This window comes from Zootoca vivipara, chromosome 2 (genome assembly GCF_963506605.1).
Source record: "Zootoca vivipara chromosome 2, rZooViv1.1, whole genome shotgun sequence".
NCBI classification, from domain to species: domain Eukaryota; kingdom Metazoa; phylum Chordata; class Lepidosauria; order Squamata; family Lacertidae; genus Zootoca; species Zootoca vivipara.
Genome location: NC_083277.1, coordinates 82040208 through 82324662, shown reverse-complemented (window position 1 = coordinate 82324662; position 284455 = coordinate 82040208). Strand labels below are relative to the sequence as shown.

At 44.5% G+C, this 284455-nt stretch overlaps 12 protein-coding genes, 1 long non-coding RNA gene and 1 other non-coding gene across 21 annotated transcripts; 7 read left to right on the top strand and 7 right to left on the bottom strand.

The window, feature by feature from the left end:
• Positions 1-2270: 2270 nt before the first annotated feature.
• On the bottom strand, positions 2271-35025 carry TNPO2 (transportin 2). Of its 2 annotated transcripts, none has more exons than XM_035104910.2 (25): positions 34900-35025; positions 32263-32378; positions 31809-31884; positions 30110-30259; positions 29295-29401; positions 26121-26254; positions 24483-24564; positions 23105-23227; positions 22611-22729; positions 20931-20991; positions 19875-20043; positions 18766-18918; positions 18394-18619; positions 17572-17743; positions 15701-15787; positions 15211-15318; positions 14390-14548; positions 12177-12264; positions 9767-9865; positions 9227-9322; positions 8625-8700; positions 7285-7384; positions 6672-6746; positions 5404-5533; positions 2271-4845 (listed from the first exon to the last, which is right to left on the bottom strand). In XM_035104910.2, the coding sequence occupies exons 2-24, from the start codon at positions 32359-32361 to the stop codon at positions 5426-5428; spliced, it is 2667 nt and encodes an 888-aa protein (XP_034960801.1). In that variant the 5' UTR covers positions 32362-32378; positions 34900-35025; the 3' UTR covers positions 2271-4845; positions 5404-5425. The 2 variants fall into 2 exon arrangements, with proteins under 2 accessions (XP_034960801.1, XP_060127729.1); XM_060271746.1 differs by having other exon boundaries at positions 32263-32374.
• On the bottom strand, positions 17931-18001 carry LOC118081650 (small nucleolar RNA SNORD41). The gene has a single exon (XR_004692117.1). It is a non-coding gene; the product is annotated as a small nucleolar RNA SNORD41 (small nucleolar RNA).
• A 1956-nt stretch (positions 35026-36981) lies between the features above and the next one.
• LOC118080004 (RING finger protein 11) lies at positions 36982-44389 on the top strand. The gene is made up of 3 exons (XM_035104912.2): positions 36982-37283; positions 39852-40021; positions 42953-44389. Exons 1-3 carry the CDS (start codon positions 37152-37154, stop codon positions 43122-43124), a joined length of 474 nt encoding a protein of 157 aa, XP_034960803.1. The 5' UTR covers positions 36982-37151; the 3' UTR covers positions 43125-44389.
• Positions 44390-47019: 2630 nt separating this feature from the next.
• TRIR (telomerase RNA component interacting RNase) lies at positions 47020-53360 on the bottom strand. The gene is made up of 3 exons (XM_035104911.2): positions 53060-53360; positions 50603-50680; positions 47020-49258 (listed from the first exon to the last, which is right to left on the bottom strand). Exons 1-3 carry the CDS (start codon positions 53312-53314, stop codon positions 49151-49153), a joined length of 441 nt encoding a protein of 146 aa, XP_034960802.1. The 5' UTR covers positions 53315-53360; the 3' UTR covers positions 47020-49150.
• Positions 53361-53675: 315 nt separating this feature from the next.
• GET3 (guided entry of tail-anchored proteins factor 3, ATPase) lies at positions 53676-65558 on the top strand. The gene is made up of 7 exons (XM_035104914.2): positions 53676-54101; positions 55320-55467; positions 57148-57296; positions 58568-58718; positions 59068-59175; positions 63432-63629; positions 64976-65558. Exons 1-7 carry the CDS (start codon positions 53935-53937, stop codon positions 65105-65107), a joined length of 1053 nt encoding a protein of 350 aa, XP_034960805.1. The 5' UTR covers positions 53676-53934; the 3' UTR covers positions 65108-65558.
• Positions 65559-77912: 12354 nt separating this feature from the next.
• Positions 77913-95065, top strand: BEST2 (bestrophin 2). Of its 2 annotated transcripts, XM_035104916.2 has the most exons (10): positions 77913-78858; positions 84439-84620; positions 86632-86726; positions 88383-88616; positions 89509-89663; positions 91241-91318; positions 92433-92585; positions 92833-92913; positions 93282-93436; positions 93809-95065. In XM_035104916.2, the coding sequence occupies exons 2-10, from the start codon at positions 84469-84471 to the stop codon at positions 94419-94421; spliced, it is 1716 nt and encodes a 571-aa protein (XP_034960807.1). In that variant the 5' UTR covers positions 77913-78858; positions 84439-84468; the 3' UTR covers positions 94422-95065. The 2 variants fall into 2 exon arrangements, with proteins under 2 accessions (XP_034960807.1, XP_034960806.1); XM_035104915.2 differs by lacking the exon at positions 77913-78858 and having other exon boundaries at positions 81409-84620.
• A 1805-nt stretch (positions 95066-96870) lies between these two features.
• On the bottom strand, positions 96871-119517 carry HOOK2 (hook microtubule tethering protein 2). Its single transcript, XM_035104920.1, has 22 exons — positions 119409-119517; positions 115243-115328; positions 114741-114813; positions 114272-114322; positions 113196-113328; positions 112560-112627; positions 112174-112236; positions 111842-111922; positions 109626-109783; positions 109368-109508; positions 107897-108098; positions 107452-107562; positions 106761-106848; positions 105248-105317; positions 104493-104630; positions 103904-103991; positions 100316-100350; positions 99985-100067; positions 99708-99811; positions 99405-99512; positions 98562-98633; positions 96871-98160 (listed from the first exon to the last, which is right to left on the bottom strand). The coding sequence occupies exons 1-22, from the start codon at positions 119454-119456 to the stop codon at positions 97990-97992; spliced, it is 2172 nt and encodes a 723-aa protein (XP_034960811.1). The 5' UTR covers positions 119457-119517; the 3' UTR covers positions 96871-97989.
• A 214-nt stretch (positions 119518-119731) lies between these two features.
• Positions 119732-175129, top strand: LOC132591738 (uncharacterized). The gene is made up of 3 exons (XR_009557168.1): positions 119732-121078; positions 171195-171289; positions 172607-175129. It is a non-coding gene; the product is annotated as an uncharacterized LOC132591738 (long non-coding RNA).
• Positions 160036-162126, top strand: JUNB (JunB proto-oncogene, AP-1 transcription factor subunit). 2 transcript variants are annotated; one of them, XM_060271744.1, is made up of 2 exons: positions 160036-160143; positions 160545-162126. In XM_060271744.1, the coding sequence occupies exon 2, from the start codon at positions 160569-160571 to the stop codon at positions 161445-161447; it is 879 nt and encodes a 292-aa protein (XP_060127727.1). In that variant the 5' UTR covers positions 160036-160143; positions 160545-160568; the 3' UTR covers positions 161448-162126. The 2 variants fall into 2 exon arrangements, with proteins under 2 accessions (XP_060127727.1, XP_060127726.1); XM_060271743.1 differs by having other exon boundaries at positions 160050-162126.
• A 61-nt stretch (positions 175130-175190) lies between the features above and the next one.
• On the bottom strand, positions 175191-185495 carry PRDX2 (peroxiredoxin 2). The gene is made up of 6 exons (XM_035104923.2): positions 185380-185495; positions 180811-180919; positions 179538-179691; positions 178645-178767; positions 176721-176851; positions 175191-175485 (listed from the first exon to the last, which is right to left on the bottom strand). The coding sequence occupies exons 2-6, from the start codon at positions 180911-180913 to the stop codon at positions 175400-175402; spliced, it is 597 nt and encodes a 198-aa protein (XP_034960814.1). The 5' UTR covers positions 180914-180919; positions 185380-185495; the 3' UTR covers positions 175191-175399.
• A 1524-nt stretch (positions 185496-187019) lies between these two features.
• RNASEH2A (ribonuclease H2 subunit A) lies at positions 187020-192426 on the top strand. Its single transcript, XM_035104921.2, has 8 exons — positions 187020-187205; positions 188023-188094; positions 188281-188407; positions 189313-189400; positions 189488-189625; positions 189927-190014; positions 191152-191275; positions 192118-192426. Exons 1-8 carry the CDS (start codon positions 187079-187081, stop codon positions 192254-192256), a joined length of 903 nt encoding a protein of 300 aa, XP_034960812.1. The 5' UTR covers positions 187020-187078; the 3' UTR covers positions 192257-192426.
• Positions 192427-194101: 1675 nt separating this feature from the next.
• Positions 194102-209966, bottom strand: RTBDN (retbindin). The gene is made up of 6 exons (XM_035107984.2): positions 209680-209966; positions 202779-202953; positions 200736-200820; positions 199494-199622; positions 198558-198666; positions 194102-195913 (listed from the first exon to the last, which is right to left on the bottom strand). The coding sequence occupies exons 2-6, from the start codon at positions 202942-202944 to the stop codon at positions 195611-195613; spliced, it is 792 nt and encodes a 263-aa protein (XP_034963875.1). The 5' UTR covers positions 202945-202953; positions 209680-209966; the 3' UTR covers positions 194102-195610.
• Positions 209967-217510: 7544 nt separating this feature from the next.
• On the top strand, positions 217511-229781 carry TTC1 (tetratricopeptide repeat domain 1). 3 transcript variants are annotated; one of them, XM_035104924.2, is made up of 8 exons: positions 217511-217631; positions 218759-219103; positions 222295-222355; positions 223680-223792; positions 225029-225065; positions 226530-226678; positions 227613-227667; positions 229204-229781. In XM_035104924.2, exons 2-8 carry the CDS (start codon positions 218786-218788, stop codon positions 229338-229340), a joined length of 870 nt encoding a protein of 289 aa, XP_034960815.1. In that variant the 5' UTR covers positions 217511-217631; positions 218759-218785; the 3' UTR covers positions 229341-229781. The 3 variants fall into 3 exon arrangements, with proteins under 3 accessions (XP_034960815.1, XP_034960818.1, XP_034960817.1); XM_035104927.2 differs by having other exon boundaries at positions 217533-217631; positions 218763-219103; XM_035104926.2 differs by lacking the exon at positions 217511-217631 and adding an exon at positions 217732-217799.
• Positions 229782-231148: 1367 nt separating this feature from the next.
• PWWP2A (PWWP domain containing 2A) lies at positions 231149-261061 on the bottom strand. Of its 3 annotated transcripts, none has more exons than XM_035104929.2 (3): positions 260329-261061; positions 243067-244761; positions 231149-234423 (listed from the first exon to the last, which is right to left on the bottom strand). In XM_035104929.2, exons 1-2 carry the CDS (start codon positions 260994-260996, stop codon positions 243081-243083), a joined length of 2349 nt encoding a protein of 782 aa, XP_034960820.1. In that variant the 5' UTR covers positions 260997-261061; the 3' UTR covers positions 231149-234423; positions 243067-243080. The 3 variants fall into 3 exon arrangements, with proteins under 3 accessions (XP_034960820.1, XP_034960821.2, XP_034960819.1); XM_035104930.2 differs by having other exon boundaries at positions 243797-244761; XM_035104928.2 differs by lacking the exon at positions 231149-234423 and having other exon boundaries at positions 243028-244761.
• Between the last annotated feature and the right edge of the window lie 23394 nt (positions 261062-284455).

Here is a 284455-nt window from a genome sequence, read left to right as displayed (position 1 = left end):
AGTAGTTCTAGTACTATCTTGCAAGCTTAGTTTATTCCTTTGCCGTAACTGGCTGCGATTTGCTAATAGGTAATAAGCATAGCTGCCAAGTTATCCCTTTTTTTAAGGGATTTTCCATTATGCTGAATAGGCTTCCTCGCGAGAAAAGGGAAAACTTGGCAGCTATGGTAATAAGACAAACATGGACAGCTGTAGAACTGTAGAGTTGGAAGGGACCACGAGGGTAAGAGTCCAACCCTCTGCAATGCAGGAATCTCTTGCCCAACGTGGGACTTGAACCCACAACCCTTAGATTAAGAGTCTTGTGCTATACTGAGTCATTGTTCAATGTATTTTTAAACTACAAACTGACAACGTTCTAATCAGCAAATTTTAGTATGAGCCAATAGGGACGTTCACAATCAATGAGTGTACAGTCCATGTGTACACTAGTTGAGCTGGACAAAGGAAAAAATGTGCACTCTTCCACACATAACACTTCTGTATGTATACACAGCTTGCACCAGTGTTCAGTGCAATGTGTGAACATGGCCAATATGCTGGTGTCGATCTTTTGAACTAAGAAAATGGGAATTGGATAATGTACACACATAACCTTCACACTGGTAAATAAAAATGTAACTGAGCTTATGCCAACAGAACTTCCCAAAAGCCCTTAAGCATCAAGGTCTAATTTTCTGAACGTGTTATTCACCAGTGAGGAAGAACTTGTTCAGAAAGGTGAATTACTACCATTAGCCATACTAATAACTCAATAGTTGTATATTAATTAACACAAACTTTTTAATGATAGGTAAAGGTAAAGGGACCCCTGACAGTTAAGTCCAGTCGCGAACGACTCTGGGGTTATGGCGCTCATCTCGCTTTACAGGCTGAGGGAACCAGCATTTGTCTGCTCCACAGAGTATTTTTCTGGGTCATGTGGCCAGCATGACTAAGCCGCTTCTGGCATACCCACATCCCTTTTTTAATGATAGTTACTGTATATTTAGAATGGGAACAGATCTTTTCTCTCCTACTGAAGCCCACTAGGCTTGCCAGGAATAGTTAATACCTTATGCTGCTTCAAAAGAACTGCAAGTTAGTCTCACCCCTAGAATTCAATGTAGATTTAAAGCCAAAGGGATTTAAGCAGCTTCAGCCTTTATTGGCAAAGACATACAACTAAGGATGAGAGGAAGCAAACCAAGGTAAATGAAAAATTAATGATGTCACTTTGGGATTTTTATATGTGGTGGAAATACAATTACATCATTCCACGCAACACTGGGGTACTTCTGAGCTAATGGGTATATAATCATTCTACTAATATAATTATATTATATTCTACCAATATAATATATATGGTTTTCCCAGTAGTGATGTATGGAAGTGAGAGCTGGACCATAAAGAAGGCTGATCGCTGAAGAATTGATGCTTTTGAATTATGGTGCTGGAGGAGACTCTTGAGAGTCCCATGGACTGCTAGAAGATCAAACCTATCCATTCTGAAGGAAATCAGCCCTGAGTGCTCACTGGAAGGACGGATCGTGAAGCTGAGGCTCCAATACTTTGGCCACCTCATGAGAAGAGAAGAATCCTTGGAAAAGACCCTGATGTTGGGAAAGATCGAGGGCACTAGGAGAAGGGGACGACAGAGGACGAGATGGTTGGACAGTGTTCTCGAAGCTGCGAACATGAGTTTGACCAAACTGCGGGAGGCAGTGCAAGACAGGAGTGCCTGGCGTGCTATGGTCCATGGGGTCACGAAGAGTCGGACACGACTAAACAACAACCAATATAAAAGTTGGCATTGTGACAATTTGAAAATTCTATTCAATCCAACTATAAGGGGGTTTGCAGCTTCCCACATAATGTCAAAAGTACTACCCTCATAATAGAGCAGGCCAATACAAGAGTTAGTAAAGACTTAATAAAATTAACTTTCAACTTGTATGGGTTATATCATGGACCTAGTGCATAAAGCCAAATTTGTGTACTGTATAGTCAAAACACAGTTTCCCAAGGTGAGTGCAGTGGCAGGTGAGATTGCCAGTTTCCCCTGCCCCTCAGACACCCACCCCCCTTTAATTTTTTTCTGGGTAAGCACGTAAAGCTGAAATTCAAAAAAGTTAAATGTGCTTAAATTGTGAGTTGATTGTTTTCTTTTTTTGAATTCTACAGTAAGAGAGGCTCTTCAACCTGATTGCATTTTCTGGTCACTCAGACCTTTTCCAGTAATGTACAAAACATTCAGTTATGGGGGAAAAACTGGGCAGAAACATGGAAACTGGAGTCACAAGAATTTTTTAGTTGACAAAAAAATTATACATAAAATGAGAAAAATCTCATTTGAGCAAGGTGCAAGCAGCTGCTTCAACACTAGGTACACTGCAGTTCCACCATTGGAAACATTACGGCACATTTACAAATATACAAATCCAGGATCAACGAACAGGAGGCAATACTAGAAGCACTTGTACAAAAGACAAATTTCATTTCAAGAGGCAGTCAGGTCAAGTAGCTTAAACTTCACTGGATGAATGAAGAGTTCACAAGCCTTCAGTTGAGAAGCACAAGCCAGGACTCTGCCTGCCATCTGTGCACATTTCTTGCCCATTTTAAAAACCAATTGCTTCCCAAATAGAACCCTCTGGCTTTCCCCCTTGTAGGATAAGGAAAGTTGAAACTGAGGCACAAGAGGGAACCCTTGTAATAAAATAATTAAAATGCAAAGAACTATCTGATTACTTCCAGAGACCTGCTCGAGTTCCACACTATTAAAAAGACGAATTGAGGAATGCATTTGCAAGTTTATTATAATTTTTTTGACCCAGCTATCCTAGTAGAGTGCAGGGGTGACCCTAGTAACTGGATCCAAGGATTAGGAGAGCAGCTTTCACTTAGGTATGTGCTGTCTCCAAGTTAAAAAAAAAAGCCTGCACAATAATGCCCCAGCAAGTTCTATGACAAATCTCAAAGAACTGCAAGCACTGCAACATGTGAAACAGAGGCCAGGGATAAAAAGAAAAAGGAGATGGGTGGGAATATCAGTGAAGTTTAAGTTACTGAGCAATCTCACAAATACACTTGCAGAAATTCACCCCACTATACTCAGTGTCACTGTCAATTGTTGTCAAAGAAAGCATCTCCTTATCCCAGAACACGGGTGTCCATCCTCTGTCACATATATATCTTCTTCAGTCATCCCGCCACTGTATCTACCATCACCAAAGCAATACAGGATATGAGGCACAGTTCAACCCAGTTGTCTGGCTACCAATCCTGATGCTGCTCAAGTTCCTTTGGGATCTGCTCTGAAGAAAGCTGGGGCTGGGGCTCAGTTCACTTGTCTCTTCTTCCTCAGCACGCTGCCTGCTGGCAATCATTTCCTTGGGCAAACTCTACTCATGTTGACTCTGCAGAATATTCCTGGTGACTATTTTTCATCCCCAGCGCTTCCCACTTCTCCAGAAGTTGCTCTCATCAGGTGAAGCAGTATCCCCTTTTCCCCATAACCTAGCTGCCTTTGGGAAAACAGGCTTGCTTCCACTTCACATCCTCTTCACTTACAATTAAAAAGCTATGGCTTCACTAACTCAAATCCATTCAGCAAACCCCAGATTCTATTTCCAGGGACCGAACAGATTTGGGTCTAATGAGAATTATTTAAGACAGCGACTCCACTAAGCATGCAGCAAAAGCTACGAGCTTCCACTGGACATGCATGGAGGGCTCTATTTTATTAATTCCTCTATGCTTTGCTATGTTTACTGCTCCTTTTGTAAACCAAAGTGGTGGATGCGGCATAGAACTCCCTTAAGACAGAAAGTTTAAATCACCATTATGTATGTACAAATGCCATTCTGACCCCCAATAGCGCAGGATGCAACATATCGTGTGCCATATAAAAATGACCGAGTGCACACTGGTCTCCGCCAGCCTTTGGCCTATGGACAGATGGAATTCAGTTTCCTTCCTTGCTCTTTCCTGCCTCCTGCAGCTGAAGTAATGCAATAGCAGTGTGTCACAAAGTAACAGCTGAACAACAGGGTAACAGATTCATTGCACTGCGGCATCTTCTTAAAAAATAAAGACATGCTTCTCCAACAGTATTTCTTATGATAGGGACTGCTCCCTAGATGGCTGGCAGGTCCCCACAAAGTCAGAGGCTGCCTTTGCTCCAAGCATCACATCCAGCACACAGTGCCATGGCAACTATGGCAAAAAGGGTTTGTGGGTTTCCTTAAGATTCCTAGATGAAAATGCTTACACTTAGTCATTATGGGCTACTCACAGGTTCACTAGTCTACTTCTTGGTCACCATGCAGTCTTGAAAAGGTGAATAGCTGATCTCTTGAACACTGGTGACTGGAAATATACAGCAGTATAACCCCCTTGGATTGAGTTTTAACTCTTCCCTCTTCATCAGCTGGTTTTAAACCATTTTATCTTTTAATCCCATTTTAACATCTTAAACCCGATCCTTTATTTATTATTATTATTGTTTATTATTAGCTAGTCCTTTATGATGGCCCCTAGTTAGATCCCCTTCTCAAGAGTGTTGCAGTTTAAGATTGCTCCCCTTTCTCAGCCCAGGTCCGAGTCCCACCCCACCCCATTCCACCAACGATGGCCTCTGAGTAGAGACCTTTTCCTTCCGCTAGTGAGATACCCTGGTTTTTGTTTAAATTGGTCACGGAGGCCCACCCTCCCCCCCAACTTTGTAAATTTCAGGAGATGGGGAGTGAAGTCATTTTATGTCCCACAATGCTCTTCCCGTCCTCCCTAACCCCCCATTAACAGGGATTTGTAACACTGGGTTGTGGACGAGTTCCCAGTATTCCTCCCAGCGCACACAGGAACCTGAGAAAAAAAGACAGTATTAAATAAAAGTAACCAGCAGAGCACATTAGAGCCTGACTTCCCCTTTCACAGCATGTTGCTCATGATATCTACTAGTATGTCTGCAGGATAGAGCCACAACTAACTTGGGCAGACCGATCACTGTACTGGCAAATTAGGGTCAAAGCCGGAGTAGGGTGGACTTTGAACTCTTCTGCTATGTTAATTCATCAGCAAATATTAATACAGAAGGCCGGAACCTCAAATATCAGGATAAGAGGAATTACAGCTGGGGAATGTGGGCTTTCCTGCACTGCCATCTCCTGACACATCCCACAAGGGGAGTAGATTGCTTCCTATATGGGATATTTGATCTCCGCATTCACATTCTCAAGAGCCTCTGCTCAGTGTCACTGAAGCACAGATTCTGCATCACTGAGAGGACAACTGAGTACAAGCTGCCCTACATCTTTCCATCTCAATTAGCTCCGACATTTAATTCATTCTTCCTACTTTGGTCACTCCATTCCCTTCTTAGGGCTTTTCTCCCTCTCCCATCTCACCAAATATGGGACTTACCGAGTACGGTTTCACTGTTTGCCTAGACCCCATAGAACGCAGCTAACCTCTCCTTCAACAGTGGAGGAAACTGCTCTGAAAACTGCTGCCAGTTCTCCTCCCCAACTTGATCTTTGAAGCCATGAAGAATCTGAGAAAGAAGAAGAGATAATCACAAGTGGAAAATAGCTATCACACTCTGTCCCCCAACTCTAGCCTCCCATGGGCTCAGAGAGAACTAGGTATTTACACTCAGTGTCAAAAGTGGGAAACGTGTTAACCTTGCTTAAAACCTTAACTGAAACATATACAAGTGGCCCCAAGTTTGTTTTGCAGAGCTCAACTGGATTTAGCAGTTGCATATCAAGTGTATACACACAGGAAACTCCAATCTGTAGTTATGAGACATGAGAGCAAGGCTAGAAGCCAGAAGTAGAAATATCAGGAAAATAATTTTTGGCTAAATGGGAAGAGAAGGAAATTCCTGTGGGAAGAGTGTTTGGCAGTGGAAACAAACTGCCTTAGGAAAGTGCAGGGAAGAGGGTTCTCCTTTGTTCAAAGTATTTAAGCACTCTGGATGACCATCTCTCAAGAATGCTGTAGTTACATCCTCCACAGGACTGGAATAGAGGATCTTCTTCTCAGTCTGTGATTATAATCCAGCTCTATGATTGATTCACTTGATAATGGAATCTGTACTCTGTATCTGCTGCTAAGCTATGGTTTGGCATTATGTCCGAACTCGGGCTTATTTGTCTCTGACCCCAAGTCTGGATATAACATTAAATTAAACCATGGCTAGTCCTAGGTAACGTCGTAGCAGCAGTACTGGGGGGGGATACTGCAGCCCCAATATTTGCTCCAGAAACCCACATGTTTCCAGTAAGCCATGGCGTGGCTTGGTGTTACAAAGTAGCTTATTTGCAACTGACCACACACTTCTGGGTCCAGGGAGGGCTTGCTAAGTATCAGTATACTGCCACCACATTTCCAAGCTTTTATCTAGTTACTGGTGCTGGGAATGCTAAAAATGAAAGCCAAGAATCAGGCTTAGTATGAGTCTGCTATCAAGGCAGAAACTGTTGGGTCAGCCACACTGCCTACTCCAAAATGTGGCTAGCAGTTTCAATAAATATTCACACACAGCAATCTGTGTCAATGGGAGGTCTAAATCTATTCCCCCCACCCACCCAATGCCAGCATGACAGACAAACACAAATCCCTTATGAGCAAAAGCTCATTCTTTTAGTATATGGCCCAAGAAGCCTCTCTTCACTGCAGTGACATACCTTATAAAACATGTCCCTCAGATCATCCTTGGGGCTCACCCAGGAAGCAACAGCGTCACAGAAGAAAATAAAATCCTACAGAAGAATGAGAAAACTCAATACAGATCCCAGGTCACTAGAGATTTCCTACCATTCTAAACCAGCACAGGTTTTGGAAAATGTACTGCACCTCAGGGACACACACACAAAAAGACACTAAGCAGCACATAGCACTCCAGCTGCAGATGCATCAAAATAAATTGCATAATTCTGTAAGATATATGTGACTTTGGATATATATATTTATAAAGATTCTTTACCCGCCTTTCCCATAAGGTCCCAAGGCAGGTTAGAGCAACATAAAGTAAAATCAGTAAAACAGTTATAATTATAAAAGCAGGTAAACTTTTTGCAACCAGAACAGATAATATAAACTCAGCAAAAGAGGTGGGTCCCACAAAACAAAATACCGGTACCTAGAACTGTCGAAGGCTAGGGTACTTTGCGCTTAAGAAGCCATATACAGCAATTGTGCTGCTTGGGGTTCAACCATTTGATATATATTTGTCATGGGGGCCTTTCTAGTGATCAAAGGTATCCCACAAACATCTGAAAAATCTCTCAACATAATTACCTGCACAACTCCACCAGGGTTTACCCCAATCATCATACAGATGCCACGGAAGGCCGAGTCCTTCTCCTCATTATCACGTATGTTCCTGAGGGATGTACACCTAGGAGCAAAAGCAAACACTTTGCACACTGGAGAGGCAGAGAAGAGCTCCTTCCCCCAAATCCATGCAATAATGCTAAGGTAGAACAGCTGGCTTGGCATTTTTTAATCGGGAAAAAAGTTACAAACATATGGATCAAGACTTACTGAAGATCAAGTACTGTATTAGATTAATTCTCCTGTCCAGGGTGCGTTCTTCTATTGACCATGCTTTTTAATACCAGTATTCAATTAAAATACTCCTTTCTGGGTATTTGGGGATTCCATGTAAAGTCAGATCAATAGTTGGGATAAGGCTGCAAATCCCTCTCCCAACTGAAGGTGGCAGAAAGTTGAACAAATTTAAATGTGACTAATTACATTTTAGTAATTTCCCACAGAAGAAAAAAGTGTTCTGCACGTGTGTTCTGCATTCTCAAAAATACTGATGGATGAGCTCACTGTGCAACTAGAGCAGCCACCCCCAAACTGCGGCCCTCCAGATGTTTTGGCCTACAACTCCCATGATCCCTAGCTAACAGGACCAGTGGTCAGGGATGATGGGAATTGTAGCCTAAAGCATCTGGAGGGCTGAAGTTTGGGGATGCCTGAACTAGAGTGTGAAGATGGAGTCATCCAAATAGTTGCTACGTAGTGGCAGGAGGGGAGAAGAGACAAGAGAGGTGAGCAGGATGTACGAGGAGAGTTCTGCAGCTTGTCACTAGACAGCATCGCAGGGAATATCTAGCAGGTGCCCAATATCCTTGGCACTATCTGTATCACTCTTTTTGTACCGTATATTTTGTCTAAATAGTTTGTACTGCACAGTGTGATTTCTACTTGAACAGGACTTAACCTTCCTGCCATCCACCCTGCAGCCCCCTGTACACAAAATCTGCTTTCAAGGGCTGGGGGACCCTCCAGAGATTTGGGAGGTGCACAACTGGCTACAGGGTGTAAAAAATAAAGTTAAAGTCTCACTTCACCACCAGAAGTCCACTCATGCAACACTGGATCCCAACCAGTACTCAGAAAAAATGGTGATATCCCTCTAAAAGAAACACAACCTTGACGGATGATGTACTGACTGAGACAAATATGAATCAAGGCGGGACAAAAACTGATTGAACAAAATGCTTCTGAATGCACATCAACTTGCTCTAGAATGAAGCTGACAGATTGAGAGGGTGGCCCCTGTGTATCTCACCCCTTGCAAAGTGTGGCCAAAAAGCCACATCTCCTGTCTGAGTATAAACACTAACCAAGGTCTGATAAACTGCTGCAGCATCGGTGCCACCTCCTGAGGGCAGACGTAACCCAAGCGTCCAATCGTGATGGCTAGAAAGGGGAGAGAAACAAGCCTGTCACAACTGCACAAAGCAGCAGCCTTGTCTGTTCTGTAGCATCATGAGTTTGGAAGGCAGGATTTATAAGGGGGCACATGGCATCACAGGACCTAGACCATATTAAGTGCATAGTGCAGTTGTAAAAAGTATTATGGGAAAAATATGGTGTTCAAGAGCTATTTGCAAATGCTGTGTGCAGAAAAGGCGAGGAGAGACTTCCAGAAAAGGAAATTAGCTCTTTGATATAGGATCATGTCCCCCATGGGACTCCCAGCAGGCAACAGAAACAAGACTTCTTATAATTAGCACAGTGTTATTGGAGGAATAGTCACAGAACTCCAAGATTTAATTGGATTTTTCCACGACTGGTCATGTGCTCCAGCATAAAAAAGTCAGATCCCATTTCCAAAGCAGATGAGTGAAAAGGTACATACAAACCCTTTATCAACAGTTTGATAATAAGAACAAGGGTAACAAAAGGAAACACAATTAAGACAGAATTAGGAGTCCACCCTCACCTGTGTTCTCTAAAAGTGTTTTTGGGGTGTTTGGCCTGTTGATTATCTCCACAAGGTTATTCAGGACCATTTGAACATATGGCTGCATTTCAGCCCCTGGTAAGGAAGAAATGATCAGCTCAGTCATACATAGCTCCAAGAATCAGGTTATCAACCTTGAATTGCTACACAATACCCTCCTCCATTTGACATACAGGAGGAAATCACATGCTTCCAGATAGCCCCAAATTAGAGGTAGACACAGTATTGTAGCTGTAACTTGAGACTCTCATGAGCTATCCATAATGTAGGGCCAAGGACCTTATTAGGTCAATAGTAGAAACGAATTTAGTTACACTTTGCTGAAACTCAGGAACATCTGCTGTTACGCTGCTATCATGTAGGAAGAGAAGTCAACTTGACAGCCAAACACCTACCCATCCTATCAGTCGGAAGTTGCATTTTTCTCCTATAAGGAGCTAGAAGAGGGTACCACTGCTGAACAGCATGGCAGTACAAAGCTAGCTGCTTAAAGTTACTGTGTGTTCCTGGTACACTTACCCATTTGCATGCAGATCTCTCCAATAGCCCAGGTGGCATTATTGCAAACAGAAATGAATTCTGGATTCAGGTTGGTCCCTAGGATGGGCATGAATTCAGCTGAAGAGAAGAGAAATGTATTGGTTTAGCTGAAGTATTTATAGCATTCCCTACACTATGGTGGTACCTCGTGTTACATACTTAATCTGTTCCGGAGGTCCATTTGTACGGTAACAGGAAACCGCTCATAACATGAGGCGCGCTTTCTTGGTGCCTCCCGCTGCTGCTGCGCCACCAGAGCGTGACTTCTGCATGCATCCGGGGGCAAAGGTTGTCACAAGGGGCATCTACTTCCGGGTTAGCGGAGCGTGTAACCCGCAGCATTCGTAAGGGGGACAGTACATAACACGAGGTACCACTGTATTTTGATCTAAGGGCAAGATACACAGAAATCCAACCAAAAGCAAACAACTACATTAACAGAATAGGGCAGGTAAAACACTAGATATTTAGTCAGCACTGACTAGCACCAAGGCAAAGATGAGGTTCTTAGTCCTCCAAACCAGTTTCCAAACAAGATCAATGCTCTAACTCAGGTTTGTATGACAGCTTGACACAGCTAAGGTGACACATTGTTTTATTTATTTAAAGAATGCATAAACCATCCATTCAAAAATATCATGGGGGAGGCACAAAATAAATGGAATACAATACACAAATACAAAGTTAAAACAACTGCCACAGCACTATGCTGAATTCTTCCCTATCTCTGCCCAACTTCCAGGGTGCATTGCACTTTTTTAAAAAAATCGATTTTATTGGTTTTCTATTAATCCAAAATCTACAAAGACAGTTACATAACATTTTGTTGCATGTAAACAGAAAATAAAATTTAAATGCACTGCAGTCTGATTGGACAAGAGGGAATATATTTTCACCCAGATACATCTGAGAAAATAATGTACCCATAGCCCTTAGCTGCAAGGTGCTGTATCAGAATACTGAGTCTTGAATCTATGCTGCATTCAAAACCAAAATGAGAAAGGGTACATATCTGGTCCATCAATTTCCTCCACTCATATACTGGCAATACCTGAATCTCAGTCATCAGAACTACATTAGATGTAGAAGCCAGATGGCTCCTTGCACACATCCTGTCATATACACTAGCCTTTGACTAAGTAGCCTTGTAAGTTGCACTCATTCCCTATCCAGAGCTAACAGTGACAGTACTGAAACAATTTTAAAAGTAGGGAAACATTCAGTGTTAAGTATCATTGTCAACATGTCTCAATAGCAGCAATAAATCTAGGAGAGTGAAGAAAAAGAACCTGTTCTCTCTGAACGGAGCTGAAAATGGAAAGTACCCTTGAAAAGAGTTGTAAAACTTTAAGCACTGATCTTTTTCTAAATAAAACACATGACTACTACAGTACCTCTGGATATTTTCCTTCTTAGTCCTGATACCGATAGCAAATTTCTGGCTATAATCATACCATTGGATCATCTAGCCCTGAATTGTCTCTGTGGCTGACAGCTGTTGTTTAGGACCACTTACTGATTTTTTTCTCTCAATTTGTATTTCATCTAGTGCTTCTATATAGCTTTTGAGATGGCAAAAGGAGAGGAGGTTCAGTTCTTGTGACCTATGGAAGGTGGAGCTCACCTTAGGAATGTAGGACAGATCTATTCTGAGGATTACTTTGTCTTTCTGAAAAATGTAGAGATTGCCCTGAACTGACAAGGTATTTAAATCCGTCACATTTCTGACTAATGTGATGAAACTACTTTGAACATTAGCAATCATATGGGAACAGAGGCCAGGGGTTTGAGTAGTCAAGATGGAGAGAGCCTTACGAAGATTCCCTAAGAAAACACGGAAAGGGGGTTGACAAAAAAGATGGAAGCAATCAGCAAGCACAAAGGACAGAGAAGGAGAAAGAATGTCTGTCTGGACTGGCAGTTAAAACAAGATACCAAGACAGGAAGGAAGAGGAAGAGGATTCAAAGTAATCAATGAGGTTTCCTGCCTGGGCTGCTAAACAGACTTAAACCCAGCAGCGTCTGTGAGGCTAATCTGCCAGGAAAATACCTGCTGGTTAGTCTTTGTTTTGTGCACCAGTGATTAAAACTAGGACTTTCTGCATGTAAAGCATGAGCTCTACAACTTAGCTATGCCCCCTCTAAACTACTACACAAGGCCATAACAGCATTATTTTATTTTTCATAAAATAAAGCCAAGGCAGATAAGCTTCTTCCTCCAGATACAAGATATACAAAAATCTGTTACCACTTGAGAGCTATTATAACTGCTAGCAGCTATCTTGGTCCCTTCTCAGACCCTGGGATTAAAAACAGTATTAACACAAATATCTCTACTATCATGCCAAGAAACATAAGGTCACACAACAAGAACTCAACAGGTACCTACCAATGCATGGCTTGACATGCATGAAACAGGCTTTGGTAAGGTCTCCTAGGAGTGCAAATGAGCTCTGCCGAACCTCTGGCATGGTGTCCTACAGGGAGAGCAAGGTAGTTTAGAAGGGACAGTGTTGTGTGCACCATTTAGATTGCAGTGTAGGGCTGGGTGATGTTGGGTTTTCAACATCACAGTGTATCACCAGCCAAACATCGCGGTTTGGTGATATACCGCGATGTTGAAAAAAGGTGCATTGGCCCCAATCGGCGAGATGCTGGGTGAAACTGCCACAGCTCTCATCGTAGGAGCTGAGGCACTTTCACCCCAGCACCTCATGGGTTGTGGCCAATACAGCTGGCCCCAGCCTGCTGCTCAACCAGGGGGCGGAAAGGCTCCTGCCCCCAGCAGAGCCAGTCCCGAGTCCCCTGCTACTTGTGCTGGAGCAGCAAGGACCTTGGGGCTCCTTGGCTAAGCTCCTTCTGCCTTTGCTGGCAAGGTGGGAACCTATCAGGCTCTGTGTTTGACTGCCTTCGCCTGTGCAGGTGCGCTGTCTCTTTCCTCTGGTGGGGGGTCGTTCACCTCAGGAGGAATGATGCAGCTCACCCTCCTGGGCGAAGTCTGCAAGGTGCAGGGTACAAAGCCACCCTATTCGTGCCTTGCAGAGAGGGGCTGCTAGTGAGCGCTGGGCCCACCAGCGGCATCAAAGAGTCCCTACACCGCCTGGCTGCCTTCCAACGGGAGGGTGGGCTCTGTCTTTCCGGAAGGAAAGGCGCAGCACACCCTCCCGGAGAAGGCAGTCAGGTGGGGTTGGGGATCTCTCGGCTGGGAAGGGCAGACTTCGTGCTTCCCAGCCCTGCTCCCACTCCTCCTTGCGTGCAAGCAGGAGCGGGTTGGGGCTCTCTCAACTGGGGAGGGGAAGCACTTTAATGGAGCCCTCATCCCACTGCTGGCTCATGTGAGCCCGTGGCCGGTTGGGAGCTCTGTAAAACTGCTTGGCTGAGGCGAGGGCAGCAGTGTGCTTCTCAGCCAAGCAGTTTAAAGCAGTGGAGGAAGGAGCAAGCTGTATCGGCACCTCACCGATTCAGCTTGATTCTGCCCAGGCAGAGTGCAATGGCGCTTTCGCCAGTGGTATATTGCTGGTGAAACCATTGCCGCTTGTGTCCCTCTGCCTCCAGCTCCCTCAGCGTGCTGGGGACTCAAGAGCGGTGACATTTTCACCAGCAATATATCACTGAGTGAAGCTGTCATCATGGTCTGCTCCCACATACCGGTCCTGGGCAATATATCAATATATATCGCCCAGGCCTACTGCTGTGTCTCTCAGTCTGACATAATGGTGGGTCCTCACTTGTAAGTGATAGAGGGAAAACAAAGTAGATGTGCAAGATCCAGGATATGAGATTAAATTTGGATGCAAACTTATTTATTCACTAATCATTACTTTTTCTGGATCTGCACTCAACAGGTCTCTCATAAAAGACTCTCCTTCCCTGTTAAAATAATTACGAAGGAGCCTTGTGCAGATGGAAGGAATTTGGCTGTTAATAGGCACAGACCCTCTCAGAAATACCACAGAACAGGACTATCCATTGCTGGTTCTGTCTAGCTCTGCTTCCCAGGATAGCAGGAGGCTCTTAAGTCAGGGAAACCTTGCAACTGATGTTTCCCCCCCACCTCTTCTTACAACACATAATGCATTAACATCCTAGTCCAACATCCTTTTGAAAGGCACACTCTTGCTCTCTGCTCCAGGGTTGTTGTTTTTTACTCTTTGGATTCACCCAATTATTCTTGCAGCTTCTGCTACAATTATTTCTAACTTATTTTCCCCACTTAGTTTCTCACTATCTATCCAGTGCCCTATCATATTCAATAATTTACTCAGCCTATAATTCTCAAGTGTAGAACAACACATGATGTAGAATACATCATCCACACCACCCTCAAAACCTGATTTCTTCCCATTGACATAGAGGCATTGATGATACAGTGCTTTTGTCTGCTAATTCTCATCTTATTGTTTTCTAGCTCTTACTTCTCTAGCTTACTTGTAAAGTAAGCTTTATTAACATTAGTCTAAATTTTGGAAAACAAATGGTGAGCCTAATCTCAAGTCCTCTGAATTCAAGTTCTTGGCTGGGACTGAGAATCCCAGGGTCCCAGAACCTATGAACTGGCCTAAAGCAGTCATTACACATTGAACGCAGGACTCTCTCACCCACCTGCATGCACTGGAACAGGAGAGTCATGATATTGCTCCGGGCCACAAGCTGCTCCACGTGACATCCCAGACCTTCAGCCAATCCACTCAGCAAGTCAAGAGCAACGATCATGAAATCTTTATCAGGAGCCTCATATTGGTCTGGGTGCTGACTATACATCTACGAATTTGAGAACAGAGAACCATTTACCTCAAAGAAAACACGAAGCCCCAACAAGCTTCACTGAGCAACAGTTTGAACAGGAACACTTGTGCTGTTAAAGCAAAGGGTAAGTTTCAGTTGCCTAGCCAATGGGAGGCTCATATGATGCTTAATGCTAGCTTTTGTTACTGTCAGTGATGGTTAATTCGCCCACATGTGATCCCCTTCTCTGTTCAACAGGCACCCAGTTTTCCAACACTTAAGTGTTATATAAAAAAAGGTAAAGGGACCCCTGACCATTAGGTCCAGTCGTGGACAACTCTGGGGTTGCGGCGCTCATCTCACTTTACTGGCCGAGGGAGCCAGCGTACAGCTTCCGGTTCATGTGGCCAGCATGACTAAACCGCTTTCTGGTGAACCAGAGCAGCGCACGGAAACGCTGTTTACCTTCCCGCCGGAGCAGTACCTATTTATCTACTTGTACTTTGACCTGCTTTCGAACTGCTAGGTGGGCAGGAGCTGGGACCAAGCAACGGGAGCTCACCCCGTTGCGGGGATTCGCACTGCTGACCGGCAAGCCCTGGGCTCTGTGCTTTAACCCACAGTGCCACCCGCGTCCTATAAGTGTTATATACAGCATAGTTAAAAAAGCAAAACCAAAAGACAACAGCCTATCCTACCATGGCTTGGGCAAGGGTCTTCTGCACAAGTGTCACACAACGCTGGTAGACAGGTTCACAGTATGGGAGGAAGCCGCTTTGGAGTGCAGTTGCTACAGATGACAAACACTGTAGAAATAACAGATAGCAACTCAAAAGACATGCATGGAGGACCACCTGGCATGCACATTGTCTTGCCCTTATTATCACTGAAACCATTTAACACAAAACCACTTAGCTGAGTCATGAAAGGCACAAGGAACAATTTGCCCCTTTCATGTGTTTATTTCAAGCAGCTAGAATTGTACATTAAGGACAAGGAGCCTGCCCAGGAACCAAAATGTCTATATTTCTCAACATGCAACAGTACATTTTTTGCTTAAATATACTTCCTGTCAGAAAGGGGGGGCATTGCCTTAGACTCAGAGCAGCATTGTAATTATGCCCAATAGAGCTTAGTTCTTTCAACTGAAGCATTAGAGCCCACCAAAGTTAATGGCTGGCCACTTACTTCTAAGAGAGGGAAAAGATCTTTGTCTTCATCCTTTAGCTCATTCCACTTCTGTATCAGCGGTGGCATCAGTTTTTGGATATATTCCTGGGTAAGAGAAGACCCGTTATGACCAGTTATGATCATGCTGTAGTCCCAGCCACTGCCAATATCACAAAGCGAGCCCAGAATACTTCAGAACTGAAAAACACTCAACATGTAGTTTCAGGATTCGAATGTCTTGTATTTTCATTGGTCATCACTGTTTCTGGGCTCACTGTGCAGATCCTGTCAGACCAGGACTACTACTATAATTCCAAAGAACCAGACTTCTGAGTGTTTCCCAACCACTCTGACCGGGGTATTATTTCAGAGAAAAATAATTTTGTCTGGAGAAGCAAAAAGGACTAGGGCTTGATAAATAGCAGCATTTATACCAAATACGAAAAAGCACAAACAGCATCAGTAGGAAAAACAATATTATGCTTGACAAATAAGACTACTAAGTATGTGTGCTTGACATTTCTTTGCCTTTTACCAATAATTATTTGTGTAGAAGCAGCACAAGATTAGTATTTTACCTCACTAGCGTTTACAGACTTACAGTTGCATAATAGCAAAGGAACCTGTAACAACTTCTACCTGCATGACACTAAAGTAACTTTTTGCAGTGTCACAGCATCATAGAAATCACTGATGTACCTTATTTCAAGTTAAGGCTCACATCACAACACTACTTTATTCTGTAGTCAATAATACAAAGTAGAAAAAAATGGAAAATTGTCTCATAACAGTTCCACCAAGTAGTTTTCCCTAATCATATATGGAACTACAATGCTGCCTTGTATCAAGTCAGACCACTGGGTTCACCTAACCAAATACTGTCTGCTCTTCCCAAGACCCTGGAGAGCTACCGACTTTGTTTTAATTGGCCGCGCCACCAGAGATCCTTTAATTTGAGATTTCCAAGATTGAGTGTGGGATTGTCTCCATAGAAAGAATGCTCTTCTGCCGAGTTGTATTTATTTGCTATGTTTATAACTTGACTTTCCTCCAAGGGGCAAAAGGCAGCCTATATGGTTCCTCCCTCTCCATTTTATTTTCACAAAAACTCTGAGATTGGCAAGAGTGGCCAGGTTCATCCAGGTTCATCGTATCTGAAGAAGTCTGCATGCACACGAAAGCTCATACCTATGACAAACTTAGTTGGTCTCTAAGGTGCTACTGGAAGGAATTTTTTAATTTTTTGTTTGGACTACGTCAGACCAACACGGCCACCTACCTATAACAGGTTCATCCAGTGAGCTTTGTGGCTGAGTGAGGATATGAACCCTAGTTCCTCACTTTATCCACTATGGCACACTGCCCTTTTATTATATGCTCTTCCTATCAGTAGTAATTTTAATTTATAAAATTATCCAATTTATATACTGATCGATTGTAAAAAAAACAACAACTTTAAATATAAAGTAGTACACACACAGCCTCAACAACAGTGAAATAAACATTTCTGGGCTTCCCTTCTCTAGACCTTCCACCTGCACTATCTTAGCACCAAGGAAACAATTTTGACAGTCAATTAGATTCTTATACTATCTCTTGGAATAGGGTACCTTTTTTGCTTCAGGTCTCCGAATGTACCACCAATCAAGGTTTATCGAGGAGAGGGATTACATGTGGTGTACATGTAGTTAAACTACAGTGGGTTTTGTTCATCACACTAATGAAGGAAAAACATTCACGTATTTGGACTGCCCTGCATTCAATAATTAGTTTAAGATTATGCTGACAGTATTTCACCCTAATGAGAAGAGGTAAAAGGACACAACCAGCCATGGTGATTAAATGCTAGCAGTTTCCACTGTTAATGCCAAAAAGAAGAATGCACATACCGGCTGGTTGAGGTGGTGCCCAACAGAATCAGCCAAGGTGCCAATTGCATCATACAGGATCAGCAGGTTCTTGTGCTGGTATTTCCCAAATGCAAAAACCAAAGTATCCAGAATGAAGCTGAGGTATGGGACAAGCTCTGTGCAGGCCTCTTCTTCAAGGGTGGCAAATGCACTAAAATTAAGGTTATAAGAAAAGAAAAAAGTGGTGGGCATGACCAAAGTGAAAGCAGCACCAGAAGCTGGAAAGATTGAAATCCACAGATGCCTGGATAATTTCTATCCTGGGCACTTAAGAGATCAGCACAAGAGTCAACTATAACCCTATGCCACTCTTTGATCTGAAGCATAAGGGAATTTCTCTGGGTCAGACAGTACGAATATATGAACTATCATTGCAGAGCTCAAATTTCAAGTTCTTCATCACATCCAGAGAAAACCTGAAGGGTGCAGGAGAGACGAGGAGTCTAAGAAGGGAAGATCTGTGGCTCAGAGATACTCTAGAATCTAGTCTGGTTCTAAGCTAGGAACAAGGTCTCAAGATGTGCATCAATTTTAAGGTACTCTTAAATTTTCACACATTATACCTGATCTAGATAGTCATAGCTTCTGTGTTTCGTTTTACCCAACTCAAATGCTTAACCATAACAGACCAAGATTCTGCAAAAGCACCCTGGGAAACACTCTACATTCAAGCAGAAATGGCCATAGATTGCAAGGAACCATCAGAAGAGAAGTATATTCAGGCCCTCTGCGCTCACACAATTTTGATAAACACACTTGTTCAAATGTGCATCAAGTGAAATGATGCCATGAGGAGGTTACCTGCAAGCAGCCTCCTGTACTCTCTTGTTGCTGTCAAGAATCCGTTTGAGCAGCTCTGTCATCAGAGGCTTGAGATACATGTCTGGGGGTTGGCTCACAACCCAGTGGGCATAACGGCTCAGGGTCCAGCAGGCAATGGAGCGCACTAGGGCCTTCTTGTCAGAGAGACATTGGATCAAGTGGGGAATCAATTCAGGGAGGTAGGGAACCATGCCCTGCATGCAGCCTAGAAATGCAAGAAAATACGTTCAGCATACTTTCTAGGCATATCAGAGGGCTGCCAATTCTTGTTCACATGAAGTTGCTGCCAATGCCTTCCCCTTTTTGCAAAATTCAAACCGCTGGTTTAAGTGATACAATTATAGAACTCACCTTCAGCAATGGCCCCTAGAACGAGGATTCCTGACTCCTTGATGACCCACTCGGGGTGGAAGAGTAGCCCCTTGAGCAGCGGGAGCAGGTGTGGGAGGAGCTCATCTCTGAAGACATTGGCCAAGACATCGAGGGCAGCAGCAGAGCATTTTCCTGTAGGAGACATGGGGCTATGTGGTAGAATCTGCACAGAACACCAGTAGGAAAGCTCTGGTCCATGAGCCAAATTAGGCCCATAAGGTCTCCCAATTTGGCCTGCAAAGTTGTTCTGGGTCAGTCTTGCCCAACTGTCATTCAACTGATAACAGACAGGTACAAGACAAATAAAACCACAGCTGCAAAAGAACACAGGAGGAACTTTGGAGTGCCTTATTGTTGTTTCTTTGCATTCCAGAACTTGCACTGTTTATGTTTGGGGCTGAATATGAGCCTCACTGCTCTGGGGTACAATTGGTTCCACTCCAGACCTCCCAGCTGGATTTCATTCCTCCTTATGCCACAGATGGTCATAAGGCAGAGGTGACTGACAAATCTGGTGAGTGGAGTCTTGGCCGCTATTTGATCCTGCTTTCCAGCATAAAGTGACTCCCTATGCATTGCACAGAGTAAACTCTTTGGGAACAGAGAGTCTTTTAGGGAAGAGACAAGCAGGAAAAAAGCACCCACTTTAGGATAAACATGCAAGGAAGAAAATATCTCTTAGGGGGTAAGAAAACCCCAAGCTGTGCAAGTCCAGCAACAAGAAGGACTATCTTTTTAACAAAAAACAAATTGGACCAATGAATAAGCTCCTTTGGTGTGTATCTTCTTCCCACATAAGAGTCTGAAGAATCAGGCCAATGGCCCATCTTGTCCAACATCCTGTTCTCACAGTGGCCAATCAGATGCTTGAGGACAGTCTACAAGCAGGATATAAGCACAACAACACTTTGCCCAACTGTGATTCCCAGCAATTGGTATTCAGAGGCATTTGCCCCATACCATCACAAATGAAAAGGAATGGTATCATGTCAGTTAAGTGCCCAATGCTCCACTCTACTAGCTCCAGGCACCCTTATAGTTGGCACTTTCCCATCTCAAAAGCACTGCCCAACTCTTCCCCTACTCACTCAGATTCCAGTCAGATAGCGTGTCATCGTCATCATCCTCATCCTCTCCATCTTCATCATCCTGTAACCGTTCCTCCTCATGCTGCAGGGTAACCGTGCGTGATTTGTGGAAACGAGGCTTGATATCCTGCTCACTGTCAGGGATGGCTTCGTCCTCTTCCACATCACCCTGATATTGAGTAGAGGGAGCACATGGAAGGCCATTTAATACTGTGTCTCTTCTGCCAGGGAAATGAGCTCTTGCAAAACAGTACAATATATTTCTTGTTCTGGGCGGGATAGAATGTTACTTAATGCCAAAATAAACCCTGGTAAAGAACAATACCTTCCAGTCCTCTTGGGACTCTTCACATCATGCATCCATGGATCAGACAGGACGAATACAAAAACCCATCACAGTTGTCAGGCTGAAGGTTATGCATCATTTCCAAGAATGCATGTGCTTGCCCACTGACTTGGGAAAAGTGAGACTGGCCCTGACTTATACTAAATGGGGCAAAACATAGTTAAAGTCACTAGGGGTATTTTGGAGCCAAGAAACTCAGAAAAAGTGTTTTAACTCAGCTGATCAAACCCATAACCCTAGTCTGTAATCTTAGGAAGAACTTTCCTTATAAAGACATATTCAGTCAGCATATAGGTGCGGCTCATGATGGAACTTGCAGAAGTTCCAGTGAAAGCCCTCAGCACCACAGACCCAGCTTCAGTAGAACAACTAGTACATTTAAAATGCCAGCTATATATGAAGGGGATGGGTAGACTCTCAGTATGCTCAATTTTAGGAATAGGACAAGGAATGGAATGAGGCTCCTCAACTATCAGAACTGAAAGGGCAAAGTTTCCTTGTTGTGGAAGATTTGCCAACCATACTGCCATGCACTGTGCCTGTAAGGATGGTCAGCAGCAAGAGTGGTGTAAAGATGAATGAAATTCTAGATAATACAACACAGAATCCTTTTCACTTGTTATGCTCAGTAAACAGGTTGCGGCTGAGGAATGTAAAACCCAGAAGGTGGAAATATATATTATATTAAATGCTAAGTTGGAAACAAATACCTTTAACAATATGATGTCAATTTCAGAATACTTCATTCCGTTCACCAAAATTGGAATCAATCTGTTAAGGAGGAGAAAAAGTGATTCACCAACTGGGTTCTGGGGCAAGAATGACGTAGACCACAGTAAGTGCTGAAGTTAATCATTGCCAAATAGGAGCAGTAATGTCTTTGTGCATGTGGAGGTGGCATTTCAGGAGCTTCTGACTTTTCAGATAATGCCCCCTACAATGCAGATTTCCTTGCAGCAAGCAAGCATTTACACACTGCTTAGAGTAAGTGCCACTACTGCCAGAAAGAAAAAGCCCAACAGTAATTTATAATCTATGCAATCCCACGCCCACAAAGTTGTGGCTAGCACAAAATGCTATTCTCTGCTGCCAAGTTGGAAAGAGAAACAGGTACTCTGGGCACGCAACAAGTATGCACAGCAACTCCATAGCAGCCACCTTTCCCTTGAACTCCTCTTCCATTTTAAAAATCCCTTTCTGTCCCAGCTCTGAATGCTCAGTCATACTGCACGTATCTGGCAATTCTCCCCAACTTTGCAGTAATGATGAACTGCAGAAAAAACAGAACTGAAGGAATGTTGAAGGGCTCTACATCTCTAACTTGGAAGAGCCCTGTACTGTACTAGATTCACTAGATAGACTATAAGCATATATGCTTAAAATATGAAAGTAAAGATAAAGCTCAGCTGAGCAAAACTAGCTTAGCAACATGCCAGCTTTTGTCTTAATTTGTTTTTGCACAAAGCTACAGCCGAAGAAACATGCAATAATACCATGCGCATGGAGAATGGACATGCAGATGCCCAAGCCCCTTCAAATCTATTAAGTCTAAGATATCCAGGAGTCTCACTGCCCTATTGTACATAAAAAATGTACAATACACATGTACAAATGCACAATATACATAAAAATGTAAGGCTGCTTGTCATGCTGCATTTTGCATGGCAGCCAGCATGGTGAAAGAACATCAAGCAGGCAAGCAGCATGGGTGGCAGGTGGCCCAGATGAGCTATTTAACGAAGTGGGGAAGGTGCTTCAGAATAGTTTGCTAAAGCATCTCCCCTTCCCTTAAAAGGGGGTGGGGCTAAGGTCTAAAGGGATGGAGATTGGTCAGGTGTAAAGGAAGGAGGAATTGGATTGGTGGAGGATCAAGAAAAGGGTTGGTGAATGGAGCAAGCAGGGGTGGCAGCCCCTAGCCATGACTTAAGTCAGGGGTCCCCAGACTACGGCCCGGGGGCCGGATGCGGCCCAATTGGCCTGCCAATCCGGCCCGCGACGACCCCCGCTGCCCTTATGGCGCGCAGCGCGGCAGCGCTCTTCCGGGTCAGGGAAAAAGCGCCCCAAATCCTTTGTGCGCATGCGTATGGGCCTCTCCCGACCCAGAAGAGGTCATTTCTGGTGCACCTCCGGGTCGGGGGAGGCCCATACGCATGCGCACAACAGATTTTCGGCGCTTTTTCCACCCTGGAAGCGCACTCCCCCGCCCGCCGGCCCGCACAGGCGCGCGCTCCCCCGTCCTCCGGCCCACCGCGCGATCGGCGCGGTGGGAACCGGCCCAAACGCCGGTAAGTCTGGGGACCCCTGACTTAAGTCAACCAGGAAGCAAAGTAAACCTGGGCTTCAAAGCATGCAACTTAGAATGCTAGTACTGCAGAGGCAAAGCTACTCACTGCACCAGGTGTGAAGAGAGCACTTCCTTGCAGATGGGTTGTTCAGCCAGGGTCAACCAGAATTCACACGCTTCCAGCGCCACATTCTCATCACTATCCTGGGTCCTCTGTAACATGTACTGGAAGGAAACAAGAGGACCAACATGTAACTTTGGCTCAGAGACAGCTACTGCCTTTGCTGCACCTGTCTCACAGAGTGATGACGTTTACCATCAAAATGCAGCAGCATTTTGCTTTGACCTGCCAGGTCAGTGGCATCAATTCATGAAGTAAACCCTCCACCGAACAAGTGGCATAATTATGCCTACTCAGTCACAGTATTGACCCACTAACATGGAATGCTACCAAGAGATGAAATGCCAAATCAGCTCCCATCACCTTCAGGCAGACTTGGTGGCACTTCTAGATATATCATTTAGAGTCCTAGTGGCTGAAACAAACAAAGACAAGGCAGCATTTTAAGAGGACCTGCTCCGTAGAAATAAGACTCTTACCTGGATGATACTATGCATGTGAGGGATCAGTCGATCAATCCGCACCTCTAGCAGCATCACCAGTGCTCGGCAAACATTCTTTCGAACCTCAGGATCTTCATCTACTGCCAGAGCAAACAGGTGCTGCCAAGAGCAGGCAGAGTTAACATTCACACACAAAAGAATTTGGCTAAGAATCAAACACCATCCCCTTCAACGGGCACAAACCAGTGCCTTCCAACACAGAGATGGTTCTGCTAGACTTGCTGCAGCTTGGCCAGACAGCAGAGAAGCATTATGCTCAGGGCTCTTGTGCCAATAAATACACAAATGTGCTTATTTTGCATGTGAACTCTTAGGTTCTCTGCAAGCTTAGTATTTTTGGCAAGTGGAGGTGTGGTAACAAAATGACACACAGTTAGTAGACAATTGGTGTATAGAAGACTGAACACAACCAAAAAGCATACGAAGTAGAGAGGACCAACTATATGTTCTAGCCTATGAACATTTTGAGGTTTTTACAGACACTGCCTGCACATATGCAAGTGCAGAGGTAGCACAATACAACAGAAACATTGGTCTCAGGAAGCATAAGCTAGGGCCATACTATGTTTGACTAGGCCTGAAGCGAAGGAGTATGTTGGTGTTAAGAACCAGATACCTTTCTCTCTGTACTGGAGCCTGTATTTCCTAAGGCTGCCTCTGGCCATGGATATGTTACTGCAGTAGAAAGAAGTCACTGAGACAGAGAAAGCTTAGGATGCAAGTGTTAAAAATCCTTATCTTCCCTTTTTTAAAAAAATCTTATTAAGACTGGACAAAAACTTTAAGATCTGGCACTCCCTACATTTACAAAAGGTGGCAAAATGCAGATATTACTAGGGCTGCAGAGGAAAAACTGGCCTAAAAAAATAAAATACATTAAAATGAGCAAACAGTTGAGAAGATTCAAAGTCATTGTGCTAGGCAAACTGTGATCTGGGGAATTCAGGAATTTCTAGGATCATATTAGGTGTTTCCTCAAGGAGGTTGATCAACAAATTATGGATACATTTCTCTGAAAAACTGCTCAACTGCTCCAGTCAACTTTCCCTGCCACTATGCAGCTACAGGGGAGCACTTTCAGTAAAGCACTTTGTTCTTAGGGCAACAATGAGGCCAAAGGGGTCTGGCGAGGGCAATGAGTGAACTAGTGTATACCCTAGAACATTATGCAGGATCTATAAATGCACAGAGGTCAGTGGCAAACATTCAAGAATGTCTTGGTAGACCAGCTAACATCAAGAGCATCCCTTACAGGTATTAAGTCCCATAACTCTGTGCCTAATAAACAAACAGTCATGGACTGTGATGCTCCAGCTTTCAAGAACCACCACTGGACAAGAGAAATCCATCTCACCTCAATGAAGGTGTCTATGTTATCCATCAAGGCCTGGGCCCTTTCCATGATGAACTGGTTAACACATGCAATAGCATGGGACCTAAAGAGACAGTAAAGACAGCTGAAACCACTTGACCAAGCAATTGCTACTTACCTCCAATAAGTGAACATCAATGCATTCTGTTAGCTTAATTGCAGTTTTTTCTAGGTACCAAGGAACAGTTTTGCAGTGTAAACAAGCCAAAATTCAACATTTGTGTCAATTTTAATTTCTGACTTGAAACCACCTATACAACACCTCATTAAAAATCAAATGCAGAAGCCAGCAACCAAGATTGCAGCAGACATTCATGTGCCAAAGGCCTGAGCAATATATATGACTTCTGCATTTAAATGCCAACAATGCATGGGACAGATGCACTTGTCCAGGGAGGTAGTTACACAATTGGGGCACTGCTATGAAAAAGGTCCTTTCACAAGTCACCATTGCATTGGCCAGATTCACTGGTGGGACCAACAACAGGGCTTCCCCCATAGACCTCAATTAATGGGTTGGCAGGATAGGGAACATTTTATTGCCTTTTACATTTCCATCTCTAATTGGAACTGAATTACTGGAGACGTAGGACTGGTTAAGACAGATTTATCTATCTATCTATCTGGCCAAGAACAAGCCTTTTGCCCATGTGCTTCCTCCCCATTACTCTGGAATCCAATACTCCCAGGGTTTATTAAGCCAGTTTCCAATTACATCTCAACATGAAAAGTGCAGTTTAATCAATTACAATTCAGGACATGAAACCAGCATCAGATTAGGCTTTCATATTTTGGTTTACAGGCAGAGATTCAGTTATAACTGGAAACTGTGGGTTAATTAACCCTGCAAATATTCTGATGCAAGAAAGGAAGAAGGTGGGGTAGAGCAGTGTTTCTCAACCAGTGTGCCTCCAGATGTTTTGGGACTACAACTCCCATCATTCCTGACCTCTGGTCTTGCTAGCTAGGGATGATGGGAGTTGTAGTCCCAAAACATCTGGAGGCACACTGGTTGAGAAACACTGGGGTAGAGGAAGGGGGATGTGGGCACAAGAACTAGGCCCCAAAGTCTAATCAATCATGCCCTATTTGACTCATGTCTGAACTAAGCCATTATGCTTCTTAGTCAATTATTTGTTTGTGGGGTTTTTGGCCAGTTATGTTTTATTATTACTACAATAAGGACCAGGGCTGTCTCGAGCAGGTCAGGCGCCCTGGCGCTGAGGCGTGGAGATCGCTCTGGCGCCCCCGCCCTCGCAGCACGGCTTCGTCGTGCAGCGCCCCCCCTTGCCGGCCCGGTGCCCTGGCGCCCCGCACCACCGGGAGTGCACCTAGAGCCGGGCCTGATAAGGACTGCATACAAATAGAAAATCTATTTACAATAAAAAATTAAATTATATACAGTATACAGCTATCAACCACACTTCCAAAAGTAAAGGATGCCACCTTACAATAAACCTTTCTTTACATGACAATTTTGCAATTTGGCCAAGTCTGTCAAACCATTCTTTAGCCTGCATAAGGAGGGCAACTCCACCACATGTACAATATTCAACAAGAGCACATCCTTCTCAATTTTTGGAGCACAGGACAAGAATCAGTAGCATAGCCGCTACATACCTAATCTTGGGGCTGCAATGCTTGAAAAACTGGAGGAACTTTGGAATCATAACATTTAGAGGCCGGTTGAGAGCATCACTGTCCAGGAGCTCAGCAGAATCTTCACAGATCTTCTGTAAGGCACCAAAAGCTCCCTAGAGAAATAGAAATAGTCGCCACCAAATATGTGAGGTTAGGAAACCGGCAAAGTGCATCTGAGCATTTATATCTGACAATGGTAGCTAGACTTTCAATGCTCAAATTGCTCTTCTGGCATGAGCTGCATTCATTTGGAGGTCTATGCCAAAGGAAAGCCATCTAAGTGACAGACTGCCAATTTGAAAGAACGTGTTGTCCTCCTACCCTCAGCCAGACTTCCTACGCAACAGTCTGATATATGCCAACTAATTGCCTAAATAGCTAGGGATGCTACAAGAGATGTAGCAATAGGATTGTTTTTAAAGAGAAAAAGCCTATCTAAAGAAAAAATGATGGCGGCAGGTTTGGCTGGGGGCTAGAATATTCCTGGAACAGGGTGGGGAACTTCAAGTTTCAATTTCAAGTTGAAAAGGAAATTGGCTATAGATTAATAATCTCTGACCTCACCCTTAGAACACAGCTCAAAATTGCTCCCTTTTCATACACCCTACCTTATCCACCCAGATTAATTCAGGGTTCTTACTGGGTTAATGACAAATTGGTGCATGACAATAACAGTGGAGCAGCAGTGCTATTTGGATGCCATTGTGCACAGCAAGAACACTTATGTCATATGAAAATTACAACTCTCAGGCTAGGTGAATAGCCACCTAGTAATAAACAGTTTTATTTAATAAAAACGTCTTAAAATTCACATTTAACCACTTAAGGATATGCTCCTACACACACACACACACACACAATTTCATTGTATTACTATATTAACATACCTCCTTCAAGAGTAAACTAACTCTCTCTCAAAACACTCCTTCTATTGGAAAGAGGCTTCCAATAGAAACACTATACTAATATATAATTATATATTAAAACAAACCAGTAACCAACAAAATCAACAGCCAACACAGTGGCAAAATTCAATAAAACTCTTTCAAATAAAAGCCACTGAAAAAGGGCAGGTTTTCAGATCTTTCCAAAAGGTCTGCACAGTGTTAATAGTCTGGTGGAACCCAACTGGCAAAGAATTCCAAAGCTGTGGGGCCACGATGGAAAATGTGCTCTCTGTTGCTCTCTCATACTAACCAATTTAATTACTCTTGGTGTGGGGCAAGCAAGAAGGGCCTCCAATGCTGAACTCAAACAGTGAGTAGGTTGGTACAGGTGTAGGCAGACTTTCAAATATATGGGATCCAAACCATTTAAGGTTTTAAAGATCACAACCAGTGTTACAAACTCAGATATTTAAGCTAGGTGCCAAATGGCTCCTTGAACCAGGGTTAGTTGCCATTTGGGGGTCAGACAGCTTCAAAGTTGTATTTTTCAATATGACTTTTTGCTTAAATTCATTCTGATTGTGCACATGGAATAAAACAAATAGAATTCTACAGAACATGTTGCTATTGTGTGAAAACAGTCAAGATCCAAGGATCCCCAGACATGCACCTCCATCCTGGTGTCTGGGCATCTTCACTTGGATGCAAGTGGCCAATAGCCAGGTGCAAAATGTTCCTGGCACCTGGTGAATTTCAAACACTGATCACAACCCCTGATCTAAACTTTCTAACTACCAAATACAGAAGAACAGTTTTGTTGGCACTGTTTACCCTCTTATGATCCTAGGCATGAGATTTGCCAATGGTCCCTTGAAGGATAGGTTCAGTCCTTTGAAAACAGTCTATCATGGGTTCTTCTACTATAGATGTTATCAAGGGGTTATCGAAAGCATAATTTAGCTCCTTAAGAGAATCTTCTTTAAATGGTCTAATAAATCAATTACTGAACAGTTGGCAATATATCTGTAATATTTCTTAGATTTGTAAAGATGGTTAGTTCTTAGCTTCTCAGTTTTAATAACGCATAATTGGTTCTACTATACTAATTTTGTACTACTTTATATTTTGTACTTCTGTTTAATGGTTGTAATCAACATAAAGGATATAACCAGCACTTTAACTGGGCTCAGAAATGCTTCAGTAACCAATACTGCTGGTACAGTAATGGTGTTACATGAGCCAAATGCCTAGCTCTTAGCAGAACTCAGTCAGTCACATTCTGGACCAGCTGAAGTTTCTGAATAGGCTTTAATGACATCTTCACAAAGAACATATTGCAGCAGTCCAAGCCAGATATGACTAGAGCATGAATAACTCAGCCACGGCCCAGTTTGTCCAGCTAGGACTGCAAGCTGGCATACCAGTCTAGCTTGTAAAGCATATTCCTGGATACCACTGCCACCTGAGCTTTCCCAGCCAGGGCTAAGGCCACGACAGTGCTCAACCTGCACACTTAGCAATGCAACTCCATCTAGAAGCAGTTGTAAACCAGCTTCTGGAGAACCACCCTACCTATAGTACCCATGTCTTATGTGGATTTAGCTTGAGCTTTGTTCACCCTCAGCCACCCCAGAATCACCTCCAAACACCAGTTCAGAATTTCAACAGCCTCCCTAGGATCAGAAGATGGAAATAAGAGGTAGAACTGGACATAATTTGCATACCGATGACACTGTAGCCCAACCCCCCACATGACCTCTCCCAACAATTTCATGTAGGTGTCAAACAGAAGTGGGACAAAATGGACCCTTAAACCAACAGCCATGGGGTACAGCAGAAGTTCTCCGGGACCACCTTCTGGAGCTATACCCCCAGAAAGGATGAGAACCCATATAAAGCTGTCTCTTAAGCCTAACCCTGAGAAATGGTCCAGAAGGATACCATGGTCAACAGTACCGAAAGCTGCTGAGAGATTCAGGAGAACCAACAGAGTAGCAGTCTCTTACCTGTGACTCTATGAGACTTACATCAGAGTAGACATGCATAGGATTGGGATGCAAATTACATTACAGTAGTAAGTTGTGGTACAAGATTGCTGTGCTATAGCCAGTCATGCTAACAAAAATTGGAACACACTCTTATATAGAGCACATACTCTATAGCTTCTTTTCCCACATGAGACTCCCAAGACTATAAATTCTAGCACAATTACTTACACAATCTTGTTGCCTATTATCAATTATTAACCTATTGCAATTAAACTCACTTCACATGTATTGTAGTCCTCAGAGTTGAGCAGGTTGCAAAGTTGGGGCAGAAGTTCTGGCCACATCTGCAGCTCCCCTTTGGAAGCAATGGTGGTAATAAGAATACCTACCAAGAGAAAGAACAGGCTGCATTTCAACATCACATCACATCACAAGCCCAGTTTAACTTCTTGTACCCAACGACTCTCCCTTGAACTTTCAAAAGCAACAGAATTTAATACTTCGGACCCAAACTAGGCTCTACGAGATGCTTCTACCAATCGTACTGAACTCACTGACACCTATCAGTCTTAGAAAGCAAGCAACAGTTGGTATCTCTAAGTAATTCAAAAGTTAATTGTGTATGTCCTTCCCACAAGCATGTATATTTTGCTTATTTGGTTTGAGGAAGTCAAGAAACAGGAAAAAAGAGAATACTTTGCAGCTTACACACGCATATTTGCTACGAGACAGACACCCTTCACCGCCCATCATAGTCCTATGTCAACCTTCCCACCTCTACACTCAGCTTGCTTCACCATGTTCATGAGCATCATCTACTATTTATATATGCACCTACTCAAAAAGTTAGTACAATTCCCACTCACTTACTTGAATTAACTGCAAGTAAGAGCAGCATCTGCTATTAAGAGACTTATCTCTCATTGAGAATATAAACAGCACTTAAAACACTAATGTAACTCTCTTCCCACCCTGCAAATGCTTTGCCCAGTGTAGGAATACAAACACTACTCAGGAAAACACTTTCAACTTCCTTGAAAAAACACAAACACATGCTTCCCCCAATCCCTGCCACCCTTTCTCCAGTACTCACCAATGGTAGCTCTAATAAGAGAGGAAGCATCCCCAATGTTGTTAAGACATTCTTGCTTAATGAACTCAGCAACAGGTTGGGGGAAGCTCTGGTAATGAGCCTTCACATTATTTTTCAGGATCAAACCACTCAGAGAACGAGTTGGCTCATCTGTTTAGAAAGATTTTGGGGGAAAGAAATTAATTCTCTAAGACCCAGTATACTGTACACAGGAAGGTACAAAAAAAACACAAAAAACCCAGCCCCACAGTAATAATGGTTACCTGAGCAGAGATGCAGGGGGGAAATGAGGATCACTAGATATTCCTTGATTATCATGAACTAAAGCAGTAATGCAATCATTCAATAGGATGTTACTCATGAACTTCTTCCACACCTATCTTGTACAAGCATTTTAGATATTTACATCATTTCTATTGTGCTTTATATAAAACCCCTTGCAGCAGGTTTTTGGCATGTGCAGGAGAGATGTTAGTTCCATAGTGTGAGCCAAAGTTCATTCCACTCACACACAGGCACTGGTTGACCCATAAAGCTCTTAAGGAAGTTTGATACAGATTTTGTTACATTGATGTGGATTATTTCCATTCACTAGATCTGAACAAGCGTTATGCATTCCCCCCCCCCCCAATACTACATACTGTGGTTCCTTAGCATTTTTAGAACTGTATGGGAATAAAAATAATGCTCCACTTTGTTGCAATTAAATTTTTATGATCCTCATTTGTTGACACCTGGATATGCTGCAGGTATGCTATTTCTATTCAGACACACTCACAGTAGCACTCTTCTACCCCCCTGGCCAAAGTGAGTTGCAATGGGATGCTTCTGTAGGACCTGTCCCCCCTAAAATCCAGCAGTGGAGAGACTTCAGCCCATAGGCCTATTTAGGCCTACCAGGCCTCACCATTTTTCCCAAGAGGTCATCTTCGCCAAGCCACATCTTCACCAAGCCACAGCTGGGCCAAAAGGTGACTTGCAGGCACCGCCCACCAGCTCATCCAAAGTACCTACAAAGCCTTGTTGCACAATCCTGTCTATCAGCTGATTTACAGGAGCTTACAGAGCACAGGATATGTAGTGATCCAAATAATTTCATTTCTTTGGGCATGGCTAAAAAGCAGTTAAAAACTGGACACATCTGGTCATCATAGAAACAGAGCACCTTTATCTTTATCTACAAGGTCCCTCACTGGTCATCTGTGTGTTTACAATCGGCTTGCATTCCTACCCCCCCCCCCCCGCGCAGACCCTTTCATTATATATATACATACACACACAAACATCCAAAACCAAACTTACATTAATCCTTACATTCTTTCTGCACTCCTCCCACCAAAAGAAAGCAATATAATCCCCATTGTAAAAAAAGATGAAGATTATCAATGTCTGATAAGCAGTAGCTGGCAAAAGACAGACGTTCTGACAGTTGAATTCCTTGCTAGAATTTGACTCACTTTTCATAGCAAGGCAGAACAGAGAATAAAAACAATTACTAGTTCAGTACCAAAGGGACAGGGAACCCTTTTCAACCTCTACACCAGATAGTACTTTCTGAAGCAAAACGGGTATCAATCAAGCAAATGCATTATTCTGCCATAATTCTAAATTAGCAGTTAAATCCTTGATATTATACAATAAAGACAGATACCACTGCGTTTTTCTCAAACTTTCATCGTGACAGATTTAATGGACATACCCTCAGATTTCAGCCGTGTCAACACAAATATCAAGTAGTTATTGAAATCAGGAAACTGGTTCAGCTGCTTCAATTTCTGTAACATTTGTTAAAGAATCAATTCTTAAAATTTTCTACTAATAAAGGGTTTTCAAGACTCTACACATAATAATTTTACTGATTTTTTCAATTGTTCTTGTGCTAAAAATGTTGAACTCTTCTCTTCAAGGAACCCAAATTCTCATACAATACTGAGCCAATATAGTTTCCAAACTAAGGCACCTATTCCTGCTCACATTCCCAAGCATATAATTTAATTTAAGGGTAGACTATTCTATAACATTTATCTCACAATTTACTTCTGATTGTTTTACTAGATATAACATGGCTTATTGTTTCCTGCTCCCTTTGTAGTTCATGAGAAATGTTTTCTCTTATGCCACTTTCTATGGTAACTTTGATTATTCAAGGATACATCTTGAACAATACGCTGTGTTGCTGTGTTTGGAGATTGAGAGTCTTTGAGTAACTGAAGTACTTGCTGGAGGCCCTGTTCATCTGGCTGCCAGTCCATGATGGAAAGCTGCCTATCTGTAAAATGAAAAAGAATAATATATTAGTATGACAGCAGAGCTACGCTTCAACTCATTGTCTTATGACTGCAAACATCACCAAACTAAGAAGCAAAACTGCATGTTGTACACATCTGAGAGCATCCTCACTTGTAATCAAAATTCAGGTAATCTAGGTAATCAGCCAATGCTTGCTTATATTTGTATAAGCCAGATGGCAAATTGGTATTTGAGGCCCACAAAAGACAGGATTCATTTAGATCCATAACTCTTGAGGTGTGCAAGATGGTGAGACAGTGATTTGCACAAACATCATAGATGGAATGATTTCCCATGTACCATAAAAAGTTGTCCACTATTCAATACTTCACATGCATAAGTTGCTATATTTCTCCACAAGCACAAATGTGACTGCCTAAGCAGTGTTAGGAACTGATATATTATAGCTAGGAACTAAATAGGACCTTAAACCGAGGCTATGGGTGCAACAACGGAATGTCTGGGCACACTTTTTATAACAATACAAAGCTGAAAATAAATGAACTGCAGCTAAAATATTTCACATAGTCTGGTCCTCCAGTCTTCAGAGTAGCTGGAAGTGGGGAGGCAGAAAAAGGCCTTCCTTTCCTTCCACTCTGCAGTTTTAATCTGAAACCTTAGGCAAAGTACTGCACCCAGAGCTTAGAAACTACTTGCACTAATGAAATTCCCTGTCACAAAATGTGCCAAGAACAATGGGAGTTTTGAACACTCTGCTAAAGACAATATACAGTAAATGAAAACATCTAAAAATAAAGTTTTACCAAAAAAGATATGCAATAGAGCAAGGTCCTTAGAAAGTGCTAGAAAACCCTTTTTTGGCAGCATAATCAAGATCTATGTATGATTCACCAGATAGCACCCATAGAACATGGGAGGGCCTTGCTCAAGGCTCTCCCCTAGGGCAATATATAGTGGACAGGTTTCACTGAAATAAATGAAAGATATTACAGTACAAGTATCTGTAACCCGAGGTACCGCTGTATACCTAAAGACAGCAAAGGACGTTGATGTGAGGGATGACTTTGTTTGATATTAGTAATCACACGTGTATTATACTACAGTATCTAATGCCTAGTTGTTACCCATTTGTTGCATGCAATTCTGACAATTTCCGGCAATGTTCTGCTTCTAAGACATATTTTCTAAGGTCTAAATATGCTATTTTGTATCAAGCAAAATGTTTTTTTCTCATATGGATCACCTATTACTGTTTTGATTTCCACATGAAATGTAACTGCACAACTTCCACAAGCATCCACTTAAGGCATTTGGCACAATCCAATACCTATAACTGTGCCTTTAGGACTCTTCAAAATGTATTAGAGGTTGTGTGCTCCACAACTATTACACTCAAGTGTGAGAGTACTCACCTCCCTTTTTAAACATCCAGGCCATATCCAGAAACTACCCTCCCCCGTTCCCACATCCATACCAATTATTTTGTAAGCTTTTCACTCCCCTCTCTCCAGCACATCTATTCCAATTTTGATTTCTGAAGGAGTGAACAGTTGTGATCAACAAGCAGGGCTATTTCGCTTCCATTACACTGGGACTGGACATCCTCTTAATACTTCAGAACGAGGGCATGAAAGAGGGCCGTGCAACGACTCCACACAGTTGGGGAGACACGTGCTTACAGCAAGGAAATGGAGTACAAGGTATCAGGCGAGAGCCAACAAGAGCCAAGCCAAAATACAGGACTTTAAATCCCAGAAGACCACCGGGGCAGATTGTAACCTTATCTTCTGTCATCTCAGGGATGTAAATATTAGAGGTGACAGATCAACCAAGTTTCTAATCACCAAACGGGAGGCCTCCCCACCCCCCGCCACTGCTTAAGAGGCTGTGTGCTTTGAAGTACCAGCTGCCTTCTGGGTGGGGACGAAACGTATAATGGGAGATGGTTGGTTGATGCCCTATTTGAGCTTTCTAGTCGCTTTTAGAAACAATGCGCTGGACTGGAGGGACCTTTGGTCTGGTCCGCCTGGGCTCTTTCTGTTTAAGCGCGTGCCGGGCGAACAGTTCTTCGGAGAGGCTCTCCCGGCTCCCGCCTTGGGCTCTGCAGCACCACCTCCCACACAGAGGAAGCGTGAGAAGCGCAGCTGCCGAGGGCCCCGCTGACCCCCGCGGAAGCCCTCACGCCCCTCCCTCAAAGCCATGTTGGGCCGGAGCAGAAAAGCAGCTTAGCCGGCACGTCTCGCCCCGCTCCCAATCAGATCAGGCCCGGCCAACTTGGTTCCCCCCGCTCGCCTCGCCGCCCACGACCGGGCCATTTCAGATTCCGCCCCACTCCCGCCCTGCCTCCTCAGCCGCTGTGCGACCTAACCCCCGCCAGCCAGCCACCCGCCCAAGCCCGGCGCCTTGAAGGCTTCGCCTTAGCAAAATCCCTGCCTAGGCCGAGGCTGGGGGAGCCTCGCGCCATCGCCTCACACGCCCGCTCACGGCGCGCCCCAACCACCAAGCTTCCCACGCGCGTCCAGGGAACCCCGACACAGTACCTGTACGGTTCCCGCGTGCCCAGGTTCAGGCCGCGGCTTCGGCGCCGAAGGAGGGAAGAAGAAGGTGGGGGCGGCAAGACGAACGCGACACGCGGGCGATGAGCCGGGCCGGCCGCCGTCTCTGCCGCTCACGTGACTAAGGCCAACAAAAAAAAAAAGGGCGGAGCAGAGGACCCGCTCGCGCACGTCTATAGACGATGGCAAAGCAAGCACGTCACGTGGCTTAGGAGAAAGGGCGGTAACCACGCCCTCTCATCCCTCCGTCCGCTAGTCCGGATGGAAGCGCGGCGCCTTGAGGCAGGCGGCTGACGTCATGTCGCGCAACCTAACATGGCCGCTGCCGCTGATGAAACGCTACAAAGCCAGACGGCGGGAGGCTTGACTATGTCGCCCAGCTGCACGTTTTCACCTCGAGCCGAACAGATTTCGTTTCGCTTGTTTTTAAAGTTTTTCTCCCGGCGCAAACTTCCGTTGGCTGAGGGGCCCACTGGGAGAAAACTCATAGCTTCGCATCTACCTAAAAACGCAAGCAAACAGTTCTTTTTCAAAGAGCCACATGACGCCTTTCCGTGCTCAGTGTAGCAGGTGGTGTCACCGAAAGGAAAAAGGAGTTCAAGAAGCCGTTGGGCGTGGGAGGCTGTCCCCGCCCACGTGGCCGGGCTGGCTTGTCTAGCCTGACCCGGACTCCGAGCTGGGCGGGGAGGTGCCGCGTTTTGTCGGTACAAGAAATAAGAGAGGGGAGCGCTTCTGGAGTCTTGTGGATGCATATTTCTGGAGGAGGGGCGGAGGCGTGCCCATTACGTTCTATGGAGCATATGCAGTGCTATCTTCAAATAATGTTGGCAGAGAAACGTAAAAAGATTATAGAGAGCTTGGAGCGATCAAACAAACGACACGGGGAGCAACCCCGTGTAAGCAACAGATCATGGCTGCCTGTTCAAAGATGGACAAACCCTGTGGTAGGGGGCTTCAAGGCACAGGCGTAGCCAGGATTTTTGTTAAGGGGGGGGGGAGAACCTCAGTTACCTATGTATTTTTATTGATTTGGTAGCTTCATTATAAACTAATCTTGTTGTATAAGAGATGACAATGCTTAGGGCTAGGCTGTTTGATTGTCACATGCATGGTGCTCTCTTATTGCATATATGTTTCTTGTACAGTACATGACAAGGTAACTTACATCTATGGAAAGATGGTATTGGGATTATTATTATTATATTTGTTAGTCTCCCTATCTTTCCCAGGGCAACCCAGTGACTACAACCAAATGAACACAAATAACAACAACCATTATAGATACAAACTAGAGCAAAAATAATTAAAAACTTCCCATCTACTTTTAAAAGGCCACAGATAGTTAAAGGCCAAAGGTCAGATTTTGAGAGCACATGGCAGGGTGGGAGAAGAGTTGGAGAGGATGGGAAGCCTATATGAATGAACAGCAGTGTTGGATACAACTTATGAACAGAAAACTAAAGGGCTCATAGTAAAAATTCATTGTCATATAAGTAGCATATTCACATCCCACTTTTCCTCCCAAGCACTCAAGGCGATAGATACGGTTCTCTACCTCCCGCATTTAATCCTCACAGCAATCCTGTATGGTAGAGTAGGCAGCAAGGCAGTGTGTTGCCCAAGATCACCCAGTGGGCTTCGCGGGGAGGGGGCGTTGAACTTTGGTCTCCTAATCCGGAACAAATCAATGCACCACACTGGATTTAGACAGTTTAAACTTTACACATAATGAAGTAAGATTCTACTGGTTCAGATGTGATCCTCAACCCGAGCACTCAAGAACAACTCGGTTGGTTGGTCTACCTTTTTATGCTATTTACTTCCATTCCGACATAATTTAGATCGCAACCGAAACATAAAAATAGGTAGTTAGCTGAATAGTTAGGGACTTAAACACTGCTGCGCATAGAAACGTTCAGATTTAATTAAAGCTACGTTGTAATACCGTTTGAAGGTGCTTTTGTTTATCGCGCGGCTCGAAGGAGCTCGGAAACAACCGTGCCTATCGGAATTCTAGATTACCTTTCAGTCTATTTTCCAATGCCCGCCCTATCCCTCCGCGGTCGGGTTGCTTCACACTGCGCAAGCGCGGAGATCCAGAGTTTAGGACTACATTTCCCGACAAGACCTGCGACACACCGCTCCTCCACGGCGCCCCCTCCCATTCCGGAGCTGGGGGAGGGAGGTTGCCCGGGCCGGACCCGGCAGCGGCCCCGAGCGGGCGGGCTCGGGCGAGCATGGGGGGCTGCCTTTCCTCGCAGGCGGCCGATGACCTGTCGCTGCTCAACGACTCTACCGGCGATGGGGCGAGCCTTGGGCCTGGGGATTCATCTCCACCGCCCATCCCTGTCCCGCCGCCCCCCTACCAGGTACCGAGGTTGCGGGGCGGAGGGCGAAAGGGGGGCTGCGGGACGGAGGGCGAAAGGGGGGCTGCGGGGCGGGTTCCCCCAGGCCTCTCCGACTGCGGTGCTGGGCGTTGGGGCCAGCCCTGGGTAGCCTACGGGGTTCTGCTACGCAAGGGAGTAGGAAGCCGACATATGGGGCGAGGAAATGCGGGTGGCATTTTGGGGGGTGGGCAGGGGTCGGGTATTGGCTTTGGGTTCTTGGGGTAAGTAGGGCGGGGTGAGCTGGAACAGTAGCTATAGATAGAAACTGGGATGACAGATTAGGATAGAGACCCCCGACCTCATCCAGGTATGCTAAGGAGACACAAGAATGGGGCTTGATGCCCTCTCGCCGTGTAGTCACCTGGAGAGTGGATGTTACTGGGGTGAGTTAAGCTCAGTATTGACTTGGGAATAGATGTACAACGTTGAGCAGGAGACAGAACAGTGTCTGTCAAGCACAGGAAGATAATCGATATTTTTGCATTGGCATTAGTATTGCCCTTTAACCTTTGGGCTGTACTGTGTGTTTGAGGTCATGGGTCAAGGTTCTCTCAAAAAGCTATGGAAACAGTTGTGTGACTAGGGCTGGGGTCTTGGTGGGCATTCAGGGCGAAGAACTCAAGTCATGAGTCAGTTACAGAAGATAAGAACTGGGGAACAGAAATAGTGCGGTGTGTGATTTATAAGAATGAGCGGTGGATCTGAAGTGAGGAGACCCAAATTCATGTTGAGCTGTGAACTGCTCCACATGATGAAGTATACAACTTATAATGTAGAATGTAAATGTGCCAGGACCTGCTTTGAAGTACAGACATCATACAGGTATGTTTGTCGGTGGGCCAAGATTGACTGCAGCCCCACAAATTGTATGCTTGGTGGCAAACCTGGGTTAATGTGGGAAATGGCTCTTAGTGAGCAGGGCAGTACTGAGCATAACGAATCAATTACTAAATAGGCTTGGTTGAAAATGAATGTTTAGACTCCAGGCTATCTTATGCTAGGTGTGCTTTCACCCAACCTGACAAATCTTTAGAAGATGTTGAGTTCCAGGCTGTGGTAAGCAGGAATGCAGAGCCAGATTTCATAACAATTTCATCTCTTTCTGCAGAAAAATGACATAGAACACATGATTGTTATGTCTTGTCCATTTCAACAGTTGTCCTGTGTGCCTTTGATATTTGCTTTCCCATGTCTGAGGTTTATTGTGGAGCAGCTGCATGTTTCTCTTGCATTTTTGCAAGCTGCCATACCTGCAGAGTAGCATTCTCCAATGTGGGGGCAGACGGTCTATGGAAGAAGAATTAGGAAAGACTGAGGGAAATTCTGGTGGTTTCATCCTGTTTGAAACCTGTGGAAGGTAAAGGCAGCACAAACTTAGTTTAAGAGGGTGGCTAGAACAAAATAACAGGACTCCATATCTCAAAGTACCAGAGTGGATCTTGGGAAGATGGCTGTTAGAATGTGTGGGGAATTTATTCACATTAATTTCAGAAACTCTTTGGGTTACCTCCTGAAACATATAGGCAGCAGATTAGACAAATGAAAAACCTGCTTCACACACACAAAAATCCCTACACTAATGTATGCAATTCATTACCACAGGATGTTGTGAAGGCCAATAGCATAGCTTGCTTTCTAAAGGAAATAAGCACCCTGATGAACTTCCATATTTAAGAAGAGTGTACCACAGATGATTGGATAATGTTTACTAACAACACAGAATGGCTGTTACCATCATGTTCTGCTTCTGAACTTCTTTAGCTTTTGGACTGGCCACTTTTAGACAAAATGCTGAATTAGGTAGACTATTGATTTCAGCCAGCATTGCAATTCTTGTGTCCCAAATCTTGATTGGGGCAGTGTTCCTAAGAATTATCATCTGATTTAGAGACCAGTAATTTAATGCATCTCTATGGGGGCAACTTGCAATTTGCTAAAATGTTTTCATTTTAAACACAGTGGCTTGGGAGCAAGGGCACGAAAGCAATTGGGGGCATGGGCGTTCCAAGCTAACAGTATATTATTGGACCACTGTCTCACAATAAATGTTTGTCTAGATACATCCCAAAATAGAGGAGCAAGAGAGGGATCTGATTGTTTTATGGTGAGTTAATTAGTTCTGCAAGGATCCCAACACCAGAGTCCATAGCAGACAGAAGGGCTTCTTATGCATCTGCAAATGATGCACTGTTTAGTTAGCAATTGCTGGCTCACTCCCCTGTAAAAACTTAAAATGCCAATCAGAAACATGACAGCACCATGATTTAGCCCATCTGGTGTACTACAGAGTAGATATTATCAGACAGTTTCAGCTTACATATACCAAAAAGTTAAGTATGTAAATGTAGGAGCCTGCAGGGTTATTTAGTTTTGCCACATTTGTGGAAATATGTTGAATAACTAGCTCTCCTGAACTAATATAGGTGCCTGTGAAGAAAGAATAGTTGACGGCTGAATTGCTGTATGTTGAGTGTGGGTTTATCTGCATTTGATAACTGGCTGGTTACAAGAGTAGCAATCACTCAGCCACTCTGTCTTCTGAATTTCTAGGAACATGCACCAATTCCAGTATATCACCCTACGCCCAGCCAGGCACGTCTTGCCACGCAACTAACAGAAGAGGAGCAGATCCGTATAGCTCAGAGGATTGGGCTGATTCAACATCTTCCCAAAGGAATATTTGATCCAGGCACAGAGCCATCGGAAAAGAAAATCAAAGAGTATGTTTTCCATGTGCAATGCTTTGTGTTTATCCAGTTCACTGAGGCTGAGACTATTTGCTAGTAGATGCATATATAGCCTTTATATCCCACTGACAGTGTGTAGCAATTCCCTTTCCAAAATAGAATATGGGTCCAGTATACCTGAAGGAGCGTCTCCACCCCCATCGTTCTGCCCTGACACTGAGGTCCAGTGCCGAGGGCCTTCTGCCTGGTTCCCTCGCTGCGAGAAGCCAAGTTACAGGGAACCAGGCAAAGGGCCTTCTTGGTAGTGGCAGCTGCCCTGTGGAACACCCTCCCACCAGATGTCAAAGAGAAAAACAACTACCAGACTTTTAGGAGACATCTGAAGGCAGCCCTGTTTAGGGAAGCTTTTAATGTTTAGATTATTGTATTTTTGTATTTTAATGTTTTGTTGACAGCCGCCCAGAGTGGCTGGGGAAGCCCAGCCAGATAGGCGGGGTATGAATAATAAAAATAAAAATAATTATTATTATACTGTCTGATTATTGGTTTTAAAAAATGTCCTAAAACAATATTATACCTGGCCATTGTGCTATTCTGTAAAGCATATGGGAAAGTGTCCTTATTTCCATAGCATGTTGCTGTACACTCTTGTATCAACTGACCCCACTTTTTTATTATTATAAAAAAAGTCTTTTGAATCTATTTACCAAATGGCGCAACTATCTTATTGAATAACTCATTAGGCAAAATTGCAGGATCTTAACTACTGTACTGGAAAGGGGACTTGAAAAAAAGGCAGGAAGCTGTCTCAAAAGCCGGGGAGTCGGGAAAATGGCTAAAAAGTAGAATGGGCTTTAGAGGAGGTTTGGAAGGGCTTCCACTCCTGAAGGAAAGGCTTATGTGCATGCAGAAATCCTAGATAAACTCATAAGTGCTGTGTTTAGCATTCCTGAACCTTAAGAACTCCAATTAGATGTTGCCATTCTAGCTCATCAGTATAGCAGAGATTTAGGGGGATGGAATAACTGAACACAGACTGATTTATGTCAGCAACCAGAAAAAGAACCTAGGAAGAGGTAGTCAGGCCAGGGACTCATCTAGTCCAGCATTCTCTTATCACAGTGGCCAGACAGATGTCCGTGGGAACCCTGCAAGCAGGAACCAAGTGCAAGAGCACTCTCTCCTCCATACAGCTTCCAACTGTGGCAGCAGAGCATAGACATCATAGCTAGTCGCCATTGATAGCGTCTACCTCCATGAATTTGTCAAATTCTCTTTTAAAGCCTTCCAAGTTGATGGCCACCACTGCCTGCTTTGAGAGCAAATCCTATAGTTTACCATGCACTGCATGAAGTACTGTTGTCTCTCCTGAATCATCTCAACATTCATTGGATGCCCATAAGTTCTAGTGTTATGAGGAAGAAAAACTTTTATCTATCTACTTTCCCCATGCCATGCGCAATTTTATACAATTCTATCATGTCAAATCTTCCTCACATATTCTCTATACTGAAAAGACGCAAATGCTACAGCCTTTCCTCAGTCGTGAGTTGTTCTGTCCCCTTGATCATTTTGCTTGCTCTTTTCTGAACCTTTCCCATCTCCACTATATTGTGTTTGCAGTGTGACCAGAATTTATACCCAATATTCCAAATGTAATCACAGCTTCTGCACTCTGCATTCACATCTTCATCAAGCTACCCAATTCAACTCCAAGGTCTAATTCAGGGTTGTCAGCCTGGTCCCTACCGCCCACTAGTGGGCGTTTCAGGATTCTAGGTGGGCGGTAGGGGGTTCTACGGCACAAGCTGAATCCTCCTTCCATTGAGCACTGGTGGGCGGTAAGGAAATTTTACCGTCAAGAAAGTTGCATTTGTGGGCGGTAGGTATAAAAAGGTTGACTACCCCTGGTCTAATTCCTGGTCACTCACTACCAGTTCAGACCGCATTACTATATATTTGAAATTAAGATATATTTGCCCTAACATGCATTACTTTACATTTATTTGCTCGTCCTCTCAGTTTTAGAGAAGTTCTTTTAGAGCTTTTCACCATCCCTTTATGATTTAACCACCCTGAACAACTTAGTGTCATGAGCAAACTTGGTCACCTATCTGCTCTAGCTTGTTTTTTTTTTTTTTAAGTACAGGTCCCAATACTAATTCTTGTGGGACTCCTTTCTGTCTGCTTTAGTTAGGTTTGTTCTATATGCTTGGTTATTTTATCCTTAACAATACTTTGTACCAGTTTTTTCAGGACAGGTGTTAAACTAATCAGCCTGTTAATTTCTAGGATTCTCCCTGGATCCCATTTTAAAAATCAGTGTCACATTGGCTACTTTCCAGTCTTCAGGTGTGGAGGTTGATCTTTGGAACAATTTACATATTTGCTGGTCTTTGACCGTATTAAAGTTTACTACTGCTACTACTACAATCATATTTTTATTAAGTCAGAAACTTCATATTTTAGTTCTTTGAGATCTCGTGAGTAGATTCAGACCCCAATTTGCCTCAATTCCTTAGACGTCATACAAAAGTTAATTCAGGCAAAAAGTTAGTCCCCCACCATCATTTTTCCAACAGAGCAATATCCCCCCCCCAACTATTAAAAAGATCCAATAAAATGAGAATATACAGCAGCAACTTTCAGCTGGGGTAATGCCCATGTTTTGGAATAGATGTAGGTGGAGGGTCATCCTTGAACCTTGCAAGTCAGAAGCAAACTATTTAAGATAGAGGGCTCTGTGTGTAACTGGCTTTCATGCTTTCCAGTCCTGCAACCAGTATTGGACACTGTTAAGAATGGAATAGTGAGACTAGATGACTTGCCAGTTAGTTCTTTACTGTACTGGGATACCTGAACTTATCATGTGGTGGCAAATTGGACAGGGAATGGGAGAGAGAAGTTTTAGAAGCCATCTTAGTGTCTTTAATAACATTTCCTTTTCTCTCTGCCTGATTTCAGGTGTGTGATCTGCATGCTGGATTTTGTATACGGAGACCCCATCCGGTTCTTGCCCTGCCTGCACATCTACCACGTTCACTGCATTGACGACTGGCTGATGCGATCATTCACCTGCCCTTCTTGCATGGAGCCAGTTGACGCTGCTCTTCTGTCCTCCTATGAGACTAACTGAGGTGGCTCGGTGCCCTGCTCTTGTTAATGCTTCCAGGCCCTGGCTGTGTGGGGGGCTGGGATGTGGCACACCCTTTTATTTGCACACTTCTGGGATACACCAAAGATCCTATGGCAGAGAATCTGATCCCAGGCCTTGAGGACAACACAGAACCATTCTAGCTTGGCTGGCTGTGCTAAAGGCTGACTTGTGCCATATTTGAGAATTGTAACCAGAGTAGGTGGAGATTGGGGGCGAAATGGCAAAGCAAGAATTGTCCTTTCACTCCACCCACAAATGCTGTTTTTTCTTTTTCTTTTTAAGAAGATCAAGATTATTCCTTAGGACTATTCTTACCCGCATACCTGTTTAAATCCCCACTGAGTTACCAAGTACAGGTCTGGGGTGTTACATGGGAGGGGACTGCAACTCTTTGACCAAAGAGAGAGTTGTTTAATGCTGACACTGGTTGCAAAGATCTTGTAATTTCAAATCCAGAAAGGAGTTTTAGCATTGTCACATCAACTCTGGTTGGTTTGTGGCATAATCTGGAGTTTTGAGAAGTGTTTTTTTATTTTTTTAAAAAGCATTTCTCCGTTATCCCACAAATGCTTCTTTTAACTAGGTGGGAAACTGGCGTCTTTAAAGCTTGGCCACTATTGAAATCTTACCCAGTAGCACTTGTGCTACAATGCACAAAGCAAGTCTAAGGGGTTTGTCTCAGTTCTCTGTGGAGGCAATTTGGAGCAGTGACCTTGGCGGGGAGACTTAAGCTTGATTTCTGTAGCTGTTGGAGTCAGAGTGCTTCTGTTTAAAGGTTCATGTTTCAACTAAGAGTGAAAGATACATACTTTTCACTTGCTCTCTTCTGCTTTTTAAGATTTTAAGATACTTTTAAGGTGAAGGAGACAGAAGAGTTATTTGTTAAATAACAGCTTTTTAGTAAGTTAGTGATGAAGTACAAAAGCCTCCTCTACGGATGGTGGGTTAAGGCATTCAAGTGCACTATTGTAAAGGGTAAAGAAAGATTGTTTGCCCAATGTTTACTCTGTTTGCCTTACACAAAATGAACTCTTGTCCCATAAGAACCTGCTAGCAATTAATGCCATGCAGCAAGCTCACTATTTGGAAAGGCTTCCCTTAGTCATGCTCTGTTTATTGCCTTGCAAGTGGAGAGGCGTGAAAGTGCTTTTCTGATTATGCATTGTCCTTAACAAGGATCTAGCACTTGAAAGTAAAACTGATGTGTGTTGCATTCAAATGGAAATAAAATAGATTGCATATAATCCCTTGTAGAAAGAAGTATTTGGGCAAAGCGGACTGCTCAAATCCCTTTTCTTCCATTACTCTTTCCAGCTAAAATGAATGTCAGCAGCACTTGACAAGGAGAATTCTTCTACTGGTCAATCATCAGTGTTTCTTTTCTGTACTACCTTTTGTCTTTTGCAAAAGATGGACTTGGTGGTTAGTCCATTTCCGATTAGGCATAATTTTAGAGTTGCAAGGTCCATGCTGAGACTTGGGCCCTTCCTCTTTCCTTATTGTCCCAGGAAAGGAATAACAGCAGCTGCTTTCTAAGCTACATCACAAACCACTTTTCAATGGCAGGATCCCAAAGGTGGTGAGCAGAGAAGCAGCTGCAGCCCAGTTCCCTAGAGAGCTTTCTTGCCTTGAAGGAACAGCAACAACTAATAAGGAGCAGTGTTGTTGTCATCTTAAAGGGATGACAGGAGATGGGAAATGAAGTAGTTAAGATTCAAACTATGTTCCTGAAGGCTGCTTCTCCTGCAGTCACATCAGGGCCTGATTTGTAGCTGGTTTGCTACAAGTTTCATGTTTACCTTTGCAACTGTCATCTAAAGACTTTCAACACATGCAACAAATAGCAGGGGAAAGAGGAATGTAGGAGTAGAAAAGAATAATAATGGCAGGGATGACATTTAAAAAAACTCATATTGTCTCCCCAAAGGTGGGGAGGCATCTCTAATTCAGTGGTACAGTTAGGTAATTTTAGATTCTGAACTTAATGGTCTTATGGGGGCTCCACTCTTTAGATGGTAAAGCACATTACTTACCTATTCAAAAATGTGGCAAGCCAGCTGTATTACATTTGGGGGCTCTCCTGCTGAATAGGCCCCAAGATTCCTGCCCCGAAATCCTCTTGGGGCAGCACCACTACACTAATGAAAAGTATCAAGTATTGGTGGAGACCTCTGCCCAAAGCTCTGAGGAACCACCATCAGCCAGAAAGTACTGAACAAGACATGCTACTAGCCTGACCTTATAAGGCAGCTTCATATGTAAAGATGGTTCACTGTGGAGTGAGTAACAGCACCCTGAGTTCCATTTGGCCTGATACACCCACTAGCATCAATCAAAGGAATGTCTAATGCACATTTGAAGACTGGCTGGAGTGGAAACGAAGTTGTTCTGCTGGCAACTGGGTGTAGGGCCTCAAGCAACTGAAAAGAGGTAAGTGATCGAAGTTCTGGCTGGGGCAATATAACCAGGTCAGCACAACATCTAGCAGAAATGATACTTTCAAATAAATTTCACAGTGCAAAAAATATATAGGTTACCTATCATTGTGTTTTGAAAAGAACAAGCAGCAACACCTAGAAATAAAGATGAATATATCAAGCAACTGTTGTAACTGCAATGAATGTGAAGCTATGTTTTCATACCCCTGCTATTATTAGCTCATTCTTTAACTATATATTTTCCAGAATAGTGAATGAACAGTATATTAATCTTGCCCTCTGGAAATGTTCCCTAGCACAGTGCAATTACACCTTCACCAGATGCATAAAGAGTTATCCTAAGCTAAAAAATGTGTTTATATCCTGCACTTACTGTGAAGAGTTCAAGGAGTGTACATAGTTTGCCGTTTCCCTGTTTTATCCTTGTAGCCTGTTAAGCTGAAAGAAAGTGATTGGCCCATGGTCATCCAATGAGCTTCATGGTCAAATGGGGATTTGAATGTTCATCTTCCAAGCCCAAGGTCCAGCACTCTCAACCACTACATCACATTGGATTCCCATGCATGTGATAGGAGAGGGAGAACTATTAGCGGTGTAGTTAGTCTAGTTTGTGCCTTTTAGAATTTCCTCCTATGTTAAAACTTAAATACATAAAATCATTAGTGAATATTCACAAAGCAGTGATGAGTCACTAATGATTTTACATATATTTAAGTTTTAACATAACTTTTAACGACTATTGCATTTTATATCCTCCTAACCCCACTACCAATGTCTGTGTATAAAATTAAAAAGATGAGATAACACTTCTTGCATATGATCAAGTATAGTACTTTAGTCCACAAATGCACATACCACTAATATATTTGATAGTCTTCAAGGTGTCACATAATTACTGCTTTTGCTGCAGCAGAGTAACATGATTACCTCTGAAAGGTACTACCCAGCCATAGGCTATACCAGGGGTCATCAAACTTTTTCAGCAGGGGGCCGGTCCACTGTCCCTCAGATGTTGTGGGGGCCGGACTATATTTTGGAAAAAAAATATGAACAAATTCCTATGCCCCACAAATAAACCAGAGATGCATTTTAAATAAATGGACACATTCTACTCATGTAAAAACATGCTGATTCCCGGACCATCCGTGGGCTGCATTGAGAAGGCAATTGGGCCGCATCTGGCCCCTGGGCCTTAGTTTGGGGACCCCTGGGCTATACAGGCAACTCCGCATTTGCACAGGGGTTGCATTCTTGGCACTCGTCAGAGAAGTGTGCATAAGCCCACCCTGTCCCCACTCCACCCTCCACTGGGTCCAAAACAACCCATCTGCCGGCGGTCACTTTTCAATTGACCACACGCAAAATGGTCACTACCTGTATAATTAAAAATACCTTTATCATAAAAAAGAAATAGAAAGGAAACAAGACAAAGCTAGTGAATCAATATCCACAACAGAATTTTATTTTAAAAAGCTAGTAGTAAGAATGATTATCAGTGCTCTAAGCCAGGTTGTGGAGGTCAAAAGCAATAAAGGAGTCTGATCTAGTGTAGAACAAGGAAGCAAACTGCCACCACTTTATAACAGGCATGTAACCAGATACCAGTGAAATATTTAAGCCTTCCAAGATGCTTCAGGCTTTAAACAGTAAATAGTCTCATATATGACCACCCCAAGCCCCTTTCAGACACTACCTCAAACTGAATGCAGCAAGTGGTGACATCTTCCAACCCTTTCCCCAATCTCCACCTATTCAGGTCTGAAATAGTGTTTGACATGCATATGGTCATATGTATGAAAGTTTCTGCCACATGATTAGGTTTCCTAATCACAATGAAGAGCCTACACACATACAGATGTACACACCCCTTCTAGATCATCTGCTGAATAAAGGTCTGAACAGGACTCAAGTCGGCTGAGATTCCAGCAAGTGTACTTAACTAATTAAACAAGAATGTTGGGTTGTACCCAACAGAATCATTGTATTAGCAGAATGACTTTTGCTCATGGAACTTCTACCCCCTTTCCTGCCTCTACCTCCCTCCCAAAATCTGCTTTGGGATTTCCCCAAAACATCCAAAGCAGATTTGGGGGTTGCAGACAGGATTCAATCCAGTATTTCCTCCACTTCCCATGCCCTACACAACCGTCAGTGTTCTGATTGGTAGAAAGCAGAGACCTTTTCCTAAGAGAGGGCATTTACATATAAAACATTTTGCCTAAAGGGTGTTCAATAACATAACAAACACCTTTTAGGCCTCTCCCAGATGAGAATATAAAACCTTGGCTGGTTTTCCTTCAGCTTAAAAATCTTCTGCAAGTATGTTTAGCATTGAGCAGAAGTTGGGTATTCCATATCTGTTCTCTGACACAAAGTGCCTGTTCCATGAAAAGGAAATGGCACAAACAGAGTAAGATTCAAACATAAGCCCAAATGCACCCTCAACACAAAAATTGGGGGCTATAAATTATCCTAGAAAAGGTCTTGTTTGTATTCTCATTTCTTGACATTGCAACTGCTAGGAAAGTACCCGAGGCCCTTCTATGAAGTTGTCATCCCCAGTTACTCTCAGTGAAAGAACTCACATCACTGCAGAAACTATCTGAGTTTCAGCTTTAGAACATTACTTCGTGGAAAGTATAAGGAGTCTAAATGGAGAATAAAAAAGAGAAACATTGGCTTCCATGCACACAGCAAACAACTGCTAGACAAACAGCCTTTCTCAAAGAACTCTGGCCACAAAACCCAGGACTGGAACAGAGGGGCTAGTCAAAGGCTAGAATCATGATATCTGGAAATTCCAGAGCACGTTTGTTGTAATTTTAGCCAATTTTTCTCCTAATATTGGGTGTAAGTGCAGACCAAGTTTCTACCTTCTTAGCTAGCAGATAGGCACAACATAATCCGCAGTGCTAAATTGGAGCATGCATAGCAGAAGGCAAGGAATGAGCAATTGGAATTCAGAATAAAACCACATAACACACTGTATTGTACAGTGAAATGGAGAGGAAAAAACAGAAGCAGAAATGCACTCACAGAATTGTCAAATACTAAGCATACCAAGGAACTCAGCACTGGTCACCTTTCATCAAAGATAACAAAGTGTTCTGGAATTACTGTTGACTGCAATGCGGATTTTGAAATTGTGACCACATTTAAGTTCATCTTAAACAGAAACAGATAACGCATTTGGCAAAATGGATCCACTTAGCTTATCCCATTGTGGAAACTTGAGGAGTATTGGAAGTGTTAAGCAAAGGTTTAATGCTAAAGATTTTGTGGGCATGGTATGTTGCCTGGTGATTCAGGGAAAGACATGTCAGACCAATTCCACTATTTTGGGGATTACAAATTAAGAAATCCTGCAACTAAGTCAAAGTACGTAGTTCTCAGAAGAAAGAAGATAACAATAAATGAACCAATGAAGGAGGCTCTAAATTCCCAGATATAAAAGCATGGCAAGTCATCTGCTGCCACGGCAGCATTCAGTCTGTGGGGCAGAGCTACTCTCCTTTGACGTTTTAAATAATTATGTACATCAGAGAAAGTCCAAGCTGGAGATGAAAGTTATTTCACCAAAGGTCGGGTTTTATCATCATCACTGCACTGGTGGGCTTTGTATTTTTTCACTTCAGCCATATATTTGGCCCACGCATCACCTTTACTTGTCAAAACCTACAAACAAAACAGGAGAGGCAAAAATGAAATGTTACATATCTCAAATTATTTTATTCAGAAACATTCCATATACAGAAAACATTAACTCTCAAGAAACAATGGCATAAATGGCCTCGGTCCAGTATACCTGAAGGAGCGTCTCCACCCCCATCGTTCTGCCCGGACACTGAGGTCCAGTACCGAGGGCCTTCTGGTGGTCCCCTCGTTGCGAGAAGCCAAGTTGCAGGGAACCAGGCAGAGGGCCTTCTCAGTGGTGGCGCCCGCCCTGTGGAACGCCCTCCCATCAGATGTCAAAGAGAAAAACAGCTACCAGATTTTTGGAAGACATCTGAAGGCAGCCCTGTTTAGGGAGGCTTTTAATATTTAATAGATTATTTTATTTCATTTTTCTGTCGGAAGCCGCCCAGAGTGGCTGGGGAAACCCAGCTAGATGGGCGGGGTATAAATAATTTATTATTATTAACCCAACCATCTAACTAGGAGTCAGTGGGTTGTACTGTACTAGGGAGCCCCAGGTTCAAATTGTTGCTCAGCTATAAACCTCACAGTATGACACTGGGGTAGTCAACATATCTTTAGTCTAACCTACCACATAATACTGTGAAGACAAAAGGAGGACAACCCCAGGTACTTGATCTGCCATTATCTCATTGGAATTAAAAGCACTGGGTCATAGTCAGTGCTGGTGTAACAGACATTCCCATCTTTTCCTTTCCAGCCCTCACAAGGACCCTCTGCAGCAGCTTTTGAAGGTGCATGGGAGAAGGATGGGAGTCCTATTATGCAAGAGGAACTCTGTACATGCAGCTTTTGAAACAGCCCTATTTTACAGAAATGAAATGGACAGGGAAGCTTCTTAACACATAACTAGGAAATATCAGTTCTTCAGTTCACTTGACAAGCACCTTTCCTACTAAGGAAGAACACAAGCTTCCATCTTCATTGCTGTTATCACACCTGAAGCAGGAACAAGAAATAAAGTACTCTTCTGTTGCTCCTGGAGACCCATATAGCAGTTTTTCATTGAAGGGCTACCACTGCCATTATTGCAGAGTTCATATTCTTTCTGTGTGCTGTCTCTTTCTTTCTCGCTCCCCTCACATACACAAATTAAAGCAACCTGCCCCTGAGATTCTAGCAGAGGTCAAAAATCATTGTTCAGCTCTCCTACAAATTTTCTCACACTCCAAAGATGGCCATTTCCCTAAAGATGGAAGGTCAACATCAATGCCAAACTTAGATGGCATGAGGGAGAAGAATATTACCTTCAACTTCCATTCCTGCTGAAATAGAAGCAAAAGCATTGTCAAGCTGATATATATGAGGTTCATGCTAACTTACCTCATCCTCTGTCTTTTGTTTCTTGGCTACCACTCCTGTCTTCAGGGCTAGCTTGCTGCCCCCTCTCCGCTTGCCCACCTGGGTGAAGGGACAGAAGACTGCAACCGTTATACGAGCCTGGGAGCTGCAAGGGGAATGTTGCCCACTATATAACGGTATAGGGAGTCCTTCAATTAGATCATCTTAGCTCGCCATCACACCTGTCAGTCAGTACAGAGCTGCCGAGCGTTACCTACACCGTTGTGCTAGGAGGGTAAAAGGGCACCTTAGCAGTGTTCACCAATACATCTGTACAGATTAGCCCAAACATTAAAAGACACATTATATAAGAAAATGAAGTTTTCTGAATGCTTTCCAGGCTCAATGTCCATTAGAAAATAGGATCAACACTGAACTTCCACTCACATTCCCCTAAAACATCACAACACATATGAAACTGTTTAATTTCCTAATAACTACAAGGACAATCAAGTTGGCAGAGTCAGTCTTATTCCTGTCTAGGGAGGGGCTGTGTGTGCTACTGTCCTATAAATCTGTATAATCTCCATAAAACAAAAAATGGATTTTGAAGAGCAGCTCGAGGGTTAAGATATAAAATTTCAGCTTTCATTTTGAAAAAACAAGCTTGAAAACAGATGGGGTCCTTCTGCTAAAAACTAAGAAACAAGAGCAGGGTTTCAATGTCCACTATCAGCACCCTGCTCAAATCATGAAATTCCTGCAGTACATGCCCCCCTATGCTCTTCCTATTCATAGCACCAGTAATGTCTTATGCCCAAACATATGCTCCATCTCCAAGAATCCTCTATCTAGAGACTCCAGGTTTCATAAGACTGAAAGGGGGGGGGAGAATGCTCATTTTGCTACTCTTAGGCTGCAGTTCCATACACAATAACCTGGTATTAATTCCCACTGAACTCAACAGCTTATTTTTTAGTAAACACAGAGCATTATTATTTTTTAAAAAATACTTTTACTAAAAAGCAGCTTATTTTTTTGTAAACACAGAGCATGTTATTCCATTCTGAGTAGCCTCCCCTTTTCTATAACAGGCTATGTTATTAATGCTAAACCAATAGAGAATACAGTCACATTTGCATTCTTCTCTATCCAGCTGCGAACCAAACAATAGCAGCTTATTTCAGAAATATCACACCAATACGGATGTTGAACGGATTTCATTCTGTTGTAAGAATGATACTATCTGTGCAGAAAAACTTCCATATGCTAGACAAAAAACCCATTTACTTGCAACAGCTGTTTAAAGCAGGGAAAACTCCTGGTTTGCTTTAAGAAAAAAAGGCCTAGTTTATCTTAATACACCTCAGTTCCTTTGTTTTCATAGCCTGTATCTATCAGGCGGTTCTCCAAAACACAGTTAAATCAAAGCATTATGTTGTGGTATTTTACTTGCAGTTTACAGGGTGGCCGGCCTTCTATATCTACTACTTCCAATTTGAATCTATATTCCACACATCAGGATTGACACTTTTAGTTTCTCAGAAGGGGGCAGAAAAGAGAATGTTTCTCCAATTATTTATTTCGCACCCTGCACTTTTACCTGTCCCAAGTTAGGATTCAGTCGGTTTTTTTTTTAAATCACCATAATTTTGTTGGGAGTATTTTGTCTGTGGCTACTGAATGGCTTTGATTTTTAGAAATGCACAGCAGCAGGTAGTTCTGTCATGGGGAGGATTATTAAGAACCCCAAAAGGCAAGCTTGGAACTTGAAGTTTACCCACTTGGAAATAAGGCATACTGAAATTAATGAGTCTTTGAGCAAATATGTTTATGGTCAGAGAATAAAAGGGATTTTGATGTTTACTTTATAGACTGAGACCAGGACTAGTTAAGTAAAAATAGTCTCACAACATTTATTGGGGACAGCACTTACAGAAGTATTCCAGAACTGCTTACTTTCAAGTCCACAATCAATATGAACAAACCCACTAAAACATTAACTTGCACAGCAATGACAGATGTCGTCTATGCAACCACTGTCAACAGACATTGTAAAAAATTGCTTGCTGCATACAACTATGCTATATATTAACGGGGCAAGGGGGATCAGCACTAAATATTCATAACCACCGGGCTTAAATTTATAACGTGAATTAAAGTGAGCTTTGAAAACAGCTTTCCTCTGTCGAGAGCTCGGAGGAGGAGAATTTAACAGTGCTCCTGGTAACATTATTCCGCTACCGTAACAGAAATACTGGGGGGAGGGGAAGAGAGGACATTTTACAGAGGTGAGGAGGTGCTTCACCCGTTGAACCTCTGCCTGCCAAGCACCTATTAAGGGCACACGCGACCATGTCAGAAAAGGAGATGAAAACTGGCAGGCAGAAGGCGCCAGCGCCTCGGTCCTTTGGGGCCTGGGGAGGGCGGAGGCAGAAAGCGAAGAGGAGTAAGCCAAGGGAAAAGGAAAGAGGGGGTGTCAGGGCCCGGATCCCTTACGAAGCTGAGGGCGCTCCCGCTCCGCTTCTTTTCCGGCGGCTCCTGTTCCCCGGGCGGCTCCGGCCGAGACTCGGTCTCTCTCTGTTTTTCGGTCCCTGCTTTCCCCGCTCCCGGTCCGCTCCTCCCTCCCGCGGCGGCGGCCTCTTCCATGCGCCGCTTGAAGAGCTCTAGGAAGGAGCCGTCGTTGGCGAACACATTCACTCCGCCCGGCCCGGCCGCCTGGGAGCCTGGGCCCCTGCCTTGCGCCGCCGCCATCTTGCGCCGCCCTCCCTTGCCTTGAGCGTACGCGCCCTAGAGCACGGTGGGGAGCGATGACGACGCCGGCGCCGCAAAGCCCGACGGGAGAAGCGACGTTGCTAGGGTGCCCACGCACGTCAAAAAAAAAAAAGAAGAAGAAGTATCGCTGACCGACCGGGCGCGTGCGCCCTGCGGGGTACTGACAGGCCTTCTGAGCCAATCAAAAAAGGCAACGGGCCGCAGCAGGGGGAAAATCTATGATGGAGTGAGCATTTTACCAATCAGAAACAGCGAGAGGCGGGCGTTTGGGGTAGGTGGGAGCTACTTCAGAAGGCTGTTCAGGAGCCAATCAAGAAAGGAAGCTGCCGGCCAATAGGCTGAGATAAGAAAAGTGTGGGCAAGACCATATCAGCCGACTACGAAGGGGTGCGATTACTGTGTTACTCAACCTTTTTGTGACGCACCGATTTGAGCACCTTGTGTGATTGAAGGCTCTGAAGAGCAGGCCGAGGTCGGGAAGAGTACTTGCGCGCCTTGCTTCCCGTTAATGAGCGAAGGCGCTGAGCTGGGACAGCCAATCTGAATCTCCCTATAAGATGGTGTAGCTCTGCATCTTGTCACGTGATTTTGGTTTCAAGATGGCGGCGGCGGCGGTGGCATCTGGGTTGGCGACTGAGGCGGATGAGTTCGAGGACGCCCCTGACGTGGAGCCGCTGGAGCCGACACTGAGCAACATCATCGAGCAGCGGAGCCTGAAATGGATTTTCGTCGGAGGGAAGGGTGGCGTTGGCAAGACCACCTGCAGGTGAGTTGGTGGGGGAGATGTCGTTGGGAAGGATGGCAGACATCGCTGCCTCCGCCTTTCTCTCTGCTGTGCCTTTTCAGGTGCTGTGTGACAGGCAGAAATCCAGCAAGCGCAGCTTTCATACCGCTGAACCTCTGCAGGCAAAAGCTCTACCTGTTGAACGTCCGCATCTCATTAAGCTATGGAGAATAGTGTCTTGCCGTATTAGGCAAGCGAATTGTATGCACGTTCATGCCACTGTATGTAAATATCATGGGATTTGGGGCACCCTGTTTCAGATGCGAGACTGGATGAAACTGAGTAGAAGCATAGGGGTTGGATACCTTCCTTTTTCAGATTCATATTTTGACAGTGGTCAAGGCTAAGTATTTGAAGTGGTCAAGTATTTGAAGTGGTCAAGGCTAAGTATTTGAAGCTGCTTTTATGTGTGGTTGTCCTTCATTACTGAAAGCTTCATTTAGAGCAGAATGCATTTTCAGACAAGTTCTGAAGAATGTAATTGTTCTGGTACTTGGACTGAACCCTCACTGCCTTCCAGGCACCCCTTTATCTTGTAAACACCCAAATGGCTTGGATTAACTTAATTTGTAGTTTGCTTACTTCCTTGTGCAGCTCTGCCAACAATATCTTCTTGATTATACCGTAGTAGCCTTGCTGTTGTCGAATAACCTTGTAGTGGTAGGTTTCCCATTGTGTGATGCCTTTTCTCCTGGAGATTTTTTAAATTGTAGATCAGAACTTAGAACACAAGTATTAGAGGCTATTAAATTTTGGCTGGTGTGTGTGTTGGCTTTTGATGTCTAGGGTTAAACCTTTTAAAGTCTGGACTTTCATTATATATTCTAGATTTACTTTGTGGTAGATTATAGACTCATTAATATATTATTTGGCCTGGGGTTTTTTTTTGGGGGGGGGTAACCTGTCTTGAAAGAGAGGGGTATCACAAGTTAAATAGCTGAAGCTGTCATTCTGTGCACACTTACTCAGGAGTGAGCTGTTTTCTAAACTAATGTGCATATGATTCGGCTGCTTCTGAGTACGGTAGCTGCTTGTCTGTGACAAGTAAGCACCTCCATAGAGGAGCAAAGTTGGAATAATCTCTTAGGGTGGACGAATCCAAACAGACCCATCAAGACTGTGATAGCTGAAGAGCTTATGTTCTATGTATTTCCTTTTGTGATGTTAATAACTGCACATTGCTTTACTTCCTGAATCTAGCTGCAGCCTAGCTGTACAGCTGTCCAAAGTGCGGGAGAGTGTCCTCATCATCTCCACCGATCCTGCTCATAACATATCAGATGCTTTCGACCAGAAATTTTCAAAAGTCCCCACCAAAGTAAAGGGCTATGATAACCTTTTTGCCATGGTGAGTGTTCCTCTGAAGGGATTGGGTAGTATTGAGCAAAAAAATATGGCTCTTACTACATATAAGAAAAGATCAGGTAGGGGGTGAAAACATTCTTTTTTCTGATCTTGCTCTTTCACACTGAATAGATTATGATATGTAGCAATAGGGGAAGTAAACCAACAGAAGTTTTCCTCCAAAATGTCTGTCTTGGACTGTGAGGAGATGATGGTGTATTTTGTTTAACTGCTTTCTTTTTGTTGTGTTTTAAGAGATGTGACTAATGTAGCGGTTTGTAACCTTGAAAATTTATCTGTAACTTAGACTTGCATTCTATAAAATTATGAATGAAATAAATTCCATCAGCAGCAATATACATAAACAGCTAGTGTTTCATGGGCAAGTACTGTATCAAACTTACAGCAGCCTTTAGTAGAAACAGTTGAAACAATATTTTCTATCAAATAACCTGTGATCAGCATAACACGTTGACCATACAAATAAATGCTTCCAAAGCAAGACCCTTTGCATATGACACTTTGTATCTGTAAATCGCAGGTTAGCACTAAGTCTCTGTAGGTAGTTGTAACGTCCACAGGAATTCACACTGGGCTATGAGAACACCCTAATTATTTGTTTCTTTTCAAACCAACATTTATCATAATCTTCAGGGAAGACAGATGTCAGGGAAATCTCCCCCACTTTTTTTAAAGGATTTTAGATGCAATTACTATATTGCATCACTTGGCCAACAATTTTTCTTTTCAATTTCCCTGTCTCAAACTCAACAACATGGTTGTCAACTAACACCAGTATTTCATTGACTGTTCCTTTAAAAAAAGTTTTTATTTAAATCAAATCAAGTATATAATTCCATAATATACAGAAATAAAGACATAATGAAAAAACAGTAGTTAAATTAAACTTCAGTGTAAATACACAGATAGCAACAACAACAATTTGAGTCATTTCATTCACAATTGGTGGAGAAAACAATTGAGTAGGATTCACCTAAGAAACCCCATCAACAGAAGCTTTGCAGAAAGGCTTCTGTTTGTGCAACAGGGCTTTCCTTCTTCCCGTTGCAACTGGCTGGGGGAAGGGGTCAAACAAACTCCCCTAAGCAGTACACCGGGGAAGAGGAGGGGGATTGTTCATTCTGGCATGCTGATGTGCTTGCACAGAGAGAAAATTTGTAATAATGTATTGAATGCCACCCATTATTATTGGTGTTGGAGGGCCGTAACAGTTTTAATAAAGATTTGCTTTCTTTAGCATCTGTTTCTGCTACTGTGCTTTTTTTTCAGAGTAATCACACTTCCCATATGGGCATCATCTCCTCTGTTTTGATAAAGGCAAACCCACATTGTCCAATGTTGACAACACATAGTGCTGATTGTGTGCCTTTTACTGGATTTACATTTTCAAACATCTTGTTGAGGTTATTTTCTTTTTCCCCAACGACAAGCATAAAAATAGCCCCAAATTACAAAGAAATCAGTTATTCGTGGTGTTACCTTTAACTGTGAGTCGACATGATGAACGTTAGTTTGAAAGCCTCTTTGACTGGACATTGAAAGAATTGTTCTACAAATCTGGGGCTTTAGCTCTGTTTTAAACATCATGTTTCTTTTTGAATGGCTGAATGACTTTGCTTTTGCTTCATGAAAAGTGATGTTGAGCCTTCTATTTATTTCTCAGGAGATTGATCCCAGCCTAGGTGTGGCTGAACTTCCAGATGAGTTCTTTGAGGAGGATAACATGCTGAGTATGGGCAAGAAGATGATGCAAGAGGCTATGAGTGCCTTTCCTGGCATTGATGAGGCCATGAGCTACGCGGAAGTTATGCGGTAAGAACTGTGGCCTGGATCATCAAGCCTTCCAACCTTTTCTAGCCTGTGGGAGGCTTATTTATTTATTATTTCATAAAATTTATAATTTATATAAAGTTTGTTTTTTAACCCAAATTTATAAAATTAAAATTTGGGTTAAAAAACAAACAAACTTCAAAGCGGTTTTTGGGTTGAGAAGCAGAAGACCAGACTTCAAAGTTATTTTACTGTGTTCACCATTATGAAGTTTGGGTTAGCCGGAGGTTTCCCAATCCTAAGGGTTTAGCTATTAGGATAGTCCAGCATAGTAACTGAGTATACTTTTACAAGGCCAGAGTTATTATATTATTTGTGGTTTATATCCAACTAAGTAGGCTTCCTGTAATAATAATAATAGTATGTATGTATGTAATTATTTATTTGCTGCCCATCTGACTTGGGTTACCCCAGCCACTTTGGGCAGCTTCCAACAAATATAAAAGCACAATAAAACATTAAATACTTTCCTGTACAGGGCCAGTGTTAGAAACCGAGTTACGAAAGTTAGGAGCTTAATAGCACCTTAAACCTAGGTTATGGGCTCAACAACAGAATGTGTGATACCTTCGGGTATAGGGTGGTATAGAAATAAAATAAAATAAGTAATAACAATAATGCACTTTTTAAATAACAGAAATACAAAGCTGAAAATGAATGAAATTATGTTCATTTTTCACATGATCTAGTCCTTCCCCTGCCCATCCCTCTAATATTCTTAAGAGGGTTTCTTCTCCAGTCTTCAAAGAGTAGCTGGAAGTGGGGAGGCAGAAAAAGGTCCTCCTTTCCTTCTACTCTGTAATTTTAATCTGAAATCTTAGGCGCAGTATTGTGCCCAGAGCTCAGAAACTGCTCACCCTAATGAAATTCCCTGTCGCAAAAATGTGCCTAGAACAATGGGAGTTTTGAACACTGTATGGGGCTGACTTCAGTTGTTGTTTAAGTAGGCTCACCTAAGTTAGCCATGACCATTAATTTCAATGACTAATCTTGAGTATGGCTAATTTTGGATTCAATCTTTTGTGATTTATGGATCATTTATTGCACTGGACAAATTTGTGTACCACAGTTCCATAACATCCATTGTAGCACAACATGGATTCCACTTACACAGTTTTCGTCCACAGAGCAAAGAAAGCACTAGCATTAAGTGAACCTTAGAGTGTATATGTATGCTGGGGAAGGTCAGTATAAAGAAAGAGGTGACTATTTATAACTGCTCCAGCTGATGGTTCTTTCTCTGGCCTGCACAGGTTGGTGAAAGGGATGAATTTCTCCGTGGTAGTGTTTGACACAGCACCCACTGGGCACACACTACGGTTGCTCAATTTCCCCACCATCGTGGAGCGGGGGCTAGGCCGTTTGATGCAGATAAAGAACCAGATCAGTCCCTTCATATCACAGGTAAAATGGGAAAGGAGCCAGAAAAACGAGGCGTTCCTGGAAAAAAGACCATGCCAGACACCTTTTTTGAAATTTCCACCATGTGGCGCTTTGCAAGCTTTTGCATGGACCCCAGTATTATTCTTGCAACACTCAGGAGCAATTTGAAATAATCGGTTTGATTTGTTGGGTTGCTTGCAGGGCACAGTAGCACTTATTGCTCTTGGAGTATTGGGCTTTGTCACTCTGAGTTGAGCTGATAAGCAGGTTTCGCTTATCCCCTCCTCTGTTGCTTACAGGACATGTAGGGGTGACTTGTTGTCTGTTAATAGAAATCTCTCATTGCAACTCCCTCACTGTTGTTCACTAGATGTGCAACATGCTTGGCCTGGGAGACATGAATGCTGACCAGCTGGCCTCCAAGCTGGAGGAGACCCTCCCTGTCATCCGCTCAGTCAGTGAGCAGTTCAAGGATCCGGCAAGTATTCTGCAAAGATGAGGGTGTGTGTGTGTGAGAGAGGGTGATTCTTCACCCTTGGCAAAGGTGAATTTGGAATGTAGAACAAGATGAAACATGCTTATATTTTTGACCGCTTCATTAGATTTAACATTAATTAATTCATTTAGCTATATTTATATACTTGTTTTCTTATAATTTTGCACAACTTTTAAAATTGCCTTCTCAAATGTAATATTCATTTTCAGTCCATTCAGTGGTTGCAGTCTTCCAGATGCTATTAGTTCATTAGAATGATCAGGCTAAATATGACTTCTCTCATAGCATAATATTCTATCAAGTAATGAAAAAGAACACTGAAATGTAGCTGGTTAATGTTTGGAAGTAGCCAGAGATCAATTTCTGCTTAGTTCATTCCATGAAACAGCAACAAGGTCAGGTCAAAATGAATGTTGTTTAAATCTAGACAGGGGCCATGTTTGCATGTAATGATAAGCCAGACTTTCTTCCCTTCTGTGCACATGATAAACAGATTGAAGACTTGGCTTCCTTCTTACATCTGAACCAGGAATTATGGTTTGTTGCTCTCTAATAAGCCATGATCAGCAGGTCAGCAACAAACCATGTTCCATGATAGGGTGGCTTTAGTTTTTCTCACACAGACTGGGCATGTTTATGTTCCAGTCATGACAAGAAGGTAAGTAACAAACAAACAAACAAAAACAGAGTTCACCCATTACTACAGAATCGCATCCTTTGTATTTATAGAATCATAGAATTGTAGAGCTGGAAGGGATCCTGAGAGTCTTCCAGTCTAACCTCCTGCAATGCAGGAATTTCTGCTAAAGCATCCATGACAGATGGCTGTCCAACCTCTTGTTTTAAAATCTCCAATGAAGGAGAGTCTACCACCTTCCAATGGAAAGTTCTTCCTGATGTTTAGTCAGAATCTCCTTTCTTGTAACTTGAATCCATTGCTCCTTCTTACATGGGACAGGCCTTTACATATTTGAAGATGTAAATGATATTATGATATATGATAGTATGTCTCCACTGCTAAATTAATCTAGGGGCCTCTGTGTTGCCACCCACAACTATTCTGTGGGAGAGTGTACTCCTTTGGCGATGTCTGGCTTTTTGGACTCTCGGCCCTCTTTAATGTACAGAGCATGACCACTTCCAGTATACCCTTTCCTGTGCTTCTTATAGAATTTGAATTCTAAGACAACCACATCTCACTGGTTGTCTCCATTCAACCAGGTTTCTATTATGCCAACAACACATATGCTCTCTTCCTTCAAGGAGCTTATAATACAATTTTGACAGTAGGGGGAGTCAAGCAAATGTAGTAAACTTAAGTTTTATTTGTAGAGCAGGGTTATCGCCTGGTAATCCTTATTTATTGTCACTGTCTATTTGGTGTGTAGTTTGTTTGCCTCCAAAGTTCAGATGTCACAATAACCTAGGTTCTGGCTTATTTTGCAGCAGGAGCAGGGAAGATGTGGAGCAATAAATATGCATGCTGCATATTTTGATTAAATCATAGTTTGTTCTAATATAATGTTCAAACCAGGCCAGGGCATCCAGATACTATTCCTGGTCTTTCCAACAGTAGCAGCAATCGATTTGAAAATAGATTTTTCCAGTTAGAATAAAGTTGGTATGTGCCGAGAAGAATGAGACCCGAAATGAGGATTTTCTGACCCAACTTGGATTGGGGCTGGATCAGGAAGACCTTCTGAGGGGGGAGGAGCATGTCACATACACAATCCTCCATAGCACTGACAACTCTACATTTTGCAAGTGTTTTCCATTCATGGCAGCTCCTCTGCTAATGTACATTTACACTGACAGGAAACAGCTGGTACTGGGTGGAGTGATTTTTGGAATTGGTGGGGGTGAGGAGTTCAACTTTGGTACCGTCGTACCTCGGAAGTTGAACGCCTTGTGAGATGAAAGTTTTGGCTCCTGAACTCCGCAAACCCAGAAGTAATTGTTCCAGTTTGTGAACGTTCTTTGGAACCCAAACATCCATCATGGCTTCCGATTGGCTGCAGGAGCTTCCTGCAGCCAATCGGAAGCCGCACCTTGATTCCCGAACATTTTGGAAGTCAAATGGACTTCCGGAACGGATTCCGTTCGACTTCCAAGGTACGACTGTATTAGCATATTAGTTTATTCTTTATTAAGCCCGCAGTCTGCTTCATTCCGATCCCATGAGACCAACTAATATGTCTCAGCCAGTCAGTCACCCAGGTGGTTTTTTGGGGGGGGGCAGGGTATGTGCTTTGTTTTCTGGCTTTGGGTTGCTGAGTATTGGCTGTAGTTTCAGAGGGAAACCTAAAGAGATAGAAACATAAATCTTAAACAGTTGTTCAACTTGTGAATCTCAGCTAGTGGAAGCTATTGCATACTATTACTACACTGGTTCTTGTGCATTCTTATGTGACCAATGTGCTCCACGGCTGCTATCACAGCTGATATGATAAAGGAGCAGGAATGAAGGGATTGCATGCCTCCTGGCTTTCTTTTTGCCCCAAAGGCATAGAAGAACATTGGGTTTCTCTTGCAAAATGTTGCAAATCTGTAAAAGTGTTGTAAACCGCTCTAGTTATACCCCTGTGAACATTACACTTTCTTATAGACTCTTGCTCAGAGTAATTTTTTAAAAAATTAAACTTTATAACATTTAATAAAGGAAGGGAAGTAAAAAAATGGGACAAAATGAGAAGCGGGGATGGCGGGGTCCATCAGCTCACATTTTTTCTAGCTTAGAGGAATAATAATAATAAAGGTTTGTCTCCCAATTGTTAGCTGAACAAGCTTTCACCATCGGCCATATAGGCAGGTAGGGAGTTGTCGACAACAGATGAGTTGTTTGATGCAGGAATGTTGCATAGGATCTTCATGTTTTGACTTAATGGTAGAATAGGCCAGCAGGCATCTCTAGTAATAGAAGTGTTCCTTAACTTTTAAAAACATTATTTGCAAATCCAGGTGTGGCTATAATTGTCAGGACTTTTGCCTGCCACCCACCCTGTTCCTAATTGCCTGGAATGTATCTTGTAAAGATGGGCAAGGGTTTTGAAGGAAACGGGATGTGACATGACTTTAGGGAGCTATATTTGTAGGGCACTGAGGTGGGCATGTCAGCCCTGTCCTTTGTATTGTTTGTATGTTTGAGTAGTTAAAGGATGGGTGTTCTGCATTTAATTGTCCATTTTGCTATTAATTATGCAAGTGTGGGTGTTTCTTAGGCAAAGTATTGTGAGCAAGTATAGCAGCAGTCAGTGGGCAGAGACAAATAATTTAACTGTGCAACTAGCCACTTTGCTAGTCACCTAAAGTGAGCAATTGCCTTAAATGGCCAGGTGAATTTCCAGTCCTCTACTAGAGACTGGGGGCAGGATTCAGCTAATAAGTCCCACAAGCGGAAGCCCTAACAAATACTTTCCCTAACTCAACAGCCCCCCCCCCGGTGCAGCCCCAGAATTGCACATGGGGTGGAGAGAGAGGGGATTGTTCTGTCTGGCAGGCTAAAATGCTTGAGCTGGCAAAAAAAAGGCTGCGTTTTATTCCTCCCTGTGTGCTATGGCTTGCTCCTGCCTTTAAGCTCAAACTCTTAAAGCTGGAAGAAGAGGCAGCCTCATAAACATTTTCTGGTCACTCTTCATTCCTTTCTGTCCTTCTAGCAGGTGGAGGAACTGAAAGAATACGGGGGCTAGCAGCCTCTTTGGGTGCTTTCCCCCTTTCTCTCAGCTAAGAAACAAGGCAGGGTGCATAAGTGCTGTGCCTCCTTTTTCTGTGCCTATTCTAGATAAGCAAGGAAGTAACCAGCTGCCCAAGTGCCTTACAGTAGATTCTGCAGCTGTTCTTCTCGACCATGCTGGTGAAAGGATAGTTGCAAATTCTGTAGACGTGATCTGTGTGCCTTCTGAACTTAACTGGAAAAGATGGGATTGCAATGGCTGATCCCCTGTACCCAGAGATAGACGTGACACTTGGTGTGGACTATGTGAACTGGTGTTCAGGTGGCAGCTAACCTGAGGGCAGGTGGCCATATTGCTTCCTGAGGGGCAACAGCTTTTGTTTTGCCCTCTGGCCTTATTCCTCTAAAATAATCATGGTGGTGGAGGGAATGTAGAAGCTGAGAATTTAAGGTGGAAACAGGGACCGTGGGGGAGATAGCAGCACACAGATGACTCCCAGGGATGGGAGTCCACCTCCTACAATTTTATTAGCATTTTTGAACTAATGGCACTTTATCCCCTCCCCAGGAACAAACAACATTCATCTGTGTTTGTATTGCCGAGTTCCTGTCCCTGTATGAAACGGAGCGGCTCATCCAGGAGTTGGCCAAGTGCAAGATCGACACCCACAATATCATAGTCAATCAGTTGGTCTTCCCTGACCCAGAGAAGCCCTGCAAGATGTGTGAGGCCCGGCACAAAATCCAGTCCAAATACCTTGACCAGGTATGGCTAGAGACTGTTCAGATTTTTCAGTGTCCACTTTGGGGAAGTGGCAGCAGTCAGGCACCAATCTAAGTCTATGGAACTGCTTTATATTGATTTAGCCCACTGGTCCACCTTGTCTGGTCCTAATATTGTCTACTTGGACTGTTATGGTCTCTGGGAGGGGTCTTTTCTCATGACCTGCTACCTAATCCTTGTAATTGGAGGTGCTGGAGATTGAACCTGAGATATACGGCATATATGAAGCATATGCTCTGCCACTGAGCTATGGTCCTGCCCCATGTACTCTGTTGCATACCTAACTTTATAACCCCCAGCCCTTTGGTCAATATTATTTTAAACTTCTGAATGGTTGAAGTTTGCTATTCTACTTTTACCTTCAGCTTCAGAATTCTTGTCTCCCAGCATTCCCTCACCATTGTCACAGCAAGTGTTTAGCTTTTCTAGAGGGGTGCAAATATTCAGGTGAACAGTAGCCACTGGCAGTTTAAGAAATGGGTCCGGCAACTGGCTTGCTGAAGAAGGCAGGAAGCGGGTCTCCTCCATATGTGCTGCTCTTTGTGGGATCTGGCCTTCAGGTGGAAATGTGGAATTTTTCTGTTCTATAACTTTTATCTCTGTGCAGTCCAACCTCACTATTATTATTCTTTGAAAATGAAAGGGAATGTTTTAATAGTAGTTTTGAGTAGTTTTTGTCCAGGTAAAATATGCAGACCTTCCCAAATGCTTCCATAGACAGGCTTCACTTTTCTCTGCCATTTTGTTGCTTCTGCTTCTTCTGTGTTCCATTTTGCTTTTTCTACATTCTCTTTTTCTTTCCCCTTGAATGATCTTTGCAGCCTTTGTATCCATCCACCCCTTTCTAATCATGGTACCCTTTTTCTGTGACTTCCACCCTTGCCTTCTTATCCTTTTCCCTTCTTTCATTACTCAGCCTGAAAAGTTGTGGAGATGTTTTACACATTTTTCTCAGACCAAAACCTCCATTTCCCCCTCCAGTTGTCCTATTGCCTCTTCAGTACTCTGTACTGTTTTTCTTTCTGCCAACTGTGCCTTTTCCATGTATCCTTCCTTTCTTCACTCAATAAACCCAGGGATGGTTAATCTGTACTAGGTGTTCTAAGGACCCAGCTGTAAGGCTGTTCAAAATTAGTTTAAGATTGCCAGTAGACTGCAAGAGGATTACTTTTCATAGTGCTGTTGAGAAGAGGGTCCTCCAAAGTCAACAGAGTACACTTTCCAACCAAGCAGGGAACTGCTGCTGAGATTCTTCCATCATGGTTCCCAATAAGAAGTTTGTAATTGCTAGGTGCTCCTTTTGATTTGTCTTTCTTTTCCTCCTCCAGATGGAAGACCTCTATGAAGACTTTCACATTGTAAAGCTGCCACTCTTGCCCCATGAAGTGCGAGGGGCTGATAAAGTCAACACCTTTTCAAGTCTGCTACTGGAGCCCTACAAGCCACCCAGTGCAAAATGAAACCCCTATGGACTGACTCCCACTGATTTCCCCTCTGTACCATTCCATGCTTTCCCACCCCTTATCTGCTGGAACTCCTCCCCTTCCAGCAGCCTCTCTTCTATAGAAATTGTGTGGTTGAGAGGCTTGTGGTGGGGTTGGAAGAGGCAGAATTTGGTGTTCCCACTTGTTTCTGCCCTAATCCTGTTACTTAACATCTTGGAACATCCCAAAAGTGATCTACACCTTACATCCCTTCTCCTCACTTAATCAGCTAGCTAATTTAAACTTGGGTCACTTTTTGTTTCTCTTCCACTCTTGACTTCTCCCTGAATCATGTCTCCTGGGGCTGATGCCATTCTGGCTGAAGTCCTAAGTCAGGTGCTGTGATGACACAGAGACTGTCGTTTTTGCAACAACCAAGGCCATCCATGCTAATGGGAAGTATGTAAATAAACTGTAAGGGAAATTAGTTTGCTGTTTTTTGTCTTTCAGGCTACCACTTTAATTTATGCTGGGGAATTTTCAGCAGGGGACAGTTTCAAGTTCTGCAAGGGAAACTCAGAAGCATCTTGAAAATCTGCTGCTTAAAGTTGTGAAATGGGTCCAGAATGAAGATACTGTCTCACAAACAGGGAATGGAATAGAGATGTGGCGGCTGAAAAATTTGCCCCTCTATGCTTTCTGAGCATATACATTCTAGTCCCCTGGAGTGTCAGTACCATCATGGCATATATGGTCCAAAGTGTGTGTATGTGTGTGTGTATAGAGCAGTCTATGGCAGAGACAAAATTCTCTCAAAGGAAGGACTGTGACTCAGTAGTAGAGCATCACTTTTGCATGGGGAAAGTACTGGATTCATTCCCCAGTATCCCCAGGTTAGGTTGGAAGATCTCTCTGAAATCCTAGAGAGCACTTTCAGTCAGTGTAGACATTCCTGAGCTAGATGGGCCAATAGTCTGACTCCGTATAAGGCAGCTTCCTGTGTTCCCAACTGCTACTCATTGAACTGTTGTTGGGTTTTCTTTTTTCAAAAGTACAGTCGTACCTTGGAAGTTGAACAGAATCCGTTCCGGAAGTCTGTTCGACTTCCAAAATGTTCGACTTCCAAAACGTTCGGAAACCAAAGCTCGGCTTTTGATTGGCTGCAGGAGCTTCTTGCAGCCAGTTGGAAGCCCCATTGGATGTTCGGCTTCCAAAAATAGTTTGCAAACCGGAACGCTCACTTCCAGGTTTGCGGCGACCAGGAGCCAAAATGTTCAAGAACTAAACTGTTTGAAAACCAAGGTACGACTGTATCCCATTGTATGGTCAAATGGGTAGGAGCAAGCTTGACAGCCTGTTCTCATTATTGAGGAAACTGGAAAAGAAACTTGACTTTAAAATGCAATGGACCATTTAATGGGAGTATTATATGAGCTAGCAAAGCATGGGCATGATCCACCATAACTACTTTGGTGCTTGGGGTGGCAGGCTCCCATTGCACCCTGGAAGCTTAGGCCTTCCTTAGCATGGCTGGAGTAAATTGATTACCAGATAAGTAAAAGCTTTTCAACTCTGCATCTCAACATTCTTGGAATCTTAAAAAATCACAACACATAGAGTGTTCCTTGAGGTAGCTGAATTCTTTGGTACTCTGAGCCTTTCGTGGGAAATAGCGTATGTGGGTACATTGACTGTGCTGCACTGACTTTGTATTTTGTGTGGTTTTCAAGATGCCAGGGAATTAGGAACCTGGTGCAGGTGTTTAAGGATACCTTGTTTTAATTTATGTAAAAGCATTTCTAAACCAATTAAATATTTAAAAAAATCTCTAAGCAGTATACAAAAATCCAACATTAAAAGTGTGTAAACCAGTATTATAAAAAAGGATACCTATTTTAATCTAGGCCTATGATTCCTTTTCTGGCTCCCTTTTTTTTTTTTAATCGGGGTATGACAGTGAAATTGGAGGGTCTAGAGAGAGTCCCAGTTTTCCCACAGAACCTCAGTATCAGCATTGCGTTCTCTCTGCCTTTATTTCTTTGCCTGTGGGAGGGATAAGCACAGAAGCACTTTTCATTGACAGTGTCTCAGCTTTGTAATTGTAGGAGTTGTGGAACAAATGCTTGTTGCATAGCTAATACTGTACAGTACATGAAGAAATAGCTTGTAGAATGAGAGTTACGGTTATTGAATAAACCCATAGTCTATCTCGATGGCAGGATCTGCCTAACCAGCCCAGTCAGAGCAACCTTGCACTTCAGATTGTGCCACAGGGCTTCCTTTGCTCCCCCCACATGACCCCCGCAGTTGGCTGTTGGGAGGAGAGTTGGCATAACCCACAGAACGTTTTGGTCTGTGACCGTTTAATAAAATTTGAAAACCCACAGAACAGCACATGGGGGCAGGGGAATAGAGGGGACTGTTCCATCTTGCAAACTGCAATGCTTGTGCAGACAGAACAGCTGGAAGAGCATGTCAAAAACACTGCCGAAATCCTTGCAGGTCAGTCCTACTGTAAACCAATTGTAGGAATGAATTCGCAGTTCTGCACAGTACTTGAGGGCTGCATCACATGCTATCTGGAGAGATGAACAGTTTGTACGAAGGGGGTGGTGGTCCTAGAAGCATGTAATTTACTGAGTACAGCACTTTGGTGAGTGGAAACAACTTTAATCTTCTAGGAAGTAAAAGTTTGAAAAGTAGGGTTGTACCATAGCTCAGAGGTAGATTGCATGATTAGCTGGCTTGCATAAGGTTCCTAGTTCAATTCCTGGCATGCCCATTTAGAAGGATCAGGCAGCTGGTGATGGGAAAGACCTCTTGCCTAAAGAGTAGACCCTGGAGCGTCACTGCCAGTCAGAGTGGGCAATATTTGGCTAAGTGAGCAAAGAGTCTGATCTGGTTCAAGGCAGCTTCCTTGGTGGAATATGTTGGCTATAATGTAAATTGCATATTAGCACAGGTGTGTCTAGTTTACTGTTCTACCAAGACACAGTTTACATGTTTTCTTCAATGTATATACTGTACTAAGAACTAATGTGAAGTTGTGTCTCCAAGAAGGTATATGGACCCTTCCACAACTGCACATTCTTAAAACAGTAGGATGTTAAAGTGAGCAGGCAGATGACATACATAAACTCTCAGGTTTCCATGCCTTGAAAGGTAGCTGGCCAGAGTTTGGCAGAAGAGCTGGACTGTTAAGAGTCCTGCTTATGTTTGATATTTCATGGCTATATTTTTCCTGAATTTAAGACAGAATAGGTGGGTGGGGAACCTACAATGTCACCCAATGCTGTCATGATTTGTTGCTTGTTGTTTAGTCGTTTAGTCGTGTCCGACTCTTCATGACCCCATGGACCAGAACACGCCAGGCACTCCTGTCTTCCACTGCCTCCCGGCAGTTTGGTCAAACTCATGTTAGTAGCTTCAAGAACACTGTCCAACAACGAGGCAAAAAACTACAAAAGGAGGAATAGCTTGATATTGGATATTAAAAGCATACCATTTTGGCTGGCAAGCTAGTATGTCTCTGGGGCAGGATACTCGAGCCAGTCTTCCATAAATCATACATCTTATCCAAAGTAGAAACGTTTCTCAAATGTTTTAGTAATGTAAACATTTCAAGCATGAGGTCATTCAGTTGACTTGTGTTTTCATAACATCCTGGCTAACTGACTTTCGTTTACTAATGTCCCAATAACCATTAACCACTTGATGCGGGATACAGACCTGCCCTTTTTTGCTCCTGCCCCGTTCTAGCCAGAGGACTGAAATGGGATCGTCATTTATAGCAGGGACACCAGTAATATATTTTAAAATGACAGCCACCCAGCTTTTGCTTCTGCCAACAGGATCTCACTGGGAGTCCCAGCCAAGGACAGGAGCTGAGCAAGAGTGGGATGCAAGTCCTTGTTCTGGGGTGTGGTATTAAGTTAGAAAGTTGGTGTCACTGTGATCAATCAATCAATATACTTTCTTCGACCGATAGTCAGAAACAAAAAAAAAACATTTCTCAATACAAGGATAAACATATAAAACTGAAGGCATCAGAGGGATACATAAAAATATAAAAATATAAAACTGAAGGCATCAGAGGGATACATAAATGGGGTATGACCGCGCTACTAAACCTCCTACAGATAACCCACATCAAGACATTCAATTATACGTTTCCGACACTTGAGCGCCAGGAAGAGGAATTTAGCCACTGAGAAGGTTATTTTCCCAGTGGGCTTGTTTAGCAAATATGCTGCCTGCCATTCTCTTGGTCGGGAACTAAACTGAGATAAATACGGGTCTATAAGATATTGCCTTAAATCATTATAAAAGGGACAACTCAGTAGAATGTGTTCTGTGGATTCTACCTCACCCAAGGCACAATGGCACATTCTCTGACCATATGGGACTCCTCCAAATCTTCCCCTCAAAACCGCCGAATCAAGGACATTCAGTCTAGCCGCAGTAATTAGTCTGCGGTATTCCACGTAGTGGATATCCGCCAGGTAACGGGCTGGTGCAGACCGATACACCTGCTCCCCTAAAAACATCCCAGATTTCACGCAGGCTATGTCCTCCTGTCTGGCGATATCCCCCAATCTCTGAGCGATCATCGCTTTAGTGCGGCTGCATGTCATGGACTCAATATAAAGGGAGGACAGACCACACTTTTGCACTTCCTCTACCACTTCCCTTTCCCATGGAGATTTAAAATTATCGTGTCACTGTGATATACCTTTTGTTTGTTTTCCTGCTCTGGATCTAACTGGGAAGTCCAGATGTTTAGAAAGCCCTGTGTTTTTTTCCATAAACTACTAAGTATTCCACTTCCCTACACTGTTGAAATAAGTGCTGGAGAAAGACTTGGAGGCGTCAGTGAATCCAGGGATCTGCCTTATACCTTTGGTCAATCTCTAGCTTAGTATTGTCCACACTGAATGGCAGCAGCTCTCCTGGATTTTTAGGTTGTGAATCTTTTCCAGTCCTACCTGGAGGTGCCGAGGATTGAATCTGGGACCTTCTGTGAGCAAAGCAGATGCTCCTCCACTCTGCTACAGCCCTTCCCCATAAAACTTTCAGGAGGCTGGAGTATTCAAATTTTAGTCTGGGTGAAAATGTAGATAAAATAGCATCAGCCACCGTAGCATTTGTGGGATAAGATTTATTGGCCTGTCCTGTAGAATGCTTACAGACGGAACTGTCCTGCTTGAAGTCTTGAGGCTGATATTCCTTTTCTGTAGCCACCTAGTTTCTGCATCTGGATAGAGAGCTGGCTCTTAAAACCTCCTGGTTCTCAAGCTCACTTTAAAGCAGTCAAGGCATACTGAGACACAGAAATATCACCCTCCCCCTGAAAAGGGTAGAGCCTAGGGATGAAACATTCTACCCCAACACTGGGAAAAGTGCTGCGCTTCTGGCAACAACAGAAGGGCTCAAAATCTAGATACATAGCACCCACTCCCCTGCCCTTGCCTCTATATTTCATCTTCTCAAAATGTGTTAAAATCATACCTTACATATTCTCCAGAATCACCTGTCTGGTTGGGTTTGTTTTTGTTTTTTTAAAAAAAAACAAAAACCTTTTTATGAAGCTAAAAAAATTGCTAGTTATACTGCAGGATCTCAAACTTTATAAAAATGGACTTAGAAGTAGTCCTTTATGACACGTTGAAAAAGGTACATATTTGTGTGGGTCCCAAAGTGTAGAAAAAAGTATTTCTGGAATGGGAGACTAAGGAAGTGGATTCCTTTGGAACTCCTTTCATCTTCTTGCTCTCTTGCATAAGTAAAAGCAGCTGTTCCTATTTTTAATCTGGCAAATGCTAGATAATGATAATATGCATCGGCAGGTGAACAAGGACAATTTTTTAAAAGGGTTGTTTTTAAACCTCAAAGCCCAGGGGGTAAGCCTCCCTCCCTCCCTTCTTGGGTAACCACAATGTTTGGCAGTGGCTGCAGATTCATTTCTTTCCCCCCTTCAGTACTGTGTGCCAACTTAGCCCTGTTCCTTCCCCACCCTCTCCCGGAACTGGCTGCCATTAGTGTGTGAACTACATTATGAAACATAGTGTCTTGTAGGTGTGTGCAACGGCTTTATATGTGTGTTGTTCAGCTCAGACGGATGCCCGGGGTGGTGGTGGCAGCAGCAGCAGCAGCATTATGTAAGCTGCTCCTTTGGTCCTGTCTAGAACTCGGCGTCTGCCCCAGCAAAAGGTTGGGGAGCTCATTAGCACTAGCTGCTTAGCCAAGCGACCCAAAACATCCCAGCATGGCCACAGCTGTACTCTGAGAGGGGAAAGGCTGCCTTCCATCAAGCAAAAACACTAGATTTGTCAGTGACAACCCTGCAGGGTGGCTGTCTGTCTGTCTGTCTGTGCGTGTGGCTTAGGTGAACAAACATGTTGACTCCTAAACCTGAGGCTCAACATTCTTGAGCATCTTCATAATTAGAGCCAACTGTGGTTTTAATTGTTAAATAAGATGGTTATATATGTTATGTAACTATACTGATAGCATCATTCAAACCCCCCCCCTGTGGGAAAATGAGTGACTTTCCCATTATGTATAGTTAATTTCCTTCATCCTTCCCCCACCCCAAAATATGCAGAGCAATATAACACTTCAAACCCCACACAAAAAAACAGAGCTGTTTCTTTTCCATAAAAAGCCAGTGTTGAATTGTGAAGACCTTCGTTTTGGATTCCTGCTTGGGCATGTGGCGTTGGGCAAATCACTGTATCTCTGCCAAACCTCCCTCAAAGTGTTTGTTCTGATGATGAAATGGGAATAATTCCATTTCCTAAGATTTTTGGAAGAAGTCTAGGAGTACATGTGTGATGATAAATGTATAATATAATCAGTAGTTCCTGTCCCTCATGTTGTCTTTATTCAAACAAAATTTGATTTTGGATACACCAAGTGATGTGTCCCACATCTTGGAAAAACAGCAGGTGAGGATCCTTAACTTCCAACTGCAGAAATTTTAAACAGGCAGGTCTTGAAGCCTTGACTCAAAATAATATGCAAAGATGTAAGACTTTATCAGAATAATTGGCCTGAGTTCATTATTTGGGGACTCCTTTATTACGTTTCTCTGAAACATTTTATCGGGTTGTTTGGCATGGTAGCCTTTAAAACAGGGTGAGAAGCCTGTTGCCCTGTTACTGAAACCTCAAATCCTGTTGGCCCCCAGCCAGGCCAGGTCAAGGATGATGGGAGTTGTAGTCCAGCAATAGCTGGAGGTCCTCAGGCTTCTTCCCACAGTTGCTTTAAAATTTAATCAGTGACAAATATATGGTAAGTACAGACCACAAGTCTTGAAGGAATTCAGCTTAGGACACTTAAAAGTGGTGTCCTGACTGGAATCAGGACAATCAACAGTCATGACTGGAATTTTGAACATGAAATGTACATGGCAGCTTTATTAGAATTTATAGTTGGGGTGTTTTGTTAAACACAGAAAGAAAAGCAAATTTTATGCATAGGCACCAGTCAGTCATCCTATTCTGGTTGAAATTAGTGCCAAGCCAGAGAGTGATACATTGAAGGCAATTATTGAGCTGGTGCAGGTTCATTGGACTGTAAGTGGTCATTCAAGTAACCTTGTCTCAAACTGTTCATAACTTTAAACTTTAGAGATACAGTGGTACCTTGGTTTACAAACTTAATCCATACCGGAAATCTGTTCTTAAACTGAGGCACGCTTTCCCTAATGAGGCCTCCCACCGCCGGTGCCCTTCCACCATTCGGATTCCATTCTTAGACTGAGGTAAAGTTCGCAAACCGGGACACTACTTCCAGTTTTGCGGAGTTCGTAAACCGAATCATTCGTAAACAGGACTGTTCTTAAACTTAGGTACCACTGTGCAAATGGGTGGCCATTGTAGCTGATGCAGAATTGCTGCTAGTGTTCCAGCAACTGGTATTTTGCACATGCTGAAGTATGTATATGTACATATATATACATGCTAAAAGGCACTCCTAGTGACTGTTGTCACCTGCAATTTCATTGATAATACTGAGTCAGGGAGTACTCCAATATGTATCTGATTCTTCAGCCCTCCCTAAAAGCTGTTGCAAACCTCCACCCAAAGAAGCAATCTTCCCAAGCAACTTTACTTTGGTCATACCAGGATTAAGTTTCCACTTGTTTCCTCTCATTCATCCTGTGACTGTTCTCAGGTATATGCTCATCGTTTCCACTGCATCCCTGGAATTAATTGACGTAAACAAGCAGTAGAGCTTTGTATTCTGCATTCAGTGACACTTTTGTCCAAAGCTCCAAATAATTTTACCCAACAGTTTACTTTAAATCAGAAGTGGCAAACCTGTGGCTCTCCAAATGTTGTTGGACTCCAACGTGCATTGGCTGCAGCCATTGGTCAACAGCCAGCAACAGGTGGATGGCCTCAGGTTAGCCTCTGATGTAAAAGGTTTGAAAGTACGGGACACAGACTGGTAGTTGGGGGCAGTTTGGGGTAAAGCAATAGTTCTAATATAAAATGCAAAGCAAGAAGCAATTACAGATAGTCACAAAGTGTATAAAAAACACCACAATATATCAAAGGCAGGCTAAAATTGATCACTAGTTCATTAATCTAGTGAAAAATATTTGAACAAGAGAGGAGAATAAGTTATTTGATTTGTGTTCTGTAGAAAAAAATGGTTTGTAATATCCCATACAGTGGTACCTCGGTTTATGAACACAATTGCTTCCGGAAGTCTGTTCATAAACTGAAGCGTTCATAAACTGAAGCGAACTTTCCCATAGAAAGTAATGGAAAGTGGATTAATCCGTTCCAGACGGGTCCGCGGAGTACTCAACTTGAAGTGTACTTCACCCGAAGCATGGGTGTAATTGGTTCTGGAAGTCTGTTCATAAACTGAAGCATTCATAAACTGAAGCGAACTTTCCCATTGAAAGTAATGGAAAGTGAATTAATCCGTTCCAGATGGGTCCGCGGCGTTCGTAAACTGAAAATTTGTAAACCGAGGTGTTCATAAACCGAGGTTCCACTGTATCTGTGTTAAAGTTTCATATTCTAAACCTATTTGTCTTGGACCCTGAAACCATGCTATAATTGAATATGCAATGCATTCTTTATCCAGATGTACACTCTGCTAATATGGACATGTCATTGAGAGTATCTGAACTGGGCTTCAACAACGGTCCTTCCAGCGCAGAAATCTGTATTGGGCTGCCATCTGGATAATGCAAATTCAGTAACTGAACAGACAGCACCACAACACATAAGCACACACGCCCATTGGCATTTCCACACACATAATTGTACATATGTTCACACAAACACACACTGTTGATAGGTTGTGATGTTGCCTAGTTTCAGGCCCATCACGGACAAGCCACGTGAGGATTCAAACAAATCTGGTGATGACAGAAGAGAGCATCTTATTGTGAAATGGAAAACCTTGGCACTTAACCTGAGACTGACTCCAAGCAATGTTTTGCTGCAGGAGGAGAGTGGGCTAACAAGATAGAACAGGCAGCCCCAACCAAAACTGCTGACTTATGGTAGATGGCAAACTTTGGTTGAGAAAAATTCAGTGGTAGAGCACCTGCTTTGAATGCAGAAGATCCCTGGGACTTCCACATAGCACTGGGAGAGAACCGCGTTAGAAACCCTGGACAGCTACCACCAGTGTAGATGATACTGAGCTGGATGGACCAATGGTCTGACTCAGGATAAAGCAGTTTCCTATGTTGCCATCATTTATCTAGTACACTGGCTGAACTCTAACCCCAAAGTTAGAAATCAAGGTATAGGAGCTTAGTAATGGATGATGTCAAGCAAAATCTTATCTTGTCCTAGTGGTTGTAACTGCAGGTGCTGTGTAAAAACCCACCCACTACATTCTACTTCCACTCACTCACTCACTCACTCACTCACTCACTCACTCACTCACTCACTCTTGTTCTTGATATGACTTCTGACCTGCCAGGAAAAGCCTGTATAGTTGAGTGCCTAGCAGAACTAAGCCAGGGCTGGGCAGAAGGCAGATTTCGGCAAGAGTCTCTCTGACTCTCAATTGTCTAACAATAGCAACCAATAAAAGCTGTTATGTTTCAAATTACAGTAGGTTTCCTGTAAGAATGGGGGAACATCAGGAGTGATTTTCTGTTTGAAAGCACTTTGAGCTTGATTCCAGTACTGATAACAAATTATTAAGTTTGCACTTGCCTCCAAGTGTCCCTCCATATTACCTGTTTATTGAATATTCATCCCGATTTGCTTGTGCAAGCTGACACAGGTAAAACTGCATCCTAGCTTTACCGAGCATTCGTTCCGATTTGTTTGTCAGGAAGCACAGTTATACGATAATGAGCATTTGTCTTGCATACATTCTGATTTGCTTATGGAGTGTTTATACATCTTCCTGTTAGTCATTTGTTCACCCCACACTTTCCAATGCATTTCCTTGCCATTTTACAAACTTTAATAAGTTATATTCCTTTTTAAAGTTGATATATTGCACTAAGGCAACTGTCTTTTAACCCACTAATCACATAAATCTAAAGTTCCAATATGGACATGAATCATTCCCATGAAAAAATGATAGTCTGGAAGCACCCAGATGGGTGGGCTTCAGAATTCCTGGAGAAACCAGTAGATTCTGCAAGCTTGATGTCTGCCCACCTCGTGTGTAACCCACCAAGACTTGGGCTGTGTACACACTCATGTTTACTCTGTATCCAGTGTGCTCCTACCATTGGTTTGCGAAGCATTGTACACACAACATTAGTCACAATCCGTATCTATCCTTTATCTATCATGATGTTACTTAGGAAACAGTGCGTTTTGATGTATCTCCCGGCAAACCAGCTTTTATCTCAATTCAGAAAAGAGGGAGACTTAGCTGCATTTTAAGCCAGTAACATGAACATGTCCTAAACCACGTAAGTGGATTTTACTCTTGTTCTTCTCTCCTAATTTTCTTTGTAATTCTTGCCAGGTACTTCTCCTTTTATTGGTTCTCTCCTAGCACAGTTCTTTCTTACTGTGGGTTAGAAATACACGCAATAGACTCGTTATAAGCATCTTTAGAATCTTGCGTGCATTTTTTAAAGGTCAAATCCCAGTGCCCAGCCTCAAAAATGAAAGGTTGTCATGCTGGCTTGATCACTTAAAAGAGTACTTATCTGGAGTTTGCATCCACTTAGCAGCTAGGGTTGGGCTCTAGCAGGTATCTGCCCAATTTATAGTACACCCTGTTTGAGCAGCATAGGTTCTCACAGCAGACGGAAAGCAGGAGTCGCTGCATGCAGATGCATCTCTAGGAGTTTCTGCAAGGTTTGGAATGAACTCTGGGGTGTGCATCGGGTTCAAGGGGGGTGCAGGGTAGTAGTAGGAAGGGTCTGGGCTGCTGCTTACTGTTGCCTAGATAGATATGGATGCTGAATTGTGGCACTTAAGTTGTAGGTCTTGATCAAATAGAAGGTGCAGCTGGGAGTGTCACAATCATGTCTAGAAAGTAATGGACTAAAGTTGGTGAGACGCAAGGAAAAGAAGAATTCATTTTAGATTGCTGTAAATGCAAGCTCTAACTCACTTGTGGTGGAATTTTGCATCCTCCTGACCAAGCCAACCACTCCCTCTAAGCCTCAGTGCCTCGTTTTCAAAACGAGAATAACAGTGATTTATCACTAACGGTAGAGGAGAATAAATAAGGATTTCAGGTTCTATGAATTACACTTCCCTATGGGCCAGTAGCAGCTAATGTGGTGTTCTACAGGTGTTGTAGACTCCAAATCCCAGTGGTCAGGGGTGATGAAAGTGAACTTCTGGAGGGCACCATGTTAACTACCCTTAGTAAGTCCCTAGAATCCCAGGGAAAGGCTTGCTGTGACCTCCTCCTCAGCCTAGTGTGCAGTGGCCTTCTGCCCTCTTGCCAACAGAGAACTCAGGCAACAGGGAGCCACTTCCAAAGTGTGGCACAGGGCTTTATATGGTCAGCCATGCTTTTTTTCTTGCTTTGCCCCTCTTTCCAGGCTCTCGCCCATGGCATCTTGCTTCTCAAAGGGGCTATTTGTGGGCAGCATGGGTGGGTGCCAGCTCCTTATACAAGTATGTGGCGTGTTTGTCAGTACGAGCTGGGTAGAAATACGATTTAATGTGGTGGATTGATTACCACCAAGGAGCGTGGTTGGTTGCAGCTCCATATCCAGGAGCTGGTCAGGGAGAAGGCGAAAATTGTGGTTTCCTCCATCCTTTTCTAATCACAAGTTACACACACCCTCCATTTTAGAGTTGAGGAAAGAACTCAGCCTGTCAGTTCCTCAGTTTGAGAAGGGTGGGGGAAAGAAAAGTTATCCTTCCCTTTCTCTCTCTCTCTCTCTCTCTCTCTCTCTCTCTCTCTCTCTCTCTCTCTCTCTCTCTCTCTCTCCCTCTCAACTAGTTTCTTCTGCATCAAGGCTGTTTGCTTGGTTCATCCCTGTTCCAGAACGCAAACCCTGAGGGTGTTGACTTGTCAAACACTGGAAGAGAGCTAGGCCCAGTGAGGAGAGTGGTTCCATCAGGTTTCCAGAGAAGAAGGGCTGTTTGTTTGTTTTTTAGTGTGTGTTTTTAAGGATTCAGATTCAGCACAGGATTTCTTGAAGAGGTGCAAGGGCTAGCAGAGTAAGAAGCTGCACAGAAGGGAGCAGCTCCTGAATATCACAAATCCATGCGTCTACGGTAACTCATAATTAGGCTGCAGTTCCCAAGCCAAGCCGTGAAGGCACACATTAGTTTTGGACATTTGGTATGGTGTGCATTTTAAAACTGTAACCTGCATTGAGCCCTTGGGGTGGGTAGGCTAGAAAACCAAATGATGACTAATCAGACCCCTGACTCCTGTCCTGACATGGAGCCTCCACTTTCTGTACATGAGCTCTTATCTTTCGGTTCCTTTGGCCAAACTTGGCCCTCCAGATGTTTTGGGACTACAACTCCCATCATCCCTAGCTAACAGGACCAGTGGTCAGGGATGATGGGAATTGTAGTCCCAAAACATCTGGAGGGCCAAGTTACAGCATTGTGTTTGGTTTGTTTCTGTGCTCAGTGGTAAGTGCTGGTCATTGGACCTGGGAATTTAAAGCACCACCCGCTTGAATTTGTTCAACCACTGAGATCCTCAGCAGAGACGCTACATAAATTCTTCTCATAAGCTTGAGTGGCGCTCCAATGCTCTTGCTGCAATGCCTATATACATGCTTATATGGGAATGCGGTAAATTTCATTTAACTCACTTGGACTCATTTCTGAGCAGGCACACCTAGGGTTATACTACAAGGGCTTCCAAACCTTCCCTTTTTGTTCCCCAGCCTTTCACATTTTACCTTTCATCTGCACTTCTTCTGCTTCTACATTATTTCGATCACTTTCCAGGACTGTTCTATCTCAGGTCCTTTGAGTTGCCATGCTGCATGTTAAATTTACTTCCTTCCCCCTGACAATTAGGAGGGAATGCAACTGCAACCACCCTTCAGCCAGCCCAGCCTCTCACCCCTCCCATCTCAACCCTCCCTCCAGCTTCTGATGCCAAGCAGTCAAAGAAGAGCCTACCTTTAGGAGAGATGTAAAAGGTCAGCACAGAGGCACTTAGGTATTTAGAAACCTGTGGGGGCTGTCAGAGCAGCCTTCTCTTCTCTTCTCTTCTCCTTGCCTAAGAGCTGCTTCCCAGGTGGAATTTGGGGATAATTGCTAAGAAATTCTGTGCTCTTTGGATTGCTTCTCCCCTGCAATTGCCCTCACTGAGGGCGAAGCCAAATCAACTGATAACCTTTTGCACAGGTTAGTGTTAAAACCGGTTAAATTGTGCCCTGCTCCTGCATCCACTTTCCGTTCTGCTTGTGAAATTTTTGTTCCATGGGTGTTGCAAAACTGTGTCTTCTTTAACTATTATTTCCTATGAAAATAGACAATCAGAAATGTTTTGCTTACAGTGAGATCTGCTTTGTGGTGTAGTTTGCCTGCATGAAGGTCTGGAAAAGAAAAGTGGAATTTGCTTTCTCCTTCTTAAAGACTAGTATGTGATCAAGGTGACAGAAAACCAGAGGTACGGTATTTTGCCCCAATGAATTGTTTGGAGTTGTAGGGTCTCCAAGTCATTGCAGTCCACCAAACAGAAATCTGGTCCGAAATCCTACCTCATCAATGGACTTGCTAGGTAACCATGAGTTGGCTATTCATACAATGAAATATTTATAGCCACCTCTGGGATGTTGTGATGAATGAACTAATAGAAGCCATTCTATAAATGGGCAGGCATAATTTAATCAAGACTACTGTAATCTTTTTTAAAAAATTAAAAAATATGGAAGTAGATAGAATAACCACCCTGGACTGGTAGGGGTGTAAATGATGATTTGCAACCCAATTCTATACATGAACAGTGCAATCATATATTTACAGTGCAATGCTAAACATGCCTATACAGAAAATCCTTGTTAAATGTATATAGGATAACTGCCTTATAACTTGTTATTTAATAAGTAATTATTTAATCAGTTCTGCGGCATCTTGGAGTCTCTCACATAGCTCCCTGTTGTTTGTGCTATAACAGACTTAGCACAGCTACCCCACAGGGGTAAATTGTTCAGTAAATTGTCTCTCTTTCGTAACAATATGGGAACATGTATAAACTTTGTCCCAGGTGGACAGACCTTTGTAATAGAAGCTAGGCATTAACAGCTGTAATCCTTTAACAGTTGCTTTTAATGTTATGTAACAGCAAACTGGTTAATAAACCAAACTTTTTATTTAAAACTCGAATGTGTTGAAACTGGGTGTGGGAATCTGAACTTTTTAAAAGATGGTGTATTGAGGTTGAGGCTCTGCTCCTGACTTTGCGAGGAGACTTTTGGGGAAGCAAAGAGAGACTAACAGTTCCTTAGCAGGAGTATGTCTATATAAAAAAAATGACTTCCCACAATTGTGGGTCTTTTTTAAAAAGCTATGTATGTGTGATTAGACTAAATGTGATCCACCTGGAGACTAGATTAGACTAAATGTGATCCACCTGGAGAAAGAACTGGCAAACATAGCTGCCAAGTTATCCTCGCGAGAAAAGGGAAAACTTGGCAGCTATGCTGGCAAACAACTCCAGTATTTTGCCAAGAAAACTCCATGGACATAAAAAAAGGAGAAGCTTTGAGAAGAAAGTGAGAGTTTCCAAGGCATGCTCTGGTTCATGGGGCCACAACTAAGCAACAATGTGTGATCACTTTTTAAAAAACATGTGAATTGCATATCTCCCATTCTCTGATGCTCAATCTATACAAAACTCTTACCTGCAGCTAGGATGCTGTTTTCACTCTGATTCGTGTCCTAGAATCATCTGGAGTCTCTTCTCCTGAGAAGGTTTTGGGACTCCAACATGATTGCTTGACAAGAAAGCCTGTTGGCTGAAGTGCTGCCTCAGTTCCAGCTCTAAGTACTTAAGGGCCATCTCATCTTCTAAAAGTAGTGTTTTGGCTCGAAGACACTTTTCTCCCACACATAGTTATACTGTACTGCATTCTCCTTCACACACCCCTCCTTATTTTTCTTCTTCTTCCCCCTGGTAGTTGCTCTGCTTGCACAGAAAGTCAAACAAAATATTTGGCCATTTGTTGTCAGCCGAACCTCCGTCAGAGGTCACAGCCAGCCTTAGATCTTGGAAGGGGGGGGGGAAGGGGCTCCCAGCATTACTCATTAATGAAAGAGCTCATTTAGATAGCCTGGGAAGTGGGTCTCTTTCAAAGGCCTTGCCTAGCATTGTTAAGCCAAGAGGGTTTGATTGCAGTTTGCACAGCGGGGGATTTGATTTCTCAATTCACCTTGGAAAAATAAGCAGCAGCAAAGAATCTCTCAATGGAATGCACCAGATTAAAAATTGTTACTAGGCCATGCCTGGTGAAGATATGCCACTAACTGGATTATGGTGTGTGTGTGTGTGTGTTTGGGAATGATTGGCCTCCATCAAAGCACATTTTGGCAAGCCCTTAATGGTCGAATGGACTGTTGTGCAATCTCCAAGGAGTGACTAGTTTCCCCAGGAAATAAAGCAAAGAGGCAATACCTCTAATCTAATGTTGCCCGCCACCCCTTTCTCCAAGCAGTGCAACATTCTAGGGGTTCAGTTTCCTTGGAATGAGGGATAGCAGAGACTGTGGTGTTTTTATGATATATGGTTTATTTACTCATATATACAACCCGAGCCTATGCTGAAGGAACTCATAGCATTAATACCCCAATAGGGTCATGCTTTTCCCATAGCCACAGCCTCAGATCCCAGCAGAAATCAGGCATGGCTCTGTCTCTCAGCTGCCCAGCCTTCTTCCTCCTTCTAGCTTCTAGCTCTCACACACAACTCTGACTTTTGTCTTTCTAACTAACAGACAGTTAAGGGAGGGGGCCTCACCCATCTTCTCTCTGGCACAGAGCCATTTCCTTTGCTGCCTTTAGGACCCATTACCAAGGCCTATTACCGAGAAACTTATCTGGGTATTCCAGCATTTAGATCCTTGTTGGATTCAAGAATTAGAACGGATTCGGGCATACAGACTAACCCCCCCCCCAATAAATAAAAACCACACACGTCACGACAATAACATTCTTCTGAAGCCTCAATTACCATTCAAAATGGGTTGGTACTTAGGAACATATGAAGTTTCCTTATACTGAGTCAAACCCATTGGCCCATCTAGCTTAATAGTGTCTACACTATTGACTTCTATCTGCCTGTTGTCTTTGTCATGGAGTTTTCTTGGCAGGGATACTGGAGTGTCTTGCAAGTTCCTGCTCCAGGTGGATCACGTTTAGTCAAAACTCTCCACTATGACCTGTCCATCTTGGGTGGCCCTGCACGGCATAGCTCATAGCCTCTCCGGGTTATTCAAGCCCTTTCGCCATGACAAGGCAGTGATCCTTCTCATGGCCACCTCATGAGAAGAGAAGACTCCCTGGAAAAGACCCTGATGTTGGGAAAGATGGAGGGCACAAGGAGAAGGGAACGACAGAGGACGAGATGGTTGGACAGTGTTCTCGAAGCTACGAAGATGAGTTTTACCAAACTGCGGGAGGCAGTGCAAGACAGGAGTGCCTGGGGTGCTCTGGTCCATGGGGGTCATGAAGAGTCGGACATGACTAAACGACTAAACAACAACAACAACACTATTGACTGGGGACTGACTCCCCAATGTTTCCAACCAGCAGTCTTTCCCAGCCTTACATGAAGATACCCGGGATTGAATTTGGGACCTTCCACACATGCTCTGTCAATGAACAACAGCCCTTCCCTTATATCTGTGGAAACTCCAGCAAACACCTTTGAGCGATACTACGACTCAAAGCCTTTGCATAATATTTGCTTGACTGCACCTTATTTTATGAGATGTAAGGCTGTTACTGGCAAAAACCTCATACTACAAGAAGCCAGGCAAGATACTTAAACCAATTTAGAGGATTTCTTAGAAGCGTGCTGACCCACTACCAGCTAGCTGCACACTTGATCCCTCTGATCTGAAGCAGAAGCTGAGAAATTGGCAGGGTCCCCACAGTCAAAACAAGGGTCTGTTATGGAAGACTCCACAGTTATACACTTTTTGTGTGTATAGCTGTACTGCTTTCTGTTCACTCAGCTGAGTCCTAATCATACAACCAGGAGTGTGGGAAACTTTTCATCAAACACTCTTAAAGTTTCAGTATTCTCAAAGTCCCACAAAAAGTGATGGTAGCTTTGTTGACCAATAAGAAAGAAATTAGAAATATATGTTAGGGCAATAGTTTTCTTAGGCGAACCAAAATGTCACAGAACAGTGTGCAAACTTTACCATTTAGCCAGAGAACTCAAAGGCTGGCCACTATGGCGTGACATATCAGTTGGCTTAATGAAGATATAGTCCTAATACGGATCTTGGGACATTCAATATAGTAACATTTAATATGATAACTACTTACTTTGTAACTTGGCAATCTGCTCTTTGAAGGGAATGATTAGTGTTCTAACAATGCATTGCAGCAATTACAGTTATATTTTGACTGTGAAAGTTCCCAAACTCTAAAATGGAGGTCATTCCAGTGCTTACACTGTTGTGCAGGAAGGCTGGAATAATACAAAATGTTTGAGAGTCAGTTTATAGGCTAGGTATGCTACATGCAGTATTTTTTGTTTGTGTGTGTGCAAATTTTGAGGCAGCACCTGGCCCCTGCCACGGTCACCCAACCATAGAAAAGAAGCTTTCTATACACACACACACACACACACACACACACACACAGAGAGAGAGAGAGAGAGAGAGAGAGAGAATCCACAGGAGACAAGAGTTCCCTTTTACCAGTAGTGCTGTCAGGGCAACACTTTAAGGTGGATGTCTAGAGCAGGGGTCAGCAAACTTTTTCAGCAGTGGGCCAGTCCCCTGTCCCTCAGTCCTTGTGGGGGGCCATACTATATTTTGAAAATAAATAAATAAATGCCTATGCCCCACAAATAACCCACAAATGCATTCTACTAATGTACACATTCTACTAATGTAAAAACACCAGGCAGGTCCCACAAATAACCCAGAGATGCATTTTAAATAAGAGGACACATTCTACTCATGTAAAAACATGCTGATTCCCGGACCGTCTGCGGGCTGGATTTAGAAGGCGATTGGGACAGATCTGGCCCCCGGACCTTAGTTTGCCTACCCATGGTCTAGAGCAGACATCCCCAAATTGCGGCCCTCCAGATGTTTTGGCCTACAACTCCCATGATCCCTAGCTAACAGGACCAGTGGTCAGGGAAGATGGGAATTGTAGTCCAAAACATCTGGAGGGCCGAAGCTTGGGGATGCCTGGTCTAGAGCTTCACGCAGCAGAATGAAGGGGACTCTCCCTGCCCTAGTGCAGCACGTTCTGTTTACCACATTTTGAAGTAAATCAAGTAGTACACATTATCATCTAAAAAGGCCCATGCACACACACAAGAACATTGTCCAAAGTCTAAGATTACCCCTAACTGCACCACTACCTTTTGTGAGGAACATACAAGATTGATGAGCTCCTTATCTGTGGTAAGGAGTGCTGGATGAAGAGGGAGTTCATTCATGACCTCACTCTTGGGGTTGTTGAAGCACCCATAAGCTTTCTACAAGGCAAGCTGTGAGGCTACATATATGCACAATGCATTTAAAGCACATGGCATCCCCCAAAGAATCCTGGGAACTGTAGCTTATCACCCACAGAGCTACAATTCTTGGCACCCTTATCAAACTACGGTTCCCAGGATTCTTGGGGGGGGGGAGGTATTGCTTTAAATATATGGTGTGTTTGCAGCCAGAGATGGTGCTGCTGGTATAGATATTTGAAATGAATGAAACTCTAATTCTGCTCCTCCCCACACTGCAGACCGACTGTGTCTCTCTGCCTTGCTGCACCATGACTGTCACATACACAGCCCGCGTGGCCAACGCTCGCTTTGGTGGCTTCTACAAACTACTGACCCTCTGGCGTGGAAGCATCTACAAGTTGCTCTACAAGGAGTTCTTGGTCTTCTCTCTTTCGTACCTGGGACTTAGTGTTACATATCGGTAAGTGGGAACATGGAAGAACAGTCTCATATCTACCCTAAATGACCTATGGTATGTCAAACTCATGCCACCAAAATTCAGGGCTCTTCAAATAGTTATCACTTGGATCCGCTCTCTAGGAATACACTAATATCCCAAGAGAAGGCATAGTTTTCCCTTAGTGATGTATTTAAATTAGAAACCTCATATAAGAATTGTTTGTTCAGGAACATGCTTTTATTTGGCGGGATGGGGGACAGTGTTTGGCATTTTGATTGGCAACTTGTTTTGATGGTTTTTTAAAAAATATTTTGCACAGCCCTTGGTCTAACCAGCCAAAGTTGAAACTTAACACACTGGAGTGGGATGGGCAGGACATGTAAAAATATGGCATTGCCCAACCTCACCTCCTTTCACAACTGTAATTATGCTATAGAACCCACTCTTTCTGGGTTCTACTGGCTGCACACTTCCTCCTCTCCGAGTTCAAATTGCACTTCTCCACTTCTCAACCCCAGATCAGGGTGACTGATTTGCTACTTTTGAAACCCTTGCTTAGTTTTGGGCACTTTGTTATCCTGCTGACGACTAGAGAGGACCTGTGAGCAGCAGATCTGGAGTGGCATCAATTTAGTTCGCAGTTTGGGCAGTCACTTTATCACACACACCACTCACTTATAATAATAATAATAATAATAATAATAATAATAATAATAATAATAATTTTTATTTATACCCCGCCCATCTGGCTGGGTTTCCCCAGCCACTCTGGGCGGCTTCCAACAGAAAAATAAAACACAGTAATCTATTAAACATTAAAAGCCTCCCTGAACAGGGCTGCCTTCAGATGTCTTCTAAAAGTCTGGTAGTTGTTTTTCTCTTTGACATCTGTTGGGAGGGCAGGCGCCACCACTGAGAAGGCCCTCTGCCTAGTTCCCTGCAACTTGGCTTCTCGCAACGAGGGAACCGCCAGAAGGCCCTCGGTGCTGGACCTTAGTGTCCGGGCAGAATGATGGAGGTGGAGGCGCTCCTTCAGGTATACTGGACCGAGGCCATTTAGGGCTTTAAAGGTCAGCACCAACACTTTGAATTGTGCTCGGAAACGTACTGGGAGCCAATGTAGATCTTTCAAGACCGGTGTTATATGGTCTCGGCGGCTGCTCCCAGTCACCAGTCTAGCTGCCGCATTCTGGATTAGTTGTAGTTTCCGAGTCACCTTCAAAGGTAGCCCCACGTAGAGCGCATTGCAGTAGTCCAAGCGGGAGATAACTAGAGCATGCACCACTCTGGCTAGACAGTCTGCAGGCAGGTAAGGTCTCAGTCTGCGTACCAGATGGAGCTGATAGACAGCTGCCCTGGACACAGAATTGACCTGCGCCTCCATGGACAGCTGTGAGTCCAAAATGACTCCCAGACTGCGCACCTGGTCCTTCAGGGGCACAGTTACCCCATTCAGAACCAGGGAGTCCTCTACACCTGCCCGCCTCCTGTCCCCCACGAACAGTACTTCTGTCTTGTCAGGATTCAACCTCAATCTGTTAGCCGCCATCCATCCTCCAACCGCCTCCAGGCACTCACACAGGGGTGTGTGTGTGTGTGTGTGTGTGTGTGTGTGTATGATATACAACCACCCCTTTATGTGAGTCAGCCTAACTCTTTGCATATATTATGTATGATACAGAAGTTCTCGGCTCCCAGCAGTTGTGTGGTTCTAGCACTCTGGTGCAGTCTTCACCAACCTGGTTGTCCCCATATGTTTGAGACCAGCTGGAGCTGATGGAAGTTGCAGTCTCCAAATGTTTTGGAGACAACCAGGTTGGTGAAGGCTGCTCTGATGTATAAAGTTGCCCCAGGATTTATGTCCTGTCCAATCATGATGTTTTTAAAACAGCCCTCATTTGCCCTTCAGAATGCATTTAGATTCTCCCCTTACAAGAGTGCAAGCAGGTGGCTCTCAGCAAATGTGCTGCCAACCCACTTGGGAAATATGCATCCTTCTTAATCCTTCTCTCATTCTTATTCCCACCTCTAGCTTCGTCTTAAGTGAGACTCAGAAAAGAGACTTCGAAAAGGTGGTGATTTACTGTGACAACTATGCCAATCTCATCCCTGTCTCCTTTGTCCTGGGTGAGATGCTTGAACGCCAGCTCCTTTCCTAAAGGAGCACATGCTCTTTCCTTATCCATGTGCCCATCCCAACGCTGGCTTCCAGGGCAGAACCTTCATCCATGCCTAATCCAATTTACTGCATTTACTGCTTGCCCTTTGCGTACTGCAAGGGTGCCAGACTATAATACAGGCTCAACTTTTAAGCATTAGAAATGCTTCTGTTTTAGACTTGGGTGTGACTCCCCCCCCCCATCTATCAAAGTAACAGTACGGTGATAATAGGGTATTGCGGACACACACGCTAAACCTTGTCTGAGACCAGAGACCAGAGTATGCCTGCTACATGCCAGGAGGATCCGGGAAGGAAGGAAGTCCAAGAGAGGCCTGACCAAAAGGCTCAGCCTCTTTTCTTTGGCCTTGACCCCACCCCCGGCCGGTTGTCCATTGTCCTACCTGGCCGAGGGCGGGTCAAAGGCCAACCAAAGCAGGTGGGTGGCACCGGCCCAGGTAAGCCTCCGCTTGGTGCTGCACACTCCGCCTACCTGTGTGGAAGGGAGGGCGGAAATTATGGGCTTTAATTACTTCATCTGGAAACTGGGTAGAGTATGGGTGACTTGTGCATGTTATAATGGTAAAGGGACCCCTGACCGTTAGGTCCAGTCGCAGACGACTCTGGGGTTGCGGCGCTCATCTCGCGTTATTGGCCGAGTGAGCCGGCGTACAGCTTCCAGGTCATGTGGCCAGCATGACAAAGCCGCTTCTGGCAAACCGGAGCAGCACATGGAAACGCCGTTTACTTTCCCGCTGTAGCGGTACCTATTTATCTACTTGCACTTGGACGTGCTTTCGAACTGCTAGGTTGGCAGGAGCAGGGACCAAGCAACAGGAGCTCACCCCATCGCGGGGATTCGAACCGCCAACCTTCTGATTGGCAAGCCCTACAGTTTAACCCACAGTGCCACCCGCATCTGTGCAGGTTATACTCAGCAGCTAACATCCACAATTAGGCCTGGTGGAGCTCAGAGCTCTCTGAAAGCCAGGAAGAGCATCCAAGGATACTTCATGTCCTTGATCCTGAATATATTGGCAATGAGAAAAAGGAACTCTGCATGTGCTCAGGGTAATGTCATGTGTACTGGCAGCAAGCAAACTCCCTTCTCAGAGCAATAGTCCTTATATGTAGCCAAAATGGCACCACCCATACACAGAAAAGAGGAGGTATCAAGCAGGCATGCTGAAGTATAGAAAGGAAACCTCAGAGGAGGGGACATCCCAAAATGGCACAGTGAAGACTGAGCATGCCCAGTGGGTATCGAATGCTGAGGGGGATCCAAAAACAACACAGTGGGCATGGAATGTTGTCTGTCTTTTGTGGGGCCTTTTGGGGGGGGGGGAGAGATAGGCAGACCAGTGGGGAGAATAGAATGGAGGGACTGGAAAACCGAACAGAGGCATTCCATACTGCAACGTTTTGTGGCCAGTTTCTATTGCGTTTACTGTTTAATGTTGCCGGAACTGAGCTCTGCCTTTCATAATGTGTGGTCAGGGGGCGTCCTCAGTCCTGGTTCAAGTGAAGCATTCCTGTTTTATCTCAGAGTGAGGCTGCCTGACTTAGCAGCATGCTGTGGGGCAGAATTCTCATGCAATCCCTCCCCGTCTCCTGGGTTCATTTAGGGTTCTATGTGACACTGGTGGTGAACCGCTGGTGGAGTCAGTACACCTGCATGCCTATGCCAGACCGCCTGATGTGTGCCATCTCTGGGAACGTGCATGGCACCGACGAGAGGGGGCGCCTTTACCGGAGGACTCTCATGCGGTACTGCAGCCTTTCTGCCGTCTTGATTCTTCGCTCAGTCAGCATCGCTGTGTTCAAGCGTTTCCCCACCATAGACCATGTGGTGGAGGCAGGTGAGACCTTCCTTCCCACTAAGCCAGTGGTTTTCAACCAGTGTGCCGTGGCACCCTGGGGTGCCTTGAATGATGGTCAAGGGTGCCGTGGGCAACACTGGCCTCCCTCCCTCTTTCCTTCCCTCCCTCTTTCCTTCCCTCCCTCTTCTCATGCCCTCTTGCGTTTCTGCCTCCCAAAGGCTTGCACAGCTATTTATTGCAGCAGCCCCGGCTACAAGCTCCTCAGGCGAATGGTGCCTCTGGGGCTGGCCAGGGGGTGCTTTCCAGGCCCCTGTGGGGCATTGGAAGGAAGCACCTCTATTTGGGGCAGAGGGGACAGCTCAGAGACCAGGGACGGCAGCAGCAGCTGCCCATAAGACTCCCAAGGAGAGAGGGAAGAGGAGGCTGAGGGAACACTCCACAAGGGAGGGTGTTCGGAAAAAGGGTGAGGGACTGCCAGCTCTGCAGTCAAGGGGAGACATAACTGGGCTCCTGAGCCCCACAGGGGAGCTACAGAAAGAATGTAGTTGCTCAAGGGAGCCATGGACTCAAAAAGGTCAAAAGCCTCTGCACTAAGCTTATAAAGCTTATAAGGATGAGAGCACTGTGGGAAAGCCTGCAAGAGGTAGGTGTCTCCCCCCCCCCCATTTGTTAGATTGAACTTGGAAATTTCAAAGTTCAAAGCAATGATAGGGATAACTTTTAATCTAGAATATGTTATTTCGGAATGCCACAATTATGCAGCACATAAAGTGGACCGTCTGTAAGCAGAGCATATTGCATTTAGTGTGAGTTTTACTACATATCTTGTTCTTCAAAAGCCTTTCAGAGTGCAGTTCTTCAGTATAAGATTGCACTCTGGACCTTCTAAACAGAGTATTATTGGCAGCATAACCTCTGTTGCATCTAACAGGGTTCATGACTCGTGAGGAGCGCAAGAAATACGAGAACCTGAACACTTCCTACAACAGATACTGGGTCCCCTGTGTCTGGTTCACCAACTTAGCTGCACAGGCACGCAAAGAAGGCCGCATACGTGATAACTGTGCTCTCAAGTTACTCATGGAGGTGAGGTGGAAAATCCTTGTCCCCCAGGCTGTAATAGTTATTCTGCATTTACACCTTTGGCACCTGAGATGTGTGTTTTCAGGGCCCACCCTATTCCTGTGATCGTAATATGCTTTAAGTTTAACTGTTTTTAATTTGAAGCTGTTCACCTGCGAGTCAAGGGTGGGTTATAAATTTGATGGTGATGGTGATGATGATAGGAGCACCTCCAGAACAAGATCCTTAAGTGCAAGGTTTCTTTTGTGACCCATGCTCCCTGTTAGCTTACATAAAAATCTTACCCTTCCTGTCCAACCTGGCTCCTCTCATTGTTTTATTAAAATTTACAAATGGATTTCTATACTGGTGAGCTCAGTCGCCTAAAAAAGAAAAAAATTCCAAGAAGTGTTCAAAAGCAAACATTACCAGTTTTAGCTATCATGTTTCACAACAGGCAAAATGGAGGCTTGCATTGTGTATGTGGCAATTTTGAATTATTTTGTTCTAATGTTTAATCCTAGGCTCTTGTGCAAGAGTAATTAATATTTGCTTGAATTTATAAAACGTGTGTGTGTATTTAAAAGAAGCTTGGTACATGTACTGTGACTGGTCTCCAAGGTAATCCCTCATATGTACTGGGTGGAGATCTTGAGAACAGCTACCATTGCCGAATTTGGAATATGCCTTCATCATGAGGCAACTGGAAATAAGCACACACACGTCATTTCTGCTGCCAGGAAAAAAATAATGGCTAGGTTGTGTTCAGTTGAGGAGCAGGATAATATATGGTTGTTGTGATAGAGGCCACCTATTGAAACAACATCACTGATGTGACAAACTACGCTCCACTTCCCCCACCCCTCCAAAATAATGAGTTTTCTTACCAGGGGTGACTGTGGATATATAATTGGCTATAATTGCCTAAAGGATTTTCTGCATGAAGGGAAAATCCAGATTAAATTTCGAAAAGGATGGGCTTGCATTTTGATGATGGTGGACATCTTGTGGATCCAGTGAAAAACCTATGTTCATGAGCAGTACCAATTGCATAATAAACTCTCTTGTGACTGCAGCCTAAATTTCAGTTTACTGGCCTTCACTCAGCCCATTACCAATTCAAGACACCAGTTCAGCACTTTCACTGCTTCATGTGACTCAGGTGAAAATTAGACTAGAGTTGGGTGTCATCTGCATATTGATGACACCTCACTCATAATCTCACACGACCTCTCCCAATAGCTTCATACAGATGGTGAAAAGCATGGTATACAAGGTGGAATTCATAGGGGAACCTTACAACATAAATGCCTTCCAAGTAGGCCTTCCAAGTAGGAGTGGAACCACTGGGACATCATACTTCCAGTCCCCAACCCTGATAGCCTATTCAGAAGGATACTATAGTCAATGGTATCAAAGGTCCAGGAGAATTAGCAGGGTCACATTCCTTCTGTGCTTCTCCCAGCATAGATCATCCATCAGGACAACCAAAGCTGTTTGTGAGCTGAAACCAGGTCTGGAGATGGACCGAAAAGTTCTACCGGTAGTCAGGCAGAAGTTTCAGTGCTTATCCCTTAGAGATGGCTGTTTTCTTCCTTCAGGAACTGAATTTTTTTCGCGGAAACTGCAGCATGCTCTACCACTATGATTGGATCAGTGTACCACTAGTCTACACTCAGGTGAGTTAAGGACCCCGAGCAGCCAGCAAGCCCAACTACATCCATTTGGGCTCATATGGTGAACTGCCTGCTTCCAAACAAAATAAAAAAATTCCTTCCAGCAGCACCTTAGAGACCAACTAAGTTTGTCATAGGTATGAGCTTTCGTGTGCATGCACACTTCTTCAGATACATGCATGCACACAAAAGCTCATACCTATGACAAACTTAGTTGGTCTCTAAGGTGCTGCTGTAAGGAATTTTTTAATTTTGTTTTGACTACGTCAGACCAACATGGCTACCTACCTGCCTGCTTCCAAACGCAGGTAGTTCTTTCACCCAAAGGCATGCATACAGTCAAAAGCACTGAAGCCACTGAACAAGCACATCATATATCAGGGAATTTGCATCCTGACTAAGTTTAACACAGCCCAACACTGCACGTCTAGCACAGTGGTTAGCCCAGCCCCCCCCAGAAAATTCATCACACCTTGGAGCAAGCCTTATATGTAGAGCAGCAATGCACAGATCCTAATGTTATATGAGGACAGTTGAGGTTTAGCTATTCTAAAGCACATATTGAGGTGGATCTTACCCTAGATTAATCCAGAGCAGCCTCTAGTTGTGTGTTTACAATCCTTATTTCAAGGAATGTACTCATGATCATTAAAACAAAAACAAAAACCCAGTTATCTGGCTTCGACACACACACTAAATGCCTTTCTATAGTCACATTTAGGGTGATTAAAGAGGAATAAATTGTTTCCTCTCCTTCAGCATATTTATATGGGAAGTAGTGGTACTAATTCACACTAGCAACTGAGGACGGTATGTAGGATCTTAACTCATTCCTATCTATTCAAGAATGAAAAGCTGCTGAAAATGAGAAAAACCACACTATTTAATACAAACATACATTAGGATAAATTTGAACCTCTTATATTACTGCTGCTTAGCATTCCTGATTCCATGTACAGAGGATAAATTATTAGGGCTTAAATCACAGGTGAATTGTTTGGTCCTCAGTAAACAGCCTATAAGATTGAACTAGGGCTAAAAATCAGGGCTCCTAAATTCTGCAACTCATCTCCCCCTCCAGCCTCTCTATTTGCTTTTTCTTGTTCTGCTCTGACAGGTGGTTACCATTGCTGTGTACAGCTTCTTCGTTTCTTGTCTGATTGGGCGGCAGTTCCTTGACCCAGGCCAGGGATACAAAGGACATGACCTGGATCTGTGGGTCCCTGTTTTTACCCTGCTGCAATTCTTCTTCTATGTTGGGTGGCTAAAGGTATGGCAGACAGGAGGTAGCTTAAGATGTTGGGACACCTTCCTTCGGATTAGGAAATGAATCAGGGGCAGAGGGATGGTCTGTGAATCAGCTGCTGGGTGATTTAACAGGTGTCTGGAAGGAAGGAAGAGGGAATGTTTAATACTGCACACCTTTGCAATGTCTGTTACCATATTGATGACAACAGATAAGGAAGCTGGGCACACATGTGCCCCCTCTTTTTACTGTGCCTCTAAATACCTTACAGGTGGCTGAGCAGCTCATCAACCCTTTCGGGGAGGACGATGATGACTTTGAAACCAACCTACTGATTGACAGGAATTTCCAGGTAACTCTGCCCTCCCCTTTTTTGCTGAATAAGCAACACTTGTAAAACAGATCAAGGATGCTTCCAGACTTGGGCGACTTAGCAGCACCCGATTATTGCTTTTGTAGTTAACAGTGGGAATTGAATAGCAAATCAGTATCTAGACACCTAGTACGTGGGCATTCTGCCTTCCCCATGTTTTCAAATGTTGGAACAATATTTTTTTATTATTGGTTAAACATTGCCCTCACTGAACTCCCATTCATGTGAAGGATTACCTTCCAGTTGGCCCTAAATGCCAGATTTCCATACCCCCTAAGCATGCATACACCTAGGCTAGTATTCACTTCCTTTGGTGGCGACTCCTGGACTCCTCCCTTCCTTTGCAGGTCTCCATGATGGCAGTGGACGAGATGTATGGGGACCTGCCTCTCCTGGAGAAGGACCGGTACTGGGATGCCTCCAACCCCCGCGCCCCATATACCGCAGCCACTGTTTTCCTCCTGCAACAGCCATCGTTCCAGGGTTCAACTTTTGACATGACGTAAGCCAAACTTCTCGTTCTGTGGCAAGGAAAGGGAATGGCGGTGGTCCTGGCTGGGTAGAGAAGGAGCGATTCAGTCAGTGGGAGCAGTTTTCAGTCTGTGAAACTGGAGCTAGCTTTCTCTTTTTGGCCATTCCTCCCTGCTCATTTGGGGTAGGGCGAGGGCTCCTCTTCCGGCGCACATGGAGCCCCTGCTGGTTGCACAAATTCAGATCCCCATTTAAACTACGCCATAGATATCCCCTCTCATTCCAGAGCACTAGTGAGGTGTCTGAGGGCAATAGGGAAGATCCGTGCGCCACAAAGCAAGCTCTTCTGCAACTTGCGGCGGTGAAGCTACTCCCTTTAACTACTCCCCTCCTCGATTTCCAGCCTAGCCAAGGAAGACATGCAGTTCCAGCCCCTAGAGGACATCGCAGAGGGCTATGAACACAGCCGCCATGTCCCTGCGCACCTCCTGAACCGCCTGCTATCCACAGGCCCCGCGCCTGGGGGCTTTGGACGTCGGCTGTCTCTGCTGAGGCGCAAGAACAGCTGTGTTTCCGAAGCATCCACTACCTACAGCTGCCTTTGTCAAGATACGCAGACCACGGACTGTACCTGTGGGCCTCCTGGGCAGTCTGTGCCCATCAATAGCATTCACTTCAGCTCTGAGGGGGAGGGAGACCTTGGGCCTGATGCCACTGGCCTGGGCACCGAGACACACAAGGATCTCTCTGAGGATCCCGCCGGCGAGCCCAGTGGCCCAGCTCAGAGCTCGCTAGGCCATGACAGTGCTGTGGCCAACACCCAGGATTCAGTGCCCTTTGCGGACATGTCTGTCCCTGCAGCAACAGATACCGACTTGTCTCAGCCTCTCCTAGACCACGGCTCTTCAGATACCCCCTTCTTTCACAGCTTAAAGGAGGCCTCCAGCAAGGGTCTTCCGCCAGCCAATTACCCCCACTGGCTGCAGAGCCCTATCGAGGAGGAGAATGTGGCATAAGCTATTACTTCAGCCTCCATAGGGTTGAGTGCAGCCGTTACGAAGGGTGGCCCACGGCACGGTTCAATCTTAGGCCTCAGGACAGGAAATCAGCAAAGACTGATAGTCCTTGCAGCTGCTAAAGGGAAATTTGAATTGGTGACCCCTGCTAGACACCTGGTTTTTAATAACACATTGCAATGTGGGGCCACTTCATAAGGAGTCGGGAGGATTCTGTTAATCAGGCCTCTATTTCGGTCCCCTGCCCTGCCCGCCTCCTACTCTCCCCCCCACATGTTCTTGACTTGCATCTGCAGCTCCTAACTGAACATGCAAGGGCAATCATGGACACTGAGCTACTCCTGAAGGTACTATTCTGTCCTATATTTACCCAAAGCTGCAGCTGGTTATTGCATCTCATTCCTTCCTGTAATTATCAGATGGTGAACATGGAAGGAGGTAATCACTTCTGCACTTACTACCCAAATGCCTGTGTGTGGATCTACTATGTTTTAAAACTCATGCTTTTATAGAAATTTATTAAATGGTATTTTGTCTAGAGTAATGTTTTGTGGCCTGCCCTTTAAACCTCCAATGTATATGTCCAGATTGTAGATTGGGGAACCCCTGGCCAACTATGACCATGCTGGTTAGGGCTCCAGTCATGGCCCTCACACCCTCCCTGAATCCCATAAAAGGCAAGGGAACCTGACCAAGCAGCTACCTCTTTGCCACTCCTTGCAGGGAGAAAAAAGGATAACGGGGAAAGGAAATTAAAACCTCCCTGAAATTTCCCCACCCACCACACAACTCAGCTGCTCAGAAGAGAGTTGCAGTGACCAGGCCTGGCTCTAGGTGTAGTCCCGGTGGCGCGGGGCTGGTAGGGGGGGCACTGCGCAACAAAGCCGCGCGCAAGCCATGGTGCGCGCTGCGAGGGCGGGGGCGCCGGAGTGATCTTTGCGCCTCAGCGCCAGGGCGCCCGACCTGCTTGAGACGGCCCTGGCCCTGGCAGTGACAAACAGTGGTTCTCTCTGTGCACTAAAAAGGTACCTGCTCCCTTCAAATGAAAAGAGATGGAAACAGGTCTGTGGGTAGAGGGGGAAGCCGGGTATACTTGCCCCAGGCCTTGGAGGGCGTCAGGGGCCTGCCAGACTTGCACTGTCATGCCAAGAATGCCCTGGGTCTCCCAGTCAACTGGGGAGAGCCTCAGACAAGCTGTGCATGGGCCTGGAGGGCAATGTTGGGAGCTGCCAATTCAGTCAAGAGATCAGTCTGTCCATAGCATCAGATCCGTTGGATTCCTCTTAGTGCACAGAGAAAAAGGGCTCTTATGCTGTGTATTGTTATCCTACCTGATTCTGTGTTGTGTTAACTGGTACCTCAGTATACTAGGGAAGAAAATTACTTGTAGTTCAAGCCTTCAGTATGTACTGCAGAGGACAGTGCTTTAGACTAAATTTAATGGTAGATCACATTCTAAGAACCTTTAAACCATCTTTTATGGTAGTATTTAGCTAGGAGCAACAAGAGAAATTCCTCTTAAGGTTGGATGCTTGCTGTGAAGCCAAAGGGGACCTCTAACGCTAAACACAGCAACAGGGACAACCACACAACGATGTACGGAGGAGGATGTGCTTCTTTAACAGATGCTCTATTGCTGCTCCTATGATTGCTTCCCAATTGAAAATTCTCCATTTTGATAAATAAATCAACTGCCACTGTGCCAGCCTTTGTAGCAATACGAAATGCAAAGTACAGTGGTACCTCGGTTTAAGAGCAGTCCTGTTTACGAATGATTCGGTGTATGAACTCCGCAAAACCCGGTTTGTGAACTTTACCTTAGTCTAAGAATGGAATCCGAACGGTAAAAGTGCACTGGCTGCAGGAGGCCTCATTAGGGAAAGCGCACCTCAGTTTAAGAATGGTTTCGGTTTAAGAACAGGCTTCCGGAACGGATTAAGTTCGTAAACCGAGGTACCACTTTACTCTTAACCAGGCATAGGCAATCTTGGCTCTCCAGATGTTTTGGAACTACAACTCCCATGATCCCTGACCCTTGGCCCTGTTAAGCTAGGGATCATGGGAGTTGTAGTTCCAAAACATCTGGAGAGCCAAGATTGCCTATGCCTGGTTAAGAGTAAGGTTGCTTATGCCTGCTCTTGACCATCAATAATTTTCTTTGAGTTTTAACTGGTATTAGCCCAGATTCTGAAGTAGGTCAAATCAACTAAGGACAATGACACCAAAATGTATCTTCTTCCAAGGCCCGTTGGGAACTGCAATTGATTGGTCTACTAAACTTCCAAGAGAGGAAAATCCCATCTCAGAATTAATGGGAAGCCTGAACTACACCTGGCCCATCACAAAAGTACTGCAAAGAACTACTAACAGCTACGGCTGGTCCTCCCAGATGAAGGCTACTGCCCAACAGCAATAGTTGTTGCTACTAGAGGAATGAGGATACAGAAAAGATTTTATAACATTTTATTTGTAGTGTAAAGATTCTATAGACATATCCCATACTCCCACATTGCATGTCAGGCTTCTGTCCAATAGAAAAATAAAGAGGCAGAGATACAAGATAGCTTTACAAAATGTATAATTTACAGCATTAAAACTATGAACTTCACTTTAAAAAAAAAAGAATCAAAATTTGGAGAACATATTTTTAAAAGGATACTGCATCTTGCAATGTCTCTGAATATGATACTAACAGGGAAGGGAGAAAAAGAGTAACACTTTTTCAAAAAAAACACAACAAACACCACCACACCAGGCACTCAATAGTGCCGTGAAGACAACACAGTTACAGATGTGCACACAAACTACTGTTGGGCAGGACTGCAGGCTCTCTTCACTCCTAGGGTCTAAAGTCAATTTAGTGTTCATATGTTTTCAAATGGAGCTTTTTTGTACCAAGGCCCTGCCCCTTCTTAGAAGGGATTCTTAAGTCACTAAGAAAAGCTGTGCCATAATGTGCCTCAGGCAATGCAATCTGACTCCTGAGGAACTGATGCTATCTTTTTAAAGGAGTCAAACTCCAAATGCAGGGCCACTATCAAATCAGCCATCTCATCCTTATGCATTCATCACCCCCAAAAATACCCAAGACTGGGGCCTATCCCATAAGGGGAGATGTGAATTGCAGCAAAAATATTCCCTCCGTACCCTCTGCAGATGACATCATTAGGTAAAGAACATTTTTAATGGTGGGGAACAGGGCTATACAGAAACTATGTACAAAAGAGGAGAGGTGGGTAAGGAACACAGTTGAAGGATACCTCTCCATCACCCAGGGTACTGCCATGCAACAGCTCCCAACTGCGGTGGAAGAGGGAACATGTAGGTCTTCAATGACAAGGGAAAATCCAGCTCTTTGCTGCTCAAGAGTCTTCATTTTTTTAATAAAAAAAAACAAGCACTACAGTTGGGCATAGGAATAATCTTTAGTATCAGAGAATGAATTTCAACAATAGCGATAAAACGGGGGTTTCCAGAGGAAGTACCACTGCATAACAGGTATTCCGATTTCACTCCCCCCCTAGGAAGTGAGCATTCTTTAGAAGATCCACAGGACAGCTTTTCCAGATCAGGATAACTGAGGTTTGTCTGTACCAACGTATCGAAGCAGCAAGGGTTGAGCTCGGCTCAGGTGACCCCGTCGAGAATTGGTGGCCAATCTTTGCTGGGCCAAGAAAGACTGGACTGGTGTAGAGGTTGATGATCGCTCCTCTGTAGCCCGCTGATGCAGTGCCAGGCCCTGCAGTGGGAAAGAAATGAAATATTTGGCTTGTGCCAGCAGACTCTTGGATGGAGATGTTCTTCACTGTTCTTCCTCCATAGGGCTCTGACCAGGACAGTATGCGTCAGAAGACACGAAAGTCTGAATTCAAAAAGGCCATGTTCTGTGATCCAGACATATATAGGATCATCAAAATGATCTACTGTAAAGAGCCCAACTTCAGACATTTTACTCAGTGTTTAGCAGCTGCAAAACACGTCTAGTACCAAAATAGTCAGAAAAGTAAGAGATTCTCAGGATGTTAAGCTCCACAGCAGTTATGCATATTGCCTGCCTGTATGCATTCAGAGCCCATGTTCTCCTGCAAAGCAGTATGCCAACCTTCTCTCACACCCCTGCCCAGTCCAATTCAAACTCACCATGTTATACCAAGCAGTGATGATGAGTTTCTCTTCTTGTTCCTGTTGAGATTTTGTCTTCTCAAAATCCGACTAATGAGATGAAGCACAGAAAGGAAAAAGAAGGTAGGTGGTCATGCTGCTAAACCCCAAGGCAGTGTGTGTATGTGTGTTTTTTGGGGGGGATTATGAAAGTCCCCAAGCTTATGCTGCCAATGCCAACCAAAACAGAGGGGAGATGAGAAGTGTACCTCTTCCTTTTTGATATATAGAGGTGTAGGACCTCAGTCTACCAATTTGATCCCAAGTGAAAGCAAAGTAAGGACAACAGAAAGAAACTACCGTACCTAGGCTACTAACAGGGTGGTCGAAACAGGCAATGCATGGCAAACCACTCATCTGGAATAATTTATATTGACTTTGGGAAGATAAGGAATTAATGCATTATACCCAAGACACCTGTAGCTTATGGGTAAGAGGGCCGCAGTGCGCACATCCTTGTTAATTTTGGAAACTTGTTATAATAAGAATAGCCCTGCTGGATCAGGCCAATGGCCCACCAGATGCCCTTGGGAAGCCTGCGAGCAGGACCAGAGCACAACAGCTGTGTCCCTTCCTGCAGTTTCCAGCAACTGGTATTCAGAAGCACACTCCTTCCAACAATGGAAGAAATACATAGCAACCATAGTTAGCAGCCGCTGATAGTCTAGTCCTTATTTAAAGCCATCCAAGTTTGGTGGCCATTACTGCCTCTCATGGGAGCAAATTACATTGTTTAACTAGAGGGGCCTTTGGCCTAATCAGGCAGGCTCTTACATAAGAGAAGCTGCAACCCTCATCCTTGAAAGAGGAAGAGGAGCTCACCTCCAGGTGGTTGATTTTCTTATCCTTTTCGTGCAGCTGGTTTTTCAAAGCCTGGATCTCCAGTGGAACTCCATGAGGCTGCTGTTTGGGATCCAGCTTCTTTATGACCTGTGAAAGGATAAAGAGAGATCTTCCATAATCACTTAGCTTTGGGAGGCTAAGACCATTTAGCTACTGAAGCAACACTGCTGACTGAATCACAGTAACCACAGGAAAGTGTGTACAATCTACAAAGCCATTCAGTGAGGCTTCACCAATGTATGCCTGTGCAGTGGCAAAAAGCACTGGAAAGAGTTGACTTACTGTGCAGGCTTTGTCCATATAACGCTTGTATCGTTCCTCCATGGCTCTCATATCTTCATCTTTCTTCTTCAAAGACTGCTGCAGTTCATCAATCTTCTTGGCAGCTGTTGAGAAAGGTGGGAACGTCAATGCTGTCACCTGACCCCAAAATGTGGACAGGGGACAGAAGGAGTAGCAAGAATCTTCACTTTATGCTCTGCAAGGTCTTCTGATTTCTGGGTAGCCCATCCCATCCCATTCTGGTATAAAGCAATGGATCTGCCATCCACCCACTTACTGTTGCTGTCCACTTTGGGCTCCAATTCATCAAGGCACTCCTTCTTCTTCTGAAGCTCTGCGTGGGCCTCATGCAATTTCTCTCTGACCAGGAAACAGAAAGAGAAACAGAAGCTAGGCATGCAGGTTGTCTTGAAGAATAAGGACCAGAAACCTGAAGGGCGTGGAACCAAAGCCCTGCTGTGTATTGCGTGACAGCATCAATATGTTGCTAAGCAGCACAGCTGGACCCATAACAACCCCAGATATGCATTCATCAAATGCAACAAAGAAAACCAAGTGAGCTTTAGCCCTTTCCAACCCTGCCCCTCAAACTGAATTGAATCACTTACAGGTGCTCCTCCAGCTTCTTTTGTAGGAGAGAAGACTAAAAAGAGAGAGAAATGACTGCTTAGAATTTTTATTTTGTTTGCAGATCAATCGGTAGTTAAGCTGTTGTTGTTGTTGTTGTTGTTGTTGTTGTCGTCATCTGACCACTAGAGTGAGCTAGTGCTATGTTCAGTATATCTGACAGAATACTAAAACCTGTGTAGCTATAGTGTACCCTGTACTCCTGAAGACCTCCTGCACTCAGGTTATGCATAAATTTGCTGACTTTGAAGGATTAATTATGGGGGCACTAGGAGTTCAAGGTTTTAGTTCAGATTTGTCTTCATGAACTAGGAAAGTTAAACTGGGGTGCTGCTGACTCAAAAACACTCTTAAAATGGTACGAAGAATTCCATACAGTTCTGCAAACATGGTTGTCTATGCAGGCATGACGGGGGGGGTGGGGGATAAAAATATCCGGTATACAGTAAGTGAACTAAACACAGCCAGTGGCTCACCTCTACGGTCAATCCTACTGTCAATTAACAAGGCTGCAGTAAAAAAACAAAAGGTCTTTCTATACCAGTTACTAATCCATTCATGGATTCAAACCTTACTCCCATCAGTAAAAGCCCAGGTCCCCTCCCTCCACCTGAGACCATTCAGGGTCTGTCACTCAAGTAGCATCAACAGATATGGGCAATGCAAAAGCTTTTACTTTTCAAGATTTACTACAGCTTTTACTAGGTGTGCAAATGTTGGTTTACATTGCTCAATGTCACATCAACAGCATTTCTCTTTCATCTCCAGCCTAAAAGCTCTCAACCATTGGGAAGTTTTTCCTCTACTGTACTTCCTTTTCAATTATCCCAGTAGGAAGAAACCTTCCTTTGGAAAATGCTGAACCATAATTGTTTACAGACTTATTAATATACAAGACTCACAGGGCAGTAACATGAACAGTTACTGATTGTGTAGGAGAGAGCATATCTCCTAAGAGATGTTGGTACAGTTAACTACTTTGCACCAATTCAGAAACAAATCTAGACTGCTCCTACCTTTTCAGATTATCAGAATGCCGTTTGGAACAGAAATTATCAATTCAAAACAGCACCTACCGTGTTTCCCCTTTTTTAAGTCGTAGTCATAATATAAGCCATGGCAGGATTTTTAAGATTTTTAAAATTTAAGACATACCCCGAAAATAAGACATAGGTCTACCTGCAGGCGCCCAGCAGCGAAGGTGGGAACGGGGCCCGAGGACGCCTCTGGCCAAAAATTAAGGGGGGGTGTCAGGGAGTTCAATTTGGGGGGCGGAGTTGGAGGGAGGGAGACGCCGCTGACCGGGCTCGTTGCCTTTTTCTTTTCACGTCATTTTTTCCTGTAAAATGCCTGCAAGCCGGCTAAGCAGGAAAGAAAGGGGAGACGACTCGCGCGTTTTCTCTCCCCGCCGACACCTTTTCCCTCTTTCTCCCCCCCCCCCCAACCACCACCCTGAGAAGCTTCCTCGATCCGGTGCTGGGCGCCGACCCGGCAGGCCGCTTCCTTGATCCGGCGACCTGCCGGGTCGGTGCTGATCAGTGCTGCGTGGAGCACCAGATCGAGGAGCCGGTCTGCAGAGTCAGCGCCCAGCAGCGCCGCACGGAGCATCGCCTCCTCAATCCAGCACGGTGTTGCTGGGCGCTGACTCTGCAGACCGGCTCCGTGATCCGGTGCTCCGCGCAGAGGGGCGTTTGGCGGCGGCGGCAGCCGCGCCGCCGGAACGTTGTGGGCTGCATGGCCCAAGGTGCCAGAGCGGCAATGGGGTGATTGGCGGCGGCGGGAGCCGCGCCGCCGGAACGTTGTGGGCTGCATGGCCCGAGGCAGAGCAGCGGCCGGAGGTGACGGCCCGCTGCAGCGTAGGTGACGGCCCGCTGTTTCTCTGGGTTAGGGTTAGGGTCGGATCGGGCAAAACGTGGCGCGCAGTGCAGGCGCGGGATAAGGGGCGCGATCCAGCCTCAGCAGCCCTAGCGACGGCGAGGGGGGCATTGCGAGCTTGCCGCTGGATGAAGCAGCCCCACCCCACCCCCTTCAGAGTCTCCGGAGCCAGATCCCTCAGCACGATCACTTCCCGCCCCCGCTGCTTAAGAGCAGCTGCCGGTGGAGCGCAGGGAGCCTGGAGGGGTGGCGAGGAGGGCAACCTGTCCATCTGCCCGCACCCCTCTCTTAACTGTTGTATGGTAACTTGGCAAAGAGGTTTCCCACCTCATCGTCCCTGCAGGCAGGCTGCCACTTTAGAGGGGAGGAGGGCAAGGGAGGGGGGAGTTCATTAATGTTTGGAGAGTCAGCTCGGGAAGGGGACAAAGGGAAGGCTTTAAAAGCGTTGCGAACGGGGAGATATTCCATTTTTTCCAGCAAGGTGTCCCAATGCAACGGCTTGAGTATCTCCTCTTTTACGTTGCAATCTGCGCCAGCTTTCGCAACCGATAGGGCTCCAGCGCCGGCGCCCAGAGCGGATCTATCCCTAGACAGTTCTTCCTTCACAAAACCCAAGTCTTGTAGCGCCGTAAAAAAAAAAGACACCCCCTGAAAATAAGACACCGTGTGTTTTTTTGAGGGAAAAAAGTTATAAGACGGTGTCTTAAAAAAGGGGAAACACGGTAGGATTCCCAGCTTTCCTTCTGCACTAAGAAAACTGAACTTGTGCTCCTCTAAACCTTCGGAATACGCATGCCCCTTAGCAGCTCTTGGCAGGTGGACCCAGAGCAGCACCAAGAATCAAGCAAAGACAGAAGGGAAGCAACAGTGAGCTTGCAGCAGAGTAGGTTAGATGGTGGAAGCAACACAGAATGTGAAAGTACTTACAATGGCCTGGACAGGACAGCCAGCAAGTCAGAAGGGAGAAAGAGAGGGCTGTTAGCATAGTGAGATTAGGGAAGTGAGGAGGAAAAGAGGTTTGGGCAGAAGGTCATGGTGAACATTAGAACAGGTCACAGGAGAGGGGACACGTGGCTCTCAAACTGGGGCAAAACTACACTTACAGCCTGCGAGTACTTGCTCTCCCTCCCCCAATAGGCAACAAGCCCCCAAACCTGAGAAAAAAGGTTCTTAGCCAAATAGCACTCCTTTGTCCAGCATAGCTACCATAAACTGCAATTTAGCAGCTCCTAAGACCCACAAGTGTAGCCTTATCATGGAATTTGTATGTTCAAGGAATCTCTACCACCCACATTACAGCAATCCTATCAAGCAGCAGTCGGTATCTGAGGATTAGCCCCACTCCTTTTTCATTGCGTCGAACCCCAAGGTAATTTGGGAAGGCTAAAAACTGCCAATATACAGGCAGAGTTCCCCCACTTGGTACACAGAGAGCACACAATCCTAGACTAGATGTTGCAACAAAGATCTCATTACAGCCCAGCACCTTTGTTTTGTCTTGGTTTAAAGTCTCCATTGAGAAACTGACAGGTGGGTTTATTCCACCAGTTTCCAATACTGCCACCCTGTAAGAAGGTCCGGATTCAGGCTGAGAGTAGACACCACCAGCCCCTGTGAAAATCTCCTTCAAAACCTCCCTGTGAGCCTGACTCTGACAAGGCCTCACAGAACCCTCTTTTCTCAAGCAAACTCACATCTTCTGCTTTGCTTCCTTGCTCCTGGAGGGCCCGTTGCAGCTCCTCTACTTGCACCTTGAGCTCAGTGATCTGTTGCTGGCTCAGTCTGGATGGAGAGAAGGGCAAATCAAATTAAAAAAGGCAAGAGAAAAGCCAGCTGCAAGCAGCAACAAAGCCCACAGGACTGTCTGTACAGATGGCGCCTAGCAAAAAGCTACTGTGATAAGTAGTACACCTTCAAATGGCTATTTATTTCTGAGCCAGGGCAATGAGAGGAGAAGGGAGCTTGCCCCTCACTAGTTAACAAAGGTAAGCTAGGACAAAATTATATTTTTTTAAAAAAAGAACTTTCCTAGTAGATCATGCAAACAGTGCTTGAGCTCAAGGACACTCCCCAGTTGACCATGCAAACATGGTTTCACTTGATGGGCCAACAGTAAGAGTTTCCCCACTGGTTTTTAGAACAGGAAGTAGAATATTGCCTACCAGATAAGAGGAAGAACAGTGAATAAAAATAATTCCAAAGGTTAAGAGGGACTGGAGAAGGCAGGTTGGATCTCCTAAGACCAGTGGGGACAAACTGCAAACTTTCCAGCTTATTGGATACCTTTGCTGTGCCTCTAGCTGGTTCTTAGTACGGTTAGATTCCTCCAGCAGCCCCTGCAATTCAGTTTGCTGCAGCCGATAGGACAGCTCTTGTGCACATAACATCTTGTTCTCATGCTGCAGCCGCACAATGGTCTCCCTGGCCGCAAGAAACACAAAATGTTACAATTATTAGCTGGGGCATTATCCAATGTTGTGGACCACCACAGCTTCCCAGCCCAACCCCCTTCCCCACTGCTTCATGTGGGCCCATTCTTGACCCCTTCCCCCACTCCCAGCCCTAAAAGCTGTACTAAAAGGCAGAACAGCTCATAGAGAAGATGCAGTCTGTAGAACTGGGGGCCAAAGCAGAGCAATGCATATTGGGATAGACAGTATTCATAGAGATTACCGTGCTGTATTATCTAGCCTATACATTAGGAGCATTCACTTAGAGCCTGACCTTTTTAAGATCTCATGACTGTATGAAGTAGAAAACTGGGGTACAGGCTTAAGCAAACAAGCTGAAGGTGATCTTGGGATGGCACTTGTTTCATCTACAGTATCAGAAAAATAAATCCAGGATAGCACCCCCTCACCACCACCACTTTCTCTTTTGGTGATAAAGGATGCCAGGGTAACACTGACTCCAACCTCTGGCTGATGGAAGTAATCAAGTATGATTATGAATAGCAGCAAGTCCCCAAATTCAAATAGGCCCCATAGGCTTTTGCCCTTCTGCCTTCAAGACAGGATCCCCAAGGGGGCAAACTTTACTTGAGTTCTGCTGGCATGATCTCAGCTGCTAAGTTATCCACCGGAGAAGCAATTTCTTCTAGGATGGTATCTGCAAGAGGGGGCGGGGGGAAGAAACAGAAGATACATTTATTTTTACTCTGGCTTTCTACCCAAAGGTACAGGTGTTGTTGGAGGGAAGGAGCCAATTGTTCCCAAATACTACCTTGCTATAAAGCACAACCCTCTAAGATGGGATCACTCAAGCTTTCCATGTCACTTGACCTAGCCAGGGCCGGACAACTCATCTACCCTGAGTTGGAGCAATAAAAGTGCAGTTATGGGTCCCAGCAGTATTTAGCAAAACATGGTCCACACTGGCATCAAGAGAAATACATTTAAACAAGAGAAGAATGAAGGCTGGGGAAAGCCACCCAGAGATGGGAGGTGAAACCAGTAACCTCACTTCAGGCAGCAGCCAACCATAATACAAGGTCTTCCCCTACAAGTTGGTTCAGGCAACCGCAATGCAGACCAAGCTCACACACAGGCTGTAGGCAAAGCTCTTGGAGATAGGTGTGTGAGATCCTATCAGGCTTAGCCTAAAATTTAATTTATATAATTTCTTTACCACCCTTCATTAAAAGAGATCCTAGGGTGATTTACATATCAGAACAATTAAGATCACAAATTACGTAATAAACATTAATTAAAATAAACCAGTAAAAAAGTTGTTCCATATAGCTGCTCGTAGAACTGTAGAGTTGGAAGGGACCACAAGGGTCATCCAGTTCAACCCCCTGCAATGCAGGAATCTTTTGCCCAACTAGGGCTCAAACTCATGACTTTTAGTCTCATGCTCTACCAACGGAGCTATCCGTCCAGCTTATAAAAACAGTCCAATGCATTAAAATCCTACCCTCTCAGCCTTCCTATGGCTTCTAAGAAAGCTAACAGATAAGGGAATCCCCTTGTCCGTGCCTGTAGAAAGTTCTTAAAAATGAAAACGACAGTATTTAATTCATTTATTTTTACTGCACCCTTCCATCTCAAAGGGAATCTTCAGGTGTAAACAACCATAGTAAAAAAATATAAAATACATTCACAAAAACAGGCATAACAACCAAAAAGGAATCACAAAAACGGAAGCACAACGCTCAATCAGCAACTAAATCAAAGGACATTTCAATAAAATAAATGTCTAAACAATATGCTCTTAAATCAACACCTAAATGCACAAAGAAGGGTCTAGTTGAATTTCCTGCAGCGAAAAATTCTGGGCACCAGCACTGAGGTGGCTCTACCCCCCCCCCCCCGGTGCATTTCAGATGGAACAAATCTCCCCTAATGATTGCAGCAAGTAGGCAGCTTCCCCATCTCTCACTGTGGCTGTTCGGGTATTAACAAACGTTAAATGTAGTTGACTGCCAGTTCACTGTAACTCCAGTGCACTTGGCCCTGAAACACATGTCCCTTTTCTCCTTAACATCCAATCTTTGTTCTGAGCCAGACTTTATTGGATTTCAATAGGGTGGGGAAAACTTCTGATACTCACCTGCTTGGTTTAGGAATTTCTGCTGTACCTGAGCACATCGCAGTTCTTCATTGGCTTCCCGTAAGGCATCCCGCTCTTCAATCAGCCTCTAAAGGGAAAGAGTCAGGAATCACTCCAAGAAAAGGACCACTTAAGCTATGGTGGGCTGATGCCATTTTGTACTACATTGTCCAAGTAACAGAAACTAGATGCTACTCCTGCCAGATTTCCCTATTCTTGCCACAAGACTAGGAGTAGAGACTCTCAGGCCAAATGCAGCCTTCAAGGCTCTCTGACATTTGGGACTCGCCCCACATGCTCTCCAGGCCTGCTCTGTGCCCTCCTTTACCAGGCTGGAATGAGTCATTGAACTGTGATAACGGATGGGTAAGTAGGTGAGCATGGTGCATTTGGGTGCATATATAAAAATATCTGTATGGACATACCTATATCTATACACACCTACCCACCACCAAGCTCGAGCTCCTGCGCGGCCAGAATGTAGCCCTTTCAATGAAGAGAGAAGTCACATCCATTGCTTCACCCACTTTCCCCTCTGGCCCCACCCACACTTGCATGCAACTTCCATAAATCTACCCATGAGAGGATGTGGGCCCCAAGCTGAGAAAGCTCCCTCACTCCTGGACTAGGCCTTCACCTGCAAGCCAAAGGAAACACTCATCATCATCTTGTGGTACAAGTTCTGCATTACCTCCTTTTCTTTTACCAGAGCCTCAAACTTCTCCTTGAGATTCTTGAACTCAAACTGCCATTTCTCCGCCTTCAAAGCCTCATCTGCATGTTTGTTGTGGAGCTCTTGCACCTGGAAGAGGGAAGAGGTTTTTTTTTGCTGTGCTTATGATCTTTGCCCTCTTCTCCTGCTGCAAAGCAATCAGCAACGCTGCTTTTCATTACAGATTGTCTTGAATCTATGTTTGGTATTGAAGTCCTCCCAAGATTGTTCGAGACAACAATTTTGCCTGCAAAGCCACAGCCACAGCTACAGCTACCAGGTCAATCTTGGTCAAATGGGTTTTGCCTTTCTGGCTCCAATGGTGCTCCAATCTATCTTTAGGATCCCTTCAGGACAGAGTATTGCAAGTGCATTTTGAAGGCTGCAGTCTGCTCAAATGCATTCTCCATTAACACCAATTCACCTGTCTCTTATGTGCCTCCAGCTGTACACGGACAGCATTTGCACGCCGAAGCTCCTCCTCCAGCTCACAAGTCCGCTGCATGTAGACGGTGTTTCTTTCCTCAAGCAGCCGAACCTGCCGCCGCAGGTCACCCAGGTCTTCCAGCTTCTTCTTGTAGGAGTCCACCATAGCCTCCAGCCGTCCCACCTTGTCTGAGGAGTGACTGCAGAACAGCAGGATATAGATATAAGTATAGGTATCTTTTACAGTTTTTAATGTCAGGTTACTCTGAATTTATTGGATAAAAAGTTGAGGGACAGAAGGTAACTCTACTAGCTATAGAAAACTGCTGTGTAAACAGGAATTGCTGCAGCAAGGTCAAAGGGTGCCAAAACTGAAACAATAATGGATAAGCAACAAGTATCCCATGCATCTTAAGGCAAACATTCTAAGTTGGATTGTTGCAAACAAGTTACAGTCAAATGGTAACTGTCCTTTGTTGGTTTGGACACAACAAACAAATAGTAAAGCATTTGATTCCCCGCTTCTCCTTCCAGCCACTGGGATGTGGTAGAAGAGGATGTATGAAAGCCCAAGGCTTGCTGACGCTCTTTTACATCACATGAAGTTATGGGTCAGTGCATCTATTCTAGAACTGAAGCACTATGTCTACATTTTTGTGTGAAACAGTCTAAAAATTGACAGGTTACAACAAAACTTGAGTTTGCTTTAATGTATAGCAAAAAAAAGAAATCTGTGTGAAGCTATCTAACAGCATGCTTTGTACAAAACTCACGAACACAGGAAAAGGAAGACTGGTAATAGTGAGAAGCTACAATGACTGCTGTTCCAGCACAGATGCCCATCCCCCTTGAACTACTAACATTCTCAATTAAACTAAATTCTTTACACACAAGCTGCCCCACTTCCACCAAATTCCAGATAGCAGAGATTTTGATTATTCAGCAGTACTAATTGGATTCCAAGTAAGAAGCCACATTCCACATATTCACTCAAAACTCCTGGACTAATTTGCTTCTGCTTTTCCAAAACGTCAAGCATTGGAAGAGAGACAGCATTCATCAGGGCCCCAGTGTATGGGCATGAGCCACCCACAAACCCTCTGGTGGGACTGTCAACTCTTCTCCATAGCTGCATTCAACCCTCAGTAGCTGTTGGGAATCTGTTTCTCTGCCATTTCAGTGGCAAAGATCACCACGTTAAACTTAAGGATGTGTGCAAAAACGGCCTGTCTACCTAAGAGTGTCCAAATATAGAGAGAAGCAGACCTCTGTTAGTCAGCAACTGCACTGGGAGGTTTGCCTATACGGCAACACAGCACACCTGAGGCCCAAGATTCACAAATGTGGAGTTTTGACACACAGCAGGCCCAGGCTGGACCAAGGGCTGCTTCACAAGCCGTAACACATAACCACGAAAATAAAAGGGTATTTTCACAGTTCTTGCAGCCAAGGCATTGAGGCACACTCACCGCAGCACATCCATCTCGTCTTTCAGTGCTTGGGCTTCCTCAGCTAGGCTGGTCAGCTCCTCATTGCGGTGTTGAAGCTCCAGCACTTCCTTTTCGAGATCTTCACAACGCACTCGGAAGTCATCTCTGCTGCTTTCCAGCCTGGCCAAACACATCTAGTTAGCTTGACTTTTCTTCTAATTATTCTCTGGACTCCACTGCCTTTGGGCACATTATCCGGAGGGCAATATAACCTCCCCACCCCAGTATCTGCCTTACCGGAAGTTCTCCTCTTGCAGCTGCTCTATCTGGGTTTGAAGCAGAAGCAACTTCTTGCCAGTGAGCCCAGCAGCATCTGACTCAAGGGAGCTTTTCTGCTCCCGGAGACTCTTGTTCTCTAGCGCCAAAGTATTCTTTTCTTCCACCAGGTTGGAGATCTGAGAGAAGGGAGGAGGAAGACTAGTTTCTAGGAGGTGGTCAAGAAATAGAGCTCTAAGTTATTAGTCCAGCTAATAACTTTGCGGATTCTCCCAGGTCCTCCGTAAGCCCAACCAGCCTGTGACATTCAACCTCATTCTAGTAGTGCCCTAGAAAAAGCGGGGAGCGGAAGCATAGCTCCTTAAGTCTTGGCTGTTCACTTTGTTCCCTTGGCTTTAAGCAGGCTGAAGAGAATCCTGCTCTTCCACTCTCTATCAAATTGCTACATGTAGCCACAAGCAATCGATTCCTTTTGCTGCTCTAGCAGACATGTCCCTAGATTTTGCAAAACTATGGAACCATACAGTGGGTAACAGAGTAGGCTTAACATACATTTGCATGCATGTGCAAAATAATGCCTACAGCTGGCCTCCTGCCCCAACACGCACAGCAGCTATTAAAATTAGCCTCATCAGGATTCCTCTTGCACCAGCTCATTTGGCGGGAAAGAATTTTTATCATCCACACAGGTACTACTAAAGCATGTGTGAGCTACTGGAAGGAACTGCTAGCAAGCAAGTTCACTTCCTCTCTCTGCACCTCTGGCAGACTTTTTGCCAAGGACCTATGCTTCCTGAATGGAAGCGAAAACTTTATTACAGCCACCTACCAACCTGCTGCAGGGATCCAGAATTGCTACGAAGATTAAATGCTGCCAAATGAAGAGGCCACAAAAAAACCCTCAGCCTGTATATTCATCCCCTAAACCTAAGTGATTCCAGAATCTTCATATGCAGTTTAGAACCTAGAATGCAGAAATGTGGATTTGTAGCTGTTTTAGTACAGAGTCTGAAAGCACTTTTAACTCAGGCCAGGCCCCACCCTGTTTCTGTACTGGGTGCAAGCAACTCCTCCAACACTCTCAAGCAGTTGTTAACTTGTCAACATGGCACATGCTCATGCAAGGAGGTTAGGCTGGCCCCACCAGGCATGGGGCTCCACTGCTGGGTGAGCAGGTCTGTTATCATAGGCAAGAGCATGGGAAGAGGGAAGACACTCACCTTCTTGAAGGGGGCTGCATCTCCAGGGGCACTTTAGCACCTTGGAGGAGTAAAGGGTTTGTTTTTGTAAAGGGAGCGAGATCAGCCTATCCTTTCTCAGGTCCCCCACAACCCACCCTTCCTGCAACAACCAAAATCTCCACAGTTGCACTGTCTGCTCTTTAAATTTAGCCCCTCTGCCGGACACCAGTCTTGTTCATATGGCTTTAACAGGTAAAAAGAGGCATAAAGCCCAGGAACACTGAATCCAAGGTCAGCCCCAGAACTACCAAGCTGGTCTTGTTCTTCGTCCACAGCAATCTCAAAAACAATGAGGGAAAGAACAGATGTGCATTAGGAGGAGGGACACGGACTCGCACACCACACTGCAGCCAAGCTCAGCTGTCTCCATGCAGCCCAGCAAGCTCACACCAACCACAAAGAACTGCACTTCCCACCCCACCCCGGAAGCTGGACTGCATGAGGGAGGAAAGGAAGGCTGGCCCTCACCTTGCCTTCATACAGTATAAGGAAAGACAGAATATCCAAATGCCCAGATTAGGCCCGGTCCCCAGACACCACCAACTCAGTGCACATGAAGCTGTGCAATATGGAGAGGCAGGCAGGGAGGGAAGGGGAGAGAAAGGATGGTAATCAAGATAGCAGTTCAGAAAATGGCATGTCAGGACTCCTGCAAAATTCCAGCACAGAATAGATACCAGGGGTGGGGAACCTGTGGCCCTCCAGATGTTATTGGGAATCCTATCTCTCATCAGCCGCTCAGAGGTGACAGACAATGCAGTCAACGAAACGTTGCGAGACAACAGGTTCCCCATCCCTGATATATACTTCCCCATTACTTCCAAGGAAGGGCAGAACCCATTGGAGACCTGATGGTGCTCGGTAATTTTTCATTGTTCCTATGAACAGTCTCCTGGCTTCCTCCACCTGATGCACATTGAGGAACCTTCTTTTAAGTCCACAGCAAACAGAGCTGGTTTCCACCTCCAATATTCTTGGCTCCCAAGAGGCACCCACCTGCTGCTCTAGGTCATGGCAGCGCTGGCGCATGTCATCCGTCTCCTCTAGGTCATCACTGAGGAAGTAATACTTCCTGGACTACAAAGGAAAACCGGAAAGGTACAAGGAGTCAGTTAGTCAGTCAATAAAAGTCTATATACTACCACAGACACTGAGCAATGCAAGCCACTCATAGTAGCCCAAGCCTAGCCTTCTTCCTTCGCATTACCTCATCTGGCCCCACCAAAAAAAAAGGACCTCTTTCTCCATTCCTGCTCAGCCTACATCTATTGAATTTGCACCATTAGGGCTCATGCCGCCCACCCACTCTTAATATATATCACAAGTACCTGGCTGTCAAAGTTCCCATAAGTCTCTGAGCTCAGCGTGTCCGATGAATCTTTGTTTAAGAGCTGCAAAAGACAAAGAGGCTTGGTAACTGGACACATAGAGGTGACTCACAGAACTTTCTAAGCCCTGTATTCCAGGAAACAGCCATAGGTTAACTAGAACATCTTTCATCTAATGAGCACCAGGCCTGGCAGCAGGGAGTGGGCAGGACTTGGGGGGGGGGGACTAGCACAAAAGTAGCAATCATTACCTGGGAAGAGGCAAGATCATAGGCTGAGAATGAGGGGCACTTCCTGACCAGGGAGATCATTAGCAACACAAAGCAAACATCCAATTCCAGAGCCTAATGGCTTGCATCTAGGCTGCAGGACATAGTCACACTCACCTCCTGTATTGCTGTCATAACAACATGCTGCACAGATTCCTCCAGGGTCATGATCTGCTGGATGTGATCTGCAAACAGATGAGGCTGGGCACTCAAGTTACTCTCCAACTAGTTCCTTCCTCCTCTGGCCAGATTCCCTCCCCTGCCCCAAATCATGCAGCCATGAGGGTTGGTACAGCCCCCGCGAGTGGGGCCCAAAGTTCAATGAAGTATTTTTGTGGGTGTGGCAGAATGTCAGATCTCTCTCTCTCTGTGTGTGTCTGTCTGTCTCTCACTGAACCCTCCTTCTGTCTCAAACTTATTTAAGAGGCTGATATCCCAACTAGTATCAGGGGCGAAGAAATCCGAGAGGAGAAAACCCAGGGAGAAAGATTGGAAGCTCCAGCTTAAGGAGATCCTGAAATTATATCAATAAGGCAAGAGACACCTGAATGGAGAGGACTAATGATGGGAAACTGTAAGTCCCTGTAAGCAGGACAGCAATGCTACAACAAGTTGGGCATATGCTTCCTAAACCCCACCCACCCACAGCAGGTATTTAAAGCAGCCATTGCAGAGTCATCCTCATGGCACAGATGCCCATAAAGCTCCACTGTGACATCCCCCCCATCGTAATTGTCATTTGCATACATATACCTTGCTTCCTCTCACAGCTGATGGCACAGCCCAGTACCAGCTGCAGTAGCTTGCCCAGCTCAGCTGTGTCAGACAATTCTCCAACCAGAGCTACATCAGGCAACAGCTGCTCCGGGACTTGGTGGCCCAGGACCTGAGAAGACAGCAGTGGATATAGCTCCTGACAGCCAGCAGACCTTTCACTGTTGCTGCCACCTATTCCACCTATCTCACTGCGTCTGTGACAGCAATTTGCCTGGGAGAGGACACGTTACTTTTCAGTATCTTTATCTTAGGTTTGAAATCTGCCACTTGTCCAGCACTAGTCTGTGGTAAGCCTCCAAGCGACCAAACAATGAAGCTTTTGAAACTGCAACAGGCTCTGTCAGTGGGCAATAAATGACTTGCACAGGCATGTGAGGAAAGGTGAAATTTTTTTAAAAAGAAGTTATGGGCTAGTATCTTGGGTGGACTTGTTAGCAAGACTGCCTGTGCTAAGGAGTATTTACTACTACTACTACTACACTTCAATCCCATTCTTCCTCCAAACAGCTCAGGGTAGCATATATAGTCACCACCCAGGAAGCTTTGGAGTTAATCGGGGATTTGAAACAAAATCTCCCCAATCTAAGTCTCCACTGGCTGTCAACTGTGTCTTGGGAGTTCTGTACACAGAGAAAGGCACACCCATAGAAAACCAATAACCTTTACCCAGCTTTTCTAGAGCAGAGCTATTTCTATTATTATTATTTATTATCATTATTATCATTATTTATTACCCACCCTTCACCAGCAGGTCCCTGGGCAGACTACAACAATCTAAAATTCAGTATTAAAGCCAGCTAAAACTAATTACCATCAAAGGGATAGGTGGGTCCTGGGGACAAAAAAGAATGTTAGACTGGAACCATGAGCTCCATCTTTCAGTGATGGCTTCAATACAGCCAGGCTGAGTGATTGTCAGAGTTTTGTTCCTTAGCATTCACCTGCTGCTCTACTTCCTAAGCAGAGACCCTTAACTTTCATTGGAGGCTTGGGCCATGCCCTGAAATACATCACCACCACGCCAGCAAAGCCAAACCAGAAAAGGTACTCACATCCTGGGAGTATTCAACCACACTCTGCAGGACCTTCTTCAAGTTGCTCACCTGGAGGCAAGATAGAGGATGAATAAAAATTTCTACTATATTTCCCCTTTCCAAAGGCCATACAGCCAACAAGCATATTTCCCATGCTGGTATGGAAAGAAAGAAAGAAAAAAGCTGGTCATGCTCAGTCATCTTCAGAACTACTCTGATGGGAGAGAAGAGTCCAGGGTTGATGCAGGACAGGCATCCAATTGGGGTGAAGAGCCCTTCCTACCAAATCCCACCCTCATCTTCAAATCACAAAGATGGCTGATCAACCTAAGGCAGCTAAGAAACCCTTAAAATTGAACAACTCTGCTTTCAAGGTATTGCTAAGTCAGAGCCTCATGACTTCTGGAGTTCATTTCTTGGCAATTATTTGGGATTGCTAAGCATCTATGTCTTAGAGACCGCCACTCACCCCATTCTCACTTCATACCTTCAACCTCCAGTTGTCACCGGCATCATCTTTAATCCTCAAGAGCCAGGTTTCATTGAACCAAGATGGGTCTCTGGAAATGAAAACCATAAAGCTGTTGCCTTTGGTTCGGGGGCAGAAAGCAAACTGAGCAACTTTGTAATCTTGCACATAAGCTTTGTGAAACAGATTCCATAGTGGCTTTTCACCAGTCTAGAGTCGAGCTCTGCTGTCTTCTGTCTCACAAACAGCTTCATTTACATTGTCCCAATGTGACAAAGAAGGCAACCACAGGAGCTTTCTTGCTGCTAAGCTGTTGTCTGTCCTTCTCTAGTATCAAACCGTCAAATTAACTCATTAGGGAGGGAATTCTGATTTCTGGCAGCACAAACTTAAACAATCAACCCGCTAACCAGGGGCAGAGATCAAAGAGAGATTTGTGGGGGAGTGAGGGGAGAATTTTGCCATGCTGGCCATGGTAACACTTGTGAACACTCGTTAAGATAACCACCACGACACTCACATTTTGTGCAGCACCTGGGCAATCGTGACCCCACTAGCCAAATCCTGTTCCTTGGCACATGGAGATGGAACATGAAATGTCTGCAGCTGGAGGAAACAAATCAAATCAGCAAGTGAACACTTTAGGTGCGAAAATAGTGAATTATTGGATCTCGGAACAGAGGAAGCCTATTCTGAACCAGCCTACAGGGGCACACAACTTGAAATCTGTCAGGGCTGCTGGTGACAAGTGTCAATATCAAAGAAAAAAAAATGCACTTTTTCTGGATAACTAATCTAATGGGAATACATCCATAAGAATGAAAATTGTGGAGTTACAAAGAATCTTGGCTGAAGGTGGCAACCCTATGTAGGTTTAGGTGCACTTGGGCTCCATGATTGGACACCGAGATCTTTAAAACCAAACTTGAAAATCTATGCCAATAGATAAGTCTGCCACAAGACAACAGTGCCTGCCACACACATGCACCCCCCCCACAATGAGCTCAGCACGAGTACTCCCACATGCCTGCAAGGCGCTGATATACACAATGAATCACTAAGCAGAGGCAGCCCAGCTGTCACGCTCACAGTCAGGGCATCCTTGAGTATAATGAAATAGAAGTCTTCCAAGCTACCTCCTGCCTAGAGAACAACTACAGGATTTACACCTAGGAGATTTAAGAGTGGCCTTGGTCCTCTCCTCCAACACGCACACAGTCATCCCTGCTTGTTTCCCCCTGATTTTAACCTTGCTCCCTCAATTGCAACTAACAGGTTAAAACAACACATTAAAGTTTTCATAATAACCAAAAAGATTACCAAAACAAGTAAGTTTTCCATCTTTGAATTATCCAGTCCAATTTGGGGTTTTCTACAGGGCCAGATATTTCTCTTACCTACCTCACTATTGATTGTTAATGTGCCCTGTTTGGAAGATGGTGGCTACACTACATCCAGTGAATGCCACAAACACCCTACCTTCCTCTTTATTTTGCGTACCTGCTCCTTAAAATTTCATTTGGTTGATGTCCTAATTCTTATGGTTCTCAACTGAAACAGCTAAGTGGCAATACCTTAAATTGGATTAGGCCCTATTTGTGTCATATTATCAGCCTTTCAAGTTACACTGAACTCTCAGTTGTGCAGAAATCAGATCCCATAGCTCTTCACTGGAATCAACATGTTTAGACCAAACTTACATTTTCGGAAACCATGTGTGCCTACCTCCTCCAAATTGTTTACCCCTCTTAATACAAGTCTCATCAACTACCTGCATGAGGTAAAATACTGATGTTTTTCCTGAGATACTGCATCACATATAAACACAAGTATTCAGGCCTCCTTTAGTGTCAGCGACTGACATTTGACTTCAACATGCCAAAGAGTAGAAGGGCCTCTCCTGTTGGGGGCAGTCTTTACAGGTCTTGCCATGTGAAAGCATCCTAAAGTGGTCCATCTTAGAGCTCTGGCTAATAGCATCTTGCATTAGTAAATTATTTCCTAAATATCCAGGTCCCATAAACAAAAGACCATTCCTTGTTAGCTGAGAGCCCCCAACAGCATCTGTGGACCCAGGCACAGGGGTATTGAGGAAAAACAGTGTTAGGGCTGCTCAATTCAGCGTAAAAGACTCCTGTGCTTTTAATACTTGGGCAGGAGAGACAAGCTTGACAGGTTCAGCTCCTTCTCTCTTACTGCTGCAGTGCTACGAAAGGCTGATCATACCAAAATCCTTCCTTGTATGACAGCTGTTGCATATAGAATCTAGAAACAACAACTCTAGTATTTTCTGCCCTGGGCAGAGATAGAAGCATCCGGGATCTTTGGCCTGATGGGTTAGGGAGAAGGTGATTAGCAATGGAAGAACAAGGTTTTCTCATTACAGCTATTAGTGATAAACAGGACATAGGGCAATCTAACCAGGAAGCTCTTGGAGGGCAGAGCAGCAGCCACTCTTAAAAAGCCAAGCGGCCATTCTTTAAGTCAGGCACAGTGCTGCTCTAGTTGTTCGAACACTAGTTTTTCCAGCAAAAACTAAAAATCATTTAAATCTAAAATGTGACAATAATGAAGTATACAAATATAAATATCACACAAATATAATACTTCAAAGATTCCTCCGGTTGGTTCTAATTGCTAAAGAAAACGTTTTCCAGACAGAAATATTTTCCTTGAGCAAGTTGGTGAAGCTTCTGAGTCAAAATCCACTTATTCTTCACCATCTTAATGCAAAAAACAAAAAGTCTTGTGGTACTTTAAAGTAGGAGGATGGTATTCAATTAAATAATTGTGAGAGGGAAAATGGCTTCCACTTGTGCAAAAAGATTTCCTTCCTCTGCCCCCCCCCCCCGCTATCCCCAAATCTGCTCTGGAGAGTTGAGGGAACCCACAGAACAGATTTAGGGAGTACATGGGGGGGGGAAGTATCATTGCACAAACAGAAGTTGTTCTTTTCACACATAGGGGAATTTAAGGGTACTCTGAATACAACCCTAACAAATTTACTATGGCATAAGCTTTTGTGGACTACTACACCAGATGCACGAATTGTTAACCCGAGTTAGCAGATACACACGGTGTGGGGGGAGTGAGTGAAAGTCAGCAGTGAGGTAAGCAGCAGGGGTAGAAAGAAATGCAATGCAAAGGGTACAGACTGTGGCAATTACAGTAATGCTTAAAGTTGTCACAGTAACAATTCACAAAGCATGGTTGATTATCATAAAAGCATCCTGACATTTGTAAGCTACTTCAACACACGCAATAGGAGAAAACCCTGTTACCTTGATTTGGCTCACAGGTGACACAACTGAATTTAACAATTCAGTAGTTTTCGCATTGTAGACTTTATTACACATATGGCCCAAAAGCATGAATGTTAGTCAGATCCCTGAATCTTCTACAGTACTCAAAACACTGAATCAAATTAATGGACAAATAGCAGCTTCCACAAAGGTTCTCTCAAGAATAAGCAAATCAACACAAATAAATGTTTTTCCTTATTTCAGGATTGGTATGAAATGGTCCAGTTTGGAACTGGGTCCCAGTTGAGTAGCATATAAATATATTTCCAATAATCCAGTCTCTGGCTCTCTCACATATTTAACCTCACCAATTAGACTGGTCTGAACTATAGATTGAGCAAGTGTTGCCTTCTTTCTTTTTTTAACATTCCAAGTTGTTTTAAGTTTGTTCCTCTGATGAACTACAAACCTCTATGTCTTGTTATACACATTTTTAAGCAGGCTGAACTAGATTCTCAACCTCACTCTCATTATGTTACGCCTTGGGGAATTTGGCAAGATGGGAATTAATCAGATACCCTTCATTGTTCAGCATTTGGTGCTGGGCACAGCAGGTGGTGGGGAAAGATTCTTCCGGTGGAAGGACAGAGAAACAGAATCTCAAGGAACAGCAACCAACAGTTAGAAGCCCTAATCATTCCAGTTTTGGACACGAAAGAAAAAGCTAGTTTAAAGGAGCGGGTGGAGGGAACGGAGATAATCCGCAGCGCCAGGGGGCAAAGAGCGCAAATGCAGAGTCACTATGTGTCGAGCGGAGCCTACAAAAATAACCCGAGGCTTTAAGGCAGACTTGCGGCACCGGGAGGTTTTTAAGAGGATTTGGGAGTTGAGAAGCGGAGTTGGGAGGTAGCCGGGAGGCCTCAAGACTTTCCTGGAAGGAACTCCAGGGGCTGAGAAACCGGTGCTGCTAAGTTCAGGCCTTCGCCGCAGACTTTAACCGACGTTTCTCCCACCCGTGTTCACCAAACCAGGTGGTTATTACAGGTGTCCAGGGTGATTACATGCACACGATACATTCATACACACACACACCCAACACGCATCCTCTGTCGGTGCATAATACTTATGGGTGGAACAGCGGGTGTAAAGCACGTCCGTGAGGATGCAGAAACGTGAGCGGGAATCCCGGGTTAAACTAACCCGGAATAATAAAAAGAGGGGCGCGTGTGGCCTTGCAGGCCATTCTTCCCCTTCCCCAAGGAAGGGTTATCCCAGGCGGCTAGGGGAGGAAGCCGGGCGAGAAGGCACCTGTTGAAGACAGTGGGGGGGGGCAGTGGAAGCGGGGGTAACTCGGGGCTGGTGGCGCCCTACGAAGGTGGTGGCGGGAATCAGCCGAGCGGTGGCGGCGGCGGGGGACGCCCCGCACTCCAGCTCCCGAGCTTACCCAAGTGAGAAGCGCCCCGCAGCGCCCGGCCGGGCCCGTCTCGCTCATGTCTCCGGCGCTGGAAGCCGCGGTACTCCGAGCGCCACGCCCCCTGCTGGCCTAGAGCGGCCCCTTGCGCAGCCCGCGCGTGACGTCAGCCGCCCGCGCCCCGCCGTTGGCAGCTGGGGCGGAACCGGAGAGGCTCAGCCCCGCCCGCGAGGCACCGAGACGCTCTAGGACGAGCGAGGGGGCGTCAGACGAGCGCTTATGACTGTATATGGCGAAGGTGATCGCTCGTGGGTGGGGTCGGTGCTTCACTCCTGGGGCGGCGGGGGGGGGCAGAAACCGAGGAGGTTCAGTGCCACCTGGGAGGCATGCCAGCTGCCTTACTTTTTAAGCGTGGGGGCCGCTCGGTGAAAATGAACTCTGCACATGCTCATGGTCACGTTTCCCTATGATTTGTCCTACACGTGTTGAAAAGGAATTCCAGGAATTCTCAGTTTTCCGGGCCGTTCCAGCTCCGCACCGAGACGCAGCATACATGCCGAAGACTCTCTAGTACTGTGTGTGACAACAAACAGCCGACTTTCTTAACAGGGGAAGAAGTGTTTTGAAACTGGATTGATGCGAAATGAAAGGGGGCGCTATGAGGGAACGGATGTTTCAGCACCCGGCGCTGCAGGACCACGAGCCCCCGCCGGGGGACAGCAGTGTGCCTTCATTTGAGGCTGCTACCGTAAAGGAAACGACATGGGCGATGCCAGCTATGCAAAGCTTGTGTATGTTTGTTTGTGTGTGTGTGTCTGTGATTCGAAGGAATAACTTTCATGCCTACTGCTGCCAAGGAGTTTCATTTTATATGGGCAAGAAGAAGGCGGAAGGACATTGCCTGTTTCATATCCCAGCTGCTGAGGCTGAATCGAGAGTGTTGCAGTCTAAGGAAAAGGACTCAAATCCTGTCTTACTCTTTATTCACTCTCCTTGCCTCGTCTATTTCTTAACCCCTGATGGGCCACACAATGCTGCTAGGTAGCATTTATTTACCCGTGGTTCCAAAAGCCACACTCTTCCTGCTGTATAGTTTTGTTTTTAAATATTACCCCTTTGACATCCAAACTTATTTGCTGATATACCCAGTCACAACCCACAACTGTGGTGTACAGAGAGCACAGGACTACTGTCTTACTGGAGAGTAAGTCCCATTGAACTGGGTTGGACTAATTCCTGCATAGGATTAGCCAGCACAGTCTTTCAAACACTACAAAGTACTGCAGAACAAAAACTATCCAAATGGGTCTAGGTTGGGGGAGGGGGGACTTTAATCAGCCTGAGGGCCACATTCTCTCACGGACAAATTTCTGGGGGCCACTTGCATTGCTGAGAGGGGCCAGAGGCAAGTAGGTAGGGTTGTGGGTGTGATTCTTTGCCTTGTTCAGTAAGCCACATTCTAGGCATGCCAAAGGCAGAGATTTATATACACACATCTCTCCATCTAGGCAAGCAAGGGCCATCTTTACAGTTCAAGAGCACTTTCCAGTCAGGCAAAAACTTGTGAAGATAGTGTGGAAGAGGGGCATGGCTTGGGGACAGTTCAGAAGACGGATAAAGGGCCACATTTGACCTCCAGGCCTAAGGTTCTCCCACCTGACCCAGACAGACTTACCAGCTATCAGGAAATCCTCACATTTTAGGTAAGTCCTGGGTTTGGAGCTTGTTGGTGTTTTAAGTTCTTATTTAAGGGAAACCATATTGGGTGTGTGAGATACATTGATTTCTTACATGTGCATATCACCTTTCCAAGGCACCTATATAGCACTGTGTTTTTATCCCAAAGCAGACCTGTGAGGTAGGATAGGCTGAAAGATTGCCATTCTCTTATGGCCACCCAGTTTGCTTCATCATTAAGTAGCGATGAGACTTTTTGCTTCTCACACCCCAGCCCAACACTCCTGCCTATTGTGCCACACTAGCTGCCGAGGAGCATTTGGCAAATGTATGCCTCCTCAACAGGAGCCTTGTGTTTTATTCTCTCACATCCCCCGCCTCATGCAACCGCGGAGATGAAAAACAAACTCCATGTGGGAAAGTTCCCAGCCGGGTTATTTTGGCTGCCTTGGGTGGAAACGTGTTATCGGCCTATGTGACTCAGGAGCAACTCAGACACCGTCTGCTCCCAGCTTCCCTTCCTGGGACGGCCTTGTATTAACCCATCCAGGGCTAGCAGGAGGTCAGTTCTGCTTCACCAAACTTGCCCTGTGGCTGTAAGGAAGGAACATGGACTGTTTTTGTCCATGTTGTGCTTCTGCTGGTTTGGGGTGGCCTTCAGTCTTGAGCACCGCCACTGTTCTCTGAGAGTTGATGTAGCAGACTGGCAAGGAGGAGTGTGAACCATGACCCAGAGCCTGTGTGGTGGTTAGTGTGTTGGACTAAGACCTGGTAGACCGAGGTTCTTCAAATTCCCACTCAGCCATGAAGCTCATTGGGTGAGCTTGGATCAGTCATGGATCCTCAGCTTAACAGGGTTGTTGTGAGGATAAAATGGAGTGGGAGAACCATGTACTTGCCGTACTCCACGTTGAGCTCCTTAGAGGAAATAAATGTGGGACTGAAAAGTAATGAATGAATTAATCCCCAGTTCAAATCCCACCTCAGCCACAAACCAGGGCCTCAGCAGCTTCTTGAACCCATTCCTCAACCCCGTTCTTTGTGTTTCTTTACAGCGTTCAACCCCAACAGGATTGCCACCAGCTTTTTTTAAAATTCTCAGTCTAATTTGTTTTTATATGATATTTAGTTGTTGTTTTTTAATTCTAAGTTTTATTTGTTTTTATATGGCATTTTTAATATGGCATTTATCTTTGGGCCTCCCCCTCCCTCCAAGAACTGGCAATTCTCTGTCTTCCAACCTCCCTTGCCTAACCACACTGTAATACTCCTTACTGTTCAGGCAAGTCTTGGCATCCTTCAGGGCTTTATGTTGACAGGGAAATCTGCCCAAATCCACAAATGGGGTGTCTAGAGTGGGACTTTCTGGCAAGGATTTCCTTGTACGCAAGGGAGATGAAACTTGCACAGCATGCCTTACTCAGCCTTGCAAATTCTAGTCAACTAAAATTATTAATCCGTAACATTTCTTATTATTTTTTACTTGCTACCCTGACCAGAGAGTTACTGGATTAGTGATTTGTGGTGTAAAAGAAACAAGTGCTGTAAACATCCCTCACTAGTTGCCTGGAAGCATTTTTTACCGCAAGCAACCAGGTGAATGAGTATTTACAAGCGAGCACGGAATCGTATTATTACTGCCCCTCCTCAGACATTCTCACACACCTGTGCATGTTCACTTGCACACACACTTTTGCTCTCATCTTTCTTCAGATAGCTTGTAAACAAACATGCTTTCTGACAGCTCTGAGGACGCTCATGTTTTATAGCATGTTATAGACAGTACATACACAGATGCACTTTTCCACACACTACCCAAAGACAAGACCTTCCACATTCTGCATCAGTTGCTTGCAATGCACCACCACTCTCTGCACATTTGCAGAACATAAAAGCAACACTGTTTTCAGCCAAACGTGCACTATGCGCTAAACATACGCTGTGCCATGCTTTACACCGAGTGTTCCTCACCCCCCCAAACACACCTACAGGCTGTAGTTAGTATACCCCTACATACTCCCACCTACCCTCTGCAGGCTTTGACAATTCACCCTATCACAAACCCCACACCACGTATATCGCCCTCTCTGTGCACATATACACACACCCTGTCTCTGGCGTGCAGTTCCTTGGCAGCTGTTTTGCTCTAGGCACGTCCTAGTTGGAGAAGCCGCCCACACTTAAAAACAGATGATTTCACAGAAAAGCAAACAGGGGAGGCACAACAGGGGAGGAAGAATATTTAGGAATGGGAGTCAGAGGTCAGGAAAAGGGTCCTTAGCTGTCATTGTTTTAGATACTTTGGCTGCTTTGAAGCAATCTCTCTGGTTGCAGGGAATGGGAAAACAAGAGAAGAGGTTGGATGTCTTAGAATATATTTATATAGCAATTCATTGCTTAGCACTGGTCTACAATTGCCTCTGAAGTGTGGTGCATTACCCATTCGGACAGTACGGAACAACACCCAGCTCTGGAACAGGAAGTGATTAATTCCACGAAGAGCAGCCAGGGAATTTTAGGGAGCAGGAAAAGCAGAAATGGCTGGCTGGGCAATGAGCCAGAATTCTGGGGCTTGTACCCCAGCTCCCAGCCAATGTGTTTGGGCTTGGAGGTTACATGACTTGAGAAGCAGGATACTCCACTCCCTTTGTGCCACAGTAGGATGCTAGGGTGAGGGCTGGTTCTAAGTGGAGATAGGCACCCGCAGCCCAAGATCCCCCCAAATCCACTCTCTTTTCTATGCCCACTCCTTGGGCCTCAGAAGTCTGCAGCCAGCCCAGGCTCCTTACAGCCTTACAGAACTGCCTCTCAAGCATCCCTCCCTCCCTCCCAACCAACTCAAGGCGTCATCTGTTCCGTCTGGTCTCTGCTTAGCGGTGGTATTCCAGCAGCTGGCAAAGCTGTAAACAGGCAGGTAGACAAGCCAACACCCCAGTGCTGAAGCCAAGTTGCTCCTACCTGGTCATTAACTCCCAGTTTGCTAATGACCTTTAATAGCTGCTAATTACAGCCTGGGCAAGGGAGGGACACAGCCAGGTGCCAGTGTCCAGATCAGAGAGATCCAGAGCATGTTTAGGGGCAAGGGATGCTGTAGGGCCAGAGAGGGTGGGAAGGGAAAAAGCAGACCCAAAGGAGAAAGAGAGGGGTGGGGAATGTGTGAGTTGGGGAAGGGCTGTACCTCAGTGGTAGAAGGTCCAAGGTTCAATCCCCAGCATCTCCAGGTAGGGCAGGGAGAAGTCCCTCTCTGAAGGCCTGGAAAGCTGCTGCCTGTCGGCATAGTATTGAGCTAGATGGAGCAATGGTCTAACCTGGTATGGGGCAGCTTCCTATCTTGTTACGTCCCTTGGTGGACCTTCTTTGGAGGCAGCTGTCCCAGAAGGACACAGCTGAATGAACCTAGCACAGCGAGGCCTCTGCTTTAGTCTCCAGTTGGGATTTCCCAGCTGGCAGTGAGGGGCGGACAGAGTCAATTTGGGGCTGTCCCCAAGGTCAAAACAGGGAACTACAAAAATAATCCAACAATAAAGTCACCCCCCCATTTCTGGACCATTCAATGCCCCTGTTTAGGTTGGGATCTGCATAGGGCAGGATCTTGTAGTCTGAGATTAGCAGGTGTTGGGGGAAGGAGAGGAGGACTAAGGCAATGAGGCATGGACTACTTTCCCTTATTTTGAACAGGGTTGTTATTCTGTCAATCTGTCATACCTACTTTTGGAGCACATCTAGGATGCACTTTTATCTGTTTATTGCATTCATATCCCACTGTTTTTCCTCCCCCCGAGGAGCTGAAGGTGATGTACATGGTTCTCCCTTGACTCATTTACACCTCACAACAATCCTGTGAGGTAGGTTAGGCTAAGAGGCAGGGACTGACCCAAGGTCCCCCAGTGAGCTTCATGGTTGAGTGGGGATTTGTACCCTCGTCTTCCTAGTCCGACACTGGCTCTAACCACTATACTACACATGAGTGAGGATGAGATGGAGATGTCTTCCCGAATTGCTCCTTCCTTAGAGCCAAGAAATCCATAACTGTTTGGCCGCTGTGGGAGAGCATTTGCAGTGAAAACAGTTGTAGCCAAGAGACAGTAAAATATGTCTTTGGGCTGTCCAAAAAACAAGAGTGCTTGGACTAGGATCAAAACTCTTCCACGCATATCTCTCCGCCTCCTCCTCCTCTTCCTCCTCCTCGCCCAACAGATGTTCTCACCAGAGACCCCTCTCCCGCCCTTGCCAATGCCCACTTCAGAGCAGCCACGGCTCTGACCCCGGCTAGCATACAGAGCCTTTCCCGGCAGGCAAGTGGCTGAGCCCAGGGCCCTGCTGGGAAGGGAAGTCTGCTCTCTGTGACTCATGCACTGGGCGAGGCAATCCCCCCTCCCTTCGTGACCGCAGCCACCACCAGGCTGTAGTCCAGATAGCAGCGAGGAGGAGGGAGGTGAAACACAGCACACAGGCATGCACGCACACACAAGAGAGCTCAACCCAATCCTTCCCTCCTTCTCTCTGTATACTTGGATCCCCTAGAACCCCCATTCTGTTATATGCAGTGTGTTTGCCATAAAAGCTGTACACTACTTTCTAATGTGCACATACAAATGTTTGTTTAGTGCTCTGTGTGTGTGCGCGCATCTGGCCTTGAATGCATATGTGGTGTGCATGTGTTACAGAAGAGGAGTGGCATACAAATCTGTTTTATGTTTTAATGCATCCATTTTCTGTAACATAGCAAGTAGCGTGTGTGTTATGTCTCACTGAATTGCATATAGTGTGTCTCTGTGTGTACGCACACATACCTTGGGCTTGTGACTGGCACTCTGTTATTGCAGCCCTATGTTTTGTGCTTGTGGACTTGGATCCCCAAGTTCTCAGGCTATGTACACGTGTATACATTTCTGAAAACTGTGCAACCGCTCAGATTTATGAGTTTTGCTGTATGTAGTAGGGACGCAGGTGGCGCTGTGGGTTAAACCACAGAGCCTAGGGCTTGCTGATCAGAAGGTCGGCGGTTCGAATCCCTGCGACGGAGTGAGCTCCCGTTGCTCGGTCCCAGCTCCTGCCAACCTAGCAGTTCGAAAGCACGTCAAAGTTCAAGTAGATAAATAGCGGCTTTGTCATGCTGGCCACATGACCTGGAAGCTGTACACCGGCTCCCTCGGCCAATAATGCGAAATGAGCGCTACAACCCCAGAGTCGGTCACTACTGGACCTAATGGTCAGGGGTCCCTTTACCTTTACCTTGAGTACCACATACTTCTGTCCATTTTGCCCTGTACATCTTTTAGGATAACTATTTCCACGGTTTTGATAATTGCCCATGCATTACCTCCCGTGCAGTGTGTCACATACGTTCTGTGACCGTGTGTCTTTCTGGGAAGTGTTGTTTTGTGTGGTTGTGCCTCTGTGGCTGTCGGGCTAAGTGCATCTGAGGCTTCGCTACAGGTAAAGGCAGGTGGTGTACCCAGTGACCTTGTTTCCTTCACCCCTTGCTGTGGCATGCTGAAGGGAAGCAGTCGGGACTTGCAGTGGGAGGAGACCAGAGAGAGGAGCCCGGCTAGCACAGTTCCCCGTTCCCATGACAGCAAGGAGACCGTGAATTGGGACATATCCCCACACCCATTATGGCGCAAGTTTTGCTTATGTCACACATCATTGCCATGGTAGCAGCTGCTTCCTTTATTGTCTGGCAGATCCCGGGACCTCAACAATGAACTTCCTGTCATGGGAGGGAAGGAGCTTCCCAGCTGGGGATGAAAAGGGAAGGGGCAAAGGTGACTGCTAGGACCTGAGGCCTTTATACCTAGAGGGTTTGGGGTTCAGCCAGCTGCATAAACCACATACCAAACAAGATCCACTGCCAGCACAAGATCCACTCCCCAAATTATAGCCGTTTCCCACCCGCAGTCACTTTTCTTCTGCCAATAACACAACATGTACATGGTTTATCCTCAGTGTGGTATTCCTTGTTGTTTTGGATAGCCCCAAAGTCCAGGCCCTTATGTCTTTATAGGTTGTCTCCCTGCAGGGGGCAGGCCTGGTGCCAGTGTGGAGCTTGATATTCGAGAACATACCCCCCACTCCCAGCTTCCCTCTCTTAACTGGGCTTGGTCTAGCTGCACAGCTGCTGGGAAAGGGAGCGGAGCTGAGCTGACACAGGGATAGTGTGTGGGGAGCAGCTCCCAGGCCTTGGAGTGCAGCCCAGTTTGAGTTAACCCTTCCCTAAGCACCAATGCAGAATGTGCCAATCTGTGGGGGAGGCAGCACTTGCTTCCAGCTCTGTGGGCAAATGGCAGTGATTCACCACGGGATCCACCCACCCACTGTCCAGGATCCCCAGCTGTGTGCCATTGCAATGGGGAGCAAGGAGTACACCACCAAGGGGGCAAAAGAAATGGGGCAAAGGCAAGTAAATAGAAACTGAATGAGAAGCATAATATGTTACTGGCACTTCCTAAAGAGAGAAGACTTCCACATCTCTTTGCTTACTTACTAGGCATGTATTTGACATGGATGTAAGATTATTTAGAGAGGAAAGAGGTGTTCTATCCAGTTTTCAAGCCCTCATGTCCCACCTTCTCCCACATCAGCCAGCTCTCCTAGCTGTGGTCTAGAATTGAATCAATATGCACACAGGGCACTTCCAAGTTGTTGCTGTTTTCAGGTGGGATTTGATCACATTCTGGTAATTATTCAGGTTGAGTAATTATAGTTGATTGAGCAGGGGGTTGTCTTGCGCAACTCACCCGCTTTCCCAATTTATTTTATTTTTTTTTTGCGATAAAGAAAGTAATGGGGAAGAAATGCACTTGGAAGTGTAGGATGACACTTGCTTTGATGCAACATCATCTAACCTCCCCATGAGGTCAGAACAAATGCTCCTTAAATCAGGTCTGGGAGCCTTTGGCCTCCAGATGTTGCTGAACTACAACTCCCATCAGCATTAGCAAGCATAGCCAATGACCCTAATTGATGGTGCTTGTAGTTCAGCAACTAAGGGCCAGTTTATGCACAGCTATTGTTCATGTGTTGAACAAGATCCAGGCATAAATGGCATTTCAACAAAAGGAAATGCTTCAGAGCAGGTAGTTTCCTAACAGTTCACACATGCAAGACAAACACATCCACACAGAGATTTTCCTCGCTCCCCGAGTATTTTTTTATTTTTATTTTTATTTAGTGCTGCCATGAGCTATATCTATCAGAGTGGTACCTCGGGTTAAGAACTTAATTCATTCTGGAGGGCCGTTCTTAACCTGAAACTCTTCTTAACCTGAGGTACCACTTTAGATAATGTGGCCTCCTGCCACCACCGCGCCACTACTGTGTGATTTCTGTTCTCATCCTGAAGCAAAGTTCTTAACCCGAGGTACTATTTCTGGGTTAGTGGAATCTGTAACCTGAAGCGTCTGTAACCTGAAGCGTCTATAACCCGAGGTACCACTGTATCTCTCAAAGTAACATTTCTGTTGCAAGAACATGATTTTCCCAGCAGTCAACCTGCAATATTTTGCCACTTGGGAAATATTATTCCAGCCCACCCATTGTGATTGTAAGTGGTGTGTGGGATATCATTAAGTGTGGCAGGCACCAAATGGATCGTGCCAGAATCTTCACAAAATTGTCGTGTTTTTTTCTTCGCTGTACCACTCAAGAATAGAGCAGGCATGTGAACCGAGGTTTTAAAAGAAAATACTAGCAAGGATTCCCTGTCATAGCCCTGCCATTTCAGGAATGTTTTTATTTAGTGCTTGGAAGTCTGTGGACTTTATTTTCAGCACCAGAGCGTGAATCTCCCCTGTTTTTCTTTAACATCACAAACAGGATTGTCTTCCCTGCTACAGGTATCCCCTACTTTCTCTTAGGTAGGAGCGGAATATTGTGATACTGATGCCTAATGCATGCTAGTGCAAATATAGCACTAGTGCTAAAACCCTGTGCCCAATTACCTGGGAGTAAGTCTGCTCAGTGGGAGGAAACTGATTTCTTGGATCCATATCTGCCCCAGGTTTGGTACAGAAACTATTTTGGTTGACATGTATCGGGAGAGAGACAGGGAGCATGGCTCCGTCGGTTTTCCTTGATGTCTCAGCAGCTTTCAGTTTCATTGGCCATATAGTGGCTTTCTGGAGTAACTGTCTGAATTGGGAGTTGATGGGTACTGTGGTGCTTGGGGGGATATAGCTCAGTTCTGTGGATGGCCCTGTATAGAGTTCCTCAGGTGTTGTCTCCCATGTATTTAACATGAAGCCACTGGGTGTGGTCATTCTGAGCTCTGTAGCACATTATCATCAGTACACTGAGAACATGCAGCTCTGAATTCTCCTTTTCATCTTCTGCTGGTGAGGTGGTGGATCTGCTGCACTGGTGTTTGGTCATAGCAATAGACTGGATGAAGGTCAATAAACTGAAGTTCAGTCCAGACATGACCAAAATGCTATCAGTGGGTGGTTCCTCTGAGCAAGGAACAGCTAGCCGGTTCTAGATGGGGTCATACTCCAGGGTTCTCCTGGGTCTGTTACTGTCACTTGAGGCACATTGAGGTGGCCTCAGTTGTGCAGAATACTTCCTCCCCAGCTTCAGCTGGTAGCCTAGCTATACCCTTTTCTGGCCAGGAATAATTTGACTTCAGGAACCTACAGATTAGAGAACTACAATGGCCTGTACATGAAGGTGCCTCTGAAGATGGTTCAGAAACTGCAGCATATGCAGAATGCCCAGGTCTGAGAGTCGGCAGTTTGGCATAGCACCTGTCTTAGTACAACTGCAATGGCTGCCTATATACAATTTTGAGCCCATTTAAAAAGTGCTAGTTTTAAACCTATAAAGCTTTATACAGTTTGAGACCCCAATACCAAATAACGCTTCTCCTGGCATGAAACTACCCGGACCCTTAGATAAACATCCATGGCTTTTCTCCTTATGCCTCCCTCCATGAGAGGTTTGGCGGGGGGCAACAAGGTAATAATAATAATAATAATAATAATAATAATACAATTTTATTTACACCCCACCCTCCCCAGTCAAAACCGGGCTCAGGGCGGCTCACACCAACAAAATTACAATAAAACATAAAAAGCAATTGATTAAAATACAGATTAAAATACAGTATTAAAATTTAAAATGCAGCCTGATTTTAAGTAAATCCAAATAAATCCAAGCCATGAGGGAGGAAAACACAGGGGTCAGACTAAGTCCAACCCAAAGGCCAGGCCAGGCGGAACAGCTCTGTCTTGCAGGCCCTGCGGAAAGATGACAAATCCCGCAGGGCCCTGGTCTCCTGTGAAAGAGCCCATTTAAAAAGTGCTAGTTTTAAACCTATAAAGCTTTATACAGTTTGAGACCCCAATACCAAATAACGCTTCTCCTGGCATGAAACTACCCGGACCCTTAGATAAACATCCATGGCGTTCCACCAAGTTGGGGCCAATACTGAAAAGGCCCTGGCCCTAGTAGAGGCAGGTAGGTAGTAGTGCCCACGATCCCAGTCTACGGAATGCTCTTCCCAGAAAGGCCCACCTAGCACCAACACTTATGATTATTCTTTTTCCAACCAGATTTCTTCTTCTCCTGAGCATGTGATAGAATACAATGAGACAGTTGCCTTGGCTTATTTGTTGGGCATGTCCTGAGTTGTTGATAATCTTTTTGCTTTTGGAGGTCAGTGTGCTTTTTAACGTTGCTTCATATTTCTGATAAGTCACCAAGAATTAGACAACTAACAAATTAATTAAATTAATGATGAAGTAATCTCCTAGGCTCATTAGTCTGAGAATGATCAGATGGTACCACCTACAAACACACCCACATACACCCCTCAATGATGCTCAAATCAGCTAAGGGCTTTTTCACGTCACCAAAGTCATGTTGTTGTTGTTTAGTCGTTTAGTCGTGTCCGACTCTTCGTGACCCCATGGACCATAGCACGCCAGGCACTCCTGTCTTGCACTGCCTCCCGTAGTTTGGTCAAACTCATGTTCGTAGCTTCGAGAACACTGTCCAACCATCTTGTCCTCTGTTGTCCCCTTCACCAAAGTCATACTAAGGCTTATTCCTATATAGACATTTCTACCATGCCGTTCTAAAGCAACTGTTAATCAAGGGAGCATGCAACAATTAAAACCCAACAAATCATCATAAAATATTGATATTTTAAAAATGCAAGGTGGACAAGCATGACAGATTGTTGGGTGGTCGTCCAATCAGGGGAAAAGAGATAAAGAAATAAAAAACCTCCTGAGAGAATTTTTTGCTTTCAGATCCCTTGCCTAAGAACTAAGGGCCAAGACTAGCTTATTTTCCTCTTGGCTCTTAAAGAAAAGAAGAATACCATCTACCATCTGGGGTATCAGATCCTGTCATAACAGGCCTTGGGAAAGCCTTAAAGACCTGTTTGTTCTCTTTGACGTTCTTTTGAGCTGTTGATGTATTGGAGGCTGGTGGCTGGATTGTTGGTTTATTACAACCACTGGCTTTTATTAATGAACTGAGCAGGTTTCTGTACCTTCTCTTCTGTAAACAACATTGGGATGGTTTCACTCACACTCCTAAAAATATTTTAAATAATTGAAAATAAATTTAAACAGATTTTTGTCCTGAAGTTGCAAAAACACACTAGGCTCTGCCTCAGCACCCACCCAAAGCCGATGCGCCCTGCCCTGCCCTGCCCTGCCCTGCCTCATGTACTCAGTCTTGGAATCATTATGGAGTCCTGGATGCCATTTTTTTTTAAAAAAATATTATTTCAAGAGGTGGCAAACCAGATTCCTACACATAAGAGAAGAAAGGTGAACTCTGCATGTAGACAGTCACCTGAGAGGATCCTAAAGCATGTACTCTGCTGCACACCTTCTGTGTAGGAATTTGGCAACCTGTGATGTTGCCTTACACGGAAAATAGCAACAGTTGTGTGTTTTTGCAAATGCAGAGGCTGTTGTGGGGGGCAGGCCTAGTGTGTGTGATCCTACTCTTTCCTTGTGTATTCCAAACAAGAGGCTAGAAAGAGGAAGCTACAAGACCCCCCCAGAATCCTCTTCAGTTTCCTGGCTGAATGTTATTATTATTATTTATTAATTCATGAATCATGTTTTTAATGCCTGTCAAAGTGATTTACAAACACACACTCACACATATGCTAGAAATAGTTTTAAAAACAGTATACACAGTACACCTACACCCCGGATATAGGTGTAAAAACAATGCAAAATGAACATCTAAGGCTGAGACTTTTTCACCCAGCTGGAAAAGCAAATAGCAGCATATTTGTTTGTCATGGGGTGCATACGTAGTGGAAAGCCACAGGCAATCCTAAAGCATGTGCCTGTGTAATACATGCATTTGTCATAGAATCGTAGAGCGGGAAGAGACTGCAAGGGTCATCTAGTCCAACCCCCTGCAATGCAGGAATCTTTTGCCCAACATGGGACTTGAACTCACGGCCCTGAAATTAAAGAGTCTCGTGCTCTACCAGCTGAGCTATTTGTCACATGCATCCAAACTCTGTGTCTTTACATGTACATGGAAGAAACATAATGTGCAAAGTGGCCCAAAATGGAAGAGGCAATTGAGAATGGATGTAGATTTTGTGGCAGGGCAGCGGCAGAGAATGAGAGGCTTAACTTTTTGGATAGCATGGGGTGGGGGTGGGGATGGGGAAGCTTCTCACTGAGTCGATCCAACTTCTTGTGCCCTATCCAGCTCCATCTGGCTATGTCTGCACCTCCCTGCAGGGCCCCCTCCCCGCCCTTTGCAGCTGTGTCGCCTCCGGCTTGGAGCCATTTGGATTTTGCAAACTAAGCAAGGTCAGGCCAGGAGAAAATGTGGAAGCGACAGCCCTGGGGAGAAACTAGGGTGCTGCAAGGGCACTCCCTTCAGCGTCAAAGCCTCCACGGGCCGTGCTATTCCAGTGCCAGGAAGCACTGTAATTATTGGGGTCACGAGGCTATGCCTTTTGTAATAGCTGGCTCAATCAAAGCTTTCCCTTTTGCAAGCAGTGCGCCCCCAGTTGACTTAAGGCGGCAGCAGGGTGTAGCGCTCTGGCGAGAGATGCCTGCTCCAGACAGCACTGAAACGCAGGCATTCACAGCCATTCAGTTTGAGTAATTCCAGCCACCTCCTTCACTTCCTCTCCTAAATTGCCCAGCAGGGTTGTTGTGTGGCAATTAAAGAACAAGCTGCTCTCCACCCCAGAGGCAGCTGCATCACAGAGATCCCTTTATAAACAGCTGCTCATGCCCTAGAGAGAACTGTAAACTCAGCTCTGGGCAAGGAAGGCATCAGTGTTTAACTCAGTAAAGCTCTATCTCCTTGACATCTGATGGGAGGGAGTTCAGTATCCTCAAGGATTTCATTGCACACAGATCTGGAAACATGGGTTTTACCATCCGTCTCCCACAGAATAATGTAGGAATCAATGGGAACCAGGATTTCTGTCTTGGACAGAAGGGGTGCAGACCTGAATCATAGCGCTGGTAGGCCTCCTTTAGACACACTAATTCTCACCTCCACCCATTCCTCATTCTCTTATTAGGGTCCTTGGGAACTTTCCTTCCCATGTACATTGATAACATTTTTGTGTTATGCCATGCCAAGAAAGGGCGTTCTCACATTCTGTAATTCAATTGTAATATATTCAGGCCAGCTGGAGCCAGGGATAAGGAACCATTTCAGCCCAGGGGCTATATTCCCCTATGGGCAAACTTCCAGAGACCATATGCCAGTGGCAGGCTGTGGCAGAAGCAAAAGAGGGCAGCGGGGGACATATGACCTGGGCGGAGGGGTGTGTGGCCTGGGGAATGTCCTGAAGGCTAGAAAGAGAGGCTTGGAGAGCCACAGTTGGACCCCGTGAGCCTCACCCCTGAGCTGGAACATTCATTTAGTTCTAAAACATCTCACTTCCACTTTCTCTCTCGTACCAACAGCATCCACACATGCGCACAAAAAACATGGCTCAAATGTGCTTTGTCATGTCAAAGCACAGAGTATCTTTAGATTGAATCAGAAAAATATTTGGCCTCTTGTGCTTATTCAGGAATAGGACCTGGAGTGTGAAATCCCTTGAACTGCATTTCTGCGATTGAGATCTGATTCCTAGAGCAGGAGGAAGCGGGGAGAACCAGAACGTCTGGGTTCTGTATGTCCTGTTCGGGAAAGGAAGAGGTTCTGGGTTTCCTAACTCTGTCAGTCAGTGACTCAGGCCACAATCCAGTTATTCTAGCCCATCCAGTTGCTTTTAATAGGGCCACTCCAGAATAAACGGTTTGTGGAATGAAACTTCACCGTGTTCTCCCTCTCTTTGCTCTGTGTGCCCTGAGCCAGAATCAGTATCCTGTAGGAAAGTATAGATGAACAATGACTCCATGGTTCAAGAATGTTGGCAGTGTGAGACCAGCCATGGTCCTTGATCCTTGTCCATTTTGGCTGATTAAAGCAGCCAGGGGAATGGGTGAGGAGAATGGTAAATCCTCCTTAGAGGAAGACATAGTTCCATCTAGCCTTAGGATTGCTGTGAAGAGACTACAACTGAAAAAACAAACACATTCTTTATATCCCTCTGTATTGGATAACTACCCACCAGTCTCAGATTTGCCATTATTGGGGAAGTTTCCAAGTGGCACCTCAGTTTTGGTAAGGGGTTGTTTGTTTTTTATGAAATTGATTATTAGACCCTTTTCTATCCAGTTTCAGGCCTGGTTTGGGGACTGAGACAGCTTTGGTTGCATTAGGCAATATTTGTCAGGAATCTGACAGGCAGAGTATTTCCCCATTGGTTCTGCTGGACCTCGCAATGATGTTCAGCTCCATGGACCATGATATCCTTCTGGACTGACTGGTAAAGTATTGAGTTTAGGAGGAGCCATTTTGTAACCGTTCCAGTCCTTCCTTGAAAGTCAATTCCAAAAGGTAGAGTTGGAGGACTCCAGTTTGGTGCCTTGGCCACTGGATTATGGTGACATGTAGGGTTAGATCTTGTCCTTCAGATTATATAAATCTACATAAAGCCACTGATAGAGATCATACATGAATTCAGGGTGCACTGCTACCAATATTTAGATTACTCGCAACCTCACTTCTCCTTTTCATCTAACAAAATGAAAGCTGTTGATGTTCTAAATCAATAAATAAGTGGGCTTACAGTAACTGAGGCTTAACCCAGACAAGACAGTGGTGCCCCTAGTTAGAAAGGAGACGAACTCTGGAATAGGAATTCAAAGTGTTTTGAAGTGGCTTGGGTCAGCTGAGGCTGCTGTGCCAGTTGCATCCTGAGGTCAGACCTGGATACAGCAACACATGCCTTAGTTACATCCAGGTAGGATTATTGCTGCACACACTGTGTGAGGCAGAGTGCCTAGCTGTTGGACACAGGACTCCAGTACTGGGCTATATAAATCATTTGTGGATGTGAGATAAGGGAATTAAATTATGTGTTGTCTCTGTGTGCAAGTTTGAATATGACCTATACTCACTAGGTGGTCTTACATAAGCCGTTATTTCTTAGCTTGTCTCTCCCTTCCCATTTGCAGAATGGAGGATAATGACACTGAATTTTTTTTTAATGGATTACAGCTATTTTCATACAGCAGTTTATTGTGGACTCAGTGCTGCCCATCCATGCAAAGGTCTCTCTCTTTTTGGTACAGTCCACACAACATCCTCATCAAAATGTCATCCAATACCCCCCCCCAAACCACATTTACAATTTCCGTGGGATTTTATTTACTTACTGGATTTGCTACATAAACTGTAAATCCAGTTAAAATGGGGAAATAATGCAGGGTGGCATTTATATGAGGATCTTTGATAATTTGTATTTATTAAGTTTATATCCATCCATTCCTCCCAAAGGAGACTAGGGTGGCAAACATCAAAGTAATGGAACAGCTGATTTTTTAAAATTCCACACATGAACAGCCCCAGACCACAGTAAACCAATCTGTGGAAGCACCCTAACTGCATATGAAGCACTTTGAAGACTTGAAATCCCAATGCAAGTGTCAAGTATTTGTGTTGTAGCAAGCTCACAACTTATGCACATTCAACTTGTGCGCATTCAATTTTACACATGGGGAAGGATATGAAAAAATAAAAAAGTGGGTGGATGTGGAGTTCTGGGGGGAAATGACTTTGGCAATCCCACCTGCCATTGAACTCAATGTTTTTTTGACTATACACGATTTTGGCTTTAGAAGCGATCCCCAAGACGTAACCCCCAGATAAGTTGTGGGCTTACTGTAACTGTACTGTTCCAAATGCAGTGGAAACCAACCAATGAGAACACCCTTCTGTATGCCTGGCTGTATATAGTGCACATTCATAGGCAGATCCTGCGTCAGAAGGCACAGACTGGTCAGACTATTGCCTTATCCTCTGGCTCTGTCCATCATGGTGTGGGAAAGCCCTGTGAGGTTTTGGGGCTACACACTTCTCTTGTTTTCGTTTTGCATTGACATTTCTGTAAATTGGAAGAGAGAACATAAAAGTTCGTTTTGATTCTTAGCAAAGGAAACCCTAACCTCACTCCTTGATGTATGTTATAGACTGCAAGCCCACCTTCCTCCCCGTTTCCCGATACGAGACAAAATGCGGTCTCCAAGTCATCTCATCTTTCCCTTATGTTCATGTACAGTGCTACCTCGGTACACACAAAACACTGAAGGTGAGGAGGAGGGAGTCGGGGATGCACACGCGCCCGCAGATTTCCCTCCTTAGGGGGTTGTTGTTTCCCACCCCCACCCCCGCGGAAGTCTTTAGCCCAGGAGCGCGCGGCGTTACTCTCGGGTACGAAAGGCACTCTGCACGTGCACATCGGAATTGCTCGCGGGCTCTGAAAAGCTTGTTCTGAAAGCTCCGCCAGTCGCAAGGCGAGGGTATATTTGTGTGCGTTGACTCTTAGCAGCCAGGCAACGTGATTAGGGTGTCTTCGGCGCTGGGGGGGGGCGACATTGGGGGTGAGGCTCGCGTTGGATCCGCGACTCAGTCTTAAAACTAGGACCGGGGAGGAGAAGGAAACGGCCCCCTTTGCTGCCCCTCCTTCCGGCCGTATTGTTAACCCCGGAGTGCCCGACCCCAAGCGACCTGGAACCTGAGCGGAGGAGGGGACAAGGGCAGCTCCAGTCGCGTCGCCAGCCGGGTCGCCTTGTCGCCCTGCCCCTGACTCGGCACTTTCTGTGCTGCTGACTTGGGGCTTTCGGGGACCCCTCCCGCCGCTCCCCGGCGAATGCGTCGGAACTGGCTCTGCCCCCGCAAAAGGGCAGCGGGTTCACCCGGGCTGCGTGCGCCTCGCCCTGCCCTCTCCCCTCCAGGATGTGAGCAGGGTTCCAGGAATGAGGTTGAACCCGTTGGGCCGGTCCCCGCCTGGAGGCCCCGGAACCTCATTCCCTGGCGCTGAGCAGGCCGGACCCGGGAGCCACAATCTCTTTCCAGTGGGCTGGCCCGGTGCCAGACCCTGCGGCTCCTTGTCCTGGGCTTAGGTGGGAAAGATGGGCAGCTGTGGGCAGGGAACTTTGAAGGGGCTGGTGTATGCCATTTCACACACACACACACACACCCTTTCTAATTGACCAAACAGCTCCTTTATGCTTCATGATAACTTGGCTTGTTAAAGCTTCTGGGGTCTCACCCATTTCTTAAGGAACTCCGTGCTTTACCTTATTTTGCCATCACCACGCTCCCATTTTACAGGAGGAGAAACTGAGGCTGAGAAATCATGACTCACGCAAGGCTCCGTCACGCATTGTGCCGCGCAGCAAATACCTTGTTTGACGTGGGGCCTAGTTCTCAAGAACAGATGAGATGTAAACCTGTTTCCAGATAGTACTCTTCAGATTTCAAGAAGGGGCTCACATGATGGAATACTCAAACGCTACTAAGTGTTGAAAGCTAGTGTGTTGGCAAGATGCCTTCCTTTCTCTGTACAGGGAACTTGGTGTGTGTAGGTGTAATTCAGTCATGTGACATGGCACCATCCTGACACCAGTTTACTATCTCATCTGCTGTGAGAAGTAGGGAGCCGCAGTCAGCTTCACTTCCCTGGCAATAGTACCCCTATAATATATGCTTTTGCATACATAGCTTGTTGCAATCATGCCTTGTATTTTTTTTAAAAAAACAAACAAACACGTAAAGTATTTTATTTGTACTCCACTCTTAATCCATGACTGGGTTTCCTGCTCCTGCAGGTTCAGCATTCTATGTACTAGTGTTGGTGTCCAGTTTATGATGAACACCATGAACTAAGGGGTCTAAGGGGGAACTCATGAGATCAGGAGGAGCAGGGCTTTGGTGGTCCATTGCTAGAGATGAAAAAATATATAAGGGATACTTGCGTGGTTTGGTCTCTGTAGCCTCTGAAACTGGGTATTTCAGAATGAAAGATCTTTAAAATAAGGGGTATTCCCTCAAATCATAAGACATCTAGCACCTCTAACCTCTTCTCTCTGCCCCATTCTCTGGGGGCAAGAGCACTGGGAGAGTCAGTGGAGGAGGGGAGTTGAAGGATCTTCTGGAGAAACAGCCTCTGTCTCTGACATCAGACACTTCCTCTCACTCTCAACCACTTCCTGAGCAGCAGCGCATTATTTTCTGCTGGTCGACTGCAAAGTAGAGACCGGGCATGGGGGGAGGGAATACATGCTTGCAAGCACATGGCAAGGGAATGGCGGGTTGGTTTTGCTGTACAACCTCTCCTGATTTTCTACCCTGAAATGTAGAACTCGGAAATAAGAGTTCACTTGCACTCCAGTGCTCGCAGTCCCAGCCTCCCTCCCCCTCAGAAGCAGGAAGTCTGGAAGCCGGAGTTCTCTCTCGGCTCTGCTACCGACTCCCTTAAGTTCCTTGGGAAAGTCCCTGACACTCCCTAGCTCTTTTCCCCAATAGCGCAATAAGAATAACAATAAAAAAGAAAAGCTTGGAACCACCCACTTGATCTCTGACACGTTTAGGGCAGGGAGGTTTTAATGATTTTATCATTAGGATCCTTAATGAACATGGCAGGATTCTAGGTTTTGAAGCGGAGGTACGGCAATGGTGATGTACTAGGGACAACTGCCAGACCCTTTATCCCTATAGCTCTTGGGTACCCAGGTGTTCAGTGCTTGCCTCCTAGAACTGTCTGGAAGAGGCGTAGGAAAACATTGGCAGAGGCTCTTGATTCTCAAGGTGGGGCGGGGGGATTGCTGAGGGGAACCCATTCTTTGTGGTTCAAGGCTGGCTCTGACTCATACCTGGGCTAGAAGCTACTCTGCAAAGCTGACCTGACTAGAATACCCCTTCTGGTTTGTCTGAACTGTCAACCTGTCCTCACATAACCTGTCTGGGCCTGTGGTTTGTCAAGTTCTAACAAGGCCATGCCATCCCTTTCAAGTGTCCTACCCTGAGTGAAGCACATCCCCTTTTCTGACTGAGATTCTCACCATGTGTTTATGTTCTTCTCCATTTCTCTACCAGCATGTTTATCAGGCTGCTGGAGACTGTTGTGGTAGCAACCACAGAAACTACCAGCGAAACTCCTTCAGACATTGCAGGCTCCCTATACTTCTAGGCAGGATTGTGTGATTGTTTGAAAAATCTAACGCGTTCTCTCAAATAGCTGTGTTCCCCTAGTTTTTCCAAAAGCAATTCCAATTTTACACAGTGACTCACTTGTAAATGTCGTCCCTGCTCTCTACGGCCTTCTGATACAGGTTATCTGAATCACGGCTTTGTGCCTGGGGAAGGCATCTAGAACTGAGGGTCAATAGAACTGAGTGAAACTGACTTTGTCTAGAATATATTTCCCACTTGGGTTTGGATGAACCCCTCCCTTTGGGGTAACACAGTGTGGGAAGGGATGGATGAGAGCAGAAATGGGGAGCCTTTGCCCCTTCATATGTTGTTGTGCTATAACTCCCAGCATCCCTGTTGTCTTGGGCTAATGGGAGTTAAGAGTCCAACAACATCTGGAGGGTCACAGCATCCCTGAATTAGAGCCAGCTTCAGTTTACTGGGCCATGTGAATCTTCTGAACCCGGGGATCAACACACTAGGAGACAATTGGTGTGATTCTTTGGAGAGAGTTGTGATGTTTAGCAGTATTCTGCAAACATTTAGGGTTCAGTTCATGGGGTCCCAGGAAGGAAAAAAACATTTGTCATGTGTTCTGACTCATGAGTCTGTTGCTAAGTCTCAAGGAAACTTCATTTCCAAATCCAAATGTAATCCAGGGAGCCTCACTTCCCTCCCTTGCTTTAACCCACTTGACCCCAATGCATACCATGGATCTACATCTTAATTCTTTCCTTCCAGCCTCCTGAATCCAAGCCAATAAGTTGCAAACTCCAACCGGAGTTACAGGTAGAAACCAGGAATCCAGATTTCCAGTTGAGCCTTCCTATCAGATCAAAAGCTTCTGCTACTTATTCCCCCCCCCCCCGGCTGTTGACTGAATAGTATTTGTGAGAAAGGAACTCCTGAGGGCCACACATCCTGCCTGGGTAGGGGTAGGGGTTAAGTCCCTGTTTCACCACCTTTCATTAGAGGGTAAGAGGAGATTGCCAACAAAAAAGAAAGCCCAATTGCTCTTTCCATCCCAGCCTGTGCCATCCCACGCAGCTGTCTCCCAGCTGTGTAAAGGAGTATATTTATAGGAAGGAGAAGTTGAGCGGGCCTTAAAGTCCCTAAAATTCATGGGTGTTGGTCAAGCAGACAAAGAGAAAAAACAGGAGGAAGAAAAGAACATTCAGAGTCAGGGATCCTCTCAACAGAATAAAATGACTTGCAGTGGCCCTTGCCTCCTAATTAATTAATTAACCCTAATTTAAAAAAATTCTGGAGTAACTATTGTTTTCTGGAACTTCATAAATCAAAAATATGAATTGTACTTCTCTCCCCCCCCCCACACACAGAGAAATGCACTAAAAGTTGTATTATGACTATTCTATATCTATCTGCCCATCTCTCTCTTAAAAACACTTTTTTCAGCCAGCTCTTCAGCCAAAAGGGTTCCCAGAGCAGCTGACAAAGTTCGCTAATAATTAATAATTAATTTACTGCAAATACGAGACACCCAAGGGGAAATAATACAGTATGTGTTAAATTTGATCTTGAACATGAGAGTTGTCGATCCACCCTTGGTTTCTTGCCATAACCTAGCAGAAAACCAGTGCTACAGTTTTCATATATCTACCGTAGTTTTAAATTTCTAAAAGGAGGTGCTGGGATTCATGCCTATCTGGAAGTCATCCTACCCCCACCCCTGTATTCTTTATCACAGATACCCAACATCTGGTTGTGGTTACATATGCTACAATGAGATATTCTATAGCTATGTGCTCCAAACAAAGCCATTGGAAACAGGCTCCCAAGCTAAGCCCTAATAAATCCTGTTATCCTTTCACTCCTCCTTTTGGTTAAAGCTTTGGTGTTACAGCACTTGGAAAAGTTCTCCATTTAACACATTCAAGGAGTAAACCCCATTCAACACAATGGGACACTTCCAAGTAAACATGGTCAGGATTGTGCTTGAAAAGGGAGGCTTGTAGAAGCAACAAAGCAACAAGAAGGGAAGTCCTCAGTTCCTGGGGGTTGGGAGGAATTGGCACCCTGCTTTAAAAATGCAGAGCAGAAAATCTTTAATAAAAACAATTTTTAAAAATGAAGAGCAGAACAGATGGACATGGCAAACCCAGGACACTGGGCTCTCAAGTATGGAAGTCAAAACTTGGGATAAAAAAGAGGTTTGGGGTGGAGAGGCATACAAAGATTAAAAGAGCTGGGTTGTGGTTGGTGCTTCAAAGCAATAGTAAGAAGTAGAGACTAGGTTGGAAATACAAGATTTTAAAATTTTATTGTCAATTTTTGGGCAATGCCAATTAATGAGCCTCACATTCAAACACACCATTCACATACAATGGTACCTCGAGTTACAAACACTTTGGGTTGCAGACTCCACTAACCCGGAAGTAGTACCTCGGGTTAAGACCTTTGCCCCAAGATGAGAACAGAAATCGTGCAGCGGCGGCGCAGCGGCAGCGGGAGGCCCCATTAGCTAAAGTGGTACCTTAGGTTAAGAATGGTTTCAGGTTAAGAACGGACCGCTGGAACGAATTAAGTTCGTAACCAGAGGTACCACTGTACTCAGACTTAAATGTGATCAGAATGATGAGAACATATCTGCACCCAGAAGCTCACACAAGCTGTTTCTGGCCCTTTCTGCTGACAGTTCAACTCCTTAGCAGTTAGAGTGTTCTTGACTATTTTGTGACCCCTCCATCAACTCAGCCAATAGCAAAGGGGGCTAATTGCTTGGACATCCTTGCTTTTGTGACATCACTGCAATTCAGACATGGCTATGCAGTTCTAAACGACAGCAACCTAGGTATATACTGTAAATGTGCATCTTTTTTGGGGGGCGGAATCCTTGTGTCTTTGGGAAGGAGTTGGCAAGTGTGGGGTGCATAACAAAAATGAGGATAAAGAATCTTATGGCTAAGCAGATTATAGGAAACTGCAATGTAAAACAATGGGGAACCACTGGAGTAGGGGATGGTGGCAGGACTGCATGGAACTCAGTTCAGGCTTGAGGGTTTACCTTTTATAGTGTTTGTTTCCCCTATAATTAGCCAACTGTTCTTGTGCCTTGAGAAAGCTCCAGGTGTGGCCAGTTAAAGGGCTTTAAGTGCTGACTCAAGCTTTGCCACCCCCTCCCCCTTTCTGTCCCCGAGATGCACTGGTCCGGCCAGTCTGGGTGCCAGGCCTCCTATTGTAGCAAAGCTCAGAGACGACGCCAACCTGGCGCCGTGCTCTGCCCAGCCCTGGCTAGCAGGGAGGCGTCTCTGGCCCAGATGCTCCTGCAGGGGCAGGTTTCTCCAGGGTGGAACGTGCCTGTGTGGAGTGAGGCTGGGCTGGAGACCTGGCGAGATGGGTCCTCCTCTAGGGAAGTATTTTGCATACCCACCGGCTTCTCTCAGCACCTTGGTAGAGTGAGTTGCCTCCCATTGAACAAGCTGTGAAGGCCCATTCCCTTTGGACCTGACCAGGATCCCTTAACCAGCTTTCTCTGTGAGCTTATGCTCATGTCTGTCAGCAAATCTTGATTCTGCTCTGCAGTCTGCCTGCTACCCTCCTGTGCTGAGAAGGGAAGCTTCCCCGCTGTTGGATCACATTGCTAGGTGAAGCCGCACCTACAGAAGCTGTTAAAGGCACAGGGTCCTGTTAAAAAGAATGACAGTAAACAAACATTTGTGATTGTGACATAACAAATATCTTTGATTACTGAATCACAATATAACTTATGGTGAATTACATCTAACTATTTATTTTTTTATTTTTAACGTATTTTTTATTAAAGATTTCTTGGTTTACAAAAGTATGTGCAATGTCTCTTTTTTCAAGTTACATTTTCTACAGATCAGTTTCATTTGTTGAGACATTAGTGCTACATTAAGAAGAAGAGGGGGAAAGAGGTGGAGGGGGCCATGGTGAGTGGGGGTGGAGTCGGGTGGTTCGCCGAGTCGCCGAGTGATTTGGGGCCAGTTTTCACTCTCGGCCTGGCCTACCTCATAAGGTTGTAGTGAGAATAGATTGGGGAGTAGCAGTACTGTGGACACCACCTTGAGCTCCTTGGAGGAAAGGTGAGATACAAATGTAATAATAAATGAATAAATAGCCCACCTTGCCTCCAAAGAGCATATGTGATCCTACCCCTTGCCCATTTTTTGTTGTCACAACAGCCCTAAGAGGAAGGTTTAACCAAGACATAGTGACTGTCCCGGGGTTGCCTGGTGAGTTCAATGGCTGGGGGGGGGGAGGGGAGGATTTGAATCCTAGCATTATAGATTCCAATCCTGCACTCTTATCACTGCAACATACTGGCTGTCATATTGTACCTTTTCTGCATTGCGTGTGTGCAATGGTCCCCGTCCTCCCCGCTTTAGGGATGACTGCTTCTTCCCTGTTTTACTGCATTGGACTTACCTGCAACCTCAGGATATAGCCAAAGCTACCATGTACAAATGTAGGTGTTAAACAGGCAGTATGAACAATACAGGGATTAAAGAATGTTTACAAAAAAGAAAAGGAAAGAATGACAGTACAGTAGTCTTGTATGTTCAAACAACTGCCTTACTACATCGTTTGCTCATGCATGTGTGGGTTTGCCAATCCACCCCCCAGCTCCTGTGCCTTTAATAGCTGCATGGCAGACAGAAATTCTTGTCTTCCACTGAAGACTTGGAACCTGATGAGAATGTGGTAGGATCCTAGAGATCCTCCATTCCAGTTTCTACATTGTGGTTTCCTAAACTTGGGTCTCCAGCTGTTACTGGATTACAACTCCCATCATTCCTAGCTAGCAGAACCAGTCGTCAAGGACGGTGGGTATTGCAGTCCAAAAACAGCTAGAGACCCAAGTTTGAGAAACTCTGTTTTACATCCCCTTCAGCACTGCCCCCTCCACCTGAAATGTGCTTTTTAAAATTCTGGATAAATCACGGGGGGGGGGTTCTGCTCTGCCTACTGCCCAGTTTGAAGGGCTGGTGGGAATGGCTCTTGCAACATGAACCCATGCCTCATTGCTGTGTGAGCCACGCACAGGCAGGGCCTGACCTATTGTAAGCCATAGTAAGGTGGCTGTGTCAAGCGGCAGAGGAGGTTGGGGGAAGCACCACCAAATGTCTTTCCCACTATGTTTGCATGGCATGATCTAAGCAATATGAGGTTTCCAGATCCTGGGTGAAATACTAAATCCTTCTATGCCAGTTACTCTCAGCTATTTCTTTAATAATAGTGGGAAGACATTTTTTATCTCCGAGAAGTATTGCATTATTGATACGAGCCTATAGTCCTTAGCAGCATAAGTCTGTGTGAGTGGCTGTTCTTCTTTCTCTCCTGCAAAGACACTATTGCTTGGCCCATCCTGCTTCTCAGAACGTTCTTGGGATAATTCCAAATATCCCATTTATTGACTGGCTTGGAAATCATCTTGATGATAGATGATATATATATTTTGTATTTGGTATGTCCCCCCCCCCTTCTTTTTGTAAATATATGTTCAGTCGCTTCAGCTTTTGTTGCCACTGACAGCTGTTGAAGGGGATCAGATAGAATTTGGCAGGGCATGTTGGAGGTGGCAGAGCTGGATTGCATTGTTCACGTTCAGCAGGCAATTTTCATATCAACACATTTGTGGGTTCGAAGGCAGCCGTAGAAAGAATGAGCCAATCTTGGAGGACAAGATCTTGATCCTGGAGTCTCACACTCAAGTTTGGAGGGAGTCAGCCATTTGCAGATTCCCCATTGAAATCTTTGTGCCAGGGAAAGGAGGAGTGTTGGAAGCTATAGAGCTGCAGCTGCAACTGTTATCTTCTAAGAGTGCAATATGCAATACACAGTTTAATCATGGAATAGTATTTTCCTGACAACACTAAGTTCTAGAAAGTTAGATGCTTTAAAAATAAAATAGAAATAAAACCCCCAGGTGTCCTATCTATTTAATCAGAAGAGAAGTGCCATGCACGAAAGAGACGGGTGAGGAAAGCTTACGTTCTGGCAATGGGACTATTAACACTTGGGATCTATCACATATACAGCATCCCACTGAAACCACTTAAAAACTAATCAGTAGGAACAAAAACAAGCATGCATTCTCATATAGACTTTGGGTGGAGGGCTTCCCACAAACAGGTTTTCATTTTTCTCTGCCTCGAAAGTATCCCACTTGCTTTTTTAGGGGGAAGGGCAGAGGCATGCATTGCTGCACAGGCTGAGTAGGAGGCAGAAGGGCACAGCCCTGGGATGGGCAGAGACATGAAATGCCAGGATTGGAAACTCCCTGCCCTTGGCACTAATCCCTAACTGTTCAGAGAAGCCATAGCTTGGCCAAGCCCCTTCACCCACCCACCCACCACCCTCCTCCTACCCTGACTCTCTGAACACAGTAAAAAGGGGTGGGGTTTTTTGTATGTTATGTGGAGAGGGGCATATGCAGATCTGTAAATAAATGGCTTGAGGTGGTTGGAGTCAAACAGAGCCAAAAAGAACCAGGCTGAGATTGGGTTGGAAAAGTTGTATTTGGCTGATGGAGAGAGGCATAGAAAGCAGGTGCAGAACCAGCACTGGATGAGCAGTGGCGTCTGCTGATTAGAGAGAGCTAGAGAACGAAGGAACATTTCTTACATTTGGCTTCAGATTTCTGAGCCTGGGTGAAAATTGAGAACTAGGATACTGTGGAGTGAGTTGGGTCTGGTTTTGAGCAAATTGGAACCAGCTTAATAACTTTCAGATTTTCAGCTGGCTGGCAATGTAAAAGAAGCGTGCTGCTGGTAGTACCCTGTGCTGCGAGTACGTTGTTCTGGGACTCTGTGCCCTGTGGCCAGGCCTGGCTCTGTTACAGCCTCTCGCCTGATAAGAGCCCTACCTCTGTCTCTGTTTTTATGACTGTCTGGCGTTTAGTCCAGACCAAGTTTGTTTATTTCTATCAGAGACCGTTCAAGTGGGAGTCTCCATCTGCATGTCCCATTTGGAGAGGGCAGCTAAGGGCTGCTGGCTGTGCTGGAGCCTGTGCATGAGAACACTTGATCCTTTTGTAGTGCATTCATCCATGTACAGGTGCCAGCCATAACCTTCCCCATTTCAGACACTCCCCAAATGCAGAAGAGGCTGCTACATTCCTCTCTCCCACTGACAGCACATGAGCATCTGTGTAGAGGCTGCTCTGTTAGAGTAATCGTGGAATAAAAACTCCTCTCTCTCTAGTTCTGAACTTTCAGTCTTCCAAGCTGGGGTTGCAGGCATGTGTTAGTTGCATTGTGGGTAAAAACACACACCCTGCTGTTTTGCAGCTGTTTGCCAGCAACATAAGTCTTCAGTTGATCTGTGTTTTTCTTTTCTTTTCTTTCTAAATTGCCTGCTTTCTAAATTCCCTGCTTCACTCATAAGGCCATACTGGAAGAACCACCATTTTACTACACAGTTTCTGATTAACTGTGCAGTCCTATGCATTGTATTCAATGGGATTTACTCCCAGATTAAGTGTATATAGCAGTGAAGGGTTACCTGCAGGCTGCCTTGGCTTAATTTTACATGAGTAACAAGGAGGGGAAGGGGAAGGGGAGGGAGAGAGAAGGAGAACTCGGTCTGCTTTTGGCTCAGGTCCCAACAAGATTAGTGTTTGTCCAGCAGCAACAATGATTGAAGTGGAGTACCTGGCCTTTTTGAACAGAGAGCTTAGTTGGAGATGAGTGCTTGCCTTGTGTTTGGGAGACACCACTCCCTGATGTCCGAGGAACAGTGTGTTAGGGCAATTCAGTTCAGACAGGACACAGCATTCACATGTAACAAAGGCTGGGAGGGGGGCATGAGTGACAACCAAGGGTGAGTCACAGCATTTCAACTGTATAGCATTGCTGCCCCTTTCTCTAGTTTACATGTGTGGGGTGTATTAGCCTGCCCCCCCTATTGTTGGAGTGGAGCATGGGTTGCTGTTGGGTGTGTCTGGTGTTCCAAAGTGACCTGCCTGTCGAGTCCTAGGCTGGAAAGTGCTATCAAAGTGCTCAGGTTCCTCTCTGTGTTCTGGTGCCGGCATTATATTCCAGTTATCATCAGGGAATGTTCTATCCTCACTTGGGGATTCATCCTAGCTGAGGTAAAATGTCATTTGGGACAAGATATATAAAAAATATATGGCGAGGGAAGTATATTCACAATATATGCTCTCCTACAGTAAAGTTAAAGGAAAGCTATTTCAGGATCAAAAGGCTACATGGATATTTCCAGTAGCCACTTAAAGTTTCTTCCGGATTTTTTGTGTAGAAGAATTCAGAGGGTTCTGATATGGCAGTTCATTGGCACCTGCTGTGCCTCTCTGGATGGCAGAGCTGTCCCAGTCCTGATTATTTTCCCTCCCCCTTTTGGATAATTCAGCGGGGGTGGAGGTGGGTGTTATATTTAGTGCTTCCTATCCAATGATCCCAAAGGGCTTTCCACAGATGGGGAAGCTGAGGCCACAGTGGGGAAGTGAGTCACTCAGCTTCAGATGCTGAATCAGTAATAGGCCCAGGAATAGAACCCAAGAGTCCTGACACCAAACTCCTCCCAAAATCTGAATGGTCTCATTCCTTTATCAGAGATTGCAAATGCTTTAATCTGTTCCTATGCGTGGTTTTCCGTTTTCAGAAGGAAGTCTCAAATGGGGCTTGCTCACAAGTAAGCCTGCATGAGATTGCTTAAGGCCGTGTTTCTCTGTCTGCTTACCTTGTAGTAGCTCCAACTATACATAGTAGGATTGAACTGCATGCAGGCATACATTAAAGTCTAGCTGAATTTCGTTTTTATGATGCATGCTTTGAATCCTACAGATTTAAATGGGGGTTGGGGTCTTTTAGGCTGTATTGTAGGCATCTGTCTGTCCTGAGATACAATGGAGTGCACCACTGGAAGAGAAGTCAAACCACTGCATTAGCAGCACTGAAGTGACCACCCCAGGGTGTAAGCCTGGGCAGTGTGTATGGAGGTGCGCAGATAACAGGACCCCAGTCTTGGCCTTACTTATGTGATCCAAAGGAAAGCAGGGCAATACATTTTGCACCAGCTTGGCTGCAGGAGTTGCTGGAAGGAAGTATACAATGTGCCATCCAACTGTCTTAGGGACTCCTCTCCGGATTTATGTAGGGTTTACTCATCCTCTTCTCACGTGGATACCTTGCATACCATACATTTAAAGCACACAACTTTCCCCAATGAATCCTGGGAATTGTAGCTCTCTTGGTATAAACTACAGTTCTCAGGATTCAGGGGTGGGGGGAGCTCTTTAAATGTATGGACACAACCATAGAGTTATTATACCAACTGCATTAAGGATTGGGAGACAACCATACACATACTTTTACGGAAGTTAGTCTAATTGAACTTAATAGAACCTACTTCTGAGCAAACACATTTAGGGCCAAACTAAAGGAGTGGTCCTATTTTTAGGGTTGTATCCAGCTGAGTTCTGCTTAGAGGAGATCCATTGCAGCTTTTGAAGTTAGTCACACCCATTAATTTCAATGGGTAGGACCAGACTGGAATAGAGCCCTTACATGTTTAAAGGTAAAGGTCCAGTCGTGACCGACTCTGGGGTTGCGGTGCTCATCTCGCTCTATTGGCCGAGGGAGCTGGCGTACAGCTTCCAAGTCATGTGGCCAGCATGACAAAGCCATTTCTGGCGAACCAGAGCAGCACACGGAAATGCTGTTTACCTTCCCACCAGAGCGGTACCTATTTATCTATTTGCACTTTGACATGCTTTCAAACTGCTAGGTTGGCAGGAGCAGGGACCGAGCAACGGGAGCTCACCCCGTCACGGGGATTCGAACCGCCGACCTTCTGATTGGCAAGCCCTAGGCTCAGTGGTTTAACCCACAGCGCCACCCGCATCCCTCCTTACATGTTTACCTGATAGTAAAGCCAATGGAACTCAATGGGTCTGTCTTCTGAGTAGATATGCATGGTTCCTATAGGGATAGAGAGTTCTTGAGTTAACTCAGACCCAGCCACTTTACAGCTTTCAAGTTCATAGTCATCCCTTTCAATTGTGCCTTGGATAATTGTGGACTATTATACCAAGAACCACTACTTTTCAATAGAAAAATGGTTTGAGTGAGTAATGGTAAGCCATCCCAATGGCTCAGTCAGGGATACCAATAGCATTTTCTAGGCCAAGCACACTAGATGTGGATTGAGACCAGGGCTGGATTTATGATAGGTTTGATGAGGCCCTAAGCTACTGAAGGTAATGGGGCCCTTTATATGTCCAGCTGTCCTTTATCAACAACAAATTGTCGCTGTGTTTTGTGTTGAATATATGCTATATGGTAATTTATGGACCTAATAGGTACCTAAAGCCATTCGCACATAACAAAATATGTATTTTATCGAAGTAATTGTTGAACTGAAATACAATTAAGAAGAAGTATATTAATAGCAAACCAGTGATATTTTAGGGAGCAGGCTGGCAGGCAGGACCCATTATTTACATCATAGGAGCCTACATAACACAAAACAAAACAAAACAAAACACTGTTGCTGTATGTAGGTTTTATTTTATGTTTTTTATATTATATTTTGGAAATGTACATCCAGCTTTTTCCTTTATAGAGAGTAAGGCCCTAAGCTATAGCATGTTTAGCTTATATGTAAACCCAGCACTGATGGAGACCTCTGGCCCAGTTGTGAAAGAGGATACAAATTTGCATAACAATTTCATATGCTTCCTGTGTATGGCAGCTTGCATCCTCCTTTCCAAGTGGGGTGGAGAGCTCAAAAATAAAAAAAGGGGGCACATGGAACTGAAAAGATGTCTGACAGACAGAATGTCATCAGGTGAAACTTCCCCCATCATTTTATTTTGATACTAGAAAAAAACAACCTGTTGAATTCCTGCCTGCCGCACAGCTCTAAAATGCAGAAAAGCCTTGCCCTCCCCCAGTACAAACCCTAAAGCGTGCAAACTATTCACGTTTGATGAGTTGTACACAAGCTATGTTATTGTATCTTTTTTCCATCAATTGTTACTGGGCTGGCAATACTACATTCAGTCCAAAACCAGGTACTGTATACAGTACTTCTGATGGCAGTTAGGAGGGGGCAAGGGGAGGTTAAAAGAGATTTAACATTTACAGTAATCAAAAGTTCAGGTGCCCATGCTTCTATAAATTCCAAATTGTCAAAAAGCATGTTGTGTATTCTAAGAGCATTTGTTGTAATTATTTTTTTTTATACCTCATAATCACTACACTAGGGTTTACACAGGTCAAACAGCCACTCTTTTCTCTCTCCCTTTTTCCTTTAAGTAAAAAGGATTTAAGTTTTTAACATGAATATATCTATTTTAGTGTTATACCAGCAGCAGTAATGCATCCCCAGGAATCCCCCCATGGCTGGAAAGTAACAAACTACCCCTACCCAACATGTCGTTCCTACAATCACCTTATCCCCCCCCCTACAAAACTCCTGCATTTCCTAGAATAAAAAACAAACCCAATACACCAAGAGACAGGTGTATTGATTACACTGCAGGGTTGCCATATACTGCTCTCTTTCTCATCACCCCCGCCCCAGCAATATTAATACAGCAACACTGGGTTACTCTGCAGGGCTGATATAACCCATGTTTTCTCAGCCATAATAGCCACAATCCTAACATACAGATATATTAATGATGGGTTTTATTTTTATTTGCACTAGCAGTGTAATTTAAAAATGTTTACTCAGTAAGCACACACACACACACACACACACACACACACACACACACACAGAGAGAGAGAGAGAGAGAGAGAGAGAGAGAGAGAGAGAGAGAGAGAGAGAGAGAGAGAAGGCATGGTCTCCTCTCTTTGCTGCTTTTTTGTTTTTGAATGGACATGCACAGCTATATTTAACTCTTGGATTTCTCAATTTTTTTTTCTGGGCAACAGTCCCTTCTCTACCAGGGAAGATGGAAAAATACAGCTTCAGAATGAACCAGGAAGTGTCTTCTCCATTGTCTGGATAATGGGTGTCCTGGGTCATTTTTGAAGTCATTTTTGGACCTTCTTCAGGCTTGTATCACTCTAAATTTCTCTCTGTCGTTAGTCAATCACATCTCTGACTTCACCCATTGGCTAAAAACACTGAGAGATGAGAGCAGGCTTTTTCCTCATAGTGCAGTTGTTTTGAATGGTGCCTGTAAATTTTGCTTCACAGTCTTTGTTCCAAAATGCTGAGAGGCTAACTTTTAAAAAGAAAAGAAAACTCAGCTTCAGGCCCCACCCTCTGGCTCTGCTCCTGGTACAAATGTACCACCTGCACCCTTATCTTGGTGGCCATAGGTTAAATGGAGCCATGTAGCAGAGTACATGGCAAAATAAGGAACCAAATTCCAATTCTTTGAAAAGCTAAAACCCTGTGAAATGACTTACTGGTGAAACATAATCAATCACAAAATATATAATGCATGGTTAGTTTTTAGGCTGGCATCTTAAGTGCACTGTAGAGCCATTCCTATCGATTGTAATTTTTAAAGCCTTGAAGCTCTAATGAAGAGCAATTTAGCAATGTAATTAATGTACTGAATGCCAGATTAGCACACAAATGAAGTTGACAAGTTAACCTATACTCGGTCACTAACGCAGAAAAAGTTCAACTGTGGTTTTGTCTAGCGTGCATTGGATTGAGTCCAGCTCCTCTGAAAGCAGCGGGGGTTTGGCCATTGCATGACTGCAATGGGAGAGGAATTGTGCCTTTCCTTTGGATAGCTCAGACAGAAGACGGAATTTGTAACTTGGGTGTGATGGTACAAAAGTGTTGGGTTGACATTTGATTCAAGCATTCATTGCAATATTTGAAATAGGTTGCTTCTGAGAATCTCATTATTAAAAACCTGAGAGGAAAACAGAAGAGAAACCTGGAAAGCTGCCACTAACCAAACCTCCTCAGATCCGCACTGCTACTCAGCCACCTACATTTCATCATTTTAATTGTGCTCCCTCCTGCCCTTATTGATTGTGCATTCAGACAGACAGCTCTAGCACATTCATGTGGTAAGTTCAGAGAGACATTTTTTCCAAACCTGATGTGCCCAAATATAAAATGCAGTTAAATGATGATGCCACTTCATTCATCCACCTTCCTCCCCACCCCCAAATATCTCCATGCCAACAATACCAAGCAACCAGTTGTGCGGCTGCATAATCTGCCCAGGTCCAGCTTGTCCCTTGTGTGGAAAAGAGGTTTCAAGGGATTCAAGGGTGCACGAAAGGTCCCAAGAGCTAAGGCTGGGATCTAGCATGAGGAGCTGTCCAAGGTTAGATTTGCTCAAGATGTTGGAAGACCCTTTCAGGAAAAAGGAATTCTAAACATCACTACCTCTGATAGGCAGTTCATAGGACTCTTCAGGAGCGAAATAGCTATGCATACTATAAAAAAAGCAGGAGCCTTTTGTGTTCTTCTCGGTCAACAGTGCAGTATTTCAATGACTCCGGTTTTTTTAGTAGGTGTTGCAGCTCCTCCTGGATCCTTACCTTGAGCTGTTCCAGCCTCTATTCCTGTTCCTGATTTCCTTTGCCTCACCTTCTTTGTTCCAGTTCTTCATGTACTTTGGACTGTATTATTGCTTATGAGCTGTGTTTTGGCCTTAAACTCAGACTCCACTCTGGGTTTCTTGGAGTGTTTTCCTCAGCCTGGCCTGTTGAGGTAGCCTTGATTTATAGAAATGTACCTCCAAACCAGTTCTGCCTCAAACAACCCCTTTCCCCCCCCCAAAAAAAGAACCCTCCGCAAAGCACTATTTGATACTTTTTTACAATTGTATCACACTGTGGATCAGTAATCTTTTAGTCCTGTGCTTTACAAGATAAAGAACAGCTCAAAACAAAACCCAAAGACTACAATCTTAGTCATACAGAAAATGCATAGTCCTGCTAGTGCTTACCTTTTATTTGTACTCAGTTTCTATGTGGTTCTAAGGAAATGTTCACATCTGTCCCTATTGACCCTTTGAATAGGGCCTTTTGAATGCTTTTGTTTTATTAGAAATGCAGAAAAGGTTAATTATACTTCTGCATGGATCAGGGCCGTCTTAAGGGTATCCAGCACTGTGGTGCAAAATACCTCCGGCACACCCTCCCCCCGCTTGCTAGGCGCCGTTGGAATGGCGGCTAGGAAGTCTGCTGTTGCGAGGGGGCTTGGCGGGAACAGCGCACCAAAAGGAGCCCTTTCAGGCGCTGATCCCGCCACGTCCCCTCACCTGGGCGGGCTTGCTAGGTGCCGTTGGAATGGCGGCTAGCAAGCCTGCTGTTGCGAGGGGGCTTGGTGGGAACAGCGCACTGAAAGGAGCCCTTTCGGGCGCTGCTCCTGCCGCCCCCCCTTGCAAGCCTGCTGTTGCGAGGGGGCGTGGCGGGAACAGCGCACGGCAGAGGATACAGTCGACCACCCCCTGCAAGTGCGACGGAAGAGGGGCAGTGGCAGAGCTAGGCTGCTTCAGCAGCAGCACCTCGCTCGCTGCCTTGAACATGAGCAGCGCGCGGGGCTGCTGGGCACCCCAGCCCAGCGCCCCTGATGCGGAGGCGCCCTGGTGTGCCGCGCCACTAAGCCTTGGATCAGGGCCGAAAGGACGGCCCTGGCATGGATGACCCTTGGGGTCCCTTCCAACTACAATTCTATGATTCTATGTCATGAACAACTATCCTGGGGTGTCTGCTGAATGGAGTTATAATCAATTAAAAATGGTTCCAAATTATGAGAAAAATAGCAATGTATTTTAGAACTGCAAAGGACTGCAGTGGACACTGGACCTGATGTGTCATCACTAGTCGGATATTTCTGACTTTTATTGGTAAGCGGCAGAAGAGTTCCTTTGCATGCTGTGTGCTGCCTGTCTCTTTCTCCCTGCCCTCATTATGCAAGCAAGCTCCCCAAGGCCGGGAACCTTTTAAATGCTTGCTATGCAAGGGTGTGTTGCCTGCCACACCCTAACCTTCACCCTCCTGCATGATGCCCGAGTTAAGCAGGCAAACAAAGACAGCGATTAATGGGCAATGCCAGGGGCTGGCACTTCCTCCTGTGGTGCCTGGAAGGAGGAGAGCAAGATCCTTCATTCCAGCCAGATGGAATCTGCTACATTTTCCCACTGTGGCAGAGGACACCTGGATCGCCTCCTTTCATCACATATGATTTCAGTATTAATAACTCACCTGTGGCACTGTAGCTTCTGGCTGTTCCCCAGACATATGCTTCCCCCTTTGTGCAATTTTATCATTATTTAGTTTCATGCAGCTTCCCACCCCTCATTTCATTAGTCCCTGCACATACAGTAGAGTTTGGATTTACATTAAGATTGCAGATAGAAAGTTCTGGGACTTTCAGGAAAACCCAGAGATGTATTTGTCTAGGGAGAATGTGCTGCCACACTCTAGTATAAAGCTATCAAAACATGAGACAAGCTAAACCGAGGACCCATAGGTCAAGTGGACAAGCTGCAAAGCAAAGCCCTCCTAGACAATGTTCTGTTGTATACATTGAGCCAGGAAGGGAAACCTGCTATGCATAGCTTACCTCCGAGTGGTAGATTTTGCCCATTTGTTAACAGTGTTCATGGATAAAGTGAAAATGGTACTCCCTATTTTCATTATATTTTTGCTTCTCCATGGTTCTTCTTTAGGCATCTTAAAGTTTGACTTCATTTGAGCAAAATTCACCAGGTGTTTAGCTCACAAGCCTTTACCTAATACCAGGGCCAGCCAGCTTTGGGACATGTGAAATATTAGTAAAGACGTGAGCACATGGAAAGAGTTTTCCTTTACTACTAAGTAATAATTACCAGCCGTTACACATCATGGGCTAGGAGGAAGGACTTCCAGGAGAGCCTGAGCCCCATCACCTCTAATTTTAAGAAATAGGTGCTGCTTAATACATGCCACAGTCCTCTAGCCTTTTTCTTTGTGCCGCTTGATCATGGACCAGGCAGAACAGTGGACGTTTCTAGGCAGTGGTGCAATTAGGTAATTTTAGACTCTGGACTTAACAAGTTGTATGCGGATGAGCTTGATAGATGATAATGTATATTACTTCACCTATTTCAAAATGTGGCAAGCTGGCCATAATTGCATTTGGAGGTCCTGCTGTTCTTTTACTGAGCAGGGCCTTGCTCTTCTGCTACAAATTCTTGCCCTGACAGCAGTGTTTGAAACTCCCATTGTTCTGGGTGAATTTTGCAACAGGGAATTCCATTAGCCCAAGCAGTTTCTGAGCTCTGGGCGCAGTACTGCGCCTAAGATTTCAGATTAAAACTGCAGTGTGGAAGGAAAGGAGGACCTTTTTCTGCCTCCCTACTTCCAGCAACTCTCTGAAGACTGGAGAAGAGGCCCTCTTAAGAATATTAGGGGGGGGGCAGGGGAAGGACTAGACCCTGTGAAAAATGAACATAATGTTCATAGCTGCCAAGTTTTCCCTTTTCTCGCGAGGAAGCCTATTCAGCATAAGGGAAAATCCCTTAAAAAAAGGGATAACTTGGTTCCGGTTTCCGCCTGCAGGAATGGCGGACCTGTTTTCCATCTCTCTGACCTTTGTAAGGAATTTGGCGGTTGCTAGGGGAGTAAATGGCAACCCCCTACCCTCTCCGGGGGTTACGGAGAGGGGCCGCTGGCCCGCGATGCCCCCAGACCCACTCCGACTGTTTTTGGAGTGGGGGGAGCTTGGGCTGAGCACTTACAAGGGCCAGGACTCCCGGACGCTAATCTGCATGGCGGGGATTTCCATGGTTAAAGAAGATAATTAGGCTTAAATCTATGGACATACTTCAGAAGGAGGGAAAGAAGCGCTGTTTACTGCTGAGAAATTTATGCTGCCGAGTGAGAGGAGTCAAAGATTGTACTGCATCTGGAAGAAGGATTGATGGGGACGGAGCGATAAGGGGAGTGAGTTTTTATTTTATTTTATTTTTTTTTTTTCTTCATATTGTTGCCTCGTACCTTCCCGGACGCGATGTCCTGGCTTGTTTGGAGTGAAAGAGAAGCAAAAGACTGTGTGAGTTGAACCTTATAACTGTTGTTACTGAGCATATTTTTTTAAAGATGTGGAGTTGCCGATGAGAAAAGCCCCCCCCTAGTCGGACGGAAGGAGTTCTGAATGCGTTCGGAGGATTTATGAGCTGTGACGCACTTTAAATTGGAGCAGCGACCTGAAGCTAAGTTCAGCTATAGGGCAAGGAGATCCATTAATTTACCAAGTGTCTATGGTTTGATGTTTGGGTCTCCTGCCTGGAAAAGCTGTAAATTCTATAATGATCGTAAATTTTCATGGCCATGAGAGGAAAGCGAAAGTGATTTGAGCTTTTTAAGATGGCGCTACTTCGAATTGCTTCAACGCAACAGGAGCTCCATTAAGAAGATTTATGGGGAGGCTGGACTGATTAACTCACACAGGAGAAAGAACATCTGTGAGACTTTGTTTGATATTTATATCAGCAGCTGGGAAACAATCGTGAAAGTAGAAAACATCTATGTGACTGTAAGGGGAAGATCTGGATTATTATGAACTTGAAGGACGATTTGAACTTTAGAAAAAAGACGGCAGTGGACAGTTGCGAGGAATTCCCAATTTCTTGAAGCATGGGAACCCAAATAAAAAATTCTTTAGATGATTTGGCATAACATTCGGTCTGATTGATATATATATGTGTATAATTTGAAATATTGAATGTGATATAATTGGTTTTAATTGGAAAATTAATAAAAATATTTTAAAAAAAAAAAAAGGGGATAACTTGGCAGCTATGATAATGTTTTAGCTGCCGTTCATTCATTTTCAGCTTTTATTTTTGTTATAAAAAAGTGAACCTAGACATTCCATTGTTGTGCCCATAACCTAGGTTTAAGGTGCCATTTAGCTCCTAACTTTCATATCTCAATTTCTAACACTGCCTGACAATACCATAGTTTCTACTATTTGTTTTGTCCAAGTTATATTTGAAGTGCCCCATACATTTTTTTTACTTCATACTAGAATATTTTATATACAACTGTGCATGACAATTGGGCAAATGACTCATAGAGTAGTTTTTAGAGACAAGAGAGAGGAACTTATATTAATATGTGGGTGGGATTCAACTAATGAGTCCCATTAGCAGAAGCCCATGCAAGGATGTCTGCTAGTGGATCAGGTCTCCCCACACCCCGAATAGTGTGCATGGGGAGAAGAAGGGAGATCGTTCCATCTAGCAAGCTCAAATGCTTGCGCTGGCAAAACAATTGCCATAGTGTAATGTTGAATTCCTTACTCTGTATACGGGGGGAGGGAGTGGAAACAGCTGTTTAATTATCAGACAAAATGATTAGTCCTCTACCATTACTATTACTGAGTGGAAGTGCAATCTTCTACATCCTTATTTGAAAGTAAATTCCATTGAAGGCAGCTATCCAAAAAATCAAATGTATTAGGACTAAAATGTCAAGTTGCAGTCACCAAGGGCCACAATCCCTTCTGGGCAATGTTATGGGGGGGGGCACATGCCAATAATGACCAGAGGCAAACAAGCAAAAATGTTCCAGAAGGGTGTGAAGCAGTGCCAGTGAGAGAATTGTCTGGGGAGAAGAGATGTAGGTGTGGAGGGTGCATGGTCTGCGGAGAGTCCTGAGGGCCAGATAGGGAGGCCTAGAGAGCTGCATTTGGCCCCCATGCCTGAAGTTCTCTCCCCCTCCCCTCCACTTGCACACTTATGGTTGCTGGAACAACCCATAACTCATTTATAAACCTCTCTCTCTATAATTCACATCCCCTTGAAAATGTATAAAGATCAGCTAAAGCTAATACCTGATATTTGCAGAGAGGTGGATCGTTTGTTAAATATATTAAACCCTGGGAGAAGAATGTGATGAAGCTTCTCTCAGATGTCTGGGTGATTGTGTATACGTGCAAGGAGATGAAGCTACAGAACAGAACTGTATGTAATACATACTCATGTTTGTAGAAGAAGCGAGACCCACCCAAAGCATGGCCACTGGGCTTTATTATCACTTTGCACCTTGTACTTCTCACTGTGGGTGAATGGGTTGGGTCAGGATTGGTATACCTGTGCAAATCAGAGTCTTTAGGTGTATGTATTTGTGGGGCCCCTCCTCAGAACTCACATTTTCCATTAAGTCTTTAACCCCTTAATTCTCATGCCCAACAACTGTAACCAGGTGTAACTTCGTTTGCTTACATACACCTTTGGCTACCGGTGCCTCTCCCTCCTGCCTTTCTTCCCCATCTTATTTTCTTCCATGCTGTCAAAATTTAGACTGGAAGATTATTGGGGGCAGGAAACTGTGTTTCTGAAACTCTGCTAAGTGCCATGAACATAAGCGATGTGTTGTCTTGTAATTAATGATTTTATATAAGAGAAATTCTACAGTTCTGAACTTTGGGTGTACATCTGGCCTTTGGTGTTTTTCTCCTCTGGAATTTGAATGCGGTATACAAGTCTCTTTAAGGTTGTACGTATATTTATTTTGAAGATGGCAGGATGCAGCTTTATGTTTGAGTTAAGTCTTAATGTGGCATTTAAGTGTTTGCAGTTTGTGAATACAGATTTTGCATTTGGAATGAGATTCTTCTGTACATATTTCTATAGTATTTGTGTACTTATGCACAAATCCATCTCAGGCTGCACATTTATTTATCCTAGTTACTGACATTGAGTGAATGTTATGTGTGCAGTTAGACCTTATAAGAAAGAGCACTCTGTGTCCAGAGTTTGTTTGTTATTGTACATATGTCTAGTCAGACGCTGCTGTTCTGGGTCTAAAAAATTCTACGTGGAAGGCGTTTCAAAGAATTACCTTTCTACATGTGTGTGACTGCCATACATACAACATAATACGAATTCTTCCAAAGAAATGCCCTTCCCTGTGATTTGGTAATGAAGAAAACCCTCCTATTGCCTCACAATCAGATGGGGCTTCTCTCACCTGGAAGGTGAAGCTGACGCCCCAACTGAATGTGGGTATTTATCTGACACATATCTTCCAGGGAGCTGTGGTTGACTTCTGGGGCTTTATGTGAATTTCACCCCCTCACAACAACCCTGGGACAAAGACCGCCCAGCCAGTTTAACCTGTGAGAGGGAATCTGGAGCTGCGTCTTCCGCCTCCAACCCTTCCAGCTGTCAAAAACCGCTAGTCTATATGTCCATGGCCTGTTTTACCACCTTTCCGGTGGCTGAATGTTAACCTTGCCCCTGTGTGTGTATTGGGGGGTGGGCCTGTGGCACTCGAGGGCTTGATGCGTGGCGCTGTCTTCCCCCGGGGACCGCGTGCGTCCGCCTCTCTCTCTCGCTCCCGGGCTCCCTCCCGCCCAACCCGCGACTCTGACGCGGGTGCCTTTAGAACTCCCCCCTCCCCGGGGCTGTTTACTGGAGCACGAGCTGCCGAGCAATGAGCTCAGTTCCCCCTTCGCGTGCGCCGCGGTGGGCGGAGGCGCTTTGGGCTCTGCAGCCAATGGCGGCTCGCTTCCGCCGCCGCCGCGCGCGCGGCCGCAATAAAAGGCTCCGGGAAGCGCACGCTGCAGCTGAGATAACTCGCAACCTACAATCGCCAGCGCGCGCCAGAGGCTCTCTCTCCCTTCGCCGGTACGGTACCTGCTCCTTTTTGCTTCTCGGGGAGGGCTCGAAGCCGGCGCGCCTTCTGGTGGGGGACAGACAACGCGTGAATCATCCCCGCTAGCAGAGCTTAGTCAGGGCGGGTGGTTGGCGAAGCCTCCGGAAAGACGAACTCTCTTCCTTTCTTGTGAGTGTCTCTCCGAAATCTGGAAGTGAAGCTCAGGGAGGGAGGCGGAAGGAAGCGCGCTGCTGCCCTCGTTTCAGGGAGCAAGAGACTCGACCCGCGCCCCCTAGGCAGAGGCAGCTAGGGAGAAGGCTCGATCCCGGAGGTTCCTAGCCCGGGTTCGCAACCCCTTCCCAGCGCGCGGCTGATGTGCACGAAGATGGAGCAGCCTTTCTACCCTGACTCCTTTCTCTCCGGCTACGGGCAGGACTACAAGACGTTGAAGTCGGGCATGGCTCTGAACCTGTCCGCAGAGCCCTTCCGCGGCCTGAAGTCCCAGCTCCCGCACCACCTCCGCGCCCAAGAGGACGGCCCCGGCGGGTACTTCCCGGGCTCCCTGCCGCAGCAACAGGCCGACACCGGGAGCTCGTCGCTCAAACTAGCCGCCCCGGAGTTGGAGCGCCTGATCGTCCAGAACAGCAACGGGGTGATCACCACCACCCCGACGCCGCCGGGCCAGTACTACTACCCGCGCGGGGCCACCGAAGAGCAGGAAGGCTTCGCCGACGGCTTCGTCAAGGCGCTGGACGACCTGCACAAGATGAACCACATGCCGCCGCCCAATGTCTCCATCGGAGCGGTGGCGGCGGCAGCAGCGGCGGCGGCGGCGGCCTCGTCGGCCAGCAGCGGCTACGCGGCCTCCCTCCCGCAGGAGCCGCCTCCCGTCTACACCAACCTGACCAGCTACAACCCCTCGGCCACGCTGAGCACCACGTCTAGCTACCCCAGCGCCAACCTCAGCTATATGCCTCAGCCGCACGGCCTGGCCTTGCCGCACCCTTCGCGAGGCTTCAAAGAGGAGCCCCAGACGGTGCCGGATATGCAGAGCCCGCCCGTGTCTCCCATCAACATGGAAGATCAGGAGCGCATCAAGGTGGAGCGGAAGCGGCTGCGCAACCGCCTGGCCGCCACCAAGTGCAGGAAGAGGAAGCTGGAGCGCATCGCTCGGCTGGAGGACAAGGTGAAGACCTTGAAGAGCGAGAACGCGGGACTGTCCAACACGGCCAGCGCGCTGCGGGACCAAGTAGCGCAGCTCAAACAGAAAGTCATGAACCACGTGAACAACGGCTGCCAGCTCCTCTTGACGGCGAAGATGCAACAGTCCTTCTGATGGGCGGCGGGGGACGACCAAGCCGATCCCTGCCGTCTCAAAGACCTTTTGGGGGGATGGGGTGGGGAGAAGAGAAAGTGGACTTGTAATGCAAAAGTTTACACGGAACCGGACTGACAAGCCCAGTTCCCAACTCTTCTGTTCCTGAAGTTCTGTTTTCCAAGTTATGTCTGTGACTCTCAGTCTGGTGGATCCAGAACTCCGGTCTGTGCTGAGTGTGTGTAAGAGGTTTTTTTTATATCTGTATGTGAGAGTGATTTTGTGCGTGAGTGTATTTAAAACAAAAAACAAAAGCCTTTTTTTCCACCCCTTCTGCTGCGTCGCTGGCTGGTGCAGTGGAACTGGAGGTACTCTGGACAGAGCCAGAAACTGGCCTTCTGATCTCTTCCTTGTGCCAGTAGAAAAAGGAGGTGATCGCTTAATTTATAATTGAAACAAAAGGGACCAGAACAGAGGATGGCAGGGAAGGGATGAAACCTCAGCACCTCTCTTCCTCCCCAGGAGGCCACTGTACGGACAAAAGGGGTCACTGGGGGAAAGGGGAGCGGGAGAGGATTGTTTACTACTTGTGCTCTTAATTTCTTTTGAGTCCTCAAATTCAGTTTTTTTTTTCTTCAAAAGATTGTATTTGTGTTTTTGACTTTTTATTGAAACTATTTAAGTAAACATGTTCTAACTACTTTCTGTTGTGTGCCTCTTTTAATCTTCTGTCTCTCCTAGATATTATTTTACAAGTTGTTTGGGGGAGTTATATCGGAAAAATCAGACTTTTATTTTGTTGCTGTTTTTTTTTAACAGCCTCTCAGTTTCTTTCGGGACAGTTTTAACTCGCTTGCTCTTCTTTTCTTGAAGCTAAAGTTTAGAGGGGTGGGAGAGAAAAGTTGTTGCCAAGATGTAACCAAACCTAAGAGCCCTCCTACCGGTAGCTGGCCCTTCGCCTTCCCTGTGTGTGTCCTTAACTCCTTACTGGGTTATTTCCCTGTAAACCTACGATAATTTAGGCACGTCATCTCTGTTGTCTCTATCTAACTACGATCCCCCATCCTCCCTCCCTCCCTCTTCTCCCTCCGATGTTTTCCCTAACCAATGGGATCTGGGCCTTTTGAATGTGCTGCGGTACTGTTGTGCCTTGTTCCTTTCTCCGCTTCACGTCATTTCCCGGGTTTGGGGGACTGTTCTCCCTCCCCTCCCGCACCGCTCCCCACTTTCCTTTGATGTCAAACTCGGAGCCTTGATGCGAAAGCGCTGGTGCTCAGAAAACCAGCTTGAACCTCTTTCCCGTTCCCTATAGCGAGGGACGGGAAGGGGAGGGCGTGCGCGCAAAAGCCCCGAGGGGCGGCCTCCCACACGCCGAGCTTCATTTCCTTGATCTCACAAGTTCTGACTTCAGCTCCAGTGGGTGGAGCCTCCGGGGTAAAAAGCTTTTCGCGCTGACGCAGAGGAAGATGGCCATATATGGTCAGTTTCTGCCTAGTGACGCGTTTCTGGTAGGGCTCCATTCCGGGAACCCCCGCCCACGTTACCAGGCAAAGGGCCTTGGACGGTGTCGATTTCCAGCCAAAGAAGGAAGGGGGTGATGCTTTGGGGCTGGGAATGTCCCAGGGTGCAGCAGATCCGCAAAACCCAGCGGCGGGCCGAGGTCCGACGGGCTTGGCCCGTGAGAGCAACCCACATGGCTTGCTCACATGTCCTGCGGGGGAATGTGAGACACATAACATGTTACAGGACTTTGGGGTTTGGTTTAAAAAAAGAAAAAGAAAAAAGTTAACTTTCCCATAACGGTTATCGCTGCCGGTAACTGAAACTATTGCAGACTGAGCTCTGCCAGTCTCAATTAAACTATTTTTTGGCTTGTTTTTCAACCTTAGCACCTCTCCATGTTCCCGTTGTCTGGTGGTGAAAGGAAAATTTATTATCCTGTATTTCAAAGGTTCCTTTTGTTACAGAGTTTTGTACAAAGGATGGATAAGCTTATGTACAGCAACTGTTGGCTGCTGCTATACAACTGATTTTTCCTTTCCTTTCTGTGAAATGTTTGAAGCAGCTGAGCGATAGTGCCTTTTCCGTGGCCTCCTGTTGAGTCCCATAGCTGAATAGGGGACCATCTTCTTAGGCGTCCCTTTCTCAATGCCAATGCAAGTCACTTCGGCACTGTTGCTGGGCTGCAACTACAGTACCATCATTTGTGGCCACTGGTCACACTGTCTATAGCTGATGGGAGTTAGTGTCAAACAACATCTGGAAAGCCCCAAGTCCCCCACCCCTAATTTGAGAAAAGGGATTTCCCATTGGAAACAAGTGTAAAGGGGGAGATAAAGAAAGCTGTTAGATAAAAAACAACAAATCTCGTATTAACCTTCCCCAACAGAAACTGAATTAGTCTCGCATGCAGCTTCTGCAACAGGAGGATGTTTAATGAATTGTACCATTCTTGAGAGAACATAGATTTGAAGTCATTAAGGCTATACTGACAGATAAAAAAAATCAGTGAACATTTTTTCTTTTGGGACTTTTTAAGAGGGTTCTCCCCCCCTTTGCATATATGTTAATTTGTGGGGAAATTGAAGGGAGAAAGCTGTGTGAGTTACAAGCAATAACCTCCCATAGGCAACAAATCATAGTGCTGCTGTCATCTCTTTATCCCTCTGCTCTGTTGCTTGCATTTAAATCCTAATCTGTAAGCAGCTCCTATTTTAAAGACTCTAAAAATGTGGGAAATTCTTGCTCACTTGGTTTAGTTGTTCAGAATAATTAAACCATAGTGCTTAAGATTTTTCTAAGCACTATGCGTATGTGTGTACTTGTGTGTCTATAAGAATATTACAGCCCCTGCCTGTAGACTCGCAATGTCGTGATGCAGAAGGATAAAGGAATGGGAAGAGAAGAGAAAAGAAAAGCAAGCAGCAGAGCAGCTGTTCCTTTGCAGGCCAGTGGTTGGGGCCAGGCTGGTCTCCTCACCATGTTCTTCATGGGAGGCAAGGGTGCAGTGGCCCTGGGTCTCTTAGCAGTAGCCATAGTTTGCCTCCCATGAGCTTTACAGTCCCAGGGAGCTGTCGATAAGTTAAATTAAGAGTCTGTTGACATCTTTTGCTGCCCCAGATCTGAGATATAAAAAAAAACTATTTTGTTAGCTTGTGTGTTTGTTTTGACTCTTTCTCCTGGAGGCATCAAGCTGATATGGCATACAGGAGTGTGAATATGGGAGAAAATAGGGTAAGCCTACCAAGCAAGAGCCAGTAGAAGGGCCCAAACCACTGAACATTGCTGCTGTTGCCAGCTGCTCACAATACAGCCGTCACTATATGGGCTGTGAAACTACAAGCATTCTGTATGTGGGTTCTGGCCTTGCTGGGGTTCCAGTGGATGCCTCAGACTGGACATAATGAGAGTAAAACTGTAGGCAAGCCAAAACAAGGGAGCTCATGGGAGCAGGATGTGGGATTCAACTTTTTCTCCGAAGAATGCTGGCCCTCAACTGAGAAGGTCAAGGTGACTCAGAAGAAAGTAAATGGGAGGTGGTACCATAGAGAGCCCTTATTCCCTGCCCTGGTCAGTAGGAGTTGATTATAAGGAAGAAAGGGGGTGCTTGGATTAGAATGGGACCATGTGCAAATGGTCACAATTGAACTCAAATGACCAGCAGAATCTCTGAATCAGCCCTGTGGACTGAGATGCAATATAAGAGGTGGCACAGAGAAAGGGGTTTTGAACAGGGGGGATTTTTTCCTCTTATCATCGAGGGTCTGGTGAAGAAAGTAGAATTGCTGGCTAGCATCCTTGAATTTTGTATGTAGCTCTGTCAAACGCATTTTAGTGAAAAAGACACTTAAAGCGGGGAAATCAAGTTCTTTATGCAAACTAATAAAATGCATTGGCAAAAGAAAAAGTCCAGATGCTGTGGTGTATGGCTGCATGCATTAAGGATTAAGATGCGAAGAAATATTTTCTCTGTCCATTTCAGTTGTTGCATCTGAAATACTTTCATTTAAAATATTAAAGGTCAGTTATAGTTTTATATTTCTCATGTTCCTAAAAAAGGAAGAAGTGATCAATTGCCCTGTATCATTGCAGATGGGGGATCATTGCGGGAATGGGACAGGTGTATTTTAAGACAGGTGAATAGACGGGTGAATAGACTGGGAGAAAAAGAAGACTTTTTCATTTCATAGACTCTAATTTTTGCTTAATTGGGGGTGAATGAAACTGGGATACAGGCAATAAGCTCCCATCCCATATCAGGAAGCCAAGGCAGAGCCCAGTGATGATAGGGACAGGGAGCCAGGAAAACAGCAGGTGGAAGGAGCTCTAAATGGGTCTGTGAGTCAGGGAGCCGAGACGTCTAGCTGGGTGATGGGGAGCAGCATTCAAGCTTCCTGGGTTCTATTTCCAGACATGGGAGGGGAGCACAGTCGAACTGTGTGTGTGGCATGGCATGGCATTAAAGGGAAAGTTGGGAACCAGAGAGCTACTACCACACTCATTGTATTCCATACCATCCTCTTTCTACCCATTTCCTTCTCATGGGCTTAGTGAGAATGACGCGACTTGTTGCTGTCATCCAGGGGGTGGGGCAAGTTCCTTGCAGAACCAGCCTGGGGTTATCATCAACAACAGCCTGATGTCCCCGGAAGCACGAGAAACTGACGCGGAATGGAATGTGGCCATAGTGCATGCCAGAGCTGAAGGCCTCCCAGAAGGGCATGTGTAAGAAGCAAGAGGCACCCTGGCCTCATGTCATCCCTCTGGGCAAATGAGGGGGAGGGGTGGAAGGGTGCTGTGTCACCTTCCAGCTCACATCCAGCTTGTTGAAATGGGATGTGATGGTAAAGTGATGTGCTAAGGATATGTTTTACCATAGCAGTCTAACATTGCAAGATGAAATTATAGCAGAAAGGAAAACAGGTTAGCTAGGATCCATGTAGCATAAAGATAATGGGACAAAATCAGAAAAGGAGGGCACAGACCAAGCTATAGCTATGGGGTCGGGGAGAAGTGTGGATTGATACTAGTAGCCAAAGCAACAGAGGGAGGTACAGTGGATTTGTGGCTCAAGTCCAAACAAGAAAGGTGGAGCGTTGCTTGTTTGTGCTTTTAAGGCAGAATTGCTCAATATGTATTTCTGCTTCACCAAGAAGGAAATGGTGATGAGACATTCAGTGCTGACAAAAATAAGGATGGGGAAAGGCCAAAGGCTAGGAAAACAGTTCACTTGGGCAATCTGAATTGATGTTGGTGGCGTTTACGGAGGGAGCTAGTGGGGCAAACCTCTGAACAGCCAGCTGTCCTAATTGCTGAAAACTGGCATAGTCACAGAAAATTTATTTATTGCAGCATTATTTATCCTGCCCTTTTCCAGGAAGGGCTAAGTGCAGGTAACAACAGTGAAAAATAACTCCCCCCCCCCAAAAAAAACCCCAGCTAGTTATAAATACCCATGCCTGCTTGACCCTTGGCTGTCAAATGCCAGTCCAGCTCAAAGAGGAAGGTCTTGACCACTCTTTTGCAAAGCCGGCTGGCACGGACTTCTACTGGACAGGAATTCCACTGTGAATACCTCTGTGTTCGTTTCCTGTTCATGCCCGATGTAAGAAAGGGCTCTTTCATGGTAAAACTCACGAGAAAGAAGCCTCTGATGTATGTAGCATCTAAGCCAGGGGTAGCCAACAAGGTGACCTCCAGAAGTTGGTGGGCTCCAAGTTCCATCAGCCCCAGCCAGTAAGGCGAACAGAGATTATGGGACCTGTAGCCCAGCAACAGGGGGTTGAACTAGATGGCCCTGGGGGGGTCACTTCCAACTCTATGATTCTACAATCTGGAGAACATCACATTGACTACCCTTGGACTAAGGCAGTGTTTCCCAACAGGTGGTCCGCGGACCCCCAGGGGTCCGCGAGCTATGCCAGAGGGGTCCGCAACTTGGCGGAGCCAGAATGGAGGGGCGCTGGCCAGCCTGCCCGCCGCCCAGTGCTCCCCGCGGCTTTTTACAAGTGAGGATAGCAGGTTTTTGCCCTGCTTCAGGGCGGCAGCGCCCGTTGGCGAGCTTGGCTTTTGTGCGCTTTTTCCTCCCCTCACGAGGCGGAGCAAAGAGAAGCTGAATGAGGCGGAAAGGCTCTTCCCTCCTTTCTGCCTCCGCCTCATTCAGCTTCTCTTTCCTCCGCCTCGTGAGGGGAGAAAAAGCGCGCGAAAGCCAAGTTCACCAACGGGCGCTGCCGCCCTGAAGCAGGGCAAAAATCTGCTGTCATGGCCGGGTCGCTGGGTGCCCGCCTCGCCCGGAGCCGCTTCTTCGGCAGCTTCGTGTGCGGGGCGGCGCTGGGACCGCAAACCCCTCGGGGAGCCCCGTCTCCCACCCGCGTCCCTGCAGAGCTCCGTGGCCGCCACCGCGCCTGGGCAAAACAGCAAACCCTGAGTGACTGAGCTGATTATCACCCTTCCCCAAGGTCAGATCAAAGGCTCATTTAGCCTAAGCATACTGTTTTCTACAGGCCAGCGGCTGAAAATGAAATGTTAACATTTCCTCAAATGCTTACATTTCTCTTCAACACTTAAACTGATTTTTTAAAGATATTTATCTAGACTCCACTTTTAAGTGGGACTCCTGGTGGTCTCCCATTCATATCTATCTATCTTTAGTTAATCCCCCCCCCCTTCTATAGCCACTAGAACCCTGTTAGCAATTTCTAAACAAAAAAAAAATTGCACAAATTTACAGTGAATTTGCCTTTCATTAATATGGCATTTTAGGTCCTTAGGAGTCCTGCTAGTTACATTTTACAGCAGGTCTGAAAAAACTGTGCACAAGAGAACAAAGTATTGGCTTCTTTTATCTCTCTCTCTCTCTCTCTCTCTCTCTCTCTCTCTGTGTGTGTGTGTGTGTGTGTGTGTGTGTGTGTGTGTGTGTGTGTGTGTTTTAAATCTCTCCCCCATTCTCAGCATCCCTGGGTAGGACAGACATCTAACAAAATAACTAAATAAAGCATACTAATATCCAGCCATTGGTGACCTCTGACCAGTGATGTTGGCAAGCTTCAGAATTGGGTTGATGAAAAGAACCACCCTCAACAAGTGTTTCATGGTTTTGAATTCAGAATCCCTTTGAATTTTGGCTAGGTGTGCTGAAATGCTTGCGGCGTTCCAACCTGCTTCTGTTCCTCCCCTTTCCCCGAAATGACTGGGAATGGGAATGATGCTCTTTAGGCCTTAAAAGCCTTTAGGCTCAAAGCCTTATGAACAGGGTATTTCCATGGCAAAGGCTCCTTTGTAAGGACCCATATTTTATTTATTTATTTTTATTTTATTTTTTTCTAAAAAAGGTCAACAACTCTGGGAAATTGGGGGGGGGGGCGGCGCCAGAAGGTGATCTCGCCTAGGGCGCAAAAAACCCTAGCACCGGCCCTGTCCGCAAGATGCTATTAGAATAAAAAATATATGAAATATATTTCGTATGATAACAGATTTTTTGTTTTGGCCGCTTCCTGCATGAGCAGAGTCTAGCGCAAAACTAGAATTAGATAGAGGCAGTAGTTCTGCTGTATGCCGTTAGGTGGCGCTTTACAAACACTACTGTTTTGCAAAGAGGCAGCGCGCGCATTCTACTAACGCTCACCTCCCCAAGATGCTTTGCGCGCGTCGGCTTCATTTATGCGCTACTGCGCAGGTACCCTGTCTTTTTAATTTTAGGATTAGGAATTAATGGGGGTCCTTGTCACAATAGCGGCTCGATGAGGGGTCCTCGAGAAAATTTTGTTGGGAACCCCTGGACTAAGGCATTAAGGTAGGGGCAGGAAGCCTTATGTTTGAGAGCCAAATGTGGCCTTCTAGATCTCTCTAACTGGCCCTTAGGATTCTCCCCCGGCCACACTCTACACCTTCATCTCTTTTGTTGGTTGGAATGTCATTCAACTGTGATAATGTCTCTTGCCTGCTTGGGCTAGAGAGATGCAAGTGTAGAGACCTGACTGTGGGACTGGACTGTACAAAGAAAAAAGTTCCATATTTTGCTCCACCCAAAAGATTTGTGACCCTTGAGCTGAAAATGTTTCCCCACCTCTGCATTAAGGGCTCTATAGGTCAACAGCTTCCTTGAACTGTATCCAGACAGCAACTGAAAGCCAGCACATATATCACAACTTGATAGCCTTACACTTTTTGGAAGAAGATCCAAGGATGCATAGAATCTGATTTATTTACTTGGGGGAATATTGGAACAAACAAAACCATTCATTTACATGATTAGAGAGAAAACTTCATAAGCAACTTGCCTTTATAAAAGACAACTACAGCACCAATTTATTTTCTGTTTTTGATATGATAGTTTAGTAGCGAGAACTCAGTTGGTAATAGGGACTTCCAAGGCTTTTCACCAAATCCACTATTTAACTTTATATACTCCTAAGAAGGCTTTTGGAATGAGGACTGAAGAAAATCAGCATTTGCTTGGTTGGAAGCCAGCATTTAATATATTCATTAATTATTTGGATGAGTGAGCGGTCAGTTATGCTTGCCAAATTTGCAGATGATAAAAGAATTGGCAGGAAATACATAGCATTCAAAGGATAAGCTAAAACATTTTAAAAACAAACCACCCAATAATTGACAAATCAGGCAGGCAGATTAAATTCAGCAAGGAGAAATCTCAACTGTTATACATGTGGACCATTAGTCACTCTGTGCTCCAAGGATTAGATAAGGTGACCAATGAGTTTAAACCACAAGTAAGTACGTGCACAATAAACATTGTGTTTTGTTGGGGGGAGGTATTCAAAAGGAAAAGCTATTCAATAATGAAAGTTTAAAAGTTGCATAGAAAGATGAGAAATTTTCCTCCTCTAAGGGCTTCCAATAAGTATTTTAGACAGATAACTGTTGGGCATTTTCTTAGGGGGTAGGGTAGCCTGCTTAGAGGGTAGGAATTTCACTAAACCATCTATCTGGCCCACTCTAAGTTTCAGAGTCTTTCATGTTGTGTAGGTGGGTGTGGGAAGGAAAGAGTTGTGACTTCTCATTCTAGCTTCAGCAGGGGCACATTCATGCTGTCTTGTAAAGCCTAAGCAGTGGGATGTGTGAAGCAGAAAACCATTCCAACCAGGATGAGTACAATGCATAAGTTTTGGACAAGAAAGAGCTGTTTTTTGAGCCCCAATAAAAGTTACGCCACAATAATACAAATGAAGAGATGTACCGGTATGCAAACCAAACCCTCTCCTGGGTGAACCTAGTGTGTGCCAAGACTGTCTGAGAATTTGCAGAGCTGTGTCAGGTTCACCCAGGGGAGCTGTTCAGCCTTGTCCTGCAGTGCAAATATCTGAGCTGTTACGTCTTCCTGTTTAAAACAGCCTCGGTGCTCCTGAGGTGCCCAGTGGCGCTCTCTGCTGGCGCAACCATTAGCCTACTTTTGCCTTCACTATGGCAACTCATCCTTCATAGTGATCTGCCTCTGCCAGATTTATTTATATCCCACCTTTCCTGCAAGGAGCTTAAGGTGGTATACACAAGTCTCCAGCTCTCCATTTAATTCTTACAGCCGCCATGTGAGCTAGGTTAGACTGAGAGGCTGGCTGGCCACCCAGCAAACATCATAAACATAAGAACCACCTGCTGGCTCCAGCCACTGGCCCACCTGATCCAGCATCTTTTTTTCCACCTAGGCCAACCAGAGTGCAATAGTACTCTCCCCATTTGCAAATGTCAGCACCTGCCTCTGACAGTATGACTGAGTTGGGAGTTGAACTCTGGTCTCCTCACTCCTAGGTAGGTCCAACACCATAACCACACAACTGCAGTCATATTCATTCTTCCCCACCCAAGAGTCTGCCAGCTTGTTCTCCTCCGTGGACCAAAAACAGGTAAGCATATCCAATACCTCTTATTAGGAACCACCAATGCTGACTATGCAAGTATTTTAGGGATGGGCTCAGTTTTAGCACATCTGCTTTGCATTCTGAAAATCCCTAGCTTAACCGCTGGCATCTTCAGGTAGGGCTGGGAAGGGACACCTACCTGATATCCTTGAGGAGCAAAGAAGCCACTCAGGTTGGGGGACCCAATGCAGCCCTCCAGGCTATTCTGTTTGGCCCCTGACCCTCTTCCCAAGTGTTTTTCCCTGGCTTGAATGTGTCCTTCAGCTGATAAATAGCAAGTTTCTTTATGTTTGATGCTTTATTATATTTTATACATTCTGTAAGCCACCCAGAGTGGCTGGGGAAACCCAGTCATATGGATGGGGTATAAATAATAAAATGATTATTATTTGCTCCTGCTTTACTGGAAGAACAATGGAGATAGGTGTGTGTAGAAACCTCTCACTTGTGTGTGGCTGGAATGTAACCCACTGGACAGACTGGCATCCATTGCCCACTTTTGCATCTAGCCATGCTCACCACTGGTATGCAGGCTCTGGAAGATTACCCATGAGGGATGGGTGAAAAGGGGTCCCCCCTCCCCTTAAGAGAGCCATTACTAGTGCACTGGACTAAATAATATTTGGAGTTCCTTCCAACTCTACAATATTATGATTCTTTGGTTTTAGATAATACTGATCCAGATGGGCATCAACATTCTGACCTATTATATCACCAAGAGGTCTTGTGAGATAAACTGGAGCACAGATAAGTTGGAAGTATAGGTGAGACTAGATCAGGCATCCCCAGACTTCGGCCCTCCAGATGTTTTGGACTACAATTCCCATCTTCCCCGACCACTGGTCCTGTTAGCTAGGGATCATTGGAGTTGTAGGCCAAAACATCTGGAGGCCCGCAGTTTGGGGATGCCTGGACTAGATGGAGGGCACCCAACAATTTGGAAAGTACTCACAGTAAGGAAGAGATGCAGGGTTAAGAAATATAGCAGCCAGCAAAGGTCCCCCATATTGTGGATCTGATATTCAGATTTCTGGGTTCTACTATCACATTTGAGGGGAGAAAATCCAGAGAGACCATGTTTGCACAGAGGATGGTAGCCCATCATATCTCCCGATGCACACTCCTCCATTTCACACGCTCCTCTGTCCAGATTATGCTACAGTCATGCTCTAAGTGACATTTTTTCCTAAACCAAAGGACCCAGAATTAAATCAGGGCTGGGTAACAAATACACTTTAGCACATCAGATGGTTGTATCGTCATGTATCTGATGCATTTTTTTCTACCCTAATCTCAAAACAGGCACTTAAAACATGAATATTCCCGTGGTTTATGCTCTGGCAAGGGTGAAACAGCTTCAAGAGCATGAAGATTACCGTAAGTTATTCTGCGTGCCAGTTTCAATATTACAAAGTGGAGAGCACTAGTTCAACAGCAAACAGCACACCCACCTAGTAAGAGTAGCAGGAAGTTTGACAGAAGTCAGAGGTATACTTATAAGGTATACATTATACCTTGCTGTGCAAGAGAGCCCTGTCTGTGGTATTATGAAATTGCTTTCTGTGCTTGATACTCACCATATGGGAAGACAGATTACAAAGCACTGTTTAGAGGTCCTTTTTCGTATGAAGTCTAGCAGAAAACATAGAATTGGATAACGGTGGTGGAATATGGTTCAGCAGTCGGACGCCATGCCTTCCAATGTTGTATTCAAGGCTTGGGCACTCAACGTTTGGAATCAGAATGTTCCATGAAGTTACAGCATCCTCTACTGGCAGATGTATGACACTTCAGTATTAGAAACAAACGCTGTCCCATGAATTAAGCATGGAAACTGCCACCTGAAGTCTAAACTTACCAGTGCCTACACAGGCAGCTATGCCTCTGATATAAGAACGACAATTTCCATATAACCCTTAAAAGTGCTGCCAGCATCTTATGTGAGGGATAAGAAACTTGGGGATCTTCAAATGTTGTTGGACTCCCAATACCATCACCAGCCAGAATTACTGGTAGCTAGGCTTGATGTGGGGAGCAACATTTGGAGGACAATAGATGGAAAATTATGAACAGGCAGTCTGGAGCAACCACCTGGCTTAGTTAACCCAACAACCATCACTATTCCAAAGCAGCATGCAAACATTTTCAACAAACACATTTGCAACATCTCGTTGCACAATTGTTTGATAGTAAAACTGCCCATTGTGGGCTTTAAGAGAAATTAAGATCTCAGAGCGATTGAGAACTAGCAGTGTCCATTGCACCCTACAGCCAGGTCTGTTTTAATTCTTCTACATATTCACCTAAATTACATCCATTGCGAGGAAGGCTGCCAGAGTAACGGAGTGCGATGGCACAGGAAACGTTTGCGGCCCTTGGAGATGGCTTGGAATGAGAAAGAGGCTGAACCATTTTGGCTAACTGGCGGGAAGCTGCTGGAGATGCCTTGGACTCCAGTGCTGCACTGCTGTGGGGAACAAGCCCCACTTGAGATAACCATGCTGTAAGATCGGGACTTCCTAAATTCAGGTATAATATGTGAATGAATCGTATTTCTTGAGACTAGTGTCACTCATGCAATCTGCATAACCAGCTTCACCACTGTAACCCTGGAATTCTCTAGGTGCTTTAGGACTAACTCTTCAGAAGCACAAATACAGCAGTGTGAATGAGGTGGTGGTGGGGGCTTGTTTAGGCCTCGATATCACTACAATATAGGAAGATAATGATCCTGATTATACTTGCTAATCAGTCCTTTTTCTTCTGCAGCAAGATTTTATCCATTCAACCTGTCATCAGAGTAAATCCATAATCTTGAATCTGGGTAATGATTCAGGAACCAAGTGCTGATCCAGGCAGCTACTTGAAGCTACTTTGTTATGCCAGAGGTTTGTTTAGCTTCTTAGGAAGGCCACTGCATTCCTTGCAAAAGGTCTCAGCTAATACCTAGGAGATTCTGTTTCTAGCTATCTAAAGCTTACATAATTCCAACTCACACCAGGCCTTTGATACTCCCTGCTTTTCATTCCAGCTGCGGAAAGCCTACAGCAAGCTAATGCTTCTCGCTTTGAATGTCATCCTCAGAACCTTAAGATAATTACTTTGTTCTTCTGTTCATAGGCAAGGCTGATTTCTGCTACCAAAAAATAACATATTCAGGATTATTCAAAGAGCCCTACAACCAAAGGAACAGATTTTTATGGGACTGCAGAGGGAAGGAGAGGCAGGAACACTCCATTGCACAAAAGTAAACTCTTGTTGTATTTACAGGACTGTTAGGATCCAGTTGACTGAACTTGTTAATTTCCTCAAAAGCAATAAAGTCCTCTGTCAGCCAGGATGCTGAGCACCCACCCCTTCCTACTTCAGATGGCAGCAGCCATTGCTACAAACCACCCATGCAACAGCTGTATCAAATCTCAGCCGGTCTTCGGAAAAAGGTCCCAGCCAAGGAAATAAGTTTGAAAAGTGCTTGATCTCAGGCTCTTATGTACACCCTGACAGCACAGACATACTAAAACTGCAGGCTTGCTTTTCTGTTTTCTTGGACAAGCCATTTATAACACCCTGTCTACATCTCTTAACTTCAAGGTGCCTGTGGAATGTTACCTCTACAGGGACTTGGGGGTTCAAGTGCCTGGCGTGCTATGGCCCATGGGGTCACGAAGAGTCGGACACGTCTAAACAACAACATTTTGCACATAAAACCAAAGGGTGGGCATAGTAATCAAACCCCAATGCAAACCCATTTAGTAAAAGTATATCCTTCCAAAGGCAGGAAAGAAATCTCTTTGCAAGTCCAAGCTCACATTCTCCACTTTTGATCCGCCTTGTCATTTGCTCGTTCCGAATTATCTTCAGCAGCAACAAACATTACCACTGAAGCTTATTTTAATCTCCACTTTTATTGAAGCATGAACATAAAGATGCCCTACTCAAAAAATTACATTCAAGCTACTTCTATGAACTACTACTCATGGGAGAGGCTTTTGTAGCCCAGCTCTCCCCAAAGAGTTTCTTCTGGAGATCTCAACGGGAAAGATTCAGTATGAATAATCCCTTCACATTAGACCAGATTTGTTCAGCAAGACGCCTCTACTGCTGCTTGGCGAAGAAGGCCTTGCTGTCCTTCACTGTGGGCTTGATGGTGTCGCCGCCAGGTTGCCAGCCAGCTGGGCACACTGTAGCAAAATGTACAGAAGTGTGGGGTTAGAATATGTCAAACAGCACTCAAAGCACATAGGGTCCACATGGAGCAAGCTTAGGGCTACAAGGTACCCCCAGAAGCAGTAGAAGGAAGCTTTGGAGACATCACATATTAAAAAGTCAGAACTTACTCCACCAACAAGCACAATCTAGATTGGAGCAGTGCCTTTTTTTCCTGGAGATACTCAAGGGTATGCAGTACCAGCACATTTTCTTCCAAATGTTAAAAGTGGCACTTACTGTAACAACATAGTTCTAGTTACAGGTAGGTAGCCGTGTTGGTCTGAGTCGAAACAAAATTTAAAAATTCCTTCAGTAGCACCTTAAAGACCAACTGAGTTTTTATTTTGGTATGAGCTTTCGTGTGCATGCACACTTCTTCAGATACACTGAAGAAAACTTAGTTGGTCTTTAAGGTGCTACTGAAGGAATTTTTAAATTTTGTAACAACATAGTGAATACGCACACCGTTTTTCTTTTAAAAAGAAAAGGCACAGGAGAGGGGGGGAAATGCTACAGCTTCTCCCATCCCAGTATGCTCCTTTTGGGGTTTCATGGTCCATAACAGGAGACTAGTGTGTTTGCATATGTTCAGGAGGACAGCTGTCACTGGCTAATAAATAATAATTTATTTATACCCCGCCCATCTGGCTGGGTTTCCCCAGCCACTCTGGGCGGCCTCCAACAAAATATTAAAATACAATGGTCTGTTAAACATTAAAAGCTTCCCTATATGGCTATGCTGGAGGCAGTATATCTCCACGTACCACTTTCTGGGACTCACAAGTGAAGTGAGTGCTTGCAGCCTTCCCATGGGCATCTGGCTGGCCACTGTGGGAACAGGATGCCGGACTAGATGGGCAAATGGACTGAACCAGCAGGGCTCTTGCGTTATTAAGAGCTGCATGAGGTTGTCTTGGGTCTACTTTGCACCAGGCCACACTTCTGTGATGCTGAAGATGGTGGGCATGACAGGATATGGCATGAACTGCGCCAAGGAAGGCTCTAAGAAATGTTGCTAGCAGTACATCCTCCCAACTTCATATAGGACACCATTTGCTACAAAGGTGTTTTGGAAGCTGTTATGCACTGTCCATGGGCAGAGATAGGCCCTTCCTTGGCCCACAAAGAGGTAACAGCCACAATTGCTAAAGCAATACTGGAACCACCCTTCTGTGTTAGCTCCATTATCCCAATCCCCACCCCTTACCTTCACCATGCTGGTCTGTGAACTGGAAAGCCTGTACCAGGCGAAGTGTCTCATCCACAGAACGCCCCACAGGTAGGTCATTCACTGTGATCTGACGCAGGATGCCTTTGTCATCAATTATGAACAGGCCTCTGGAGAGTTGTGGGGAGGGGGGAGAAAGAAGGGCAATTAAGAGTGTGTGCGTGCGTGCATACACACACACATATAAATGAGAGGATTCAAGCTTGTACGGTGTGTGTACACAGCCTAAGATGCACTTATTTTAAAAAATATTTTTATTGGTTTTTTCCGTATATACATCCTCTAACAATATTTTTCTTACAGTTTTCCGTATTTTCCTATCCCCTCCCCTGGACTTCCCTCATACTCCCATTTTGTTTTATTTACATATTGTTCACCCTGCGTATTGTTTCCCCCAAAATTTCCCAATAATCTTATTTATTATTATTATTATTATTATTATTATTATTATTATTATTATTATTATATACAATTGTGATTGTTTACTCAAATCCTGCCAATGAGTCCAGTTCTTTATGTTGTCTCTTCATATAAAATTTACAGATTGTATCTTATTGAAAGAGAATTACATGAAAATTATATATAGATGGTATATTACACCAGAGAAAGTAGCTAAAATGTATTTTAAAAAAGGGATCAAAAACTTGTTGGAAATGTAAAGAAAAAGACGGCACATTTTATCATATGTGGTGGGAATGCAAAAAGATTAGAAATTATTGGGAAATGATATATAATGAATTGTAAAATGTTTAAAAAGACTTTTGTTAAAAAAAAAACCAGAAGCATTCCTCCTAGGAATTTTAGATCAAGATATAAAAAAAGGAAAACTGGAAATTATGTATGCGACAACAGCAGCAAGAATTATATTAGCACAAGCTTGGAAGACAGAAGAAATACCAATAAAAGAACAATGCAAGGAAAACTTATGGAATATGCAGAACTGGCAAAACTAACAGATAAACTACATGAAAAGGACAATGAAGACTTTAAAAGAGAATGGGAACCATTTACAATATATATGAAGCCTAAGATGCACATGCCTTCCCCCAAAGAATCCTGGGAACTATAGTTTAATGGTACAAGGAACTGTAGTTCGGTGAGGGGCAAGCTACAATTGCCAGGGTTCTTTGGAGAAGGTGCTTTAAAAGGTATGGTGTGTATGTAGCCTTAGTAGAGAGACAGGACAAGAGCAAACAAGGGGAATTCTACCCAGTATTGGAAGCTCCTGGAATCTATGTGGCGCTTTTACTGCCTTCATCAGCAGTACCAGGGTCAAAGTTAAGTGTGGGGGAATTCTGAATCTATGCCTATGCAGATACCTTACTCCAAATTAAGAGAGATCAACTAAAAGAGGTTGGGGCAAAAGCAGAGACAGACTCAATTTAAGTTCCAGCTACAGCTACTAATTCTCTGAAGTCCAAGTCCATACATCCAAGGCCCAGGGTTCTAGGACCTAGCTAGTGTTAATAGCTTTTTATATTCCAGCCAGGTTATTACCATTTGGATTACGTACATGGACTTGATGGGTGGGACCAAGCTGATGAACAAAGGATTGAACAGTCCAGCAGCATCAGGGATGACTAACCTCTTCAACAGATCACAAGACTTAAGAGCAGGCGGAACTAATCTGTTGTTCTCCAGATGCTGAATTTTGCAGCTTCCATCATTCCTGACCATTGGCCATGCTGGCTGCAGCTGGCAGCTCTAGTTCAGTAACACCTGGAGACTCCCAGGTTAGCTACCCCTATGTTGCAGCACTGGAGAGAGGAGCTAAGTGGTACTTGAGTCAGCCATGTTGAGGCTTTGTTAGTGAACGCCAAGATGCCATTTGCCAAGATGCCACCAGCCACAGGCCCTTTGAACCGTCACCTAGAATTAAGGTTAGACCTCAAGATCTCCATACCTGTATGCAATGCCATCCTCCTCCTTGAGCACTCCATAGTCCCTGCAAATATTGTGGTTGATGTCTGCCACAAGCGGAATATTTGCAGATCCCAAGCCCCCTTCCTTTCTTGCTGTATTGATCCTGCAGGGAAATGACCATTAACATCTGCAATATCATTTAGAGCAGAGGTAGAGAACCTGTGAACCAATGTCCACCTCAACCCTAATCATTGGCTATGGTGGGCAAGGGCTGATGGGAGTTGGGAGTCCAACAACTGGAGGGCCCCATATCTCCCACCCTCCCATCTTGAACATCTGCAAGCTACTACTCTAGCCATTTACTATTTAGAAATGGTTGAACCAAATATTTCACATGGAATAGATTGTCCCTAGCTTTTTGTTCCAAACTTGACATGGGGCTCCCAGACCAAAGCTGGGTCTAAAAACTGGGCAAGCATCTTCTTCCTCACCAGAAACCTAATTCTGAAGGCAAACTGGAGATATTCTCCAATTAGATATAGTCGGATTCTCTGACCCACAGAAGAGTGAAATGTTCTTTACACCTATTTAGGAGCTCAAATCAACTCTGAACACAACTGCAGTTAAGTCTACTGAGGTGGCTGATAAAACTAACAGCAGCCAGGTTTGGCTAGATAAGGCTGGTGGGGAACCTCCACACCCTTCTGTCAGTTAACTTCTGCTTGGCTCCCTCCCAGTGTCAGATCCCTAGAACATTCTTAATGATGTGTCAATTCTAACCCTCTTCCCAAGCAACACAAAAAACAGGGATGTGCTGTTATTCCTGTCACTCAGTTTCCTACAGCTAAGCAGGCAACACAACCATAAGCCTTCACAGTACTTTCTAGCATGGATGGAGACCTTGTGCTAGATCCTGAACACCAGGAGACTCACCAGGCCAAATGGGTGAACTGAGAGTCAACAGAGGCAGCAATAACCTCACAGTTGATCTTGCGGAACTCCTCAACTCGATCACTGAAAGCTATGATCTCTGTGGGACAGACGAAGGTGAAATCCAGGGGGTAGAAGAAGAGAACCACATATTTGCCTGTGTAGAGAGGGGAAAAGCCATCAGCAGCAGAATATTTTGAGCCATAAACCTTGCCTGGCTACTATCTGAAGTTTAGGGAAGGAGACAACACCTGAAGGCATCAGCACAATGTACTCAAAATGAATGTCATGCCTTGACCACAACAACATTCATCCTTCCTTTGGGATATGGCAGTGATGGTGAACCTATGACACGCAGAGCCCTCACTGCTGGCACGCGCCCCATCGGCCCATTCACGCAGTTGTTGTTGCCCCCCCTTTTGTTCTCCAGCTCCTCCTACAGCTTGTCTCCACTGTTAAAACCTGGATCCATTTTTTGTTGTTGTTGTTGCTGGTAGCCAGAGATTGGTTTTTTAACCCGTTCTGTGCTGGTTTTTTGGGCACTTTGGCAGACTATGTCGGTGCTGCGTGTTAGTTCCAACGAAGGTATTATTCGTATTTATTTCTGTTCTCTTTCCCCCCCAAAAAGCGCAGCAGCTTTTGGGCATCCCCTCCAAAAAAGCAAACCAACTTTTGCGCCCCCCCAAAAAAACCTCCAAAACTTTGGTCAGCAGCTACCCCCAAAAAGCTCAACAACTCTGGGCACTTTGTGATAAATAAGGGGTTTTTGGTTTGGTTAAATAATTAGTTTTTGGTTTATTAAATACAGTTATATATTACAATTATAGATTTTTGTTATTTAAACTATAAATACAGTATTGTGAAATTATGGTTTTTTTCTCGAAGTGACACACCACCCGAGTTATGCTCGGTTTTTTGGCGAATTTTGACACACCAAGCTCAAAAGGTTGCCCATCACTGGGATATGGCAAACCCATGGTCCATTATCTGCGCCTGCTAACAAAATATAGTATTTGCACTACACACCATGATCCCCCCAGCAATCTGATTCAGTGCCTGGGGACTGTGATTACCTCTTGATAAACTGACGGAGAATGTAAGATCCTCTTTCTTGGCGCTTAAGTGATCCATACCCAGCCACTCTTATCAAGGTGGGTCTAGGAAACTTTAACTAGGGTATTTATGTCCTGCATATTCATGAGCTTAAGGCACCTTACGACATTAAGACTCACTGAAAATGTTGTTTAAAACAACTGAAAGTGGTACTGTCTCTTACCTTTGTAGTCCGACAACTTTATTTCCTTAATGGCTCCATCCACTACTGCCGTGGCCTGGAAGTCTGGAACTGGCTTACCAATATGAGCTTTACCGGAAGCCATTTCTTTCTGAAATATCAAACAGTGTAAAGGCTTAGGTAGGCAACCAAATTGAGCCTCTGAAGTAAGAGGTCTGCTACTGAGTACATATCCCAGGACAGGCATTTTCTTGCCTTCTGAAGGATTTTAAACAAGGCAGCTCTGTTTTTGCTTACAACTCTTCCCCAACATCAAGCCCACCTTTTGTAGTGCCCAAAAAAATTAAGATGCACTTCAGAAGGAACAATAAGCCCCTTCCAGTTCTGCATAGTGCTGTACAGAGCCCCAGTCACATGAGTTGTAAAGGATTACAACTGTGGAGAGTGACTCAAGGCAATCCCTGAGGAATGCAAGATCAGGGAGTCTTGCACCCTCATTCCTTTGAGGAAGACTGCAGGCGGTTTGAGTCAGTGGCCTCTTGGTTCAGCAGGATATTTTATTAGCCTCATTCCATTTTAGCTAGGCGTGAGCAAGTGCTCCCAGACAACTTCTTGGCTAATTGAAATTTTACCACCTTCAATGCATTTCAATTACCATGTGCACTATCACCTTGGAACTCGACAAGCAGTTTCACTAATCCATTACATAAAAACATGAGGTGGTAGTCCGCTGTGTACAGTACTTTTGAACACTGCTTATTGCTTGGCTCTAGAATCCTGCTGGAAATCAGCTCTGATTTTCTGTCAGTGGGGCACCCACCGAGGCACCCCCTCAGGGGCTTCCACCACCCAAGATGGCTGCTTCACCTTGCCTCCTGTGTGGGGCCAGCCCTGTCTCCACCCCCACCCCATAAGAGGCTCTCTTTATAAAGAATTTGCCCCATTACACCCCTTCATGTTAAACCTTGCCAATTTGGGTTTGGCCCCTTTTTGCATAAGCGAAGCCTCAATATTTCATAACTACTTCAAAGCTCTGCCTGCTTTTTGGCATAAAAACCAACAACCCTGGCATTTAGATGTAGCATGTATAGAATCAAACCTGAGTTCCTTTCAAGAAGCTGCATGTATGAACATGAAGTTTAATACTAGGTTATGAAAGGCCAAATCTGGAAGCAAACGCAACAGATACTTGACAACATAACCAGGAGATTAAGTCTCTGTCATTCATAACTACAATGGTGACAGATAAGGATAGGCACTAATCTATTAATTAAGTAGTACTTAATTAAGTATTCTCTGGCTCAGGTAGAAGCAAGCTGCCACCGCTGTGGAAAACTATCTAAAACCAGCTCTAGCAGAGAAAGAAAGGGAAAAGGCTTGAGGAGCAGATAAATAGCTCATTCTCCTAGCATTGTAATTTGGGTCAGCTCACTATATTCTTGGTGCTGTCTCTGCAACCAATAGAAGCTGAAGCTGAACATACTTATATCCCACTTGCAAGGTAAGACTGGCTCCCAAAGTAGTTTACAATTCAAATTCATCAGAAGACAAGTGCCCTTTTATTATGCTGAATGCATGGCAGAAAGGAGATGGGATGTTTGCATCTTACTATTCCAAGCTTCATATTGTTCCTGCCAGAGCCTGCTTGGCTACTTACTCCTGCACAATTTAATAAGCCAACTGCTGAATCTTCAAAAAGGCCACAATTGGTATTCTGACTTCAGAAAGATAAACTTCACCCAACACAACCAATACTCAGGGGATGATGGGAGACACTGGAGAGTCACAAGTTCCCTAGCCCTGGGTTTATTCATAGTGTCTGAACAGAGCCATTAAAGTAATGTTCATCCACTGAAAGGCTCTTCAGATACTGAGGCATCTGCCAGGGCCTGGTCAAGTACAGAAAAGCTGGTGCCATCTGTTGCTGGAGATACGGGGTGGGGGAGAGATGCATCTACTACGTTAGCCCATGACTCTCACCCACCATGTTCCACTTGGTAGCTGATGGGCCCTATGGTAGCTCTGGCTGACAAATACTTCCCTTCCAGAAGTGTGCCCCAAACACAAACTGGGCAACATAATACCTTCCTGATAAGGAGCTGGTAGCTGTTGGGTGGCACACTTACCAGTAAGCTCCACGTTTAGGAAGATAGCCCTATTACAAAATGCTTTGGCAAACATGAGCAGGCTATGGTTAATGACAGTGAATTAACTATGTGATGATGGTCTGCTGCTCCGGACATCACAAACACTGCTTGCTAGTTTCTGGAGTGAAGCCAGCAGAATACAGTGCATTTTGAACTAGTGCATACATTTGCCATTGTTCTGGTGGTATGTGACAGAGGAGAAAGGAAAGGTCACTCATGGGTCACTCTTTAAAAAGATTCTCTTCTTGCTCTCTTATTCTAGATGTTAAACCTGCTAGTTCTGCAAATTCTATCATCTTAAGTTGCTAGTCCTCCTTACTTGGGACCTCCCTCACCTTCCATCTCTGAGCTAATAAAACTCAAGCCGTTGTTGCATACATAAATCATTTTTTTCTGACAGCTGGAAACTTCAGTCTGAACTATTCCTGACAGAAAGGCCTCTGGTCTTTTTGGGAATGTTGCTTTAAACAATATTTTCAACTTATCATAAGTCATTTCCCAATATTCTTTAACTTTTTTACATGTCCACCACATATGAAAAAAAGTTACACTACCTCTGCTACAGTCTTGTCTTGCATGTGGTGGTGGTGGTAAGACAAAACAAGAGTTTTTGCAGAAGCTAAAAGGCTTTCTCAGCGTTTCCTGGGCCAAGCATAAGATGTTACAGTATGGGTACCCAGCCTTGAATTTGGTGATTAGTGTCTTTGGCTTAGAATGAGTGGAGTTGTGTATAAGGACAATGCCAAGCCATTGTTTGCTTAATAAGGATCTCTTGCTACTAGTGCAGGCAGTTGGGATAGTTTTCTATGCCAGGCTGACTTCCAAAGTAACTTGGGATGATGGAATGTCCGAAAGACATGTGACAGGAGAAGATTACAGTTCAAGCAAAAACTGAAGAAAGCGGCTAAAAGTTATGTGGGACTTATATTACCATATATTTGATTCTTTAATTCTTAAACAAAAAACGGACAGTGGCGGGAGGTATTTTTCCACCCCAAGCTGAATACAGGTGCCTATTGGAGTGATAAAATGTCCCAGCATAAAGCCATATGCAGCATGTCAAAAGCACACTTTGATTTGCTTCTCTGGGTCAGTCTTTGCTTGAAAACTGTGTGTGACTTCTTTACCTCGTATATTAACATTAGCTAGGACAATAGAACAACCTCCACAATGGCAAAAATGGTGGCATTCATTACACTTTAGGTAAGGCATGCTCCAACAATCTATTATTTCATAATCATGCTTAAAACCTTTATATTTACCCAAACCTTACAAAACCATTTTTAAAACTGTCCGTTGCTCATCTTCCAGTGTTTTTAACTGCATTTTTCATATACTGTATATTTGATATTGTGGACAGCTTATCGTTTTTAGGAACCAAAAAAATGGTAACCGACTGAAATTTAGAGGCATTGTTACCTCGGCACAGGTGAGAACATCCTAGAACAGGCATGTCAAACCTGCGGCCCTCCAGATGTTTTGGCCTACAACTCCCATGATCCCTAGCTAGCAGGACCAGTGGTTGGGGAAGATGGGAACTGTAGTCCAAAACATCTGGAGGGCCGCAGGTTTGACATGCCTGTCCTAGAAGCACTACTTGGTAGGTTTACTTCTGTGCAAGTTCTGCAAACAATACATCTTCCCGCTGCTACATACACTACTTGAAACAAAAGCACAAAGATCTCACTCCATTTGTCTAGTTCCCCCCTCTAGTAAGAATTAGAGCTTAAACTTATTGCACTGTCGTCACCTCTATCCACACTAAAGGGCTGTTTAAAAAGCAGTTTCCATGACCCAATTTTTAAAGCAAGAGCACTTAGTCACTGGCTCCATTTCACGAATTTTCACTCGAGTAGACTAGGAGCGCTATGCAAGCTGAGAAGAGACTGGAAAGCCTCACCGCTTTCCAGGGTTGGGGGCGGGGGAAGGAGGAGAGTTAGAGGAAGCCAAGATCGACCCCTAGAGTTGAATTCCAGTGACAATGCAAGGCAGCCGTACTGCTTCCAGCCCCCTCCCTGTACCGCTCAGAACACAAAGGAGATCCCTATGACTCGATTGCCGAGTACACAATGGGCAGCATTCACACCGCCTCCTCTCTGCTTTGGGGCAAGAGGACTAGAGGAGAACCAAGGAGCAGCGCAGCTTCCAGTCCACTTTATTCCAATGCAGATGCCCCCCGGGCCTCCCCAATATTACGCCTTTGGAAGACACGAGGAAGATGCACGGATTGCAAGCCTCCAGAAGGGCTTCGCCTCCACATTTAGACCCCAGAAAATGACGACCCTTCGAACCTGCTAGGCTGGAGGGGAGAGAAAGCGCTGCAGGCCCCCACCCCATAGCAGGCCTCGCCAGGCTCGAATTGCAAACCCCGAGCAACGCGCCCGCATTTGTCTCCATGCACAAGCGCTGCAAAAGCTCCAGAAATGCCCGCGAGGCGCCCACCCCTCGCTCGCTCCCTCCGTACCTCCTGGTCCGCGCACTGCCGTCCCAAAGCTAAGCCGAGCGCTTCTCGAAGTGAGGAGGAGGCGTGACACCAGCAGAACAAGCCGCAGCGGCTGCCGGGTTTTATGTGCAGCGTGCTGGGAGGGGGCGGGGCAAAGGTGCAGGAGGGGGCGGTGTAATCCGGATTCGACTCACAATGGTAACATGTGCGCGCGCGGGTCCCACCTACCCCCCTGCCCCGCCTTTTCTCCCTTTGGACTCAGGAGGAGGGAATTGAATTGGGAACCAAAGACATTCCGCTCCAAAATGCGATTCTGATTGTAATGCGGCGAACAACTCCACCAAAAGGACGCTTGCTGCTGGCTGGAGAATGCTGAGGGCCCCGTCCAACGCCGCTGGAAAGTTTATCAGTTGAGGGTCACCCCCTCCAACTTTTCTTGGGGTCGCGCAGCCCTCGCTACCCCCAAAAAAGCCTCACCAACAACGCTCGCAGCACGGAGCTTTGGCGGAGCGCAGCCGTTTCGGTGGCGGTATTTATATTTTGTGTTTTATTTTATATGTACAGATTTTTCTTTTTTCCCTTTTGTATTTTGTATTTTTCTTTTCTTTTCTTTTTCTTTTTGTAATTTGTATTTTGCAATTCTCTTTTTTCCTCTCTTTTTCTTCCCCCTTTCCTTCTCCTTTGTTTCCTCCCCCCCCTTTTTTTGTAATTCTCATTTAGAAGAGATAATTTGTGTATAGAGCAGGACATGTTGTGGTCTTGTCCCAATATCCTCCCCCTCCTCTCTATTCTTTTCTTTCCTACTACTTGTAAAGGTGGATTCATGATTTCTCTGTATGGTTTTAAAGATTGAAATAAATAAAAATCTTTTCAACAATAAAAAAAAAGGACCCTTGCTGGCTTTCTTTCTTTGCTCCTGTGTTTTTAAACAACTGCACGGCGGCAGGCAAACGTTCAACAGGTCAATCTTTTTATCACCCCTTGCTGGATGTTTGTCCCTCACGTCCCGACTCCTGCCAGAGACAAAAGATGGCAAGCCCACTCGCGGTCTTCATACACAGTTGCTGCGTACACACACGCTGCTCGTGGAAAACACGCTCCCGTTTATCAGCTGCAAGACCAGCAGGTAGGCGTGCAGCTGGTGAATCGCCTGCTCGATGCCTGCCTTTTGCACACATGTAAATGCGCAGGAGCTTTGCCAGGGGGGAAAAAGGGCAGCGTTATGCAATCCACCTGAAGTCCAACCATAGCTTTACGCTGTTAGTGTGTAACATACAGTATATATGCTCATAGAGCGGACATAGATGAGCGCCCGAACAAATGCTTTTTAGTATGAAGAAAATCCCAAGTTCAATAAGGATCTCAGGGAACACTGTAGCATCAGCTGGGTGCTAACTAGTCAGAGCATAGTAATACCTGGCTCTGTTTAGCAGTCCCATACATTCATCAGACGTGATCCAACAGGGACAGATGTTGTGCCTAAAGTGCAATGAAGCCCTTTCGAAACCAGGAGTCTTGACTATTCCTCCCCGCTACTTTTACTGTCCTGATTTACAACCAGATGGGATTCCCCACGATGGTGTTAAGAGAAGTTGGTGCGCAAGTCTTATCTGTTCTGCGAACGAACTACATTACCCAGCAAGCCGCGCACTCTCTGGGTTTCCCTTCCCTTTCGTTTCCTGTGCCGAGTTTTCATGGCGCTTGCCGAGGACGCGCGAAAATGGACCTGAGCGCTTTCGAGCAGGACAACTCCGTGAATTGTTTGCTGGACTCCACGGTGCCCGCCGCTTGCCGGAGCGAACCTTGCAGCCTGGGCATCGATGAAGCAGGCCGGGGTCCGGTGCTGGGTACGTGCCTGAGGGTGATACCGGCGAGAGCGGGGAATCTTTGGGGTGCTTTTAGCTCCAGCGAGGAATCGAGTTCTAAAAGCAGTGCTTTTTTCTTTTAAAAAATGTTTAGGGGTACTCTCATTTTCTTACTCATATTGAAATACTGTCCCTCAATGAGTTCAAACAGATTCACAAAACGTTTAGGGGTATGCGTACCCCTGCGTACCCCCCGAAAAAAGCACTGCCTAAAAGCATCAGAAGGGGAGGGCCGAATCACTGGCTGATCCTTAATATTCGCGTGTCCTGCACCTTTCCTCCAAGGAGCTAAAAGTGGCGTACATGATCCTCTTCCCATTTTATCCTCACAACAACCCTGTGAGGTAGGATAGGCTGAGAGATAGTGACTGAGTGGGCATTTCAACCTTGGTCTTCCAGGCCCTAGTCGGACGCTACACCACGATGACTCTCTTGTAGAACTGACAATTAATCCAGTCCTGATTTGCAAATAACCTTGTTCCAGTTCTGTGCCAATAGGTTTGTTCAGTCCCACAACTGCTTTTTACTCCCCCCACCCCTGCTGCCGAACAGAACTTCCCCACCCTTCAAATAGAATAATGTCCTGTGGTGGTGGCTGGAGGGGAGTCTTTTGTGGAGAATTCCTTATTGCGGGAGCAATTTTGTCCTGGGGCTGAAATTATAACTATACTTAACGTTGCCAGTTCAGGGCATTTCTCACATGACAATGTTGTTATAAAAACACCTGCAGTATTGTATCCGTAGATGGAGCTCTGAGTCTTGAAAGAGCAGCTTTCATTGGCTTCTGCTTTCTCCCCAGGTCCCATGGTTTATGGAATCTGTTACTGTCCTGTGGATCGGCAGGGAGACCTAGAGGCCCTGAAGGTAGCAGGTAAAAAAAATGAAAAGCGTGCCTGACTGGAACTGTGATGTAATGCTGGTGTGGCAGGAAATGGGATCTGGATGAAAAGGGGCATCCCCTAACAGCTGTCAAAGCACTGCCCAGCTTGTATTCAGCCTAGGTCATGTCATTTTTTGAGTTTGTGTCCTCCCCTCTTTGCTTGCTTTCCCTTCACAGATTCCAAGACTCTGACAGAGGCCCAGCGGGAACAGCTCTTTGAGAAACTGGGTGCAGCAAAGGATTTTGTTGGATGGGTCCTGCACATCCTCTCGCCCAATTTCATCTCCACCAGCATGCAGAGACGGTAAGCAGATTGGGGACAATATTAGATGAAGAAGCCTCTGCAACAGGGTTGGGGAACCTCTTCCCCCCTCCACCCTGATGTTGCTGGGCTCCACCTTCCATCAGTCCCAGCAAGAGTGGCCAGGGGTGGTGCGATTTGTAGTTTAGCCACACCTGGAAGGCCGCAGGTTCTGTGCCCCTGTACTAGAACCACAGCTTTGAATGGGTGGCAGTTTTTCTCCCAAGATCGCCTCTCTGCCTGGAATCGTTGTGTTTTGTTTATTTGTGCACTTGTTGTAAAGATTAATGCCCTTCCTTTCTAATGCATACGTGTTTCCAAAGGTGGCTAACTATAATTAAAGCCACAGTAGCCAAACACAACTGCAGCAATAAAATCAGGTCAGAAAAATCACAGTTTTCAATAAAATCACTTAGACCTGGCAAATGAAAAAGTGCTGCTGGCACTGGATGTGTTGTGTAGTGGCTGCAGGCTAGAGAGGACAGAGCAAGGAGAAGGGGATTGGAAACACGAGGCCTCTCACCTTGGAGTTTATCAGAAAAGTTGGACAGGCCTCTTTTAGAGAAGGGAGGCCGTGTCTCTCCCCCTGAGCTGCTTTCGTCCTTCATGCCCGCTCATCATTGAGAACCATGCTTACTGCTGTGTGACGTTGCTTGCTGTGTTAACTGGCTGTGGCACACAGCACTCTTAACACTATGTGAGATTTGAACTCCTGTTTGCTGTGTGGACAGGGCAGCTGTTCTATTGGTAATGTACTGGGGGAGACATCTTTCTGTTCTGGCTGGTAGTGACATAAGCCGGTCCAGGGTGCGGTCTCCACACACACCTTTTCCGACTTTTATGACGTTTGGGCCTCAGAGCCAAGGTTTTGTTTGTGAGTGAACAACATAGCTTCCTTTCCCATGCAGAGCTAAGTACAACCTGAACGCGCTTTCGCATGATACGGCCATTGGATTAATCCAGAGGGCGTTGGACTCTGGAGTGCAGGTTGCAAAGGTGAGCCAGCTCAGCAGCATCCCACACCTGTAGGAAGCGGCAAGAAATCCCACCTCTTCAGTGCTTTGTGGTTCCTCCCTCCTTCAGGTCTTTGTGGATACTGTGGGACCAGCAGAGAAGTACCAGGAGAAACTCAAGCAGCACTTCCCAGACCTGGAGGTTACAGTGAAACCAAAAGCAGACTCCCTCTTCCCAGTTGTCAGTGCAGCCAGCATCTGTGCCAAGGTGAATGCAAGACATAGGATCTCTTTGTTTCCTGGCTCACTACGCACTCTGGTATCTGGAGAGATGTACGATTAAACTGTGAAGCTCTAACCGCTTCCACCGTGATACAGCTAAAAAAGTTTTCATGTGCTGGAGCAGACTACTGGATGCTGGGGCCAAACAATAGGGGGTGACTATTGCCATCATTCATTTGGACAGGGGCTGGCTACTATTAGAGACCACTAGGCTAGATGGATCAGGACATAGATGGGAATGATGCAGGAAGGCAATTCCGATGTTGGTTATCTCTCATTTACCGTAGGTGGCGAGGGACCGGGTGGTAAAGAACTGGAGGTTCTTGGAGGATCTGGAAGATGCGGACTTGGATTATGGCTCTGGCTATCCTAATGGTAATCCCAGTATTTCTCCTCAGCTTGGGCACAGAACCAGCCACATGAATTTGCCACCACAAGATGTAGTGGCCTCTAGCTTAGGTGGCTTTAAAAGAAGGTGAACACATGGATGAGAGGGGAGTCAAAATCGGAAGGACCTGCAACAAAATGTCAAGGGTGCCAGCTGGCCAGGCCCTTTGGCAGGATACTCCCATTCGCCCTTTTTCCTCCCTGGTTTTCTATCCCCCTGTTCCCACCACAGTCAGCAGTTTGTGTCCATTGATCATTTTCAGTTCTCATGCATCTGTTTCTGGTTCCCCTCACTCCCCGTTAGGTTTCTCCCCCCCCCCAGATATTGTTTGTACTTGGGGGTGCCCCCAAGCTGCCTTCTTCCATTCTTTCTTGCACATGGACGGTGCTGTTTTTCTGAATAAGGTGTCGCACCTTGATAACGTCTTAACTATGAGCCATATAGGATTGAAATAGGCAAACTCCAGGTTGTAAGGCAATATGTCAGCTGCTGAGGATAACACTGGAAGAGGGCTGTTGCCTTCATGTGGGAAACAAAAGGGAAGGCAAGATGGACCTTTGGCTCTTGCGTTTCTATGGAGGCACACAAAGTGCAGTGCTTCATTCAAATGAAGAAGCCAAGTCATTACTTTGGCAGTGACTAAGACCCACATTTACTAATTGTGAATGTTCTTCCCCATTCTCATCTTTGAATTACACATTTAGTTTACTTGGCAACAATGCGGACTTTTCCTGGCCCTCACTAGATGCCATTAGCTGTCCTAGACCCTCTGTAGTATGGTATAGAGTCTATACCTCTTAGGGTGAGTAGGACCTTATTGGCTCTTGTGCTTGGGTTAACCTCTAGGACAGAATGCCATGTCCTTGCATTAAGTTAGAAATGAAAGGGGGGTGTCTGTGTGTGTACATGTGTAAAATTACCTCTAAGATATTACGCACCAAGAAAGCAGCAGAGTGGGTGGAGACAGTACTTAGGAGGTTTGCAAACCCCTATTGTGTCATGTTTCCCATCCACTGTTTTCCAGGCTACGGCTCAGTCTTAGAAGTAGGGGTAACACTGAGCACTAATATGCCAGGATTCTTGGCCATCCATCCTCTAATCTCTCTACCCCTTCCCCGGCCCAGATCCCAAGACTAAAGAGTGGCTCACCCAAAATCTGGACCCTGTCTTTGGCTACCCACAGTTTGTACGGTTCAGCTGGAGTACAGCTCAGGTCATCTTGGAGAGCAAAGCTGTGCCCGTTTGCTGGTAAGTGGGGATGGAAGAACTGTTGGATGGATCTTGGACTGGTAGATGTACCTTCAGAAGGGAGATTGAGGAAACTGTGGAGCATAGGAGGAAACAGCTGCTGCTGCTGCAGATAAGGGCATGCGAGAGATTCCTTCCGATGGTTTTGCACATATGATGCAGCATGATGACTTCCCTACACAAATATTATATAGGAAGATAGTGGATTGGCAGTCCAGGATGCTTTTTAAATAGTGGCACTGGGGAGGGCAATCGTTGGAGGTGAATGGGTCTGCTGAGTGTTTGTGGGACCCTTTCCCTAAAATTCATTAGCAGTTTGCTCTGCTAACTCCTCTGTGCCTTGCTCTGTGGTTATGTGGGCCGTGCAGAGTACTGCACAGAGTTGCTAAATTGCTGATGCCCAAAGATGATTGTGGCTGCCTTCCCTGATATCCACAGCTTCCTGGAACCCAGCTCAATCCAGGGAGCCGCTCCTCCGCTTGAGTCCAGGGAGTTGGCAGCTTCTCCGCTGCCTCCCATCTCAGGCTGACCTTGGCAGTCATGCCAAATGCCGCAGGAGTTTGAGGGGCAGCCAGTTAACTTTCCCCTGGATAGGTGGGGCAGGAATCCGGTACTGTCTCTGTTTAGGGAAGAAGGGCTGCCTGCCAGGGCACCTGTTTTCTATCTCAGCTCTTGGAAGGCAGCGAAGGTCAGTGGTTGTAGCAGGTGGAAGAAGTCTGAATCCAAGATAAGTGGGCGCAACTCTCAAGGAGGAGTAGAAGTTGAGCATAGCTTGCCAGCGGAGGAACAATGCTTTACCCAGATCCCTAATTTCCCCCTATCTTTTACCTTCCTCTCTACAGGGATGACACTGAAGACGACGCAGCCCAGAAAAATGCTCAGTCCTTGCTGAGCTACTTCGCCAGGAAGGAAACTTCCAGCCAACGCCCTCCCCACCGTTTCTTTCATGAACGAAAGCTTAAGACCGTGACCAGCCTGTAGGGGGCAGCAGATTATTCCCTTCTTTGTGGGATTATCTTGCTTTAAACTCTTCTAATTTTGTCAAGCTTGTTTTTTAGTCGGAGGTTGTAAATCCTTTTGAGTCCCAGCTGCAAAGGGAACATTGGAGCAGAAGCAGGCACAGGATCTGTCAAGAGAAAGGGTCTGATCAAGTGCCTCTCTTTCTGGAAGACTTTGTATATTCCTTTTTTTTTTTTTTGCTAATAAATTTAAAACAACAACTATCAACAATTCTGTAGTGTGTGAAGTGACCGATGGGGCATCATAAAAGCAGGCCAAAAAGGGATAGTGTCTGCAAGTGAAGGGTTACATTTTTTTAGTGAGTTGGCAGCTTGAGTAATGAACGGGACCACATAGAGGCAGGCAAAATCCCACACGCACCAACCTGAGCTCCTGGCTGATCCAGAGACCTCCTTATCTACTGCAATGTGGCAATCCTAGTGAATTTCAGTAGCTGGAGAAATCAAGCCAGGCAGGGAAGCAGTTCTGTGCTGTTGCCATGGAATGGGCTCTAGTCCTGTCCACATGTGTGTCTGCACATTTCAGACTGCACTGGAGCTTTCATTAAGGTGCAGTGAAACCTGCCGTCAGCAATGCGTCCTCACATCAGGATTTTCTATTGTTTCCATTCACTTCAGTCCATTCTGCCCAGTGTTCCACATTTAGCTGCAAGGGTTTCTCATGTGTCAGGAAGAAATGGGGGTGGGGTGGGAGAATTTCCTCGCCTTTAGGGCAGGACCAGATGGTTAAATAGCAATCTAGTGCACAAATGTAGTGGCTGAGAGAGTGAGGGTCCTGGAAAATCCCTGACTGAAATCTCTCTTCAGTCATTAACTTTTCAGTTGGCCTCTCAGCCAGTCCTTTACCTACAATGTGGGAATTATATTTACTTACTTTCTGCATTGATGCAAAGATGACTGAGAGAATATGTGTGAGACATTTGGAATAACCAAAAGCATTGTAATAAATGTAAAACTTTACAGTTGCTGTTGCTAGACAGAGGGATGTAGGAGGAGAGCCTTATTTCTTTTAGCAAATCCTTTAAACAAAGTTAGCGCTCGCTCTCTCAGCTGTGCCCTTCCTCTGGCTCTCATGCCCCTTCTCATTTGCTCATGCTTCTTTATAGTCAGCTCCAACTCCATCCATCTCTCTCTTCCCCATCTTCCTGCCTAATGTAGCTTGCTCTCTTAAGAAGAGCGTCTCCACTCTATCAAGCCAATTTCCTTTTCCTCCAAGAGCTTCCTGAAGAAATGCTTCTTTACCAATCCCTCTCCTGAACCAGCTCAGCATTACCTTACCTGCTTTTCCACTATCCTATCCTCATCTAACAGACTCCCCACCACACCTGTGCTTTGGGCCAGGTCACTTTTGCTTCAGCACTGTTTAACAGTGTTAGATGGTTGTTTGGTAAGCAGCACTCAATAAGGCTAATGTCTACTTTTATAATACAATCCTGAACCAAGGAAGGGTTCAAATGGAACAGTGCCTAAAGAGGTCTCTTGTTTTGGAGAAAGCAAGCTAGCGGTCCTCACTGATCACAAGTATTGTCTTGCGATTTGGCAACTAACACCCATAATACCATATACATAATACTGTACTCTAAACACAAACCAAACAAGTAAATCAGGCAGCTTGAGCCATTAACAGAAAATTCCTGTCTAAGTGGGCTCTCTCCCTTTTCATCCAAGTTCATTTTGCCATTCAGCCTGACGTGTCGAAAGCTAAGAAAGGGACTGGTTTGTGGTGGTGTTGTTTTTTGCAGAGATACCTACTGGGGGTTTCCACCCACAGATTATTTCCACAAATACCGACCCACGCAAGTCGTTTTTGTTGTTTAATTTCTCCACAAGTAATAGGTTTGAACCAATACATAGTGTGCAATTTGCAACAAACATGGACAAGGGTGAACAAGCAAGAGCATGAAAAGGCAGCTGATAAAGCAGTGCATGTTTGTGACGAGATCTGTTTTGGACAGAAGGTAGACAATATTATAAAGGAAGTTTGCACATGGTAATACAGGGCTTGATGTGAAATTCAAGGAGTGCTGCATAAGATATGGAGGTAAGAACCAGCTGTTAACCAGAAGGTTGGTGGTTCGAGCCCACCCAGGGACGGCTGAGGGCTCGAGTCCTGCGCTGAATTCTATGATTCTAACTCCCGGGATCTTACTATTCTGTCCACTCACCCACTTGAGATGCCTTTTTCTTCTTTTGGTTCACAAACTACTTTTCTGCCTAGGTCATACTACCGGTACATGGCACTGACCAGTTCACACTGGAGGCTCTGTATATTTTTTTTAATGGATGTTTTAAACTTTTCCATGATACACACATTGAATTGTTAAAATGATAACCAATCTAAATCTAGCCACATCAGTGGCACAATCTCTTTCTCCTCCCCCTTCTGTGTTTGGTTGTATACAAATTAAAGCTAACTATGAAGCACTGGCCATTTTAATACTGCAGAAGCTGTTGGTTTACAAAGATCTGCAGTTTTCTTGCTACAGAACTGTAACCAGCCTTTTAACTCTCAGATCCTACTTCCTAGGTAGTGATTTTTTGTTGTTGTCTGTGTCAAGCACAAACAGCGAAGGCTATTTCATTTTGTCTCAGTTCTACAGGCAAACATACCTAAAGCATTATTAGTAGCTGGAGTTAATAGTCAGTGCAGAATGATCTCATTGACTTATTTATTCTTAAGTCTATGCAACCTCTCACTCTCTCAGGCCAGAGCCTTTGAAAGACAGACATCGCTCCCTCCCCCATAGTGCTAGAGGAGACTCTGATTGAGGACCACTGGGGGGTGGGGGGTGGGAATGGGTGTTTAAGTCATTGGAAGGGAAGGCAGGGTGTTGAGAGTGAAGAAACCACCATTGTCTGCTCTCCAACCCTGCTGTTCTAGATGGTTGTGGGTTCAAGGCCCACGTTGGGCAAAATGATTCCTGCATTGCAGGGGGTTGGACTAGATGACCCTCGTGGTCCCTTCCAACACTACAATTCTATGATTCGATATACAAGATGTGTGTTGGGGAAGCAGCGGCCACAGGCAGGCATACAGGGGGTAGAAGGTGGTGCTCTGGTGGGGAAAACACTGCTTCTAGGTCATGGGGTAAACACTGCTTCTAGGGCATGGGGAATCAGAGTGCTCAGCTAAATTGCTACACCTTCTTCCTCTGCCACGGCCACACCCAGGTTGCACAGAGCTATACAAGATGGCAAGAAGCTGGTAACATGGGACATGAAGGATTTGCATAGATTACAAGCGATCTCCCCCCCAAGCCTCAGAAAACCACAGGGGAGGGGGTTATTTCCCCCTGGGAGGCTGGCTGTCTCCCAATCAGAACCCGCTCCCACTACCCTCCACGTCTTCCATGAAGACTGAGCGCTTCTGCATGTTCCTCCGCAGGCGACGGAGCAAGGGGTTGCCTGGGCAGGGCCCTCCAGGGCTAGCACTGCCTCTTTCAATGCCTTCCTTGGTGGTGTCTGGCTCCTCCATGCTGTCGCTGTCTTCAAGACGCAGGTAAGAGGCAGAGAGGGCTGAGTCGGAGGCGGTCAGCGTCAGGCACTCGCAAGGATCAGTGCTGGCTACGAAGGAATCGTCCCAGATGGTTTCGCAGAGCTCTTTGCCATCCTTGTACATCTGAAGGGAAGAGAGAGGTGGGGAGCTGTGAATGTGAAGCACTTTTGCTCTGCGCAGCCTCAGTGCAGAAATTAAGGTCTGAACAACACTCCTCCTCCTCCTCCATCATCATCATCATCATCATCATCATCATCATCATAGTAATAATTTATTATTTATACCCCACCCATCCTGGCTGGGTTTCCCCAGCCACCCTGGACAGCTTCCAACAGAACACTAATAACAATAATAAAAAAGCAACAACATCAAACATTAAAAACTTCTCTAAGCAGGGCTACCTTCAGACGTCTTCTAAAAGTCAGATAGTTGTTTACTGTACAGTGGTACCTCGGGTTACGAACTTAATTCGTTCCGGAGGTCCGTTTTTAACCCAAAACCATCCCACAAAGACATTGTAAAGGTGTGGCGATCTGTTGTAGAACAAGCCCGTTGAAAAACAGAATAGTGGTTACCCAGACCTCATCTCATTCCTGGTTGTAAAGTGGGGGGGGGTGACAGTGGCCCCCCCAAATGTAGGTCCGCCACTGGGCAACGGGGTAGGTGGGAAGAGAAGAAGGAGCAGCACAATATGAAAGACAAATGCATTACCTTGTTTTGCTTTAGTTTTCCAAACTAATCTGTCACTCAGCAGACTCAAAGAACCCAAAGTGGGTGAGAGACTATTGTTGGAACTTCCAGCGCCCATGAACTCTGACCATTGGCCATGCTGGCTAGGGCTGGAGGAAGCCAAAGACAGACAACATTTTGAGGGCCTGCAGCAGAGCGAGTTTCTTGATGACTTGAGCTGTGTCACCAGCACAGCCGCTCCCGCATGGGGTGAGAGGGGCTTGCTTCATACAATCTCGGCTGCCTGTTAGCTCCTGCCTCTCCCCAAAAACCAACACAATAGCTACCACATGGCAAACTAACTGGGCCTGCTGCTTGCTTATGCCATTTGATGTGGCTTGATTTCTAAACAAGAACTTTGTCAGGATATCATGCTTAGGGCCTTGCACAGCATTCCTTTGATGCTCTGAGATAAAGGTTGATATTTTTCTGTGGGGATACCATTGCGTTCTGCGCATGATTAGATGCACTATTTTGCTTTCTTAAAATACAGTAAAAAAAACTCAGTTTGGGGAGAGAGTGGATTGCAAATGACAGCTCCACCAATTCAAAAGGGCAGCAGCCACCACACATTACTAGCAATCCTGTCTGTCATCCTTGGTGGGCAAACACTGCAGGGGAAGAAGGGACGAGCTGTATGGTGCTGACGTTGTCACACTGTCAGTCATATACTGCCCATTTCTTCTGACAGGCATCCTGCCAAGCTGTTGCTCTCTGCCTGCCTGCCTGCCTGTCACTGGACACAAACTCTGCTAGCTGCCCAAAGGTTCAACTGTCTCAGTGCAAGACGACCAGCAGTCACCAGGAATTAGCTTCGCCTCCAGTGGAAAGGCTGAAACATGTCATGTAGAGTTAGATAATATGAGGGGTTTCAATTTCTGTTGACCTTCGGGGTAATGTAGCACCTGCCTTTTGAACTGCAGCTGGGATTTTGGGTGTGTGTGTGTGTGTGTTTTTAAAGCAAGACACAGAAGAGGCTTCATTGACCAAGATCGCCCCTTGTGTGCCCTGTACATCCAAGGAAAACCTTGGAGATGTTTCTGTTTTGTTAAACCTTGGAGATGCTGGAGCATTTACTATCGGATTGACCTTAAGACGTTTGAAGTCTCTGGCCTCTTGCTAACATTGAGAGCACGAACAATTCCCTCCTCCAACAATTAGGCTTTTAGTCCTCATGATGAGAGATAAAGTTGGGTATTTGGGAAGCAGTGTGCTCTCTTGATGTCTGTCACCTGGTTTTAAGAGATGGGAGGAAACCCCTTGCCTATTCGCTAAGCTTGTGGGAAACAATTCCTCGTTGTGTAACTGGCAATAAAGAGGTAGCTACGAAGAAATATTAAAACCACTGATCTCTTCAGGCATTTTCTTTGTCTTTGACTTGCAGTTTCTGACACAGAATGCTGGTGGCACAACAGTTTTTAAAAATGCCAAAGAGCATATCATTATGTCAGCATTTTTACTCATGGCTCCTACAATAGTTCTGAAAATGTCCCAGCCTAACATCAATTCAGGTTACCATTCCTCTGTGGAACAGTGCTCCTTGAAAAGATGAACCATGAGTCACATAAGCTAGGTCTATTTGTTTTAAGAGAAAAAGAATACAAACCCCAACAACTTCCACCTAAAGTTGGAGGCACACTCGCTTTTAAGCTTTCCCCCCTTGAGGAGTGGGAACCTTATTCTAAAAATGCATCACAAGTTGAGATAAAGACCTTAAGTTGTTGTCAAAGCCCTTCCACATAATTTATGTGATTTAAGGTATACTGAAAGACTTGGCTTGGTTTGTGCTAAAGCTGAGGCCTCCCAGGAATGGTGTAATTACTCTTTCTCCTCCAACAATTGCTTTTCCCAAACATGACTCAGTACAGGCATCTCTTCATCATAGCTGCCAAGTTTTCCCTTTTCTCACGAGGAAGCCTATTCAGCATAAGGGGAAATCTCTTAAAAAAAGGGATAACTTGGCAGCTATGCTCTTCATGACTCATGTGATTTCTGGGGCTGAGGGCTGCATCCATCTCGGGGCTTTTAGTGTCCTTACCTGGCCATACGACAGGCAGTCCTGGCTGCAGTTGTTTCCCTCAGGCCCCCAATGCCAGTCGGTGAGCCAGTTACGAGCACACGTCAAGTCTTCCTTGCAAGCGTCATACCTGAGGTGACAAGAAGGTGTGGCAATAAGGAAAGCAGTTGAACTTCAATTGTTATTATATCAGACCATTTTTATTATATCAGACCAGACCTTTTATTACTGTTATATCAGACCTCCAAGGAGCTCCAAGGTCCACACACCATTTTGATCCTTACGACAACCCTGTGAGGTATATTAGGCTGAATAACAATCCCCAGCTCAAAGTTACCAGTACTCTGTTAGTTTTATGACTAAGTTTTATGGAGATATGAACCCAAGTTTTTTCTATCTTTTTCAGTCCCAATGGAGGGTCAATACTCACTAAGCACTTCCTCCTTTCCCCTGCCTTTACCCACTTCAACATTTTCTCAATCTTTTTGCCAACAGAATTGCATACATTTATTTCCACCAGTCCACTGCCTGAGGCCCAAAAAATAGAAGTATGTTTGTGTTAGGTGGAGGTGCCCTTTAAAAAGTTTATGGATTTCCCTCAATATCCAGGTTAGCTCCTGCACTTGGCTCAGCTTCCCCACATCCAGTTGATTTATTCCAAAATTGAACTGGGAGTGCCGAAAGCGAGATGCAGGTGTCATAGATACAGTGTCCCCGAGCATGTTGAATTTCCGTGGGGAAATGACTTATAAAGGGCCTTTTAAGTGTAAAACAACAACAACCCGATATGCCGTTCACTGCTTGTCTGTCTTAAAACAGCAGGGCATTTCATTTAAACAGGACACCAGCAATGTGATGACATTCTACTATCTCTAGGAGACGACGCTGTTTCCCTGTTTCTTCATCCTTTACAGGGTTCCCCTCCCTCCCCAGTCGGGACAAGGAGACTTCACTCACCATTGGTCACAGAAACTCTGGCAGAGGGGCACAGCCAGCACAGCTGTGGGGCGCTGAGGATGAGGCCACTGGGCAGCGATGGGGGAGCAATGGTAAAAACACTCCAGCTGCTGTAGATAGCCCTCACATCTGCATAGGAGAAAGAAGCACTAGGGCATAAAGATGGTGGAGCAGGCCTAAAATGGCAAGCAAAGGGCTACCCACTGGAGGGTGGTGGTCAATAAAAAATGTGAAGAAAGAAAGGAGCAGATAGATAGATAGATAGATAGATAGATAGATAGATAGATAGATAGATAGATAGATAGATATAGATAGATAATCTTTATTGTCATTGTCCCATACAGAACAACGAAATTGAAAAAAATCTACACCAGACATTCAAAACCAACAAGCCTGCTATCCCATCCTGATTAGCTGCCCACAGTCTCTTGTACCCCATAATTAAATACAATATACTCCCATAGAAACTACCTTACACTGCATTTAAAACCAAAATCGCATTTGGATAGAAACTGTTTCTCAGGCGGCTAGTCCTAGTCTTCATAACCCTATACCTTCTTCCAGAAGGCAGAAGCTGAAAGAGATCATTTCTTGGGGTGTGCCCTGTCCTGCACTATCTTTGCAGCTTTCTTATGGCACCTGGAAGCATAGATTTGATCCAAGGTGGGAAGACTGCACCCAATTATTCTCTCCGCAGTCTTTACAACCATGGACAGCATTGTTTTTCCCCTGGCCGTGCAGCTCCCAAACCACACACACACAGACCATAAGTTAATACGCTCTCAACAGTACAATGGTAAAATGCCGTCAACAGGTCCCTTTGAGAGACTGTTTTGCCAGAGGATTCTCAGAAAGTATAACCTCTGCTGTACTCTCTTCATCAGGTCTTTGCTGTTTTCTCCCCAGGTTAGGTCATCTCTCAACTCCATTCCCAGAAATCGAAACACCGAGACCTGTTCCACACACTCCTCCTCAATAATAAGTGGCTGGATATTCGGCTTACATTTCCTAAAGTCCACAATAATCTCTTTTGTTTTCTTTAAGTTAGGAGTAAGTTCCCCATCCCAGTTGTCTGGTAGCTTCCAAGACTAGTCTTAGCAGGAACTCTCACCTATTGGTAGGCCCAGCTTGTAGGAAAGGAAACACACACACGGAAACACACACACACACACACACACACACACACACACACACACACACACACACACGACTGGAGTAAGCATGGCTGCCTCTCTGTCTGACCTGCTGCTAAGGCTCCCACAGCGGTTCCAGTAGATGTCATTGGCTTTGGAAAGGTCCTGGGTGACCTCCGGTGAGCAACAGGCATCTGTGGGGAAAGAATCCTTCTGTCAGCAGCCCCTTTCCTTTGTGCTGAGATGAACCAGTTGTTATTCCAGCTACCCTCCATGTTACAGACTGATTGCAACAGCTGTAGGCATTGCCTAACAAGCTGGATGTATGCAAATTGCCACCAGTTACCATGTGACGAGCCAATGCATACATAAATTTACTAGCAGGGATTCTGGGCATGATAAGAACCCTATATGTACTCCTATACCCTATACCCATGTCCCATTCCCAACCCGCTCCCTACAGTCTCTGTGGCCTCTGTGTACAACCCTCCAAAATTTCACCCAGGCGCCAGGGGTTGCCTCTGCTGAGTTCCTTTGCACCCTGTGCATAGCAGTACATGCTACTCACACACGTTGGAATAAGCCGCTTCAGGCAGTTAAATTTTGACCAGCCAGGGCTATGAGATCATTGCAGCCTCAAAATGAAATGCATATTATTCTCACTAGCCTTCCTCTTTTCTTGAAAAACAACTGAGGCTGAAAATGTACAAGAAAGATCTGCTAACTTTAAAAAAGTGAACCTTTTGATCTGTTTATCTGGAGCGTTGCCCTCGTGAGATATGGTCCTGAACCAAGAGAAAGTCCAGTTCCTGGACTCTGCAGTGAAAGATTTGAGGAACATGAAGTTGAAGGGCCATCATATGGCTCTTTTGTCCAGCAGAGTCATGCGTAAGTCCTGCCCGGTAGCAGCATTCCCAAGATTTCTGAGGTAAAAAATTGATGGTCCATATCAAATGTGTTTGCTTGGACATTTTTGTTATATAGAAAAATAATCATACAACATTGATTTCCTTGAACATGGTTAGCTGGGGGCTGCTATTTCAGCTTTCTCCATGTATTTTTGTGATCGATCGATAGCACAATATAATATGCAAAATATGACCTTATTAAAGGTAAAGGGACCCCTGACCATTAGGTCCAGTCATGACCGACTCTGGGGTTGCAGCGCTCATCTCGCGTTATTGGCCGAGGGAGCTGGCGTACAGTTTCCAGGTCATGTGGCCAGCATGACAAAGCCGCTTCTGGCGAACCAGAGCAGCTCACGGAAACGCTTTTTACCTTCCCACTTAGAGCGGTACCTATTTATCTACTTGCACTTTGACATGGTTTTGAACTGCTAGGCTGGCAGGAGCTGGGACCGAGCAACGGGAGCTCACCCCGTTGCGGGGATTCGAACCGCCGACCTTCTGATCGGCAAGCCCTAGGTTCAGTGGTTTAACCCACAGCACCACCCACATCCCAGTATGACCTTATTAGTGTGAGACAAGATATCAAGCTGGTAAATTCCTATACTAAATTAAAGCAAGACCACCCTTTATAGGACAATGTACTGTAAAGGTTAACTCAATTTCCCTTGTCTGAGATTGTATGTTTTTTAAAAGAAAAATAAAACAATCCCATGTGGAATAAAATGCCACTGAATCAATGGGTCAAACTTTCCCATTACATGTTTGGATGCAGCTATTAGTATAGGGCTACGGGCAAGGCTGACTAGACCACTCATTCACTGTTAGAGGAAGCAGTGACACTGTGTCAGATGTGGGGAAGCCCAGGCCCTCTAGATGCTGCTGGACTTCATCTCCCACCTTCCCTGACCATTGGCCATGCTGGCAGAGGCTGATGGGAGCTGGAGTCCAATAACATCTGGAGGGCTACAGGTTAGCGGTGCCCAGAATATAGGGTAGAGATAAATATCGCCAGCTTCTAGAGAGCTCTTCTATGCCAACTCTTGTTAAAGGTACAGGTCTACTTTGCAGCTGGTCATCTCATTCATTTCATCAACCATAAGGAGGTTTGCTCATCTCTCCTCAAACCTGTGGGGAAATGCTGAGAGGAACCTTGGCTTCAGAGCTCCGCTTCCTGCTTGCCCAAAGCTCTTCAAGCCTTGTAGCTTCTCCCTCTTGCTGCCTCCGTGCCCTTAACCAATACTCACTTTCTGCATAGATCTGGCAAATGCCAAGCTGTCCTTCTGGGCTTGGGATGGCTTTGTGTTTCCCTCCAGGCAAGCAGCGATCCTCCATGCCTGTAGCACTGGCCCATGACACGACCAGTGCCCAAGCTATACCCATTACCCAGACAGTGCCGCCACCACCGCTCATTATGACTACCTGAAAAAAGAGAAAGGGGAAGGATTACTAAATCAGTTTGGATAGTGCCGCCTTGAAGCATGCCAGTTAGATTACACAAAATGGACTCCCATCTAGTCCTAGCTCCCCCCCTCCACAGTGTGTTCCTATGCACAACATGCTTTCATCTCTGTCCTGCTCCAACAACGTCCTTATTCCCCCCCCACACCTCTGCTTTGATAATCCACTGTAGAGTTGGACCCTTCCCTTTGTTCATTGTTAGGGCCAACTCTAGCCTGGGAAACACAAGCAGCTCCTATGCTCCCTGATTAAGCTTAGGGCTTCATTCATGAAACCAGTGCTATTTCTAGAAAAAGAGGTGCTGGAACTTACCATGAACGCCTCCTTTGTTCTCTTATAATGCAATGGTGCCCACTTGAGAGGTGCTGGAACTGAGTTCCGGCTGAAACCCCCCCCCCCATGAAACAGAGGAATCGATTGATCCATGTCAATTATGTAACAGTTTGCAAATCTGTACACCAACCTTCCTTTTTATAAGCAAGAAGTGTACCGGGGGGGTGGGGGTGGGGTGGGTTAGAATGCACCTGTAGACAAGTAATATTTGTATTATAAGGGTGTCAAAAGTTCTCAGCCAGCCTTTCTCAGTGGCTCAGTCCATAGCAATTAGTAGATGACAAATCTCCATACTTAATTGCTGCACACCAAGCCACCATTTAAGAACCAAGCCTCACAGGAATGCCATGTGTTTAAACAAGCTTCACCTGGCCACTTTGAGGGTATGTTCACATTACCACTGATTCCTGCCCCTAGTTTCCCAAAGCTGTTTTCACATGACGATAGCCACAATCCACATCGATCCTGTAGTTGCTTCACAAACACTGCCGTTTGATATGTTTTCCTCAAACGAACTTTAATCCGAATCGAAAATGGTAAGCAGTAATAAGAATATACCCTAACAGCCATCACGAATGTGCAGTTGAATTTCACGAATTGGAGTTTCCTGGGGAGTTGCAGGGGCAGAGAAACCAACAAGGCCATGCGTGTTGGGTTAAGACATCTCCATCCCCTTTTGGAGGTGAGCAGAACTGTGCAAATGCATCTGGGAAATGCTGCATTTTAAGCTGCAAATGTGAACATACTGCCTTGGGGCCCTGATCCAGAATATCATTCCTATCAGGATAAGGTCCACAGATGCTTTTTTCTTCAGAATGAGAGTGGGTAACCCTAGCTCTTCACGTGACATCTCTTGCACTTTGGCGATTCCACCTCCTCAAGAATGCACTGAACCTCTCCCATGAAGGATTCTGTGCAGCTCAGAAGCTTGAATGCTCCTGAGAACAAAAAGGTCATTAGCAGCTCAGCAGAGAGAGAGAGGGAAGGTTGGAAAGAACTATGGTAACTCAATAAGCTTGGCACTATTGTGGGCATCAGTGAGGCCTGGCTGCCCTACATCAGCACTGTGGGACCTGCCTGCCTGCCTGCCTGGAATTGGTACAGAAATCTAGACAAAGAGTAGGTGGGTAGATAAGTTTATGAAAGATTACAGAAGCTTATACAAGCTAGGTCAGATTGCTTTATAGGCTAGTCCAGCCTTACCCCCATCTGGTGTCCTCCAGTTGATGTTGGACAACAATCCCCATCATCCCTATCCATTGACCATGCTGGCAGGGGATTATGGGAGTCCAAAAAATCATTTGGCGGTTACCAGGTTGGGGGAAGGCTGTATTACAGACTAAGAAAAAGTGACGGGATGGAAAGGAAGATGCTTTAATGGTTGGTAGAATGAGCACATCAGTCCTGGCTTCTAGCTCCCTGCATTGTCTGGTGTGTGTGTGTGTGTGTGTGTGTGTGTGTGTGTGTGTGTGTGTGTTTAGTAAGCTGGCCAGAGTAGTTGGGGCAACCCAGCCAGATTTGGCTTCAAAAACAAACCCAGCCAGATTTTGGCTTCCAGACCCCTCCCTCAAATCTCTCTCCTGCTTCCTGCAGTCCCAGCATTGCAGCCCCTAAAGGGGAGTCAATTCCCTCTAAACAATAAGAATGGAGGACCTTATTTTTTATTGTAAATTGTGGGTGCAAAGAATCCTGGCAGTGCAAGGAAAGATATTGGATTTCTATTAGAGAAGGAAGTGCTGGAGAGTGAAATTCATTCGATCCAGGCAGACGGCTGCCTTCACTGCTGTGCCTTTGAGCAAGATGTACCAGAGGGCAAAATCTCACCAGAGAAAGTACTTTCAGCAGGGCAAGGTGACACCCCTCCTTTTCCTTTGCTGTGTCTAATTTCAGTGAGGTGGCCTCATTTGCAACAATACGAAGCAAGATGCAGGACTAAATCATCTGGTCCCTAGAGGAGGGAATCACCTTCACTTTATTCTCTCAGGCTTGTAAGCTGAATCCAATATCAAATCTTAGTTATCAACCAATAGTCTTCAAACTCATATGATTTTGCTTTGCTCTGCAGTTTTACTTAACCTTTTTTGTTTTTAAAATGTTTATATTTAGTTATCTAGCTAGCTAGTTTCAAAAACTCACAGTAATGCAAAACAAATAATAAGGAATATTAATAAGTAAACAAAAGGAACACAGAACCCCCCCCCAGGTAAGTGTCGTTTTTCGTATCTTCTTCTGCCCTCCAGATGATGTTGGACTACAACTCCCATCATCCCTGACACTTGACCATGCTGGCTGGTGGAACTGATAAGAATTATCCAACATTATCTAGAGGGTCACACATACCCCGTCCCTGACCTAAGAAATCCCACAATTTTAAATTTGGTTCATCTGGAATGGTTCATCTGTAGTTCTAATAAGAAAACATTTCACTCAGATTTCAGCCGGAACTCACTGGAACCGAGTTAACGTTATTTTGCAGTGGCAAAATAAAAGAAGCTGTGTATATATCTTAGTGCTACACTACAAAGGCTCTTTAGTGTTAATGAAGCATTTCGGACCAGCTGGAAGCAGATCCACCTTAGGGTTCCACACAGCATTCATAATAAAGCGCCATACCACCCCTTATCCTGCAGTGCCCACTCCCATAACAAAGGCAAAAGTGGGCAGTGTGTTACTGTACCATACCAACCATTGGAAAAATCAAGAAAAAACTGAACAAGAAAGTGTGAACGTTTTCTCAATAATGTGTTTTAAGTTTTATTAGTGCTCCTGCACTTTAGCACACAAACACAAAGACACTTTAAAAAAATGAAAAAGTCAAATGCAAGCTGTGGAAAAGGAATGGGAGGAAGAAATTGTATTGCAAAATATGAAACAGTGGCAGATTAATATCTCTGTTTAAGCAAAAAACACCACTGATAAGCTGTTTGGCAGGGATGGGAGAGGAGTGTGGGAGGAGGGCAAATCACATTATCTGTTCTCTTTCCCAAGCAGATAACTTTGGAATGTTAACTTTTGCAAAAGTGCTCTGTGGGGGCAAGACTAGTAATGGTGGTGGTTCTGCTGGGTATGCAAGGCAAGTAACGTAGGAAGGTTTCATCAGCTGTCTCATCGCAAGGTTCATCCATAATATCTTGCACTGTAATATCTTGCAAGTGCATTGGAATTTGTTAGGAGTGGGATGCACCTGGGGGGGGGGGGATAGCACAAAAAAGGATGGGAGAAGTCCTGGAACACAACAGTGGCAGCAACGTCATCTGGATTCTGTGTAATAACTATGAAAATAAGTGATGGCAATTTTAGAGAAAATGCTTTAGTATTTTCTAAACACTTGGTAGCTTCAAAGAGAGCTTTGCTCATTCCTTGCAGGTTGTATTTTATAGTGCCCATTCATCTCCCTGCTCAGAGCCCGCCTGATGAGCCTCGCTCCATAAAATATGAATTAACAACACCTACCGGTATAATGTGCAATATTTATTTTGTTTAGCAGGTCATCGATTTGAAGGTACCTTAGTTATTTCAGGTCTATGTCAACACTGTGTCCATTGGCCCAAAGCCTCTGCCTTTCTCAAGCTCCCTGTTTCCGTTCTAGAAACCCCAGCCCAATTTTGCGTTAGACTCCTGAACACTTAGTGAGTCCTTCAGCATAAAGGTCTCACCCGGTGTTAATTGACTGACATTGAACGGTGACTTTCAGATGGCCTCACTCTGTTTTATCCTTGTGATTCTCTGGCAAGCTGCCTGGAAAATACTGGTGGCCTCAATCCCAGCAGATTAGGGACAGGCCCCAAAGAAGGTGGCTTCCTGTCCTTCCCTCCCTGCCATAATTAGTTGTAGTCAGTAGAGCTGAAGAATGTAACTGCTATGTGTAAAATCACCCAGTACACACATCTCAAGAATAATAGCATGAGACTCTTAGTTGGTGATGCTGATAACGCCAAAGTTGCAGGTTCAATCCCCATATGGGACAGTTGCATGTTCCTGTATTGCAGAAGGCTGGTCTAGAATGATCCTCAGGGTCCCTTCCAACTCTACAATCCTATGAGTCTAAAATTCTTCTCTTTATGGAGTGTCCTGAGAACAAATTACCACTAGCCTTTTACAAAACAAAATTAACTGGACCTCAGTGGGTTCCATCCACAGCTTTGGAAAGGAGCAGACAGGGCTTAACTTCAACTGAGGCTCAACTCCAGAACCCATTTTTAGTATCAGAATACAGCCCTGGAACAAAGGGCTTTCCTGCATATTGGATAACCAGAATAATTCCATAATTATTTAGGATTATGGAGCAGGCTTTCAGACTTGACTCTCAACTGCCTTCATCCCAGCATAAAACCCAGTATTTTTTTTAAGGGTATGATGTTTTATTCTCACTCAAGGCAGCTTCACATGTGTATACTCAGTAAAACTATACAAAATGTGACTGCAGTACATATCATTTCAAATTGTATGTATCAATGCATCAGGAAACCACAGCTCTGTTCCTATATACGGTAAGTAGTGGTAAATATTCGTGTGTTGGTACACAGAAAATAACTCAAAGGGAGTTACTTCTGTATAGATAAATAATGGCTTGCACTGTGAGTGAACCAACTGTTTGTAAGAATATGTGAATATGCAGGATGAATTAAGAACTCAATGCTACTTGAAGAAGCTTGCACACTACTGACACGATCAGGTGTTGATCCAATAAAATGAAATTGTGCTGATTCTAACAGAAAGCATGATGTCCCACAAAGAAAAGCCCACAATCTATATTAGGGCAATGCCTTTATTAGGTCAACCAAGGTATGGCAGAATAGTATGCAAACTCTTGAGTTCTCCAGAACTCTTAATCAGGCTTGATGGCAAATACAGCGGGGAGAGAAAAATGACTGATGGAGAAGAAGCCATGCATCTGCATCTACCTTAAGCCATCAGCCATTTCTTCTCCCTCTTCCCCTCACTTGCTTTGTTTATTCTAGCCTGATGAGAAATTCTGCAGAACTTGAAAGTTTGCATACTATTTTCTGGCATTTTGGTTGGCCACATAAAGGTACTGCCCAAATATGGATTGCAGGATTCTGCTTGTTACTCTTGTTCTTTGCAACTAAAAACAGTGAGACATCTGTCCACCTGTATCTTGTGATTATGTTGTTCAGCGAAATGGTTCAAATAATGAACACATTCCAAGAGTCTTCTGGCGGCTAGGTATCAGAGTGACAGCAGTCGCCCAGTGTGTTGAAGGAGGGGTCAGGTCACCAAAGAGTTAATTTTTACCACTTTGCATGCATGCCCCAGCCCCTCCAAAATCTTTCTTCTCAGTCCACATCATTGCAGAAGCATCTTGTCTTATCCACCCCAGTGTACTTCCACAAGAGCAATAGAGGTGAGTTTTGAGGGGTGACGCTAATACAAAGCTAGGTTTAAAAAGGTGTAGACCTCAATTTACAATAGCAAATTTGTTTCTTAAAAAATCAACTAATTGGTTGATCAAGAGGTGTCGACTCAGTTAAGCTAATCAATTCACTAAAAGCTGCAGATACAATTAATAGTTGGATCCCACTTTAGTAGTACTCTATATGCCAAATGATTGAACTAGTGCACAACAGCATTCACACGTTACAAATACACCCCAAGCTTTCATTTAAAAAAGCCCAAGTCTCTAGTCCATCTAGAATGTACTAGCGAATCTCTTTCTCTGTGTGTTTTCCTATTGAAGGACTACTTTACCCCATGACCTACCCTTGGCTACAATTACTACAAAGGAAAACCGTGGACTCTGCGACGCCGTTCTTCCCCCCGGTCCCGCTACCCAAAATGCAAACAAGTTGAACCGGAGCTCGGCGGAGTTAAAAACAAGACACCTGGTACGCAACGACGAAAAGTAAAAACAAGAGCTTCTCGTTTTCTGTTCCCTGAAATCCCTCACGTCTCCTGAGGCTAACAGAGGAAATATCCCGTCCTTCTACCCCGGAATGATGACCGCGGAAGAAAACGGACCCGTTTCTATCCTCACAACCCCCAAACACCAATTACCCCTCTCCCCAGCTGCCCCGCGTTGCAACCACAAACAGTATTAAAGGCGCGGTAGTGAAATCAATTTAACCCACCCATTCACCCGGATTGCAAGGGGAGTATAAGACTGAAGCGCGTCGGGAGGTTCCTTACTCCGAGATAGAAGCGATTCTTTATTGCCCCGAGGATGTCCAAGGCGCCCACGCACGATCGCCTTGTTTTGTCTGCAAGAAGACGCGTGGCCGGGGCCACTGCCTCTGACCCGCTTTTCACCCCGCGCCTCCGAGCATCCCGCCTGCAGACAGGCTGCAGCCGCAGCAACATTGCTGTGCACGGCCGGGGCTTGGGGAAGATGCCTACCTGCGAAGCTGCAGCCGGCAGAGGTGTTGCAGGGCAAGGGCTGTCCTGATCGGTTAGTCTGGCGGCTTCAGGCAAGCGTGCCCCGATCCCGGATGATCGGGAGGACTCTGGGGAGAGCTGGCGGCGCAGTCGGTGTCTCCACCACGCGCTGCTCCGGAGGAATGGAGCTGAGGAGTCGCTGCCTCCTCTCTTGCCGCTGCTGCAGCAAATAACGCGGGTCCTCTCGCTCGCTCTCTTCCCCCACCCCTCCCCAAGGTGCGCAGGACACCAGCCAGCCAGCCAGCCAGCCGTCGGGTCTGCTGGGGGGGAAAGAGCGGGACCGCCCAGAGGGAGATGCGGGAGGAGAGCTGGGCCAGCCGGGCTAGGGGCTCTCCTGCTCCCCCGGCCACTGCTGCAGAGGCTTAGGTCGCATTTGCAGCGCATCAGAGGAAGGTGCAAGGCGCTGTGCGGGGAAAGCAACCGGCCGTCTAGCCACACTGAGCGGCTAGGCACGGGGCAGGGCAAACGGATGGTGACTTTCCCCGTGGTATGTTTAGAAGACCCACAGTTCGTGCCTGCTCCCCAACACGCTCCCCAACAGGCCAGGGAAGAGATAACCGGTCCTTGTGATTTGCTTCCAGCTTCTGCTGGAGAGCGGTATACTATTCCTGAATACAGAGGCTTAGTTTAGAGACTGAGAGCTGCATTCCATAAATTTGTCTAATCCTGTTTTCTAAGCTTTGATACATCAATTCAGTTGTTATTGGAAAGTGAGAAATACATGAAAGTGGGTCAAAGTAAACCCACTTGCTCAATCAGCAGTATATTTATTGAAAATATAATAATAAATTATAATAAATTTTTATTTATACCCCACCCTCCCCAGTCAAAACCGGGCTCAGGGCGGCTCACACCAACACAATTACAATAAAACATAAAAAGCAATTGATTAAAATACAGATTAAAGTACAGTATTAAAATTTAAAATGCAGCCTGATTTTAAGTAGTCCATAAATCCAAGCCATGAGGGAGGAAAACACAGGGGTCAGAGTAAGTCCAACCCAAAGGCCAGGCGGAACAGCTCTGTCTTGCAGGCCCTGCGGAAAGATGACAAATCCCGCAGGGCCCTGGTCTCCTGTGAAAGAGCGTTCCACCAAGTTGGGGCCAATACTGAAAAGGCCCTTCACTATGTGATTGATTTCTAAAAGGAACAATACACAGCTCAAGCCTACAAGGAAATCATGCCCTGCTCTAAGGCTAGGAAGCTACCTTCACTGGTCACAAATGTGTGTGTCCTAGTTGTGGTTACTCAGCAGGGATGCGGGTGGTGCTGTGGTCTAAACCACTGAGCCTCTTGGGCTTGCTGGTCGGAAGATCAGCAGTTCAAATCGGCCTGATGGGGTGAGCTCCTGTTGCTCTGTCCTAGCTTCTGCCAACCTAGCTTTTCAAAAGCAAACCAGTGCGAATAGATAAATAGGTACTGCTGTGGCAGGAAGGTAAACACTGTTTCCGTGCGCTCTGGCTTCCATCACAGTGTTCCGTCGTGCCAAAAATGGTTTAGTCATGCTGGCCACATGACCTGGAAAGCTGTCTGTGGACAAACACCGGCTCCCTCGGCCTGAAAGCGAGATGATTGTCCACACACGATCATACACTTGCCCCATAATTTTTGTGACCCCCTGCTTTCAAAACACAATTTGCCCAAAATGCCCATCCAATTTTGTTGCCACATTTTGCACTAAAATAAGCTGAACTACGGTAGATTCAGGGCAGACAAAAAAAGTATCTCTTCACACAGTATGTAGCTTAACTATGGAGTTCACTTCTACAAGATTTGAGGATGGCAACAGATTTAAAAGAGGATTAGAGAAATTCATGGCGGATGGGGCTATCAATGGCTACAAGTCATTATGGCTGTATGCTACCCCCAGTATTGGCATAAGTTATGCTTCTGAATATCAGTTGCTGGGGATTACAAGCAGGAGAGGGCTATTGCTCTCATATCATAAGGAAACAGAGGAAGCTGCCTTTTATATTAATTCAGACTCTTGACCCAGCTAGCTCAGTATTGTCTACACCAGGCACCCCCAAACTTCGGCCCTCCAGATGTTTTGGACTACAATTCCCATCATCCCTGACCACTGGTCCTCTTAGCTAGGGATCATGGGAGTTGTAGGCCAAAACATCTGGAGGGCCGCAGTTTGAGGATGCCTGGTCTACACTGACCAGCAACAGCTCTCTGGGGTTTCAGGCAAGAGTCTCTCTCAGTCCTATCTGAAGATGCCAAGGACTGAACCTGGGGCCCTCTGTAGAAAACACAATGTTGGACTACATGAGGCGCATTAATCTGGTCCAGCAGGGCTCTTGTATTCAAATTCTCAGGATGTGTTTATCTTCTATGAACTCTAGGGTGGTGATTCTGAGCTGCGTAATCCTTGACTAAATTCACGGATCCTTGGAATTTTATGTGGATGAGTTATGTTTTCAAGCTGCTGGCAGTGGAAGCTGAAGTCTGGCAGAAGAAACTAGGAGTAATGAAATACGACATAATGTTTTTTAAAAAGACAGAAGGCGATGGGCAGTGAAAGTCCCATCTCCAAAAGCAAGCACACCGATATTTGCTTTGTTTCATTTATCCTTCTATAAAATGTTAGCAACTGTGGTCTGCCTGACAGAGTTGATGTGAAACACAATAAAGATGGAAAACTCTGCTATATAGTTTGCAAAGTTGTTTGTGCACATTTGGACCCCTCTTAAGATATTGTAACCACAATTTGCATGACAGTTCCTGAGGTCAAAGAGCAGGTTCTCATCTATTTTTGGATAAAATTAGATGCCATTTTTGAATCAAGATGCCAGACTGAACCTTTCAAAACAGCAGTAATTTTAACTGCTGTTTCCAAAACTGCACTGATTTCTGAGTTTCCTTAGAATTCCTGAGCAGTACTGCGTACAAGGCTGCTAGTGTAATATAAATAGTAAGGATATTTTTAAACTATCAAATTCTATTCTATTGATTGGCCACACTGGAGGCCTGGTTCTGTTCTATTCTGAGGCTCCTAATGGAGTGACCATCTTTAAATTTGCTTCATCTATTTGCAAGCAATCTATTATGGAGTGAAGCCATCCCTGCTCTCTCTCTCTCTCTCTCCATCTTTAGAGGAAGTCCACTGTACTGCTTTCTCCTCAGTGCCAGAGAGGTGATGGCATCTGACTGCTTTTGAGTCTGATTTGCAAAGAGTGTTTGTTCCTGGGGGAAAGGAATCAACAATAATAAAACAACAACAACAACAACAACAACAACAACAACAACAACATCCCTCAAACAAAAGACATAAAAATGCAAACATACCCTTCCACCCTCTGCTCCATGTGCAAAACCTGCCTTAAGCCAAACCAAGCAGTCTTCTAAAAATAACCCTTGCATAAAGCGCAGTAGTTTCTTATTGCATTGTTGAACTGTGCAGATAAAAACAGCAAGGACTGCATGTCTTTAGAAAATGCAGAAGCAATGAGCAGGAAGCAAGGACCATGTTCTGTTTTCATCCTTTCAGTCCTTCAGAGGCAAGAAAAGGGAGGTGGTTATAATGTGCTACTGAAGAAGGTTGAATTGGTGAGAACTTGAGCCAGTCTCAGTGCCTGGGCTTTCTGGATACCGGTACATGCCCTAATTCAATCATGATGGAAAATATTATTTTGTAGGAAGTTTGGAAAAAGGGGTCTGAAACCAGTCCTGATTTGTTTGTCACTTCTTCAGATTCTTAAATCAGCTAGTTTATATGACACCCTTGCATTTCAGCTTCTATGGTATTACTATAGTATTACTATTACCTTTGCCCTTTCATTTCCTTTTTGGTAAAGTCTATTTAGTGTTATTTCTGACTTTATTACATTAAGCTCAAGCATCCAAGGTCATTGGGCTTATGTACATGCAAGGAGCCTTTCTGGACAATTAATCTATATTGCAATGAGTGTGCAGTTGTGTTGCCCATTTTGTGTGTGGATGCCAAATCTTTTCCTGCTGCCTTTCATAAGCCCAGGCTGGCTTGAATGATGCTTAGAAGGTACTAACAGGTGACAGAATCTAGGTTGGTGTCAATGTGCCAAGAAGGTGAGAGGCCACTATTGGGGCCAGAGAGTTCTCAGAGCACTAGAATTAGCATGGAATGAAGGATTTGCTCCATAATCCAGCCAATGGCATGATGGGCCTGTTATATACCTCTTAAGTACATAATTAGTGAAGACGCATGTGAGACTCATTCATGTAGGGAGCTGCTGAGTGATACTTTGCAGGCAGGACATGCAATGGTGACTTTGCAATGTAGATTTTGCACGTTTAGCTAGAAATTTTCCATAAACCGCTAGAGACTTGTGCTTAGTATTCTGTGCCCACCAGGTAGCTTAGAAGAAAGTTCTTTCCTTATCTTTTGACCAGATTGGAGGGGGGCACAGAAGGGGCAAAGTATACTTCTGTGTGGGTGAGGTGCGTCCCACATATTAAGCTCCCTGAAAGAAAGATGACAATCTATTTTAATGACAGGAATCCAGCAATGAGGAGACGCAGGTAGGGGGAAGCTCCTGGTTTGGGTGTTTGTGCCACCTATGCCTTTTGACAAGTTGCACTGTAGGACAATGTTCTTCCTCTCCCTCTCCCTTCTTCTCCAAAGATGAAACATTATTTATCTTCCTTGCTATTTGACATGTTAATGTTTTGCATACTACTTGATAGCCGGAGAAAACAGCTTTTCTATATTTGGGATATCAGAGCAGAAAGTGTCTGATTCAGACTCTCCCCTGTCACATTGATTATTTTGTTTACAATGCTTTAAATAGCTAAACACGTCGGGGAAGAGACAAGCTTGTTAGCTAAACTGCAGTCCTAGCTAATCCTCACTATGTCAGTTGCACTGGCCTCTCTTTCACCTTCCATCCCTTCATAGGAGCCAACTCCTAGGGGCTCAGGTCCCTGTTGAAAATTTCTATTCCACCTTTAATTGCAGACATGGGATTACTACGTGCCTCATGTCTGTTTTCATTCCAGCACTGTTTGCTGGCATAAGTGGAATTTCCGCTGGGTTGTTTTGCTTTTGCTTTTCTCTCTCTTGGAAGAGACGGCAAGGAGAGAGACAACATGTTTTTTTGTTCTGATTTATGATTAATAAATCCGTAGTTCCTAGTATGTCTTCACAAGCTTCAAGCCTCTTTTGTTGCGCAGTTTTGCTCTGCTAAGTAAAGTGTGCCCATGTCTGCAGACTTGGGTCACTGATTTATGTAGCACCGGAGGTCGGGGGATCTTCCAGTGTGCTGGCTGGAAGGAGACGATCCAGCTGGGGGCTAGCCAGCTGGCCTTTTGACCCCCAGATGCTGACAGTCCCTTGGGCCCCCGAATAAAATATTGGAGGGGGCTGCCCCCAAAAGTCGATGTGCATTGCCACTCAAATAATGTGTGTGCTGTGTCTCGTGATTGATTAGGTGGGGTGGGGAATGCTTGCCCCCCCCCAATATTTTATTCAACTTGGCACCCCTGCATTCTCTTATCATGTGTGAGAAGCACCTGGAAAAATGGACCCCCTTTCGGGGAGAACTAGGATCAGAATAGTAGAAATGCAAACTCTCTTTTCTTTGGCACTATCCATGCCTTAAATCAGAACTGGGAACTGTTTTCAATAATGGGCTGCATATCTCAGGGTTGTGGGTTTGAGCCACACGTTAGGCAAAAGATTCCTGCATTGCAGGGGGTTGGGCTAGATGACCCTTGTGGTCCCTTCCAATTCTGGTCTGTGGAGAATCCTGAGGCCCAGAGATGCCAAGATGCCTGCATTTGGGCCCTGCATCTGAATTTGCCCACCCCTGCCTTAAATTCCTCAGCTGTTAGCTGAGGCTAGCCTCCAATTGTGCTGAAATAGTAAAGTAAATGTCCTTAAATGAGAGCTGACATAGTATCACTGTTAAGTGTATAACTTGCAAAGTCATCGAATCATAGAATTTAGAGTTGGAAGTACCCCTGAGGGTCATCTAGTTGAACCCCCTGCAATGCAGGAATCTCGATGTCCTTAGTTGAATTTCCTGACAGAGGAGTCTTAGGCAGCACATAGCAAATATATTGCTCAGGCTGTAAATCTTAATCTGATTTAAGCAATTGGGATTGCAATTTGCTTCACAGTCCTAGCCTGAGCCTAGGGCATTGGTAGTACAGCTGATAACAAAAACTGCCCGTATTTGATTCAGGTAAAGGCACTTGTATCTCTGCCAATGATGCTCTCATGTGTTATGATTTTGAATCTGAAGTTTAGACACTGGTGCCTTTCAAGTCCTTTCACCCCCTATTAACAAAGGTGAACAAGTTCCATAACGAAAGGGCACCAATGAGTATCTTCAAATACAGGAGGCTGAAAATGGAACTCTATGGCCATTCTTCTGCAAGTCTCTAGCATTGTCTGGCACATATGCAAGCTTGCATGGCTTTGTCTGTCATTATACCTTTTCAAAAGTGTAAAGTGCAGCAACAAAGGACTTATTGCTTATGAGAAATTAGTTCCATTAGATTTTTTGATTTAATTTTTTTGCTTATCAAGAGACGGCACGGGCCCTTAGGAATCTCAGGTAAAACTAGCTTCTCTTTAGCACTGCTTTCAGGACATGGTGCCAGCAACTACTTGTTTTTCATTTCAAACTAATTTTTCTTAATTGTTGAAATTTATTTATACTGTTTTTCATTTCAAACTAAATTTTCTTAATTGTTGAAATTTATTTATACTGTTGTTTTTAATGTTATGTTTATTCTTTATTTTTATACACTGCTTTGTGAGAGCTCCTGTGCTCTGAAAGTTTACTGAGGAATCTTTTAATAAAGTTCACACTCCAACTGATATATAGCATATAGCTGCGGCTTATTTAAAGGCACCCTATTTATTTTGCATACCTCTACCAGTTTTCATCCTGAATTTAAACATATCCTATGTAGTTCAATGGAACTTCCTTCCTAGTAAGCATGCTTAGGGTCACTTATTTGAAAAGTTTATTTCGATCTTAAATCAAAAGGATTTTCTAAAAGTGCTTAGGATCAGAATACCAGTTATCCTGTTAGAGGAAAAGTAGTAAATCTTCCTAGGTACAAAAATAATAATAAAAATTTCATCATAGAATCATAGAGTTGGAAGGGACCATAAATAGCAAGCTTCTTTTCTGTATGTCCTATCAAATTTATTTTTTTGCACTTCAGATTTTTTTTAAAGCTTATTCACGTGTGTTGACATGTACTTCTAAGCAGCTTTAAGTCTTTTTAAAGTAGTTTGGGAACTGATGAGTGGGCATATCAGTAAGCATTTTGGGTGGAATCTATTTTGGGCTTTGCTTTTTGGAATTGCGGGGGGGCGGGGAACGATACTTCAAGAAAGCACACACTGCAGAAGGTTTATTCTTATTTTTGTTCTTGTCCACGGAGAGAAACCTTGCCCATATTCGAGGACATACAATCCAGATTACATTTTAAAAAAAAAATAAAAGATGTTGTTCTGAATTTCTGCCTGGTCTGTAATTATTCGAGTTCCTCAATCACTTAACAGGAAAGTAAAAAAATTACGGTTGCAACTTCTGTCCCCCTTTATTTCACCGGGAACTGCCCTAGTCTACGCGCTGCAGTAGAAAAGCCATGCGCCATCTCCGCGGGGCTCTTCGACCGCAGCCACAAAGCCACTTGCTAGGGAGCAGTGACAATAACAATGACTTCTAAGCAATCGGCGATAATACTGCCTTGCACGCCACCGCCACGCTGATTGGCCGGGGAGGCTCGACGTCCACCCCTCCGAGACGAGAGCGTGTCGTGACGTTACCGACGTTCCTTTCTCCGAAGCCTCCCTCCAAGCGTCTTGACTTCGCCCCTGCAAAGGAAACAGGAAGTGACGTGAAGGGAGCGCGGCGCGTGAACGACGCGGCGTCAGGAAGTAGTGGAGTTGCGGGTAGAGACGTGATAGGTACGGGCCTCTGAGGGAGGGAAAGGGGGTTGTGGGCGAAGTGGGGCTTCGGGGGCGGGGGGGTGTAGCTCCTGGGTTACCTGCCTTAGGGTTTGCTTCAGGGGCGGGGGAGCTACGGGGAGCGAGCTGGCTTGTCCAAGGGCCCAGGATTCTTGATCACTGGCTCCTGTAAGCACTAACGGTGAAGAGGACCGAGGGGAGAACGCCTCGAATTCGTTAAATAAGGACGTGTTGTTGTTGTTGTTTTGGTGTGCGGCTTTAGCAGCTCTGCGAGGAGGAATTTGCAAAATGTCTCTATGGCTTCACTGGTCTGGCAGCGCATGGCTGCTGTTCCTGGTGGGGCGGTCGTGGGTTCAGTTGCCCTACCCACTGCTGTGATGCCAGTCACGTTTGAGGCTTGGGTGTCTGCGGGCATGATTTCTCACATCGAATGTGAGGAGTTGCCAAGCCTGTTCTCGTGGGTGGGAGAAGAGGAATGGGGGGGGTTAAACTTTTTTGTAATTTCAGTTGCTTTATTATTATTATTTAAAAGGCATGGCATAAACCTGTAAAAGAAATAAATTGAAATATTGGGGTAAGAGCCATAATTGATTGGGAGGGCACATTATTTGCACATTGAAGTCCAGGGTTTAATCCCTCGTGTCTCCAGTTAAAATATAAAATTGAGGTAGCAAGGCTCACCCTGGGGAGAGTCAGAGAAGACAGTGGTGGACTATGTAGGGTCATGGTCTGAGTTTAAATAATAAGGCAGTTTCATGTGTCAATAGTTTAGTATGTTCAATAACTGGTGAAGTTGCATCTGGGAACAGTTTCTCATCATGCTGCTACTAAAGGCACTGGATTACTGTTGAAATACATTATAATCTTGTTCAAAATACAATAGTATAAATTTGTACCAAATCCCATTCTATAGTTCAGCTTGCTTTGGAAGAGTACTGCTTTGAGAATGATGAAGTATATCTTAATGTTTCATAGATGAAGCTAAAATGGTGGAGGGAAAGTATCTCTAGATCCAACTATCAGTTTATAGCTGATTCTGTGATTAGATGTGTTAAGATTTTGCCAGCATTGTTTAAAGATTTCATATTTGTTGCCATATGTAATTTTTCTTTGTTTGTTTGTTGAAGGCAGAAAATCAACTTTGTAGGCTCAACATGGAACCTGAAGATTCAATTTCTCCTGAAAAATTAGTTGAGGGTTTGAAACTCTCAGAGGAACAAAGCAGTCCTTCACAGCCAGATTGTAATAACGTGCATGTCCCCAAAATCGCCAAAGAAGGAGTGAGTCAGCTGCCTCACTCTGAGTCCAGAGAAGACGAAGACCTCTTCCATGACTGTAATGACTCTTTTGAAGCAGGAGTGGCAGAAGAGAATCACAATAATAATAAGGCAGATCCTTTAGAAAATGAAATAGAGCTAGATGAAAAGGACTTAATAGAACTAGAGAAAAATATGTCTGAGGAAGAAAAACAGGTATGCTTTAATGAAACTACAAATGTTCCTTTAAACATTGTATTGATTAGCACTTTGATTCTAATGATATTTCTTTGGAAGTATGCCCCATTGATTTCAGTGCAACAAAGTTCCAAGGAGTATGTTTTGAAGTTTAGCTTTTCTAGTATTTATGTTTTTAGAAATTTTTCAACATAGTCCTGCTCTTTTTTTAATTGGAAATAGCTTTTGTTGATTTCAGTCAAATTTACTCCCACCTACAGCAGCCAATTCCTGTTCATGCTTTTTGGGAAGTAAATCCTTTTGAGCTTAGTGGGGCTTATTGGCAAGTATCCAATGAAATCATTGTGCATGCAGAACTACCTGTACTTAAATGAATCCATTGTGCTCTTGGAAGTCATTCCATGCGCACAATGATTTAGTTGGATTGCAATCTTTTCAGAGCACAGGTTCACACATCTCCCCCCCCCCCCGTTTTATGGATGAAGTTTGGAGGGTTTGTGATTAAATTCCAGCACTGTGACTTTCCCCACCCACAGCTTAAGTGTCATTTGTTCAGATACAGTAAAGGAATCCACAGAGACATTTCTTCTTTTCCTACGGTATATGTCAGACTTCAAGATATTTTGGAATACTACTCCCATCAGCCCTAGCCATCACAGCACCAGGTTAGGGAATATTGCTACATGTGATTGCAAGCAGGGTCATTATTTGCTCATTTTTTGTCTGTGTTATCCATATTTGCCAGAGACACCGACTTTCCCCTTACCACTCCTTTGTTTTGTTTCTGTTTGTCTTCTCATTATTCTGTTCCACTTCTTCTCTGTCATCCTAAAACAGAAATGGGCAGTGTGTGCCTCCTGGACAATTGTGTGCAGGCTGTGCTTTTTTTAATTTCTTGTGTTAGACTCTTCTAGATTTTTAAGTGTCATTTGACTTAACGTATCTGAGTTGTCTGATTCAGTTCAGGATTTAGAAAAGGCAGCTGTTAAAAGTTTAAAAAGCTGTGCTTATTGGTGGTGGGTGAGATTATTTGTAATGTCAGAACTGCTAGATGACACATTATCTTGCTTGTTTGGGACATGACTGTCTGGATTTGGGCTTTTCACATTTGCAAGCGATGATTATTCAGTAGCAAGAATATTCATCTAAAATAAAAGTTAATCCTGTAATTATTTTGTTATGTTTCTCATTCAACAAAAGCAACAGTGGTATTGTGCAATGAATGAAGGGTGGGTTGGGGAATTCAGAGACCGGATAACTAAGGTTAATAAAGGGATTAAAATGCATTCCTCAAGCAAAGCTGCTTTTTAGGGTTCAGACACAATCATTTCTCCTTTTATATCACGAAAGATGTGCAACAGTGACTCAGCAGTATATAAACAACAAGGTCTGTGTTTGCATTTAAAAACAAAATCAGATTCTCCACTGGGTAACATACAACTTGTGTCTAGTAAAGCTGAACTCTCTATTGTATTAAAAATTGTGTAAATATTTGCTTTGCAGAGTTATCTCTCTGCTAGTCATTGGATGAGCAAGGATGCTTGTACTTACGCCCTTAATGCTGGACTGCTTGCTCCATGTATTGTATCTTTTTAGCTTTCAGCCACAGTTAATGACAGAAAAATATTATCAAGGAAATGCATTCCTGTTCAAATGTTGTATGTTTCCTAACTTGTAATATTTTCCCTTGCATTCAGATTTTTGGTTCCCATCAGTTACCAGCAAAACCACAATAGCAAATTTTAATTTCATCCAATGAACACTTACTAAAATTTGGAGGTGTGTGGCTGGGTAGTAGAAAATGATGTTGTTGGCCCTGATTTCTCTAAAAGAGAAAGGAAATCATTAATACACACACACACACACACACACACACACACACTGTTAACTTTAAGTTTTTTCCCACATTAAAAAATGGAAAACCTCCTTGGTAAAGCATTTCAAAAATCCAAAGAATAAAATGAAATTTATCTTACAAACAGTTCCTTTCTATACTGTGGTTGCAAGCTAAATCCTGAGAGTGTTGGGCAATCAGTTTTAAGTACAGTAGTGTGCATTAAAGTAGAGAATGTACAAAAAGAGGGGTGTGTGTGTTGATACACTTTTTCAAGTTAAATGCAGGGTCTGTTGCCTTTCAAGCCCTCTATCTACTGGCTGAGCTCTTATGATGTCACAGGACCTGAACTAGGAAGCAGAAATTGGCTCAGGGGCCAGGAAAGTAGTAAGCCTGGCTGTCATGGATGTGAGGATGAAAGAACTATTGTGGGGAGGGGACCTTATGGAATGGGGAGAGGGCAGAAAGATGAGGAACTAGAGACCAGTGAAAAGAGGATTAAGGGGGGGGCAAGGAAAGGAATGGATAGAGAGGCAGAGGTTTGAGAAAGTTGAGAAATTAGTAAAAGAGGTAGAGGGTGTTGGGGGGCTAGACATCTTCCTGCCTCCACAAGACATTGGTTGAGCTCCTATGTCACAGGGTAGTCCAGGGTAGAAAGTCTTAAATGGGATTTGGGAAAAGAAGAGCATGTGGTAGTTAGTGAAAAGTGTTGGAGGGCTGTAATTCTTGAAAGCTTATTTTTCTACAAAAGTTGACTGTTCCTTGTTTTAACCAAAGAACATATAGCAGAAGTAATCGTAAACAATAAAAAATTTCTGTGTACCTTAGGTCAATTCTTCCTTCACTTTTTTTTTCTCAAGTGGGTGAATAGTTTTTGTAGTTCTTGGAACCACAAGACTGTGTTCAAACAACTCCAGACTTGGTTTGGGGAAGTCTCTATTGGCCTTAGTGCCTCATCTGCAAAATGCAAAGTGACCTGTTTCACAGGATTCAGAGATCAAGAAATTATTTATTTATTTTTAAAATGTAAAGGATTTGTTCTCCTTGCCCTAAGGAAGAGCCTCCTACCATTTAAGCTAGGGAAATGAAATTTGCTATGGTTATGATTTGCCTACTGTTAGCATTTGTGGATAGCCAAGCCTCAAGAACTCCTGGGCTTTTTTTCCCGCGGGGAAAAGACTTCACTCAGATTTTGAAACATGTCTCCTTTTTAGAAATCAAAACATTAAAAAGTATGTACAAAATAACTAGCGAAAATACTAAATAATAGATGGTTAATACTAAATACTAAATAATAGATGTGATATTATCAAATAATAAGCTATTTTGCTTACTTGCTTCAGATGTTTATTATGTGGTCTTCTATGCATTGCAGAAGAGAAGAAATGAGAGCACAAAATTAAAAGAAGAAGGAAATGAGCAGTTTAAGAAAGGAGGTGGGTGAATTACAACTGTGTAATACCAAAATTGTGGTCAGTCTAAAGACAAATCCTATGCAGAATTTGTCATCTGTGCAGGTGATTGATGCAGCCTTTATAGGTGTTTATGTAGTCTTATGACCAGCCATATTTGGAATGTATACCCCTGGAGAGGACTTCATTTTATACCTTACCATTGTATTTGGGAATTCTCTTTTAAGGGTTCTGGGAGTTAAGATTCCAGAACTGCAGTCATACTTGTGCTTACTTGGGATTAAATCCATTGTGGATTTTGAGGCAGTTCTATCATTGATTGTTTCTCCCCCTTCAATCAGTCTTGGGAAAACAGCTCTGAGGGAGTTGCTGTCATTTTCTTTTTCTTTTATGGGGTAGGAATAAGGCATATGAGAGGCTGGGTAAAAGTATACTATGCCACAGAAGAACAGTTTGAGGAAAGTTAAAAGGAATTCTTAAAATAGTCACCATGGGGCTATATTTTCTTAAATATGTTTAGTACTTCTGCAAACCTCAGGATTCCCCAGATCCTGATGATGGCCTTCCTCTTGTCTTTGGATGGTGCCATTTTTGGGGCACATAAAGGTTGGCACTCAGAAAATGAGTGCACTTTTAGCAAGAGTCTTCACATTTTGTTTGACCTTAATAGATGGGCTTGCCATCACCCTGTTTTTTTTCTGAAGAAATACATCACACCATGCTCTAGGCCCAATGACTTGACGGTGGGAGGAATCCCTTGTGCTCTTCCCTGGCTCAGTGCTGGGAAGCAGGGTAAGGAGCCATACTACTTGTGCTGAATCACAGAGATTGTCCAAAAGTAGAAAGGTCTTCTTGCCTCTCCAGTATCTCCAAGGCTCTGTGCACTGTCAGGAGAATAGACCTTGGCTACCAGTATCTGCATTCCAGGTTGCCAGAATTATATTTTAGTTGCCATAGCAACTAAAACAAAGTGTATTTGTGGAGCCTTGCCCTACTCTTAATTCCTCTTCCTTAATGATGCCTCCTAATTGCATTGGGGTAGGCCTATCTACCATGAGCAGCTCCTCACCTATGTTAAAGATGTCTAATCTGTTGTAATGTGCTATGACTGGCCCCTAAGCCCTCGAAAGGGTTGGCATGAGATTCTGAACATCTGGTAATGCTTCTAGTTACTTTGATGACCGTTGCTCGGACTGGGATACATTGCTTTTTTGTTTGTTTTAGCAGTGTAGTTTTCTGAAAATTTAAATTGGGGGAGAGGGAATGTGATGCTAGGCATGCCTTCAAGGCATTAATTCTTGTGTGTGCACTTGCTGTCTTCCATCTCGACATTTCATTTCAATTGCAGAATATAAAGAAGCTGAAGATGCTTATGCAAGAGCTCTGCAGGTTTGTCCAGCCTGCTGTAACACAGACAGATCCATTTTGTATTCAAACAGAGCTGCAGCGAGAATGAAACAGGTAATGCCCAAGACAGTGAAGTAGCAAGAATGGATGTGATTGTTGTTTTCATCTTCCCTTTCAATTATAAACTTGACAGCTGAAGGCATTTTGTTCTCTTAGACCAGGTATCCCCAAACTTCGGCCCTCCATATGTCTTGGACTACAATTCCCATCATCCCTGACCACTGGTCCTGTTAGCTAGGGATCATGGGAGTTGTAGGCCAAAACATCTGGAGGGCCGCAGTTTGGGGATGCCTGTCTTAGACTTTTCTCTCACTGGGAGAACACGGAAACAGTGTTGAGTAGAAAAAGTAAAACTGGGACCTCTGTTAAGCAGGCAGGTCAACACAGTCTTACTTCCAGACTTCAGAGGTTCCCTCTGACCTTTGGCACATGTCATGACTCATGAGTGACCAGTCTTTTCCTCACTTGAAGCGGTAGAGATGGACGGGGCTTGGGCAGTTGCACAGCAGCCCCTGCCAGCTCCAGAGTTGTGGTTGCCTGGAGATCCTCATCCAAGCTGGGCCAACCCTGCAACCCCTAGGGCAAGAAAGGCGGGCAAGGATGCTTGAATGCTGCTGCTCAACTGGGTGTGCTTCCTAATGGCTCTTCTCTTCAGGGAGGTGGGCAGGGAGGTGCTTCATGCTGCTGCTTGAAGGTGCTTGGGATGCTTTCTAGCAGCACTGAACAACCTGGTGCGTTCCTCCTTGGTCCTTCCGTTGAGAAGGGGGTGTTGGATGCTGATGCTGGAAGGCACGTTCAGGCAAACCGGGTGTGCTGTCCTTGGGAAAGACTGGTTTGGGGTGATGCAGCTTGCTAAGCAAGGATGTTTGCTGGAGACTGCAATATTTGGCTTGACCAGCAAGGCCAGCCCAAAACTCTACCATACCAACTATTTAAATCGAGAGTAAATCAATGTTAACATGGTCTATTGCATCAATAATTATGATTGTATGCCTAGTATGCTTTTATTTTACTTCCTGCTGAATGTACAGCAGTATAGCAGAATGTACAGCAGTTTGGTACATTTGCATGCCATAAGTCCCCTTGTGGAAGAGCTCGCCAACAAATGCTGATCATACTTTTCTTAGCCTCTACTAGTTTAGCCAAGTTAGTCCCCTCACAGCTTTAGAATAAGTCATCCAGAATTGTTACACTGCAAACATTAAAATGTGAATAAGTATCACAAGTATTTAGCATTTCTAGAAAATTACTGTTTGGTGTTAAATGTTAATGCCACCTCTTCTTTTACAGGACAAGAGGGAAATTGCCATAAGTGACTGCAGCAAAGGTATTGTTTTCCTGTTCTTGTGCTCTGTCGAAAACATGTTGTCTTGGTAAGACTGTTATCTAGAGCAGGGATTCTTAAACTTTATACCCCAAGGCCTACTTGAGAGGCACCCCACCAGTGGGGTGATTTAGGTGAAATTTGCTCTAATCAGCCGGCAGTTACTGACAGTTTTTTTGTTGACATATAATCTTTCTTTGGAAGTTGCTGTGTTCTTTGTCATAGCAATTTTCTGTGGAGTTCCATAATTTAGTTTTCCACTAGCTAAATACAGATTTTGCTTCTGGAACTATTGTGATCCAGCATTCTCATTTTTAGTTTAGGTAAAAGTTTATTATCTGGAGGCTTTTTATGTGAAGCTTTTATATTCAGCCTCCCTGCCCAATATGTATCTCAGAATGTTTTTATTCATGTCGTGTGATTTCTTCTGTCCTCCTTTCACACTTGTACTTTATCACCCCTAAAATGGCCGGTTTCTTTCATTCCTCCCCCCTGCTCCTTTTACATGTCCTCCTTCTTCCTAGAACAACATTCTTCTCTTACCCTCTGTCTTCTTATTCCAAATTTGTTATTTTTTTCTTAAATATCTTTCTAGTTTTCTAGCCCTTTCCTCTTAGAAGGAGACTCCCCCCTCCCCTGCCACTGGAGGGGTTTCCAGTGGTCTTCCGACCACCTTCATTCAGCTGGCGCTGGCATTGGTCTAGCCAAAGAGCTGTCACATGGACAGAGATCTGAGGCAGAGAGACTGGGTAGCTTGTGGAATTGAGACCCACTTGAAAGCAAATTAAGACCCACAGGTGGTTCCTGACCCATGGAATGAGAAACATTTATTTAAAGTGGGGTTGGGGAGCTGCATTTGGCTGACCCCTGCAGGCTAAATTTGATAGACGGGTGGATGCTGCCCACCTATTAATTAACTGGTGTCTTAAGATGGCAGGCGACCCATTTTTGCCAGCATGGCTTGAAATCAGACCATACAGGCAAAGGCACAGCCTGCAAAGTGCCAACGATTAGCTGGTCATCAGGTATTGTCCTGGGTGATGGAGCATCCAGCTAGCCTCACCCCTTCTGCAAGAGCAGGACTGCTGCTTGTTTTCCTTGAAGATCCCCATGGACACGCATGTGTAGCATGAAATCATGCTGTGTACAGACATACCTCGGGTTAAGTACGCTTCAGGTTGAGTACTTTCAAGTTAAGTACTCTGCAGACCCGTCTGGAACGGATTAATCCACTTTCCATTACTTTCAATGAGAAAGTTTGCTTCAGGTTAAGTACGCTTCAGGTTAAGTATGGACTTCCAGAACCAATTACAGTCATACCTCGGGTTAAGTACGCTTCAGGTTGAGTACTTTCAATTTAAGTACTTGAGGCTAGCTCAGCTAGAACATGCTGGAGATGCCCTAGGCTTCAAAGTAAAAAGTTTCCCAGCTCAGTTTTTCTGCTATTTCTTTAATTTTGTTTTATAGCCCTGGAATTAAATCCAAACTATATCAAGGCATTGCTCAGGAGAGCAGAACTATATGAAAAAACAGAAAAGCTGGATGAAGCTTTAGAAGACTACAAAAACTTGTTGGAAAAAGACCCATCAATCCATCAAGCAAGAGAAGCTTGTATGGTAAGCTTCTTTCCCTCCCCAAATAATGGAGTGGATGGCTCCTGGTGACTGTTGGACATAAGTATTAAATCTTAAAGGTAAAGGCATGCATTACCAGGACGACAGCATACCAGACTTTTAAACTTGGAAAAAGTATGATCAGATTACTTTATTGCCATATTTAAGTCCAAAATAATTTCTAAGAAGGAAGGACTGACCCACAGTAAGCTTTTTTAGTTAGAACCATAGTTTGATCATAGCTTAAAATATCAAAGCTGTAAACCCTTTCCTCATTGCTTCAACAGATAATTCAAGAGAGTAATCTAGAAGACCATAATAATATTTCAGGGAGTAATAAAACAATGAAAATTGTCTGGTTCTGAGGTGACACCTCTTGGACTTTATTTTTAGTACACTACTTTGCAACTTTCAGTACACTACTTTGTAACCCTGAAGACATCAACAATCAGACCGTGCAGTAATAAGGGTTTCACATGTATTGACCCAACGTTGATCTATCAGAAATTTGCTCCAAAGTAATGTTTTTAGGGGCAACCTTGTGTCTAGCATGTGCTGTAATTTCAGCCAGTACAGAAGCAAGGCACAGTGAACTGTGGACAGTATAGAAAATAACCTCAACTCTCACAGTTACAATGGGAGTGCCATGTGGGAAGTTCAAGAGTGATCTCAAAAAGAAATTTTGGATGGTTTCCAGTTTGGCAGCATTTACTCAACCAAACACTTCTGCACCATAAAATGACTTACGAAGTAGTTCTTCGCGTATAAAGTAGTATTGCAGTAGCATTGCAGTGCTCCAGTGAGTTCTGACCATGAGTGTGTCCCCTGTGTTTTTTGTGCTAAGTCGTGCATCAAACCATGCATAGTATGTGTCATGGGTAAATAAACAGGTTGTCAAAGCCAACTTTGAAGAATTGATTCTCTTGTTTTTTCTTAGCGATTGCCAGGACAAATAGAAGAACGCAATGAGAAACTTAAGGAAGAGATGTTGGGTAAGTGGCATTGGTTTCCAGCTTGCTTGTGTGGTAGCTTCCATGCATTGGTATAAATATTTATTCTGATCTAGACATCTGTGGGTGTTGTAGTTATGTGTGGATCATCATTTTACCACCCACCCCCCCAGATTTTTGCGATGGTAGTGTCTGCATTGGGCCTCATTGAGCCCAACAGGGGAAGCAGTGGTAGTTGCTCATGAATGTTGCAGTAGGTATGCAGGTTGTTGGTAATGGTGTGTGTGGGAGACACATTCTGAGAGGCAAACTCCCAATAGATTCAAATTAGAGAGTACCCCTCTGGATTGCACAGTGACCATCATACAGAATCAGAGAAACAGTTGACTGGTTCATTTCTGCCAGACTTGTAGCTGAGCAAGATACTGAGTGCAGAATCTCCCTTCCCTCTTGTGCTGGTGAGAAGAAAGGGCAGTCAGTGAAGAATACCTGCCCCCAGGAGTCTGCGCATCTCACCTGGACCTGATTGGTCTTGTGGTTCTGGTCACAATCTCCTTTTTAGTAAGATGCTGTGCCTCAACACCAATGTTTACACACTATGCTGCATGCTCACTTTGAAATTATGTGGATTTATAATCTAAAATTCTGATCAGAGGCAATAGGGTGTAGTAGATGATAATGCTTATTGGAATGAAAGGCAAAGCAGACAGAACTATGAATTAGTCTGTCCTACATTTCAACTGCTGAGGCTAACATTTGCTTTAGTATCTGTAGCATAGCAGTTGAAAGGCAGCAAATTTCTGAACATAATATTGAATCCCAAAATGCCATACAACTACTTTTTCAGTTTTAGCAGTAAAGCTGGCATTTGAATATGACAGAAGGCAAATGTTTTGTGCTGTTCCTTCAAAAGTTGCATCTACAAGAGCTGCTCATTCAAACTAATTCTAAGTTTATACAAGCTTTTATGTGGATCATAGCATGCTTACCCAGCACAGACTTTGCTTTCTTATCTCTTACCCATGTGTTTAGTTTCATGTTGATATTTCATGGTCTTCAGGCAGGCTGTATTTAGGTTTTTGTTTTTTTTACTTGCTCTGTAACTTCTGCCTAAAAACCATTTGGTTTCAGCACTTTGTTTTTAGGGCTACTACAACTTTTTAGGAAGTTTGAAAGTTATTTTATTAGCTATAAATAAAGCACTGTTCTCAAAGATTAATTACTTTTGGAGACAAAATGATCATACATGCAAACTAGATAAGCTTTGAATAGGCCCAGTGCTTAACACTAATGTAGTTAACATGTGACAGAGGACTAAGCAAAGTTTCAAGCACGTGGAGCCCATCTTTCCAAATGACAGGCCATCTACTGTTGCTCAAGTGTCATGAGGCAGGTGCTGTACAGAACAGAATCATTCCTGTGTTACACTCTTGAACAATGGAAAGCTTGCAGCCAATTCATTTGAAACTCCTCATTGTGGACAGTGTTCAAGCAGCAAGGAACATTGCTTCATTACTGACCTTGTGTAGTTTCTTGTACATGTTGGGAAGTACATTTCTTTTTGTGTGTGTATTGCAGGCAAACTGAAGGATCTGGGCAACTTGGTTCTGCGTCCTTTTGGCCTATCAACAGAGAACTTCCAGGTGAAACAGGATTCCTCAACTGGCTCGTACTCTATCAACTTTGTTCAAAATCCAAATAACAACAACCGATAACATAAGCCCAACCCACTCCTGGTAAAAAGTGTGGCATTGGAATTGTGGTGTTTCAATGAATGCAGAAAGAGGGTGAATTAAAACTTTTAAGGCCTAACATCTTTAAGTATGAAGATTTGAACATAGTCTTATGCATTTCTCTTCTATGAGGTACTTTTTACAGGTGTGGGTGAATAGAGTGAAGTGGTCTGACTTCCGCTGCCATCTTAGATGCACTTTATTTGGGCACTCGTTATCCTCCCTTGTGATGAAGGGGGAGGAGTGTTTGGCTTTGCTAAATAGAAGAATCCAGTGTTCCCATACCTGTAACTAAAGTACAACCATTTTGTGTGTTCGTGGAGTTTCCAGCATATGTGCATAAATGAGAGGGCTGATCCCTTTCTATTGAGAGAGGACAATTTTGCTAAGTGTAATAAAGCATTGATGGTGTTGTGGTCTGCATTTTGATGTTTTCTTATTCAAAGGAACATATTGATGCTTTTCAAATTCCTATAAATGTAAGTATACTGTATAAAGTAGCCTGGGTAATTGCAGCTATCAAAAGCTGCAATTGTGTTGGTGTTTATCTTTGTAAATGAATCAAGGACGTGATAATTCTATTCATTTAGTGCTTGGGTGGTGGTGGTGGTGGTTTTTTTTGAGGGGGCAGTAACAGGGGCAGTTGACAAAATATAACAACCTGTAGCAATATCAATATATAAAAAAGCTGGTACAAGTTCTTGACACTGCATCTGCTGTACTTACAGTATCATTTTCTTGTTCATACCCCAGCACCACTTTGAGATAATCATGTCCAAGCTCCTAAGGCAAGCAAAGAAGCTCTATACTTACCGTGTTTCCCCCTTTTTAAGACACCGTCTTATTCTTTTTTTTACTCAAAAAAACCCACGGTGTCTTATTTTCAGGGGATGTCTTGTACCTTAAGGCCTCCTCAGAGGGGCCAGGCAGCTGGCTCGGGGTGCTGCTGGGCGCTCTGTGCGGTGCTGCTGCAGCAGCCGGTTCCAAGCACCAAGGCAGCAGGCTGCTGGCTCAGTGCTCCGCCTGGTGCTGCTGGGCGTTTCGAGCGCTCGGCGCTGCGGAGCGCTCCGCTCTGCAGCCGCCGGTTCCGGTGGCGGGGCGGCCGGCAAAAAAAAAAAAATTAAAGAGGCCAGGCCGCTGTGCTCCTGTAAAAAAAAAACCCATGCTCCTGTAATAAGGGATCAAAGTAGGAACGAGAAGCACATAAGGAGCTGGAAAACGCGTGGGACAAAGATCCTGACTTGATCACAGCATCCCCCCGGTGAAATCAGGCTGGGGGAGAGGGGATCCCATCAGGAGGATCGAGAGATCCTAGGGAACCCGATCGAAGCGGCAGGAAAAGGAAGGCAGGATCCATCGGGCGGGAAGTGAGGCGGCGCTAGGACCCGGCGGCTCCTTTGTTTGGGGCGGGCGGGGTGAGGGAGGGGGCGAGGGAGGAGGAGGGGAGGCGAGGGAGGGAGGGAGGAAGCTTGATGGCGGCGGCGGCGGCAGCAGAAACGGCGACGGAGGGTCCCCTGCTTCCCGCCGCCGCCTGCCGCCACCTCCGGGCCCGCGGGCAGGGCGGGCGCGCTCACCTGTCTCGGCTGCGGTCGGCCCGGCCCTCTCCACCCAGGCGCTCCAGCTCTGCCCCGTGAAGTCATCGAAATTCGGCAGCCGCCGATCCACAGCAGCCATTGCTGCTGCTGCTACCACCGCCGCGCGTCCACGCACCGCCATCACCGCACGGGAACGCGCAGCCCTCCCCGCTGGCCGCGCTCCGCTCTGCAGCCGCCGGTTCCGATGGCGGGGCGGCCGGCAAATAAATAATAATAAAGAGGCCAGGCCGCTGCGCTCTGCCCGGCGCTGCGGAGCGCTCTGCTCTGCAGCCGCCGGTTCCGGTGGCGGGGCGGCAGGCTGCCTCGGGCAGGCAAAAAAAAGAGAGGCCAGGCTGCTGGCGCGGGCGCTCCAGGCGTTCGCTGCTGCAGCAGCAGCCGGTTCCAGGCCCCTCTGGCTGGCTGGGTCCCGCTGGCTGGCTGGGGCGCTCGACGGTCTCGTTCTACACGGCATGGAGGTATGCCTTATTTTCGGGGGGTGTCTTATGTTTCACTAATGCTAAAAAATGCTGCCATGGCTTACTCTCTGACTACGTATTAAAAAAGGGGAAACACGGTAATTCTCCATATAATAAACAACAGTTCAGCTGTTGGCAGTATTACAGCTGCTAATGAAGTAGCAGATTTGCAAACCTGGTACGGAATGAGCCTGCTGCAAGGGGGAGCAAGAAACCTTGTAGCCTATTCGGTTGGAAATATCCTGCAGCACAAGTGTGTGTTCTGTTTTTATTTCAGAATGTTCCACCCACCTTTCACAAGAGTTTTCAAGGTAGTTAACTAAACATATTAAAAATCTATGTTTGAAATAAAGAAAGCAGATATAAACACCATGATACTAAAAACTTGGGGGGGGGGGCAACTTAAAAAACAGTCATAAATTCTTCATTTAGTGCTGAAAAGTTAGCACTGGCTGTAGAGGAACATTCCAGAAGCAGGGGACACTAAAATGAAGTCCCAATCTTTTGTGCTAGCAGTAGAAGCATTGTAATCACACATAGGATTGCAGTGTTAGCTGTTTATCAACCTGCAATCCTATGTGTAATTACACAGGCGGCCTACTGTAGTTATGTCCAGGTGAGTATGTCTAGGATTGCAGCTTTAGTATATTAATAAAACCGACTGCTTGTTTATCTTTTTTAAAAGTGCAGGAAAAAAAATCAAGGCTTTATTGAATAGATGGTACACAACATTCTTGAACAATTAATTTCAAGTGACCCTTAAAAGTTGAATCATTTTTCCTCATTCAAGTCTACCAAATGAAGGAGGCATAGTGACATAGCAAACAGACAAAAAGGTAACATGGAGCAAAGCTTAAATATTAAGCAACTAAAGCAAAAGGGTGAAAAGCAATACATTACTTCTACCACTACAATTTTTCCCTGACAATCATTTCAAAGTGAAAAACAAGGTGGCTGTAGTTTCTCAATTCTTCATGAGTAAGTACCAACTAGCCATTTTGTCCATTTTTCAACCTTGCTGTCTTTATTTTGCCCATCAACCTGTAGCTCTACCACTTTGTACAGTGTTATGGATGTAAAATGGGCAGTGGTTGTGCTCTTGAAGGAGAAGGAATAGGAACACAGGCTAAAAGTATGGTAAGATGTTGTCTATGCAGGCACTACTGGCTCCACCCATTATCAATCCAGATATGTACCCTTATTTGTACAGCCAACACCATTTTCCTGAGTCAAAACTATCATTTTGTGCCATGGTTACCTCCTAAGGTGTGTGCACCTTCTCCAGTGAAGTCACCCAACCCTGCTTTTAAATAAAAAGGATGCTTATTTTTGTCTAACTACACTGCACCGACTCGCTGCAGTACCTTTTACCTTGCCCAAATAAGTTTCTAATCTTGCTGGAAAATTGTAGAGTATACTTTATTTCTCTTTTGCTTTGACTATTGTAGAAAGACTACTGCAAAGCAATTGCTTGTTGTCCATTAAACATCCTCTCTAATTTCTTAAGAAAACTGGTACAGTTGAACCTCTTAAAAAGGTGCTATGAACTGTTTCTATAAATAAAATTTTAAATGTTTTCACAGACATTTTTAGTAAATATTTAATATAGAATTGCATTGTAATATACTAACTCATACATCTTTCCCATGTTTAGAATGCTATTTAAAAATATAAATTTGTCAAAGCCAAGGGAAAATCTTGTATAATTACAACATGCATGGAAATTATGAAGCCAAGACTTCAGCTTGTATTTGCTGGTATGGGTAACTTTGGAAAAGAGAGATCTTTTGTTAATCTGTAGATGGTTATCTTAATGCCATACAAAACTTAACTCTTGTATAGATGGCATCGTCATAGTTTTAAAAGAACTTGATATCAGATTGTGCATTCATTTTGACTTGTGTTGATTAACCCATCAAGCTTCCTGGGGAACCCTGATCCGCTGTTAATAAACTAAATGCAAGTTAAGGTTTTATACCTGGGTAATATGAAAAGCAGATTTTAATCCTGTGGAAAACTAGGTTGAAATCCATTGAAATGTGGAACCATCTGGCAGTTAAATACTCAAGACCTGCAGATAAGAGTTAAGACTTGTTTTATTGGAGAGGGCTTGTAAACCAACTAACTTTAGAAATTCTAAAACCCCAATCTAACAGCGGGCTGTTATGAATAAGTTAGTCACAACCAAGTCAGGACTAATTTAATGTGCAATATGTTCCTTCACTAGAAAGGAAACATGACTTTGGATACAAGTTACTACCCTATCTTAGCCATAGCTGTCCTTTAGGATGGCTACAGCTAGAGAATCACGAGCACACAGACATTTGTGTATTGTCAGTGATTCCTGCATTTTACAGAATGATCTTCGTGGCCATCAAAGAAACATTTCCCACAACAGCAAAGATTTGCCATAATTAATCAAGAATTGCATGTTCACTGTCGCTGCCCTTATCAACATCTCTAGGGAAAACCTTTGCCTCCAAACAGGACTGTCAGTATCTAACACCACAGCTGAATGTGGACGTGCTTCCAGAAATAGGTTACAGCTCTGCTAACACCTGCACCAAATACTAAAGTCTGTTAAGATGTGAAATAACACACAGTAAGAACAAAAGTAAATGTTCAGAAGTTTACAGCCAACTTTCCAGAGGTCTTGACTCCACTGCTGGGGCCTATTCAGACTATCACATTTGAAGAGTAAGAGTACACTTTGTGATTCTTCATACTAGTAATTCAAGTGGTTCCTTGCAAGTTCATCTTGAACAGGCTCCTTGGCTCATGCCTTATTTATTGCAAAAAAAGTTTATAAAATATTTCTAACACTTCAAATTCCAAAGTAAATTTACAATAAGTACAGATGCCCAGGAAAAGGGGTGTGGTGGTTTTTGTAAAAAGTTCTCTCCCAGTATACACTGCAATCTAGATTTCAGTTGTATATCATGCCTGGCCAGCTGACCTTCTTCATGGCAGTGTAGGGAGGTTCCATAAATACAGCAGGCGATTAATGTCTCTGTGCTGAAAAGGAGAGGGGGGAAATTCTGAGTTAGCAGTGAATGCATAATTGCCCTTAAAAGACTTTAGAACAGTTAATATGTTGGTTTTTTTTATCAGACACAATCTTTAATGGGGAAAATAAGTAGTTGAGGAGAAAGTCTTAGCAAGCCCATACAGATAAATGTGATGGTTAACACGCAGCAAGCCCTAAACAGTATATTTCAATTATTTTCAACATCATCCTTCCAAGAACCTTGTAATGTTGGTTACTATTATCCCCATAATGCATACTAGGTCTGCCTTATCCAATACCACCTTGTGAATTCATGGTACACCTGACCTACTCCAACTCTCTCTACCTAAATGCCACAAGTAGTGAGTAGAGCTAATATCTTCAAATGACACAAGCAGGAGGTAGTGGAAAGGAAGACAATGGGTTGCATTCATTCATCTCAGTGGGTGTTCTCTGACTAGGACTCATGTCTATAGAGTTCAGTGGGTCTACTGTGCCTATAGCTTAGCCTTAGCTGGATACAACTCAATGACTTGAAAATACAGTGCTTTTGGAGAATTTTGCTCCTGGCAGGGTAGAGGAAAAAATACTGGTGGGGTGGACAAAGATAGAAGCTAGCATTAAATGGACAGCAGCATTTGCTCACTCAGCAGAGGCCTCTTCCACTAACCCACCTCTATGGGAAGGATCAGACTTTAGCACAAGACAGGTAAGCACAATCATGTTATATAGGGACACCTCCACCCAATAATTTTTAACTGCAGAGAAAGCAGGGCAAGGGCAACACGGATGGGAGAAAGTGTTGGCCACTGCCCATGAACCAAACTGGGTTGGGTCCCACAGGAGGCTTGTGTGATGGAAAGGCATTTCCATTTCCCCTGAATTTGAGATTTGCACTTTCTGTTACATGCACACGCTCTCCATCTCCCATCCTACCACTCAGGCAGGTTTTTGAGGAGGAGTTGTGGAGAAAGGAGCTGGAAAGCTCTGCTGCTTGAGCAAAACTCCCATTTGTGATTCTTGGGACCAAACCCAGTATTCCCGGTATCAAATTGCTCAAATGAAGAGCTCACAAACGAGGAAACCTACTGCAGACTACAAACGTGCTAGGAAAACACCATCTCTAACAGACTTAGATTTTTATTTACTTGCGTCGGAAACTCTGCTTGAAATGTTTCCCTGTTGTCCCCATAACACTATCCCTCCTGAGATGTCCCATCCTAAGTCTTGGAACAGAGCTATTAGTAGCCCTTTGCCCTTTTAAAATGTGTTGGGGGCAGGTTATTGGGTTGTTTTTATTTTGATTATGTATTTTGTGGTTTTATATTCTGATTTTATTCTGTGAACCACCCTTAGACCTGCGAGTATAGGGCAGTATATAAATAGGAGTAGTAGTAGTTCTAGAACAACCACGGAAACCTGTGCCTTGGACTTGTGCAACATAAAGAAAAGATTCCCATAACATGCTGCATTCGGTGAGCCACAGCTAATGACCTACCAAGCTACAACACCACTAGCAGCCAAGGAAGGGTGGGCTGGAAACAAACAACTGTAAGGCAGGTTCCTGAGAATCTTATCTTGGGGGGACAATGGGCATGAGCACTCCATGCAGGGAACTATCAAAAGCAAAGACAGCATATTCTAGGAATCCTTCGGCAGCTGTTATCACTGCACGCATGCCACCACCATTGCTCCCCATTAACCACAGACTCAGGGACTCCTACACTTTGAATGCACTCTGTATTGCCCCCTGTAAAAGGCGGCATGCAGGTCTATTCATAAGTATATTCCATTGAATTCAATGGGGCTTGTTCCAAGGAAAGTGGGTACAGGACTGCTGCCTTAGTTTAAGAAGTCACACGGAACGTATTTATAATCCTGTTAGCAAACTTCCCTTACAATAAACAAATGCACAACCAATTACTCACTTCCCCTACTTGGGATTTTCTTGTTCACAATACAAAACAGACCCACGAATATCCAAAGAGCAACAGGAAAACATCCAGAATATCAGCTAACACATGGTGTAAAAACAAACAACCTAATGAGGTTTGAGCATGCTCAGTAGCCAAGGAATGTTAAGTGTCAGATGGAAAAGAAAAATGGAAAACTAGAGGAAGGGTGTGAACATGTGATTAGTGGGGATTAATAAAAGAATCCACAGGCCAAAAGCATATCAAAGTCACGAGAACTTGAGTTCCAGAATAAAAAGGGAAGGATGAACCAAACGGAATCCATAAGGTTTGTAATTCTCCGATAATACAATGTTGATGGGTTTGAGAAAATAAACTGCAGAACAGAGATGGGGAACCTGTGGCCCTCCAAGGGTTGTGGTCCTCTCAACTCCCATCAGCTCTGGTCAGCATAGCCAATGGTCAAGAATTAGGGAAGCTGGGAGTCCTGCAGCACTGGGAAGGCCATGTTTCCCATCCCTGCTGCCAAGTGAAGTTAGCTTTCACCCTGCATAGCTAGCTATAGATAGAAGATGCCTAGAAAGACGCGCAGGCAAGATACTTACAACTACTTTCTTATAAACATTTGCATTGAAAGCAGCTATGAAAATATGTGTAAATCTCTGGTGCTTTCTTCTTTTGAACAGTGGTTTTTATCTATTTTTTTAAAATACATTTAAAATACATTTTAATGTATTTTTAATACATTTATTAATTTCTTTTAAAGCTACAAATTTAAATCTTAAAATATATTTATTATAATTGCTTTCCATGTTGCTCTTATCACTGCTATAAACAATACCCATGAATATAAAAGGAAACGTTTTTCAAGTCTGATGTCAAAGCACCGTGAAACTTGAAAACCAAAAACCACATAGGGAAAAGATATTTGGTTTTGATTTTTTTAACTGGTGTTGCAAGTCTAGTCCTCCTTATTATTGTTGGATTTGAAGGACATTGTTTTTTTCATCCTCTCTGTAATCTCAACATATAAAATTATAAACCAAAATGGATGTTTTCATAAATGTATCACCTGAAGAGTCTTTGTGAGCAAATAAGCCATATCAATTCTGATACAGTAATATTTAACTACACTGAATAAAACCTGAGGTATGAACCAGCCCATGAAATCAATATGCAAGACGTGAACACTAGCGAAATATACTATCAGCATCTATATTCAGAATTTGCTTGCCATAGACTAGTGGTGGATGGTATATATGGGCAGAGGGAGTGATGTATTCTTCAAGACCCCTGAGGGATGCAGTACCCTGTGCACAAACACACATTTCACCCTCCTGCAGGATCCCTCTTTGAGATGGACAGAGCACCCAGTCTCAAGGGTGGAGATTAGGGGGAAGTTTGTAGGTGACATCAAACTGGCAGGAGTAGCCAGTGCCACTGATGACAGAACTGGGATTCAAGATGACCTAAACAGATTGCAGAGCTGAGCCAAAGCTAATAAAATGAATTTCCAAAGGGACAAGTGTAAGGTTCTACACTTTGGCAGGAAGAACTACCTGAACAAATAGAAGATGGGGAATACCTGGATTGCCAGTAGTACACGTAAAAAAAGGATCTAGGGATCTTAGTAGTGCATAAGATGCAAAAGCAAAAAGAAAGAAAGAAAAAAGCTTATGCTATTCTAGGCTGTCACCAGACGTGTCCCCATCAGGGAAGTAATACCGTAGTGCCACCCTATTCTGCCTTGGCCAGACCATACCTGGAGTACTGTATCCAGTTCTGGACACCATTTAAGGATATTGACAAGCTGAAATGTGTGCAGAGGAGGACCGAGGACCCTCCTGGTACAAGAGAGGAAGAGTCCTGTTGTGAGGTTAAATTCTGCCCTAAGTCACCAGTGGAGCAGCATGTGTGAATTCAGCTCAAACAGCTGCAGCAACCCTTCACCCTTCCTGTGCTACATAAATATTTTTTTGCCTAGTGACTTTTTGCCCACCTGCCTGTAGCCTAGCCTTCCCCAACCTGCTACCCCCCCCCCCAAGATGTTTTGGACTACAACTCCCATTAGCCCCAGCCAGCACAGCCAAGGCTTATGTAGATTATTTTGCAATACATAACGTTCCTTTCACTGCCTTATGAGATTGGAAGTAGCAGGTATTTCTCACTTCCTTGAAACTATGATACATCATTTAAAGTACTGCCCGTCTCTCTCAAACACATGCACTTGGCTCATTACCAGACTGCAGGGGGACTTGTCTCAGAACAGATTAAGGCATACTTAGGATGATAAAATAACATGCTACTCAGTCCTTGTTAAAATGTTTCTGTGGGCAGATTCACTGACTGCAATCCACTGGGGCATGTACCTATGTTCCATGCATGCATCTCATTTTAGCTGTTCATTCTGAATTTCCTGTGCTGGTCATGCAGGAAGTATCATTTACTTAGACCTTAGCACATGCTACTAATAGTGCTAGATCTGAATAGTGCTAAGATGTGCTGCAGCAACACAATACAACATAGAGAAGACTGAAAAAGGTGTCAGCAATTAAGACTAAAACTTCATTATAGCAAAAGCCTTTGTGAACTTGGAACTTTTGCCCAGGAAAGCTTTTGTCATAATGAATTTGTAGCAGCTTCAAGACTGCTGTTTTTGCAATGACAGACTAACACTGCACTTATTAAAAATTACAAGTGGCAAGTCCTATCTTAAAGGGGCATTTCCTTTTATGCAAGAAAGAGGGTCATGGCTATTCTAAGACTACTCTTGCTACAAAGGCTGCATTTTCTAAAGCAGTGTTTTTTCCCCTTTTAGAACTACTGATCTCATATGCACTTTAGGTGGATTTTACATGAATGACAAAAATTATCACAACAGCCATTCTGAAATCCTAACTGCAATTCAACACAAGTTGGTGTATTTGATTACCATGGAAATATGAGCACACAACTTGTGCAGGGCTATAACCTTGCAATGTTTGCAACAACAATGGAAACAGATTAGGTAGAACATGTTAGTAAGGCTTACTAGCTTATTGTTTTGCTTATGGAAAGAAGTCATCTGTTCTTTCACCAATTTCATTCCATGGCAGGATAAAATTTATACCATCGTTTTCCTTTGAGGTATGAAGCATTGAAAGTAACACCGTGAGACCCCTGGGTATAGGGCAGTATATTATTATTATTATTATTATTATTATTATTATTATTATTATTATTATTAACCAACAGGGGTGTATTCAACTAAATTATTGCACTTACATAATTTCCCTTACCTCCCTAGGACTCCTGGGCATTACCAAAATGTGCTCTGGAGTTCCCCTCAACCCTTCAGAGACCATTTGGAGGGGAGAGTTTTGTTATGCTTGCAGAAGTTCTGTGCATGAAATTGTTTAATTGGATGCAATTCATGATGATTTTAAAAGAAGTATTCTGTTTAGTTTTAAGGCAACTCAGGGTTAGCTACATGCACCAGGGCATTCTCAATGTCTTTCACTGAAGAGACAGCTGGTTGAAGTGGAATAATAAACTACTTGAAAGAAAATACATACATGAAACCTAGATATCTAGTGAAAACCTTTGCCTAAAGTTTGATTTTAAAATTGTGCATTCTGTCCAAAATTCAACAGTTTGGATACAAACATCCTGCTCACGTAGGCTGGGTGTGTCACCAATTTTAATGTATTTTTAATCTTTGTTAGAAGCCGCCCAGAGTGGGCGGGGTACTATTATTACTATTATTATTATTATTATTATTATTATTATTATTATTATTATTATTATTATTATTATTATTATTTCCATCAAACCCTCATCATCAACCTCTCATCTTCCCCCAAAAAACTATACTGGTGGGTTTAGTAATCCCAAGTCATTTATTTTGGAGGACACAGGGAAGTGCAGATGTGTGAGTCAGCCAATGCACCCCCATGGCAGGAGTAGAAATGCTTCCTGCTCAGGCAGCAGGACCCTGGAACCTAAGCCAATATTTGCTTTGTAGTTTAGTGCCTCTTGAACAGCCACTTCTGCCTCCAAGCCTGGATACAACATCCAAAGTCTCTTGAATGCCTTGCAGCAAATGGGATTATATCATGACATCTCCATGCTTTGAACTGAAAAATCAAACTACACTGCAATAAGGCTCTATACAGAAATGAACGACATTAAGTCATTGCTTGTGACATCAAAACGTCACTAAGGAACGCCAAAATTAAAGAGCTAAAAAAAATCAAACAAGTATTTTCAAAAGGGAAGCAAAGAGACGATTTCTCATCAAGGTAGTCAGAGAAAAGCAGTAATTAAATTTAAAATTTAATTACTAAATTTAAAGTGAGAGTAATTTCTACTCAACACTATTAATGTCATGTGTGGCATGCCAGATTGCAAACTATGGCCTGAGTAGGGAACAGACCTGTTCCACGGTGTTGTAAAGAGCATGATTTTGAAGACAAGACTCAATTATATTTACCGGTATTTCAAACTGGAGCAAAAGCTCCAGAATCAAATTATACTCTTGGTAGAATTCAAATGTAGAAGACTCTCTATTCAAAATGGCAAATGCTGAATCAAGTATTAACCTTAAGCACTCATCACAGGCTCCCTTGAAGTTAGGGTTATGAATTTGGAAATCAGCAGGTACACTCAAGTATACCTACGTGTACACTGGCCCCAAGCTGAGCTGCATTTATAACTTTGCAGAAAGCACTAAAAGTTGTTAGGCACACCCTGCCTGAATAAACAAAACAAAATAGTTCAACACTGCATTTGTTTCTGTTTGCAGGAAAGAGAATACTGTACACAGCACAGGAGTGAAACAGAATTGCATGTTATTAATGTTGTGTGTTTTGCAATTTCAAAAAGCATTGACTGACTGAATGCAAGTTTATTTCTCTACATGTTTAGAAATTTATGCTTATCTAGCGTTACATCAAGGTGCTCTTCAGGAAGGATGAAAACTATTTGGAGCCGATTTCAAGCCCATGTACACAGCATCAAAGAAACCAGATTAAAACTAAAATGTTTGGGAATAAAATGAAGTTTGAGTATTATGAAAAAGCATACCTTAGCATCAAACTGTCACAACAGAGCCTTTGGTCATTAATTCTTTGAGATTTGATACACCCAATTAATTTAGCTTCAAGCTTTTCCCCCTTTTCCTAAATGCCTACTCCTAAAATTGTAATGTTTTGGGGGAGAATGAAATTAGCCACCTTTTACGACATTGCAAACTTAAACCAAGTACAAATTATATGAGTCCATTAGAAAGTGTAATGTCTAAGCAAATCAACTGCATAAAAATGTCCAATGCAGAGCATCAGACCTGCAGAAGATCTAGGAGCAAATGGAGGTGGTGGGGAATTACACTGGAAAGGCATGTGGTTTTTTTAAGCACTGACAAGAATTTGCTATGGGGAAATAAATAGCAGAATAATTTACCAAAATTAGAACCTTATTTATATTTTCAACAGCAATGTTATTGTGATATGCAGTTAGTGATACTAATTTAGAGCGTGTCAAGTGAGAAAATTATTTCCTAAATATTGTGTAAACGGAAAAGTCCTGTTTCCTGATTTTATTTCAAAGCTTTTTGAGAAACACACACAAATAATTAGATTTAGTCAATTTTATTTACAGTTCTTTGTACATTTCAGAGCATTACACAATTACATTTTTCATATTTTCTGACCTGCAAACAGATACCTTAAATGGAAATAGTTTTTTAAAAAAATATGCCGCTCAGTACATCCAAATGCAATAATTACACATCCGACAGTTCACAAAGTGTAATTTACTAGGACGTAGCCTAAGAATTTAAGAACAAGTAGTCAGGGAGGGGAATTCTGACCAATTATTTATACAACACAAACTCTCTCAAGCTAAACCCTCAAGACAATTGTCCTAGGAGCATCCCACCCCACCCTCCTTGGAAGTTATGATTCCCACCTATGCAGCATTAACAGCCTTTGATCCCAAATGCTGAGGGACTATCCAGACCTGCCTGTGAGCAACTGGCTTCCTCTTAACTTGCCAAAACCTGAAGTTCATGCGGCTGTCCCTGGATGCATAGCATAACTGAGCATTTGGAAAAGGTGACCAACAAGATCTATCTAACAATGATAAAACCTTTCTAACAGAATTCATATTAAAATTGGTTTCTAAAAGGATTTAAAGTGGCCAGTGAGAAAGTGTTTTTAGGCAAAGGCTGAACTCTTTGGGCCCATCACACTCACACTATTGTAAATCAGGTTTTCTGGGCAGGGGACGGGGAAAGGGAAACACTGAAATAAAGTTCGAGGCTCAGAGAGGGCCTAGGGTTCTGCATTTAAGGTGGATCATACAAGTCATGTTTAAAACTTCCATTTCATTTGTTCCCTCCCCCCACATACACTGAAATGGTATATATAGTGGGTAGAAACTAGTAAAAATTCCCTGCAAATAAACTGCTCTTCAGCTGAGGTTATGGCTCCTGTGCATGGGGTGGTCAGAGGAATTTTTAACTTTTACCAAAAAAATGTAAGAGTCCTCTTGAAAAATACTGAGATCTCGCTTTAGATTAATTTGATTGCATGTACAATTTGTTAAGTATAACTTTCAGTCAAGACATTGCTACAAATGGAAATTTCAGTATATAAAAAAGCAGCCAACTGAGTGCAATTTTTGTGTTTAATTGGCTAAGTCCTTCATAGCATTTAACTAGGCTAGACATTTCAAGGAGCCTCCACATTTCTTGCCTACCTTACTTCTCATGTTCATGTTTCAAACTGTGTCAGCAGGGCCCGAACTTCAGGAGTTAGCTGCTTAGCAGCCTTGGCTGCTTCTGTAATGGCCTTGCGGTAAAGACCTTTTCTCTTCTTATTAAATCGCGACTGAAAGTTTTCTAAAAAAGGGGAGAGCTGTGAAAGAGCAAGGAAAGATGTTGTTGGGGACCCAAACCATGAAATACGAGCTTCCTGTCGGACTAAGAGGCCGTTATCTTTTCGGCTCACAGTTATAGAAAGAATACGGGCTGGCCACCATGGGAAGCCATAGATCTTGGCCCAAACAATGTCTCCTACACATATGGTCCTGCCATCTGGTGTGACACATTTAGTGACATTTTTTGAAAAGACTTTCATTTTCAAGGAATTACTGAGCTTTTTCTCTTCCTTTGAAGAGGACGAGGAGGAGGAGGAAGGTGCATGCATGCTGCCTGGAGGAAAATCAAAGCTTTCAGTAGTGCTACACTCAGAGTTGGTGGACTTCAAGTCATCTGTGCTATCACTACTACACACTGATGCACTGGAAGAGTCAGATTTCTTTTTATTAAGGGTCATGTAAACCGTTATATTGCTTTTGCTGCCTCTCTTGCCCAGTGTCTGCTGTTCATCCTGATCAACAGGGACATGCACTTCATTTGTGTCCTGAACCTCACTGCTGGCCTCTTCAGGGCCTTCTGAGGGGCTCTGATTTTCTGAAGGGGCCTCACCTGCTGAGCGGGTAGAGGAGCAGCGAGACTGAGGCTTAGCTGCCATCTTGCCACTCTGCAATTTCTCAAGCCCTGTCTTGAGAGAGGAGTCGTTTTCTTCATTTCGGTACCTTTGTGGCTTTAGACGCAATCGTGGGGGCAGGGAACCTGAGCTGGTCGTTTGAAGACGCCGTGTGAAGTGGACCTTTGAATGTGCATTTTTGGAAGTAGAGGTTGCACTCTGTTTCTTTTGTGCCTTCTCTTTGGCTATTTTCAAAACTTCCCGAGCTTTTGCATGATCCATGTTTTTGCTCTGGAGAACCTTTTTAGTATTTAACTGCGTTTTTGAAGTATTTGCTTGAGTGGTAACTTTGACTACTCTACTTCTGCTATGAGCAATATTTGCAACTTTGACCACGGAATTCCTTTTCTGGCCTTCATTTTGGCTTTTCCCATCAACTTTATGATCAGTTTTAATTTTTTTATTCACAGTAGTTACGCTCTCATGTCTTCGTTTTCTACTATCCTCATACCTTGAGGAGTCACTTGTATTGCTGCCCTTCTTAATTTCTTTCTTTTCTGCAACAATACTGTTCTTACACTTGTCACACAAGACCTGTCTGGGTCGTAGTTTGATAGCATTCATAATAGAAGTGGGTTCCTCCCTGTACATTTTCCGCTTGGGCCGTTTAATTTTCCGAGGCGGAGGCTGAGGTATTGACTGGTTATATGTGTCCCTGATAAACAAAGGAGGGGGATATGGTGCTCCCTCGTGAAAAAGGGGAGGTGGCTTGGAAGTCCATAGGCTTTTAGCCAGGCTAGGCTCTGGTGGCTGGATGGGAGAAGAGTCTGTGACTACACCATTGGCTTCACACTTCACTTGGGTCTCATCTTGGAATGATTTACTTTGGAGCTCCATCGCTTCAGGATTATCCTTGCACTCCCTTTTGGGAAATATGGTCACAGGGATTCCGTGCGGTCCAAACCTTAATGAGAGAGAAAAACACAGAGTTAACTGCAAATCTTTACTTAATTGACATTTCTCAGTATCATAAGTAGCTAGCATTTCACACCACATGAAAACAAGTTTATCATTTCAGAATACACAAACCCACAAATTAGAAACTTTCAGCACTGACTAGAAAGCAGTCTACCAAGGGTCACAAGAATTGTGTGCCAACCGCAAAATGGTTTCTTTCCCTTCCATTGCTGTTCTCAGACACATTTAGAATCTCCTCTATGGCAGTGGAGTGGTTTCAAGACTTTGTCCACAGTGACTCACCTGCCTATAAGATTCTGGAGGTAAAATAATCAGTTGACAGAGGATACTTCATAAGCTTGTTAGGCTTTATTATAGCCATGTAAACTGAGAGTGCACTGGAAATGGGCAGGCTGTTGTGCCTCCTATTACTGCTCTTTTCACTGAGGAATCCTATGTTTCTCCAGAAATGTTCTAGAAACAAATGGTCTAGGGAGGCTAATCTTGTAGAAGGTAAAGTGCATGCCTGGCTATCGGAAGGTAGAAAATTGTAATCGCCTAGCTGTTCTGGTTTTAGGGGAGCTTGGTGCTAGGGTTTCCTGAATGGCAACCATGAATCTCTCCGTGGCAACTGTCTTCCTAATTCCAGCATGACACATGTTAACCCTCCTTCTCCTGGAGCTCTCTGCACAGAGACCTTGGAAGGGCCTCGCCATTTGGGGGGAAGAGACCAAGCACACCCACCCATCACTTGACATGTATAGAGAAGGAATCAGTCTCCCAGGCCTTATAGACAAGTCAGAAGGTATGAGAAAGACTCAGCTGTATCTGAACAAGGCTTTGTGCAATTGAAAGGCCCGTTGCCTTCTCCTCTGCAAAATTTTCTGGTGTGCAGGATGGCCGAGGTGACCAAAAAGAGTGCACAGCCAGCCAAATTGTGCAGACCACCCTTCATCTGTGCATGACCCCATAATTTTTAGACTCGGTTAATCTTATAATCTTTTAAGTATTGGCTAGCTCCAACTAGTCAGGGAAATCAAGACCTTGCATGAACAGGTCACCTTTAGAACTTTCAAATCCTCCCAGATAGTCAGCTCAGGTACAGAGTACAGTACAGACATCTTAATCACAGCCAATTCTGTTAACTGTATCGCTGAAGATACATGTGATTAACAGTCAATGCAGTCTTTGGCTAGCATTTCCTATTTAAACAGACTGAAGAGGTAATATATCAATTTCAAAGTGAGAGGGCCTTATGGGACCATGGTGCTCAATTCAAAAAGCTTGGATTCACACTGTTGCCATTCCTCCTGTCTTCTAAAGCGTACCTTTATGCCACATATAAAGGTGTTTTTCTACACAGAAATCAGTTACACAGCTACACAGACAGAAATGGTACATACACCAAATCATTCCTCCGCCCCAATCCCTTCCACTTCATTAAACAGACTTTAAACTTCTGCCTGAAGGTGCCCATGGATCAGGGTAAACTGTATGCTTCTACTGCTGGGGGTAAGGAAAGGAAAGAGACCACCAGATTCTCCCCCCCACATTTTTTCTGGCTACCCTCAACTACAACACATGGCGTGTGTGAGTGTTGCTTTGCAAATAAAATGAACGTAGGCAGATCTACGGTATTTTTCTTAATCTGTACAGTAAGTCCTTAGAATTAAACAAAGATCAGGATCACATTATTAAGGATAAGTAGGCAAGTTTATTTACTGCCTACTTAGCCATACAATCATCGGCATGAATGAATGAAATATCTAAAGGATGGCTGTATACTTAGCAGCACCTCTTGCTTCATCAAGAATCTATAGAAACATGTTATTGTTGTACAATTAGCCAGCTTGTTCCATTCTAGCTTGCACGGACCTCCCAATAATTTCAATATGCATAATGTGAATTATTGTAAAGTCCTGGGGTTTCAGATTCTGGAGCTTTCTACCTGCACAATGAGAGATCAAGACACCTTCCACTTCCCGAGCTCCACACAACTTGCACAGCTTTCCCTTTTAAACTCCCTATTCAGTAGGGGATTTTGTTGCGATTCCGCAAAAATTTAGGCAGCCTGGTTATGGCTACTTAAAAGTATTTAACACAGCTTTGCCTCCTGGCAAATGTCTCCACTGACACTGTTTGTGGGCTCTTGCTTCCAATACTCCCCAGGTCCTGATTTTAGCAACTCCAAAACACTATCAAAGTTTATACCTACTATCAAATCCTTAGCCCAAAGCACAATAAACCAGGCCCAACTTTTATCTTTTATTATTATAAAAAAGTATACTTCCTTCAACAATAGGACACTGTTCTGCCGACAGAGGGTATCTCAAAACTCATCTCTAGAAATTACACCAAAAACTCTGTGAACAATCCAGACAAAGTTCAGCACATCACGTCCCAATGATTCAAAGGAAAGATATGCAGGTATGTGCTTACCTCTCCCACTGAAGTGAACCAGACTTAGTAGTGCTTCATTTTGCCTAGCTTCTGTGTCTTCTAAAAATCAGAAATTCAGCAGCCTTTCAAGATTAGAAATTCAGATTTCTAGATGACATATCCCACCAATTTAATATTTAAATTCCAGCAACTTATTCCCCATATCCCTAATAGTCTTAAATTCACTTTGCAAATTTAATCATGTTTTTCATAAATCAGACTGAACTATAATCACATTTGCCAACAATTAAGTACAGACTCAGACTTCAAATATAAACAATGCTCATCCAGTAAATATGGATGTTCTAACATGGTTTCTATAAAACAATGTTACATTTGCAATACTGCCATGTTAGTTTGGGCAAGATAAAATATGCAATGTCCTCAAGCCATAATTCACTGTGAGTTTGATGGAAGGTTTGGGCTTAACTGAATAACATAAAAGGAACAACAGGTTCTTAGTGTGAGCTCACCATATTTAAGAGAGTATCGACAGTTTCAGCTTATGAACAGCTGCACAATTCCCAATGGTGGAACACCGTGTTGCAAGAAAGATGACCCAAACAAAGTAAAGATAGTATACCAGAGCTTTCCAAACTTTTCATTTCGGTGACACACTTTTTAGACATGTATCATTTCGTGACACAGTAAATCAGTTTTACTAGCAAACCAGGGGTTACACTAACCCCTTTCCAACCTAGGGAGGAGCTCAGGGAGTGTTCATGCGGCACGCCTACACAATGCTGCCGACACACAGTTTGGAAAGCTCTGTCTTATACCAACTAGCAAAAAAGCAGTAATACTAGCTCAACTCTTATCTTAAATGAAACAGAACACCACGAAGGTAAGATGGAAGCCTATGTATAACACCTACTTCTGACATTTTTTTATGCTAACCAGATTATTTCAATTTTAGCCAGCAACAGAAATATATAAAAACTTAAATCAATATACAAGATGTGCCTATACTGAGCTCTGAACCCTCAGCAGTGCCTTATTTAGAACATCTTCACAGACTTTACAATTTATTATATACCTGGAGAGATTATGCAACAAACATAGTACAGTGGTACCTCTACTTACGAATTTAATGCGTTCCGAACACACATTTGTAAGTCGAAAAAATTTGTAAGTCGAATCCCATAGGAATGCATTGGGAGAAAAAATTCGTAAGTCGAAGCAACCCTATCTAAAAATTCGTAAGTAGAAAAAATCCTATCCAAACCGCATCCAAGATGGCGGCCGGAGACTTCCGGTCTGCCGCCATCAGCCGCCGGCGGGGTTCGTCTCGGCTCCCGAGACACCCACCGCTACCGAGGAGGGGGGGGGAGTCGCGTGGGCGCCGCGACCTCCCGGAGAAGCCTCAGATTGTGCGTTCTGAGGGCTGGGATACCCAGCGGGCTCCAGAAAGCCATGGAAACTGCCCGGAGAGCCCCTGTCGGAGCCTCCGAGAGCAGGCTGTACATGGCGGAGCCTTGGGTCCATTGCTACCTCGGTAGCGGAAAGCTCCGAGCCGGAGACAGAGGAGCGGCAGATACCTTCAAATTAAGATTTGGACTGTGAGTAAGACAATTTTATTGGATTTAAAAACAAGAATTTGGACCTGGGAGGGGAATAAAAAACGGAGGTCGTTCCCCCCCCCTACCCGGAAGGCTGCGACACAACTAACTTGCCTGCAGCCGATCGAAGAGAAGGGGTGAGGATCCCCCTGAAAAATTGAACTTGTGTACCCCCTTAGAAGGCAGAACTAAGGGGGGGAAATATATGTTTTAAACTGCATCGATAATCATATTATTGTGACAAAGAACCCCCCCCCCCGGAAACCGGGGGCAGGAACCTAAAGCCGCGACCAGCTGACAAATATAAGGATTTACAAAGAGTAACTGCTGTGACTCTGTGATATTTTTTGGATTATATCTAAGTTGACCGATGTAATAAAGAGGAGAACTGGAAAAGTTGGACTAAGAATTTAAATTATAAAGGATAAATATGGTTGGAAATAAACAAAGGAACTAGTCTGGACATTATAGCACCATCTCTGGCGGATCAAGTCATAATTCCCACGGGAACACAGAAGGACAAAGAAGGCTGCCAGCCAAAACAACCCTCTTACAAATGGAGGAGGTCGAACTGCAGTATATTCTAGACTTTATTAAAGAAATGACAGAGGAAATACGTCATGGGAAAGGAAATATTCAGACTTTAAAAGAAGACCAGCAACAGATATATCCAATGGAGACTTTAGAATTGCAACAAGAAGAAATCATTGAACAACAGGCAGAAAATAAGGAGCAACGGACTGAGAAATCAATGCAACCTGTGAGAGAGGAAGCATTGATCACCTATGTGACTTTGGACGCTAAGGACCAAGATAGACCCTGGGATCTGGTCTGCTCAGTGAGAGAGGGCGACCAGATCCCAGAAGGAAACAAACAAGTTGAGGAGGGAGGAAAGAGTCTGGCCTTTGCCCCCCCCCCCAGTGAGAGTGAGGGGACGCAGACCAGACAGAAGATTGGAAATAGGGGACAGTGGAAATAAATATGAGGGTGGGAGGCTGGTGGAAGAATTAAAACAACGGAAGGGGAAGAAAGAGGAGTGGGATGGTTTAGATTGGCTAAGAGTGGGAGTGGGGTAAAGAAGGAATATAAGGTAGAGGAATGGATGGATTAAAAGGTTTGAAACTGGATGATATAAAGACGCTGGCCGGGGAAAAAGGGAAACTGCTACCTGGGGAGGGAGGGGGTGGGTTTGGAGGTTTAGTTAAAAGATTGGATAGAATTTGAATTAGGCAAAGGTATATCTTTTGAGGGGGAAATTATAGGCTAAAGGAAATTATTAGAAATAGTTAAGAGTAATATAGTTCAAAATCTAATAGAATTTATTGTGTGGGGTATAAAAAAGAAGTTGTGAAGTTGGATATGGAATTGACCCGGGAGGGGAGGGACGGGGAAGTCGGGGACAAGATATTGTTAGAGATACTATTTTTCTTTCTTTTTTCCTTTTTTTCCCCTTTTTTTAAAAAATTTTTCTTCTTTTATTTTTCAAGCTTTTGTATTTTTGTGCTGTATTTTTTTATTGTTAAAAACTTTAATAAATATAATTACAAAAAAACAAGATGGCGGCCGGAGCTCCATTTGTAAGTAGAAAAATTCGTAAGTAGAGTTATTTGTAAGTACGAGGTACCACTGTACAGTGATACCTCTGTTTAAGAACAGTCCAGTTTAAGAACGATTTGGTTTACAAACTCTGCAAAACTGGAAATAATGTCATGGTTTGAGAACTTTACCTCGGTCTAAGAACGGAATCTGAAAGGTGGAAGGGCACCGGCAGCGGGAGGCCTCATTAGGGAAAGCACCCCTCAGTTTAAGAATGGTTTCGGTTTAAGAACGGACTTCCAGAACAGATTAAGTTCATAAACCGAGGTACAACTGTATTTCATTCAATAGACTTCATTTCCTTGGGGGTCCTACTCTTGCAGTCAAAATAGGAATGATCTATCTCTGACCAGTATAGGTTCTCCAAGGTCTGTTTCAGAGAAGCTAAACACAAAATGGGACTAGCTTACTTACTTTCTATTTAACAGTACACCAATACGGAATTCAGTAAGAAAACTCAAAATCATGGCATGTGTGCTATTTAAGTGGCCACTTCTGCAAAATTACTATGAAGGTACCAATCTACTCTTAAGGCACATCCTGGGTATCCGTGGCTTACGTCACAGATCTTGAGACTGTGGATCAGGACCACCAGTGGGTCATGCAAGGACCAAAAACAAGAATCTTGCACATGCATGCTACAAGTCAAAGGGTATGTTGTAAACAGACAGATGGCTGTATCCAACAAAGTCGTCCAATCAACACAATGACTTATTTTTGTGCAAAGGTTCTTCCTTTCTCATTCTTCCCTCCACCCCGGTATGCTCCAGAAGGTTTGAGGGAACCCTCATAATGGATTTGGGAGGCATGTGGAAGGAAGAGGATGTCCTGTTGCACAGGAATAAGTCTTTGCACTAACAGGACAACTTTGTTGGCTACAACCCAAACTGGTTGTTAAGCACCATTAACGAAAAGCCCAGGGCAAATCCAAATTTCACAAACATATTAAGAGAATTTACAGGTAGGTAGCCGTGTTGGTCTGATGCAGTCAAAACAAAATAAAAAAATCCTTCCAGTAGCACCTTAGAGACCAACTAAGACAAACATATTAAGAGAATTCTTGTGGATATCTATTGTTTGGGGGGGGGGCAGCAACACATTTCCCCTGAATATTCAAACAGTGGCCTTGAGGCCTCCATTTACCAACAGACAATAATAGGTGCAGAAATGGGGCTACATCTACAAAATCCAAGGATTGCAGCACTTTACCTCAACAGGGAGAGGGTAATTATATTTCAGTCTTTTTAAATAATAAATGGTGGTGGTGATTAACGTTTATAAAATTATGAACCGTATGGAGGGAAGTTTTTCCTCTCTTTCCAGCAAGTAACCAATCCAGGGTGGCTGTCAATATTCAGTTTAGACCAAAAATTACTTCATATTATTAGCTTATAAATTCACTGCATAATATGTGATGATGACGGATAGCTTTTAAAGGGAACAGAGAGAAGCTCTGAAGAAACAAGTCTACTGATGGCTAGCACTGCCTTTACGCTCTACTCATGGACATCTCAGAAAAATCTGCCAGCCACTGCAGAACACAGGTTTGCTGGACCAAATGATGCAGCAGAACTCATTTTTTTCTTGTAGAATTCGCTATTGGTTCCATGTGGCCCTGGTGGCATTCTTGTATGGCTACATAAGTGTAATGGTGCCTACAGTCCCATCAGCAGATATACAGGTTTTTTTAAGTTCAGAAAGGTAAAATGTACACACCCAACCTTTAATCAGATTTGTACATGTCAGCCAATTCTGACATGACTATTTCTCCTCCACAGCTTCTGACAGGAATGCATATTGTAAAAATCTAGTAGGGAACGCCCAACATCTTCCCCCATGCTTTTTAACATCTATATGCAGCCGCTGGGAGAGATCATCAGGGGGTTTGGGCTGGGTGTTCATCAGTATGCAGATGATACCCAGCTCTACCTCTCTTTCAAATCAGAACCAGTGAAGGCAGTGAAGGTCCTGTGTGAGTGTTTGGAGGCAGTTGGAGGTTGGATGGCGGCTAACAGATTGAGGTTGAATCCTGACAAGACAGAAGTACTGTTTGTGGGGAACAGGAGGCGGGCAGGTGTGGAGGACTCCCTGGTCCTGAATGGGGTAACTGTGCCCCTGAAAGACCAGGTGCACAACCTGGGAGTCATTTTGGACTCACAGCTGTCCATGGAGGTGCAGGTTAATTCTGTATCCAGGGCAGCTGTTTATCAGCTCCATCTGGTATGCAGGCTGAGACCCTACCTGCCCACGGACTGTCTTGCCAGAGTGGTGCATGCTCTAGTTATCTCTCGCTTGGACTACTGCAATGCGCTCTATGTGGGGCTACCTTTGAAGGTGACCCAGAAACTAAAACTAATCCAGAATGCGGCAGCTAGACTGGTGACTGGGAGCAGCCGCCGAGACCACCGGTCTTGAAAGACCTACATTGGCTCCCAGTATGTTTCTGAGCACAATTCAAAGTGTTGGTGCTGACCTTTAAAGCCCTAAACGGCCTCGGTCCAGTATACCTGAAGGAGCGTCTCCACTTCCATCGCTCTGCCCGGACACCAAGGTCCAGTGCCGAGGGCCTTCTGGCGGTTCCCTCACTGCGAGAAGCCAAGTTAAAGGGAACCAGGCAGGGGGCCTTCTCGGTAGTGGCACCCGCCCTGTGGAACGCCCTCCCATCAGATGGCAAAGAGAAAAACAACTACCAGACTTTTAGAGGACATCTGAAGGCAGGCCTGTTTAGGGAAGCTTTTAATCTTTAAGAAATTAGTGTATTCTAATATTTCTGTTGGAAGCCGCCCAGAGTGGCTGGGGAAACCCAGCCAGATGGGCGGTGTATAAATAATAAATTATTATTATAATAATAATTATTATCCAATAAGAGAAACTAAGAAGAATGGCTTACTCTAGGCACCAGGACATTTCTTGCACAGGGCAGGAATAGCAGTAGCAGAACCTGATGCCTGGAAATCACTAGCCAAAGACTGAATGTGGGTTAAATTCTAACTCTCTGATTTTTACAACTTCCTGAATTGTATTCTGTGTCTCATCATGTTTGAAGGGCAAACATGCTTTTAAAGAAAGGTTTCAGAGAATTAATAAATGTATTTGAAATACGTATATATAACTAAAGGAAGTTAACATGTTTGGCCTAGCAGAAAGGTCTGAGATTAAGGAAGCATCTAAATGTCAGCTTTTTGCTTTAATAAATAACCCTTCACCAGGATCACTGAGTAAAAGGCAGGAAGCAGCACTTCAAGCTATATCATAGCAGACTTAAGCCAAATACAATGGAAGCCACTCAAAATTAAGATGACCTGAACAGGCTGTATAGCAAGTTATTTTATTACTATTATCTGGTTAATAAATATAGGAAACAATAAGCATCCATTTGCAGTGATTTAGTTATAAGAAACATTGGTTGCCAGCAACCAGATTAAATGATATTTGACATACCTTTCAGCTTTACTATGTAGTTCTGTGCTTTGACAGAAGCAAACTTTGTCAAATGCAGTCTGATTTTTTAAAATATCCAATCTTTTCCTCTATCCTTCAATTTACGTAAAATGAATTAAGCTTCTCAAGCTAGGAGCCATGACAACCAGAACCAATGTTCCAGCAATGCTAGAAACTGGATGCTTTAGGAAATATAACACACAGGAAAGTAAGCCATAAGCTTGTAGGGTTGTTGCTAATCTGTAGCCTGCTTTCAGTTCCCGTCCTATGTAAATCTCATGCCCTAGTTGCTCTACTTAAGGCTTACAGCTGGGGTGGGCTAACCTATGGCCATCCAGATATCAGCCCTGACTACAGGCCATGCGAGTGGGAGTTGTAGGCCAACATGTGGAGCATCACAAATTGACCACCCCAGCTTAAAAGCCTCAGACAACTGCAAAGAAACAACATATGAAAGAAAGGAAGAAGAGTGAAGGGTGCTAAAGACCAGTGGCTGTCAAGCAGGTATTAATCACTATTGAGAGATAAGCGCCAACAAGAATCCCTTAGTTTCATAATAGCTCAAGAAGATAGCAATATTGGAACAGCTCCATATTGCTGTCACAAGGTGCAGCCATTTTAGCACTGTTGAGGCATTACTCTTGAAAAGGAAAACACCATAAACTGAGAAAATAGAGTTGTGCATGACAGCCCCACACCCTAACGTATAGCCAGACTCCCTGCTCCAGTCTCTATGCTGCCCCACTGAGCAGCTGGGTCTGAGGGTGAGCTCTAAAATCTTTCAGTCGAGGCATCCTTGAACCCCCTTAGGGTTCCCAGTAGGAAAGAAGTTTCTAAACACTTTCAACCAAACATGCTTAGAATTCCCCTTTAAGCTTTCCCACTCAAAAGAGGCCAGATTGGGACTCAAGTGGGAGGGAACGAAGCAGTGACACATGCTCCCTACTTGTGCTGTGATTCCTTGTTCAAACCTAATGAACACAGCTAAGTGTAAGCTTGTGAATTCTAGAGAAGTTATTGTTGGAAAAAATCATGATGTGCAGCACGAAAGGTGAACCTGTGGCCCTCCAGATGTTGTTGAGAGTACAGCTCCGTGACTAACAACATCTTTGGGCTACAGATCCCTCATCCCTGATGCACTGACTTGAAGACTTGCATCACTTCCATAAGTGAGAAAGAGCCTTCCATTTAAGACAACTACAGTGGTACCTCTACTTACGAATGTTTCTACTTACGAATGTTTCTACTTACGAATGGAGCTCCGTCCGCCATCTTGGATGTGGTTTAGATAGGATCTTTTTCTACTTACAAATTTTTAGATAGGTTGCTTCGACTTACGAATTTTTTCTCCCAATGCATTCCTATGGGATTCGACTTACAATTTTTTTCGACTTACGAATGTGCGTTCGGAACGCATTAAATTAGTAAGTAGAGGTACCACTGTACAGTATGTATTTCTGCCTGTTCTCTTTGTCCATTGAGTTTTCTTGGCAGGGATACTGGAGTGGCTGCCAGTTCCTGCTCCAGGTGGATCACGTTTAGTCAAAACTCTCCATTATGACCTGTCTATCTTGGGTGGCCCTGCACAGCATAGCTCATAGCTTCTCTGAGTTATTCAAGCCCCTTCACCACAACAAGGAGTGCCTGGCGTGCTCTGGTCCATGGGGTCACCAAGAGCCGGACACAACTAAACAACAACAACAAATGTATTTCTGATGCCCAATGGTGGAAGCTGAGCTTCCTTTATGAACCAGATAATTCGTTTGATGCTATCTATGATTACAAAGCAATAGATACACTATTAAAATTGAGCATGCCCATCACAAGCTAACTTTGCATGCAGCTATTCATCTGCAAATCAGAATTATTTAATCTGCATTATTATATGTAAACTATATACAAGTAACTCCCATCTTACGTAGAGGGTATGTTTCAGGGATGGTGTGAATACACAGAGACTTGTATACTTGAACCATCCCTTGAAACTGCCATTGTGTGAGCAATCTTACCTTCCAAACTCAGTATGCCAAAGAGGTCTTACCCCCAGACCTGTGCAGAGCTTGTTTGAGGCCTGGGGTGGGAGTCTTGTTAGAATGAAGTTATAAACAAAAAAGCAGCTGGACCCTGGCGGGGCACACCAACCAGCTTAGCTCTCTGAGCATAGCTGCCAAGTTATCCCTTTTTTAAAGGGATTTTCCCTTATGCTGAATAGGCTTCCTCGCGAGAAAAGGGAAAACTTGGCAGCTATGTCTCTGAGGCCTGGTGGAAGTGTACTCGGCTGCTACCTCCTGCACAGATCTTGCAGGATTGTCTGAGATCTCGCAAGAGCCTCGCAGAGCCTGGTAAGCAAGGCAGACAGCTTAAAAGCTCTTTCTGTGCCAGAAAAATCCTGTACAGAAAGAACTTTTAACCTATATGCCTTCCTTGCATTTAATTTGTGTAATTTCAACAAAACACATGTAAATTGTGAGTTAATTGTACATTGCAACATTATTTCTTAAATTCAAATTATGTTCAGGGCTCAAGTAGATACCCCAGTATTTTTTGAGGGCAAGGTAGTCCCTCATTACCCATTTTGATTCCCACACAGAGTGGTTTTATGCACCCTTAACAAAGTTATGATGGAAAATGATTTATTTGCATTATTCTAAATGGCTGGACCATACACAGGAAAGAAGGGAGGGCAACTCTAAATCTATTAATTCTAGGAGGCAACATTAAAAACAAAGGCACAGGTTGTGTTCTTACAAGAAATTTGAGTAAGTCCAGAAAAGTGTTTTACTTGCTGTGCAGTTTTGTTTTGTTTTTGTATCTCAAACCCACAAAAGCAGTAAAGTGCCAGATCAGGATAACCAAATATACCTGGTCAACTCCTAGGCACTATGGCCTCATCCATTAACCAGAGAAGGAGCAGCTGCAGGGAGCTTGCTTGCTTCCTCTGCTCAGAAAGAACACTTTGCTTCAACTGCCTGCTGTTAATGGAATGCAGAGTAAGGGAAAAGAACTCACCCTCCCATCCTAAGAACACCAGCAAGAGAAGATCAGCCTGCCCTGGATTACATATAAATGCTCATAGCTCTGCACTTTGTTCTGGCCTTGAAGACTGATCACTCCTTTACCTTTTTCTTCTATTTCCCTTCCCTTTTGTATCTTGTCTTTTTAGTTTATAAGCCTGATAGATTGACCCATTTTTTTAAATAACCATGTGAGTCGTTTTAGAAGACAACAATCCAAATAAATAAATAAATGCACTGATAAGTGATGCACAACGTTAGCTTTGAAAGATGTACTACCGGTATGAATAAAGCTTGAGTTTCAGTACACCATCTTCCTGAACTGTATGCAGAGTTAATGGCTCCATTCACAGATAACGCTAAACCAGTGAGAATACATGAGTGTACTCATGTATTCCACTGATGAAGCCTAGGATAGGGTTGGCAGACATCTGCTAAGTTTAGTTTTACCTTCAAATAATCTTTCAAAGAACCAGGAATACTAGTTTTCAACAAACAATGGATAGTTAATTAAACAAACAAACAAACAATATTCTTAACCTATGGTTTGAAGTTGGCTTGTTTAGAAACTAACCATTCTTTGTAAAAAAAAAAAACCAAACAAACCCAGGACTCCTGGTTCTTATGTAACACTAACCATGTAATCAAATTTGCAGAAGTCATTTCCATAGCTGTGTGGGATGGAGAACAAGATAAATTAGCTCCATGCTTTGCCTGAACTCATGAAGGCTCATCCATGTACTGTTAAACTTTGTTCTAGTGCAGGCATCCCCAAACTGCGGCCCTCCAGATGTTTTGGGCTACAACTCCCATGATCCCTAGCTAACAGGACCAGTGGTCGGGGAAGATGGGAATTGTAGTCCAAAACATCTGGAGGACCGAAGTTTGGGGATGCCTGTTCTAGTGTCACATGCAAACTGAGTCAAACTTTCACTACAATTCTAACCATTATAGGCCTTTTTAACTTGTAAGAGAATAAATTTTAGAAAGGGCTGAATGAACTAATCACCCCTACCATATCTATTCTGAACCTCTACTCTTTATTATAACCCACCCAACATACCATTTAGTTTGCTCTCCAAAACAAAGAGCAAACTATTCTATTTCTTTGTTAAAATGATACACAAAATGTCAATAGTACTTGAAGAAATATACCGGGGTAAACAGGCTGGCAATCAAAATACTACATAAAAAATATACTGTGAAATAACTGTTTCAGCTCCTCGCTTTTATAGGTTTGTGTTTTGCTCTTTCCATCTAAACTAAGCCAACATAGATGTTACTTTGTTTTCCACCCCTACTTGACTTTCAGCATATCAGGACTCCATACCTGAAAAAGAAAATGTAAGGTAAGACACCCAACCACATATTCAAAGTCCACGAATAAACAAATTAAAGCATTAGAGGAATGATACCTTTATCTTATTCACTATGAGCAAGCACATAACCTCTACCAAGTTAGGCTGGATAAATCAAGACCATTTACAAACACACCATGCAGCAAATTCATTGTGAAACACATAAAGCCATATGGCAAAGCTGGTTACCTGTAGCAAGGCATGGCACATTTCCCACCACAAATATGTTTTTAAAGACATCCTGTAAACTATTGGCAATGTGCACAGTGGAGAGGAGATTACACCCCACAGCCAAACACTACGTGCAACTAGTCCTCCATATGGCTGCATGTATCCCATAACTGGTGCACAAGCAGCCACCATGCCTTTGCCAAATGGTGCCCTCTTCATGTTTTGAACTACAGCGCCCATTGGTCCCTGCCATCACCCGGTACAGTACAAAACATCTGGAGGCACCAGGTTGGTGAAGGCTACTGTAATCTGCCCCCTCTATCTACTCAAGAAGCAGTTAAGTGTGCACAATGTATCATTATTTATACGAAGATGATAAAAACGGGTATGTTCTACACCAAAACAACCTACTAACCAGCAGCAAAAAATTCTATGAAATCCACCAAAGTTTTATCTAGTCAACTGTATATATGAAATTCTGTACAGGTAGTTAGTTACTTCATGTTTCACAATATTTTCATATGCTTATCCTTACTTTAAAACAGACACTCCAGAACAGTCATAGGCAACCTTGGCTCTCCAGATGTTTTGAAATTACAACTCCCATAATACCTAGCTAACAGGGCCAGTGCTCAGGGATCATGGGAGTTGTAATTCCAAAACATGTGGAGAGCCAAGGTTGCCTATGCCTGCTCTAGAACAGTCTCCCACAACCTGCTCTCCAAATGCTTTGGTCTACAAATGCCATCATCTCTGACCATTAAACATGAGGCTGGAGTTGATGGGAATTGTAGTTCAGAACACCTGAAGGGTGTAAGGCAGTTCTAGAGTTTCTGTTTTATGGTAAGGACATGCATTTGAATGGGCAAATCTAGATTTGGAACCAAGTTAGGTCCCAGTTCAGCAGGTGAGCCCACAGAATACCCTGACCAGGCCACACCCAAATATTATCCTCTCACAGAAGTAGAATACGAAGAATTACACCCCTCTTTGTATGCGGAGGTTTACTTAGGTTTACTTTTAGCACATTCTCTACAAGCAAGTACACCACCTATAGGCTGGACATTCATTATCCCTGTCCTAATTCACCTTCAGGAAAGCCATAATGAAGATGTGTCTAGAAATTCACTCCAAGGTTGTAAACTATGATACAACCTCTACATAAAGCCTGTTCTACATGGCCTCTCTCCATGGCCAGAAGGAAAACCAATACACTGCATGTAGTGGAAAAAGTGTGCCTTTTAGCTTATGGATAGGGTATGGATAAATATTTTTCAGCCTGGGACCATGCAGAATTTAGCCAATTCTCACTGTGACTTCCCAATATGTGAAGCTGTAGCAAGATACAACCTTGTCACACAACTTTTTTCCAGCATGAAGGCTGACTACTTCTGAAGTTAGAATAATAAAGTGAAGGTGAATTCAAATATCTTAATTAACTGGAAAACAAAGATGAGCCCCAAGCCATTATGGATAGGATAATACTGTATAAATAAAATCATTGCATCTTTATACATCAGTAGCAAACTAGTAGGAACTATGGTCCAACTTTTTTGCTACCAAGAAGCGGAAGTCTCCCCAATTTTTGATCCCTGTCCAGATGGGTGACTGTTCCCCTCCCAACCCACCTTCTAAACTTTGTGAAGAATCAAAGTGTGTGTGTGGGGGGGGTTAAAACCTAAATAAAGACAAAGAATATTGTAGTGGTAGGCTTTAGATGACGTTGGAATACGAGGGCGAGGGAAAACCTGCTTGCATGGGTCAGAGGGAGGAAGGAAGGGCTCTGAAGTAGACCACGAGGCCATTTACAACAGGGCACTTTCGCCCTCTTGGCGGAGCCATAAAACCAAACACCTCGTGGCTCACCCACCTCCTCATCTAACGCAGCCACCTCCCAGGGGCCGAGAGGGCACCACCTCCAGAAAGAATGTTGGGAGGAGAAGGGCGGCGGAGGGTGGTCTCCCTTCTGTAAAACACCGGGCAGGCTCTCTCTCACCTTTTGGAAAGGTCCATGAGGACCCCGGAAAAAATCTTCTTCCCGAATCGGAAAGACACCACCAGCGCGTCCTCGATGATGTGATCCAGCGTGACCAGCACCTCCGAGCCGGGCAGCAGCACCGCCGCCACCGACTCCTCTTCCTCTCCTCCAGCGGCCACCGCCTGCTCCGCGGGCGCAGAGAGCTCCGGCTGCTTCGCAACGGCGGTGGCGGCAGCATCCGGCTCCTCCTCCTCCGGCCGGGGCGGTTCCTCTCCGGGCTCCGGCCCCGCGGGGCCCCCAGCTGCAGGCGGCGGCGGCGACGACAGCGGCAAGCAGGGCGGCTGCTCCCCTCCGCCTTGTCCCTCCGCCTCCTCGTCAGGGGGAAGCTCGGAGAGCTCCGCGGTGAGCGGGCAGGGCGGCTGAGGCGACCCTCCGACGGGCTCCGGGCTGGGCTGGGCCTGCGGCAGGTCTCGGGTCCCCGCTGGGCTCCCGGGCGGCGGCGGCTCCTCGGCCTCTCCCCCCGGGGCTGGCTCGGGCTCCTCCCGGGCGTCGAGCACCGCCGACTCCACGGCGGCCTGAGTGCCAGCCGGGAGCGGGTCTGCGCCGGCCTCGCTGCCCGGGATGGGCTCGGCCTCGCCGGCTCCACCATCACCCGGCACCGCCGCAGTCGCTGCCACGGCCGCCATTTTCTCTGCTGATGCTTCCTCCTCCCTCTAGTCAGCAGCGGGATCGATAACCGCGGCCTTCTTCGCCCGCCTGGCAAGGGAGGGGGACACCGCCTACCGGGGGGCGAGGACCTTGCCGCTCGAAAGCGCCTATTGGAAGCACGGGGAGTCCATCAAGGGCAGGAGGAACTTCCCATTGGCTGCGAGAAGGGGACGTTGATCTCGAGGGCAGGAAGAGGAAAAGAGGGGTGGGGCTACTGGTATCTGTGTCGACAAAGATCAAAAGGGGCAGGTTAATGAGCAGCTCTTCGCCTATTCGTGGGGGCGGGGGGGTAGAATATAGGCCCTCCCACTTCGCTGAAGTTGCTCATTGGTCCTGGAGAATGTCTGGTGAAATGTTGGTTAGGAGCGAGGCAGAAGCCGTGGGTCGCTTAGGCGGGCTTGGTGGGGCTTCAGGAGCTCGAGGGAGGTAATAGAGGTGAGCTTCCCGTCCACTCGCTCAGTTGACGGTGCCTATTTTTGTCCCTGGAGCGGGCAGGATTTTTCTTGTTTTTTTAACAAAAGTATAGCGCAAGAGGGAAAGGGAACACGCAACTTGACTTGAGACTGAAAGGGGAGCAGAAAAACCCCGAAACCATTAAATATATATATATATCAGGAATTTGTGCTATCTATCCTCGGTGCTTTCAAAAACCAACCAGTTAATTGGAAAGGGGCTTGCTACGTAGCGTCAGCTTCCAAGCAACCAGTATGGCAAAAAGAAAGAAAAGTGAGATAAACTCTTGGACTTCAGAAATTGCCCATGCCCCACCGAAGAAGGCTGCGTGGGTGGAACTGGGGAAGGTAGAAACGGAAAGATCTTACTCTAAATCCTGTGGTGTTTATGCAGAAAGGAAGGCAACCTGTGAATAATAAAATCCTTTAAAAAATAATCACGTTCAAAAATTTTAAGTTTTAAGCATAAAACGCAAGCAGTGTTCCTTTTCCTGCCCCATTCAAAAGATCATTTGGTAGGGGGCCAGCTTTCAGACTTTTCCTAGAATTTACAGTGTGAAAAGTTGGCTATAGGAACTGGGGTGGGGTGGCGGGTTAAAATAAAAGCCTTTTAGGTCACATCAGTATTTGCAGGTAGGTATATTCCTCCATACCCACACACATCTTCAGGTCTAATAGTTATATTCTGGACTTTGCCCGCTGCTTCATTGTGGGGGGAACGCTGAATCCTATTGCAGCTGCTTTTTCCTCTGCTCCAAAGTTGGGGGATTAAATAGTTCTGATGAAAATACTGCTATGCCTCCTAAAGCACTACAACTGCCTGCAGAATAGCATCCACATTATGAACAAGGGTACAAAAGAGGTGGAGTGAGACAAATGAGGGAAAAGTTAACACAAATACTCCTGCCCTACTGCCAAAATTTTGGGAGCAATTTGCTCATAACCAGACCCCCTTCTGCCTGAATGAAGCTGGAGATGATGAGGATACTTTGCACAACAATGCCCTGATTCTGCATTCCTAAAAGAATCTCCATGTGATATACTAGAAACCAAATCCTCTAGTACCCAGCCTGGCATTTTGATACTGCATTTGCTTACATTCTTCCTTTGTTACCCTGATCACTCTTATAATAATTGTTTCATCAGCTCCTCCTCTTCCCTTCCTCTTTCCCTTTTGCTTCCCCTTACCCACTGAGGAGAAATGTAGATACCGGTAGTAAGCTATCCAAAAGATTGGATTTTTGAGTATCTGCTAGTTTAGGGTTACCAGATGTCCCCAGATTTGCAAATCTGTCCCTGGGAAATGCAGCAGTGGCATCCGCAACACATCATATGGGGACTTCCGGCGAGGAAAAAACCTCTGCACATTTATGTTTCACAGGGTGCGAAAGAAGGGCTTTGCACCTTTATACAGTACTGTGCAGTGGTACCTCGAGTTAAGAACTTAATTCATTCTGGAGGTCCATTCTTAACCTGAAACTGTTCTTAACGTGAGGTACCACTTTAGCTAATTGGACCTCCCGCTGCTGCCGCGCTCCCACCACGCGATTTCTGTTTTCATCCTGAAGCAAAGTTCTTAACCTGAGGTACTATTTCTGGGTTAGCGGAGTCTGTAACCTGAAGCATCTGTAACACGAGGTACCACTGTATGCATGTGTACTTGGGCCCAGGGTCTTTTGCCTCAAGATCCCCACTACTGACTCCCTGTTGCTACTCAACTTAAAAATAAATAAGAGTTTGGATTTGATATCCCGCTTTACCACTACCCGAAGGAGTCTCAAAGCGGCTAACATTCTCCTTTCCCTTCCTCCCCCACAACAAACACTCTGTGAGATGAGTGAGGCTGAGAGACTTCAGAGAAGTGTGACTAGCCCAAGGTCACCCAGCAGCTGCATGTGGAGGAGCGGAGACGCGAACCCAGTTCCCCAGATTACGAGTCTATCGCTCTTAACCACTACACCACACTGGCTCTTTAACAGCAACAGTCTCTCCATCCTTTTTAACATCTAGGTTGGGGCAGCCAATGTGTCCCAATCTATAACTCCCATTGGCCTTCACAAATGGCCATGATGGCGGAGGCTGATGAGAGTTGTAGTCCAACAATGTCTGGAGGGCACCATCCTGGCTACTCCTGAAGAGTTCTGGGGAACTCAAAAGTGTGCACTTATGACATTTTGGTTAGCCTAATAAATGGGAACCTGGGCTCTTTTATTTTATTTTGGACCAACACAACTACCTTTGCCCTCTCTCGTTTTATATTACTTTCGACAGCACCTGTATATCCTAGTTGTGCTACATAAAACAGCAAGAGTAATTTCTAGGGGGACACGAGTATGAAATAAGAGGCACATATACTGTACCACCAATAGCACACATCAAAGGGCCCTCACTAACCCACAACAAAATTAACACATGTAATGCTTTCACAAGTTTCACTTGTATGAACCAAAGAGAAAATGAATTCAGGCAACTGGAATCAAAATGCCATAGGCTTGTATGTTAAACCGAAGGAGAGAATACAGTGGTCTCACTGTGTTCCACCTATAAGGATCTGATCCAGGTTGCTTAGTCAACGGTCTAGAAATAGATGAAGACATCAGAGATGTTGCCCTTTGAGATTATTGTTCTTACACATCATGGCATTTGCAAAAGATATGACATTGCATAGATATGATGGACAAGCAGCTACCAACACCACCCTACATACCATAATGGCAAAAGCATGCAGTGTAATCAGACAGTGGATATCCTTTATAAGACTTGCTTGGGAGATTATAATGGGGGTGGGAGGACTCAGGAGGCAGGAAGTCGGGGAACAAACTTGGATACTTCCGAGTTACAGATTCTTCAAATGACCAGTTGCAGTGGAAAGATTCAAGGAGAGGAGGCACCAAATGTTGCTGGTCTCTCAGCTGTGTCTCCATGGAGGGCTCATGCATCCTTTCTCTTCCCTCTTCCAACTGCAGCCTCTGTAATGGTTGCTACCAGATGACAGTTAATGGAGGGGAAGAGCCTGGCTTCTCAGCAGAGCAGATGGTGGCTCTGACTGCGTTTCTTATCTTCTCTCGTCTGCGACAGCCTGATGGAATGGCTGTTGCCATGTAATGGTTGGTGACAGTTTAATATAACATATTAAAATGTTCAGGAAGCATAATATCAACTCCATGCCATATTCTTAATACGGTTGTAATAGAGCTACAATACAATAACTGTCTCATAGCTTCCAACCTGCAAAGTTTCTGCTATTATCCCATCCCCCTTGAAGTCAGCACCAGGAAGAGCTTATATATGCATCACTGGTGCATCTTTCACGACAAAAGTAAACAAACAAACAAAAGAGAGAACATTTGTTACATTGCTTCATCTCTGGGTCACTCAAGAAATAAGCCTCTAAGATATGTGCCTCTAATGACTATCATAATTTTTGCTTGTGTTTTTTTTTTAAAAATAATCAGATCAGCTATTTGATACATGGAGCAAAGGAGTGAATTAAGATTTCCAATGGAGTACCTGCCTTTTTTGCAGCTGCTGTGCCCTTGTTTATCCAACTGTTCTGCCCTTTGGCTAGGGACCATATGGTAAGTATATCACCTAATGTGAGATACCTGTCTGTGAACTGCAGTCTGAATATAAGACCACATTTGTATACAGTACTAAGAAATATACCCTTCCTTGTTTTTGACCATATACATGGGGAAGATATGCAGCTTTTCTGGTCATGGGATAAGTAGTTGGGATTTTTTATTTAAATTGTTCAGTAAGCAATTTTAAATTACCAACTGCAGTGTTTCGTAACGCCCCTTCCCCCGTTTTATTTTGCTTCTCCATAAGTGTTACAAATGTAGAAGATAGAAGCATACTGCACCACGAAGGTGTTAAGTGTGCTGTTCTATAATAACTGTTTCCTGTTGGGTTCCTTCTGGTCACAAATCTGATCACAAGTGTGTTGTTGTGGACCGGTGCCAAGTAGGTACGGTATAACAGTGCCTTGGAGATATTGCATTGGTATTAAAATTCATCTTTGTGTATACAAGGCCTTTTTGTATATATTGTAATAATTTTTTTAAGGTCTTATATATATATAATAAATGTTCATAAACGTACCAAGCAAACACGTACATAAATATATAAACCACTTGTCTGGAGCACAGGAAGACAGTCCTGAAACCATTTTGACTCCCAAACTGACCAAATGTTTCTCTGCAAGGAGGGAGGGGGTGAGGGAACCTTCCCATTGTCTCAGGAATTAAGTGATTACCATCTCAAAGGAATGGCCAGACTACCAGGAAAGGCAATCAGATAAGGCATTATCAGATAACATGGCAAACAGGGAAAACAACAACAATCAAATGTCTGTTGTAGACCGCCTTTTCTGTGATGTAGGTATGATGTATATGGGGGGTGGTCTTGGGCTACACCCCTTTTGTGATCTATGTCTGGTCTTGGACTCCAGGGCGGGCAATTTAAAATGTCTATATTAAGGGCAGGCACACCTTTGTTCTGGGTCTCCCTCCCTTCTCCTGCGTGTGAGGGGAGCACCCTGTTGCAACAGGTCAATAAAGATCAGGCTTACTAGCTGCTTTGCTTCTCAATATTCTCTGGTTGGCCTCTGGTATTTTCTCCTACCGATGGAGAACCTACAAAGGACTATAAGGGAATAAGGGCAGATTTTGTTTACAACAATATGCATTAAATGCTGTTTTTAGTACCACAGACATGAAGGTGGGGTTCATGGCAGTAGTGCTTGGTGGATTGCTCTTATAGCTTGCCAGGGAAGAGCATCCATTTTGAGTCCACAAGAAGCTGTCTGAGTAGAAAAAGCCACTGCACTCCCCTGACTACAGGATGTGGCATTCCTGTGGCTCCCTTTTTTAATCTTTACTCCTTTGCAAAAGACAAATATTAAAACAAAACTATTAATCTCCACAAAGCTTATAAAGCTTTTGCTTTCCTATGACTCTTAAGGGATTGTCTATATTTTGTTTACATTTTGTCAAAAAGGTATTGCAAGCTTTTCGAAAATTTCAAATTCTACTTTGACTGTGGTCCTTTAAATCATGATTGATAAAGGACTAATTCTTTTCAGAATGCTGCCTCTGTTATGAAAAGATCCTAATTGACTGTCAATGCCCCAGAGACCCAGAAGTAACACCTGTGTTTAGCATAACAATTGCAGAATTAAGGGATCATGGCATTTTGGTAGCTTAAGGCAGGCAAGATGTTTTTGTGTTCAGGAAAGGGTATCTGTGCAATTTGAAAGCCAAAGAAAAAACAATATTTTAGTGCCATGACAGAGCAGGAGCCAAGACATGCTAAGGTTCTTCCATCCAGATGATGGAGTTGGAATCATAGAATTGTAGAGTTGGAAGGGACCCCAAGGTTCATCTAGTCTAGTCCAACCCCCTGCAATTCATCTTGTTATTTTATCTTGTTTAATAACTATGCAGTGGTTAATCAGCTTTACATGGGATCTCAATGCCTTTCCCCAAGGCTGTACTTCAGTTATGAGGACATCACTAATTTTTATCGCTGGCAAAATGCTTTCCTCCCTGTTAAGGTGTGAGTTTATTGCAAGCCTGAGTGCACTTTGGAATGTGACTGTGCGAGTGGAAGGCATTTACTGGACAATGCCTCTGCTCACCACTGTTGATGAACGATACAAATCCTTCCCATTCCATGATAGCGCTATTATGTTAAAAACTTTTAAAAAAAATGTTACATTTTATAAAATTCTATTTATCTAAGTCCTTTTATCCCACTTCTTTGTTTGCTCAAGGTGCCTCACATCTTTTTCATCTTTGTAGCCTGAGTGATCCCCCACTAAGGTGCACCTGTGGGACTGCGCATGCTGAAGTCACACTTCTGTTTTAAAGTGGCAAACATCTGCAAGGCTGTTTCTCTTCTCTCTCTCTCTCTCTCTCTCTCTCTCTCTCTCTCTCTCTCTCTCTCTCTCTCTCTCTCTCACACACACACACACACACACACACAGAGGTTTTTTTTAAAATTTAGTAATCTGTTATTATCTCTTTCCCTCTCCAGCAAGATCTTGAACACCTTCTCTTACTTACGAAAATCAGATGAATAAACAGTGTGGCTGCCCTTTACAGTAATATTTATTGCATTCACAGAGATACACCTGATGGAGCTAGTCCAGGCTTCCTCAGCCTCGGCCCTCCAGATATTTTTGGCCTACAACGCCCATGATCCCTAGGTAGCAGGACCAAAGGTTAGGGATGATGAGAATTGTAGTCTCAAAACATCTGGAGGGCTGAGGTTGAGGAAGCCGGAGTTAGTCCATTCTCTCTTTCTTTCTCTCTCTCTCTTTCTCCCCCCCCCCCCAGGTTTTGTGGCATCCCACTGGTTCCCCTCTAGCAATTCTGTTTCCCTACCTCCACTCACTGAGACCACTTGCCTTTCCCTCCTCCCCCTTTCCCTTCCTCCCCTCTTTCCTTCCTACTGTTGCTCCATTTTCTATTTAGCTCCTCAGGTGCTGATGTGTCTTGAATAGCACATTGAGCTGAAAGAGGAAGTGGTGGAGAGAGAGCTGCTCTTTCCACTTCCTCTTTCACCTTTATGAGCTTTTCAGGAGTTGGGGGAGGGAATGGCTCTTTCCACCTGATAATAAGTGGGCAAGGAGAGGGGATAGGGCTCAGAGTCTTCATGGGTGCCAGGGAAAGGCTTCAAGTGTGCCATTGCGCCTGCTGACAACCCCAGGCCTGTGTTGTGTTCATTTTCCCTTCATTGTTTTGCGAAGGTTGCACGTTATTCATGAAACTATCTGTAAAATTTAGCCTCACATATGCCAGAATCTCTAAATGCATTTGAAAAATTGTAAGGTTAAACAGATGCGTGATGGCCAGGTTGTAACAAAGTCTGCAATTGGCTCCACACACTCAAGGCAGTGGGGTATCCCGTTTCTCAAACTGCAGCCCTCCATGCCATATGGCCGGCCATGTTTTTGAAGCTGATTCAAAAGCATCTTGACATATAGCATAGCCATATGGATATGGGGTTGTGGTTCAAAGAAAAAGAGAAAAGGTCAGCAATCCTACTGAGTTTGCCAAAAACATGGCCTTGCCTAAAAGTGTTATTTGGATTCTGACCTATATTCCTGGAGTGCATGAAAGGGTGCTGTGATGTGGGCTTCACAAAGGCTGGCCACTTACCGGTATACGTTGCTGAAAAATTTGCATAGGCTAGTTTATATGCAAAATTAGAAATAAAGGGTTGTACCCAACTAAGTTCTACTCACCCTAGGTAGGGAGAAATTTGACATTGTGTTCTTCCAGTTCCATCAGGTCAAACATTTCAGCTTGTGCTAATGGAATGACACCTCCATCTCTCCCTGCCCCCTTCACACTGTTCTGGGGGTTCTCCTGAAACCCTCCAAACCAATTTCAGGAGGTTCATGGCAGGGAAGAGAAAGGGGGAAAGCCCTAGAATGTGGCATATAAATGGGACCACTGTTTCTCAGCCTCACTTGTAAAATGATAATAAAGTGTCAGATAGTAAACAGGAGCAGAGACTACAGGCATATTTCCATACCTCTGGTCACCTAAAAGATCTCCAGTTGGGGCTGATGGAGTCCAAGAACATCAGAGCATCACCATGTTGGCCAAGACTGCCTTAGTTAGTATTTCACTGTTGGACTGTATAGCACAGGCATAGGCAAACTCGGCCCTCCAGTTGTTTGGGGACTACAATTCCCATCATCCCTGACCACTGGTCCTGTTAGCTAGGGATCGTGGGAGTTGTAGTCCCAAAACATCTGGAGGGCCGAGTTTGCCTATGCCTGGTATAGCACCTTCAGCCCTCCAATGCTGTTACCCAAACATTTTATCTGTCAGCATTCCAGAATGTCCTGTGAATTTTCATTGACAGCTCTGTAGATCCACTCATATCACTGAAAACCCAACCAATTTTGCTGTGCAAAAGATACTGTGCGGCTAGCAAAGCTAATTCACTCACACCATAATCTCTCAGCATCTCCAGAGGTATTTTTGTTCAGTGTGGAGAAGCTAGTCATGTATCCTTTGCAGGAGGGTGGGCACACACAGTATCAAAGTGTTGTTAGTATATATTTGCATATTTTGATATACATCTTATTTACACAGCTTAATGAGAACCCTGCTTTGTACTGTAAGGATTCAGGAGTACCTACCGGTAGGTGGGTGGGCAGCTGGATGGCTGATAGACAGAGAATGAGAGATGGAGTTCTATGTAGTCTGACTCCCCTTTTCAAAAGACCTTTACTGTACTCTATATGCCAGTGACAGAGCCTGAAGCCATATCCCTTTTATACTTTACCTAAAGTAAAATAAAAAAATTCCTTCAGTAGCACCTTAAAGACCAACTAAGTTTTTATTTTGGTATGAGCTTTCGTGTGCATGCACACTTCTTCAGATACTTTACCTAGAAAGGCCTCATTGATCACTCAGGAAGGATGACAAATGGAATGCGCCCTCTTGTCTCTGATGTAATTTTGCAGTTAATGGCTGACAAGTACTTTCAGACATGTAAATTACCTGAATGCCTGATGGCCTTGCATGCTTCTCCAGCCTAATAGGATGCACAGGCCAGCTTTTCAGCAGCCAGCCAGCATACGGTAGCTGTGCTTTTAACAGAAGCTTGATGTGCACATGTTGGTAGGTGATGTTTATTATCTTGATGCAGTGAAGAGTTTCCCTTGCACATTTCTGTAGAAGAGTTGGCCAGGTTTGATTAGGGGGCTATCCCCACCCCGACCCTTGCCAGCTGGAAGCAGTATGGGGCAGAACAACTGATCCACATTAAAAATCTGGGGAAACTCTCTTAACGTGGGAGTTTGTTGGGAGTGAGAACATTCTGTGAACCAAGAAGGCAGAGAGGATGTCAGTTATAAGCGCAAAAATTATCACATTGCTCCATACAAAATAACGCATCTGGGATACCAGTACCAGAGACCCCATAGAACTCTTATTATTTTAATGTAGTCCTAGATGCACATTACCAGCTATGTGTGGTAGTTCACCACTGGGGACTCAATTTGCCCCCTGCTTTTGCTGCCTGTCTGCTACTGGCGGAAAATAGGGTCTCACACACCTATGGAGCTGAACTCAGGTTGATGGGTTGTAAGATGTACAGGCTTGCAAAGTTTCTCAGTTTCTCCCACTAAGTGCTTCAACAAAGGGGGGTGTTATATATCATATGCACAACATGTCCGTTTAGGCTCATTTCCCCCAATTAGCATCCTTACTGGGTCTGCAGATGACTACAACTCCCATAATCCCCAGCCAGTTTAGCCTTTGGTCAGGGAAGATGTAGCTCCAATATATGGTTGGACCCAAGGTTGAGGAACACTGCTCTGTGTTGAGGCCTGGTGTAAAAGCAGTGGTTTAGTGGAGGTTCTACAGCTATGGACTGGAGATGTAGGAAGAGGTCCTAGCTTAGAAAATCAGCAACAGGGAAACCGGGGGGGAGGGGGAGGTTTTCTTATACAAATTTTAGATCACTGCATTTGAGTTAGAATCATAGAATCATAGAATCATAGAGTTGGAAGAGACCACAAGGGCCATCCAGTCCAACCCCCTGCCAAGCAGGAAACACCATCAAAGCATTCTTGACATATGGCTGTCAAGCCTCTGCTTAAAGACCTCCAAAGAAGGAGACTCCACCACACTCCTTGGTAGCAAATTCCACTGCCGAACAGCTCTTACTGTCAGGAAGTTCTTCCTAATGTTTAGGTGGAATCTTCTTTCTTGTAGTTTGAATCCATTGCTCCGTGTCCGCTTCTCTGGAGCAGCAGAAAACAATCTTTCTCCCTCCTCCATATGACATCCTTTCATATATTTGAACATGGCTATCATGTCACCCCTTAACCTTCTCTTCTCCAGGCTAAACATACCCAGCTCCCTAAGCCGTTCCTCATAAGGCATCGTTTCCAGGCCTTTGACCATTTTGGTTGCCCTCTTCTGGACACGTTCCAGCTTGTCAGTATCCTTCTTGAACTGTGGTGCCCAGAACTGGACACAGTACTCCAGGTGAGGTCTGACCAGAGCAGAATACAGTGGTACTATTACTTCCCTAGATCTAGATGCTATACTCCTATTGATGCAGCCCAGAATTGCATTGGCTTTTTTAGCTGCTGCATCACACTGCTGACTCATGTCAAGTCTGTGGTCTACCAAGACTCCTATATCTTTTTCACATGTACTGCTCTCAAGCCAGGTAACACCCATCCTGTATTTGTGCCTTTCATTTTTTTTGCCCAAGTGTAGTACCTTACATTTCTCCTTGTTAAAATTCATCTTGTTTGCTTTGGCCCAGTTGTCTAATCTGTTAAGGTCATTTTGAAGTGTGATCCTGTGACACACTTCACAGGAATAAGAATAAAATAAGAATAAAAAATTAAATAAGAATAAAAAATTTAGCAGATATTCTGTTCAATATAAGATTACAGCCACAGGAGTGAGCCAAAGAGTCCTTTATGCATCTTCAGAGGCTCATGCGTTGACACTATTCTTCTGTCTCAAGATGGTGGCAGAGGGGGTGCTGTTTCTGGAAAGTGGGCATTAGAAACCTTGTGCAGTATACAACATATTTGTTCTGTCAGAACAAGGCTGGGCAATGAAACTTCCCCTCCTTCTCTCTCTCTCCACATGCCTCTTAGATCTGTTCTGCAGAATCCCCCAAACTTCAGTAGCAGATTCCGGAAGAGGAGGCAGGAATTCTATTCCATTCTGCTGATGGAACGAGGGCATTGGATACCTCCTCCAACAATGTCTGTTGGGAGCTCACCATGCAGCCCTCTATTTCAGGAGCATATATTTTTAATCATAGATTAAAATTGGTTACTGTATATCGTTATAAGCATTTTAAGGTCTCAGATATAGAATAAATATTCATAAATGCACACGTATCCAAATATATGAACCATGTGTCTGAAATAGTATGGGAGAGCAATCCTGAAGCCATTTTGACTCTCCCAATAATGTCAAATACTCCCCTGCAGGAAGGGAGGTAAATGGGGAAAGCCTTCCCATTGTCTTTTTCCTTGCAAATCCTGCCTTGTGTTTGAACAGGGTGAGCCTGTAACCTGGATTCAGGAATTAAAGTATCTGCAATGTGGAGACCTTTAACCCCCCCCCCCCCAAATAAATTCAGACAAGACTCAAATTTTTGGTTTGGTTTTTGGCAGAATTTAGGCCACAACTTTATTGATTACAATCAAGTGTGTGGTTGCATAGGCTCTGGTTCGACTACGATAGCTACCTGCAGTCCTGCAGGCAGCGCTGACTCTGGGCACCAACCATAAGTCAGCCATGGGTGAACACCTAAGACAGTGGCAAGCAGGGGGGTCTGCTCAGCCTCCAACCAGATGAGCTCTGGACTCAGGCTCAGGGCACAATCCCACACGGGGAAGACCAACCATGAGTCCATGGATTCCTTCTTAAAGGAATACCCAACACATAGGGATGGCTAGGCATCCTGCCACCCCCTATCCCCCTGAACCAGAGGCTATCAGCAACCTTACAAATTGTGACGGATTGCTACGTGGCAGGCAAAACTCAAGTGGCATCAGCCAATCAGCCAAGTGGGAAAAATTCCTGCCGTGCCCCTATCCCAACGACAGACGACACACGAGGGCATAGCAAGGTCAAGCGCAAGCCCCAAATATAGAGAGAGGTGGGCGGGTCTTCCGATGCACTGAGCCCGAAAGAGGAAGCTCAGGGACACGTGCAGCAGTTAAACAGTGGTCCCTCAATCGCTTTGACTGGCGTCCCTCAAGCCCAATTGCTGCCCAGATTGAGGGACCACCAATAGGGTGTTGTGGCCACTCCAATGTTCCCACCCACAATGCAGGTTGCCAGGTCCCACCGCAACATGTGCCCTCTTGTTAGGAAGGGCCAGATTAACCATCACACACACACACACACACACACACACACACACACACACACATGGCCAGACTGCCCAGGTAATGCAATCAGTGACCATTGTCAGGTATCCTGGCACGCAGGATTTCTGCTCAAGACCGCCTCCTTCTGTGATGTATGTATGATGTTTTGGGGGATGATCTTGGGCTACAGGGTGGGCAATTTCAAAAGTCTAGATAAGGGCTTGTGGACCATTGTTCAGGGTTCTCTTCCCTCCTGCGTTTGGGGAGTGGGGACCCTGTTGCAACAGTTCCTTTAATAAAGATCAGGCTTACTAGCAGCTTTGCTTCTCAATAGTATACAGTAATACCTCTGCGAACGTCCGCCCCATCGACCGTGCATTTTGGTGAACGTCCGCGGCACATCTAGATGTACCGTAACGGGTTACGTCTGGATTTGCCACTCACACATGCGCAGACGCGCTAAATCACGTTTCACTTGTGCTTCTCAATATACTCTGGTTGGCCTCGGTTTTCTCCTACCGATAGGGAACCCACTTAAGGACTCTATATGGGCTCTGGAATACCCCATAAAGGGAAAGGGAACAGTTTTTCTTATAACAATATGTACAGTATATAGTGGTGGCTTGTGCCCATTGGGAGTGGTGGGGCAGTAGGGAGCAAGTCCAACGGTAGGTGGAGCCAGAGCCAATGACAGGCAGAGGCAAATAATTCTGAATTTTGGCTCCATCTTCCTCCCTGCTGAGGACTAAGGAGGAGGAAAGTGAGAGGCAGTCTTCTTCTTTGGTAATCACTCGTAGCTGAGTAAGATTGTCTTCCATAAACATGGTTTTAACAATGGGTCCGTAAGTGACTATGGAGGCCAATTCTGGATCCACACATCCTTCCACAGTGGGGACATTGGTTTCCAGGCGGGAGTTGATCACGGTGTGGATTTGCCAAGCGTGACTTCCTCTTAGCACGTTTCTCCCTTGCGTCCTGAGATCGAGTTTCTTCAAAGCCCAGGACACCTTTGGTAAAGGCTGTTCTCCAACTGGAGCGCTTGCAGGCCAGGGTTTCCCAGTTGTCAGTGTTTATACTACATTTTTAAAGATTTGCCTTGAGACAGTCTTTAAACCTCTTTCGTTGACCACCAGCATTATGCTGGTGCCATCCCCTTCACTGTTGTAAGTAGGAAAGTAGGCAGACAGATGCTGGCTGAGGGCACACTGAGGTTGGTGGGGCAGCAGCCCGTTTGCCCAAACAGACAGACCAGCCTTCACTGCACATATACTGTATTCTCCTTTGCTAGGGTATTCTGTGACATGCACACACCTAGTATGAGTTCCTCTATCAGACCTTTCTGAATGTTTTTAAGCAGACCTGTGTGCCTCTAACAGCACACCAGAGGCAAAAAAGTTCAACAGGTAGAGATTTTGATAGCATGGAGATGCAGTAGTGAAAAAAACTTCATCTGCATTTGGGGAGGGGACTTGTTCTGTGTTCTGAAAACCAATAAAAAACAACAACAACAAAAAGTTCACTTGCTCTTTCTCTTTTGCAAACCACACAGCTGTTAAAGGCAAAGCAGATTTGCAAAAAAAGAGAGGCAAACCTCCTGTGTATATGTTGACCATGATAATTTAATGTCAGAATGTCGGTACCTCCCATACCAACATATAAGGAAATTCTATGTGCCTTTTGCAGAACATGTACTGTGCATGAAAAAAGGCTCCAGGTTCAATCTCTGGCATCTCCAGGTCAGACTGAGAAAGTCCCTTGCTTGGAAGTCTGTCCAGCTGCTGCCACTCAGTGTAGACAATACTGAGCTTGATGAACCAATGGCCTAACTCAGTGCAAGGCATTTTCCTATGCCTTACATGTGCCAGCAAAACAATATTTCAATAACTATTGACTTCATAAAAATGTCAAAGCGGCCACACAGCAGTCGAGGATTAGAGATGACCTAGTCTAGTGCCTTCCATGGATTGTAAATTTTGCGTTTTGATAAGTACAATGTGTAAATAGCTGCCACGTCACGTTTGAGAGATGGGTGCAAAGTACAGCAGAGTCAATGAGCAGCCCCGATACAGAGCTGAAACCTGAATTGTGGGTGCTAAGGGGAGGGCTTGGCAGGAGATCAGTTTGTTTAGAGGGTGCCTAATTCCGGTCTGTGCCTCCCGGAGAAATATGAGTTCACGTCCTGTACTTGTCAAGCAGTAGACTGGCGGGCAGTCTTTCATGTTACACTGTGTACTTTGAAACATCTTTCTACACAAGTACTGGGATGAGTCAGATACAACAAGGCAGCTCTTATCCTTCCAAGCAGGGTGTCAGCCATTTTAAACTCTTGATTTTTGGGTGTAAAAAAATGAAGTGAAGCGTGAATTGTTGTTTTCCTTAAAACAAACAAACAAACAAACAAACATGCTTTTGATATCTGTTTTACTTTATGGTATGGTACTTCAGTTACCCCCTCATTTTCTAGGTGCTGCAGTTTGAAGAAAACACTGCTGCCAGCTTACATTTTCATTTCTGACATAGAGGACATCCTGTTCAGGGCTAAAAAAAAAATAAGGGAGAGAAAATAATAAAGCACAATCATATAGTGCTTTATTTTTATTTCTCTCCCTTATTTTTTTTAAAACACAGCACAGTTTGGGGGGAATTTTCTGATAGAGGAATCATTGGAACGCTTCTGAAGGGCACAAAGTGTGATCATTTGCAAAAGGATACAGGGATACAGCTTTCCCCCAGCACAAAAAAAAGGGATGTGAGCCAGCATGGTTACCATAGTGATGTTAACCACTCCCTGGCCTTCCCTTTTATTTTGCAAATATCCGCTTCTCAGTTGTAGTGCTGAAATGTTTGCTGTTTCCTCTCTGCTAATTGCTGAGTAATATATTGTTGGCAAGAGGTGTCAGACTGACGGTGGGAAAGGAGCCTCTCTAGTTAAATTCACAAAGCAAGCAGAGAGGAAGCCTCAGAGCCCTATGAGCACATGGCTGCTTCGCAAATCAGGGACCACTTTTGAATGTGGGGGTGTGGAGTATACTTCTATGTAACTTCCTCCTTCCCTCAGACCTTGTGGGGGGCTGGACTATATTTTAGGGGGGGGGGATGAACGAATTCCTATGCCCCACAAATAACCCAGAGATGCTTTTTAAATAAAAGGACACAATCTACTCATGTAAAAACATGCTGATTCCCGGACTGTCCGTGGGTCGGATTGAGAAGGCGATTGGGCCACATCTGGCCCACGGGCCTTAGGTTGCTAGCCGTGGTGTAAGGTGTTATAGTGAGAAAAGGTGACAAGCCACTTTAAGCAAGAGTCAGACACACAGGAAGTTTCTTTAAATTGGAACCCAACCCCCTTCGATACTCAGGGTTGAGCTTACCACCTGGCAACCACAAGTCAGAGGTGGGGAACTGGTGATGTTCCATATATTGTAGGCCTCGTATTTCCCTCAGCCCCATCCAGAGTGGCAAATTATTGAGGACGGTGGGAGCTGTAGTCCAACAACATCTGGTAGGCAACAGTTTCACCATCCCTTCTTTAGGCAGCACTTTTTAAACGGCAGGCAACCACGCACCACCGTAATTTCTAGAACCTATTGGATGTAGACAAAGCTTCTTCAAGAGACTTTTCTTCCATTCTCTCATAGCCAGTCCATACTGGACCTGGGATAGCTTAGTTGCTAAAGCATGAGACTCTGAATCTCAGGGTCATGTGTTCGAGTCCCATGTTGGGCAAAAGAGTCCTGCATCGCGGACGGTTGGACTAGATGACCCTTCCAACTCTACAGTTCTATAATCCTATTATGGAACAGTTCTATGTGCCAGAAGTGCCTCTCGGAGCCTTTTTGCACCTTGTTTGCAGATTCATCTCCTGCATTACAGGGCCTGAGTTGCAGGGCCAGAAAGACATTTTTTTTTTGTTTCTCCCTGGTGCAAGTGCTTTGCTTTTCATGGCTGCTTGATCGGCAAAAACTCAGTGCTTAACATACAAAGAGGTACAGGCAAGGTTGTCTGTTATTCCTAATATTGACTGGCATCATTTTGGATCCCTGTACTTGTATATTTATGCAAGATCCTGAGATTTTGGGTATAATGACAAAAATCTTAAGAATGTAAAATTCAGTTGTGTGTGGGGAGTGTCTTCTTCATAGAATACAATCCATCTCAAAGCTCTTAGTAATTAAAGCTTTTGGGGTGTACATACTGCTAAAATATAGGATCAGTTGGTCAAAACTAGAATTCCTGGGATTAGACCAATTGACCTCTCAGCAGCAGGTTTCGAATTGGTCATTTAAATTGCAGTCAGTGCAGCTTAAGTGTCTGGGAATGAAGATGTCAGAATACAGTGGTACTTCGGGTTAAGAACTTAATTTGTTCCGGAGGTCTGTTCTTAACCTGAAACTGTTCTTAACCTGAGACATCACTTTAGCTAATGGGGGCTCTGGCTGCTTCCGCGCCGCCAGAGCACGATTTCTGTTCTCATCCTGAAGCAAAGTTCTTAACCCGAGGTACTATTTCTGGGTTAGCGGAGTCTGTAACCTGAAGCGTCCGTAACCCGAGGTACCACTGTATTAGAGGAATTGCCAGTTTTAATGAGGATCCTATTGTTCAACAGGTTATGGCTGGCCCAGGCAAATGAATGGTCAATTTAATCAAAATTAATTAATGCATTATCTAGTGTTATAAGAATTTTAAGAATATATATATGAAGTTTCAGACATGTGGTTTATATATACAGTTATATATATATGAGATAAATGTTCATAACTGTATATATAAACCACATGTCTGAAACTTTACAGGAAAAAAAAGTCCTGAACAAATTGACCTCAAATATTTCTCTGCAAGGTCCAAGTGGGAAACCTCCCCATTGTCTCTTTCCTCACAAATCTTGTCCTAGGGGCACGTTTAAGATATGAATAGGGTGTGAGCCTGTGACCTGGCTCAGGAACTAAGTATTTATCATTACAAAAGACTGGCCAGGCTCCCTAGGTAATGCAGTCAAATGACCATTAACAGGTAACTTGCCAGGCAGGATAAAAACAACACACTCAGATTTCTGTTGTAGACTGCCTTTTTCTGTGATGTATCTATGATGTTTCTGGGGGCAGTCTTGGACTCCAAGGAGGGCAATTAAAATTTTCTATATAAGAGCTTGCACACCTTTGTTTTGGGTCTCTCCCCCCCCCCCGGTGTGTGTGTGTGTCTGTGTGTGGAGCACCTTGTTGCAACAGCTTTTAATAAAGATCAGGTTTTACCGCCTTGCTTTTCACTACAATTCTGGTCTGGTCTCTGTCATTTTACTAGCGGGTAAGCGGTAAGCAGGACGCAGGACCAGTAAGCGGGATGCGGGTGGCGCTGTGGGTTAAACCACAGAGCCTAGGGCTTGCCAATCAGAAGGTCGGCGTGTTCGAATCCCCGCGATGGGGTGAGCTCCCGTTGCTCGGTCCCAGCTCCTGCCAATCTAGCGATTCGAAAGCACGTCAAAGTGTAAGTAGATAAATAAGGACTGCTCCGGCGGGAAGGTAAACGGTGTTTCTGTGTGCTGCTCTGGTTCGCCAGAAGCGGCTTTGTCATGCTGGCCACATGACCTGGAAGCTGCACGCCGGCTCCCTCGGCAATAATGCGAGATGAGCGCCTCAACTCCAGAGTCGGTCACGACTGGACCTAATGGTCAGGGGTCCCTTTACCTTTACCTTAAGGGCTTTCCATTGTGCTCTGCCGGAGATCGAGGTTCCCTCCCGGAGAAGGACCCCTTTTAACTCTTATAACACTAGACTCAAGTGTAATTCATTTTACTGAGAACACATAGCCTGCCTTTTCTGTTTCGAAGTTGAATATTGCAGAAAGGTAAATATAGCAGATATAATACAGCAGATTATATCTCATAAAATGAACACAAAGCAGACAAAGGCCTCATTCAGGTGCAGCAAGACCATTTCAACAAACCACAGGTTCCCCCCCACCCTATGATTGAGTGAGAAAGTCCAGTTTACTCTACAGTAGGTACTTCTCCCTGTCTCTTCCTCCTCGTACATGCTTGGTTGTGGATGAGTATTTATGTTTTTTTAATCAGAGTTTCCAGTGCCATCCAAGTCTGGAAACTGGTTTAAGGGCTACCTACAAATCAGGATCTGATTGTGCCTGAGTGGCCTATTATATTGGAACCTGAGCTGAAATAATATGGCCCTTCCCAATTGAGAAAATAATAATTGCAAATTGAAATCCCTATGGACAGTGGGAGGGATTTTAACCAATACGTCCCATCAGCAGAAGCCCACACAAAGACTTCTGCCTGTGCATCATGACTTTCTCTCTGGTCCCCTCAAAATGATTTTGTGTGGGTTTGGAAGAACCTCCCAGAACAGCATACAGGTGAGGAGAGGGGGGAATCGTTCTTGTGCTTGATGGGATGTTCAACATAGAGCAATATTAAATTCCTCCCAATAAGCGCTGGAACTTTATAGTTCTGATCTTTAGTTGTAGTTCCAGCCAGGCCAGGCCACCAAACATGCATAATGTGGCCCTAGTTTTCAAGCTGACCTTTTGAATAGCTGAAAAGAGGAAGGGGAAGGTAGAGCCCATTTTCCCCAAAGCTTTGTGTCCGCTAATGCTATTTCTTATTGCATCTCCTTTTGCTGTTCCATAAAATTCAAGTCAAAAGAGCATATTGGCCCTTATTGAAAAATGATTTTGTAAATAATCTCCTTTTCCACCCAAGTCTTTTCAGTCCCTGTATGTTGTATTTTTATGACGGGAAAAAGTGTGCTCTTCATTTTTCTCTGTTTGTATAAGAGCAACAGCAGCTCACAAATTTTTTTTCCTGTATTCTAATTTTCCAAACAAAGCATCAACTGATTTTTAAAAATTGTTCCCATTTTATTTCCTCAGGTTAAAAACCCAGATGTAATCTCCTGAATCCCCACAGGAAGAGCTAAAATGGAGGCCACCGAAGGGCTGAAATTAGCTTAAGCACCAGTGCTGGTATGAAAAATTAAGAGCAAAAGAGAGAGAGAGAGAGAGAGAGAGAGAGAGAGAGAGAGAGAGAGAGAGAGAGAGAGAGAGAGAGAGAGAGAGAGAGAGAGGTTAGCTTGGATTATCCCTGTATGTAGGTCACAGTGACTCAAAGCAATACAGCACTGGCAATGCCCAAGCAAAAGTAAACCTTTTGAAACAGGCCAGGTAAAAAGTGCAGGTGTTTGTTTTAACGTAAAGAGATGGGCAAACTTAGGGCCGGAAACAATGCATTCCTTTTCCTATATGTCAGCCACAGGAAACAAAATGGTCAAGAAAGAAAGAGCCAGTGAATCTCTACAAGCATGTGCCCGTTTTGCCCTTACCAACACTTTTCTTCAGTCTCAAAAAGCCAAACCCATTATCCGGCCCCAGTTGCAGCGTACAATAGTAAAACAGTCCACCACCCTGTGTGAGAGAGGAGAATAAGTTTGGTTAGCAACTGAAAACGGTTGGAAGATTGATGATGAAATCATGACTGCTGGAAGTTCTTTGTTGTGGATTTCAGGAAGACGGGTTGGTCCTCCGGACTTTGCAGTTTCTGGCTCAGCCCAGCCACCTACATCACAAAATACCCTCATTCATCAAATGCAGAGAGAGCCTGACATTCTATACAAAAGGCTCCTCTTCCTGGCTTCCCAGCGTTGGCTGCCCTCCACACTACCAAACCCCAGCTCAGACTCCTCTCTGTGTGGGTAGAAAGAACTCATCTCAGAGCCAGCTTCAGCTGTTCATTTCACCAGGCACTCATTATAGCTCCCATCATTATCATTCATTCCTTTTTATTATTTAATTACCCATCTTCTATTCGAAGTCTGGATACCATGGAGAAGCCATCCTCTCTGGCTCCTGTAACAAGAGAGCAGGAGCCAGTACTTGCAACTCTTGTGGTTTATTCAGACCGCCCTTCCTTCATTTCTTTCTTTCTTTTTATAAAAAGAATAAAATAAAGGCAGATTGTGGCACACAGATCTGTGCTCATATATCTCTTACGGCAGGTGTGGGGAACATTTGGTCCTCCAGATGTTTCAGATCTACAGCCTATCAGCCCTAGCAAGTAGGGGCGATGGCCAGGGATGGTGGGAGCTGTAATTCAACAACTGGAGGGCCAAAAGTTCCCCACACTTGTCTTCATAAGTCCTTATCAATCCGGATCAATTTAGTTAAGAAAGCTGGACATTTGTCTCAAGAGCCAAACTGAGAAGGCCAGGGGTAAAGAACCGTCCAATCCTAGCTGACCAGTTACTTAATTTAATCAGAGAGATGGGGACATGAAGCAAGCATAAAAAGAAATGGGTAAAGTGTGTCCTATCTTTAGTTAGGAGGAGGCAAGGGATCTACCAAAGGGCATTAACCATGGCCAGAATAGCAGGCTCATACCACCCCATGCATGGTACTCTTAAAATTGCCTGTTGTGTGGACCGAGTCTCATCTGCAATCCTGCACCAAATAACAAGTGTGTGTCATTGATTAAAGTGCATTTCTGTGTAGGGTTTACTATGTAGAGAACTGCAGCCTAAGCTTCTAAATTGTATGAAAATGCGCGTAAAGGCCTTCGGCTTTGTAGCTCACTGTAGGTTCTCAGAGCCAAGAGCGTAGCGTGCACAGGAAGCCAGAGGAATCACACTGCAGCATAGCTGTCAAGTTCTCCCTTTTTTAAAAGGGAAATTCCCTTATGCTGAATAGGCTTCCTCACGAGAAAAGGGAAAACTTGACAGCTATGCACTGCAGCAGTGATCCCAAACAGTTACTTTGAAATTTAGATAGAATGGGGAACAGGAAGCCTGCTTTTAAAGCTTGCCATTCAGTTTTTGTGCTTTCCCACCAGGTGGCACCATTTCACATAGCAAGTGCTTACAGTATTTTAATCACTGAATGCATACATGAGCTTTGAAAGTGCCCAAAGCTTCAAATTCATGGCAGGCAGGTATGGGGGAGACTCCCTGCCTGAAACCCTGGAAGCCTTGGCAAGGTATCCTTTAGTCTATCATCAGGTTGGGGGGGGGATGCATTCATGCTCCTTTCCCATGTGGCGGTACTTGCAGGGCCCGTTAAAGGGCAAAACTGGGAGTCCCTGGCCCTAGAGCGGAAGCATGTACCGTAGGTGAAACTCCTGGGCGGAGGTTAGTGGAAGGGCATGCTGTGTAAGTTTGCGCTTTACAGTCCCCTCCCACTGTACATCATCACCCTGCATATCCTCAGCCAGACAGGCTGAGAGGGTTACCTGCCAACTTGGCCTATACCAAGTTTCCCACTTATGAGGCTCAATAAAGTTGTGGCCAATTTGAACCCATACTCTGGTCTCTGACTTGTCTCATTCTTTGGGGAAGGGGTAGGCACCACAGATAGGGTTTAGCGTGTGTGTCCGCAAATACAGTATACCACTATGCCCTCTGCTGGAAATAGAGATATAGCTGCTGTCGTTTACAGTGGTGCCTCGCTAGACGAAATTAATTCGTTCCACGGGTCTTTTCTTATAGCGAAAAATTCGTCTAGCGAATCCCATAGGAATGCACTGAATTTTTTTTCGACTTTTTTGCCCATAGGAACGCATTATTTGAATTCCAATGCATTCCTATGGGAAACCGCGATTCGCTAGACGAATTTTTTGTAAAGCGCATTCGTCTAGCGAGGCAACCTCCGCTCGAAAAATCATTTTGTTAAGCGGAAATTTCGTTAAGCAGGGCATTCGTTAAGCGAGGCACCACTGTATATTACTAGTGATTTGTAGGCTGAACAGCTACAACACAAAACCTTGCTTTTCAAGTAAGGTTTCCCAGTTCCCACCATCCATGTCTCAATTTAAATTCTCAAAATGGCACAGCTGTTGGAGCAAATATATATCTGACTGGGATTTTGCAGATAGGTTAACTTCTCCCCAGTGTCACACAAGCTGTTATAAAGGCTATAAATGATTTTTTTAAATAAATAAATAAAATTTGCATTCATTTCCACAATACAAAGTATAGTGCTTTGACTTGCCAGAAAATACAGTAGGCCCATGAGAGAGGCACTATCTGGGCAAAACACATTAAAAATGTAAAAATAAACAAATCTTTCTTTTCTTTTTAAAAAAGATCATGCAGAAATGCTCTAGCACTACACCCTTTTATTTACACAGCAGGCTGCTTTGGATTCACTTGCTGACAAAACCCAAGCAGTGCTTACAAACGGTTCCCTGATATACCCTGATATGGAGCAGAGAAAGTAACATGAAATGGGATTTACAACATGCATCCATGCTTGTAAAATATGTGCAAACACACAGTTCCTTGAAACAGATAGATATTTGTTAGCAGGAGGGAAAACAAGCATTGTTCAACTAGAGGAAGAAAAAGCAACATGGGATTTGTAAAATACATTTTGACCTACTGAGAGTAATAATTCACCTGAGTGTTTTAGCGCTTGGCACATTGTATTTAAGTCTGTAAGAACATATTTAACTGCTGTGCAAACTGCTGTTGTTTTGACGCAGTTCTCCTTTTATCCTGGCTTTTCTTGGCAGAAAAAGACCAGTCTGCTCCATTAAGACAGTTGTCTGCCTTGGATGACCCCTCCTTCGAGTGAATTACAGGGGTTAAGGGTAGTGAACCATTCAGAAGGGAGGAGAGGAAGTGTCCCTGGGAAGTGCAATCCAAACTAGAGGGGGAACAACAGAAGCTTTTATAGGCAGAGTAACTAACCCCAAAGCAGCAATCAAGGTTTGTCTTAGAAAGGCTTCTCTATCTACATGTAATTGCCATCCTTAAAGGTGGTGCAATAAAGTGGGCTGGGGGAGACAGTATCCTCAAAACCTGCATTGTATCATAGTTGAAAGTGACATTTCAGTTCTGAAAGATACTAAACCATGCAATGGACTCGAAATGGACATGGAGCTGTATCTATGAAATAAAAACACCTGTGGGGTTAGAACAGCAGGTACCTGTGACTTGAGTTTCTGAGTTGTGTTCCTGTTTGTCCTGCTTACTCATAAGATGAAACAGGATAGACAAGATACAACAACAACAACAACAACAACAACAACACGGTACTTAAAGTACTGCTCTGTTCTTCTATTAATAGCACACTCCTATGTGTGTCTACTCACAAGCCAGTCCCT

Excerpts from the sequence above, each read along its gene's own strand:
- TNPO2 (XM_035104910.2), bottom strand. The coding sequence starts at position 32,361 with ATGGACTGGCAGCCAGATGAACAGGGCCTCCAGCAAGTACTTCAGTTA. Across the intron at positions 31,885-32,262 it reads CACAGCGTATTGTTCAAGAT|AAATTGAAGCAGCTGAACCA; the intron begins GTATCCTTGAAT and ends CAAATGTTACAG. Across the intron at positions 20,992-22,610 it reads CTCTCTTCACACCTGGTGCA|ATTGATTCCAATTTTGGTGA; the intron begins GTGAGTAGCTTT and ends CCTCCTTAACAG.
- LOC118080004 (XM_035104912.2), top strand. The coding sequence starts at position 37,152 with ATGGGGGGCTGCCTTTCCTCGCAGGCGGCCGATGACCTGTCGCTGCTC. Across the intron at positions 37,284-39,851 it reads TCCCGCCGCCCCCCTACCAG|GAACATGCACCAATTCCAGT; the intron begins GTACCGAGGTTG and ends CTGAATTTCTAG. Across the intron at positions 40,022-42,952 it reads TCGGAAAAGAAAATCAAAGA|GTGTGTGATCTGCATGCTGG; the intron begins GTATGTTTTCCA and ends GCCTGATTTCAG.
- TRIR (XM_035104911.2), bottom strand. The coding sequence starts at position 53,314 with ATGGCGGCGGCGCAAGGCAGGGGCCCAGGCTCCCAGGCGGCCGGGCCG. Across the intron at positions 50,681-53,059 it reads GCGGGAGCGCCCTCAGCTTC|GTGGGCAAGCGGAGAGGGGG; the intron begins GTAAGGGATCCG and ends CCCTTCACCCAG. Across the intron at positions 49,259-50,602 it reads AACAAAAGACAGAGGATGAG|GTTTTGACAAGTAAAGGTGA; the intron begins GTAAGTTAGCAT and ends TTTTGTTTGTAG.
- GET3 (XM_035104914.2), top strand. The coding sequence starts at position 53,935 with ATGGCGGCGGCGGCGGTGGCATCTGGGTTGGCGACTGAGGCGGATGAG. Across the intron at positions 59,176-63,431 it reads GTGAGCAGTTCAAGGATCCG|GAACAAACAACATTCATCTG; the intron begins GCAAGTATTCTG and ends TCCCCTCCCCAG. Across the intron at positions 63,630-64,975 it reads AGTCCAAATACCTTGACCAG|ATGGAAGACCTCTATGAAGA; the intron begins GTATGGCTAGAG and ends TTCCTCCTCCAG.
- BEST2 (XM_035104915.2), top strand. The coding sequence starts at position 84,400 with ATGAATGAAACTCTAATTCTGCTCCTCCCCACACTGCAGACCGACTGT. Across the intron at positions 84,621-86,631 it reads GGACTTAGTGTTACATATCG|CTTCGTCTTAAGTGAGACTC; the intron begins GTAAGTGGGAAC and ends TCCCACCTCTAG. Across the intron at positions 92,914-93,281 it reads TGATTGACAGGAATTTCCAG|GTCTCCATGATGGCAGTGGA; the intron begins GTAACTCTGCCC and ends CTTCCTTTGCAG.
- HOOK2 (XM_035104920.1), bottom strand. The coding sequence starts at position 119,456 with ATGAGCGAGACGGGCCCGGCCGGGCGCTGCGGGGCGCTTCTCACTTGG. Across the intron at positions 114,323-114,740 it reads GTGACAACTGGAGGTTGAAG|GTGAGCAACTTGAAGAAGGT; the intron begins GTATGAAGTGAG and ends TCTTGCCTCCAG. Across the intron at positions 98,161-98,561 it reads TCACTGCTTGGTATAACATG|GGCCTGGCACTGCATCAGCG; the intron begins GTGAGTTTGAAT and ends TTCCCACTGCAG.
- JUNB (XM_060271743.1), top strand. The coding sequence starts at position 160,485 with ATGTGCACGAAGATGGAGCAGCCTTTCTACCCTGACTCCTTTCTCTCC.
- PRDX2 (XM_035104923.2), bottom strand. The coding sequence starts at position 180,913 with ATGGCTTCCGGTAAAGCTCATATTGGTAAGCCAGTTCCAGACTTCCAG. Across the intron at positions 179,692-180,810 it reads AAAGTTGTCGGACTACAAAG|GCAAATATGTGGTTCTCTTC; the intron begins GTAAGAGACAGT and ends CTCTCTACACAG. Across the intron at positions 175,486-176,720 it reads CACAGACCAGCATGGTGAAG|TGTGCCCAGCTGGCTGGCAA; the intron begins GTAAGGGGTGGG and ends ATTTTGCTACAG.
- RNASEH2A (XM_035104921.2), top strand. The coding sequence starts at position 187,079 with ATGGACCTGAGCGCTTTCGAGCAGGACAACTCCGTGAATTGTTTGCTG. Across the intron at positions 190,015-191,151 it reads TGGCTCTGGCTATCCTAATG|ATCCCAAGACTAAAGAGTGG; the intron begins GTAATCCCAGTA and ends TCCCCGGCCCAG. Across the intron at positions 191,276-192,117 it reads AAAGCTGTGCCCGTTTGCTG|GGATGACACTGAAGACGACG; the intron begins GTAAGTGGGGAT and ends TCCTCTCTACAG.
- RTBDN (XM_035107984.2), bottom strand. The coding sequence starts at position 202,944 with ATGAGCGGTGGTGGCGGCACTGTCTGGGTAATGGGTATAGCTTGGGCA. Across the intron at positions 199,623-200,735 it reads TGTGGGAGCCTTAGCAGCAG|ATGTGAGGGCTATCTACAGC; the intron begins GTCAGACAGAGA and ends TCTCCTATGCAG. Across the intron at positions 195,914-198,557 it reads ACTGCCTGTCGTATGGCCAG|ATGTACAAGGATGGCAAAGA; the intron begins GTAAGGACACTA and ends TCTTCCCTTCAG.
- TTC1 (XM_035104924.2), top strand. The coding sequence starts at position 218,786 with ATGGAACCTGAAGATTCAATTTCTCCTGAAAAATTAGTTGAGGGTTTG. Across the intron at positions 225,066-226,529 it reads CATAAGTGACTGCAGCAAAG|CCCTGGAATTAAATCCAAAC; the intron begins GTATTGTTTTCC and ends TTTGTTTTATAG. Across the intron at positions 227,668-229,203 it reads ACTTAAGGAAGAGATGTTGG|GCAAACTGAAGGATCTGGGC; the intron begins GTAAGTGGCATT and ends TGTGTATTGCAG.
- PWWP2A (XM_035104929.2), bottom strand. The coding sequence starts at position 260,996 with ATGGCGGCCGTGGCAGCGACTGCGGCGGTGCCGGGTGATGGTGGAGCC. Across the intron at positions 244,762-260,328 it reads CTCATGGACCTTTCCAAAAG|GTTTGGACCGCACGGAATCC; the intron begins GTGAGAGAGAGC and ends TCTCTCATTAAG.